The sequence below is a fragment of the Plectropomus leopardus genome, chromosome 6 (genome assembly GCF_026936395.1).
Source record: "Plectropomus leopardus strain MGB_pleo_1.0 chromosome 6, ASM2693639v1, whole genome shotgun sequence".
NCBI classification, from domain to species: domain Eukaryota; kingdom Metazoa; phylum Chordata; class Actinopteri; order Perciformes; family Serranidae; genus Plectropomus; species Plectropomus leopardus.
The window spans coordinates 4,974,754-5,237,969 of NC_142181.1; the positions used below are offsets into that span (position 1 = coordinate 4,974,754).

At 40.2% G+C, this 263,216-nt stretch overlaps 4 protein-coding genes and 1 long non-coding RNA gene across 8 annotated transcripts; 2 read left to right on the top strand and 3 right to left on the bottom strand.

Annotated features, from left to right (window-relative positions):
- Positions 1-115,949: 115,949 nt before the first annotated feature.
- On the bottom strand, positions 115,950-200,766 carry LOC121943615 (zgc:153039). Its single transcript, XM_042487178.2, has 13 exons — positions 199,951-200,766; positions 195,467-195,601; positions 194,870-195,007; positions 193,018-193,344; positions 190,027-190,134; positions 189,839-189,950; positions 166,497-166,654; positions 162,175-162,257; positions 149,728-149,852; positions 131,137-131,329; positions 123,126-123,300; positions 121,505-121,651; positions 115,950-120,381 (listed from the first exon to the last, which is right to left on the bottom strand). Exons 1-13 carry the CDS (start codon positions 200,168-200,170, stop codon positions 119,426-119,428), a joined length of 2,877 nt encoding a protein of 958 aa, XP_042343112.1. The 5' UTR covers positions 200,171-200,766; the 3' UTR covers positions 115,950-119,425.
- An 86-nt stretch (positions 200,767-200,852) lies between these two features.
- LOC148189303 (erythropoietin-like) lies at positions 200,853-205,767 on the bottom strand. 3 transcript variants are annotated; one of them, XR_015776761.1, is made up of 5 exons: positions 204,668-205,447; positions 204,341-204,427; positions 203,995-204,159; positions 203,231-203,572; positions 200,853-201,027 (listed from the first exon to the last, which is right to left on the bottom strand). XR_015776761.1 is itself a non-coding variant. In XM_088078571.1 (5 exons), the coding sequence occupies exons 1-5, from the start codon at positions 205,518-205,520 to the stop codon at positions 203,426-203,428; spliced, it is 546 nt and encodes a 181-aa protein (XP_087934697.1). In that variant the 5' UTR covers positions 205,521-205,767; the 3' UTR covers positions 201,254-203,425. The 3 variants fall into 3 exon arrangements, 2 of the variants coding, with proteins under 2 accessions (XP_087934697.1, XP_087934696.1); XM_088078571.1 differs by lacking the exon at positions 200,853-201,027 and adding an exon at positions 205,508-205,767 and having other exon boundaries at positions 201,254-203,572; positions 204,668-204,801; XM_088078570.1 differs by lacking the exon at positions 200,853-201,027 and having other exon boundaries at positions 201,254-203,572.
- Positions 205,768-208,727: 2,960 nt separating this feature from the next.
- On the top strand, positions 208,728-215,935 carry LOC148189304 (uncharacterized). The gene is made up of 5 exons (XM_088078572.1): positions 208,728-209,589; positions 210,177-210,231; positions 210,348-210,431; positions 210,561-210,806; positions 211,462-215,935. The coding sequence occupies exons 1-5, from the start codon at positions 209,182-209,184 to the stop codon at positions 211,989-211,991; spliced, it is 1,323 nt and encodes a 440-aa protein (XP_087934698.1). The 5' UTR covers positions 208,728-209,181; the 3' UTR covers positions 211,992-215,935.
- Positions 215,936-216,207: 272 nt separating this feature from the next.
- Positions 216,208-217,439, bottom strand: LOC148189305 (uncharacterized). The gene is made up of 3 exons (XR_015776707.1): positions 217,194-217,439; positions 216,569-216,723; positions 216,208-216,462 (listed from the first exon to the last, which is right to left on the bottom strand). It is a non-coding gene; the product is annotated as an uncharacterized LOC148189305 (long non-coding RNA).
- Positions 217,440-221,679: 4,240 nt separating this feature from the next.
- On the top strand, positions 221,680-243,518 carry chrd (chordin). 2 transcript variants are annotated; one of them, XM_042486664.2, is made up of 21 exons: positions 221,680-222,116; positions 224,414-224,517; positions 224,648-224,774; positions 227,129-227,281; positions 227,549-227,666; positions 227,931-228,018; positions 229,040-229,181; positions 229,454-229,591; positions 229,848-229,930; positions 232,501-232,648; positions 234,454-234,560; positions 235,731-236,010; positions 236,126-236,367; positions 236,449-236,562; positions 238,551-238,742; positions 239,470-239,563; positions 239,762-239,818; positions 240,018-240,121; positions 240,348-240,611; positions 241,315-241,408; positions 242,280-243,518. In XM_042486664.2, exons 1-21 carry the CDS (start codon positions 221,975-221,977, stop codon positions 242,345-242,347), a joined length of 2,859 nt encoding a protein of 952 aa, XP_042342598.2. In that variant the 5' UTR covers positions 221,680-221,974; the 3' UTR covers positions 242,348-243,518. The 2 variants fall into 2 exon arrangements, with proteins under 2 accessions (XP_042342598.2, XP_042342599.2); XM_042486665.2 differs by having other exon boundaries at positions 224,651-224,774.
- The last annotated feature ends 19,698 nt before the right edge of the window (positions 243,519-263,216 follow it).

Sequence of the window (263,216 nt, forward strand, 5' to 3'; positions counted from 1 at the left end):
ATTAGATGGGTGGAGTCAGCAGAGAACAGGCCAGACTGGAGTGGTCATCCAGCTGCAGATACTCTCAGATCTGCTGGAGCTAGAAAAGCTTTATGGCTTGTTTAGGTTGGCTAACCACGCCACTTAAGATCACGGTGGAGGGCTGCGCTCCATTTTAATATATCAGAGTGGTTCTACGTGAGGGAGGGTGGAGCTATAAATCATTTCAAATCATTATGAATTCATGGTTGGGAGTAGAGGCTGGTATGTGTGTGTGTGTGTGTGTGATGCTTTGTTTTGAATCAAATGGGGAAGGTGGCCAAAGGCGCCTGCCATCGAGATTTCATTTTAATTACCAAGCGGACCACCAAGAGAGGTGCCAGTTAGCAAACGCTGAAAAGATTTTTTAATAACAACACTAGCTTCAAGCTGTCAACAGTCAACCAGCAACAAGACAGGGGTTGGGGAAATCTATGACGGTTATTCACATCAGCTGGAGAAAATTTCCATTAGATGCAATGCAGGTCTCAAATTGCATTGGCAATATTCAAAAGTGGGAATCTGGGAGCATCAGAGGGAGTGTGTGTTCGGGGATATTAGTGGATAAAGCGTGGGGAAGACTGAGCGAGAGGGAGGAAACAGCCGCAGCGCTCTACTACACTATTGGCTGTCGATTGATCAAGGAGGTCATCTGAAAGTCAATATCTCTGTCTCTCTCTCTCTCTCTCTCTCTCTCTGCCACCCAAGTGTGACCGACCCCTACCCTCCCCGCCCTCCCCTTTTCCTCTGTCCAGAATTACAACACAAGGCAATTAAAGCCAACCTGCCAGTGACTCTGTGTTCCGGGCTCGTAATTTTTAACTCGCCATAATTAAAAGTGTTGCAGCGACAGCAGCGGGAGGGGAGGTAAGGATGGGTAGGTGTTGGGTGATGAGCCGCGGGATGATTGATTGACGGACGGGGCGAAGGTGGGGTGGGGTGGAAGGGGCGTGTGGCGAAAAGCATGAGAAGGGCAGAAGTCAGAGCCTTGAATTTGATTGGAAAAAGGAATGTGGGGGAGGAACGAAAATGGGGCAATGGGAGGGTAAAGGAGAGGAATTGTGTGTGTGTGTGTGTGTGTGTGTGTGTGTGTGTGTGTGTGTGTGTGTGTGTGTGTGTGAAGGAGTGGGTGTCTAACATGTCAACAGGGTCCCCAGGGAATTACTAACGAGATGACCGGGGTGAACTAATTGTGTCTGTTGTGTTCTCTTGTTCAATCAATCAATTACCACAGACAGTGTTCTGCAGGGCAAGAGGAGCTTGTGTGAGTGTGTCTGTGTGTCTGTGTGTGTGTGCGGTGGCTTTTCCTCATAAGACATCAGTTCACGCCAAAGCACGATGGTCGTACAGTATGTGTTATACAGTGTGTGTATGTGCCTATTTATCACCATCATCAATGGAATTTACAGCCGTGAATCCAAACCAGTGGTACTTGCCCACAAGAGGCTCTTCTGTCTGGGAGTATGTGGAGAGATTGTGTAGTAAAATATGTGTATAACGAAAAAATGAAAAATAGGATAAAGAAAAGTCCACATGCTTATGTTGTGACTGGGAGTATGTGAAAACTAGAAAGCAAATGAGGAAAGTTTAAACACTAAATGATTGAAATTGCTAAAAGTAGTACGATTAACTCCCTACAAAAATGAATAAAGTAAAAGTTAAAATCACTCTAGGAGAAACCAAATCAATCAAACATATAAAGTACCTGGTTAATAACTGAGTGCACCATCATTATCACATCGTGGTCAAAAGAGAGGTGGATAGTCCAAAAGGTCAGATAGCCCATAACCTTGGAGTCCTCAGGTTGCACCACATTCAAAACCAACATGACTGTATGAAAGAAATTACTACATAGGCTCAGAAACACTTTAGAAAACCATTTATCAGTGCGCATGACATCACTGCTAACTTGCACATCTGTGTAGGGACAATGAATGCTGAAAGGCATATACAGGTTTTGGAGCAACATATGCTGCCATCCAGATGATGTCTTTATTAAGGACATCCCAGCAAAACAATGCTGAACCACATTCTGCATGTTAAAGACTGCAAGAACTAGACCAGCCCGCCTGCAGTTCAGATCTGTCTCATTAAAACTGTGACAGATTATGAAACCCAAAATACAATAACGGAGAACCGGACTGTTGAGGAACTGAAGTCGCAGGTCAACCAAGACTTCCCTTCACAAGAGTTCACTTTTAAAATTTTAACAATTAGCATCCTCAGTTCCCAGACACTTACTGAGTGTTGTTAAAAGATAAGATGATTTAGTACAGTGATAAACATGCTCCTGTCCCAAAGATTTTGGAGTGTGTTGTGGACATCAAATTCAGAATAAATGTATATTTCACAAAAAACAGTCTATGTTTAAACATTAAATAATAACATAATAATATCTTTGGACTGTTACAATTGACTATAGATCAAATAATGATTTGCAAATCATTGCCTTCTGTTTATGTTTATGTTTTGCACATGGTTCCAACTTTTTTGGAATCAGTGTTGTATATGAAAAATTTTACAAAATTTGCTTTTATATCAACTCAACAAGTCAAATGAACACATTGGGAATGTGATGAGTGGTATCTCTGAAGGGGCTCTTGAGCCAACCTGACAGGCCCGTGGGGTACCTCACACACAAGACATTTGGGAACCACAGATGCACAGTGTATATATGAATGATGACACTGAATGGAAACCACATAAAAGTACAACTATACATTACTTTCATTACAGGCGTGCAGGACTGTATGGCCTTAATATCTCAATTTAATGTCCTTGCAGGCTTTATGGCTATTTTTCAGAGGAAATGAGACACACGCACACACACACAGATAAAAAAGAGTGTATAATAAGAAAATCTTAAGGGAGGAGTTAATAGTTACAGCCCCTTCTGTATTCTCCTCCCCTCGACCTCCTCCACCAGCCCTCCCTCCTCTTTTTTCCCTCATCCCTCCTGAGTCGCTACTCCAAATTTTTTATTATCAGGCCCAATAAAAGAGCGTGAAATGAAAACATAATTGAGTTTTAATTTGTCTGTGGAGCTCCAGCCACCCGCCGACAAAAGCCCAACCAGATCGCTGCTCACCGCCTCATTAAGGGACGAAGACAAGAAGGAGGTAAAAGTGCTGCCAGGAAGAGAATTTCTCTCTCTAAGAAAACATAAGTAAGCATATGTGTGTGTGAGAATTAGTCATGTGTGTGTTTATTTACACCTCACCGTTTTCCCCCGTGTGGCTTTTGTTTGCTCCGAAGAATACGCAGTGAGCCCAGCTGCAGGACGAGGTGTGCTCACAGCCTATAAACAAGTGTTCAAGTGGGAAAGCTCAAGTACCCTTAAGTAGCTCCTTATCACCACCTTGTGTATGTGTGTGTGTTTGTGTTTGTGTGTGTGTCAGTTTTCCTCTGCGGCTCGTGGCTGTGTAAGCCTTGAGCTTCTTAAAGAGCCCAGTGGGACAAGTAGAGGAACCAGAGCGAGAGCTTAACGTGCCCCCGCTCCCCCCGACACCACCTCCACTCTGCAGCACAGTCGCACATCTGTAGCTAGACTGGATGAAAGTGGCCAAAAGTGACATAAAGTTGTGTGTATAATAAGTTCACACAGTTGATACACCTGTGTAAAAAACTTAACAGCTACAGTTGGTAATGTTTACCAAATAACTTTCTTTTCATAATTGCTAAAATTGTTGCTATATGTGGGACCCACAGTTATGTTATGCATATTAATGGACACTGAACACCCCCCTATTTTCATTTCATATAATTTTTTATTATATTGTTACTACACATGCATTCATTGACATCACGGTAGCGGCATCCAAGAGCGTAAAAAGCTGTCACACAAGGAAACCTATATCATCATAGGTTGACGCAGAAGGTCACTGACCGAGCGTCATCATGTGACGAGTTTGCAGTAAGAATGTGTTGCTCTTACTGTCTCTTGCAGCATTTTCTAGAATCAGAGCCAAAGAGACTGTAACTGCAGCTGGCAATCATGTCAGTCACATCTGATAAACTGTGGTCAAACTGTCGAAGCAGGCAGCGCTAATCAAATATGAATCAAGACTCTGTTACTGAATTGCCTCAAATGTTTCAGAAACATATTTTAGTGGACTGTTTAGCTGCAAAATGAGAAAGGTCCGTTTGGTAGGCGGGGCTTGATATTCGGTTTAACTACATCCAAAATGGTGGCTGGGTCTTTTAAAAAAATCTCTATCTGCAGGTTTTTAAGTTTAGGCAAGACCCTTCACATTACACAAACTCATTAAATCTCTTAAAAATATTTAACTTTTGTTCAAGCTTAATAACTTTGTATCAGGACACCTGTTCTGTTTCTCTAAATGTTGCATAATTTGTACACTAATTTCCAAAAAGCTGAAACAGCTAAAACATAGTGTGTCTTTATCAGCTACTCTTGTGAAAATATTGTGTGACAGGGTGAGAGAGCGGCCTTTTATTGCTGCTTCCCATCTAATATGACATTTATACTAATTTATTTTGTCAACACACAGAGTGTGACACTTCTTACACTCAGGCTTTTGATTTGTTATTATTTGTTTGTTTTTTGGTGGAGTGCGAGAATGCTGTGGTAAATGGAAACAATAACTCTTTGGTATTTTTTTTATAAAATATTTCCAGCGGCCTTTATTGACCTTCCTCAGTGCAGACACTTTGACTTGTTAAACACAGGTATAACTAATAACATAAAAAACGAGTGCTTTCCTTTGGCGTTCCAAGTGTCGAGGCCCTTTCTTTGTGCATGCCAGCTCACTGAAATGATTTAATGGAATGGAGCCATCATTTATGGTCCTGGGTACTGCTGCTTTTCCTCCAAAATGTGCTCTAAAGAATTATTTACGACATCTTCTTTGTATCTACCATGGCAAAAATTAAAACAATACAAATCTAGCTTTATGTCTTCTTTATGTCCTAATAACATTTATGTATAAAGTACAGGATGGAGACATTTTCTCCATGGTAACGTGCATGACTTGTGCCACAGATAACTCATCAAACAAGATTTTTCAGCAGATAAAACTCATTTAATAACTAATTTATTTGAAAATTGTGTCAAGAAAACAAAACGTTTCAGTAATGTGCCATTTTTTTACTCTTCAAATATCAGTCTAAAATCTATCATGTAGGTACATAAAAACATCTCAAACCCTCCGTGTAATAAATCACGGCTTCTTTGTGTAATTTTTGTTTTCCCATGATAGTAGCAGGGAGGAGGACTGGGCGGGAGGGAGTGAAGCTGGTCAAACAGCAAACATTAAACATGAGATAATGCGTTTGTAAAAACCCTAAAGACTCTTTATCTCAAAAAACAGATTTACAACCACCGCTTCCAAAAAAAGTGGCTGGGAAATGTACTTTCATTGGTTTAGCACAACTATCTGTGAACATTGCAGTGTCCATGGCAACCCTACCTGGCTTTTGCTGCCATGTTTCGCTGAATGGGTTTCCTCCTGCCAGTGGCGTGTGAGGCAGCCAGTCGATAGCAGTACATGGTGTAATGAGCAGACAATATGAAACAAGGCCAGGGGCGACGCCACTCCAAAGATAAGAGCATGAAAGGAGAAAATGCTGACTGTGTTGAACAAAGATACAACTATTTAAACAGGAATAGCCCTGGAGCACAGCTGTTGAGAAGTCAGCGGCGAGAAAGAGAAGCAAATTATCCCAACTGGCTCCATTCAGCATTACTTCGATTTATTTAAGGGGAAATATACTGAAAAAGAAATGAAAGAATGTGGAGGCCATTGGGAGGAAGATCTTCTATTACTGGAATGACAGCACAGCAGAACGTGTTTTAAAAGGATAGTGTCTGACTTTTACAAGTTTATGCTCACATGGAAACGTCTCCTTTTTATTTATTTTTTTAACAAAATGTTTATAAATACATTTCTGCTTTCTCAGAAAATAGAAAAACAAACAAACAAATAAACATACAAATTATAAGTCATGGAAACATGTGCTTCCACAAGGAGGAGTCTCAAGAAAATAACACAGTGAAATAAAAATAAATAATACATTAAATGAAACTGTTACTGTTATTATTAGTTTTGAATTCGTTATGAAATTAGTTCAGCACCTTATTACTTTGGGAATCTGCAATAGGTAACTGGAGGAGCCCAGAGAATCCATCTCTACATGGAGTTTTGCTATTATTTTTTCTATTGAGTCCACTTTTATTAACCTGTCTTGCCATTGAGGGGAGGGTAGGGGACAGAGGCTTGAGCCAAAAATTGTCATCATTTTCTTTGATAGGATATGCAGCAAACAAATCTTTCTCTTATCCATAGCTCCATCTGGGATTGCTCCTAAATAACATACAATGGCTCTAATGGTATTTAAAAGGTAAAAATAAAATGTAAATATGCCAGAGTTAGCAGGACTGCTAGTTTACATCTGTAGTTTCTTGGCAGGTAACAGACAATAGAAATAAAAAAACAAAACAACAACAATTCATGCAGAGGATGAAAGAAAGTTTTTTTTTTTTTTTTTTTTACCTCACTTTGGAGCACTTTCTTACTAAAAATTAGTGATTAAAATGTTGCAAGAAAATTACCTGAAAATAAGAAAAAAAAAGGAAAATGACCAGGAAAGAGCTAAAACAACATTTTCTGTAACATAACTTTAAACATATTATTAAGAGAATAACAAATATAATGGACAACCCCCCACCCCCCACCCCCGATATTTGATAATATTATCCGCCCAGCTAATTTTCAGATAATTTCCTTGTCACCTTTTATGAATATTATACACTTTGAGAGACATTTCTTGGCATGTTTCTCATCATGTTTTTCAGACAAATCAAACCAGTCCTCCAGGTATCAGCGATTGAACTGCTTGTCAAAGACTTCTGAATGCAGCACAAGAAAACTGATGTCGATCCAGGTGTTAAAAGGTTAACACAAACTCTTTAAAAATTTGGCATGTTAGTATTGTATAAAGACAGACTTAAAAACATCCAAACCTGCCCTTCCAATTAGGAGCCCTTAGATTTTTTTCCGGTGTAATTATTACCATTTAGTGCAGTATGTAGTCCAAATCAGCACTAATAAAATAAGAACCACACTAATTTTATTATCATGCTTTGCCAATTTATTTTATTGGATTAAATTAAAGAGCTCTTGGAATCATCCCATCTGTGTCCCGGCCAGATACCTAAACCAAAGAACCGTTGACGAACCCCCTGATGCATACTTTCACACTCACACAAGCATGAACTTACACACATAAATGGAAACACACAGCTGGCTGATCATGGCGGTGAGCGCTCGCTGTATTCATTATCATTATTATATGATATAGTCCCATTCACTCTGCTCCTATTGACATAGTATTACATTCCTTTACACATTACAATTCCCTCCGGGGGGGATTTCCTCCATGTAATAGCCTTGCTCCATATCACACGACATGACTGCACACACACACACACACACACACACACACACACACACACACACACACACACACACACACACACACACACACACACACGGTCCCGGCAAGTAAAACCAAACAATCCTTCGCTCCAGTCTGTTTAATCTACACCTCCTCCAATCTCTGTTTTCATCTCTGTCCTCCACCTTTCCTCATTTCCTCATTCAATCTCTCCATTTTTTACCCTTTACAACTTATCTGTCCTCCCTCCTTCCCTCCATTTAACAAGTTTTTACCCTTTCTCCAATTCTGAATCAACACCCCCCTCTGCCTCTCTCCTTCCTTCAGCCCTCTCCTCCTCCTCCTGTAAGGCCTGAGAGGAGTCAGCTGAGGGCTGTAACCTCCTCACACCCTCCTCTTTCCCTCCACTCAATCCATCTTTTCGGAAAAACATAAATACCGGCTTCCTATTACATCAGTCTGATGAAGCCAGCAGCTGAGGCAAGATTACATTACTGCTGAGAACAATACTTTTGTGTGTGTGTGTGTGTGTGTGTGTCAATCAATCAGTCCACCAAATTTTATTTGCTTTTGCTCCCTTGGGAGTGATGTGTGTATGCGTGCGCGTGTGTGTGTGTGCATCTTCAGTTTGTGCTGTCATGATATGCAAGTAGAGGAAAATATTCGAATGTCTTTAGTGAGTTTCGACTCCAAAGAGACAAAAGGCAACGTGAGAAAGTCTCATCTTGCAAAAAAAGAAAAAAAAAAAAGACAGACTTGGTTGCACTTGTGTGTGTGTGTGTGTGTGTGTGCCTGTAAATCAGATTGATTGCAGCTATAATTAAATTGTATGTGCTCCCAGAGATCATGTCTCCCTCTCCCCCCCTCCATCCCTCCTTCTCTCTCTCTCTTACGGTAAGCAGCAGAGGGTCATGTTGCTGGTGAATCACTCTCAGGGGCGCATATTTCGCCCATTTGCTCCCACAGAATTGTTTGAACGATACTGCGTCATCTAAGTTATGCTACATGTTGTTGTATTACACTCCACCAGTGTATGTAGGGGTCTTTATTTGCTGTTTTAATTTGAGAAAAGGTGAAAAAAATTAGTAATACAAAAATCTAATTGCAACACTAGATTAAAAAAAAATCCCATTTGCAGAGCGAACAAGCTTTCATACTTTTACCATTTATTAACCATTATTAATAGACTTTTTGTAATCACTGCTTGGGACTCTTTGTTAGATAATGCAAAACCAGTAAACAGAGTCAATAAAGTATATAGCTACTGCTTTTTTTTTTTTAAATTTATTTTTACCATTTTCAGATGGGGATTTAAAAACACATTTGGTCCTCTAGTAAGTGTAGAGGTCAAGTTCATTCCCCTTTTTGGACCACCATGGGACCTTATTTTGGAAAAAAAATAGATTAAAGTTATATATAGTTATATATATATAGGTATGTATAGGTAAGAGACAAAAAATGATTTCCTGTTTGAATTACATGGATTACACATATGCTGTCAATTTCGACAAATCATTTTTTTTGTTAATTTTGCAAATCAAAAAGTTTCAGTTTGTTGTAAAACTGCTGAAGTATAAGACTTGAAAATGAAAAAGACATAGCTTTTTCTAAAGTGCCCATATTTCAACAAGAAGATGGAGCTGTGGAGGAGCAGAGGAATGGATCTGACTTATTGCCTGTAGCAACGCCTCGCAGATACCCTGCCACTCAAGCGGCCCCACCCTTAAAAAAATGCATAAATTTAAGCCTTCATAAAATGTGAACAGTTGAATTATGTCTAAATTCATCCCCGCTATAGATGCCATGAATGTGGAAATTAGCTATAGAGACCAAAGCAATTTTTTGTACCAGGCTGTAAACATGTTTATATCTGCGGTAAATTTGAACATTTTAACATGGGGGTCTGTGGGGAATTATTCTGTTTTCGAGGCAGCCCCAAGTGGCAATTAGATGAACTGCATTTTTTTGGCACTTCAACATTGGCTTCAGTTTTCAGCTTCAGAGTTTGCAGCTTGGATAAAAAACATCAGGTAAGATAATATCATATTTGTGCATGAAACATAGCCAAAAAACCTCATCAGCCAGCTGGTGTTGATGAAGTATACATGGGATGTAGTTCACCCAAAACTAAGTGGTACTACAACAAACGACTTTATTGACATGCAAATCATCTCTAATGTGACAAACATCATATGTGTAATTCATGGCACAGTTCAAACAGGATAAAAAGAAAAAAATCTCTCACTGCTGATGACCATACCAATTTTTTTCTGAAATAAGGTCCCATGGGGGACATCAGAAGGGGAGGGACTTTTTCTGCCTTCCCATGCTCCTCGGAAATATCTTATCATACATTACAAGTTACGAGCGCATAAATGGCCCCCCAAAATCATAATTATGAGTGGGAAATTGGGAAATTTTGATGATACCAGAGTTTCTGAGTTGTGATGTTTGATGTTTCAGGGCAGCAGAAATGGTGGAAAGCCTGGAGACAGTTTTAACAACTGATGGTAAAAAATATTTTATTTTGTTACTAGCTATCATCACTTTTAACAGTTGCACATTTTAGAATATGCATCTATTACCTGTAGCAAGTGAGCAAACTTTTAACTATTAATAATTCCAGACAAGCTTATAAGTGAATTAAAATGTCATCTATATACCTGATCCACAAAAAAACAACCTTTTAATTTCTGGTGTCCATTTTTGTTGCTTTTTTTCTGACCAGAGAACTTAAATGAGTGTATGTCCTAATTACAACTGTGCAATTGGGAATTATGATATTTGGTATGAGGCAGCATTTGCCTTTCTATTTACAGAACCAGGAAAATAAACTAAAGTAGCCATGGTCATCATAATGACAGAACATTTCCCACAGTGCAACACTTCGGTTCATTTTTTTGAATGGAAAACATTGGAGCTCAACGGTACAGAGGAATAACATACTTCAGGCTTTGGATAAACACACAATACTTGTTAGTTGGATTAATTCTTTGTTGGTTTTGGTCTTTTAATGGGATATGTTGACAAAAAGAAAGAATCATAATGTCACCAGACTTATTCTTTCAGCCAACCAAAATAAGCAGAAGAATAAGAATAAAATCATCAGTTTTAAGAGTATTTGTGTATAGTAGGCTTGAGCACACACAGTTACCCAGGCTTAAGACAGATACACAAACAGCACCATGAGTTAATAAAAGTCACACTGTCACATCCATTGAGTCTAAAAAGGAGGCAGGAAATGAGAAGAAAATAAAAGTAAAGAACAGTAAAGACACAAAATTACACATAAAGTTTCTTTGCTTTATTTGAGTTTTTCGGATGCTTTTAATTACAGTCAGGATATCGACACATAACACCCCCTCATCCTCTCATCTAACCCAATCCTCATATGGAGGCGACTGGGAGAAAAGAAGTCGAAGCAGATGGGCCTCCACCCAAAGCTCCATTGTAATTTCTTTGTTAAAAAGGGAGGGATTGGCTGCATGATCACAGTTGGCGTCTGAAGTTGGCATTTGTGAGAGTGACACTGTGATGTGAATTTTATTATTCTCTGTAATGAGCTGACAGTTATTGCATTGTTGTGCCTTAATTATTTTGGATTGGAATTGCCTTTTCGATTATGAGGAGCCACCTTCAAGACTCGTATTCAATTTTCTCACTTCTCTAATTCCCAGTCACCTGCCATGACACCTCCCCCTGCCAGCATGAAGGATTGTGGGAAGGAACTCCAACAGTGATCTACTATAAAGCACTTGTATGACCATCCTTAATGCACATACATGTTTTAAATGATTGCCTGCCCCTTTTCTTTGGTCCTTTCATGGAAATATTAAAAATGCACCAAGAAAAGGTGAAAAAAAGCATACGCTTGAAATAGAAATGTTAAAAAATGCCAGACGGCGAATGAATGGATTGGCAGATATAACAACCATAGTGCCACATAGCAATTTTGCAAACCCCTTGATTACAGTCATTAGCAAGTTTACCTTTTGTCTTTTTTAATTTCCAATTCAAATTCTGTGCAATTCTTCTGCCTACAATGTCAAAGCAATATTCAGTATATATATAATCATTGTTAGGGTTAAGGAAAGATCATGATCATAAAAATAAACCATGTAAAACCCTTTGAAAACTGAGCAAATTGGTGGATTTCTCTTAAAAAAACATTGGAAGAAGACAATGGAAAATGAAAGAAAATAATGACCCAAAAATAATCAAGAAATTCATTAAAAATACAAGAAAATTACCTAAAAAAAATAACAAAACAAAAACAAAACCAAACAAATAACACAGGAAATATTCCTGACAAAATTACTTAAAAAATCAAAAAATAAATCATTTCATAACATGGTTTAAAATATGTAATAATTATTAGTATAAATGTATTTTTTTCCTTCCTTTTTTCCCCCTGTACATTTTTTCTGGCTTTTGAAAATTGCTTTCTAAATCTACACATTTTTTGCAATTTGAAGAAAACTGATTGTGAATTTGCTCATTGTCTTTTTTCCCATGTTGTTGAAAGAAATTGCATCAATTGCTCTGGGTTCAAATTTTAAATACTTGTGTCTGAAAGGAGCACAAGAAAAGTGATGTTGATCCAGGTTTCAGAGGGTTAAGGTATGGTTAGGGTTAGGCAACTCAGTATTTGAAAAGGTTAGGTCCTTATAAGGACTCAGCCACTCTGAGTTTTCACTTAATGTTTGCACAATACACCTGGTGGAAAGACAGAAAAAGGTTGCTAAAAAAACTAGCAGGTTTTGTGGCTTAAAAGCTGCTTGAACACACTGAGGATTCACTTGAAAAAGAACCGGCTTTGTTGCTCCTGATTAGTGGTCTGTAGTGATCTTGCAGCTCGGCAGGCGTCTCGCCTAATTTTCTTACTATCCACCACCAGCTCCCCCTCCCAATGACATAGTCAGCTCACTTTAGACACACTGATATGAAATGTATGAAACATATTTTCCTTGGTTGTGCACAAAAGTGATGGTAGTAGTTTGAAGAAAAAAGAGAGCTTGAGGGAGAAGTCCAAATCCTGTCCTCTCTCTCACCTCCGCATATTTGGCCAATCAGTGCATCAAGTGGACATGCCTGTCATACTGTTGGTTTGAGAAAGTTTGAAAAATTGTCTGATGCAGCCCCCCTCCCAATTTAGATGTCAGAAAGATGTGTGTGGATGGAGTTCCAGTCACTGTTCGACAAACTGACGAGCAGTTTGTTTGAAGACTACTGAGCATGCACATCAGACGGAGCTATTTATTGCAGGCACGCAGATGAATCTGTCCTCATGCCAGATGCTGTTAGGTGGCCAAACATGCACAACACGTAGTCTGTATTTTAGAGTTGGTACTAAATTCATTAAAAAAAACACATTTAGTAATATTCAGACAGTGTTTGCCTCAGTTCTGAACTCCTGTGTGTGTCATTGCTATCAGTCTGGTTCAGTCCGATCAAACGAAAGGAGGCAATCAAAGCTGAAGGGAGCTGCAGTCCTCCCCTCCTGTTGTGCTTTGTCCGTCTCTTTGGCGTCACACTGAGCATCAGTAGGTAGGATTGTGAAGCACCCAAACTGTCAGAGCTGATGATCAAAATCTCCCTTGCAGACTTTAATTAATCCCAAAATACTAATAATTAATGCCTCTGCTCCCCTGTTGATTGTCTGACGATCCCCTCGTCAATAATTCAAATCAGGTATTGTTTGAATGCGCTTGATGACTAATTGGGTGTAAAATCAACAGAAAAAGTTATTTGCCATTGAAGCGTGGCTGTTATTTTGGAGGGAAGACAGGGAATTAATCGAAGTCCAGTGCTCTGCTGCTGCATGCAAACACATCCAGATACGGTGCTCTGTGGGCCAGCACAGCCGGGGAGAACCGCCACAGGCATCACACACTCACAAACAAACACACACACACACACACACACACACACACACACACACGCGCATGCACAGTCAGACAACTTCACATGCAAACATCTGCACAGACACTCATGTAGAACACGTACACAAATTCATCCATAAACTCAGAAGTTCTGCCTTCACAACACACACACACACACACACACACACACACACACACACACACAGGTACAAATGCCACTGGCGAAAATCCAAACAAGATTAGGCCCCCTGTTGCCGACACCTGTCAATACAGCTTTTGCCTGAAGGATGCAGTTGATATTGCATGGTGATTCACTACACACACACACACACACACACACACACACACACATGCACATACACAGCACTCTATTGTATTTTTTTAAAATAAAACATATTTTAAATTCTCTTTCATTTTCATCTTTCCAGGTATCTCTGTTCCCTCTGTACTTTCTTTTTGTCTCTATTTCTCACCCACACTGCCCTGCATCTCGAGGGTGATGCTTATTTCCATATTCAGCTGACTTCAGTTTCACTCAGCCTTCATCAGTCTCTGATGCTGGTTGGATTAACTCACCTTATTTTTGGATTTTATTTCACTGCTTTATGAGACTGAAGGCGTTTCTTCTGTCTGTAATGACCAGGTTGAACTTTTGATGCAGAGATATGTGACTGTGAAACATCTTCATCAGTTCTATCTTTAGTCTCAGGCTGGAAAAGGTTGCTTATATAAATTGTTAAGTACTCAAAAATCTATCTGAGCTTACCAAAGTCTGGGAAATGAAAGTAATACTGTAAAGAAGAACAGGCCAATTTAACTGTGTTATAAGAGAGTTAGCAGTCCGTTAATTGCTGTTTTATGACTAATGACACTAAAGCCTATTGGTATTTCACCTGCACCCGCTTCCTGACTAGCACCAAATTCTTAAAATCGCGAGATAATAGTCGGACTAATACAAATAGATATTGTGATTTTTTTTTAACACATTTGAATACATGGACCAGGATTTTCTTGTTATTTTAGTTGTGCCTCTGGATATCACCAAATGCCAACTTCTGGAGCAAAATAAGTGCCAAAAACTGCAATTCCTTGAACGGCCACTGAAGTCGATCTCCATAGACCGCCATCTTAAAATGCTCAACTTTACAGCATAAAAAAACATGTTTACAGCCTGGTACAAAACCGGGGGTGAATTTTTACTGTATATAACTCAGTTATTTACATATCATTTAGACTTTAAGTCTCACTTGGTTATGATATGGACGCTTTGGGTGACAGGATGTCTCCGAGGCGTCCCCAATCTATGAGTCAGATCAACCCCTCGCTCCTCCACAGATACAACCTCTCCTCCAAATATGCTCACTGTTAGCTCCATAAGTCCAACATAACGGCTGAAATGTCAAGCTCAAAGCTTCAAAACACGAGTCCACACACTAATGTCACGATGGCTCTGTCTGTTGTTCTTGTACAGTCCATTTCTATAGGCCATTGTGTCTTTTAATGGTAGTCTAACTATCTGAATGACAAATTAAGACCTTTTTTTTAGTGCCTTTCAAAACAACACATGGACCAGTTATACAACTTATGAGCGTTTTCCTTTGCAATTTGGTCCAGCTAAATTTAGGCAACAAAAACTACTTCAAAAATACTTAAAACCAAGGAAATACTTCACAGAGATGATATTAAAGATACTGCTGGATCACAGCAGTTTTTTTTATATGTTTATATTGTGAGTAGTTTAATTTGTATGCACTATGTGTGTAGTGCTACAGTATTTGGACTCATTGTGTTTTGGGTAGCTTGTACTCATTGCGTTTACTGACCTCACAAAGAATGTTTCACCATAATAGACTATTAATCCAATATGCATGAATGAAGTCTCATACTGTATCATATTTCCTGTTTTCTTTCAGTCACATCTTCAATTTCCTCATGTCCCTTCATCTCGCTATTGAATGTTCCCTCTGGGTAATATCAAGCTGTTGTCTCTCCTCACCCCCTTCGTCCACCCCCCTCTTCCCCCATCTCTGATGAGAATGGTCATTCATGTTCCAGTCACTGCAGACTGGGAGGGGTGGGAGAACTGGAGAGAGTGGATACAATGTGTGTGTGTGTGTGTGTGTGTGTGTGTGTGTGTTCAGGGCTGCTGGCAGCAGGAGCCATGCTGGGACTGCCCTCTGCTGCAGCCTCTAAACATTCAGCTGCCTTCCCATCAGCCCCACTGTTATTACCACGGACCAGCGAACCCACTGACTGACTCAACAGCTGCCCAGGGTATAGAGATGTATGTGTATGTGTGTGTTGAGTATGCATGTGTTTTTTTACAGTGAGGCACTGCTGGTGGTGTGAGAGTGCTTACATTTGGGAGTGAAATGACGCAAGTGTGTGCATATATGTGAGTCAATCGCTGCCAAGCCTAGTGTATTTTCATTTGAAGCTAAAATGAATGATGCATGTGTGTGTGTGTGTGTGTGTGAGCTGAAGTGAAAAGATGAGGTGAGGACTGGTGGATAGGTGTTTGGCTTGGTGTGTGCTTACGTTTGTATCCTGCTGGTTGCCACCTCTAGATGTTTCAAATATTCTTTAAAGTCTCTGGATTTCTGTTTCTCAAACACAGCACAACTAATCCAGGAACTGTATTGCACTTTTCCAATTCGCCTTTTGGATGAGCCAGAACTGAAGTGCTCAGACTCATTCGTCAGAGTAACCCTCCTTGAAATAAAAGAGTTAAAGGAAAATATGACTTTTTTTTGTTTGTCTTGAAGATTTTTCCGCTATTTCTTCCCCGCTGTGACTGTGGATCAGCAGATGCAGCGTGATGTGAGATCTGTAATTCAGAGTTAATGTGGTACATCGGGTTTAGCTCAGCTTGAAACATAAACATACATTGGGGAAAGACGTATTCAAATCCTTCATTTTAGTAAAAGTATAAATACAATAATGGAAAAAAATACTCTGTGTGAAGTTAAAGTCCTTCATTCTCAATCAGATTTAAAGCAGTGATCATTGCAGCTTCTGTCCTGGCTGATTAGGCAACAATAGTGTCAACAGCAGGTGCAGTGAGGTCTAATACTACATTTCCCAGGCTTCTGTGGGCAGAAAAGAAAACTTTAATAGTTGCTTCATTCAAAATACAAAACAATGCTCAATTTCCTGTGAATCCCATGTGCAGGTGAAGGCAATTTGGGTTCTTTGCTGGAAAGGCGGACTCCGCCACTTACAACTATTACACATGTTGCCGCTCTGTCAGTGACCCTACGTGTCTACTTATGATGTTTTAGGTATCCTTTTGTGTCAGCTGTTTACACTCCCGTATGCCGTTACGGTTACGTAAACAAACGCACATGGTGGAATGACATTATGCTGCAGCCCGGTACTGTCAGAGTCACAGAAAGTTAGGTTTTGGCAAAAGAGGCACACGGTAAGATGTAAAAAAAACACACATCAACATGGAGAGCAAACTCTCACACTAAAGTTAGTTGTTCGTGGGACCCACCCACCTGCCCAAAAAGCACACTTGTACTACTTACATTACATGGTTACATGTACATGTGACCGGCTTATATGTTTGGACTTTTCATTTATGTTATCTTATATGGGGTATTTTACCCTTTACCTCACAATTATTTAAATGAAACCATTTAAGAAAAATAGAGGGGATGTGTTTTTTTCCCCACAGGGGGGTTAAAAGCCAAAACAAATGTGGACCGCTGGTTTATGAATGCACTGAATTTTATAAGCGAATCATATGTTTTTCTATATAAAATCTTAAGCTGACAAGCAGTTACTATAGCTGAAAAACAGAAACACTGTAGAAAAGCTTACAATATTTTCCTCTGAAATGTAGTGGAGCTGAAATATGAAGTAACATAAAACAGAAATTCCATGTAAAGGACCTAAAATCGTGTTCAAATACAGTACTTGAGAAAATGTTACTTTGCACCTCTATAAATGTGCTGCTGAGGTTAAACTGAACTCATCCTTTTGAATCAGCAGTTCACTTTTGCATTTGACACCTTGGAGAAAACACTAATGATGGTTTTTTTTAAATTTAATTGAATTTTTTCATAATTTTGCATTGCATTTAATGGGCGCCTGCAGCATCTTATTTTGCTAGCTGGGATGCTGCTTTTGCAGGGGATGTCTGTAAATGGTTTAGCACTTATGAAATCACCATTATAGATCTGGACAAAATTAGAGCAATTTTTTAAGAGGACATGGAAACACAGTGTCTTTTTGCTGATGTGTGTTGTGAGTTGTTGCCTAGGCGCCTTAATAACACGGCAACAAAACAGGTTTTCAAGGTTCAAGGCTTTATTGTCCCTCAGGGGAAGCTGACCTGCTGCAGAGAACACAAAAATATGCAATATAATACAATGCAATGATAAAATTGATAGATAAAAAGCATAAAACACATGATAGCCTACAGTAAAAACAGTGGGCGGGATTACAAGGATATACCCTGCACAATATTATACAGTATATGTGCATTATGGGCAGACATAGGTAATGAATAGCCTATACAGTAAAAAAGTTTAATATCCTTTTAGTGAATCCCTTAAATTGAAAAGAATGTTCTCTTTCGCTTGGTTCTACACAGTCAAACTTGGCCTCCAGTTTATAATGATATTTATTTGGATCGTTGGAGTTTGGGTAGATCCCAAACTGCCAGAATCCTTTCCTCCTTTCCAGCGATCAGGAAATTAATGTTGGTGTCACTGTGTTGTAAGCTCTCCAAATAATGAAAGAGGGAAAAGAAACTTTGTGAAGTCTCCTCTGGCAGAGGATCCACAGATGTGTCCTTCCCAGACTTCTTTACAATTCTGGCAGAGTTGCCTTGCTGTGGACACGGCCAAAATATGACATCATCGTCAAAAACTGAGGAAACGGCCAGTTTATATCTGTACTTCAGGTGTAATGGCGTTAATGGAGCGAGGATGGGCTTGCTTTATTTTAAGTCTCTTAATACAGCGGCACTGAGAGCTCATCAGTAGTCTGTATCAGCAACATCACCGTGAGTTAGAGGGCCATAAAGAACAACACAGAGAAAAAGAAAGATAGGGGAAGGGAGAAATAGATGACTGAAAGACAGAGTGACCCAACACTATACTGATACAGGAGGAAGGAATATGACAGAAATGATCAGAGGGATTGAAAAGGGTAAAAGTTGAAAAGATAGACAATGTGTGTGTGATACAGAGCAATAAAAAGTGAGACGTATTGTTTGACAAGCCCTGTTAATGAAGTCATCACATATTGCCACCTTGCAGTGGACTTCGGTGTCTACATATTATGCTCCAGGTATCCTTCTGCGTCTAGTGTTTATGTTGTGGGATGCCACTACTGTGATGAGCACAAGCACACGATGGGATTACACTGTATGTGGTTATGTTTCAGCGACAGAAGCACATGGCGACCGATGCTGGGCTGTAAACAAAAAAGCATGCTCACATGGATCAGACACAAGAGGCACATGTTGAGGTGCAGACATCACATTAAATGGGAAGCAAACTCCTGACTCTTGCATGAAAGTCTGGGATTTGATAAATCCACTGCCCCTCTGCCCTATAGGTACCTTTGTGCTTCTTATATAATAATAATAATAATAATAATAATAATAATAATAATAATAATAATAATAATAATAACAATAATACTACTAATAATAATAATCTTTATTTGTATTGCACCTTTCATACAAGAAATGCAGCCCAACATGCTCACAACAAAGAAATTACATGCACCAATGCTTCACACAAAAAGACATAAAGACATTATAAAACCTGCATGTGAAATAAGAAGAATAGAATACACAGAGTGCATCTTCACATGGAGAAAACACACCTGATAACACCAGTAAAAATAAGGTAACTTCTATTAGATCCTCTAGATTATCCTCTGTACTAGACCGTAACATATCATTTTGTCTCACTGCATTTGGGCAATCAGCTTTTTCTGTAAAAGCTACAAATCAGTGGAACGCTCGGCCTGACGATATGAGGAGCTGCAGCTCTATCAGGACTTTCAAAAACACCTTGAAAAAAACAGTTAAAAGCTGCTCAGCTCTGCACTCACTGACCTTGAACTCTGGACCTAATAGCTTGTTTTTAATTTGATAAGCATTCACTTGTAATGCGCTATTGTGTATAGCTTTTTATTTTGTGTTTTGTACGGGACGTGCTTTTATGCTCTTTGTATGTCTTGTGTCTTCTTCTTTGTGTGTATTTTTTGTCTTGTGTGTGTCCTTTTTTCTCTTCTTTTGTACAACTTGATATTATATTTATATTATCATGTCATTGTGCTGTGTCTTTGTTCTGACCTGCTGAGGGACTGCAGATGTGAATTAGCTCTAAGCTATAACCTGGTACAGAGCATCAAATGGTAACATTTATGTTTTAAAGTGTACATGGTCACTTTTAGATAAAATAAGTATTTTGCTCCAAGAGTTAGGAATACAGACAAGTCATCAGTTACAACTCGGACATGCAATTGGCTTTGTATACGTGGCTTTTGCTACATTTCTGTAGTGGCTGAATGAAAGAATGAATTTGTCTCTATCAGTACTATGCCTTAGTAGCCACAGACTATAACCCCCGTTGGTGGTAGCACCTGATGATTTTTAAGCCGTAAATTTACATATTATCCAGACAGAGATTAAGTCTATGTTTTACTTTTTTGTAGTGGACATGCAGCTTATATTAGAACAGACACATCACTTAATTCTCATTTCCACCTCTGTGTCTTATAGCAATGCATTAAAAAAAGGCCCTTTGCCGTTTTTATGTGACATGCAGCTGAAACAGATTGTAAAACACTGTTGATACCGTGAAAGTGTTACCAACAGTTTTAGGCAACAAAACTCTTGGTTATGTTGAGAAAAAAGATCATGTTAGAATGTTTTGGGTTGAAATAAGTACAACGGTTATGTAACCAGATGACTGTACATACATTTCCTAACATTATGAGAAAGCAACACTGACTTTTGCTTTCACATGGGACACAAACTGCAGTATCTTGGGTTAAAGCCCAGATTTGTTTGACCCATCAACCTCTTTTTCAGTCTTTATACTATGTCAGTTTCTCTCAGAGTGAACCGCCACTGAATGGCTCACATGCTGAGGTGTGGTGCCAATGTGGGAATGAGAACAAACTCACTCACGATTTTGAAATTGTGTCTTCAGTTTGGTAAGGGCTAAGAACTCTTGGAACATGGTGTCTCAGTATGTTGAGTATAGTTTCATTCCCACAACTTCAATGCATTGTGTTGGGGTTGTGAAGCTTTGACTGTTATCAATCACTTTTCAGTGAAGTGGTTTAGCAAATGGTTAATCTGAAAAGCTATGAAGATGTCATTGGGTTCTGTCTGTTATCTTGTGGACTTGGTTTTTGGGGGTTTTCTCTCATGTAATGCAGAGCAGGTGATCTGGAACAGGGAAAAAAACAAACTGAACATCACGCAACCACAACAAGGATCCAACAAAGACTGAACTGAAAACCAGGACTTAAAAACAAACTGGACTGACGAGGGGATGAAGAGCAGGTGGAGGAAAGAGGGGGAAAAGGTAATGAGGCAGAAGAGCAGGAAGCTGATTGGCTGCAAGAAACTGAGGGAAAGAATGAACAGGTGAGAGGTCTGTAGGATTAGTGAGGGACAGGTGAAACTAATCAAGGTGAAACACTTAGGTGAGAAAACACACAAAGACAGGAAGTAAAACCAGACGCAACACATTTACAAAAAACAAAACAAACAAAAAAAAAAACAGGAAACAGATAAAAAATAAAGAATATTATGAAACAAGAAGAATCCAGGATATGACACATAAGGAGAATAATTAAATTGGAGACATGACACAACAAAGAAACACCAAATATGTTTACCTGCACAAAAAAGTCAGTTTTTTGCCATTATTCCAATAAAGATAACAGCTGTTTATATGTTCGATGAAAATTAATATTCCACTATCATTTACATGCAGCCACGCATTCTCCCATTAACCTGCCCTAACATTTGTTATTATTATTATTGTTATTATTGTTATTATGTTTATGACATCAAAATATGAAGAAGCAGAATAGCTCTTCCCTTTCTTTCTGAGAAGGTTGGTCTTGCAGTATTTTCAGAAATCCAAAAACTTGTTGATATCTAATTCTTTCATAAGATTTAAAAGTAGGCGTGTTTCTTCTTCCTACCATTGGATTGTCTTCAACCAATCCCCAGTCTCCCTCCAGAGGAACAATGACCTCAGTGTGCTCCCTCCTGCAGAAGGTCTTCGGCAGAACCTGCCTCTGTTCAACATGTTCTGCCACACTCGTGCCCCAGACATTAACCTCCAAGAAAACTGAAATATTAATATTCCAAAGGTGTGGATGCCATGGAAGAAGTCAGGCTTTACCTGAGGAACAGCTCAGATTCAAAGGAGCACCCGCCAGACCTGCCAGACATACATAGAGCAGACAATCTGCTCCAGTTTAAACTTTAACTTAGCCCTTAATGAACCGAGAGAGAGAAAGCACAAAGGGCCTTGAGTGTCTTAAAAAAGTCAATACATATTGACATACCAATTAGAGTGTGACTCAAAATATCCCAATCAGCTATTGAACCCATTGCCACTAAATTGCAACCAGAAGTTTAAAGAGGAATACAAAGAGTGCCTTCACTTAATAACTCTTATTTTTAAAACAACTATTGCCAGTGGTGTTTTGGAGGATATGCAGGTATACGGGGTATACACACCCCTTCAAGTGGCTGTATAAGCCATTGCAATAAATAGGAGACTACCCTCTTTCACTTCTGTAACCTGACCCCTGACAACAGCAAGGAATTGTGAGTGAACATGGTCGCTATAAGGCAGATGGTATAAGAAATAAATATGAGATCTTAGCATGCAAAAATATAGTCTTCATTGCGAACATGTTGCAGCCTTTCTAAGTCCAATATGGCTGCAGGCTGTGAAGGTGTATTCACACATAATACAAGTTGATCTTTGAGGCTGAGCAAGTCAATAGAAAGACATAAGTAGATGCCATCAGGTGTAAATGTATGTGGGGCGGCAGAAAACCAAGTGAAGACAATCAACCAAGCGCCAGCAGACAACATACTCTGCCACTGAGTGAGAGATTATTGACAAATCAGCTGATCCACACAGAATTCATTCCACACTGCTCCTTCATATCGCATCTTTGTTTTCCACATATATTGGTTACTTTTATGCTAAATGATAATGTTAGGTCATAATACTTAATATAAGATTACTATGCAAGTGAATATGAGGAAAAAAAAATCTTAAAGCAAACTTCTTTCAGTGAGGATGTGTGAAAGTGAGTGAGTGAAAATGAATGAGGACATTCTGGCCAGGCCCGAGGTTTCTCTCTGACGCGTATTGATTGTGGGGCTGAACACCTACCCTGGACGAGAGCTGCAGACCTGCCAAAATGTGTGTGTGTGTATGCATGTGCTTGGGTCGGAGAGAGACATAATTTCTGTGTGCTTCAACATTTATATCCCATCAAAGACTGAATGACCTCCAAAGATAAGAAGATCCAGAGAACCTGAAAGCTTAGCCCGTCTTCACATCAGTGGACAAAATTAGACTTCTGGCCCGAGATCAATTTGGTGTTGTAGTGGTGGAGGTTCAATGAGCGGTTAATTCATAAATTAAACCCAAGGCCACCAAACACAGGAGACAGTTAAATGTCAGCTTTCTTGTGCCTTTCGCCTCCAGTTTGACAGCAGTAGCATTATCGGCAGGGCAAAGGCTTGTTGACACACAGCTGTGTCAGCAGACTCTGGCGGTAACTGTGGTGCTAATTAAAAAATAATGACCTGTTTGTGTTTTCTGTGTACCAGGCATGTAATCTACATAACATTACGTCAGATAAATAAAGTTGCAGTTCAACACTGAGACCCTGGCACATGCAGCTTCTGGACTGTAATCAGGGGAAACACTGGGTTCAATATTAGCTGAGAGCACTATTATTAAAATGTGTTCTGCTTGGAACCCTTTTTTTCAGAAACAAGTTAACAAAACCCCTGGTGGAAAAGAAGATAATGAGTGAAAAATAAAAAAAACACACTAAAAAAAAAAAAAACTCTATGATGTGTGCAGGTGGGGCATCACTTTAAACACTGCGGACGTTACCTGTTGTGTCTACATGAAACGTGGCAGGACAGCATGATCCCACCATGTGCTCGTGTTCACATCATGGTAGCACCAACCGAAACGTAAAGAGCAGACGCAGAAGGATACCTATAGCGTAATAAGTTTTGTGTTATGTAGTTAACCATACATCGTTTTCACCAATTTTATGCTGCATAGTTGTTGCTGGTTTCTGTTTTTACAGATCTTTGGTTTTACTCAAACATTCAAGCATGGGCCAACTATTAATGAGACCACTGCACGCTCTTTTTTATCTGAATATTTCTCAGTTGAGTTCTCCATAAGTGCCTTCTCCAATATCTCTTTCCAATGACACACTCACTGATGTCTTCATGGTTTGCACTTCAGGCCATGGAAAACTTGCTATTTTTTAGTTCCTGCTGAGACCAACTTCTCAGGTTCCCAACTAACTTATTTTTGTGAAAATGATGGGGGGCAATGGGACAAGATTTTGCTAGTCCGGGCATTTTGGTTTCCGTATTTAGTCCGTTCTTAGTGTGAATAGTACTGCCAAATCATGTTTGAATGGGCTTTGATCACCTTAACAGTCCATATGGAGAGCAAAATGGTAGAACAACTTTTTTCTAATATATCTGAATTCATATACAGATATGTGTTTAGAGATTAACACGAAATGTTATCTAGACTTGTCTCATGTTGCTTATTGAAGTGTAAACAGTAACCGGCGCAAAGAAGAAGGAGTTTTGACTCAGATATCTCAACATGTTCTCATCCCAGACCGTCACATGTTGCCACTTTGCAGAGGATTTCCATGTCCACATATTACGCTATAGGTATCCTTCTGCGTCTGCTCTTTACGCTTCGGTTGGTGCTACCATGATGTGAACACGAGCACATGGTGGGATCATGCTGTCCTGCCACGTTTCATGTAGACACAACAGGTAACGTCCGCAGTGTTTAAAGTGATGCCCCACCTGCACACATCATAGAAATGCGCCAGGTGCTGACGGTGTATAATAACACAGCAACCAATTCTTTCCAGCAGTGGCGTTTCATACGGACACAAACAATGGCACTGTCAAAGCAGCAATATCCACTTTCTACACCTCAAACCCTAAACAGTTAGCCTTTGCCCCCTGAGGCTAAATTGCTGTTAGATATATAGCAGCCGGGTTTCGTTTCAAGATTGCAAAATCCGTACTGGCAGAATCATTGGTATGTGCCATCCAAAGTGTTTACACATCACTACTGAAAAATATATTTGTTTTATTTCGCAATAACTCTGTGGTTAAGCTTTAGTAAGCTTTGGTTTGGTTTAGGGAAACATTGTGGTTTGGGTAAACATGTGTACTCTGCTAAGGTTAGGTGACCTTCGTTGCCATGGTCACAATAATGAACACATGGTTTGGGTTGGGGAACGACCGTGATCAAGGCTCAGGTCAACAGTGACTGTAAGTACGAAATGGTAAATGAACATCAGCCTGCTTTGTGAAAGTCTGACAATTTGTACACTGAATTTCTTTTTCTTCCAGCACTTTCAGCTGCATCTAATGTCCTTGTCACCAAAATCAAGCACAAACTCAGATGTGCAACCCACTGTAATGTTTTATAATACATTGTATATTATGTTTACTCAGTCCGTGACCCTATGACTCATTATGTTTCCCACATGCAGCCCATTCTCCTGGCTTCTATTGCTGCTTATTTTACAAACTCAGTGTGTCCTTCATAATAATGAGAAAGCAAGCCAAGGTTGACATTTTCGGTGCGATCTTTACAACAAACAATGTCCACATCAGGAACGCTACACTTTTGTTGCCAGCAAACATACTTTAGTGATACTAGTAGCTGATTCAACAAGTTAAAACTTTTCATAAAAAGGTATCTGGTTGTTTACTACAGTTATTTCAGTTATTTCTGCTGCCGCTCCTGAGCGTTTCCTGGCCGAATGGCTGAACCATACAATGTGCATTTACCTGTTCTACATAAATATGTAGCATGAGACATTAATCAGTAGTAATGCAGCAACAGTGTGTAAGCTAATAAAGTAGGTTCAATAGAAGGCAGGTTTCCTTTACAAATTTGCAAACTTCAGCAATATTTTAAAAATGTCAATAAAACACAACTGCAAGATGTTTATGTTTCCACTGAGAGATGTTATGCAACTTCTCTTGTAGTGATAAGAGAGAGAGATAAGAGAGAGAGATAAGAGCCGTTATTATTTCAAAATGAAGGTGATGTAGCCGTGTTATGTGAGCAATAATGGCAAGGCAAGCCGCTTATATGAAGAAGCAGCCACGTATGAACTTGTAGATGATCCACTTAACTTTTAAAGAGTTATGTGATGCAATAACACCCCTTGAAGAAGGGGTTTTGTAAAAAAAAATGTTGTTTTCATAGCAGTTTTGTGAAATACGGCTTTTCCAAATCGGCTGAAATACTACCTCCTGCGAGCGTAAAATCCTTCTTCCTCCTCCCATTCTCATAAATGGGAGTTGTTTCTAAATAGATGTGTTTCATTAGGCATATTTTGTATTTACAATTTTAGTTAGAGTTACTGGAAACCTGCCTAGAGAGACACTGCGTTTTTACCTCTTTATGATTCTCCATCATTGGCCTTCCAGGCATGGCTGGGAAGATTGTTGGTCCAAATGAAAATGCTTCAAGGTTTGGTAAAGAATTAAAGGATGTGGTGTTACTTTGAAAATAAAAAGGTGCTAAGTTAAAACTCCTTACAAGTATGATAATTAGAGGGTGTGTTAATTAGCATTTGCAAGATGTGGGAGGTCATTCACTGCACATGGTTCCTGCAAAGATGCACCACACACACACACACACACACACACACACACACACACCCCTACACCCCTGTGTTGTGTTAAAACTGAGCACTGTTTTCCATTAGACTTGATTGGAAGTGTTGATTGATTCTGTCCATGTGTTGTCAGATCAGTGCAGGCGAGGCAGCCACTTTACTTTATTGGGACACTGTGGCACACTGAAGAATGGAAAGAGATGATTCAGCACAAAACAGTGAAACAGAGTGTAAAGAAGTTGAAGACTTTATTGCAGACTCTCAAACCTTTGATTATGTCTGTTTCCATACTGAAAATCGTCCTACTCTGTACTGTACATGACCTCTACAAGTGTTCCCTACTGAGGCTGGAGCTGCAGCCTTTTAATACTGAAGACTGTATGTCACAGTAGGAAATGCAAAGGTGTAAATAATAATGACGGCTGATTTCTTATCATTTAAAAAATCTGTTAAAAATATCCTGCTGCAACAATAGCAATAACATGATGTGTTTTTTTTTCAGGTTTACTTTTTCTTCTCTTCATCTTTTTCTTTACATAATATTTTCTTTCCTCATCTGCCTGTCCCTTCTTTTTTATATATGTTTTTTTTTTATAGCCTATTTAAAAAAAAACAATTTCAGATTTTTTTTGGATCAATATTAAGAGATTGTATGTACTGATTGATAGTTTCCTAGGTTTCCCCTGCATGTCTCCTTTTCTTTAACAAACATTGCCGTTTTTTCAATATGTGCTAAATCAAATGAGATCAAATCAACTGACTTCAACTTACAGCTTACTGGGACACTTAAATGCAACAGGGATATTGTTAATAGTATTAGTATCACCTTTCCTTTTCCTACAGCCAAAATTTCAGGTGTGAAAAGCATCTTCTTTGTTTTCATGTTTTTAGGTATGTGTCATTCTGGGATATTCTTTAACAAGAAGTTACACCTGGTTGAGGATGGAAACAAACAGACATGAAGTATGTGACTTAAATGTCCACTGAAGCTACCATTTTAGAGATGAGATTACATAATGAGCATATGAGTTTTTTACTTACGGTCAGAAATGTGTTGTGAAGTCACAGGGACCTTTTACCACCAAAATCTCATCATTTCACTATTAAACCCAGGTGGATGTTTATGCCAAATTTGGGGTAATTTGGGGCGTTCTTGAGAAATCACGAGAATAGTACGCACATACAGACAGAGGGCTATCTATCGCCTGCAGACATAAAAATATTGATTATAGCTGGCAGGGAGGGTGTAATGAAAGTTTCTTTGAGTTGCATTACAGAAATAGGATCTACTGTGTTTTAAGCTTCAAGCCATGTTCTAACTAAAAATCAGGATATCCTGTGTTGAATCGTTTTTTTTGCTATACTTTTGTACTGTGTCACTCCCCAGATTTTATAAGAGTGCACTGGAGTACCCCTTAAAGGACTACACAGAATGTCAGAGGGCTGTTAGATTGCATCAGTGTTGACAGGTCTTCATGTTGCTGTATTCGCCCCATGAAGCTGTCTGTCGTGGTGTGTTTGTCTTAACCACGTGTCTTCCAGTATCTGTGTATTTCCTGTCCCAAATGTCAAACTGACAAACTGAATTAGAGTTACTGCACAACAATCAAGATCCAATAAGTATGGCAGAGCTGCAGTGTTATCATTCTTTTTCCTTTAATCCAGCAGGTTTTTCTTATCTCATAGCAGGAAATCAACATACCAGCAGGGTCTGATAGGACTGATGATCAGTACAAATGGCTCAATGATTACTTGGCCACAGGCGAAGATTTCTGGCTTACAGAATTCTTGGCCAGTGGTCTGTTTGGAGCTTAGACCACACAGTAGAGTCTCACAACAACTGCTCCTCCTCACTCACACACACAAACACAACTGTTCGGTGGCGGAGGACAGTGCTGTGGGCAAATTACCCAACATTTCATCTACTGAGGCTAAAAAATCCTTGTTCTCATGCCATATTCTTCTTCTTCTGCTGTTTAGTTTAGTGATACATTGTGTTGATGGTGGAAATGTTTGTTTTAGCTAAATGTGGAAAGTGTGGGTTAAAAGTTTGGAAACAAAGCATTCTAAATTTGGGCTAAATCCTAAGTATTAAGTATTTAAAAATTAATCAGTTTTATGGGCATGAAAGCACCTTTCAGTGCTGTCTAAAAGCACAAGTCTGCTTTCAAAATCTGTAATCCATAATATCATCAGAAGATTCAGAGAATCCAGAGATATTTCTGCACATAATGGTCCAAGCTAAAAACCATCAATGAATGCCCGTGACCTTCCATCCTTCAGAGGGCACTGCATTAAACACTATTGCAATGGGAGCTACTTGGTGTGCAGATCTATTTATTTGCACTTTGCCACATATTTTGTTTGTCCAGCATTAGGATGTGCCTGTCTCTTTTACTGTTTTGGTTTACTGCGTGAAACGCAACATGATTATCTAAAGGATATTTTCACATGAGTTCAGTAACACTTTGGAAACGATTGTCAGTAGAAACACTGATGCATCTACAAATGCAAGTTAAGACTCTACCATGCAGTACCATGTAAGTGAAAGATAACAACAACATTCAAAAACACTGCTGACTTCTCTGGGCCCGAGCTCATCTGAGATGGACTGATGGGAAAGTGTGCTGTGGTCTGACAAGTCCACATTCAAATTGTTTTTGGAAATCATGGATGTAGTACAGACTGTTACCAGAGCAAAATTTAAAGCCAACATCTGTGATGGTGAGAGGATGTGTTAGTGCCCATGGCATCATGGGTTACCTCACATCTGCAAAGATACTATGAATACTGAAAGTACAGTACATACAGGCTTTGGAGCAACATATGCTGCCATACAGACAACATTTTGTCTCAGGAATATCCCTCCTTATTCCAGCAGGACAGTGTCAAACCACATTCTGCACATGATACAATTATGTGGCTTTGTCATAAAGGGTGCAGGTACTAGACTGCAGTCCAGACCTGTATCTCACTGAAAATGTGTGGTGCATGATGAAGCACAAACTATGAAAACAGGTACTCAGGACTATTCAGCAAATGAGGTCGTATATCAAGCAAGGATGGGAAAGAATTTCCCCTTCAAAACTTCAACAGCAAGTGTCCTCAGTTTCCAAATGCTTTCTGAGGGTTGGTAAAAGAAAAAGTGATGTACAGTGTTCAACATGCCCCTGTCTAAACATTTTTGGAACACATTGCAGGCAACAAATGAGTGTATATTTACAAAAAAACAATTAAGTTGTTCAGTTTTAACATTACATACCTTGTCTTTGTACTGTATTTAAGTGAATATAAGCCAATAAGGATTTCCAAATCATTGCATTCAGTTTGTATTTATGTTTTAACCCAGCGGAATTGGGGTTATACAAAAAAGTGAAGTATAGTCAGTCAACCATGATGTTTTTTTCTAAACTTAACCATCTGCTTTTGCTGACAATCCGGCATTGGTTGCAGTGTCCTGTAACGTCAATGAAGATGCAGCAGGATACCTAACTAGTGATATGTACATGCAAAAGTCTTCTGACAAAGTGGAGATATGTGACGACTTGGGATGAGAACATGTTTGCTACTGTGTGTATTTGCTGTTGTTTTTCTCCCTCAGTCATTTATCTTTGTATCTATTCTTCTTCCAAAGTAGCATTGTATCTCAATGTTCATCTAACCAGGGCAGTAATGAGTCACTTTTCTTTCCACCTACCCGCCCAGCTCCTGCAATTACAGAGAAAGTGATTAAGTGTGCACTGATGCACCCCCTGCAAGACACTGTGGACCACTGACTACAAGACAGGAAATAAGAACATGTAGACAATGTCTCATCCCTGTCGCCTCCACCAACGCTGTTTCTCTCTCATTGTCAGTCTCTTTGCTCTCTTTTTTTCTTCCCACTGCTCTGACTTGGAGTGAAAGAAATCTAATTTGCCTTTTGTTTTTTTCAGCGTGCGGTGAAGCAAACAAGGTGCTACAAGCAGTGGAAGTCTGGGGAGTTTATTCTTTAAACTTTAAGATGTGGTATTTAAAGATTTTCAAACCAGATTTGTTGGCACAACATGTGGCAGACTGAATTTGGCCTATGGATTCAAACTGTTAGACACAATTCACTGCACTAGAGAAACTGCACTCAGATTTATCCTCCAACTGCAATAAATTTCATGCAATGCTTAAAGCTTATTCCAGCCCCCTAATGATGCCTCCCTGGGCCAATCAGCAGCAAATATGTTGTTATAACCTGATATTTCATTCCCTCATTTAAACCACTCGGTTTGATTTTGCAAGCCCAGCAGTGAGATCCCCACAGGTTAGGTCCAAATCTGATCAGCAAAGTATGACATCTTGTGTCCTTGAGCAAATAAGGTGCTCTGGGAGAAATCACCAGCTAAATGACCAAAATGTGTCTTGTGAGAGAGCATGCCAGAAAGAATCAGGGAGAGCTGTTACACACATACAAACACACAGGTGCACTCCATATCTATCGTGTCTGAAGTGATTGTGGGTTGAACCCGCAAATATGGTGAAATTATGCAAACAAACACACCATAATGAGAGGGACAAAGAACACATCCTGCTGTTTGCCACCCAAACTCCAGTGGTACTGCGTTGTTGGGGGAATCGGCACTTCCCCACTTCTCACTGGGAAAGGTCATTGTGTTGTTTATGATGATGAAATCAATTCAAATTGCTACTTGAAAAGAGAAAAAGGAAAATAAAATATCAAAGTTTCAGTTTATTTTCTGTAGTGTCATGTAGGCGTAGTGTTCCTGCAAACTCATCATGACACACTCAGCAGATGGATATCTCCACCTCTTGGGGTAAGCTGCATGCCTTGATGCCTTTGCTTTGGCAGTGAAAAGACGTCTTTCATTTCACTTGATATTACTGACATTTATAATTTTGGCGTTTTAGTCTGCATGATAGCCAAAGTCAGTCAGTCTAGCATTGCCTCATTTTTAGAAAAGGTTGCTCTGCGAGTGATAGACGGACAGAAGTTCCCAGTGTTGCAAAGTAACCAAGTACATTTTTAAAGTACTTTAAATAAGTTGAATTCTGAGGCATTTGAGAAGTTATATTTTCTGCAACTAGCATCTACTTCACTAAATTTAATTTTGTACTCAGGGACAGATAATGTACTTTTTCAAGTATCATGCCAGAAAAATGTGTCAATATCAGCCTGTTCTTATTCCAAACTTGTAAAATAGCGCTGCTTTGAGAGTGCTTTTGGCATAAGATCGTAATGCAAAAAGCTACCTTTCACATGCGCATGAAATGCTGCTGGATGGCGTCAGGTGAGAACGTGGCCGGAAAAAAACGTTCACAGAGGTATTTTACTCTGGTGGACGGCTGGACGGAACCTGCATGAAATGTGGCAGGACAGCAGCAGGTTGAAATGACGCCTGTAACGACATACTATAAAGAAGAAGTAAGTGCCTTCAGGCCGGGCGGGTAGGGAGGTGGATAGATTCAACAAACCCTTGACTTCCATGCAGGAATCTGGTTAATGTTTTTTTTCTACACTTTACAATGTGCCTCTTTTCCCTAATCCCAACCATCTGTACCAGCATGTGCCTAAATTTAACATGTGCCGCATAATCCCACCATGTGCTTGTGTTGACATCACTATCGCAGCATCCCTGAATGTGAATAGCAGATGCAGAAGGATACCTGGAGCATAATATGTAGATGCTGAAGTCCATAGCAAATGCAGCAAAATGTGATGAATTGGGACGAGAACGTGTAGCAATTTCTGATTATTAAAGGGTTAAAATAACAACTTCTGGTTAGGTCCCAACCATTTACATATCAGGTCCAATCCACTTATGATTTAAACCCCACCCATGCTGAATACAGATAATTTACTTACTCATGCCTTGTCTTGTCTTTTCGAGTCTTGAATCAAATCAAGTCTCCAGTCTGTGAGATGTTGCATGCAACAGATATTGACTGAATTTAATTCAAGTGTTTTTTTTGTAGTTCATTTGGCCAAACATTTTTATTAGAAAACACAGTGACCTGTCTGTGTTAACAATTGTTATGAACTGTTATTTAGGGCAACATGTATGTCTCTGTTTTTTCTTACATTTTACAGTCTTTGAATCATCAGGCTGTGGGAGCATTTGCAAAAACCATTTTATTATGATATTTTTAATCAACCATTCCTCACGTATGCAGTCACCCCTCCAATTTATTGTTTAAGACAGGCCCTGTGGCATAAAAAAATCGTTATTTCTAATAATTAGTAGAATAGACAAATGGATTCACATTGATAATAATCTTAAATATTTTAACAAAAATGAAAAGGATCTCTTGATAAAAAAAAAGCAGGGACTAGCATAAATAAGTAATTGGTGAGTCAGAGTCAATTTTGCAGGGGATGAAAATAGGCGATATGCTGGAAACTATTGAGCCTCTTGTGTATAGACTAATTAAATCTAATGAAAGACTCATTTTTTTTCATCTGGATTTAGAGTCTTAGCCATTGTCCTCTGGTGCCAGCAGCTGCAAGAGAAGTTGTTACATACATCCATTATTAATTATTCATGACAGTTTGGCAGAGCTCTAAAAGGCAGAACCACACACAATTTTGCATTTGTCAATAAACCAGCAGAAGAAGAAATTGAATTCCATAGACCTCCATTGTATTGGGGTGGTTTCAGAAGAGAAGAACATTTCAAAACCAGAGCACGTAAAACTGAAACAATGTGACTTGACACGACCATGAAAAAGACGAAAAAGTGAACTGACCCATTAGTTGCTGAAATTATCGCAAATTGGTAATCATGCTGTGCAAATGACTTGTTATCAGTGTTATTCTTATAATCCAGTCTTCAAAATCTAAGGGTTTACTATGCAGGATTTTCATAATAATGTTTAGATGCTGTACATACAGAGGTAATCCTTCTCAATCATCACTTATGACCTAGGGGTGTTTGTTGGTGTATTTATCTACAGAGACTGTCCTCTGCCTTTTTTTTTAGTTTACTTCTTATTTTCTTATGTTTGGGACATTCTGGGTGTCTCCACAGCACTGAAAAAAGGCCAGTGGACAAAGCTTATTCCAAAGCAACAGTGAGTCTGGGACTTTCACTTTTGCTGGGATGCCGCCAAAGATGACACTCTTTGGCCTCTCTGTAAGTTGCACCAGGCTTTCAGCTAATTCCAATGTAATTCCATTAGTACCGATATTTGATGCTCAGGCCAAGTGATGTAGGAAGTCCATATAGGGCGGGCAGGGGTGGAGGTGTAGGTGTCAAACCAACACAGACTTTCAGCCCCAAGACCGCTGTTTGTGTCTGGTGTGAAACCACTGACGTCACAGTAATGTATTACTTATTTTAAGCCCTCAAAATGAAGTTTTATAGTAGTTTTATTACCCAGACCTATAAACACTGACAATTTTTTATTATGTAGTACCACAAGCAGGAGACAGCTGCAAGCGAACACCTGACTCCTGCATAAAAGTCCAGGGTTTGTTGGATCTGTCCGCCACCCCTCCTGCCAGCCTTGTAGAGACCTTAGTGTTCCTTATTAAGTTTTGTTACTGGCAGCGTTACAACCTGACGCCGTCCAGGGGCGTATCATGCAGACACATCAGATTTCCTACATTCTCAGGTGACAGGGTACAGCGAGTGTCAAGTGAGTACTAGAATCTTAAGTCAAAAGCACTGCAAAAATGCAGGTATTTTACAACTTTAGAATGAGAGCAAGCTGGCGTTTGACTACCTGGGCGGAGAACATTTAGGGACAGCACAAAGTTGTCCCGTTTTCTGTTTGACATTTAGATGCCTGGGGTTGGCTTAGTTAGCCTGATAAAGTATCAGTTTTTCCACTACAGCAAATGTTACATTCCCACAATTCAAAGCTTGCAGTGTACATCCAAACAGTGTAGGGAGGAAGGGACAAGTTTGAATGTTGTGTTTACAAGCACTGACTGACAATTCCTGCATAGTGTACCTTTAAACTTCTACCTGCACATAGCTGATGATACACAGTATCAACATTTGTACTCATCTGTGCTTGTTTATTCAGCTCATGCAGTGCTGTGTGTCGTGTGTGTGACTGTGTGTGTTGTGTTTTGTGAGGCTTTTACAGACCAGTCTACCTAGCTGTTTCGAAGACCCTAACTTTAATTCGGAACCCATTTTCAGTCCATTATGCCGGGCCACTGGGGAGGCCATAGCAAATTAGAACTATCTCTACTTCACTGACTTCATCATTAAAATTAAAATGGCAATCGCTGCACCCCACCTGTCACACACACAGTGGCGCATACTGACCAGAAACTGCACACAAACACAGTCATGAGCATATGTGAAGATGCATGTACTACACAATCCTGATCGTGAGCAAACCGTATCACACATATAAATTGACATAAATTGACAACCCTTCAAGAAATACACTTCTGCAAAATGGGCGGCTATAAGAAAAGACTCAGCACGGAGTTGTTGAGGGAACGGCGAGTGCCTTGTCTCACCCAGTCAATTCCAATATCACTCACCCAGTGGGATGGCGAATTAACTGCCACTGTGTTTAGTCGTGTTTGGACCACTCTGTTGATGCACATGTGTGTCCAGATGCGTTGGATCATTCACGCAGTGGGGGGTTGCCTTTGATACTGTGGCTAATGTAAGAAGTAAGAATGGCTGGTCATTTAGATGATATAGCTCCACAGCCGTTTGGCCCACACTGTGGCCCAAACAAGATCAATAGAGGAGAATGGAGGGGACCCATAGAGTGAGAAAAGAGGAGAGGAAGGGAATAGATGTGCTAATATTGCAGCTTCAAGTCCTAGCCGGTTGTAATCACAGCCGTAAAACTCGATAATTACACCGGTTTCTCTGTAAACAGGACCGACTGGGGGCAGAAAACAATGCTGGTGTGTGTGAGTGTGTGGTGGTTGGTTGGAGTTGGTGCACACATGTTTTTTGTATACATATAATATGCTTTCTCTCCTTAAAATGAGCGAGTGAATTCACTTCACAGAACAAATTGTGCACTTATTCAAATGAGATTGAATGATTTCGATTCAAATGAGTTTGAATGATTGCAGTGAACCACATCCATGTGTATGCATATTTGTATGTTTGCGTGGGTGTGTCAATCTATATGCACGAGCGTGTGTGTGTGTGCGTGTGGTGTGCAACACGTCGCGTTCAGTGGAAGCAGCGAGCTCCTGCTAATGCTTGGTAAAAGCGGCAGGGCTGGCAGAGTGGCGTCGGCGTGAAACGAGGAAGCGAGTGTTTTCCTCACGGTTCACGGAGGAGTCAAAAAGAGAGGGAGGCGTGGAAATGAGATGAATTGGAATGGGAGTAGGGAGGGTCGGTGGGGAAAGGGGGAGAGAGAGAGAGGGAGAACACACAGAAAGCGTTCAGCTGTGAGCGCTGCTGGAGTGGGAATCGACTTGATGCCTACTGGCCATGAAGTTTGAGGAGTGTCATTCTGCTCCCGTACGCTTAAAGACAATGAGGAGGTGCACGCACGACTGCAAACAGATTAAACTGAGAGACTGAGAGAGACTTCATTCTCCTGACTGATACAGCGTGTCAAGATCAGCACACAGTATCAGCAATATCAAACACTGTCAGAATAGACCTGCAAGAATCAATATGAAGAGAATTTGGATAATCAAGGTTCATTTCCGTGTGTTGGACTGAATATGAAGTAAGAATGTGGAAGCAACTGAATATGGTTCTTTTGAGTAGCACAACAAAGAGTTACACCTTTCATTACCTGGTAAACAAAGTACGACTCAGACACACATGCAAACACTTTCCCACTTAGATCGCAGATCAATAAGCGCAGTAAATTTGCACTTCGAAGCAGCGGTTTGATTCTCTCTCTAACACACGCACGCACGCACGCACGCACACACACACACACACAGAAGCAACGCCTCCAGACCAGCACTCAAAGCCTCAGATGAAACACACCCACACGCAGACACAATGCTTTCATACAGAAAAACTGCTCTCAGATGTACATTTGTGGTATGCATATGTCAGTCCGCCAGTCAGGGATTCAGGGAACTGTGAGGCTGTGTAATGACAGATTTTTACATAGAAACTTTTCCAGGAACTGAACAGGAGAGAGAAAGAAGTGTCAACGAAAATCGTGCAAGAGAATGCGTGAATTACATGTAAATGTATTTGCTAATTATTAATAGACCAGAAAAAAACAAAACAAAACACTAAGCAAATCATAAATATGTTAAAGGAAGATGTCTCCCCCATCTGTCATTTCAGCTTGTTCTCGCCGCGTACTTGTGAAATAGGCCACCATAGCCTTGTCAGTGCTTTAGGTGTATGAGTGTGATGCCAAAAGCCATCTTTCACACAACCAGAACACAGCTGGACGGCGTACAACGATAACGACAAACATATTACTAGCAAAGATAAATCTGCCTTTTCATGAAAAAATACAGTACACAACATTAATAATAGGCTAACTGTTACCTACAAATCTTTGCTGCAATCATGTGAGCTATCTAACCCTAAATCTATGTGCACCTACTGAAACATATTGTGTCTGGATGCACGATAATATTGGCATGTCAACGGTATCAGTAGATATTGGCTTTGACATGAAATGTCAGAAATCAGCAAACAAGCTGATTTCTTAGGATATTACAAACCAATATACATACACGTATGTATATATATATATATATATATATATATATATATATATATATATATATATATATATATATATATATATATATATATATATATATATATAATAACTTTTATATCGGCATATCGAATATGGGCAAAAAAGATCAGAAATTGTGCATCCCTAATACTGTCTGTTTTATTATTCCAGATGTACAGCTATTTATGTGCGCCACAATGAATAGTTCTATAAGTTTCCTGGCAAGAGACTTTGACATCTTGTTCACCTCAGAAATCAACAGTGAACCTGCAGAGGGTGAGGCTAACACACCTCGTCATGCTACAGCTGCTGCTTACTTAGCAGAAACAGGCAAGCTAAAATGAGAGGAGACCCAAAAATATGAAACGAATTATCTCAATTGAAATTTAATTTTATTAAGTATATTTAGTAGGGGGGCCCTACTCCATCTCTCTTTCAGATAAGGGGTCCTTGGCCCAAAATGGTAAAGACCCTGGTTTAGACTGTAAGTTAGTCTGCAGCCAATCAGTAAACTAAGTGTTGGCCACTCTGAGTAAAAACTAAGTTGCTGAACTTTGGCCACTTAATGAAAAAACATTAGTCAGACTGGCTCAGTGTCGACTTCTGCCTGAAGGTCTGGTCTGATTAAACACTTTTTAAAAAGAGAGAGTGTGTATGTGTGTGTGTCTGCGTGTGTGTGTGTGTCTGTGTGTGTGTGCATGCTCACTGATTCACTGTGAATTTGCTAATGTAATTGAAAGACAGAAGAACAATGTATGTGTGCATGAATGTGTGTGTGTGTGTGTGTGTGTGTGTGTGTGTGTGTGTGTGTGTGTGTGTGCATGGTGTGTGTTCACTCCTGGCTGTGCATGTCTACTAATCTTTTTACAATGCAGAGCAGAGCCTGGCCGAGCAGGGGAAGGGATGATGGGGAAGATGGAAACAGCGTGAAAAAAGAAAATGATGAAATGGAGCAGAGGTAAAGGAGGGGAGAGAGAGAGAGAGAGAGAGAGAGAAAGAGAGAGAGAGAGGGAGAGAGGAAACCACAGAGAAGTGAGGTTGTTGTGTTGTGATGGACCAATGCAGCAGAGGGAGTACAACCTAAGACATTTCTAATCAAACAGGGGAGTCAAGCTGGAGTGGGCGCGGTGATAATCAACATAGACGCTATGTATATAATACTTTATGTCCAGAATTTTTTTGATATCATCATACACATTTATATATCTCAATGTTGCCAGTCTCAAAGTCACGAATAGAACAACAATTACCGCCTTGCAGTCGTAAGCCATTGTGACCAATCAACTTGCACTTTAAATTAAATCCATGTCTGTGAAAATATGGATACCTCACACAGAAGAGAAGATTTATAGAATAAGCACAGTTTCAAATTGGACATCCAAGACCAGTGTAATGAACCACCTTCTGCTCCCGAGAAATGAAGTTGAATAATAATTTCGTCCCGTTCGACACTTGTGTGAAAGTTTGATATAATTACATATGAATTCTTGAGTTATGGTTATGAAGTGTTTTTGGGAAGTCAAAATGACCTTGACCTTTGGCTTTCAACTGCCAAATTTTAAGCATTTCATTTTTAAGTCCAAGTGGAGGTTTGTGTCAAATTTAAAGACATTCTCTGAAGGCTTTCTTGAGATATCATGTTCATTTTCATGAGATGGATGCAGGGGCTGAAAAGGTACCTGAAAGCAATGCTTGAGTAAAAGTAAAAAGTATATGACTAGAAAAAGTCTTTAGTAGGATTTAAAGTCACCTATTAGACCACCTTGAGGAAAAGTCTGAAAAGTATCTGATATTTATTGTACTTAAGTATCAATAGTAATTTGATGATGTTAAATGTAATTAAGAATTGAAACTGAAGAAACAATAAGTGCTTAAAATAAAAAAAAACAACAAGCAGTCAGAATTTTGAAAATGACGAATTATTTTTTTCTTTGTTACATAAACCACCTTAAAAACTAAACTTTTCACAGCTTCTTCCGTTCCTCCATCCATCCCTTTCTCTATCACTTCCTCCCTTTTGTAGTAACAAAAATGCTTAGAGGAAATGTATTGGAGTAAACGTAAACATTTTATTTGGGAAAGGTAGTGAAGTAAAAGTGAAAGCATACTTAAGTACTGTACGAAGTATATTACACCACAGTCTTTGATGACCAAAATCTAATCCGTTAATCAATGAGTCCAAGTGAACGTGAATTCTCTCTAGGCATTGATATCACATTCACAAGAATAAGACAGATGAGGTCACAGTGACCTTGACCTTTTATTACCAAAATCTCATAAGTTGTTATATCCACGTGGACGTTTGTGCCAATTCCATCAAGGCGTTTCTGAGATATCACAGTCAGGAGAACTGGATGGAAGGGCAGCCCAAAAACGTAATGTCCCGGCCACGGATATTGCAGGCGCGGAGGCATGAAAAGTAAAGAGCAGCAAACTTAACAACAGAGAAAAGGAAAACAGCGTCACAGTACTGCACATACTGATTAACATGTCAAGCGAGTGTGATGGAAAAACACCATGGTCTTATCTCCCACATGATACAAATCCTAATCTTGTAGATATCATAACTCTGCCTCTCTTTTGTTCTCTTTCTTTCCCGCTCCCTCCATCTCTTCTGAGCTCTCATTACTTGTTACTGTGGAATAATTTCCCCCCTCCGCTCTGATAAACCTCTCCTTTATCACTCTCTCCTTCCCCATCTTCCACCTCTCCATCGGACCGCTAATTCACCCATCACCTGGTATCGCCTCTCTTCTCTTTATTCAGTCAGTCACTGTCTTTCTTTTCTGCATCTGTGCTTTCATTTCCCCTCCTTTTGTTTTTCTCATTTTCTCTTCGAGTTTTTACATCCCCTCTCTTTCCAGCCGAGTGGCAGCGGTACATTGAACAGAAGGTGAAAGTCTGGCTCCTCAACACCCCCGCTTTGCTGTCGTCTTTGCTTCCACCTCCCTCTATCTGTCTTTCTCGATGTATCCTCCCATTTGTTTATCTCCTCACCTTTCTTCACCCATTCTATCTCCGTCTCCCTCCTCACGCCACCTCGCTCTCCCTCTGTCCATCGCTTTTATTGCTCTCTACAGCTCATAAAATACAAAGGGAGAGAGAGGGAAACTAAATAAAGGGACAGAAATGTATTCAGACGGGAATAACTTAATAAACCAGAGGGGTTTGGTGACTGTTAATAATGTTGCTCTGCTGGCCAGCTGATGTCCCAGGTGTGATTAAGCAAACTGCCAGTGGATGGGAAAACGGTGAGCACTCAATTTCCTGTTTGTTTCCTAGCTTTCTTCCAGTAATCAAACCTTTCACCACTTTCTCCAGGAAGTAGACTTAGCCTTATCTCAGTGTCGAGCTGTGAAATTGGGCCACTACTAATGAGAGAGGCAGACGGCCAAATGTTTACCAGGGGGAATGCTTCATTTAACATATTAGTGATTATATGCCAAGCCATCACAGAGATGAGGACTCGGAGGTGTGTATATTTCCAAAAAACTGACACTTTAAGATTAAACTTCTAACATATTTTATGCCCAAATAGGGAAGCTATATTTTTTTCCATAGCTGACAATTTCTTTACCGCCTTGTTTTATTCAATTAGGTGACACTAGCCAGGTTTCCATTACTCTAAGATTGTGCAAACTGAAATTGTAAATATAAAATATGTCTGATAGAAACACAACAATATCCAGAACTTCCATTTATGGCAAAAAAGTTTATACGCTTGCATGAGGTGGTACTTCAGACAATGTGAAAAAGCCATATTTCATAAAACTGCAGTGGAAACACTTTTTTTTTTCTTTTATAGGTCACATGATGCTATGGCTACGCGCTTGTCGGTAGGATCCCTCGGGCATGATGCAGCAGGCTCCACAAGAGCTGTTATTGCATTGCATAACTATTCATAAATTGAGCAGATCATCCGAAAGTTTGGAACTTTGGACTGTCACCTCCCAGAAATCCCTCATACGTGACTGCAACTAGAAGTTGCATAATGTCACTCAATGGACATACAGTCATCTCGCAATTGTGTTTTATCAACATTTTGAAAATATGGCTTACGTTTCTTGCAAATCTATACTGGACACCCGCCTACTGGTTATGTTTTACTCAGCCCACATTTGTTTGTGGGTGGTTAGTAAATAGGCTTAAAGTGGGCCCTGTTTGGGATTACACATACTTTGTTAAGATTTAAGAGTAACTGATAAAGTATTGTGATTAATCTGAATGAAATTAGTAATTACATCTTTCATTTTAATGTCACTTGCCCAATATTGTTCTTCAATGTCAATCTTTTGAAAGCCACTAATATATATGCCAAAAGCCATATGTGAACCTGTTGAGACATTTCTCCTCCACATGGTTTTGTGTAAAGTATCATAGTTACAACAATAGGACAACAAGAAAGTCAAGTGCCTCTAATTCCATGTTGTGATTATCCACTCCAACATTTTCTCTGGAAAACATAAAGAGGGTTCAGTCAGTGCCTTGTAGATTTTAGAGGACTAATAGTGATGTTTTAGCCAGTATTTTTGTGCCGATGTTCGAAAAGCCTCTGAAATAGCATCTTCCCAATTAAGAGACACTTAAACCTGCACTGAAACCTGGGGCAATTGTTACAAAACATGTGTACTTGTAAGGCACATGGCTGCCAACAGACAGGCTATGTGCTATTGAGCAATTTAACCCCATAAAACCCATAAAAGATGAAAATTTCTTGAAATTGCTGAAAAGTCTTGCTGTAGGGGACACATCCTGCTCAAAATTACAACTTGCATTTGTTTTCACCGATAAAAACATGAAAGTAGCAGGGGTCTAACACTGAACCAAAGACTTGGAACCAAAAGCAGACTCAGGTATGCAAGGTGGTAAAAGCTCAAACAAAAAGTCCTTTAATGAAAGCTCCGCTGGTTCACAGAAGATCAATCAGCGAGGCAAAGGTGCAAAAATTAGCAGGCAAAAGCAGGATCAAAAAGGCAGAAAGTGGTCAGAAAAAGAACTAAGGGTCACAAAATTACTTCAACAAAGGAACATTATGCTGTCACAGGAGAACACGACAAACTGGCACAGAGGAAAGAGAGCAAGAAGACTAAATACTCTAAAGGAGGGGAGACAACAAGACACAGGTGCAAAACATTAGGGCGGGGTTAGGTAATCACACAGGCGGGAAACACACAGAGGCAGGAAGTGGAGGACCTGAAAAAAGACAAGAGGTGAGTAACAAAATAAAACAGTACAAGACAATGAAACGTGGAGAACAAAAATGAAAACTTAACTATACAGGATGAGACATGGCAGAGGACTTCTATTTAGACAGAATTACAGACATATACACCATAAATTGATACAGGCAAAAGCAAACAAGGCAAAAAAATGGTGCATACCAGAATACAGAAAATTAAGTGTTTTTATTTTAGTGTTTTAGTGTATTTAAGTGTTTTCTCATGGAGGACACTCCAAACCCTGTACTTACACACCAATCAGCCAAAATATACAACCACTGACTGACATTCACACATTGGTGGCCGAGGATATCGTACATGGAGCCACCTGCTACTCAGTAACCATTCACACATACTCACACTCGGATGACGCAGCATCTGGAGCAATTTGGGGTTCAGTATCATGGCCAAGGATACGTCGACATGTTGCTAAGAGGAGCCTGGGATCAAACTGCTGACCTTCCAGTTAGAGGACGACCTGCTCTACCTCTGAGCCACAGCCGCCCCTTAGTACGATTTTAGTCAGCTAACATGTTAATGTGTATTTTAAAAGTCCAGTCCTAAAATTGAAATTGGTTCTCACAAAGATAGCTGTACAAGTATGCACACACACACACACACACACACACACACAACAGCCGAGTGTTTAAGGGGGCTGTGCACAGCTGGATTGGCACCTCTTCACCCGCGGGCAGAGGACTGAGGTGAAGTAAAGCTGGCGTATCAGCAGGGTGAGGTGAAGTGGCTCTAATCTGCCCTCCTGGCATGAGGTGGCACAGGGCCGGCCCGCTGTGCCATGAGTTATGCTGGCAATAGGCGAAGTTGGCATCCTGCTGTGTCTGGCTCAGTGCATCAGCCTCCTGTTGAGCAACAGAGAGGTGGGAAATGGAGACGGCGTGAGGCCACGTCAGGGGATGTAGAGACAGAAAGACCCCAAGAGACAAACAATTTGATACAGATAGAGAAATATCTGTTGAGAGAACTGTATACTGTTTTGCTAATATAAAAATGTCTGAAAATGCTATATCATATGTGAAGAATGAAAAATGATTGAGAACCTTCTCCCTTAGTAGTTACAGATAAGGAAAGAAAAATAGCTAAATGATGGCACAAAAAAATACATCCTTCTGCATCATGTGACACATTACTGCTGTGCAACTCACAGGTTGATGATACATTCAAAGCTCAAGTGACTCTCAAGGTAAAGGTCACATTACAATTTTCATAGCTGGTGGTAAAGTAGGTCTATATTGCTGCCTCAGTGTCCACTCATGTTCTTCAACTGATTGGCCTGAGAGCGCCCGGAAAATTACAGGTTGCTGTCAAATCTTTCGTTCACCATAGTGATAGTTGAGCTGTGAATCAGCCAAAGTGTTTGGCAGAGTGATGTACATGAGTAAAAATACTGCTTGATTTGTTTCCAGGAAAAACATTATTTTCCCATCTAGTTCATTTAAGGTCCTGATTGATTTACTTGAAACAAAAACATTTCCTGGACTGAAAGATAATTCATTCGTTAAACTGGACTATGGGGACCTGGTGGCTTTCAACAATTTACCTCTTCGTGCAGGGAGAAGTCAAAACAAAGTTTCAGATAACGAAAAATCTGCACTGGACTGTGCTCATAGGCTTAATCTATAGCCATGGGTGGCCTATGTGCTCACAGAGGAATAGTTGGATCTTAGCAGTGCCAAACCAAAAACATTGGCGCCCTAGGCAAGCTTCCATAGATGGCTTTTGCCTTTCATTTTCCATTTTCTCTTACTCTGTTGCTCTCCACATACACCTCACTCTACCATACCCACCAGTACTCTAGCATTAGACTTTAGGATCACTTTTTCCCCTGATGTAGGGATTTATTGTCAAATTTGAAAAACAAAACAAAACCCAACAACACTTCTTTGGTAAATGGACTCAAACATCAAATATCGAGCTGATGAGGAGAGCTAATGGCAGACTTGGAAAAACTAGCAGAAGGATATAGGTGTGAGTATATCTATTTTTTTTTAAATCAAGGTGTAAACAAAGGGTATATAATGCCAAGGTTGGGAAAAAAGACTCTACAAGACTGTCCGAAGGGAAAACTCCCAAACTTCTCAATGGCCAGCTCATGCCTACTCAATATACAGCAACTCAGCATCTCTATGACGTCCATATTGGATAATTATGAACCTTAAAATTTACAACCAACGCAGGATGTAGAACCACATGTGACTACATGGGAAGTAACGTTTCTGAGGTTGTGGTAAGGCCATACAACGGAAGCTGAGACATGCTCCATGGAGTTATGGGGTCTGATAGAAGAGCAATTTAACTGGAATGGCAATGTTGGTGGCTTACAGCAGACAGCAAATAAAAAGAGAAAAGGATGGTGTGTGCTCAGTTGCTCTTCGGGTGCGCTTTTTTTTTTTTTTTTTGGCCTTTTTAGGTAAACTTGAATGGAGTGGCACCCGATATGCATCAGAACATTTTCATATATTCTATATATTCTGCTCATACTCTTTTTTAATCACACATAGAGCAATTTTTTAACTGATGTAATTTGGTCGGCACCCCTTAAAAGTACGAGACTGCAGTGTATCCTACTGTTTAGTCCACAACACTTCTGGTCAGCAGGATAAGGATGAGAGAGTACAATGGTGAGAGATGGATACCTAAAGAAAACAAAAGTCACTGCCCATCTGTGCACATTCATGCCGGATGTCAGACTTGTAAATTGGCAACAAAAATAGCCGTTAATGCTCTTAGATCTGTTAACTACACAGGTGCACACAGCAGGCATTGCTGTTTTCAACACAGGAGTAAATATCCAGCCGAGCAAAAAAGCCTTTCTTGTCCCAGAATTCCTTCTGACCTAAATAGGCCAATATGGATACCCACTCCATTTTTCCCCATAGCACACCCTTCTGCCATGGCCTGTCACGCACGGTTAGCCCTCGATTGACTCAAGGCTGGATTGTGCCGGATGGAGCTAGGCGGGAGCTAACTGCTATTTCCCCTCCAACAATTTAGAGTCCACTCAACCTCAGAGCTACCATTCAACTGGCGCCACCAATGCTGATCTAAAGGAGCAGTTACGGAGCTATACGGAGAGCAGCACACAAATACACACACACACACACACACACACACACACACACACAAACACACACACACACAAACAAATGGATGGATGATAAGCCAGGAGGTCAAAATGGTACAATCGTGTCTGTACCTCTGACTGAACTTGTTGTTCTGACGTTCCCTCAAGTTGCCTTAATACCTCTTTTGCACAGAGGCATGGGCATGGAAAAACCTGTGTTTGCCACCTGACCTGGCACTGTCGCCCTGCACTCTCCCTGGGTTTTACAGAGCTCTAAAACTGCAGGCAAGAAAATAGTGAGCAAGAGGAGCATTTTTCTCAGATATGCATGTTGTTCTGAAGATTTTGGAGCATTTAACTCACTTTTCATTAAACAGAACCAAAATATTGCATGACCAAACACCACATATGTCTGCAACTCTACAGTGTACAAATAACATTGTTTTGCACTGATATATAATGACCAGGGTTAGCATTGTTGTGCTTGCAACTCCAGCTGCAGACCTGGTGATGTGGCAATGACAAATGACCACGGATTAAATCCAACATGTTGTGTGGATATATTGCATTGTACTCCACTGAAACTACTATTGGTGTATTTAATTTGTAATTTCCATTAAAGACAAGGGTGTCATGTGCTTTGATGTTCAAACACAATAACATTATGACATTATTATAAGGACAAAGAGATTCAAGCTGTGACTGCTTTGAATTCTGTTCCAAAGAGACTTTTCGGTGAAATTTGTTTCTCAACTTCAGCTCTGATGGATCTTTTATGACTAAATGGCAGCCGCAGTTAGAAACCTTTTCTCTTTGATTCTGCGGGACTCAAAATCATCATGTTTACAGCTGATGTTTTAATAAATTAAAACATTTTCTGCTTTCAGACTTAATTGTAGCTGCACTGGAAACATCAGTGTCACTGTAATAGTTTGTCTAAAATACAACAGCAAGCAACACAATGCACTTTAAATTGAGGTGCAGTCCTCCTCTGTCATCCTTTTACTCAAAATGTGGGGCATTCATTTTTTATTTTATCTTTTTTCTTGCAATGGAGACTGGAAAAAGTTGATATCTAAAGCTGCACTTCATTTATTTATCAGCAATGGATTGCCTTACTATGTGTAATATAAAAGGATATGCTTGTTGTAAAGAATTATCACTTAGCACCATAACAGTAATCTTTCAGCTCATTGTTTTGGTGTTGCGGCCCATAACAGTACTGTTTTGGTTGACTCTAACTGGCTCTTAAACCCCTTTCCCACTGCACAAAAAAAAAATCCCACTAGCAACCACCAACATTTATGTTAAATTAGCATTTACACCTAGATCAAACAAATCCCTGGTAGTCACGAGTATTTATCAGCTCCGGCTCCAATAGGCAGTGATGAAAACACAACAACCAGGTGAGCGCTCCAATTTTAGCCCTTTTACCAGTGAGATGCAATGAAACAAAAAAAACCGTCTGTTTTCACCCATTCAGCAATCAAATATTGTTCTAACGTAGTCAGCACTGCGAGTAAAAGAGGAAATAAATAAGTAAGAGATCATTTTTAACCTCCTAAGACAAAGTAAAGGAATACATCGTGTCGTGAGACGCAGACTACAAATGGAAATTTTGCATTGGCATATGTAGGTTTGAGATTCTTCAGACATCCTGTGCATCTAGTCGCCACGAAGGAAATGCAGACAATAACACAAAGCAGACGAGGAAAATGCAAGAAAGAATGTGTGAGGGGAAACAATTGAGAGGGGTAAAAAGTATGAGAGAAAGAGAATCTTCCCTCCCCTCCTTTCAGAGTGCGGCTGGGTAAGAGGTGCTGGGAAGCGTAAATGGTTTATACCTGCATGCAGCCTACAGTAACTGACTCCAATCTGAAGAGGGGAAGAGCACGCGGGCCTCGGCCTCCAAATCTCATTTGGCTCTGGGACCTGAGGCCTGACTCGCTGATAGGAAAAAAAAAGCGAATAACAGCAGAGAGGAGGAGGGAGAGACGAGACGGTGGAGGTAAAAACGGAACCGAAATCGAGGGTAAAAAAGTGTCAGGGATATGGTGCAGCTCAGCGCGACGAGGTGAGAGAGAACGAATGGGTGGAAATGGCAGGAAATTGCGGGGAAAAAATCGGAAAGGGCGGAGGGGGAGGAAGGTATGAAGGGAGAAGAGACAGAGTGAGGAAACGAGGAGGTGATAACAAGAAAGGGATCGCCGGGGATATATCTTCCGGCCAGGATGGATTGAAAGAGTAAATAGAGGTTAAGGAGGGATAAACGGAGAGATAGCGGCTTGTTCTGGGGACAGAGAGAGATGTGGAACATTGTAAGGTAAACGAAAGAGTGGCACGTCGCTGAGGGAGAGGAGGGGAATGATGTGGTGAAGATCGGAGAGAATGCGGTGTGAAGAAAGAGATGGGAACTGGAGAATGGGAGGGGAGAAAGTGTTTGAGAAAAGAGAGGAAGACTGAGGAGAATCTCCAGATGTGTGTGTATGTGAGAGAAAATGTGTGTGAGAAGCAGAGAGCGAGGGAAGCGAGTGTGACTGATTCGGCCGAGGCAGCAGTAAAAGGTTCCTCTAATACAGCGGGTGGTGAGGAGATCGGCGCGAAGAAGCCTGAAGGATACACTCTGTTAGGAGAGAGGAAGGGAGGATGAGAGGGGGGGAGGAGGGCGACAGAAATCCAGAGTTGAAAAAGTAATGGAGGGGAGGAGAGACAGTTTTCCGCGGGTTCTTCTTTGCATCTCCTCCTACTCCTCTCTTGTTTGAAACCAAATCGTCCCTTTCTACTCCTCTTTTCTTTTTTTGCTTCTTCCCCCTTTCTGCCCTTAAATCCTCCTTTTCCTCCTCTCCTCTTTTTTTCTGCTGCAGTCTGCACACTCATCGAAATGGCAAAAGAGACCTTGAAAGCAAAATGTCTTTTCAATAAAACGGGATGATCAAAGAGAGGAGAAAGGGGGACTCTGGTCCAGACGTTTTAACTGTAAACCATGTTGCATCAATTCGTAACCACAAGGGACCGCATGCCAGGAGAGCACTTAAAGGAACCCCCGCTCCCCCACCACCACTTATCATATCACGCCACCCCCTCCTGTCACTCGTGGTGACTCTAACGGGCATCATCTGCGACAATTAAAGAGACAGCGACGGGCTACCTGTTGCAGAAAAGACAACACAAAGATCCGATCAACTTCTAGGGTAGAGCCCCTTTGCTCCCCACATTTCCTCCCCCCATTTCCTCCTTCCTTCCCCCTATTTCTGCCCAGACTGGCCTTGGCCGAGTGCCTAAGAACAAGTGCTGGCTGGCTCTGCAGGCCCAGACGAGAGCTGGAAGACAAACTACCCAATACAGGCTGGGAGCAGATAGAGATGGAGTGCATGGCGAGAGGGGGCAAAATAAAAGGAGGGAGACGGTGGTTCAGAGATGGAGGGATAGTTCCAAAGGGAGTTGAGGTAAAGCACGCTGGGGCATTGATTTGCAATTCCAATGAAGCCTGCTTACAGTGAATTACACACCGACACACTCGGGCTTAAGTGTGCATAAATAATCACGGCCAGCTCCGTCCCGTAATGGATGGTCCTGCCGTAACAAAGTTAGAGGGGCTGTCTGCTGCGGAGCAACATAAACATTAAAACCATTATGAGAAGTGCCAGGGTGGATTAGGACTGCATCATGGGGCTCCTGACATGCCTTCGCTTCAGTGCCTATGGATGGACCATGTGATTTGTGTGTCCCTCTAGAGATTGAAATCTTTCAGAAGTTTTTAGTTATTTTAATAATTAATCTTGGAGTGGGTGCATTAGTTCAATTACTTGGATCTAGAAAAATCCCTGCATTGAATGTCATTAAAGCATCTAATTTGGACTACCAGTACACAGTGTGTGTATCATCACGTTTCACAGGGATTAATACTGCTACAAGAGAGACGGGGCATTTTTACGTGGATTTTACATGTTCTGCCTGTGTTTGTGTGCGTTTCTATCCACAGTCCAAAGGCACAGATCTATTTTTGACCCTTAAATGAGATCAAGTACAACAGTTCACTCACTGATTCGTGTCACTGAAAGCACAAGTTTTATGAATTGATTGGATTTTTTACGAATTAGCAGAAATTACGTTAAGTACCGAACAAAAAGTTGATTATAGGTTTGTTTAACCCTGTGAAACCTGATGCGACCTCAAATATCCTTGTGCTGCTTTCAGGCGCCCTTCACAAGTGTTCAAACCTTTGAACCCAGAGCAAACCGGTGCATTTTCTTTCAAAAACATGGGCAAAAGTCAATAGTAATGAGTAATCTGTGTGATTCTTTTAGGCACAAGTAGCTTATATACTTCCTTCTTTAAATCTTGTGTCCTATGTAATATTTACCGTATAATATTTTTTGGGAGTCGTATGCCTTCATTAGACAACAGACATCAGAGAGCTAACAGAAAATGAGGGGAAGAAAGCCAAAGGTCTCTGCTGATGGAAAACTAGGAAAACAGATATTCAAGCAGCTTTATGTGACCTTGGCCTCAATGCATAAAACCCTGCAGGTAAATTGCTGCTGGCTATCTTACATTTTTAGAACTTTACTAATGCTTTACATAAATGTGTTGAACTATTGACTCTGTCCGAGTTAAAAACATGAATGTACTCAGCAAGGTCAAGCATCTAAAGCTCAACAGATATTTTATCCATTAAGTGAAACCAGAGTTCTATTAGGAAACAGCAAAAATGTAAAAAGATAAAATAAAATAAAATAACCCATCATAAATAAGAATAAAAGGGAATTTAAAAATGTCTGGATTACGGTTTTCATGGATTTTCCCTAAAACAAAACAAAACAAAAAAGAAATTAAATTCAAAACTTAACATAAAAAAATACTGTTTTCTTTTCTTTTCTGTTTTCTTTTTTCTACAATTTTTTTAGTGATCAAGGTGAAATGAACAAAGAAGAAAATGCTGCTTATGGTCAGGGTCCTACATTTCATGAATCATAAATAAGTCATAAACTGCAGAGTGGTGCTACATATCACCACCAATTATTTTTCTTCGTCGTGAATATAAACATATTCATTTTTCTGTCTTTCTTGTTTGTTTTTTTTTAGAATAATGATTCTTTTTTTGGCCTAACTCACAAAGTTCATGTATTAGATTCTGTTACTGCACCATCTCCTTGATAAAAAAAGAAAACAAGCGAGACTGAAATCATAACCTTGGCAGCGGGGTAATGATTGAACATCTTTTTTCAGTTCCTCGACGTTCAGCATAAAAAAAAAAAAATAAAGTCAAATATTCAACTCTCTTCACACATTATTGCCAACAAGGCGATGTTCAGCATTTTTTACACTTGTCATTTCATACCTTCTCACCTACAGCACTTTTTGAGACAAAGCACTTTTTGGGACAAAGCATTTATGAATATTGTAGCTGTGGGATAGAAACTGGCTGTGTTGGCTAAGTGCTGAAAGCCAGCCAGCCAGCCAGTGTCTTAGCTCGCAGTGTTAATGCGAGTGTAATCTCCTCTATTCACAGGGGTGTTGCATGCAAGCAGGCATGTGTTGTTAACGGGCCCCTATGGAGTGCGAGCCAGAGATTAGCGTGGTGAAGGCTTGTTGTACACAAAGACAGCAGCGCAGCCAGACGCCAGACAGAGTGGCTTTCTACACGTCTACTGGAAGCCCGGCCAACATCAGGGAAGAGTAACAAGAGAGAAAGAGGACGAATGATCCAATGTGGAAGCTGAGGAGGATAAAGAAATACATGAGAATGAAGATGGGGATAATAGAGGCAGGGTGAGTGGAGGAGGCTGGGGGTGGCAGGTGGGAGAAATATTAGATATTGGTGCATTGGCACCGTTGCAGCTGCACGAGCATTTCCTCCGCTAGGCGAAAGAGAACAGAGGGAGGAAAAGAAGGATGGAGGAAGTGCAGGGACAGATGGAGAGAGCAGTGACGGATGGCTGGTGGATGGATGGACGGCACTAAACGATGCCATCAGTCAACGAATTAACGGCCTGCGATGAGCCAGCGTGCGTGGCAGTGAGTTACCACAGGACTTTGTTTGCTGCCGCTGCCAACAATCAACTCAGCCATGTTTGTTTGTGTCAAGAAGTGGACACTGATGAGAGGACAGCGAGAGGGAGGACAGACTGAAACAACAGAGCGGAGAGATAAACTGAAGGATGATCAACATGACTTGAAGATCTGGGGCGATGCTCACACGACAGGGTTTAATGCTACGTTCTGATTATCTCGCCGGATCCTTGTGCCACGACTGTTCACATTCATGTTTGAAGTGACCTTTAGCTGACATCAGTGTGAACAGATCGCTGCTGAAACACCTCACATGCAATCAGACACATGTCAACAACAAACAAACAACAACAAAAAAATGACACAATTGCTAAACAGGTATTCTGGGGGAAAATGATTAACATATTGATGCTAACTTCTTTCCGAATCATCGAACAGAGGAAAGGTCCGATGACGTCATAGTGCATAAAAAGTAGCCATGCAACGTTTGATTTTGGGACAGCGCATTTGTTCTGTTAGAAGTTATTGGTGGTTGTTCTGCGGGGACAGAGGAGTAAGTGCAGCCAGGCAGCCCGTTCTCATTCTGACGTCTTCAGATATCACCATTTTTACAGTGTAAACAGCACAAGATCCTAACACCTAAAGACTCCTTTCCTGTCTGCATGATATGCTGCTGGATGGGGTCAGTTTATAATATGGCCAAACAGAACCATTTGTGGTGTTATTATACTCCACTAGATGGCCAGACAGAATCTGCCATGGCAGCCAGACACACCCAAAGGCGGTGTCACGTGAAAACGCAGCCCATCGGAGCCTGTCACGTGCACATGATACGTGGAAAAACAGCGTCAGGTTGACATGCCTCTGGTACTGACATAATATAAGTGTAAGGGTGCCTATAGGGCAGGTGGGAGGGGCAGTGAGTTTTCGCTTCCTGTCTGAATGTGATGTTTTTTTCTACACCTCACCATGTGCCTCCTTGCAATAAGTGTCCGTGCCAGCACGTGCATCTGTTGAAGACCTAGCATTGGCTGGCATGTGCTATTGTTGCATAAACATAACCATGTGCAGCATAATCCCACCATGTGCTTTTGTTGTATCACAGTAGCGGCATCCTGTTACATCAGCAGCAGACGAAGAAGGCTATCTAGAGGATAATATGTGAAAGCGGAAGTCCACTGATAGGTGACAGTATTTAATGACGTGGGATGAGAACCTGTTGGTTATATACATCTCTGAACTTTTTGCCTTCTCCTAACACCATATAGGTAAATAGAATTTAATGAGCTGCTCACAGCCTAGATAATCCTGGACCAGCAGGATTTATAAGGAATATTTCGTCAGAAGAGAGTAGATCCACAGAAAAGTTTGTGGATAATGGGGCAGTAATAGGGACACTTTTTATGCAAGAGATTGAAAGAAAAAAAATCATTTTCAGTCTTTTGAGCACTGCCTCCATTCTATTCAGATGGTGAAAAAAAAACATCTCAGAGCCGATATCTCAAAAAAACTAGATAGAATGAACTTAATGTGACAGATATCCCAAGTGCATAGGTAAGAGAATACTTTTTTAAATGTAATTTGGGGAAACTGACTCTTTAAATAAAATATTAAAGAGAGCACCTGTATAGTAACAGACTGTAAAGGGTTTATGCCCCTGCTGAACCCACTCACACTGAATATGATATGATTATATTATAAAACCCAGTATTTTTTGCAGAGATAGCTGCCTATCTACTTCACAAACCAAAGAGAGAAATGAGAGTAAGTTCCCTGCCGTCTGTGACTCGCTCTCATTTCAGGTTGTAATTTCAGAGAATCCCGTGGATGATCTGTGTGATCCGCAGGTTACTCGAGGATAGTATTTTTTCGCCGTGACCCCCCGTAAGTCGCTCTAATTCGCTCTCTCCTTCCTCTGCCGCTGATTGAGCCATTAAGCCAGCCAAGCCAGCTGATTAATATACTGCGTGTGTCAGGCTAAATTGATTCATTGCAGTAAATGATTTGATGAGGGGTCAGTCCACAAATCTCTCAGGACTAATGTGAAGCTAATGGCAAATGACAACAAGATCAAGCTAAACACTGAGACAGTCTACATCTTCAAGGTCAGAGGAGTGAGTCAGTGCACAGTTTGGGAAAAGGAAAGTTGGGGACTGCATACAGAAAGGTGAGAGCTACAGTAACGGAGGTGGTTCTGCACAGAATGGTAATGACAGCTGATGAAAACCAAGATTCGGGAAATCCCTCTATGATGTTTTTACAAGACTGATACCTAAAAAAATGAAAAAAGACATAACTGCAAAGACATATTTTCAGAGTTTCGATTTGATCTGCCCAGATTCCGATCTCAATTATTTCACTTGCCTTTACAATACAGTGGTAAATGATATTTTAATGTGGTGCTAAAATTAAAGTAACATGAAAAAAAAAAATCATAAAAAAATCATAGTAATGTGACATTTTAATCTCTAAACAGCAACATGTACATTTTGGGACAATGTCTTTGTTAGTGAGTTAGTTGCAGATGTTACTGTCAAAAGGATTCCTAGAAAAATGGAATATACTGTAGATTATATGAGTAATGGAGACAATTTGTCTGGGAAAAAAACCTGTTGAGTTTTTTAAATGCCATTTTTAAGAGATGCAGATGTGCACTAATAGAAACTTTTTGGGTGAATTAACACTGATTTTTTTTTCCTTTTGTCAGTGTGGTTCATGCATAAGCAAATCATGACACAACAGGCCCCTAGCCCAGATACAACATGCTGTTGTTTCTTCCCACAGAGTTAAGTCTTATCAGCCCGTCCGAAATTTTACGATGCAACAATTAATACAAATTCAGCTGATCCTTGTTAATTGTGACCTTGCAATTTTGTCCAGTCACCTCAATTTAACTACAAATTTTACTATTTAAAATGTGTAAAAGGTTGTTTCATTGTGGAGCTACATGCAGCATATTGCTTCACTCAGCCTCTCTCTCTCTGTTTGTCATGAGATTGCCTCTGTGCCTGTGACAGAGTCTCTCACACACACTGACAGGAATATTTGTAGGCATCACACAGCTAACATTACCCAACGTTTAACAAAGGTTTAAATGTCGAGCTGTTTTGCTGTTGGTGTGAGATTGTTGGGACCGTTTAACAGAACGTTGTCTGATGATTACTGCAGCTTTTAACTTGTGCCGGGCATAGAGGCAGAGAGCAGGAGGAGAGAAGCTCACGGAGATGGTCATTTAACACTGATTCAAATGGCAGCGACACTCGATTGCCAGCAATCAGCTGTTTCTGTTGAAAACACTGATTGCTCACAGTAATAAGCTCCAATTCTGACACAGCATCACAACTTTTCTTGCAATTTTCACTTGTCTCCTCAATTTCATTGCAAAAAAAAAAAATCAATCAGTCTATCATTCTAGTGTGGGATTTCAGGCCACAATAATCACAGAAACAGCCTGCAAAAGTCTTATCGATAAATTGAAGGGATAAATACTCACTTAAAATGTCTCATGTTAGTTTCATTCTTGTGACATCTTCAAATTGAATGTTAAGGCTTTTCTTCCAGGTTTTATTTTCTTCAGGACTTTTAGGGCTCTGTTATTAACGTGATGACTAAGCCCTTTGACAAGAAATTTCATAACAGTGACTTCACACAGTCTTTGGTTGTGGGGCCCCCTGAGCCCTTTGGCCCAGTAAACCCATTTGGCAATACACTCAAAAATCAAAACTAACTGTTCATCAGTCTTTCTGTCAGTACTGCCATCCTGTCTGTGGCTCAATGTTTTCTGCCGAAAATGTACATTTTTAACAACAGGTCACAAATATAAACTTTAATTTAAAAAAAGGCTCAGTAATTTCATAGCTGGGCATTATAGCTTTTCAGTTATGTTACTAAACAGGAGGAAATAGTGCATTTGTTGGGGACTATTTTCAGTTTTGGATTAAAACAGGTTTCAGGCTCTCGAAGTTTTTCTGGCAGCAGGATGGGGTATACGGGATGGAGTCAAAATAAACTAGTTTGTGCCTTGATGATAATTAAGGAGCATGTCACTCAGAACAGCGTGGCTCATTGATGTGTTTACAGTAGGTCTGTCAGCGTTAATAGCAATACAATTAAGGTCTGTAATTAACGTGTTAATTTAAAAAAAAATCTCATCAATCGCTGGCTGACATATCTGTATTTAAGAGGCTATACTGAGCTGACTTTTAGAGTGATGATACTGGTATCATATGAAACTAGAGGACTTAAGGAATACAGTGGTACCAACCATGCTAGCTTGTCAGGAAGTGAGCTAAATAACGTTGCAAAGTTAGGATATATTTTGGCGTTGGGAAAATGGAATGGTAATTTCACAGGGGCCTCTAGACCTCTAACCTCAAGATATCTGAATGAAAATGTGTTCTGTGGTATTCATAAGTCTCGCCTTTTAAAGACAAACCCAGTTTATGCTAGTCCCATACAGTCATTTGATTCCTAATCAACTCTATCTTTTAAGAATTGCTTTAATTTGTAAATTTGGACTTCTTGAAAAGTAACATTTGTACCTAGAAAAGTAAGCATTTGCACTTCTTAGTAGTAGATTGAACTTTTACTTACGGGTATGTGAAGCACGAAAGAGGTTACTGCAGTGCAGGAGGGTGTGGCTGCATCTCACAGGCTTGAATTTGGGGACGTGGCAAGTAGGGTGAATGGGAGCAAGTTCTACTTGGACAGGTAGACAATTTAGCCAGGAGTGTGAAGGAGGCAGAAATTCGGCAGCGTATGACGGTCCTCTTGTTTCAGTCTGCGATGCAGAAGACAGTGGAACGGGCAGGCATCCAGGTGCAGTGACAGCAATGAATGAAAGTAATATAATGAATCCAAGACTGACTGGAGCTGTGAAACAAAACCATATTTGATATTTAAAAGAATTTGATTTTGCTACTGTCTGCTTTGCCTTTCAGTCACAAACAGTAAAGAAAAGTAAGGATTGCAACAAACTCTGAGACATGAGACCTCCATTTGAGAGAAATATGGCTTTAAATCTTAAGGGCACTAAAAGCTACACACACTTTCATACCTCCGATGCTTACCTAAACATAAAACCAAATGCAGCTTGTAGTTTAAACCTGAACACAGGCCATAACTCACCATTTGCACAGGTGAGGATCAGCAAAATGTCCACGCTTCTTTTCCACTCTTGTAAACACATTTGATCCCACACACACTCTTACAGGCTGTACCTGAGCAGGCAGACGGATACTCTGCTTCAGTGGCCACTTTTCATCTGATCAGGGAGATACATGAAGGTGTTCATGAGGCTTGACTGAGGTCACACACTCAGAGTGGCAGCACAGAAAAACACCACTGCTCATCCATTTCCCATCTCTCTTCTCTGCTCTGCGTTCACCTGTTAACCTCTTTTGTGAAATCCAACAGTGTCTTTCTGCCTCGCTGACTACACCACCGTCTCCCGAGATGGAATCTCTGATGCGGTCCGGGCTCATATTTACTGGGTTGGATTGTGACGGGACGGGAGCGTGGTGAAGACGAGGGTGACAGAATGCAGTTTTCTCAGTCAGAGAAGTGAATAAATATCGAAAGCAGTCTTGAAGAAAAAAAGTTTGTAAAGGCTGATATCCATACCTTTAAGCTGAAGCTGCTTTGCTTCAGTGGCTGATTATTTGTGCTGATAACCAAAATCATTCCAGTTTATTAGTTTTTCTCTCGAGCTTTATTCTTGTCAGCTTCTGATCAGCACATTCAGTCACAACAGAGTAAGTCCAAGTCATGGGCTTTACACAGGCCACCGGTGTATTCATCCAACTCATTCTCATCCCCCCTCGTCAAATACTGCTGCTCTGTCCCTGGACTTTTTGGAAGTTCAGGGACGGTGTGTCGACTCACCATGTTTTCATCCCAAGTCATCACATGTTGCCGCTTTGCAGTGGATTTCCACACTTACAAATTTGATCCAGGTATTGTTTTTTATGTTACAAGATCCCACTACTGTGATATCAACACTAGCATATGGTGGGATTTTGCTGCAGGTTTTTACATTTAGAAAACAGGAACACATGGCAACCAAAGCCAGGAAGTAAACAAATGCATATGCTGACACGGATGGTTAGGATCAGGCAACAAGGGCATGGATGGTTAGGTTTACACAAAAAAAGGCACATGGTAGGGTGTAAAAAAACCCCAAAACATTCAGACCAAAAGCAAACACCTGAAACACTGTTAGATCGTGGACGTGACAGGTATCATCCGCTCACCTCAGCTGACGCCGAATGTCCATGTATCACACTGCCATGGCCTTTGGCATCTACCCAGCATGTCACACGGCTGTAAACGGTAGCTTTTGGCATAAGGAACTTGCACCGAAATTGCTGCGAAAGCGCCGATAATTGACAACTTTACGCTCCACATGTACAGCCCCTCCATGCACTCAAACCACAACACCGTCATCTTCTACTGTGCTAGCTTAATTTCGAACCCATGATAACAGAACAAACGGTTCTGTCTGGCTCCATTTTCAGCTGATGACATCCAGCGGTGTATTATGAGTATGCAAATGGTGGCTTTTGGATCTTGTACCGTAAGCAGTGGTATTTGATGAAACGATAACAGGCTGGTATTTCAGCCTAAGTTGGGAGTGAGAACGGGCTGATTCATCAGCTCTATAATGAATGAATCATCAATCAAACTGCATCATATCCATCATTAGTTCAACTGCACTGTCTTGGCAAAGTCTGTTTTTTAATAAAAGTCTAATATTGACTTGATGTATTTGTTTGGGGTACCCTCGATGGAAGCAGAATAAATATTGAAAACAGCAAAAAAAAAAAAAAAAAAGTGCTGCTCCATGTTTGTTATGGATGATGAAAAGAGAGAAAAAGGGGGAAGGAGAGTGGCACTGGCACTGCAGATGTGGACAGCAGAGTTTGAAGGGTTTTATAGAGAAAACACAACTTTCTTTAAGAGATGGGGGAGGGGAGAAAGAGAAAGGTGAAAGTGATGGAGGGAACAAAGAGAGACAGTGGGACAGAAAGAAAAGAGGAGACACAAAAGACAAGATGATACATTGGAAGAGCACAAAATAAGAGTTGGAGAGAGGGAGAAACAAAATAAGGGAAAAAAGAAAAGAAAGAAAGCGAGAGAGAAATTGGGAGATGAAAAGGGAGAGAGGGGCAGCAGTGAATACCTAATGGAGAGTGGTGGAGTCTATTGATCCGCTCAGCAGCGCAGGCTGTTTCATTTGGTCATTCAATTATTCAGTCATTTGGTTGATGTTGTTTCCCCCCACGAGGGTTCGGGCCGCACACTCAGGTACAGCTCGACGGGAGAGTGAGGGAGAGACAGAGCTGCAGACTGGAAAAATGGGAGGCTTTAGCAGGTTTAGATGTGTCTTTATACACTAGTCCCCAAATCGCTCCAATTTAGAGGTTGTCACATTTTCTCTGCTTCATACATTTTTCATTTTTGTCTCCAATTTTCTCGCTTCTCGCATTCATGTTACTGGAAAATGAGCATGCAACAGTTGTGAATTGAAAATCTCAAAAATCTCACTTTGCTCAGAATCCAGTGACTAAAAGCTTTTGAATCCTGCCTTGCCAAATTTAGAGCCATACCATAAAAAGATCTATTAAGCACCAGAAAAAAGCTTGTAGAACATTTCTTGCATCATTAAAGAACTATTTGTAAAAGTATCATATGCTGTGAATAAGAAATATCATATATATATTTTTGTCACTGTGAAATAAATAAATCCTATAAAAAGGAAAAGCCAACAATAAATTGATCTTGATAACAAGTATCTAAATCCTGATACTGTGCTATAGAGCGTCATTGTTATCTAGAGACCAGGGCTGTCATATGATTATTTTTTAAAATTGTGATCAATTGCAGAATTTTTAAAGTTTATCATGATTTTTTAATCATGTTTTCAATTCCATTGTTTTGTGTTACAAACAAAGAGAAAACAAACTGGCACAGAAGGAAGGAAACAACCAACTTATATACACAAGAGGAAGGTAATTCAACAAGACACAGGTGTGATAATCAGACACAGGTGAGGGCAGGGCAGGTAATCACCCAGAGGGACACATGACAGAGTGGGGACCTGATATGACATGGGACAGATATACAAACAGAACAAAATTAAGAAATAACAAAAACATGAACAGACACAGAGGCCTGACGCTCGCCTCTGAACAGTTTACCCGTCGAGCCTGAGCACTGATTTGTGAGCGCTGAGCCAACGCCCATTTGCATCTGATCTGGGGCTTTTGTCAGGGAGCTCCAAAAACTGTTGGCGGGTGGAAAATCAGGGCTAAAGTCATGTATTGTGAACTGGGCATAATCAGCTTTGCAGTATATAAACCGTCTCCACTCATTTCCTGCCAGATTGGCGAGTTTGCATCTGATCTAGCTTTCCGGCCTTTGATTGTGCCTGCCCAACCATTTGCCTGATCCATGGATTGATGAGTCCCTGCCTAACCTATATCTGGATAAGTTTCTGCTTTTACCTTTTTACCTTGCCTTTTGAGGCAAGCAAACACTCAATCTTAACCTCGTTGTCTGTAAGTCAAGCTTCTGGGTTCAAGACTGGTATCACTCTGAGCCATTATTTCAAATAAATTAATAAGACCAATAGTCCCCAGTCAGCCTGGCAGGTAAAAACAGCTTTTGCACTCAACTCCTCAGTCAGTGTGCATGTTTGTGTTTTGTGTGTGATTAACTCTGAACCTGGTTGACCTTGTGGGTGCATTACAGTCCAACACAGTGAAAGATGAACAACAATCTAATGAATATTTCTCTCTGACTACTGGCCCCAAATTGAGACTTAGTGAGATATCAGCATGCAACCACAAAAACACAGCTTGAATTGCATAGAAATGTCTATTGCTAGCAACATTAGCATTGTGGACGAATTACGGATAAGTAAATACTGTGGCAACTTTGGTTTAGTCTTACTTTGAGCCAAATTCTAACACCGGCATGCTAACATGCTCACAATGGCATGAAAACATTCTGATGTTTAACGCGTAAAATGTTAATTATAACCATCTTACAGGATGTTAGCAACACACAAACAAAAAAACACTAAGTGTGATGAGAAGATCAGCTTTTTTGTGGATATTTTATCAGAAATGAAAGTGTTTTATTTAACTCGATTACTGCACAAAATTCTAAGTAATATAATCTCCAAACTTTAGATGTTTAAATAAAATTTCAACTCAATTTGAACCACGTGTTGTCACTGAAGGAAACGTATGGTATCACCATCAAGTCCGTAGGGTCTATCCTCTGAGGAACAAGAATTGCCGCTCCAACTTTAACCATTGAAAAGTTGTTGAGATTTTAATAATATTGTCGTCCAACAAAAGGTCAAAAATATGCAGGTTAATGATTTAAAGTCTTGTTTTTCTAAGATAAAGTTTTGCGTTTTATCTGCAAAGTAAAATTTTTCCTGTTTTGTCTAAATCTAGCAATCAGTACCAATCAGATCAAACCAGGTGACACATAAAATAAAATATGCAGTGGAGCTGCCAATCTTCTCAGTGGCTGTTTTGTTTGTTTATGGTAATTATACCCTTGTTTCAAAATTAATGTGGTAATGGTTTATTACCTCCGCCAGCTAACATTGGATGGGGGTCATGTTTTTATTCCATCTGTTCTCTGTTTGTCTGTTTGGCGGGATATCTCAAACACTTCTGAATGGATTTGCATGCAATTTTCTTTAGATGTTGGTCATAGGGAAAGAAATGATTGACTGTTTAACAAAAAGATGTTCTTTATAACATACTGATTTTTAAAAAATGACTCTGATAAACTGAATGGCTTTATTATACATTATTAACACACTTGAAGAAGTCAAGTCAACAACACAGGGGAACTAGAGAGCTCATTGCCACCTCTACTCCACATCTTGTTAAGGGAAATCATTCAGAGTCCTTGTGTCGGCATAGCAACAGAGCAGGACACCCAAGTCACCTAGACAAGGCAAAAATACTTTCAACAAGTTATAAACTTAGTCAGCATGGGTGCTGGTCTTTATTATTTTGCCCACAACTTTGATAAACCTCAAACGCTCAACAAGATGTCTCCTCATATCTCATCTGCTGAATTAAACAAAAGTTTGATAATGGTTCACATGGGTGATGTCACTGATCGCGTTTAGAAGGAAACTCCAGGAGTTTAGAGATTTGAGAATCAAGACTCTGAAAACCAATTAGGAGAGGATGCGGCTCAGCGTGCAGCTGTCAATCAGAATGAGCAAATATCATGAACAATGCCTCTCTATCCGTCTGATCTTCCGTCTAGACACACACACACACGCACACACACACACACACTGGCTAACACAGCCACTCTGTCACAATGTTTTGCATCCATCTGAATGTGTGTTTAGTGACAGGGATGAGGCCACCCTGTCATGTCTCAGGTATGACAGTCTACAACAGCATTACTGTAACAGGACAACAGAGACTTCTCCTGAAGTATCATGCAGCTCTCTGCAGCCAGCAGGGAGCTGTTTGTCCTCTAAGTAAAGGAATGGCAAAGCTGAACTGTCCCTTACAATGGATATCAGAGTTGCTTTTCCACATTTTTACATTCTGAAGGGTAGGAAAGGTAACACGGGGCTTTGTGGGATGAACAATGAGTTCTTCAGACAGCTTGTTAAGGTGAGTGACAAGTTCTGGGATGTGGGGTCGCCCCATCCCAGTTGTAAAAATAAGACTCACCATCAGGTCAATGATCCATGCACATAGATTTGGTTTTATTTGACCGGGTTTTGACATATCTATCTCTGAGATTTCTGCCTCCACCCCACTACAATAGAGATGAGTTTGTGTTATGTTTAAAGCGCTGAAAGATTATGATGCAGTGCATCTCACTGAAAATAACATCTTAGGTACTGTGGATCATGTACACAGATCTTGCTGCAAGCACTTTATCTGTGAACTACTTTTTTGCTTGTTCCAGTTTTTAACTCTCTGATACTATCTTTTATTCTGCATCACAACAAGCAGAATAGTAGTAACGTTTCATGTGTTTATTCATGTTTTGTTCTACAACATGTAGTATGATGAAATTCAACGTTGCTAACCAGTATTCTTTTGACTAATCAGTGCAGTTAAGTGAAACAGGTTGACTATGGTTGTTTTCAGTTTGAAACATTTCTAATAAGTTCTGCCAGTTCTTTTATTCAGTGTTTTTTTTATCTATTTATTTTTTTTTGTGTGTGTGCATATTGGTGGGCAATGTAATATATTCCTATTCCAAGTCCTCACTTGCAGCTTTGCACTGGACATCCTTGTCTACACATTACATTTTAGGTATCCCTCTCCATCTACTCTTTACATTCCAGGATGCGACCACATGATGTCAACAAATGCAGGGATGCTGGGATGATGCGGCATGTGATTTTGTCAACATAGTTATGTGGTTATGAAAGCACAAGCACATGGCAACCAATGCCAGAACGTCAATTAACACACTTGCTGGCACAGATGGTTAGGATTAGAGGAGGGAAGCACATAGTAAGGTGAAGAAAAAACACATCACATTCAGACGAGAAGCGAACACCGGACTAATACATGAAAGTCCAGGGTTTGCTAGTCAGTCTGATGGCCATCTAACTACTTGTGCACTATCCCTTGTGGAAACGTGGCATCAGGTTGCTGCAAAGCACTCATGTTTTATTACTAAAAACGGGCTAGAAGACACTGTGATGACTTGCTTTAATGCAACTTGTTTTGCTCTTTGTTGGTTTTGACCATTGGTCTGCAGTGGTCTGCAACTTCAGGGGCGTCCTAGGTGCCACGCTATCCATTGTCTCCTCTACCTCCCATTGACAGCTCATACATTAAGTCATTTTAAAAATGTTAATATGAAATGTACAAGTGTAACATAGCCATGGCTGGCAGAAACGTACAACAACAACGTTTTCTTCTGGAGACTGGGCTGGCATTTGGAAAATTACTGTTCATGAAATCAATGTTCAATGCTCACATTGTCTAAAGGTTTAATAGCTTAATGCCTTATTTATTTGGTAACAAAGTGTAATCACAGTTTAATATTATTTCAATATATTACATCCTGCCTTCTTTCCTTAATGCTAATGTCAGCACGTGCTTTTGTGGACATCCCAGCGTTGGCTGCCATGTACTTTAGTTCCCTAAAAGTAACCATGTACCACATGATTCCACCATGTTCTTGTGTTGACATCACATACTGGAACATAGTGGATGCAGAAGGATACCAAAAGCAAAATGGAAATCCACTTGAAAACTGGAATATGCAACGACTTGGGATGAGAACATGCTGGATATGCTGGAGAGGGAGGGCATTTTTTCTCAATCAAGGGGAAGGTGTTGCTTTTTCGAAAGGTAAAAGTGCAGCATCTCTCCTCACTTGAATCATTTTAATAGTTGAAAAATGTGCCTTTTGGGAATTTGGAAAACGTGCAACATGTTGTGGGTGGGAAAATGTGGTCAGTTCAAAGCTTTTAACAGAAGAATCATTCTTACAGCACGCTGATAGTCAGTAAAGTGATCATTGTGCTAATTACTGCGTATCACCTACACACAAAGTGCTGCATGAGACCACGAAGCTGTCCACCGACATATATCTGTATTCAACCTCTGGCTGCTTGTCATCCGTGTGCAGGACTCTTGTATCTAAGCCCTAATTGCAGCTCTGGCAGAGAAAGGAACAAGCAGGCAGCCAGGGGGAGAGATCCAGCCAGTCGGCCGGTCAGCAGGGGGAGCACTGCTTCTCTGGGACACTGATTTATTGGACAATTTCACAGCAGTGTCCGCAGTAATGGGACAGGATAAATGGCTGACCCCTCAGTGACTGAGCTGACTCCTGAGGAAGAGCAGAACTAGCTCTCACTGTGCATGTGTGTGTTTATGGTGTGTGTGCAGCATGTGTCAATGCACCATCTTTTGTGAAGTGTCTATGTTTTATTTCTCTTGCTGTCTCTCACAGTGCGGGTTTATCGTGTGTAGTGTCATCTGTGTGTGTGTGTGTGCGTGTGTGTGTGTGTTATTCTTTAATATCACTTTCTACACCTTCCCATATAGCCTACACCAACACACACTAATTCCATATCTCTTCTTTCTTCATCCCTCCTCCACCATCCTGTTATGACTAATTTACTCTCTGCCTGTGTCATCCTTTAGCGCTGTCTCTGTCCTCCTGCCCTCTGAATTTCTACTGTACGTGTGTGTGCATGTGTGTGTGAGCTCTCTTTTTTCTTTCCCAGCATACAGTCACTCTGTATGTATCTTTACTCCTTCCTCTCACCCATCTCGTCATTATCTGTTTAATCTTTTCCTCTGTAAACATTGATTTTGCCCACAGCTTTGCCTAAAAGACGTCTTCCCTGTAGTATGTTTGTGTCTGTATTATCCCAGCATACAATCTAGTGCATGTGTTTTTATACACAGTACAGCCATCTCCCTACTGGTATGTGAGTGCATCAGTATGCTCAAATATGCAGTGTCAGATTTACACCAAAGCAACAACTCAAACTGGAAGTTTTCACAGCTTTCAACATGATTTGGAAGCTGAGATAAACAGAGACTCTCTACACCAGCTCCAGCACCGGTGGATGTCAACTGTGCACTAAACACCAAGGCTCCATTGATACATGCCTTTAAAGGCTTGAGCCAGTGTTTTTTTTTTTGGATCAAAGTCACCGATAGACAGAAGTTTGTGCCAGTATACAGTATCTTCAAAAGACTACAAGTGGTCAAGTGTTTACCCAAAACCTGATGTCTTTGCAGGGTAGGACAGCCTACAACATTTAGATCATCCAGCCACACTTGAAAATATTGAAGTACTTGTGCTAAATCCTTACAATACAACTTTCTTTTGGTCATAGAGTGATATGTCCACCAACTTTCAGTGGAGTCACTTATTTCTGCTACTTTTTATGACCAGTAAGGACACAAATTATCCTTGCTGTTTATTTAGGATTGTCTCCCCACTTTCAGTCAATGCGGAAAAATGTCATCACAAATCTTACTGGGACAAGTGTTGATATAGAGGAGACAAAACTTACCCAAGAGCTATGTGCACATGATGTGCATTGAATCTGTGTAAATGCAAATGCAAGCAACATCTCCAGCTGCTAACATGAAATGGGCATGACCAGCAAATTTTTGCAATTTTCTGACCGAAGGCATCAATGCAAACCAGTCATAGCTTGGGCGGCATGTGTAAAAGAGGGACTGAGGAATACAGAATGAGCAGGTGGAGCTGGGGCAAGCTTAAACCATGATTAATCACATGAACTCCTCTCATCCCTGTTAAAAGCAGCAACAGGTGAAATGGAGGAAGAGAGGCTGAAGTCTCGGAGAGGGAAATCTCAATCTCCATGAAATATGCAACACCCCAGATATTAATTGTACCTCAGAATGAACAGACATATTGAGGCAACAGTGCAGCTGCTTATAGTTGAGCAATAATTAATACAGGCCAGTTAATAAAACATTTAAACTCCTCCTCTGCATAAGACTCATCTATGTCTGAAGGTATCCACGCTGTACCAGCTGTGCATAAAGAAAGCAGTATTTGAGAGAGTGTGATCTTCTGTTCTGGAGCTGGCTCTGAGCAGAAGGTAAAACAGGTGAACATAATCTGCTCGTCATACAGATACCTTTCTCTCATGGCCAGAGTTCAGGTCAGGTGTGATGTTAGCGGGTGAAATCAAGTCTGGGACTGATTTAGAGATATTTGCAGATAACAGATTGAGCTCCTGCAGGTCCCTGCTCCAAAACTCAGGCAACAAACGACAAATCGTGTTTTATTTGTTTGTGGCATACAGCATAGAATGAATAATACTGTGGTGGTACGGATTCGGCTTCTGTGTGTAAAAACCACAACTGCAAATATTTACAAGTATGACTCAAAAAACTCACTGCAATAATCTTTTCAAAGTGAACGTTTAATGTCAAAATTTTCATGTACTTCTCCCCCTACCTCAGTTTGTTTGGTGACAGAGAATTACCAAACAGACAAAAAAACAACTCAAAAATAGAGTGAAAAAATAGAATTGCGACTGGAAGGGAAAAAAAAGAAGAAAATAGACCCCCAAGAGTGCACAGACATGCTTGCTGCTCTGTGAAGCTGTACTGCTCATTGTAAAGAAAACCAACCTGTAAGGATAAAAATTGGAGTCCGACATTAGTTTTTGATCTTTAACAGTAGTGTTGAGTTAAATGCAATATTTAGACAGACTGTTAAACTGCCAAAGTTGCATTGGCAATACATGGAGGGTTAATCGCGGTGTGAGTATGAAAGTGAAAGAGATGTGCATGGCAGTAAAATATTGTTACCTTTCCCGAGAGGTAAACATGTAACTGACGGTGTTGCTTCTCAGTCTCTTTGGGCCTCAACTATGGCTCCTTCTCCCTTCTCTTGTGCCAATGGCTTACTTACTTAAGTTATTGTTCCCTGTTTTGTTTTTTTTCTGTTAATCTTAACCATTAAGATTCTTGCCCCATATGAGGCCCCACAGGGGAGAGCTGCCAATTATTGTTACATCCATTTTCTCCTGTTTTTCCTGGGTTGATGGGGAGTTTGGGGCAGTTTAGTCAGCTTTGTTATTTCAGTTTCACTTAGGGCCACTTTGTTTGTTATTTTAGCCAGCCCTGATTAATTTCTGCACGCTTCCTCATCTGGCAATAAAAGGTTAAACTGCACCGTTTGACTGCTCATTTTCCTCATGTGGCTTGATGTTACTCAGCATCAGTTCGGACAGAATCAGCGGTGCTGTTAATATATGCAGGTGGATGGCCGGATGGCTCCGGGCCTGCCACATGCAACACGTACGGATGGCATCACTGGAACCAGTTGCGTGTGCATGAAATGCTTGAGGAGGGCCTCAGGTAGAAACACTGCGGTTAACAGCATAATATGAGGAGTGCAAGTTTGCTTATAGGGCAGGTGGGTGGGGAGGTGGATGGGTCCAACAATCAACTGACTTTTGTGCGGGAGTTTGTTTGTGGATGTGTGTTTTTTTTTCTATACCTTAACATGTACCTCTTTTGCCTATACCTAACAATCTGTGACTTTGTTGCCTAAACCTAAGCATTGTGACTGTTGGTGTTAGTTGTGCTGTTGTGTAAACATAAGGTTCGTGCTGTTTCAATTTCTGTTTGTGCATTTGTTGACATCACGGTATCGGCATCCAAGGGCCTAAACAGCTGACACAGAAGGATACCTAAAACGTCATGAGTAGATGCAGAAGGTCACTGACAGAGTGGCACCATGTGACAAATTGGAATAAGAACGTGTTGGTTATCCACGTTTGAAGTCAGGCAGAACAACAGCATTCGAGAGACAAATGTAAGCACAACACTCAATTTAAGGCACATTATCTGTTATCTTCACAGTTATCTGCTCAAATGGATGGTTTTATGATCCTCCACTCTCCAAAGAACTCCTAAAATGTTTTTTATTCTTCAACATTGTGGATACTGCAAATTCTAATAAGTCTTAATTTCACCCCACATTATGCTAATGACACCAGTTCATGTTTTTCCTCTCCTACAACTAGCTGGCAAGTATTCACTGATTTCATGTGCTGATTTATTGGATCTTACTTCACCAAAGGACATATAGTCACAGGGTGATGATTAACCACATTGCTCTGGAATTTATAACTTATTTGGCTGTGGCCAGGGCCATGGAAGAGCTAAGGTTTTCAGTTTTGTGTCCATTTGTTGCTACTATGCTAAAATCAGAAGTTCTTAATACTTCAGATTAATTTTGTGTTTTATTATAGCAAAACCTGTGTTACTTAACGTGATGTTACACAACACTGTTTTTTTTAAAATTCCAACTTCTTATTTCTTTTGCTGAATCTGTCTCACACTAGGTTTGTCCCCTGTTTTACCTTTGTCCTTTTTTTCCCTCTATCTCTGTGTGGACTGGACCACCTCTGCTTCACTGAGGAGATAATGGAGCAAGCCACTTTTCAAAACCACCCTGACGCAGGCAGGTAGGCACACACACACACACACATGCACGCACGCACGCACGCACACACACACACACACACACACACAGAGACAATCTCCCTTCATCTTTTCTACTAACAGCTAATTGTCAGGAAATCCCATTCCCTATAGCTATTGCACTAGACACTGTGTGCGTTTCTGTGTGTGTGTGTGTGCGCTGTGTTATATGCTGTTAGTATGTGTCCATGCATGTTAGCATCTTTATATTTGATAAGGTGCCTTGGCAAGAAACCAGCTGTCACCATATTGCCCTGATCTTTTATCTCTTATGTCTGATCTGACTACTTGAGAGCATCTGAAAATAAGGATCAGGACTTCAGGTTTTGATATCAGCAATGTGTTTGAGCTGATGAGGATTCCTAAGATTTGGGAAAACAGTAAATTCTAACAATTGAACATGTATATTGTGATCCCATACGTATTGCATCACTTAATTACAAACAGCTGAAGTGAATTATTAATTGCTCTGGATTTCCCTCTGTGAAGCTGCTGTGTAATAAGTTTGCCTAGCGATCCAGTTCGGCAATGTTTTCTTCACAATTAGTCTTATTGTGTCAGATGTGATAAATCAATTGTTGTAAATTATTTGGAAGAGTTTTCAACTTCTGTTTAGTCTGGTGTCTGAAGTAGAGCAGATTTGCATGTCTGAGTGAGCTTTCAAGACAAATTAACTCCAAACAAAGACTATTAGGCCAAAGTAGCATTTGACGTATTTTGAAGTACTGAGTAGCATTGGATGAAGATGTTTCATACTAATTTCTAACAGAGTACACTCCTAATTTGTACTCTGTTGAGTCTACTCTTTGTAGATTTGTTCGAGGCTTTGATATTGATAGATCGATCGATCAAACTAGTATGTTAAATAAGCTGCATTTCATGGGTTTTTCCATGGTATGAACCTGCTCTCAGCTGGTTCACATCAAATCTCTCTGGTAGACTCACTGTTGTTGCCAATAATTTCAAATTGAGTCCCCACAGGGTTGACAAAGGTGTCTCACAAGGATCAGTATTAGGCCCCTTGCTATTTACTTTATATGCTGGTGATACCATCTTGTATGTATTGGATCTACCAGTCTTTCTCCCAACTGCAGTCTGCAGTCATCTTAAATAGCAGATTGTCCCACAAAACCCTTGCTGTAAAAACAGTATTGATCCAAGAGGAGGCCAAGTGTGCAACATGCATTACTGAAACACAGTAATGCATATAAGTTTAGTGTATCATAGAAAGTCCCCCACTATGTCTATATAGCAGCCTAACTAGGGGCTGGTACAAGGGAAGCCTGAGCCAGCCCTTACTATCGGCTTCACCAAAGAGGAAAGGGTGATGTCCATATTCCATTTGACTGTCAGTAAACATGATTTTGTTTTACAATAAAGTGTCCTAAGCGTTCTGTCATATATCTTAAGAGTAACTAAACCCCCCACTTTTGGTTTGAGTGCCTCCTCCCTGGAATGTGAAAATAATCTCAGATGTGCAGGGCTAGGAGTGGGCTAAAACACCCAATCACTTAAACTTATGATCCACAGCACCTCCCTGCTCCCCTGCACACACACAAAGTTGTCGGTTGGTGAGGGGGCAGTGACATGGGACTTGGTTGGTTAAAGAAGGCTCCTGCAGTAGCAACTGGGAGCAATTTGGGGCTCAGTTTCTTGCCCAAGGATACTTCGACATGTTGACTGGAGAAGCTGGGGATCAAATCACCAACCTTTCGATTAGAGGATGACCTGCTCTACCTGTGAACCACAGCCGCCCCAGTACATAGTCCCTCATCCAACTTCACTTCAAAAAATCCTAACTATGCCTTTAACTAACTAAGCTGTTGGTGTATGCTGACATTTGCTCTGTGGTCAGCTCGGAAACACACACTTGACCAGCTCGAGCCACTCCAACTATTGACTGTGGTCTGATACATGTATTTGGTATTGGAAAACACATAAACACCAACAAGCTGCGCAGAGTCAGAGCTGCACACTTTTTACACACACTGTAAATATGCTGCCAAACACACACACACACACGCAGACACACACAGGCAGCTGGAAGTGGCCAGTGCTCTGGGAGCTGATAGCTGCCTATCTGTTGGGTTGAGGAAGGGCTGCAGTCCCCCTCTCTCCCCGAGTGAGCAGAAAGGATAAACACAGTTCTGGATAAACCTCTCTCATGCTTTCTGTCCCCTTCAAACACACACACACACACACAAAAAAAAAAAAAAACAGCAGCGGCTCTATCTCCCTCTTCCCACGATTTATCTCATACACACACAGTCGGTCTCACTTGCATTCAGTTTCTCTAACACCACCCTCCCTCTCACCGTCCCTTCATGTACAGTACACTTCTCTGCTTTTGACCCCATTTATTTCATTTATGTATCTCCATCCCTCGTTCATCCCATAACTCCTGGCATTCCCACACACACTCCGTCCTCTCTGCCCTCTCTCATCCCTCTTTCTCTCCATGTTGCTCTACCGTCTTCTCCCAACTTTCCTGTCCCCTTTTCTCTGTCACTCACTATATATTCACCCTCCTTGCCTCAGTGCCTCTCTCTCCCTCTCTTCATTTATCCCATCCATTCTGCTCCCTCCCTCCTGCCTCCTGTCTTTGATCAAAGTCTCAGACACCCTGAGGTGCAGTCAGGGTCTTAGTTCCTCTGTTACTAAGGGTATTTTCACACCTAGTTGGTTTAGAGTAGTTACAGACCTGGAGCAGTGTCACCCTCAGTTCAGTTGGAGAAAAAAGGTTCACTAGACTTGCAGATAATGTTCCACTCATACGATGACAGCTGGGTCAACAGAAACAGGGTCACTTGAGTTCTAAAGTTGTGGATTTTATCATTATTAGTTATAGAATTAGCATTTGGTTAAAATAAAAAATTAAGGTAAATGCACAGCAAATTGCTGCTAGATAGGCAGAAACATTTATTGGGTTTCACTGGCTTCAGTGCTAGGTATGAGGAAAAGATGTACTGTCTGTGATAACACTGGCTACCTTTACATGCATGCCAATATTCCAAATCATTCCAAATATGGCAATATTCTGAATTTGATATGGTCATATAAACAGCATATTCGGTATAAAAATTCCAGTTTAGTGGTGCTTTAAGACATTTGATGCTGTGATCACTCCTTTTGTTGACCTTTCTATATTTTAATTACTTTTTTAATGGTTGACCGAGCTTACTCCTTTTATTGACTCTTTCAGATGACCATTGATACTTTTACTTTAAATTTTACTGTTGATCGTTACTGCTTTTTACCAAGTTTTGTTGTGTGCTGCTATGTTGCTCTATGTGCCTGTTTATTGTGTTTTTAAATTGTTTTGTAATGCCAACTGCAGATCAAATTTCCCCTTAAGGGACAGTGAAAGCTCTGAATTAAACTGCACAGATTATTTTGGTTTAAGAAGCATTATTTGGAAATGTGTACACCAATCTGGTGTATTCATCTCGACTTGTGTTTTCAACGCAGTTTGTGACACGTAGCCTCTCATATCTTTAAGGTTGTCACTGTATGTTGTCATGGATACATTGTTCACAAAGTAATTTGCAAACAGTTTACAAAGCTGTGGGAAGAGATGCATGCAAAAGAAAACCTCACACCAAACTGGTTGGGAGGAAAAACACACCTGCTTTCAAACTTTATGAAAGACTTTGATAAACAAGCTTTTTGTAAATGTGCAAATATCGCAGTGCCGACCTTTTCAAGAAGGTGAAGGAAGGAAAAAGGGAGGCTGACCTTGTGCAGTCAGTCAGTCAGTCATTTTCTGTAACCGCTTGTCCTCGTAAGGGTTGCGGCGGGGCTGGAGCAAATCCCAGCTGTCATCGTGTGGAAGGCGGGGTACACCCTGGACAGTTCGCCAGACCATCGCAGGGCCGACACATATAGACAGACAACCATACACGCACACAGTCACACCTAAGGGCAATTTAGAGTCCCTTGTGCAGTCCAAATATGAAAATGATTTTGATGCACAGAAGCAAAATGACACGAAGCTCCAGCTGTTCTACTTCATATTTTGATGTAATAAGCAACATTTTAGGGCAGAGTATGCATGGCTGCATGTACACAAGAGTGTTAGTGGAATAATAATTTTCATTAGACATGTATACAGCTTAGTGGGAATATTGTCTGATTTGGATTAAGGGAGAAAAACAGACTATTTTGTGCATGTAACCATGATCAATCAAAAAAATTCACTATGGCCATTAAAAACAAACACTGGGGGAAGCCTAACAGGAACTGCAGTTGCATTCAGGTGCAGACCATCACAAACCATCACCACCATCACAAAAACCTTGCTGAAAGGGCATTTGTTATGTGACAGTTCAAAACGAAGTCCCAACTGTAGAAAAGTAGGCAGGCAGGTGGTTTAAACAAAAAGTGAGCTTTAATACTGGTATTTTTTTTCTAAAAACAGGGGGCAACAAACTTAAAGTACAAAAGAAAAAAGAATTAAAACTAAAATGAAAGCCAACCAGAATGATACACTGAACACAAAGATAAACTATGGAATGAGTACAAGAGACTAAACACAGAAACAAAACCATGAACATGTGTATAAACACAGTGGTAGACACAGATTTAATGACAAGAAACAAAAGGAAACACAAGCATATATATACAGAAAACTAATCACAAAAACAAGACACACCTGGAGAAGGTGGACACAAGCAAAAGGAGGGAAACATAGAGACTGACTGACATCAAGGGTGCGGCAGGTAACAAATAGAGCAGACAAAACTAACACAGATCAGGTGTGCAGGAGAGACTCTGGGATCAGGGAAGGACTAATGAGGCTGATAGAGGGCAGGTGTGTCAGAAAAAAGTGGGAAACAGACAAAGGCAGGAAGTCACACAAGACATGACACATGAAGAGCATGACTTTCAAAGTTTAACAGGATATAAACAAAACAGGTGAATATGTGAAAAAAAACCCAAAAACATCAACATAAAGAAAAGTGATCATAATGAGATTGGTACATTTCCAAACCAGCCAGAGCTGTGGTAAAAAGTAAAACCTGATTCAGCCCAGTGGGAAAAACGCCTATGTATTACCAGTGTGTTCTGTTTAGGTTAATTAATAAATCGCTGTTGGTGTTTATGAGTGTTTATGCTCCTGTTGCCTGGAGGCAAATCCATTTACACAATATGTCGTATTCAAGTCTTGAATTGATCCACACTGTAATTCTTCTCATGCACTCTGTATGTATGCAGCATATATAACAGGCCTGCAGCACTTATACTCAGTTTGTTTTAATTTCTTTCATTTGTCAGAGATGCCGATTGAACATTTTCATTTGTCATTTTACAGCCCAGAGGAGTCTTCCTGTATTCTGTGCTATCATATATTTTTAGACTCCAGCTTGCTATATTACATACACTTTTTGGTGCAAGATCCTGATGCTTAAAGCCACATTTCGCCCTACTAGTTATTTGCAAATAACTTATAGGGCTATAAGGTCTTGCATACTTAAGGTTTTGGAGATCCATAGTATTTATGGGTAAGCAAAGACATTTAAAAAATATATTTTGACTTGGAATGTGTTGGAACTACTTAAACTGCACTTACTATAATCCATGCAACATACACTTTTTTTTGTTAGTTATACGCAAAATGGTCCCGACTGTCAGGTTTATGCTACTACGCCAGTCCAGATTTTCATCATTTTGTTGCAGCAATGATCCATTTTCCAACAGTTTTATCTCCTACCACAGATCTGAGTCAAAGAGTTACGGCAAATATCATGATCCACAACACCAGCTGTACCACTAAAAGCTCCTGTGGACAATTCCTGCCAAATTTCTGCAATCACTGATAAATGACTGCTTGTCGCATGATTCAAAGTAAGCAGGCTGTAGATTTACAAACACTCTGACCTGCTCTGCCTCCATCATGCTTTGGCCTCTTGTGCCCCAGACACACCGACACCCACCCTGCCTCCGCCCAAATGACCCCGGCATTAAATCACGGTGACACCCAGTGGCTACTGCTGCTACTGCCCACAGAAAAACATACACCCACACATATGTATTCTCACACAAAACACAGTTTTTGATGCCAATGCTTGAATGGAGAAGAATAAAGACCCCTTCAGGTTTTTATGGACCTAACGTATGGACTATATCCCTGGTGTGGGACTGCGTGTGTGACGACTTCTCCAGATGTTGAGTGGTTTCCTTTCGAATGGGTTTTAATAAGAGACAGCAGTGGAGGAGAGCAGCAGCGGGACACATTATACTTCTTGATGTCAACATTATACACTCCTTCTTTTCTGATATTCACATTTCACTGGTCATACATATTCACACCCACACTTGAGTGCAATAACACATGTGAGTCGTCTCACATGCAACACACACGCCTATGCACACAGAGTCCAGACTGCGTCCCAGCAGAGTTGAGTCTGACTGATGGGCTGGCTTTCACAGATAGCTACATACTGATCTGCTTTCCCTCACACACACACACACACACAGAAATCTGAGCAGCGAGCGTGGTCTTTCACAGCAGAATGATCTCTTCTTGGCTCTCTGTTTGATCTCAGCATCGCTGATGGGGCCGGAGAAGCAGGTCTAGACCATAACGCTCCCCATATGTCTCCTGGAAACCACAGAGAACAAAACAAAGTCATCAACAGGCTGCCAGCAGCGAGCGGACCCAACTCTTTCACTCCCAAATGACCTCAAATTTATTCTAGCTGTGGCTGTATTGACACGCAGATTCTTCAGCGTTTTCAGCTCCGGACTCAAATGAGAAATTTATTCATCCAGGCTCATAGGCACATTATTGAGACCTTTAAGCCTGCTTTTACTTATTTATCAAGCTCCATGGTGGCATTTTCAAAAAGTCAGTTTTGTCAGTCAGGTCTTATGAATACGCTGTTGTCAAATCAATCAACACCTCACTCTGTCCTGTGTGTAAGTCCCTTATACCTGGACTGATTGAAAACACATCAATATTCTTATTCTGCCTGTCAATCAGGTTCAGATCCGCAGTGGACTCTACAGCTCAGCCCACACACACACTCATGAGTCAGAAGTTCACTCTCCGTTTTTTTTCTGCCAACTGTTACTTTTATCATCCAGCCTGCAGATGAGTTACAGTTAAAAGAGATAAAGCTAATCTTTGTGTGACTGGTGAGTCAAGCTGTTTCTGTATGTTCTGATATGTTTTATTAAGTGCCTGGTTTAATGTTCCTCTTTCATATCTTATATTTTAGCATTAGACAACATTCAACAACATTCAAAGTAAAACAGGAAGAACATAAAACAGGAACATAAAACAGGAAGCGTAAAATCTATAAACATATAAAACACACAAAATAGGATTTTAAAAAAGAGTAAAACCTATTAAAATAGATAAAGCTCTAAATTTGAAAAAGATGTTGCACAGTAGAATAAAAATTAGCGTGCAGCTACAATGCAGTGTAAGATTTGTATCAATTGTCCCAAACTGCACTTAAAGGGCAGTTCAACCCAGAATTATCTTATCAGACATCTCTACAGCTGATATCTCCATCACTCAGCAACTAACACCAAAACTACGCAGTGTTGGAGTATGTAAGTATGTAACCTAAATCTCTGTAACCGAACAATGATTTCAGCTAAAGTGTGATTATAATGCTAGGATAGGGAACAAGTTTCATGTGACACGACCCCTTAAGGATCTGTCCAAGAAAGGTTAAAATTGTTATGCAATTGCAAAAATGATGAAGTGAGAATGTTGAAACTACTGATAGAGGAATTTAAATGCTATTGTATAGGTCATTTAGGAGTTTCATGTTAAGGTCATCCGTAAACAGAGACAAAAATGAGGAAATATTTTTGTATATGAGACAAAAAAAAGAGAGTGTGGGTTTCTGGTCTCTGTGACTGAGTTCAACAGGTTATGCAGAAAAGGAAAAAAAACTCCTTCAGCAGACTGAAAAATAGCACTACAGGTAATAGCCGGTAATCGCTTTAATAACGCAGAGCAAACTGATTCAAAAGAATGGAGAACTGGAGCAGATTCAGATTTCTGGGTGTTTGTTTGAGATATGTGGTGATTAAAAACTAAATGCTGCTTCACCATGTTTAGTTTTGACCAAACCAAAAAAAATTAAGCCAACATGGAAGTGCCAAAAACCACAGTTCCTCAAATGACTACTTGGGGCTGGCACCAAAAGTAAATTCCAATAGACCCACATGAAAAAAATGCCCAATTTTTAAAATATAGGCTTAATATCAACTTCAAAGCAATGGGTGACATCGCAGTGGTTTGTTTTTTACAGCCTGTGGTTTTGACTTTGATGACGGGAAGCGTTTGGAAGCTACTGAATTACATTTACATCCTTTATTTTTGTTTATTTATGGTGCACATTCTTATTTTTCAAAGTTGCCATTATCCGAGAACACTTCTGAGCATTCATGGCTGGCTTGATCTACTACGGGGCTCCTGGGCAAAAATGGGTCTGAGGCTGTGGGGAAGTTACCCCTTTCGCCCGGTTTGTTATCCAGTCCTGTATATGTGTCAAAGCATGTATGCATATATGAGACAAAAAAAAGAGAGTGTGGGTGTCTGGTCTCTGTGACTGAGTTCAACAGGTCATGCAGAAAAGGAAAAAAAACTCCTTCAATTTGGTGACCCCGACGTGATTCTTAAAAAGTAACCAGCAGCGCCTGGACGATTGATACGGGAGGCAGGTGAACAGGTTGGAGGAGAAAAAGGATTGATCCTCACAAACAAGGTAAGCACCACCTTTTTCATAAAAGTGTGCACATTGGGCATTGACAAATTTTCCTCCGATACCTGATTCATCCCTCCTCCTGTTAGTATTTTGTAGTGTAATCTGAGCAAAAGCAAGCAACAAGTAGGAAATAAATAACCTAGAAGTTCAGAGGGGGTTTCGGACCTAATGTACACCTGCTTTCTAGTGTTATTAGTACATGTACGCGGGTCCTCACGGCGTAGGGGGTTTCGGACCTTAAAAGCCTACACGTGAGAGTTCCTGTAGGGGGCTTCGGGCCTTAAAAGCCTACACGTAAGTGTTACTTATTGTGTATTGTGTGTTTGTGCGCTGTGCGGGCGGGTCCCAGCACGCGCGGCAGTGCAGGAGAGTCCTAGCATGCCATATTTTTTTGTTGTATTGTATTTTTATGTTGTAGAAGATTTCGGGCCTTATAAGTCTATATGTGTATTTGTGTGTGATAATAAAGGGATTGTGGGGAGGGCCTGGTGTATGCTCGTCATACACACATCTGGGTTTTGTTAGACACAGAGAACAATCCCTTGATAGATCAGTTTAACTTATGGGCCCCGTGGATACATTCCCTCACCTCTTATTGTCCCCCTCCCGATTCTCCTCATTGCACGTTGTACTATGATAGAACTGATGACCTAATCTATTTTACCAAGTTTGAAGAACAGATTGAGGGTCAGACATAGACTATACAAATGGATGGCCTGTATGTGGGACCAGAGGGTGTGGCAGCAGCCGTCGTATTGCCTGAATATGGAAATGCTTGGTACAAAATGTCAAATACTGCTGTGCCACACGTCTCTCTGGCCCTCCATGCAGGGCATCAAGCCAAAGAACTAGGTCCCATGGTAAAAAAGGCACTTACACTCACTGACTGGTCACCCACCCAAATTCCTAGAGTAATGATCTCACCCTCAACAAAAATGTACAAAATTCTCTTCCAAGCTGACATCAATGGTGTGTGCGAGCATCGGTCTCTAACCCGTTATCACGGGAGAGAGCGAACTGATGGAGATGGGACGCAGGAAATGCTCTCATCCCTACCAGAATCTCTGTGGTCATCTGGACCTTTTCACGTCGGTTTCTGTAAAGATGTAAATCCAGTATCTTTTTCAGTTATGCCCACAGCTACGCCAATTTGGCAGCCACAATACAAACATAAACAGGAAGCTACGGAAGGCATAAAACCCACCATTGAAGGCCTATTACAGGCTGGAGTGTTGAGACCGTCACAGTCACAGTGGATCACTCCTATTTTACCTGTTAAAAAACCCTCTGGTACTTACAGGATGGCACATGACCTACGAACTATTAACAAAATCATCACCTCTCCTGTCACACCCGTTCCTAACCCTCATGCAGCTCTTGCAATGTTAGACACCTCTCATCAATTTTTTCTTGCATTGATTTGGCTAATGCGTTTTTCTGTTTACCTCTGGCACCACACCTGCAGGACATGTTTTCTTTCACATATGAGGGACGCAGACTCACATACACACGTGTTCCACAGGGGTTTTTGCTGTCACCATCGATCTTTAATGACATTCTGGGATCTCAACTGGCCGACTTAGTGATTCCAGAGGGATGTGTGGTTGTTCAGTACGTTGATGACATCTTAATAGCATGTCCAACCCACCATGTGTGCCTGCAGCTCACCAAATTGATCCTTTTGCGTCTACATGCATGTGGTTACAAAGTCTCTAAATCTAAAGTTCAGTGTTGTAGAGCCTCAGTCACTTTCCTCGGGAAGAGAAGTCTCCGGTACAGGAGCCGACATCTCTGCATTGCATAAGGACTCTATTCTGAATCATCCCAGACCAGAAACAGTGAAAGATATGCTCTCCTTCCTAGGTTTAACAGGTTACTCGAGACATTTTGTGCCTGACTATGCAGGAAGGACTGAGTCTTTGCGTGCAATGGTTAAAACCCAAGGTTGTCGTAACCTCAGTAACAAATTAGAGTGGACAGTTGAAGCAGACTCTGATTTTATCTGTCTTAAACAAGATTTGTCGCAAGCCACGTCCCTAGCGCCCCCAGACTACACTCAACCATTTTTTCTGGATGTTTCTGAGAGACAGGCATCTGCATATGGTGTTCTCTATCAGAAACAAAGGGGGATAAGGAAAGTATTGATATACTGCAGTGTATTGTTTGATGTACAGGAGAAAAGAGCTGTCCCATGTGTAAGATATGCAGCGGCAGTTGCAAAACTACTAGAAAAAGTCGCACACGTTGTCATGCATCACCCACTGACAATTTTGACCTCATACGCCACAGTAGCGTTTGTAACATCCTCTGCATTCACGCTGACACCATTGAGACAGAACAGAATTTTGAAAGCGCTGACACAGCCACACATAACATTTGTACATCAAGTTGTAAATATGGCAGATCAAATACTGGAAGGACCCCCACATTGTTGTATAACAGCAACTCAGGATAAAACTAAAGTAAGATCTGATCTAAGTGAAACTCCGCTGACTAACCCAGAAGTAGAGTTGTACACAGATGGGTGTTGTTTCAGACATCCAGACCAGGGGCTGCAAGCAGGATTTGCTGTGGTAGAGTTAGGGCCAGATGAGACACCAAAAATAGTCAAACAAGGAAAGATGACAGGAAGTGTATCAGCTCAGAAAGCGGAACTGAGAGCAGTAATAATGCCTCCACAGTGCCTTGACAGCATGTTGACACAGACTCATGGACCTGATCACAGAAACATTGGACAGATGACTTACAACATTGGTGGATTGACAGAAAGAATGAAGCACTCAGAAATGTTGTAAAAGAGTGCGTAGTGTGTCAACGCAAGACCAGCTCTTAGAGTGGAAGCTGGCAAATACCCAGAACCGACAGCTCCAGGTCAAGAGATAATTATTGATTTTACAGACATGTTGAAACATGAGAATGGGAAACGATACATGTTGGTCATTGTGGACTCCTTTTCGAGGTGGGTTGAGGCCTACCCCACAGCGAAAGAGGACGCCACGTCAGTAATCAAATGTTTGATTAACCATTACATCCCCACTCACGGTTTCCCTAAGTTAATTCGATCAGATAACTGAACACATTTCAAAAACAAAGACCTGGAGAAAATTGAAAAGCTTTAGGATTAAAGCATAGATATGGGACAGTATATCACCCTCAGTCCCAGGGAAAGGTGGAAAGAATGAATCTAACATTGAAGAACAAATTGTTGAAGGTTGTAATGACTTACAAGCTTAAGTGGCCAGAAGCTCTGCCTATGGCCCTCTTAGGAGTGAGAGCTGCAGTGAACAGGGAGACTAGCTTGACTCCCTTTGAGTTACATCATGGCAGAGAAATACCTGGTCCAACTCATTCCTGTAGAGAAATTTCGAATATGGGGTACAAACCATATTACGTGAAAATAAATGCTCTGGTGTCAGAATTTTCTATTCCCACAGATTTATCAGCAGGAGAGAATACCTCCACAGGGGCACGAGAACCAGAGAGGGGACCAGAAGGACCTCCAGAGTTCCTGTATCTGAAGGCCATCAAACAGAAATGGAATGAACCACGCTGGACAGGACCTTTTAAAGTAACAGCCAGAACTCACTCAGCAGTTAAACTGGCGGGAAAGGGTAACAACTGGTATCACCTCTCCCAGTGTGCCCCGAGTGCCACTGGTCCGGAGGAAGAAATTGAGAACAAATAAATACATTATAGTTTGCGTGTAAGCCTGTGCATTAATCCATTAATCAAGTATTCTTTCGTGTGTATTAGATTTAGGAACCAGATCCACTCGTCAAGGGGACGAGACCCGAGTGCCTGTGTAATCTGTAAAAGAAGGAAGGACCTGAAAAGAGGTAAATCATGCGGTCTATAACCTGTTTCATTTTTTTTTTGGAACTCAGGTCTGGAATCCCCTGGACGACTGGCTGGATCGTACGCTTGGCAAGCATAAGGACATCATAGTATCATTATTTACTTCATTTATAGTTGTTGTGGTTGTTTTAGCATTTTGTGGTTGTTGTTGCATCCCTTGTGCCCATACTCTAACAGAAAAGGCTATCATAACAGCCTTGACGAAGAAAGAAGGCTATGGACCTCCCCCGCCGTATGGCCAGATGTGCGTTCTCACTGCCGAACGTCGTTCCTTGTTAGGTGTTGATGAGGAAAACAGCCCTGAAGAACCATGGGATGCCTCTCTGGTGTAAGCATGAGATCAGTAGGTGAAGGTTTGAACGTCAGAGATGGGGGGACACTTCTGCTCCATTGTAAGTTTAACTACTGTTTCTGGACATTGAGGATGTGGACTCAGTTGTACTGAGTTCAAAAGAGGAAGTGTAAACTTTTTCCACAGGTTGAACTCAGAAGAGCTGAGTTCAAAAGAGGGATAATGTTGGAGTATGTAAGTATGTAACCTAAATCTCTGTAACCGAACAATGATTTCAGCTAAAGTGTGATTATAATGCTAGGATAGGGAACAAGTTTCATGTGACACGACCCCTTAAGGATCTGTCCAAGAAAGGTTAAAATTGTTATGCAATTGCAAAAATGATGAAGTGAGAATGTTGAAACTATATTGTATAGGTCATTTAGGAGTTTCATGTTAAGATCATCCGTAAACAGAGACAAAAATGAGGAAATATTTTTGTATATGAGACAAAAAAAAGAGAGTGTGGGTTTCTGGTCTCTGTGACTGAGTTCAACAGGTCATGCAGAAAAGGAAAAAAAACTCCTTCAGCAGACTGAAAAATAGCACTACAGGTAATAGCCGGTAATCGCTTTAATAAAACGCAGAGCAAACTGATTCAAAAGAATGGAGAACTGGAGCAGATTCAGATTTCTGGGTGTTTGTTTGAGATATGTGGTGATTAAAAACTAAATGCTGCTTCACCATGTTTAGTTTTGACCAAACCAAAAAAAATTAAGCCAACATGGAAGTGCCAAAAACCACAGTTCCTCAAATGACTACTTGGGGCTGGCACCAAAAGTAAATTCCAATAGACCCACATGAAAAAAATGCCCAATTTTTAAAATATAGGCTTAATATCAACTTCAAAGCAATGGGTGACATCGCAGTGGTTTGTTTTTTACAGCCTGTGGTTTTGACTTTGATGACCGGAAGCGTTTGGAAGCTACTGAATTACATTTACATCCTTTATTTTTGTTTATTTATGGTGCACATTCTTATTTTTCAAAGTTGCCATTATCCGAGAACACTTCTGAGCATTCATGGCTGGCTTGATCTACTACGGGGCTCCTGGGCAAAAATGGGTCTGAGGCTGTGGGGAAGTTACCCCTTTCGCCCGGTTTGTTATCCAGTCCTGTATATGTGTCACAGCATGTTTCACTGTCTGTTTGCTCAAGCACCAGCACAGAGTCGAAACAGATGTTGATGTCACCAAAAATAATAAGAATCATGATCTGACACAGGATTTATTGCCACAGCATCTGTGTCAGATGAGGGAACAGGTGTAACAATGAGTCAGATTGGAAAATGTCAGAAAAAAATGGGATTTGAGTTGTTTAAAAACTGGGGATGTAAAATCCAAAGTTCGATTTATCTGTTGCATTAACACATGTAACTCTAAAAGAAACTGAAAAAAACCTGAATGTAGTCATCCCTAAACCTCACTTGCCCACATCTCAGCTGCCTCTCACCCAAACAATGTGTCTATCTCCAGCGCACATATCCCCTATCTGAAGCTTCAGTCCAAAACCATCAGTGGCAGTTCTCAAAAGCACATTTTAGTTGACTCCCATGACAACACATAGCTATTTCAACTGATGAATTCATGAGAGTACAGCGTGTTACCGTAGCATACCGAGCCAACAGGAAGCTCGAGGCACAACTGATCTCAGTGCCACCCCCAGGAGCTTGCTGCCACCTGTGATGATCAAACACAAACCGTGCGGTTAAGCCAGCCATCTGACTGGGGGAAGACGGTTTTCATATGGAGGGAAAGATTGTGTGTGCAGTTGAATCAGTACTCTTTGACCACCAGGGCTTTGGACTCATTAAGTCCTTGTCTCAGAGTGGCATGTTTTATCACTTTGAACGTATAGAAATACAGATAATTTGACCTCAGATCAATCTAGAGTCATTTGAAAGGCTTCTTTAGAAACAAGTTTCTCATCACTTTGGATTGATCTGCATGAGAAGCTGTAGCTGCAAAATCTGTAACAACTTTTTAATCACTTCTCAAAATGATTTTACAGACTTGCCTCTGCATTACTGTGTGGGAGAGAATTGAAATAAACTCATTTTCCCACCAACAAAAGCCCACACAAAGGATCTACAAGTAAAAACATAAAATTAAGCTAGCACAGTAACAGATTTTGTGGTTTGAGTGGTGGATGGGTTACGCCTGTATTTTCAATACAAATGACCTGAAGAGGTATCCTTAGTCATATGACTGAGACTTCCACCACAAGTGAAGCGCTGCCTCTTATTGGGAATGACCAGAACATTGTTTGAACCCTCAGTAATCAATATTTAATGGGACATGCTGTAAGGTGTGAATAATCTATTATAGCAATGCAGGAAAGCTTGCTTAGTGCCAAGTTTAGACCTCCTTACTGGGTATAAACCAAGAAAAATGGTTTAATTTGAGCTGCCAAGTCAGCTGCCTATTGTTTTGATGGCCCAAATTCTGAAGCCCCATTAGTCCAAAAAATGTCCCATTGGACCAAAAGCCTATTTCTCCAACAGTCCGTTATCCCAGAAACAAAAATTCATAGCTACAAAGTCCCATATCTCTGAAAAATACACACTTCCTGGCATTAGACAACCCACAAAATGTTCATAGACCCGTCACATTTGTACATTATTTTGTAGAACATATGTTGGCACTTTCTCAACAAAGCTGTGATGGACATGTGGTGAGGTTTAGGCACAAAAACACTTAGTTGTGGTTAGGAAAATAACTGGCTTAAAACACCAACACTTGGGTGGGTGTTTTTGTGCAAAAGCTAATGCAAAAGCAGGTATAGGTCGGTGAGCGACACTTGGGAAAGGATGCTCAAACGGCACTTGGAAACTCTGAAAAGGGTCAGTAAAAACACCAGAGATCAGTGGTTTAAATGCTGCTGTGAAACTGAAACTAACTGCAGTGAGTGCGTATTCTCCGAGAAATTGGTGCTTGGTTTTGGGATGGTGGGCTGTAGCAGAAATAGGACATTTTTGCAGAATAATAGGGCTTCGGAAATTTGGTCCGTCTGAACAATGGCATGGCACTCCTGCTTTTTATGTAAGTCCCCACACTGCCTTTGAGGCTCAGTTCAGGGCATAAATCTCATTTCCTTTGTCTTGTGTTCTGTGCAGTGTTAGCTGGAAAGTGAGTCACAGTGAGAATCAAAGGATAATAGTTTCACTTTAGAGGTACTCAAGTGTCTGAAAGCCTCGATACAGACAGATTGTGGACTTCAAATGACAATGAAATATCTCTTTCCTCATTGCAAACTGCCATTTGAGTAATCTTCTCCTACCTAAGCCTTCACCTAATGGCTCCAGAGTTTCTCTTTCATTTTCAAATTAGTTATTTATTACAACTTAATGGTGTGAAAGACACATACATGATATATCTGAGTCCATATAAGAAATGGGAAAATGACTGTGTATGTCTTTAGCCAGATATGCTAATCTATTGTAATTCTGAATTTCTGAGAGAAAGCCAGACTCCTGCACCTCTTCTTGCCTTGATTTTCAGGCTTTGGAAAGGCCTGTATCCCCTCAGCTGAAGTCTGATTCAATGGCGGAGAATCCTGCAGGGGAAGTTACTATTTCAGCATTGGCATCAACTGCCTACACTGCAAAGCAACACAAGAAAGGAAAATGAACTTATCAAAGAGTCTAAAAGAGAGTTTGACAATACACAAAATAAAACATGGGTCAATTCCGTTAAAGTGTTTCAGAGATTGGGAGAAAATGCTGCCAATAGTTTAGACTTTTGTTAAACGTTAGAAAATAGAGTCACAGTGTGTCTTCTGCCTCACTGCCCCGCCGCTACAGAACATCTTGTCGTAATGGGAGAGAATCTGACGAGGTACCCTCAGGGGGTGGCCACAGCGACCCGAAAACAGCCAGCACAAACACCAGCTCCAAGGGACCGGACAGAGCTAAACTCCCGACTAGATCTGTTGATGCCATTACAGGTGAAAAGTTCTTGGGCTTGAAGGGATTTATAGATTCCGAACTGTTTACAGGTACACACACTTAAGGCCCCGACACATCAAACCATCATCAAAGAGCTAGTGGCAATAAACTCGACCGTTGCATCGCCTCACGTCACCTGGGTCTCGGCCAGGAAGTTGCACCTCAACACGCCACAAGGACCACGGCCAACTTGCACATACTTTCTGTGCCTGTAATAACTCCACACTAGCAGGCAGCTGTGGTCTGTATACTTAAAAGGGAAACTGGAAGACCGACAGAACAGATTCACATTAAAAACACAACTGAATGGTGCAAGATCAAAGCTTAATCTGGCAAACAACGGTACAAACAATTCCAAACCATATCAGCAAAAGAGCTCAATGGCTAAAAAAAAAATATCTGTACCTGATACAAGTTTGTTTTGATCTCTTAGTGTTAGATTTTAGCCATTACTGTGATGCCGACTCAACATGTTGAATTGGTAAAGAAAGGCCAACTAGTACCAATGGTGTTGGGCATACCATCAAAACTAGGGAAAAAGATGCTCACCAATGGTCTGATATTGACAAACAGCCGACTGTTGATCTGCTGCGTCAAGGCCCTTGAACTGTACCCAAGATATTTGGTTATCCCCAAGTATGAGGCTGGAGGCAGCAATATGGGGTCAGCACTTTACCTTCTGTCAGGTTGTATTGATCTGTGTTGTTAACAAATAGTTTCTACACTTTAACGTTTTTTTTCATACTTTTAAATAGTGGCTCAGCAACATCACACACAACCCAGACAAGTGACCGTCAAAGACTGATTCTCTGTTGGTTGACCAGGACCAATATTTAAAGTTGTTTGTCGATTTTACTGGGAGTATTTACAGTATTTTGGCATTACCACTTTTTAAACTCAGTAACTCTAACTATGCATTGAATGGTGATTCTGCCACTCTAACTGGCAAACATGAACAACACTTCAGACACATGCACTCAAACAGAGTAGAGAAGAGCAAGTAGCCCAATATAACAGTCTGATTATGCTAATGATCAAATTTATGACCATGTATCTACTCAGGTACTCAGGTACAATTTACCACACGTTTATGGAGTTAAGAGAGTTTGGTGACTCTGACTTGGAAATCTTGTACAAGCAAATGTCTAGGGAAAAAAGCATGAGCGTTTTAAGATAATGTTTTTCCATAAGGTTCGTCTTTGAGGCAAACTACTAACACTTAACGTCAGAGTCAAAGTCAAATATTCCTTCAGAGTTCAGATGATTGAAGTGTGTTTATTTAGACTGCTAAAACAGCAAATGTGTCACCTGCATGAAGATGAGATAAATCAAATGCTCCTCAAGTATTCAAAATGTATTCAGCTGTTCTTTGGGCTCGATTCGCCAAGCCGTTAAATCCTAGCTGAGTCATTGCTGCTGCATCTTAATTAATGAGGCCACTTTGGAGATTTATTCTAGGGACCAATTACAGCATCTATGACTCTACGGCGAAATCAATCAGTGCCGCTAATATGACATCATAAGTGACTAAGCAACTCTCCTGAATGGCATTATGGCATCAGTGAGTAGAAATGGCTTTGACAGAGTCAAGGAGTGTGCGGCAGGGAGCCAGAGGAGTGACGACACTCAGTCATTTCTTCTTAAGTCTGGAGAAACTAATAATGTAATCAAAGTTGTCAAGTTATACTAAAATATTGTTTTAAATGAGTGAAAAATGCACTAAAACCTAAGGATATAATAAAGTGGTAATAGATGTTACAACGTTAAACTGATATTCAAGTAGTTACTTTTAAAGTCACAATTGTCAGTTATTGTAATGATATAAAACATCAGGTCACTTTTGCTGTCTCCATGACATGGATTTTTCTCCAGCAGACTAATTGCATGAAACTACATGGCAAATTAAGAATGCATTGACAAACAATACTAATGTTTCTGTTGGTGAGGCTGTTGTAAATAGATTTTAAGGCACACGAGCATCAGAGCTCCAGGGATTACACTATTAATTGGTCCAACACTTGGAAAGATTTCATCAACCATTGGATAAATTGGTGTTAAATTTAAGTCAGATGTTCAGAAGAAGATCCTACTGACTTCAGTGATCCTGGTCCTGGACGTTCTTGACTTTTAGCGAAATATCTTAATAACTGTTTGGTGGATTGGTACAAATTTTTGTGCAGACATTCCTGGTTCTCCGTGGATGTAGCCTAATAACTGACCCCCTCAGTCAATGTTTTATTCTGTCCAATACTTTGATTTATTACCAGATATCTGCAAAATTAAAATTCCCATCAGCCTAAGTTGTACCGTGTGTATCTTCAAATCTTAGCACGTTAAAATGCAGAACTGCTTGTGAACACAGTAAACATTAAACCTGTTAAACTTTTCAGCATTGTCATTGTTAGCATGTTTGCATGCTGACTATCACAGCAAAGCACTGCTGTGCCTAAATATAACCTAACTAAAACAAGACATCTACTAAACTGCAGAACATTGTTCAAAACCAGCAAACAACAAAACTGGTTGTAATTTAGCGAGAGTTACTGTGTCTTCAGAAGCTTTTTAGGTACTAAACGTGGGTGTCCCATCGCCGTTTTTCCAGTGGGGATAGTGACACAAAAATGGTTGTTTTTTAAAGAGACGTTGCTGCTTTTCCAGCGGGGATAGTGCACCCAAGAGTGAGTATTTTAAGCCAAAACACAATCTTTTTCTTACCATAATTAAGTGTTTTTTATGCCTAAACCTAACCACACATCAACCAGTATGATTTAAATGTTAAGTTTTAACATAGCTGCTACATAGTAAAGTCCAAATGTAATGTGTCCTTAATTGCAGAAATGTATGATGCCAATATTCTCACTGTCGAATGGGTTGATTAAAAAAAAGTGCACTTGGTTGTCTCCATGCTGTTGCTCATGACATCAGAGGAAATTTGCATAAATTGAACCTTTTTCAGTCTGGTTTGCACCACTGATAGACTGGAGTCTAAATCACAAAATGAGGAGCCAGGAGGCTTTTTGGAGGTTACATTGACAATGAATGCAGCATGTTGCACCTCTGTCATTTGAGTCTGTATTCATGAACAGGGGTTTGTCTTATTGGACAACATTACCGACCAAATCCCAGCAGTAACAGAGCTCATCTTGACAAACTAAACAATTTGTGACATGATGATTTGTTTAGCTGTGGACCACTAATGAATATCATATCAGCTGCAGATATGGAGTCATCCTGTAAAAACAGAACCATTAAAAATAAAAATCATTTCTGAGTTGAAATTGTCGCCTATCAATTTGTCTCACATCTCACCACTTCAGCTTCTGTATATCGACTCTGAATAACATTGAGTTAATGGTCATTTTGAAGTGAGCTCATATCAATCTACAAGTTCAGTGCGGATACATTTCAGGAGTGAATGTTTACTTCTTGCACTTGATTTGAGGCTAAATTAACTCTGCGGAGGGGAAATTACCAATGACCTGCTGTGAATTATGAGGAGACAGTAAACGTTGGGGAGTGATGACTTTCCTGACAGTCCTCCAGGCTGTTTCCTGCATGACTAAACTGAGACATGTTTTTAAGTATTTTAGTATTTTGAATGCAAGAAATAAATAAATAAATTTGTGTTAAAGTAAAAACTGAATGCTATAATAAGAGCATAGTTAACTGTAGCACAGTTAATTCTACAAAACCCACATATTGTGACTGAACTAAAAATTGAGTGATCACCACATGTGCATACACTTGCTGTTCAATGTGAGACTCATTTCCAAAATGTCACCTTTGCTGGAGCTACAGTGAGAATAACAAGCATTGCTTTTAGCCTGATGACTCTGCATTTTTACAGCATGCAGTGCGCTTCTGGAAGACCAAAAGGTTGAGTAATTTTCACAGACAGTTCTTTACCTGAATGTCAAACAAGAAAATAAATTAAGACTTTGGAGGGTGTCGCATGACAGCAAGCGTGCATATTGTATGCAGTGTATGCATATATTTGCGTGTGTATTACTGTTCCTGTAAATATATGTGCAAATCTACTCTCTGCTAGAGAGGATAACTTTTATTTCACCACTCTATTGCATTAAAATGTAGTGGCTCTGCTGCTTAGGATGCTTTGAAAACTAAGCGTGAGCCAAAGATTCAGCAGGGAATGTCTTTGTTGTGATCAGTCTGAAACCCTGCAGCAGTCACATCTCACTGAGATATGGAATATATATAATACAGGCTTTACCTCAAGTGGGAGGAGAAAGGTTGACAGTTCTAAAAACCAAACCTGTGGGGTGTTGGAGGGGAAATGATTTTGATCATCAAGTAATTGTTATTTATTAAGCAAAAATGCCAAACATATGCTTGTTTCAGCTTCTCATCTGAGGATTTGGAGCTCTTGTGTTTTCTTTCATTGAGTTGAATATCTGTGTTTTGGACAAACAAAACAAGTTGTATCTCTTTTTCTTTGTTCCAGATGATGGAAGAACCCCGTTTTAAATGTGTTAAAAGTGGTGCATCCTAAGGTTATTCCTATCAAAAAAAGTCCATAGATGACCATTCAAAGAAAGAAGAAAGATGAGAGAAAGATTTCACATGCTCATTGCCAGCTTTTAGCTTTGTGACTTTCTCTCAGCTGCATTGGAAAACAGCAGGCAGTAAATGTCCATCTTTTTAGTGCACCCACCAACAACATAGCATACAGCATTGCTCAGTCTTGATGCACCATACAGACAGCACTATGGCTGGGATGTGCAGGACCGGGGAGCAAGTGTGATAAGATTGTAGATTTGATTTGATTTTTTGTGTGGATGTTTCGACATTCACTAGGCTAAGCTACTATACATTGCACGTTGCACAAAAAACACTGAGCTGAAGCGAAATTTAGCCCTCTTTGACAAGGTAAAGTGCTACATTTCAAGACGAAACAACCAACAACAAAAGGGGTTACCTCAAATTTGCAAGCAGAGCATGTGAGGGAGATGGACGCCTGCTCAACCCCTTGGCGCAAAAAAGAAAAAAAAAGAAGTGGTGCCATATTTCGTTTAAAAGTGCTGAATTTAGCTGAAATGTGACAAATTTGCTAATATGAAAATATCAGAAGAGCACACTGTTGAAAGACCACCTGGTGAAAGAGCTAAAAGAACAGGAGGTGTTGGGGTTGGTGTGAGAAATGGCTGTTTTCCAAAAATAGGATGACTGATGTCCCAAATGGAGCACCCCTGTTTGCAGGGTGGAAAGTGATCGTTTGTCTGAAGCGACTAATTGGCTGATGTGGTGAGCATGACTTTCATATCTTGCCTAAAACACTTAAGGCTTCACTTCTCTACTCATTCAATTGCTGTGTGTTTAACTGGGACACGTCATGTGGGGGCTGTGATTGGTTGCCCTGTCAGCCGGTCATGTCAGTGTGGCAGATGACTGGATGCAAACTTGTGCATGCCTTCCCATAATGCAGCAGTGTGATTGGCTGAACAAATAACCACTGGAGAATCAATCAAAGAGCCCCGTACTCTGGCTTGCAAAACAAACAAAGCAGCTCCCAACTGTTTTTTTTTTTTTTTTTTTTGCATTTTCCCCCGTCGCTGTTCCTCTCATCTTTTACTCCCTCTTCTCCTCCTTCCTTTCTTTTAAAACACTGGCACAGAGCTCAGCCAAAACTAATCGCTTTTTATTCATGCTTTTAGCAGGCCAGCAGAAAGTATTGGATTCCTTTAAGATGGAGCAGGAGGCACAGTTTAAAAACAGCATTATCCTTCCAACAACCTTCAATCAATTAGATTCCCTATTAAAAAAAAAATACTGCTAATGGGGCCTAAAGAGCTCGAGCACACACACGCATACACACATAAATTGTCACACAATCCTCTTCTTTCTCTGTAAGTCCTCCCAAGTTTTTAGCGACGGGCCAACTACCACCTTAACACTTGGAAACACACACACTTGCTTGTTAGAGAGGGCGGATGAAGGCATTTGGAGGGTAGTCTGTGATGCTGTTAACACATTGGGAACCAGCTGGTCTGCTGCCCTTGATATGCGCCAAATCTGATACTCACACACACACACACACACACACACACACACACACACACAGCAGACCTCATCGGACAGCCAACAGCAAATGGGCAGAGACGTTCTGGGAGTCAGTCAAAGACCCCCATTGGCTGAATGACCAAAACAAACTCCCAATTAGAGCAGATAGTTAGAGGCTATGCAGAATAAACAGCTGCTACCGTTTTGGACAGTTAGCTGAATGGAACTCGCTGAGCGCCATCAGCCAACAGAGAGAGAAACAACCTCGGTGAATTGTAGCGGCATAAAAAACGGCGAGACACTTTGAGAAGCGTGAGCAAAGAATTTGCCGCTAATAACATAGCCAGACAGGCTTCATCTCTTGCAGAAATATGATGACTGTCTTTGGTTGCAGCGATTTGACGCCATCAAACGGGAATCAAACAGACTCCTCTACCTGTGTTTTATGCCCAAACTAATTGTGATTGGTGTTTTAAGGTGATTTAATGTCTTGACTTACAGTGTGTGCAGATTAGTTAAACCACATCCAGCTGTCCTCCTCGCTTCTTTATCTTCCAACCAAACCATCGCCTCCTTTTCTCCTCACACACTGCCTCGCTCTGTTCTCCTGACAGATGAGATCTCTCTCTCCTTCATACTTTAGATGGATTGCAAAGTTTCCTGAGCCATAAATCTATTAATATTCACTTTGGAGACTGAAGACGATAAATCGGGTCCATAAAAGCGCCGCACAGGGGACAGAGCACCGTCTCTCGCTCTCACACACACACACACAACAAACACACACACACACACATAGACAACTGACATAGGTTGTCACAGGTACAAATCAGGCAGTTCATTAAGTGTGTGTTTGGGTGTAACTGTGTGTGTGTGTGTGTGTGTGTGCGCAGCTGTAGCCTCTCCATATGAAGGACTCTGTTTATATAACTTGTAGGTGTTGCTACAGGACTCATCAGGTGACACACACAACATGCATGAATGCAGGCACGCACACATGCACACACAAGCACACGCACAAGCACACGCACACACTTTTGTACTTCTATCCTTGTGAGGACCCTCGTCAACAGAATACATTCCCTAGCCTCTTACCCGAACCCGAGCATCACAAGTAAATGCTTAACCCCGATCCTTACCCTAATCCAAACATAAACCTAAGCAAGAAAAATGTCCTCACTTTGTTGGTTAAAAATGCCTTTTTGTTCTCACTATGTAGCAAGTACAAATATACATAAACACACACGCACACGCACACACACACACACACACACACATACACACACACTGATGGAACTCTTAATCCAGCCATAGATGGATTTTCACCGTCTGATTTGCAATTGATTTTTGCTGCATTAGGGATATTACAAGGCATTGTATCACATTTTTTTCTGGTTAATCCAATTTCCTTCTTGTGGAACCGGACCATCAGCTTCACCGTTCTTTGATGTCTTGATTCTTTAGTTTCTGTTGACTTGATTTTTTTCTTTCATAAGCCTCTCCTCTTCTAAGCTGCACAACGTCTCACTCCTCTCTTCTTCGTTGAATAAGACAAATTTTGAGGGATTAACTTTCACATTACTTGTTAAGTAATAATTAAAAACATGACAGCACAATCATCCATGTGAGTGCAGGTTTTGCAACAAGATTTAATACTAGAAAGCAGCCACTTAGAGTAAATTAAACCTTCATCTGAGATGAGTATGTCAGATCAGCCGGCAAACTCAGGAGTGTTTGGATAATGATTGCACTACATTGTATTCATTTGGCAGACACTTTTGTCCAAAGTGGCTTACAAAATGTGTATATAAATAACAACTGGTGTCACATATCTTCCAAACAAACAACTAGAAGTGTGCTCAGTGCTACAATACAATAATTAAAGGCTGTGGCACACCAAGTTCATATTTTCTTATGAACCTGTCACATGACCCGAATTTTTGTCCATCATTAAAGCTTTCAAACAAGTTAAATTTTATGTGCTATTTGTATTCGTCAAAAGCCTTTAGAGAGTTGTTTGATCAAGAAGCTGTGGCGAAAATGTGACCGGCAGGACGCTTATACATCTGCAGCAAAAGAGAAGAACAGGGCAGAAGTGGACCATCAAGAAAAATAAGTAGCAATATATGGAGGTAATGTCCTTCCTTAAAGTTCGACCATGGCTTGAGGGAATGAAGGGGGTGGTTTCGTACACGGCCCTGTTGACCAGCACTGAGTCTTGAGCTGAATGTGAGATGCAACCAGGACTCAATGTGGTAGACAGAGAAGAAGAGTAGTGTGGAAAAACTAAATTAGGTTGAACACCAGACAGGAAGCAGCAGTCTGGAGTAGCTCCAGGGGCCTGGTGCTACAATGCAGAGGCTTTGGTGAGAAGGGAGTCGTAAGTGTAGGTGGGAAATGGATAAACACCTGAGCTGCATTTCTACAGTGACGAAAGGGTGAATTCTCCTGATAATGCACAGGAGAAAACTACAGGAGAGGGCTACTGCTACAACAACTGACCTTACTCTTTAGCCTCTGAAGATTGCATCCTAAGCTCTGTGTTTGGAGCTGCAATGTCCACCTTTGGGCGTATCACAATGCTCTCCCATTCGACATAACATCCAATGTCTGAGAACTTTACCGTTGCTGAGTAGGTGGATAGTTTACAGTGTCACTGAAATAAATCAATAGTGAAGTCACACCTGCTGTTGTTGCAGTGTAATATAATTTTTATTCGCCTGCAGCTAGAAAGTGGCCATTTAGACCAAGATCTCTCTGAGAGGTAGCTGATCTGAATCAACTGAACGGTCACAGCACGAGGCCGAACAATCCCCACAACAAGTTAATATATACAGCTACATCTTCATCTAATACAGCAGTACCTGGCTGATCACTGCCAGCTGCAGTGTGTGTGTGTGTGTGTGCGCGCGCATGATTAGATCAGAGCCAGAAAATGAAGTTAAATGATTGATGCTTGACTCTTTGAGTTTTGTGTTTGAATCTCTCTTTAATTTTGCTTGTATCTGAGTGTGTGTGTGTGTGTGTGTGTGTGTGTGTGTGTGTGTGTGTGTTTTACAGAGAGAAAGAGCAAAAGTGAGTGATTTGGGATGTTGTGTTCCTGAGAGAAGAACTTTGTGCTTATCTGAAACACCACATGGCCTTCCTCTCCCCTCACTCACTGTCAAAGCTGCCATGACCGGAGGGAGTGGTTACAGAAAGAGAGATACTGAGAGAGAGAGAGAAATCGTATATATGATTATGAGAATTGTTAGTATATACTGTTGTGTATTTATGCTAGAGTACCATCCCATTTCTTGTTTACATCATTATTGTTTTCATTTAAATTGCAATTTTAATGCTACTGACAGTAATATTTGGGGGGAGTACATCTATTTTCCATTATCTTTTTAATAAAGGAATCTTGTCTGGGCAGAAAGACTGAAAAGGTGAAACAAGAGTTACACATGTAACTACAGCTCTATGAGCAGTAGCTCAACACAGGAGGCAGTGTGTAATACAATCACTAAAAAGAAAACTGGTTGTTTGTTCAAGCATTTCAAGTGACCCTCATTATGTATAAGTAAGCCCAGTGTCTGATGGTGGGAACTACATCCAGACTGGATGATTCTTTGCCCCACAGCTCACTTCAAATGTCAATGGCCTGGACAAACATCAGAGGTAGTATGTTGTAAGTAAATGTATAAATCATGTATTTTATTAGCCATAATGTCATTCAGTCCTAACTTAAAAATGAATCTTTTTTGTTGTAGACATTGAATGATCTTCTTTTCATTGAGGGGAAACGTTCTGTTTCTTGTTTCCGGCATGCTGTGTTGTCACGTCACTACATCCCTTTCACTGCAGGCAGCGCTAGAGATGAAAAAGAGAACAGGAGACAAAAGAATGAAATGAAAATGTAAAGTGAAAGAAAACATCAGTAAAGCAGAAGAAGAAAGCTGTTTAGCAGGTAAAAACTGAAAAGGTTTGTCAGCACAAATAAAGCGAGAAAGTGCCGTAAAACAAAGCCAACCACATGCTCAGAGAGAGATGAAAAGGTCAGAAGTAAGAAAAGCAATAGAATTCAGGGGAAAAAGGTCAAAATTATATAGACAGCAGTGAAGAGAAAGAAAAGAAGGCAACGGGTAACAGGTGAAGTCCCACAGTATGAAGTGATGGTGTGAATGAGTGTGTGTGTATGTGTGTGTATCTGTGTGTGTGTGTGTGTGTCAGCATGTTTTCTGCCTTAATGAGGCTGTGGCTCAGTGGAGTGAGGAGGGTGTAGGGCCTGATTCTTGCACCAATCCCTCCTTATTAAACAGGTAACAGAGAAAGGATGAGGGAGAGTGGAGACCGGGGAACAGGAGAGAAGGACTTTGGGAAAATTAGCCTAATTTGGGAAAAAATATAAAGTAAGAAAACTATGCATCCAGTGATATAATCTCATAGTCAGCCTAATGACACTAATAAAACAGCAGTCTTGGTGATTAATTAAAAGCGTCTGTAATACCCGAATTAAGCAAATTAGGGAAGGGATTAATTTAAACTCAGGTTAAACAAAAACAAATTGTAAAGTGACTGAAAGTAAGTTACAGAAAACCATGGCTATTACTTTATAATTAACACAATAGCTATTCTCATAACTAACACAGAGTGTCACAACAAGGACACAATAAAATGGACTGCACAAATAATGGACGTAGCTACATCTGTCTTCTATGAAACATACATGTGTGGACATTTTCATATGAAAATATTTAAAGCCCACGTGTGGACATTTTATATGACTGGAAAACCTTTAAATGATTCTGAAGGCGGACGTTTTAGTTGTAAAAATTGCAACAATCCTTGTGAAAATGGGTGAGTGCATTTATCATCTTCAGCCCATTTTTCACAGTGTCACCGGGCCTGATCTGTGATCTCTTGATACTTCCACTTCCCAATTTTAGCCGTTCTGCTGTTATCGTCGTGTGCAGGTGTAGGTTCTATCAACTGAAAAATGTTGACATTGAACATTTCTGCATTACATACAAGCATAATTTGAGGTTTGCTATATGCCGTGTTTCCCACAGAACTAGCGTGTATGTGTGATGATGGATGTCTTTTGAATGCATGTGTCCCTTTGCATCATTCATGAGGTATTTTTTCCTCAGCAGCAGTTTGTGATTAGTAGGGGGAATAACTGATCGTCAGTCCATTCACAGCTGATCAGATCAGATCGATGGATGAGAGGAGCAGCTGCTGTGAGTGAGTGCAAACTTTTAGAACCAGCAGAATGAATGGGTAAGCTTCACTTTCACTGCATCTGAAGTTCTGTTGCTCCACCTGTGCCCAGAGTAATGTTGTGATGCAATGAATAACCCAATGGTACATATATCTCAAGAGGAGGGTCATGATTCAGAGGTGTGGAACCAGGCAAAAAAGTGGACTGGTTCTTTTCACCTCTGGCATGCTCTTCAGCAAAGTCTTTAAGCTCCAAACTTTTCTAACTGTTAAAGTCACTTTTCCTAGCATTCCCATTCAACCTTGTATGGGTTTCAGATCACATATCTTTCAGTTAATACATATCCAACAAATCAATTTTCAATTCAGTGGATACTTTTAAAAACACTGTCTCATTAATATTCAGTAGGGAACTTTGAAGTTGCCCCGGAGGTCACATAGAGAAATGTCTCAGGGACAAACACTGAACTATTTGCTTTTCCAATATTGTACAGGCAAAAAAAAAAAAACAGACCTAGATGATATGTGAAATATTGACCGTGGAAGGAAAAACATCCTTCCTTTTTATATCTTCTGGAGATATTTCACCGTATAATTTACCAGTGGGGATGGAGGAAGATGGAAGAAGAAGAAAGGAAGAGGGGGGAGTGTGCAGAGAGAAGAGGCGATGGGGGGAAGCCATAAACTAAAGATCACTTTCATCCAAAAAAAAACAAGACTTACAACCTCATAAAGACAAGCCACGTTAAATCATGCTCATTCAGTCCCTCCCGCCATCCCTCGTTCTCTCATTTCTCATCCTCTTCAGTGTCTCACCAGACTAAAAGACTAAAAAGTTTACCCAGTCTTTCATAAAAAAACATCCTTTTTCACACTCATACACTCTTTCAGCCCATTCCAACTGTTTATTTCAACTCTCCATCCGACGCTTTCTCTCTTTCTGTCTCACCCTCTCATCATTCAGCTCCATCTCTGTCATTTTCATCCATCCGTTCTCTCACCCACTCTCTTTTCTTCTCTCTTTCTGCTGTTTTTTATTAGAGCAGAGGATATGAGTCTGGGGGTGATTCCTTGATTGCTCCAGCATATGTGAGAGGCCTATAAATCTATCATCGCATTTCTCTCTCTTTACACACACACATGCACCTACACACACAAACACAAACACACACACACACTAGACAGAGGTAACCACATACACCCACGGGGAGAGAGAACAAGATGGAGAGCAGGGTAAGGAAAGAAAAGGAGGCGTAAATGTGGTTTTTGAAGGGTCCAACGACAGGAGGGTATGTTTGTTTAACCCTCCAAACACACATTCACACACACACACACACACACTGGTCCAACAGTAGTGGTTTTTGGAAAGAGTATTGGTTTTCACAATCAAGGTGAGGAGGGTGTACTTGTCAGTCAAAACTGGATCCCTGTTGGGGGCCACGGGCGATATGTGAGGTACAGACGGTAGCTCATGAGACTTCAGAGACAAACTTCACTCACACGAATGAAACATTTGGAATCTGGTAATTTCGACAAGAAGATGAGTTTCATATCCTCGGATGCTTTGAGGTGATTTATCTGTTAGCGAGACAATCGGAGAGACACACAGCTGTTCCCCGGGAAAATAAACTTGTTTTAAAATGACAACCCAACCCCATTTTCACACAGCGCTTTCACAAAGTCACAGATTCGTAAATCTGTTTGAAATGCTAAAAGATACCCAGTCTCTGTTTTGCAGTGACTGATGTTTGCTTCATTGCCTCTAGTAGGAAATACAATCATAAACCGTTTAGAAAACCTAGAAAAATCCTGTTTGATGCAAGTTGTGTGTTAAACAAGCTGGAGAATTGTTTTTTGGAAAGATGTGTGCTGCAAGTTTACACATTGTCCAAAATTTTAGGGTGTATTTTTTTTGTTGTTTTTTTTGTTTTTGTTTTTACATTAACACATTACAATGTGTTTCAGCCATGCTTCACTTAGAGATGCTAAAGGGCGCTCTGTGTGTATAAGACGCAAAAGGGCATAACAAAACATCAGTATTTGAAGGGAATGACAAAGCTTTGGAAAAACACAAATTAAGAGATAGTGAGAGTAGTGCTGATCAAACTCAGAACAAAAACAGGGCTGGGACAGCGCTGCCTGCTTAGAAAGCCAACATCAAAGCAGCAATTGAAGAAACAGAGAAGTGACTGGCATTGATCAACAACACTTCTGAGCCAACCTTCAAAACATATTATGGTAACTGCCTGAAAAGTGAACAGCCAATCTCAAAGAGACACATGCACATCCTTAAAATCTGTGCAGGAACTTGAGAGCAATTATCCGAACTGAGAGATGAAAAAAACTCACTCTGCGTGCTCACTCACAGTCGTTCTACCTATTATATGTAGACATGATTGACAGCGTTTTGACCACAGATGGTCTTAATCTGGCAAAGGTCACCTTTGGAATAAAGTGAAGATTTGGAAATGAGCAAGCAGAGCAGTAAGTTTTTGTCTCTGACTATGTGAAAAGTGTCGGTAAAGTAGTACTATTGCAACTTTAAATCTCAATGTTGTGTTAATTAAACAATCATTTTCAAAAACACACCAAAGAAAGCAGAGTTTTTAATTCCACTGATTTAAATTCATTTGTAAAGTAAAATGAAGACTTCTGTACTGACTTAATTTTCAGCTTTCCACCTGGTTAAAGCTGTAAAGGCGGGGTTGAGTACGTGATAAAAGTGTGTTTAAATCTTGTCAAAGTGAGTGAGCTTCTCTGATCCAAAATGGACATTTAAAGAGGTGTTTTTCATATCATATCATATAAGTTATTTCCATATCAGGGACGTTAGTGTCTCATCAGTAATCGGTAACTTTATGAATGGAAGAAACTCAGTGAACTCCTTCAAAGCAGGAATGAAATGGTGCAGCACTCTGATGTGCTTTTCTCTCTACCTGTGTGTGCTGTTGTGATTGCAGAGTCCAGGACGCAGTGTAGCGTAAAGCCACTGCTTCAAACCGCACTTAATCACACACTGCAGCACCGAGTAAATATCTAATCACACACACTGGGCTGCATGAATGCTGATGCACACACTAATGTGTTTATCATGCACACACACACGCTCTCAAACGGCACATTTATGAATGAATGAACACACACACACACCAACTGACACGTGTCTTTCAGAAAAGGATGGGAAATTCCATCTTTTTCCACTTTGTGCAACGGTCAGATCAGGCAGGAGCACACACACACACACACACACACACACACACACACACACACACACACACACGCATGCACACACACACACACACACACACACACACACACACACACACACACACACACACACTGTTTGTGATCTATCTCAATGCCACGCCTCAACAGATTCAATCAGAGGGGAGCCTTTGTTTTTTTTCCCTATCTGTTTTATTTTCCTATTCTCTCTCTCTCTATCACACACACACACACACACACACACACACACATACATGCACTCACTCTCTCTTTCTTTTCTCAGTTGGAGCCAAATAACTTTTATTCTGAATGTTCCCACAGCTCTCACTATGGAGCTAAACACAGACATACACCAGGACCACACACACACACACACACACACACACACACACAGAGTGCAAGAGAGAGGATTGAGTTACAGATGCTGAGTTATTGCTGATGTGGCTGATATCACGTGTGTCTATATACACATTACATTTTGAGGTGACAGTAGGAGTGAGTAACAACTGCCGCTCGCTCACTGTCCGGCTCTCAGGATTTATTACACACTTGCACACTTTACAACACACACACCCACACTCTGGATTTTTATGACTGTATTTGTGTGAACCCCATTAGCCACTGTTACTCTCTAAAATGCAATGCCTAACCCTCACACCACAATCTTAAATGAGCACCCACCGCACAACCATTTTTTGCTAAAATAACAATTTTTGCTTATATTCACTCGAAAGAAACCAAAAGCATGAGACAGATTGGTTCCTAGGTACTGGAGGATTTTTCAAAATAAAACATTTGGGTGTGCGCAGACAAGTGCAAAAAAAAAGCTAGATATTGTCATGTCTGGCAATAGAGGTGAGACGTGCAAGAAGATAAGCGCAAGTGAGTCATAAAAAGAAGTGTTGGTATTGTAGTAGAAAAATGTTCACTCCATCAGATCTTATATTCTTTCATGATACTTTCATGTTGCTTTTATTGCTTAAACGTAAATGAGCTAAACCACACTGGGGTGTTGAGAACACAAAACATGTTTTAAAGGAAATGCAAAAATAAAATAAAATAAAATAAAATAAAATAAAATAAAATAAAATAAAATAAAATCAAATCAAATCAAATCAAATCAAATCAAATCAAATCAAATCAAATCAAATCAAATCTAGATTCAGGCAGAAATTAAACTTAAAGGGATAAAACAAAGAATACCACTAAGGAAAATGCCATGTTAGGCAATAGATTGATGTGTAAAATTAGAAACAGCATTATATTTGCCTCAGTTTTTCAGTTTTGCCACAAAATTGATACAGTATGACAAACTTGCAGTCAGTTAATTTCTTTGGACACAGAGCACCATGGCCAATAATGTGGAACTATGTTTCTGGCATATAATATAAGGACGAATCTCACTTCACAGCTTCATTTTTGGTCTCTGTTGATTGATGCTAGGGAGATAATGACCAGTGGGTTTAGAGGAGCAATGAGGCTGAATCAAAATAGTAAAGGGGTCCATAAGATCAAAACCATTATGCTCCACAAATGAGAGAGGATTTGGGTTTGTCACCAGAGGAAAATGTTGGCATTGTATGTTTCTGCAAACCATAAATATGTTACCTTTGCACATTTCATACTTAACATATCAACATTTGTGAAGTGATGTAGTGTATGAGCGGACTTTGTTTTTGGGAGGTGAAGGTGATGGTGAATCTTATGACATCTAGGTGAAATGCCTGCAAAGCTGCAGACCACTGTTCAAAACTATCAAACAACAAAAAGCGGTTGTGATGAGTCAGTCATCGCTGGGTTTCCATAGCCTTTTTTAGCAGCCAAATGTGGGTGTTGTTGTGTTTTCAGGAAGACTGTGCCCATAAACTGAGTATTTTAAGCCAAAACATGATCTTTTCCTAATCATAACCAAGTGGTTTTCGTGCCTAAACCTAACCATGTCATGTAATGCAGACCAGGTGGACCCCAAAAGCAGGAGACAACAGGAACTCAAAAAGATCAGCAACTGAACATCACACAACCAAACCAAGGATCAAACAGAGACTGAACTGAAAACCAGGACTTTAAATACACACTGGACTGATGAGGGGATGACGTGTAGGTGGAGAAAACAGGTGGGGAGCTGATTGGCTGGGAGAAACTGAGGAGTAGGAAGGACTAACGAGGCTGATGCAGGACAGGTGCGCAGCTGAACTTAACTTGATCATCACAAAAAGGATTTAGACAGTGATGAAGTTAGGAGATCTGCAAGTTGGTTTTCTTAAGAAACTAAAGAACCAGCAGAGTAAAGATAAATAGCACAATGAACTTGGTTTACTTAAATTGCTAAAACTTGATTGATTTAATTAAAATTGTCATATTTTGGTTGCAACAACTTCACAAAATAAAGTAAATGTAACTACATTTTAAGAAAACTTAACGATTACATATAAAATAAACATAATTAAGGACTAATACTTATATTTACTAACATTTTTTAAAGCAATTGTTTTATTTATTTATTTTTTTGTTGTTGTTTTTTAAGTAAAATCAACAGATTTTACAGTGCATGCACTTATAAAGCACATATTGCCTCTACTCTTGTGTGACTTTAATAGACTTTCATGTATCCATGTGTACATGCGGTTGGTGGCACCAGTGGATCAATGTGACTTTCACCTTTTTTTAGACCATTTTGTGGTTTGGACAGTTCCCTGAGCAGGTGAATACAACTTTTTTGGTTTTCCATACTCATCACAATCCCCATATCACATTATGTCTGTCCTCTCAGTGTTACACTATCAGAGCTCACCATCAAACGTACTATTAAGTGTGATCAGCATGTGCTAAATGAATGACAGACGGTGTGTAACATCGACATTCTTTGCCTCAGCGATCTGGTGCAGAAGCACAATGCGACAGTCCAGGTTCAGCTGCTGTCACATCCCTTCCTCCATTGTGTCGGCTCTTTCTCTGCCACTCTACGTCTTTTCACGACAGTTAATTGAGAAATATACACAATTCACAGCCTGGAGGCGCAAACTGTACAGGTGGGGCCCTGAAATATGGCAGCGGATTGACTAATTAAAAAAGAAAATCCCATTTACGCATCAACTTTTCATATACCAAGACCGATTTGATACGCTTGATTCAATACCAAATTCTAAAATCTCACCTGAGGCGGCGTATATTGCCAAGCGTCTGAGTCGAAAAGTCTAAATCCATCTGTTAGTGTGAGGAGCTGAGCCTGCTGCTGTCTGCCAGTGCAGAGCAGGTTGCACCGCAGAGTTAAGCAGATGTTAAAACTAAATGAAGATGTCCTATCTCATTTCCTGCTGCTCCTCAACTCCTCTGCCCAGATCACTGTGTCCCAGTCACTGCTTCAGCCCCCTCTTTCTTACGTTATGTCCAATTCTTTTTCTTCCTCTTCCCAGTATAACTCTGCCGCGCAAGACTGACTTTTATACGACAGTACCATTTTCCACAAGGCCTAAAGAACACACTAAGCTGTTAAAGTGTCAGGAGACATCACTCTACTTTTGTGGTTACTTCCACAAACAAACACAATTCTCCTCGAAATTCACATCGCACATTTTTCAACAAGCGACAACTTCCATCCATCAAACAAACACTGCACCGTTTCTACATTTGATGTGCAGTTTGTGAGTCATTATTTCATTTCTTTATTCTATTTAATTTTTTTTTGCCATGAAGAGAAAGTAACCATGGTGACTTCTAAATGGGAGTGAAGACATGAATGGAATCACAAGTGCAGAGAGAGATCATGATGCAGTCAGTGACTTGGCCTTTCACTCAGTGAGACCCCCTGAACTTTTCACTGATGTTTACAGCATTTTAAAGCTGTTTTATATCTCTGCTGCGCAATAAGCAGGAGAGCATCTGATAAACATTAAAGCTTGGTTGATTTTAAAAAATTCATCTACTCCTGTTTGAGCATCTTTAAACTCCTGCACCCTCCACATGAGTCAAATCCCAGCCTGAAGCCCTCAGACTGGATCTTTAAGGCTGTTTGAGATTAAAAACAATATTTTTTTATAGGCTTCTTACTGAAAACAAGAGGTGTTTATGGGCTGTCACGATGAAAAACAGCAAGTCTAAGTGAAAGTTTAGATGGAAGAAAACAATCAATCAATGTGTTCTTTATCATCGGGCTCCTGGATTCTGGACCAATCTGCTAAAAGAGCTGTAGCTGCTCGAATTTGTAACATCTTTTTTGTTATAGATCATTTTCGCTGTATTTGTCCTAGTTTAGGTAATAACTATTATCATCTCTCGTCTTGTTCTGTTGGTCTTATGCAGGCGTGGACAGTAATATGTCTTCATGATAATCCTGGACTCTCCCTTCAGTTCACATTATGACCTTTTATACACTTCTAATAACTTTGAACTAAATGTTAATGTTAGCATTATGTCTGTTATGTCGGTTTTTTAGCATTTTGATCAACAGTTTCCTGGACTGTCATTTCCTGAATAATCAGCTGTTTTCAGTGACCAGCTGGTGAACATAGTGAAGCATTTAGCAGCTACACAGTTTTCCTAAAAGTTGGTGGAGACCAAAACATAGCTAAAAGAATGCTCCCAGTGAGGACGCCCAGTAGCTCAGTTGGTACAGCGGGTGCCCCATGTACAGAGCATGGAGGTACATGGGGACCTACAGTATATTTGTGGCTTGTTTCTCCGGCCATGTTGGCCAGATTGGGTTGAGAAAGCTAAAAGCAGCACTATGAGCTATACTCCCTGAAACAGTAAATTGTGTTTGTTGAAGTAAAAAAAAAATCATAAGCTAAGACTGCTAAGAAGCTAGGACTCAAATCCCTTTTTAAAACCATGTTTTTCAGACCTGTATTTGGATAATAACCTATCATTGATTTTATCACATTTTTTTCTTATTATTCTTTTTTATAAATCTGAGTGAAATTAGTTATGAAAGCAAAATTAAGTGAGCTGAAAACAAAACTCAATTTGCAAATTTGAGCAAAGTTTATTAAGACTTTTTATCCAGCCATATTTGTGGGTTGAGTGGCCTTCCTGGGGGTCATCTCCCTGCCCCAACAATGTGTGGGTGAGTGTTTTCATTGCCCCTGATTTCACTGCATCACTGTTACTGAAACCTACTTCAACCTCTCACAGCACCTACATCACTTTGTCTGCCTTTAAGTTGCCTTTCAACTTCTGAAATCCGATTAATCACACAGACCAATGATCTTTTAAGTAAAACACTTTCTCTCGCAATTAGCCTCGGTGACATTTTGTTTCTGTGTTTAGTGGATGCACCCACAACCAGTATTTGTGTGTGTATGTTTGTGTGTGTGTTAAATGAGCCCTGTGGGTGTGCTTTGGCGTAGGTAACACTCCATTACTTGTCCATTTCCTCTGCATGGCTGGCCTGGGCATTTTATCCACAGCGTAATGCACTAATTACCGCTGTAAACACACACAAAGACAAACACTCATAAGCATTTACCTTGCTAATTTCACCGAGCCACAGTCTTCCCATCTTGCTCCTTTTGCTCTCTGTCAGTTTCCATTCAAATAATCATTCTTGTCTTGACTGAGTAAGGAGACATCATTTGTTTGTTCCCTTAATGACAAAAGGAGGACCAGATTCAAGGCTCAGATGAGAGAGGATGGAGGAAGGGACAATTTCATCTTCATCATGAATAGATGTGATTACATCTCTGGGTAGAGTGGTGGGGCAGAGGAGGGGAGAAGGAAAGAGGTGAAATAGGAGGTGGAAAGATAATGACAAGCAGCACGACAGAAGTAGAACAGAGCACTCCGTTGCCTTTTTGTTCTTCCATTGGGTCATTGCACTGATTACTGAAGACAAAATGAGCAGCACTGTGCTTTTTCATGATTTTGTTTAAGCAGACCGATAAGGACCATTAGACACAATGGCACAGTTGTGTGGTCAGGTCTTGTAGAGCTCCAAAGGTGGAGCATGATTAAATCCCGACTGTGGTGAGCCGTTGAAAAAGCTGAAGTAATATGGATTACACGACTGTGATGTTCCAGTTAGGAAATCACAGTGTTTTTTAAAAAAATTTGGTCTCATGGCTTGTTGTGCCAGAGACTGCTCTGATGTAAGTTCATTATGTGCTCTTTCCAACCAAGATTAGCATAAGTAAAAAAGTACAAGTAAACCCGTTAATGGACCGGAGAACAGGTAAAAAGTAGAAAGCAGCATAGATGGAGGTCTGTGAAAACTTTACGGTGGTTACTTCTATTTAAATATCACTTACTTATTCAGTTTCTCTTTGAAACTAAGTGCAGAATATTTTGGATCGATGTCGTAGTGATGCTTAGGAGGAAATGGACTGTAATTAGTGGCAGTGCATCATAGCATCTCACGAAATATGGAGTTCAAATGAACGTATTCACCCAGGTGTTGTGGTGTAGTTGATGAGGTGGGTTTACTAATAGGTAGGTGGGCAGGTTATGCAGGAGGGAAGTGGGTATGCTCTCCAATATATTCCAATGGTTTTTTGACTGATATGTGGGTATACTGTGCATGGCCAGAGTAAGAAGTGGGTAAAATACCCTCCACTACGCCACTGGGTTTTCAGAAACCTGCAAACTTGGTTAATTTAACTCAAGGGAAGGTGATTAGGTAAACTTTCACCTAAATTTACCTTTGTAAACAATAGTTTATTGATCAACTTCTACTACTGCTGGCTTTGACCTCCAAATAAATTGGATCTCAGTATCAAATTTGTGGCAAAACAAGTTGTTACAACATTTCACTAAAACCAAAAGTATTACTCTAATTGTTGCCAGGGCTAGGTATGGATTCTCAATATCTCAAAGCAAGGACCAAAATAACCCAGTACCAAGTAGTATGGAAACTTCTCCAGTGCCGCTGTCCTTGGCAAATGATCAATTCAATATCTGCTTAAATCTGCGGAGATGTAAGCGGATGTATGTTTGACGGTAGGCAGTTCAGCGTGTAGCTATGCCACATTATTCACATCATGGGTATCAAATAAAGTACTCTATTAGTATCTCTGTCATTTTAAGAGCACTGCTGTTGCAATTTTTTAAACCTAGCCCTACTTGTGGCGCTGGAGGAAGAGTCAGAGAATCATCGAAGTCACAAGGCTTCATCAGCTGAGGACCATGAATGTGTTTACACAATATAGTCCACCAGCAATCCATCCAGAAGTTGAACTAACCAACCAGCATAGCAATCCATAGAGCCGGGCTGCTAGCATGGCTAATAAATGGAGTGTAGATGGCTGGCAATGGCTGCTAAATCTTCTAAATGATGGTCTCTTGTGTTAAGTTATTTACTTAAAGCCCCAAGATCAATGCCGTAATGATTTTTTGATGTCAAAATGCTTCTCGTAGCACCTTTTGTAAGAAACAACTCAGAAGGGAAAGTGTTGCAGAACAAAAGGTGACAAGAAATAAGAGGAAATGAGGAGATTAATTTTGAGGAGCAGGACAGGTAGTAAATGAGAGGAGAAAGGGAGCAGGCATTTTGGTGGATAGCTGGAGAGTGGATGGGAGGAAAACACTGAGAAAACAGATGTTAAAATGCGTGTGATAGAGAGGAGAGCTATTGTAGGTTGCAAACTCACACACAGTGTGTTTACTCAGCCTGTTTCACTTACAGTCGAATTAATTCGGGCTACTGTAGAAACTGCAGGCGATGGTACTAATTTATCCCCACCACTTAGGGACAGGCCTTTCACAATGGCCCTGAATAAAATCAACAAGGACACACACACATCCACACACACAGACCCTGGGAGCTATATCTGAATTCAACCTCAGAAAGCATTCCCACTGTTATAGCTAAATTTGATCCAAGGTCATGGACAAACAGAGACCTCTGAGTCATCGCTTCAAAAATAGTGGAATTGGACACTTTTTCCTAAAACTGATGGCCTCCTCATTGGTTCCATTTAATGACATCCCATCTCCTCTTATCCCTGATACACCTCCTCACTAATAAAACATACAAACAAAAACCCCAAATTCTACCAAGTCATGTGGTGGGACAATAAATGGAAAAAGTATGACACTCAGCCAGGAGGACACCATCTTTATGCACCTTATCCTGTCCAACCTGTGTGTGGAAATGAATGAATATCACACTGCAGTGGAGGTCAAAGATAAAACAGAATAAGCAATAAGGTATGCCCTTCCACCTGTGGCTCTGCCAGCACATCCACCATCCATATTCAAAAGCATGATGTGAAACCCAACATGGAGCACAGCGTGACTCAGCACACACGCTGCTGACACTCTAAAACTATGTAGATTGCTGTGTTTGTGTGCATATGCCGTCTTTACAGACGTATTTCATGGAGTTTGTTGCATTTGCTGTGTGGAGAGGTCTCGTGAGACCCTTTAAATGAGTCTACTGTGAGCTGAAAACGAACAAGCGGTCCAGTTAGCGCGTAATCTAGGAAGAACAGAAAGTGAGAGCATCTATCACAGAGCTAACGAGAAAAGCTTGAATGGACAGAAACAAAATTGAAGTGTCTCTCTTTCCAGAGGTTTCTGGGGGAGATGTATGTTTTGGTATTGCATGCACGATGGACAATGAATGATAACCTTTATCCCTGAAGTACTTTGGTTTGGTTTCTGTCTGTTTAATTTTTTTGTTCTAAATGAACTGAAACCATTCAAGGTGAATGCACAGGTGTCAACACGAAAAGAGGATTCAACCCGGCAGTCCAGTGCATTCTCATTCTGAAGTCATCATACCATCATACCACACCTCTGCTTTCTCAGTGATCTGGGTGTAAGATACCGATGCCACGTTTCGCGACAATATGGTACACCCTTGGGCAGCGTTAGTTTGTAACGTGCCTGGACGGAAACTTTCGCAGTGTTATGATACACCATCAGTCAGGTGGACAGCACCTGTTGCAGCTGTATGATACACCGCTGGATGGCATCAAGTTGAAACATTACTATTAACAGTGTTAGATAAGGAGTGCTAGGTCCTTATAGGGTGGGTAGGAGGGGCGACGGACGGGTCCAACAAACCCCAGACAAGTGCTGCGTATGTTAAATGTCACAGTAGAGACTGACTCTGTTGTGTTAAACAGCACACCAGTTGCACCTGTTTTGTTTCCACAATGCAAGCATGCTGTCTAAAATGACACACTGGAGTGGCATGATGCCACCTTTTTTGTTTCTGTGTAAAAATGTAAAGGCATTGTTAATAAGGGACTTTGAAGCGGCCCTATAACGCAATCTCTGTGTAAAAAAAGCTACTATTTTGCTGCAGCCAAGCAAGATGCAATTAAGAAACTTTACAGGTTTGTAGTTTAGACTACAATAAAGGCTGAGTGTGGAGATGGGTGTGGTCCAAGCAACGCCAGAAGTAGTGGGTAGGAAGTGGGGCATGGCCAGTACCCCTCACTTTATGCCCCTGGGTCACATTTTTCTTAAGTCACGGATTACTGTATCACGGCTGGAGTGATCTCATTGCAAGATGGTCTCTAGCACAGTATGCTGCTCCTGATGTTTTTTACCCCATGAAAATTACTGATTTCATGATGGTGTCTAATTACCAAAGACTCCTGAGCTGTATTACTTTAGAGTTTAACAGTGCACCCTATATCAAATTAATTAAAATATCCAAAATTGAGTAAGCCCCAAAGCCACTTCCAATTATTCTCTTCTAAAAGAGGTATTATTTTGTGCTCTGCTTCACTGAGCAGTTTATGAAACCCATATCTAGAGAAAACATCACAGGTTTGAGGCAATCTGAAAAGATGTTCAATACATGACAATTCTCTCTTTTTTCTAACCTTCCAAAGGGCAGACAAACAGTGCTGGTTTGCTTTTTAAAGCTCCACCCTAATTCAATTCTCTTATTCAAACAAGTGCACGCACCACCTGGTGAGATGTTGGCTGTTTGAGTTTAAACAGCTTATCAAGTTTCCTGCTTAGACACAGCACAGCAAGACAGAAGTGCCTGTAAAGTGAAATCTGCATTTAGAACAGTGTGTTACATTTATAAGTAGGGTTAGACTGCTATATTAGTGCAAAACAAGACTTTTAATAAAAAAAATGTATGAAATATCATTGCACTAAAACTGTCATGTCAAGTATAGTTTCTAATAATGCGGGGCTGTGAAGATACAGGAGACAAGTTACATGCAGATCTTTCAATGCACATTCAACTTGCTTGAACAACATAAAACCTCCTACCTTCTATAAATATCTGTTTACTACACATTTATCCAGGTAACAACAAATTAAAAATGTTTGTTTTGTTTTGTTTTTTTATCTGATTTTAGGGGTTGCTGCAGCCTCCTACTAGCCAGTTGTGACAGTGGAGATTTGCTGCCTTGAAATAGGGTTATGTTTACCATGTTTGTAGGAATATAAACATGTTGTACATATGTTGTATTAATGACCTCAAACATGGAAATTTTCTAAAAGCTCAGAGTTTACAAGTTGTGACATGTTTGCTGATATTTTCATTGATGGTGAGGGCCATGGAAGTTCAGTTTTCCATGGGTGTTAAGTTAATTCAAAGATATCTATAGAGGTTTTCTTTGTAATTTTATAAAAGGAAAATGTTGATATTCCTAACAGCCTCATCTTTTTCCTCTGTCATTGCATTTCCTGCATTACTTTACCCACGAGAGGGAGTCTTTTGGTGTTTATGTTACCATAAGCAGTGTTCTCAGGACACAACCACACGCCACGTATGTAAATGACTTGCTGTGTCGTCACCGCAAGCTTATAATTTCCATTTGAAGTTCATAATTTTTACAGTGGGTGAATACAGGCAACAAGGGAAGAACCAAAATGGAGACAAAAGCAGGCAGACAGGATCAGTTTAGTGGTTTCATGGGGAAGCTGTAAGGCCAAAAGGAGTCTCAAGGCAGGCAAAGGTCAAGACTGCAAAAGTGATCCAAACAAGCAAACTTATCAAAAAGGGCTTGGCAGATAATCATAAGTCCAAAGTTCAGGCAGGCAGACTGGTAACAGGGTTCCAGGAAAGAAATAACAGGCGGGAAACAGATGGTAGAAAGCAGAGACATAAGGCACATGGCAACTTTGATAAACTGGTGAGGAGTAAGTGCAAAAGGGCCAATTAAAAAATCTGCAGGGCTGATGAGGAAAGTGGGAACAGGTGCGTAGATGGGTGGGGCAGTCAGGTAAAGGGGAGAGTCTGTGGGCTCTTGAAGGATCAATGTAAAAAGGCAATGAAGGCACCCAGGGACGAGGGACAGATGGACCGCTTCAAAACAAGATGCCACAAGGATGCTTGAGTTGTTGTTTTTTGACTGTATGACAACTTTTCCATCCATTTTGTTTTTATCAGTGAAAGAAAAGCTCAATGGCCGACAACAACAGGAGAGCAGAGTGGTCAAAAGAGGCCTGCCAGCCTTGAAAGAGAACATTTATCCCAAGGATTGTGTTTTATCATCCAGGCCAGGCAAACAAAACATGAACATCTTACACATCTTTTCTACCAGAGTTAAATTGTATAGAGCTAGTTGTTATTGTTTTTGTTTGTTTGATTTCTTTTTTATTTCAGGGAAACCTGAAACAATATGCAGCAGATTCCTGACCCATTTCCAGTAGACAAGCATGCCCTTTTTATCATGAGTGTGCTGGAAAACAGGGTTAGTAAACAGTAAAAAGTGGAAGAAAAAAAAAATGGCCACGAGGTGGAAGATAATAATAAATAAAAAGGGGCCTAAGACAGAGCCCTGAGAAACACCATTAGTAACGGGGAAAGAGTGTAAACTGAAATTTTGAAGTTAAACCAACTGGGTGCAGCCAGATTGGATGATGATCTTTGAGCCCTGATGAAGATGGACAGAATTTATGGTTTAGAGAACATAGCTTCACAAAGAGTTGCAGAAGCTGCCAACAGTCGCACTGAAAAAGGGGCAACCATTAACATTTCCCCCAGTGTGTCATATCTCCATCACTGCCAATCAGGGCCAGGGCTGCATGTCATTTGTCCCAGATATGAATGCTGGTTACAACCTGTCCACCTTCAGACGAAAGCCAGATTTTAGTGGGTGTTTGTGTTTTTTAGTTTTTGTCCAGTGGGAAAGGGGCTTCAGGGTCAGGACAGACTGAGGTTACTGATACGTTTGCATGTTATATACCAGGTACGTGCACTGTTATATGCTTGATGCAACTGGTAGAACGATATCCTCTGGTTTTAATGCAGTTGTCACAGCGCTCAAAGGTTAATGGTGTAAGTACTGCATAGCTTTTTAAAGCGTATTATCTCTGTATTATGTTAAATTCACATTTACAATTTAAAACAGCCCAAAATGTTGTTTTAGAAGCTATTTTATTCTTTAATTTACAGGTCAAACTCTGAATACTTGTACCTTTTTGCTAGAAAATGTTGGCAGTGTAAGGTATATGCCTGCATAAACTCACACAGTACACAAAGTGCACTCTGGCTGAGCATCACACACTGAAATCATATTCATGAAGAAAATGCAGCGGCGATTTGACTGACACGATTTGCGAAAGCCTTTCGCTTCAGGCTTATATGGCACCACTTAGTGCACTTTCCTCTGGGACTGTTGTCATTAAGGAGCAGAAATACATGAACTTATATATTCTTGCACATGTACTTACATGTGCTGGCTGTAAAGTAGTGCAATCATAGTGCCTTCCTGCTAAAATAATACAGTAGATGTGTGACAACAGCAGCACTTTAGATGAGTGATATTATTGCTGTGTTTATTCAAACGTTCAGCAGTTTGAACTCTGAATGCCTTCATGCTGTAATCTGAATGTACACACTTTCTACATATTAGAGTGCAAACATGATTCGTAGGAAAAGCCAAAGGTCTGTTTGGCCTCCAAAAACCTTAACTAGTAATCAAATCTGGGTGTCAGCGTGACCAAATTCTACTTGACACCCCTGCCTCCTCTCCCTTCAATCCATCTGATGACTCCTGCAATCTGTGTGTCATGTAACATTAAGTGGATCAGAAGACGCAGAGAGGGAGATGAAATGGAAAGTGTGGTGGAAATTATAAGCGATGAAGTGTGTGTGTGTGTATATCCCAGTGGCGTGCCCAGTGGTTAGGGCTATGACACACGGTGGAAGTGACAAGGTGGTGACAAGTTTCCTCTGATCGGGGCTGCAGACATGACAGAGCAGAGTTTTAGACTCGGAGGCACTCAGCCTTGATGGTCTCCATCTTTGATTTAGTCTATATCTCTCTCACACACACACACACACACACACACACACACACACACACACACTTAAAAAAACCCTATGGGCGGGTGGTTCCTCTCCTCCACCACAGTCACCCTCCTTACTGCATGTCATCGTCTCTCTTTTTTTATTTTTGTAGCCTACAGCTTTTTTTGTTTTAACACGCTAACACTTTGAATTCAAAATGTTCTGAAGTCTGAAGTATATGGAGAGTAATTAATGTCAAACATCCATGATAAATGTTTTTTGTTTTTTTCATGAGACACAAATAAAACCAAGATTTGCAAATGTGTATGAGAATTTGTGAGTATGGGTTTCCAACAAGTTAAAGTCATCACATATTGCCACTTTGCAGTGGATTTCTGCATCGACACCTTACGTTTTAGCATCCTGCTGCTGTTTACATTGCGGGATGGCGTTACCGTGATTCCAACAAATGCACAAGGTGGGATGATGCTGCGTGTAGTTTTGTTTAGGCAACAACAGCACATGGTAACCAACGCCGGGGTGTTAACAAACGCACATGCTGCCACGGATGGTTAGGTTTAGGTCGTGCTAAAGGCAACCTTGCGCTCCTTATATTATGTCATTACCAGTAGCGTTTCAAGTTGATGCTGTCCTCCTGTGTTTCATGCAAACATGTCAGCTTCTGTTCAGATGCATTCTCAAGCAACGCCACCGATGTGCGTATCATTGGCGCCATTTGGCTGTTTGCCCGCGTATAATAACATGGCAACCGGTGCTGTCCGGCTGCCATATCAGCTGATGCCAGGGGTGTTTCATGTGCATGCAAAAGGTGCCTTTTTATGCCAAAAGCACTGTCAAAGCTGCAGTACTTTACAGGTTGGGATGAGAACGGGCTGGGGTTTCATGAATGATTTTTTCCTATACAGACCCATAAACACATTTGAGTGATGATTCTAAAAGATCAAGCAGATTTAAATGCATTGCCACGTTATCATGACTAGTGTTAGGTACTCAATCTTATTTAAATAATTAACCTTTAGCAAATAAACGTATTCTATTTTTCAATCCATGTTATTAGTCTGTCCCTGTGATGCAGTGAAATATATTTCTTTCATTTTACTGTTTAAATGACAAAACCCATTAGCTAAACATTATGTTTTCTGTTGCCACTGAACAGAAAGTTCATTTCTTTTTTGGTTAGTTTGTTCCTGTTGTCAAGGTTACCAGTTTATTTTAATAAAAACATTCATGTGTATTTAGATCTTTTGTGTGGAAACTACAGTTGACATTATACATGAATTGATTTTTGTCGACTCAATTTTCATACTAAAGAATGGTTGTCTGTGTTTCTGTTTCAGCCCTGTGATAGGCTCCACCCCCTGCCACCCTGTTACAGATAATGAACAAATTAATGATAATAATAGAAAACAGAAGTGATTTATCAGAACTTCCTGTCATGTAATGCGGAACAGTTGGACCCAAAAGCAGGAGACAACAGACAAAGGAACAGCAACTGAACATCAGATAACCAAAACAAGGATCAAACACAGACTGAACTGAAAACCAGGACTTAAATACAAAGTGGACTGATGAGGGGATGAAGTGCAGGTGGAGAAAAAGGTGATGAGGCAGGAGAACAGGCAGGGAGCTGACTGTCTGGGAGAAAGTGAGGAGCAGGAAGGACTAACGAGGCTGATGCAGGACAGCTTCGTATGGAGAGGCAGCACAGGAACACAGGAGGATAAAAACAGTAAAACCCAAACCCAAAAACCAAGAAAACACAATCCTCTTAATAATGATCTGACCAAATGTAAATAAAGATAGACTTAATAATAAAGGTCAGTCTTATACACAACACCAGTCTTCCCAAAAGTCTGAACAAACCAGGATGCAGACTATAACACTTTCTCATTTAAAATCATCCCTGGAAAAAAGAGGTTTGGGCTTTCAGATTTGTTGCTCAGACTACAGCTGCTCATACATTTTAATCCAGTTCTGAGAAATTAAAAAAATCCAGACTCATGTCAAATCATCAACAATTCAATCTAACTGTCATTAAGAACAGGACCCCGGCAAAGCTAATGTACGTTTTAGGAAAAACGCCTATCCTACATTGAAACTAAATGCACAGAAAAGCTGGGCATACATGTTTTCCACCGGAAATTTAACATTCGTTTGTGAATCTGACTCTGTGAAGACTATTAAAACACTACATATAAATCAATCCACACCAAGTGACCTGTGCAAACAAATCCAACAACCTGCACATAAATACAATTAATACAGGCAGTGTTAGGTAATGTGTCCTTAAAAATGGAAAAGAGTTAGCATTGCACAATTCCTGGTTCATTTGTCAATGGGTTTTTGGCTTGCAATAAGGTTTGTGGTCAACACAAACATTTCATATTTTGTTCTACAACATACAACAGCAGTAAATACCCCTTTTGTTAATTTTGATTTTATGCATCTTAAAAAAGATGGTTGCTAACAATTGGTTCACTTTTTACAATGATTGGATTTACACTCAAAAATCATAAAAGTAGTGATCATTTTTTGAAGATCATCGTGCTTTTTGAACTTAGATTTTGAAACGTACGTGTAGAACACTGACATCTATTCAATTTGGTTGGTAAAAATGTTTTCCATTACTTTAAATTGGTCGGTATTTGTTTGCAGATTGGAAAATGCATTTGTGAACGCCATAAATTACTCACAAATCACCGTACACATTTGTAAATGTCACCAGAATTGAGACTTAAATTCTCGTCATAGATGTTTTTAATAAAAACACACAAACACGTCAGAAAACTTAAGTGACAAACCTTATTTTTTTTTGCACACATGCACGCACACACACGCATGCACACACACATTCTTTCAGAGTCTTTGCCTCAGTGATAAATGTCAGCCTCCCTCCTCCTGAACAGATATCGATGGTTATTTGGGCTTATTTCTCCAATCTGTTGTTCACCTCAGAGCGGAAATGGAATCCATTTCTGCCTGGTTGGCGGCGAGGGGGACTGTAGGACAAGGTAATTTGGCTGCCTGGCACCCTCTAGTATCTCTGTGTCCTAGCTGCAGAGCTATCTCACCCCCTATTTCCAAAGTTTACCTCAAACAAACAAGAGCAGCAGACACAAACCCCCCTCAGCTCTCTGCTCGAAGACGCACAAACTGGTCTTCAGCTGAAATGAAACAAAGTCTGGACGCCCCGAGCAGTTGTTAAGTTTGATCTGGTTTTCCCAGACAATCTCCCGAGGAAGTTAAAAAAAACACACCAAAAAAAACGTAATACAAACTTTTTATTTTATATTTTCAGTCGTATCAGTTTTCATCTTGTAAAGTATATATATTTTCTTCAGATTTCAACAGGAAATCAAACACCCAACATTTCATCTCTCATTTTTGTTTGCACTTCTTTGACTTCAAGAGCAGAAAATCAGGACAAAGGTTTGAAGAAATGTAGTGTCGAAGGTTTGTGGAGGAATGTGACTCCCAAACAAGAAACCCTCTGTGGAAATAGAGAGCGTCCAGTTGGTCCACAAGTAAACATGTATCTCATTTCAAACACGGGGATATCAAGGTAAGTACAAGTACCAGCCTTTCTTCATATAGATGTGTCAGTCGATGTGATCAAGATTGTCAGGATGCATCTAAAATTAAAAATTCTGTTTGTACACACTTCATGTACTTTGAATTCAAGATTAGTTTTACAACAAACTTGCAATCGTAATTCATCTTAAAATATGTGTCAAAAAATGGAATTGCGTTTTAACACAGCGATGCTTAGTGGCACCATGTAACTTTCAACAGAAGGAATCATTTTGAATGCAAACATACTTTTCTCACTTCAGTCAACTCTTGTTCGTAACTGGATAAGTAGAGTGAGACTTTACAGACTCTCCTCTGTGCTACTTCAGTGTTTCCCCTGTTTGCATTTCGCAGTAGTGGTCTGACACTATAATAACTAGCGCTGCTGCAATAAAAATCTCCCCATACACAATTAACTCGCTAAGCTACTTTAAGCAGTCTTGGATGAGCCAGGATTATCTTTCGAACACATAGATAAAGATGCTGCCATCGATTGGCCATTGATCATTACTGGCTGATATTCCGTCGCTGGATGACCCTGATGAAGACCGCAAGCCGAAATGCGTTGGCCTAATAAAAGTGTTGCTGGAGCTCTTTGACCTCTTCAAATACCAGCACTTCGACAGGGCTTTCAGCGTACAATCCCGATGCCGAAAGCCACTTTTTGCATAGCGTGATGTGCCAAGCATCAGCTGAGAACGTGACCAGACAGAATCGGGCATGGTATTATTATACGCCTGCCACTGATTTGCAGACGGGCGGCGTCACTTAAGAATGCGGCCTCGCTCCCCTTTACACACACACTGCTCTCAGGGCTTCTGTAGAGGCTGCGATACACTGCTGTTTTCTGACAGTGTTAACCTTCAGCTCTTTCATCTGCATTTCTCGAGGACTTGAGTTGTCGTGTCCCGTGGAAACACAGGGTTGATTAGGGGAGACCAGGAGAAGATGTAAAAATTTTTGGTTTTGATGTCAGTACTTTGAAAATGACAATTTTTATATAATTTGTACCTTTGTTGTTCTCAATCTTTCTTTACAATATTAGAGTCACAATATTAATTCAAGCATTAGGTGTCAAATTTTACATCTGTCCCCACATGCAAGGCCGATTGTAGGAGCACGTGCAGCATATCAATAAATGTGATTCAGCATCTACAACTGTGTACAAAAGTGTGTCTAGAGCCCTTCACATGTCAGTGGACACGCGTAATATCTTCCAGCAGCACAAAATAAAAGTCACGCACTTCAGCACCGCTGCTGGAAAAAACTGTACTTGTGCAATGTTTGGTTTCGGTATTTACAGTGAACCCGTAAATGCCACTTTTAGCCACTGTTCAGCAAAAGTTACATAGGTTCACCTTAAATGCTTCAGATACTTTAGGTTCAGGCAGAGCCTGTGGAGTTCAGCAAATATTAAACTTCATTTAGGCACTTCAGCATTGAGGTGGTGAAGCATCGTGGTAACTGGTGAGTTGAAGAACAATTCTAAAAGTTACAGAGTACCTAAAATAATAAAAACAATCAATGCAACATGGTGGATCGGCGCTGTAAACATGTTTAAAGAGTTCTGGAGAGCTGCTCAACACGCAGTTTGGTAAAGGAAGGACAAAAGTGCATTTGGAAAAAGAGGAATGTCTTCCTGAGATCCCACATAAAATCATATTTGGAATCAAACTTTTAAGGCTTCTATAGTAGCACCGTCGTTATTACTGTATTACCTGCTTGCTTTGTTCTAAACTGCTAAAATGGAAAAGCAGATTTCCTGCAAATGATTGCTCCAAGGTGTACCGCAGTCCAACTTTCTGTCCGTGAAGGAATGAGTCCAAGCTTTAGCTCCCTAACTAGCGAGGCACTTTTTGATGTGAACACATATGGAATGGTCATTTTAAGGAATTTGAGCAGCAGCACAGCGAGGAAGCATTTCAGGGAAGGACAAAGGAGTTTCAAAGGATACTTCAAATTTAAGTTAGACTATATGAAGAAGTAGACCGCTCTCTTTTTCAGGTGCGGATGAAGAAGGAAGTGATTGAGCGTCAGAGGCGGACTGGCATCTGAAAGTACCTCTGACCTTCAGATTCTGCCTCTGATCGTTGTACATTTGTCTGAAAAGCTGTTAACTTAACTTGGGTACATTCAGTCACTCAAATTGTTTCATGCTTAACCCTTTGATACCCAGACTGGCTTGATTTCTTTCAAAAACATGACAAGACAGTGATGAGCAAGTTCACTAGAAATGGCCCAAAAATATCAAAAAAATTATAAAAAATTACAAGAAAATTACCTGAAAATGAGGAAAAAAAACAAGAAAATGACCTCAAGAAAGTGCTAAAAAATCACTTTTTTCTCTTTTTTCTTTAATATAATTTTAAATATATAATAAAGATAATTATACAAGATTAGAAGCAAAAACAAAGAGAATAAAAGTTTTTTAAAAAAAGAAAAACAAAAAGGAAATCATCTGAAAAGATGCTTAAAAATAACAATAATTCTGTAAAATTTTTTTCTGTGTCTTTTTAAAAAATAATTGCAGAACAGTTCTTACCAATTTGCTCATTTCCTTCTTTCCCATGTTTCTTCTTTTTTAAAAAAGCAAACCTTTTTGTTTTAAATACTTGTGAATGCATCGGGCCACAGCACAAGGAAACTGATGTCAATCCAGGTTTCAAAGGGTTAAACCATTTTGCACAGGTTTAGATATTAGTAAAAGGCATCTGAATGCAGCACAAGATGTCGATCCAGGTGTTAAAGCTTTAAATTGAGACAAAGTTGACCTAAAAGTTTAAAAACACCGTGCCTTGAGAAGCTTGATGGGAAAACCAAAACTTCCAGCTGAAAACACACAAAAAAGGAAAAAAAAGGTTAAATATGCATCGAGAGTTTTGTGATCCCCAAGTGGCTGAGTAAAATATCTGGTATTCATTGTCAATATTCTAAAACAGGCTGTTCTTTTAGAGCGTTTCCATTTTGTGCGACAGTGGAGGTGCTATCAAAGAGTCAGCAATGACATCACCGTCTGGGTCAGATTTCAGGGCTGTTTTCTTTTCCCCAGTCCGTCGCTGGGTGCAGAGGTCAGTGTCAGGGCGCAGCTGAGGTCTCCAGTGACGCTGCCCCCTGCTGATCTCAGCGGCCCTCAGCATCGCAGACACACCTCGCTGAGGGTGTCAGATAGTTCACAGGTCAGTGGTGATGACCGGTGTGACGCCGTGGATGAGCAGCGTGGGGCCCAGGTCCTTAGTAAGCAGCTCCAGCTGGTGTAAGTAGGTGGTGTAGCGGCGGGTGTCAGCTGGAGGGCGGGGTAAATACAGGAAACGCACTGCAGGGGCAGGTGGAGCCGAGTCCAGGATCAGCTTATTGACAGCTGACAGGTAGTCATCGGACAGACGCGTGGTGTTGCTCGGGAAGCTGTTAACATAATCGTCGTCGTTCTCCTCTTCCTCATATACTCTCTGCTTCTTTTCTTCGTTAGTGGTATCAGACGGTTGTTTCTTGCCCCACTCGCCTTGCCGCTGCCAGTGTAGCGCCACCTGTTGGTCCCACGGCACGCTGTAGACCTGAGCTTTGATTCTCAGCTCTTTCAACAGCTGGCCCAGCTTCTCCTCCGAGCCGCGCACGCTCCGTCCTTCCTCCACGCACAGAAAAAGACGGAGCCTAGCTTTACGCCAGGCTCTCACCATGTTGAGGATGCACGCAAGCTGGAGCAGAAACAGAGAGCAGGTGTCGACGTAGCTGCAGCTGTCCGGACGCAGGAGGTTGACCGGCCACACGTCGACGTACACAGCTCCCTTTCCTGGAGACGAGGACGGCGGCGAGAGGACCTGGGCTCGGTCAAAGTTGTTAAAGTATCGCGCAAGCACCACGTTCTTTAGCATCTTCATGGCGTCAGCAATGATGGCGACATACTCCTGGGGTCCTAGAGCCTTCCCGTCCCCAAATTCACCACAGTCCTGTCTGTCACTGGACCCCCGCAGGGAGGCAAAGTGAAATAGAGGGGGCTGTTGATCGAACTCCTGCGAGGAGACCGAGGGGTCTGTGGACTGACTGGTGATAAGTGAGGGATCAATCAGCTTGTCCTTTGGAAGACAATCGTCATAGAAACCGAGGACGAGAGTGTTAGGACGCATCCCACCTGAAAAGAGAAAAGAAAGATGTGAGAAAAATAAAACTACATTATTTTTTTCAAGCTAATGGCTTCATTATCATTTTCATTGATTTCTTGAGTTGTTTTGTAGAGTTTGGAGTTATTTTATCAGATGGAGTGAAAGTGAGAGACAGATGTGAGGAAGACAAGCGCTGAAGTGAGAACTGGAGGAAAGCCAAAGACAGACAAGAGAAAGGGCTGGAGAAAAACAGAGCGCTTAAAGTTAAGATGTGAGTGACAACTCTCAGAAAGCAGGACGACAGAAAATCACAAGGAAAAGATTCAGCAACCACTGAGAGTCAATTCACTTTAAAGTTTGGAGTGTTTGTTCCTGAAGAGGAGAGCATGCACAAATAGCATTTTAGTAATAAAACCAAGAAAAAGTCTAGCGTGAGAAAATTATGCCAAAATGACGATACCTGCTGAAAACAAGCTGAAATACATCAACTGTTCTGTGTAAAAGTATGCGCTTGTGTGTGCTAAATGATGAAACATCAGAAATAGTTTGAACACGTTGAAACTTCACTTTCTTTGTATGGCAGTAATAGTTAAAGGTTGAATATATTTAAGGACATAATATTGTACCTGATGTTTGAAGCACTGAAAGGGAATGAAGTGGAATTTGAAACCGAACTACTAACAAAAGTTAAAATCGTACTTATAATGAAAGTACTGAGAGGAATTATAGTTTAAGTGTTGAATGAAGTTGAAGTGGGAGTTTAAATAGCTGATAGAAATTGAAGCGTCCGTTTAAACTGAATTACTTAAAGCTACTGCTTAAACTTACTTGAAAGATTTTAAAGAAAGAAAGAATTTTATTATTTATTTATTATTTAAAGAATAAAAGTGCTAAATGTGTTATATTGAACTTTAAGTGTAACCACTAGATGAGAGAAAACGTAAGCAGTGAAGTGACTGAGTATTTCTCTATCGACTGAGCTTTTTTATACTTTCATAGTATTTATATAACTGCTGTACCTTAAAAAAAAGACTTTTTATAATATGAGAATTTTCCGACTCTAATATTCACTTGTAATACCAGATATCAACGTAAGCTTACTAATGTCATTATTGACCAACAGGGACATTTCGTGATGACGGTGACACTGACCTAGTCCGGAAATGAAGAGGAGATGTTGAACTCCGTGACGCACAGAATCAGCCAACGTCAAGTTGACAAAAGACTTGATGTTCAGATGGTCCACCAGGGACAACCAGGAGTCGTACTGGGACTGCAGAGGGTCGGATGGTAAAGTGTCTGTGAGGGCGGAAGAAAAAAAAACGGTTTAAGGTGAGAGAAATACAGCTGGCAGTTCATCTGATGTTGAAATGCAGAGAAGGTAAAGGAAAGAGATAGCCAAGAACAATAGATACACGATTCAAAGGAGAGAGGAGAGAAGTCAGTATGACAGAGCTGGAATTAGAGACAATGCATGGGAGAAAGAAAAGACAAGATGTTGGGGGGAAAAGAGAACGAAAGATGCAAGCGCAAGCGACAGCGTAGACAGAATGTGAGACAGAGAGAAAAATACAGGGCAGCACAAACAGGCAGGCAGGTGATCAATCATCCAAAAAGACATCAATATGTATGTAGAGAGCAATCCAGAGGCCACATCTGCAAACTTTATGGACAATTGGTAGTTTAAGCTGTGTTAGGATCCCTTTGTTATTCTCGTGGATAAGTCTTTGTATCCAGCTTTAATGCAAACAGCTGTTAGTGAGAAAAAAAATGGACAGACTTAAATACTTTAGAAGGGCAATGTTGAAGTAGCTGTGAGTCCTCAACAACAAACTCCTTCAGTGTAATTACGTGAATGAATGACTCCTCCATATTTCTCAAGACCAAGTGCCTCGGCAGCACTCAAAATTGAGAGGAGGGCTCTTCAGTGGCTAATGAACACATCATTTTTATTTCACTGTGAAACACTCAGAGGATTTGGATTCTGGAGACTTCATTCAGGGCCAGCCCCAGTCTCCCATCAACACATAACCCTCAACCCCCTCGCAACAAAATCCTCCAAAGACAAAGAAAACAATCAATGACCCTGCTCCTTTAAACTCTGTAAGTGTGTGTCTCTGCAGAAAAGAAAAAGGAGACGCCTCCAGAGCATACTTCCCCCAAAAAATAAAACAGCAGCAGATGAGGCGATGTCATGGAGAAAGGTCTCGCATGCTAAAGAGGTCCGTTTAACGATGCACAGCTCACTGTGAAACTGAGGCATTTTGTCAGATCTTACACTTACATATTTTCAAAAGTCATGAGTTATTTTGAGGCGGTCCTAACAAAAAACACACTTAAGCAAAGTGGCGATAATACTACAGTCTCCAGTAACGATTAGCACGTCTCACTGTTATTAAAATTCAGCAATAATGTTGAAGTTGACAGTCAGAAAACAAGCTTTTAGTTTTGTCATTGTCATTCCTAAATATGATAATCATGTTAAATTATCCAAAAACCACATCCCATCACTATCCCTGACTTGTTTTGCTTATAATTAATAGTAAGCCTGTCACAGTGCGTTGAATTAGATGAGAAATGGTGCAGAATTAAACTTTCAACTAACTTTGAAAATGCACACTGCTTGTTTTCCCAGGAAAAAGGAAGATATTCATCAGAATGTTTCAAAGTAAGAGTTCACTCTGTCATGACTGTTGAGTGTTAAGTAAATGCAATATAACAAAAATCACAGCTAAACACAGTAAGACACTTCACTGTGGGCTAGTGTCCTTACTGAGATCTCCGAGCTGGACGTGTCCCAGCACATAGAGGCCGCTCTTCTTAATGTCGTTGATAAATGTGATGAGGCCCACACTGCTGCGAGGGTTGGAAACCATCAGCAGGACCTGAGGCCTCCAGAATTTGACGTGGTCCTTCCTCACGTCCAACATCAGCAGGTACTTACGCACCTGTGGGAGACAAAAGAGATGATGGCTGTTATAATTATTTTTACCCTCATCGTTCTTTTTTTTTTCAATGTAAATGTTTGTATTTTTCAACCTGGACCCTGTTTTCGCAATATTTTTTGAGCCTGAGTGACTGAAGGAGACATTTTATCAATATGTGTCCATTGAAAGTGTTTTTTTGGCCACTGACAGGCTCAGATTGTTATTATTAGTGTCTGACACATTATGAAAAAGACCCTACCTTCTGCTGGTATGTTTGTTATTGTGACCAAGTCTCGCAGAAGGAGAAATCTCAATCTGAAATCTCACAAGAGGTGACCTGCTTTAGGAAGACAACAGTAGGGGGGAGGAGTGTCGGGACGTTTGTTGTGTTGGAGTACAGTTAGTGTAGGTTGGTGCCATCACTATCAAGGCTGAATATTTAGCTTATTTCAGTGATGTGGAAAGGTCTACGAGATTTTATAACAAGTTTCTACTTGAGCTAGACTTGTTTTAAAAATAACAAATAGACAAGAAAAGCAAAAGCTCAACAGAAATGCAAATTTATTAAAAGAGTTCCTTCCCAAAATGTTGTCAGACACTTCTAATAACCATCTGAACCCATCAGTGGCAAAAACAAGCACATAAATTAAAGCTGCCAAAAGCCCAGAGTGGTTACACCGCGGCCTGTATCGCTCCTGCTGCCTGCAGCTCTCTCTCAGTCCTGGATCAGTTCTAAAATGTTGCCTTTATTGCTCACTTTGACACAAAAAAATGGGAAAATATGGGGCCAAAAAATTCTTTAGTTTCCCTTTAAGCTGGTGACCTGTACTCTCAAATGTCAGTGAAAGTTTCTTCTATCTGAGACTCCGGCTTCATTTTAATTACGTAAAACCCATCCCCTAAAATCTGTTATTGGAGAGGATGTTACTTTTTTGCATTACGTTTTTAATATATGAAAGCTTACAGATTTGATATGTGATATTCCTTCTGGCCCCAAAATCACTGCAGGATTTTAAATAAGCCAGGAGAAATTGCCTTTTTAAGCTCAAAGCTTAAGTATACAGGACAGGTTTGGATAAGGTAGTTCATGTGAAATTCATGAGAAAACAAGGATCATAATAAAAGTACCACTGAAGCACTAAAGGCATATTACAATTCCCTGGCTGGTGCACCAAATGACAAAACAATTTTACAATGAAATTTTCCAGCAGGGCACAAATTCAAAAACTTTTTTCTCTGGATCGTAAAACAGGCACTTGGCACTTTAGGGACATAAATTGTCATACATGTTGGCCAAAATACAGAAAACTGGGAATTATACAAGTAGTTTCAACCAAGCAATTTGACTAGTCCACAAGACATTCATAATGTGCTCAGATTAGCACCTTCCTTTGCAAAAAGAATTACTCTTCCAATGCTTAATCACCACTCTTAAAAAATACAATGATTATTGTACAAATTTTGTGAGGTATTAAGGAACGTAAGTTTCACCACATCAACAAAAAATATAGCTGACCAACTGAAAAATAACAATAATAACAAACAACTCACTAATGGTGTGAACTATGAACTAACACAAAGAAGACAATAACCAGCAGAAACCACCATGTTCCCAACAGACATATTATTAACACGGACAAAAGGTGACATTTGTGTGTATGAACATAAAACGGCAAACTTCATGGTAAACCAAAAAAAGCTTAATATTTTGCTAGATAACAACATGAATTTTGGAAATCATCTCTCTGTTTGGCATCCTCTGGTATCCTCCATCAGCTGTGCCGTGACACGACGCCACTAGCTTAAAAATACAGGTAAAGTTTTTTTTTGTCAGCAGATATCTTAGTCATAACAAAACTGAGAAAGCTTAGCATGTTTGTGTTTGTATCTGGTGTGTTTATTTAGTTTGGGATACCTCACGATCTTTAGAAAGCATGAGCACAAGTTGGCCAGCGGACTCAACAGGGACTAGAAAATTTGTCTGTTACAGGTCCTTGCTAAGGTTTGACCTACTTCCTGGAGTAATAAACTATGTTTCATTACATATAGGATTTTACTGGCATGACTGATTGTTTTCCAGTATTAAGCCAGTGACGCTTGTGTAAGCGCCTCGGTCTTGACCACATCAGTGTCGTGCTCAAATGACGTTAAAGCACACCTTTTCGTGTAATACTGCATAACTGAAAAACATACAGTTCCTTGGCAACTTCATCTTCTGATGATGAGATATAATCCACAACAGCTATTAAATGGGCCTTAAATTGAGATTATTTTCTCAACTTGCTTCCAGTAAACTTTTTTAAAAATTATTTTTTGGCATTTTTGCCTTTATTAGATAGGACAGATGAACAGCGTGAAAGGGGAAGAGAGAGGGGATGACATGCAGCAAAGGGCAGCGAGCTGGACTTGAGTCTGCGGCCGCTGCGGAAAGGACACTGCCTTCATTCATGGGGCGCCTGCTTTATCCTCTCAGCCACCGGACGCCCCTCCAGAGTAAACTTTTAACCTTAATTAACATATTCATATTCATGTAGATCCTTCTCAATGCAGTATTGTTACTCTTCGATGTTTATTTGCATCTAGTCTTATTTTTTTCCCCTTTAAATTTTTTTCCCCTCATTTTATTTCACTGTACGTTGCCCCAACATCTAAATGATTTATCATGCCCAGATTTCTATTCCCTGATTTCTGTGAGATTAAAGACAAATGCACAAAACAAATCCCCCCCAAAAGCTCCCAGCAGACAGATCTGGCAGCGTCAGAGGTGTGGACTGGATGAGAGTGATTTCAATAACCTGAAAGAGCTGCCAAGAAATTCAGTCGAGCAAATGAGTTGCGGAGTCGAACTTTGCCGAAAAGAAATGGCACAATCTTCCTCTTAGAAATGAAATGCTGAATTCATGAACAATAAAACGCAGGGAGCAGAACAGCGCTGAAATGGAGGCTGGAGCCACCTCTGCACCCCATGGCCCCGCTGTCCATCTCATGTCTGGAAGTCGCCGACTCTGAATACCCTGTGTTCATATGTGTGAGCGCCTCCTTCTCATTTGTATGGATGCGTTGTTGTACTGTAACTGCAGAGACTACTCTTACACAGAAACAAATTACATCTCCAATCAACATCCTATTTAGGATGTAGCAAGGACCAAATAGATTGTGTCTATGAAGGCTACTTGTGTGTGTGTGTATATGCATGCGTACATATGTGTCAATCAAACAGTTAGTGGTAAAAATGTACCAGTCTGTGTCTGCTTATCAGTGTACACTTATATGTAAGTGTGTACCACTTTGTATTACAATGCACACTATAGCACGAGCATCATTAGGATTCTGACAGTGTGTTGATGAGGTGGCATCAAGGTACCATCAAGGAAATGTAACCAAGTGGAACCAAACATTAGATCTAAACCTGCAGTCCGCTTGGAATGATTAACACCCAATTTATACCCTCATTGGAATTAATGACCATTCCCTTAGTGGCAACATGTCCGCCATTAAAGGTGCTGCCAACACTGGGGGATTCTGAGTGACATCGAGGTGGGTATTGTTTCAAAACCACTGCCAATACCAGTACTTTTAAAGTGATACTGATACCACATAAGTACTTCATTCCATACCATGATGTGAACGGAGTGGCTTGTATACCATAAAAATAACAGCCTTGGCTCTTTTTTCTTAAATCACTAGAGAGAAAGATAGATATATAGAGATACGTGTCCCTTTTCTACCAAAAATAGCACATGTGGGCAGGTTTTTGTTTAAACACAGGTAAACTTGCTAAGGATAGACCATAGACTCCTTTCCCATTGCCAGCAGAGTTGGGCTGTGTACATGGCTCTGCAGCAGATGAGCGTGTGTGTGTGGGTTGTTTTGGTGTGTCTGTTCGACATCAAGGAGAACAGACTGGAGAACAGGTAAATAGTAGATGGATGGAGGCCTTTGAAAACGTTATGGTGGTTACTTCTCTTTAAACAGCTCTTACTTATTCAATTTCTCTTTAAACTCAGTGCAGACTAATTTGGATCTATGTTTTGGCGATGTTTAGGAGGAGACGGGGGTTGATTGGTGGTGGCACATCATTGCTTTTCGTCAGTTAAAGAGATGGAATTAGTGCGTTCACATAGTATTGTCTCCATCAATGCCAATCAGAGCAGGAGGCGATAAATACTTGTGACTACTGCTGAGTCATCTCACACGGGTGAGAATGCCGATTGTACACTTTGCCATTGCATTAAAAAGCCAGATGTTTGAGCGTGTTAACTGGTTTTTTGTGCAGTGGTAATGAATTTATACAGAGACGGTGAGCTCTGCAACGGCACCCGAGGATTACAGCACCCGACACAACACCTTTCTTTATCCTCTTAAAACGACCCAGCTGGCAAACCGACACTGTTAGACACTGATGCTATGTTAAATTTAGGTTGTGACATCTGGTGACCAAAGAAATTGAAGTTGCTGCTAATAAGCTTCACAGGGGAAAGCAGTGAGAGTCTGCCCGGCTGCACAGTGACAGCGCTAACTGTTACCATCACACAGCTTTTCATCAATGGGTTAACGATAGAGCCGAGCCGTTTCGGTGTGAGTTTGTTGGGACCGTTTAACAGCATTGTGTTGGATGTAAGCTGCTGCTGCAGCTGTGCAGCTCATGCTTACTGGGAAGACTTCACCTCTCAGATAACGGCTCAGGAGATGGCTGCAACAGAAAATATGGTCCGAGATCAGATCGCTGGTGCAAAAGGGAATGAAAGCAGGTATCGTTTAACAAGAGATGTTTCAATACAACTTACATACAACAAAGTTATTTCGGTTGATAATTTAAAAGGTATCAAGTACCAAAACCCAGCCATAGAAACAAAGGGTAATTTAAAGGATAATGCTGAAATTTTGACTTCTATGGTCTTGAATGGTTAAGCTGGGTGAGCAACACTGTCGCAGTGTTATAAGAAAGTTGGGGAGAAAGCTATTTTTGAAATAAGCACAGCAGGGATGTGATGTGAAGAAAAGGAACTTTTCTGTAGTTAACCAATCAAAGCGCATTTAGAGCAGAAGTGGCTGAGGAAGTGGCACCTAAAGCACAGGTCAATTAAAGCAGAAGACCTTTTTCTGGCTGGGAAAAATGCCGGTTAAACGGAAGCACGTCCTTTAAGAACAGCTAAAAATACTTTAAAATGACTTTCATTTGAAATCACTTGAAGGATGTGTTTAATAGACTTGAGGTAATGATATAAAATTGTAGGAAAAAAGAACCTCTTGTGTTGCAGCTCCACTTAGAGATTGGGCCTGAAAAGAAGCAGGGAAATTGGGCCGATAATGACTGCCGTAGCAACACAAGTTAAGCTCAAGGTCCTGCATCTGAGTGTGTCTATACAGCCATCAATCAAAAATGAAGATGCAACTTTTTCCAACATTATTACCATCATAATCACACTGTTTTCATGCTCCCGTCCGGTAATTGCCATAAAAAAAAAAAAACAACAACAAAAACGGGGCCCCAGAGGCAAAGTCCAACTGCCTCCACTCATCTAATCATCTGTCTCTCTTTATCTCTCCATTTCCCCCTGTCTTGTCATCCATCAGGCTATCATCATTTCTCTGTCGCTTCAGTCTCATCCATCACTTAGTTTCTCAATCACTCATCCCCTCTTCCTGCTTATATTCTGCCTCTATCTCTCCGTCCCATGATACCATCAGCGTTTCTTGCCTCCGTTTGTCTTTTTCTTGGTTCTCTTTCTCTCCTAAACACTGTTGTCAGCTGCCTGTTATCTCCCGGTGTGTTTTTTCTTATGAGCTGGGATGTCTCCCGTCTCTGCTTCAATGTCACCCAGTTGGCGCCCTGCCATGACGGCTACTGCTGGCGGATGCAGGAACGGAAGAAGAGTGCATGTATGAGATATGTACATGTACACACTTGGCGTCTCCTGCTAGGCTTATTAGTGTAATCGTTTAAATCAGACTGGGCGCCATGCCAGAGGCAGGTTTGGAAACTTTTGAAAGCAGGGGTCACACTCGGGCACAGTTTTAAAGTAAAGGGGAACATTTGTTGAGTGAAAAATGTGTCAGGAGAGGCATTTAAAGCCCTGGCCATGATAAACACTACATTACAAGTTTCATTATTTATTTTGTGTAATTAATTAATGCCAAATGAAAAACATTAAATATGTAATATAAAAATTATATCAGGAAGTAGCTGCTATTTGTAACTAAACCAACAACTAACCAACCGAAAAGCAAGAAGCCACTGACAGATTATTGGCCCCCGGAAACAGAAAAAACCACCCAAACCCTCCTACATTTGAGCGAGACACCCACTGTAGACATAAAATGGCTACAAAGCATTTTGTGTGTCTCTGTTATAACTATGTGGTCTCTTTGTGGTCTGTTTCTTTGTAGTTTTTTTGCATATATTTCTAGTCATTTTGCGTTGTGAGTGTTGTGGTGGTTATTTTGTGTTTCTCTGTGGTCATTTTGTGTCTTTTTATGGTTGTTTTGCATGCCTTTGTAGTAAATTTGTGTCTTTTTCTGTGGTTTATTTGTGTATTTTTGCATTTCTTTGTGGTAATTTTGCATCTCTCTGTGATGTTTGTGTCTCTTTGTGGTTTGTTTTTCATGCCTTTGTAGTCATTTTTCATCTTTTTGTGGTCACTGTGTGTTTTGTTGTGATCCTTTTGTGTCTCTATTTTTTTAAGCTAAGTGGTCTAGTTATGTCTCTTTGTGGTCTTTTTGTGTCTCTTTTTGTTGTTTTATGTGTCACTGGTTTGTCTCATGGGTGTTTTGCGTGCCTCTGTAATAATTTTGTGTCTCTTTGGTTGTTTTGTACCATTTGTGGCCTGTTTGGGACTCTGGTTGTTTTGCACATCTTCGTGGTTTATTTTGAATCTATTTGGGGTTATTGTAATCATTTTGCATCTCTTTTCTATGTAGTTGTTTTGGTCATTTTCTGTCTCTTTGTAACCTTTTGATTGGCTGACAACAGAAATTGTAACAGTCACTTCTCACTAGAGCGTAAAGTGACTATTAACAGGTGCTTCAAGGTCGGTGACCCAGTAATCCACCCGTGATACTAATAAGCCAACTATCACCCTCTGACTCTGACAGGATGGCACCAGGTTGGCCTGGCTCAGGGGGGTCTGATTGGCCCCCCTTTTTCCCCGCCCCTTCACCTAGCTGCAGTCTGGGGTTGGAGGAAGGAGATGAAGATGAAGAGACTAGAAAGGGAAGGAGGGAGAGGAGGACGAGGAGGAAAAGCTCAATAAGTTAAGTGGTTGTAATAATATTCTGCTTCCTGACAAGCTGCTGGCTCATCCAGCCATCCTCACCCTCCCCGCCCATAACCCCTGCCCGCAGCCTTGGCAACGATTCCCCTCAGCATCGGGCCCTCCTGGCAACGTTGCCCCCTCTCCTTGAGAGCAACAGGCTCGCCAGATAGAGGACATGGAGAGCTGGATGATGTAAATCTCTGCGAGTGTATGTTTGTGAGTACGTGTGTGTGTAATAAATGTAGAGAGCTCTGCTGAGGGGAAAGATGCTGATGTGTACGCGCGTGAGTCTGGTAGACCTGATATAAATGTGATAGATAGCTGCTGTAAGAATGACAAGGCAGCGTTGTGTGTATGTGTGAGTGTGTTTGTCTGCTAAACGCAAAGTGCTTGGCTGAGGGAGCGGCGGCAGAGATCAGTCTCTGTGTGTGTGCGTGTCTGTGCGTCTCCATAAACCGGATAGAACGATTACTTGGCAGAGGTACAGGCTCTTGTAAAGCTATGGGGATGAGATTTTAGTTGCTCTCATAATGACAAGGCAGTATTGAGAGTGTGCATCTGTGTGTGTGTGCGTCTGTGTGTGTATGTGTGTGTGACAGACCTGGTGGAAAATGAGAGCCTGGCTGATGTAGCCCCAGCTGGAGGTGGGACTGAGGTAGTGAATCAGCAGAAGCAGCAGCAGCATGAAGGCGATGCTGGCTGAGGCGTAGATGGCATTGATCAGGAACATCATGACAGCGCAACCCACGATGCCCAACACACACGTATGCCAGGTGAAGTAACGAAAGGTGGGCCTAAGAAGAAAAAGGGAGAGGTAAAGGTTGGGGTGGAAGCATAGCTTGTATATATATATCGAGTCTTTAGATGACTCTTTATACTCTTTTAACCCTTTGAAACCTGGATTGACACCAGCTTTATTGTACTGACTCTAGGCACCTTTCACAAGCATTTCCAACTTTTGAAAATTGAGCAAACAGGTTTGATTCAAAACATGATTGAAACATCCAGAAAAAAGTTAATGACCAACTTGGCAAGAAATGTCCCACAAACTGCAAGAAACAACAATTGACAAATTGCTTAATTTTCTGGTTATTAGTTAAATTAGTTTTAAAAAAGAGGGGAGGATTTTTAGAAAATTATGCAAAAAACAGGGTAAAATGTTCAGGAAAAAAAAAAAAATTATATTATAATTATTATATATATCCTTTAACATATCTAATTATTTAATATATCTAATTATTAAGATAATTTTCTGGCCATTTTCCCCTATTACTTTTGGATTTTTTTTTTTAAATAATCCCTCCCTCTTTTTTTAAAACTCATTTTTAGACTTTTAAAGCTATTTTTTTTGTTCAATTTTATATTCCTCTTTCAGCATTTTTTAATTTTTTTTGTACTTAATTTTAATGGGTTTTTTTTTAACTAACTGATTTTTTGCTAACTTTTAGGTCATGTCTTAATTTACACATTGCCTTCTTTCCATGTTTTTGAAATAAATCAAACCAATTTTCTCATGTTTCAAAGGGATAAACCTACAGTTTCTGTGCCTTCATTCAATAACCCAAAGAAACAGCCTGTGCTGAACTTGATAAGCAAAATCTCCTTACATTGATTTTTACACTTGAGGGCAGCACAACAAGCTGTAAACATGACACACTATCACCTTATCAAGCTGACATGGCGAATGTGTTAGCAAACAGTGGCTTATCTTCCCATCCAGCAGACAGTCAAACATTAGCATTCAACTGGAGTCCTGGACATGTATTTTTTTTTTTATCTGTGTCAACTCCTCTGAGAGATACCTGGCTCTTCAGCCACAACTGTAAGTCCTCCACTGTTTACCAGCAACTCGCTAACTTTATCTGTCTGCCATTCGGTGCAGGGCAGGTAGTGCACTACGGGTTTATCAGAGTTTTCGCTGCCTGCTGCAGCTGGAAATGAGGTTGATGAGAGAGGTGAAAATAAACCAAATAGTAAAGATGCTAAAATGCCTTTTATCACACCAAGCAACTCCTCTCACTTTATAATTTATTATCCCGTTGTTGCTAACAAAAGCCTGATTTGTTTGTTCTCGATTTAACAGACATGTTTTACCCACTCTCTTTAGACTTCAAATCAGGTTCTGTCATACATATGTGCAAACATTTTCTGCAGATTAAGGGGACAGAATACTTGTATAACAATACCACATGCTTCAAAAATGAGAAATTTTCTAATAATGAAACTGGAATTCCTTCAAAGCTATTCAATGTGTTTTTTTGGAGAAATGTGGTTTGGCAGCACAGAAGATCTATATAATCACCACAGTTATGGTGCTGAATGATGGCCAAAAAAGTGTGTGCAGAACATTATGAGGTCACAGTGAAGCTGACCTTTGGGATATAAAATATCATCACTTCATTTTATTATATTATACATTTGTGCAACATTTGATCACAATAAGTGTATGACCTGTGGCCAAAAGCATGTTTGGGTTGGTCAATGACGTTTGACTTTTTACCTTCGACCATTAAATTTTATTCTCGAATCCACGTAGATGTTTGTGCCAAGAAGAAAGAAATTCTGTCAGGGCGTTCTTGAGATATCCCATTCACGAGACTGGAACAGACAGATGGATGGACAGACATACGGACAATACGAGAACATGATGCCTATAACCACTGCTGCTGCCGGCGTGGAGGCATTAGCAATAAAAAAAAGGGCTCTGATGTGTGATAATTACTCGAAACATTGATTTATTAATCTTATAGGACTGCTGTACATGCTGAACCTCAGTTACCAAAAAGACTTGAAATCTACCTTCGATGTAAGGAAGCACCTCCTCATTGGGACTGGGTTGGACTGAGAGGGTCCACTCTCTGAAGAGTATTGTTCAGTTTGAGCGAGGGGCTCAGAAGATGAATTTGTCCCAGAATTTGTTATATTATGTAAACTAAATGTTAGTTTTTTTAGTAATGTTGCTGAATAATTGTTAATGTTCTGTCGCTAAATTTAAGGGTATGTTTTTGCCTCATAAAGGTACAAATTGGCACGTCAATCTAACCGTACCTCATTAGGCACCGATCCAAATGGTATATTTTTGTACCAGCTACTTTTGTGTCACTACAGGTGTAGGAAGGTACAAAAAAGTACCAATGTTCAAAGGTACAGTGCTCACACCCTGGTAGGGTAAAACTCAAGCGACAAAACATTTGTACCCTTTAGATCCATTCCTCTGCCTTGATTTTTAGTGTGTATGAACATGGACCTTTTAAGTACATGCAGGTTATAAATGTGCCATGTCTCTGTTTAAAGTTTTCAGAGGATACGATAAGATCCTTTTGTTAGCTACTAGCTTAAATCTAACACCTCAAAAGAGGCTCTTCCCAAACGTCAGCTCTTTTGACTGGGAGGGATTTGACAAACCACTGAGGGTTTCACTGAAAATGAGGCTGGAAAGAAATCAAGTTTTTCTAACATGGTTATCCATCTTATCCATCCACCTGGGTTCAACGAGCTAATGAAACAAAAATCTCAAACTGAATTATTAAAGTCTAGCAAGAGGAAAGATTTTCAGGCAGAGTATTACTACTTACTGACCTTATTCCCACACTCTCAGGTCCATTTTTCATAAAGCAACGACAGATTAATTTTTTCAGTCAGATCTTGAGTGGTCTTTTTTTTTTTTTTTAATACTTGATGACTCCCTTTCTTTAGTTCGTTTATGTTAGGATTTCATTGAAAAGTAGTTGACAGAAACTTGTTACTTGAGGGATGGAAAGATTTTTAAATATTAAGACTGCATGCTGTGTATTGTAATGATGCATAGTAAATTTCTTTCACAACTGTGTGGATTGCTCTGAATTTGGATACATATATCCACAATGTTTGAGCTATGAATCATAATGACTTTGTTATCACTATGGTGATGCCTTAACTCCTTATCTTTTGTAAATATGATGTCATACTATTAATTGTTCCATACCTTGGCATTCCCATCAGCCCCTGCCATTGCTAAGTGCTGATTAGCTTATGTTAGCACGCTGAAAACAAAATTAAGATGCAGAACATGGTAAACACCACACCTGCTAATCGTCAGCATGCTAGCATTGTTATTGTGAGCATGTTATCGAGCTAATGTTGGCATTCAGCTCAAAATGCATGGCTGCAGACTATTTAAAACGTGCAAGTGTAACAACAAGTGCAAAGCGGTAGGTCTTGAGCTTGGTTGGGTTTGTGTGATAGACTGTAAAAATAAGGATGTAGCCACCACAACGCCACCCATTGGTTTCTGTTTTGAAGCCTTGAAATCTGCATTTCAGCCATCACCATCTAGTTGTTTTGGAGTCAGGGGTGACCATATTTGGATAATAAAGGGGTTGGAGCTGTTAAAGAGCAAGGGGTGGATCTGACTCACAGACTTGCAATACCTCGCAGTCTGTCACTCGAAGCAGTCTGGCCCTTAAATATTTGTACCTTTGGGTCTATGGAACAATTTATCCCCTTTACAATTGTCATAAATGTTAAAATTAGCCATAGAGACCAACAACGTTTTTTGTACCATGCTGTAAACATTTTAACATGGCAGTCTCTGGGGATTGACTCTGTTTTGGAGTCAGCCTCAAGTGGCCATTTGACAAACTACAGTTTTTGTAAATCCTACATTGGCTTCATTTTTCATTCTTGGAGGCTGCAGCTTAGTTCATGTTTGTGCAGCAGTGCAAATGCAAAAGGTTTGGGTGAAATTTACTACAGCTTAAGGGGTGTGGCGATTGTATATACACTCTCAGCCAGCCATATCACTGGTCTTATCTCCCTTAAACTGCTGAGACAATCACATGTCGCAGGACAACAACACCTGAACAAATGAAGGAATTTCTTCAGGAAATCATTTTATTGACTGGATGTTTGCCAGCAGCGTGATGTGAACACACAGCATCACAAATCGGCAGACAAGGCCAGATGGTGTTTTTTTTTTTTTTTTTTTAAGTTAATTGGACAGACACAAATAACTAGAAAAGTGCTGTTGTTTATATGATCGTCATTCATATGGTGGTTATAATTCTTTGGTATCTCACACTGTTAATGGTCACAACATATCTTAAAATGTGACACAGCAGCTTCGGCTCCATAATGCATTTCAAGACATGTTAATCTCTTGATAAAAGCAGCATGCACGTTGTATTAGATACGTTTTGCATTGATTAAGTTCTTAACATGGTTCTACAGTTGAATTTATGAATTTGGGATTAATTAGAATGATTTTATTTTGAAATGGTCTGTACACTTTTACTTGAGTCTTTGTATATGAGTTCAAGTGCCTATTTTTTCTTTTAAACTAAGATCTGATGGCTCACGCTGACTGGTTTGAGTGAAAGAAAGTGAGTGTTAACCATCTTCTTTTACTTTCCAAAAGTAAAGACCATAAAATGCAGCAATTTCATGAGAGCGAGTGAGCCATCTGGAAAATGAACTAACTTTCACCAACAGTGAAGAAATCCTTTAAAACGCTGCTACACCCATGAATGATTTCCTTTTGTCTGGGTTTTACTGGAGTTTTAGTGTCACGTGATAGTCTAAATCCCCCATTCACACGCTTTCCACTCTGATAGGAATACAGTTCTGAGAGCATTTAATGCCTATTGTTCATTAAGAAATTTGGGGAAATGAAAAAAGCCACAAGTAAAAGCAGAAAGATCACATCAGCTACACTCTAAAAAGTAATTCAGGGGACCTATCACCACCACCTAATTAAATGCATGCTACAGGATACAAATTCAAATGTATTGATTTAGATAAGCTGAAAACATAATTTTGATGAGTTACGTTGACGTAATAATGTTAATAATTACATTAACTTAGTATTGTGTGAAATTTAAACTAAATTATGTAATAACTGATTTAAAACAAAATTTAAGTTGGTAATGAAATTGGATAATTTAACTTTGCCACCTTCAGTTTAGGATTTTAAGTCCCCTCCCTTGACCTCTTGAAACGCCTGGGAATCTTTAGACAGTTAAGACTGTGTTAGGAACCTGCAGGCCAAACAACTACGAGGACATTTCTTACCTAAAAACTTGAGTTTTGCTATCAGTTATTAAGTAAATGCTACTTAAAATGCCTTTGATTATAGAGATGAAGCTAATTGTAGTGAGTTGCATGTGATTTCAATTGTCATAACTCAAAAAGAATGATGCAAACCGTTGTGTTATTTTTTGTTGCTGTTGAGCCAAATAACATTTTAGAGTGTGCATAAGATATTTAAAAACACCTTTCAATACTGTTGAAGCTCATAATGTGATTTTATTGAGACTGTCATGGTGTAACTTTATTCAGCTCAATGCTAATTTCTGCTGTGAGACAAACATCCTGTATTTTTGTTGCTGAGGCTCAACTTGCTTGGCTTTTCACATCATGATTTTTTAAAAACCTCTTGCCCCATACTGTCTAATTTTCAAGTGTTTGTGAGGGATGCAGATGCTCCTACAACCCAGGCTGCAGCTATCTGGTCGTTTTACTATTATGGCGTACAAACACTGCAAGTTGAATACTAATTAACAGTGTGTGGCAGCTACTGCTATATATGCAGATAGACTCGGGGGCAGGCAACACACACTCGAGCAAAGTAGACATACCCTCCACAATGATTGAGGGGTGTTGCTTACATTGAATAGTCACGTTGGCAAGATAAATAAATTATTCGTTAAAGAAAGAATACACATTTCAGTAATGCAATCTGTAAGTTATGCTGAAATATTCCTTGAAAAGGTCACATTTGAACCAAAAGTGATGTCTCAATCTCAGTGTCAGACAAACCATAATTACTTCAACTTAATTTCTCCTCACACACACACACACACACACACACACACACACACACACACACACACACACACACACACACACACACACACACACACACACACACACCCCACTTTCTAATGCGTGACTGCTCGGCAGAATCAAAACAAATATGGAGTTAATGCTGGGACAGGAGCAATTAAAACAAACACCCAACGTCGATAATGAGCTGCCGCTGCAGGCTGCTGGAGACCTCTCGATGTGAGCTGGAATCCATATATGAACGAGTCTCAGTTGTATTCATGGCACATATGTGTAGCTGTTAAGCTATACTTTCATAAGTGTGGGTGCCATTTAGGTGAAAATGAGTTGGAGAGGTCTTGGAGTTTGGGAGCGACGCAGCTCATGGAAACACCCACATATTTGGAGGATCATATAATTGACCCCAATTTCCCTGCAATAACTGCAGGTGTGTGGATAAACAGCCATTAAAAAATCCCTAGCTGTAATTATACAATGTGGCTCTAATGACCGACCGGCTTCCTCCACAGATAAACTAACAGACTTAGACTCTTAAAAGTCAAACACCATGCAGCGGGAGGAAGTATCGAGAGGAGAGCAGGGGAGTGTGACCACCAGGACGCTTAAAAGAAGAAAAGAAACAGAGGGATGGACAGACAGAGAAAGCCATGAGACAGTCATTATACCCCCTTTTGGTCAAGTTTTCCTCATAAATAAGGGAGGAGCACAGGGAAATGTGAGCAGGTCTAAAGTCAGAAGCTTGAAAGTGAATAACTTAAAAAGACTGAAGCTGCGGAAAGTTGTTATGTTGCATTGATATTCAAGCGTTTCATCCTGTGTAACTGAGACAGTATCTCAACCCTGTTTGACATAATTAATAGGACTAGTTGAACCAGATCAATAGTGGATTTTTGAGACATCTCAAAATTTTAGAGTTGTAAATTTCAAATAAGTGTATCAGTGTTTCAGCTGGTTCAGACTGAAAATGTCTCCAAAACTATTTGATGGATTGCCTTGAAGTCTGGCTTAGATATGCATGGTCCTCAGAGGATGAAGACTCGTAACTTTGGCTATCCTTTGATATTTGACACCAGCAATCTGCCATTTTTTTAAGTGAAATAACTTCACAACTATGCCATGACATTTGGTTCAGACACACTTGTTCCACTCCGGATGAATTCCAATAACTTTGGGGATCATCTGACTTTTTCATCTAGTGCCTTCATCAGGTCACAATTTTCATTTGTCCAACACTTTTATTCAGAACCATTCGTTCATTATCCGAAACCACTTATCCTGTTAAGGGTTGTGGGTGTGCTGGAGCCTCTCCCAGCAGACATTTGGCAAGAGGTGGGGAACACCCAGGACAGGTCGCCAGACAATCGAAGGGCTGAGACATAGAGACAGACAACCATTCATGCTCACAGTCACACCTAGGGGCAATCTTTTAGATTCTCCAGTTAACCTGCATGTCTTTAGACTGAGGGAGAAAGCAAGAGAAACACTTGTTCTCATTAGGGGAACATGCAAACTCCACACTGCAGAGCCCCAGTCGGCCGGCGGATGGGTTTGGACCTGAAACCCTCTTGCTGTAAGGTGACAGCGTGAACTTCTGCACCACCGTGCTGTCCTTCAGACACAAATACAAGCCAAACTAATAATGTTACTATGAGCGCCAGCTGTATTTTGTGTGATTTCAATCAACAAATGTTGATGAACATGGTTAACACATCCAGCTATGTATCAGCACATTAGCACTGTCATTGAAAGCCTGTTAGCATGCCGACATTCCCATTTAGCTCAAGCTTAATAAAAATTAATTCAGATTTTCTCTATCTGCGTGTCCATTCAATGCGTTCTCACTCTAAGACTCGTCACATGATGCCGCTCTGTCAGTGACCTTTAGCGTCTACCTACCTTCAATGTTTTACTTCAGATGACATCACAGTGGGATTAAGCAGCCCGTTAACGTGATGTCACAGCACGTAGAAAGCAACATGCTCCTTATGTTTACACAACAGCACTGACGGTCTTGATGGTTGGGATTAGGTAACAAAGTCAGGGATGGTTAGGTTTAGGCAAAAAAAGGCACATGATAACGGGTAGAAAAAACAAACAAACAAACAAACAAACAAACACACACACACACACACACACACACACATTCCCGCGCAAAAGTTTGTGAGACCTGTCCACCTCTCCACCCGCCCACCCTATACTTGCACTTGGGCTCCGTATATTACGTGGTTACCGGTAGCATCATTACCAGACGCTGCCATTCGGTGTTCTATGCGCACACAACTGGTTCCGTCCAGACACGTTCTCATGTTACGCTGCCCGAGCAAGCTGCATGTGGATGTGTCCGGTCCGGTGCCTTGTGGCTGTCCACCGGCTTACATTAACAACGCTGTCCGACTGCATTCTCATCTGACGCCATCCAGCTGCATTCTGGTTGGATGCAGAAGGTGGCTTTTGGCATCATGCTTGTATGTGGAGAGCACTGACAGAGCGGCACTATTTGAGGAGTTCAAAGTGAGAATGGACTAGTACACCAGGGTCTGCTCTGGTCCCTGTGACAATTATGTCATCGTCCCATGTCTGAGAGGGTAGGTAAGGACCCCGAGGTGGAGGCCAACTGTAGGCATAGAAGGCACGCTGACTGTGCGTGCCATTTGCTTTTTCCACTCTTCAGTCCAGTTAGTGGCGTATGCACCTCTGGCCGGTTGGCCAAAAGAAGAAGATGACAAAATAGATGCTTGTTTTGAAGAAAATTTGTGCATGGAGATCCGGCATTTCTCATATTTCTATGAATTGTTTTTAAAGAAATAAAAAGACACGTGAGAACTAGTGGGGAGTGTGGATCGAAAAATGTGCACGCACTCATGCCAGACTGAAGCGGACCATCAATTATAGTATAAATGAAACCACATATGCCCCTGGTTAATTCTGCAGCTATTCGTGAACGTCCAATGTGGAAAGTATGTCACAAGCTTTTGACTCCTGAGGATGAGAAACACAGACAAAATGTGCAATGGATACACCTCAAGTTGGCTTTTCTATGCAGCACTTTCTTATTCCTCATTGGCCAACATATACTATTCTACAATATATCTCTGCTGTAGATCAGTGTTTTCAAGTTGATTTGATATTTTTACTTCTCACCCATAAAGGGACTGAGAGCAAGAATCATAATCATGCTGAAGTTGTCCTTTCTGAGCAAAATATAAAACTTACTCCTCAGCAATATTTCCTCTCTTGTCCCTTTGGCATCCTTTGGCATATAGCATCACACCGGCTGGGTTTCTTAACATGAGCCTGCTGTGTTCAGTTTACTGATGTAAACACAAGATTTCTGCCTGTTCAAAATTCAAGCAGTTGACTCTGCCATTTGGTGAGTTTTATCTGACTATTTTTAAGCATATACATTCCAGACAAATTGAAAAAAGTACTCTTGTCCTGGTGGAGAGTCCTCTGACACAGCATTTAGACCACATGGGACACTCAAGCTCATTGCTGAATATCACAGTAATGAAAATATTTCGATGGATATCAGTGCTCAGAGCCAGAGTTGGATGGGTTTCATTGCAGGTTTTACTGAATTTGTTGAGTAAAATCTCCCAAAACGTAGTGGAACAACTTGCCCGCGAGACTTTTGAAAAGAAAAACTAATAAAACATATTGACTTGTTGGGTAGAAAGCTACAGAGCTTAAGTGGATGACAATATCATCCCAACAAATCAGCCCCATCCTATCCCGTGCCCACTGTTGCACCGCACTGACCTCCTGTCTTAAAACTTTTCTTTTATTTCTTCTTGACTTGATCACTTAGCATCAGCGGTGCCCACAGTCCTCTCATCTTCTCCCTCTCTCCATCCCATTGGAGAGCGGGTGCAATTACGATAAAAGCTCGCCCACCAGATCCGCCCTCCCCCACCCATCTTTTTTGTCTCCGATGTCCCTCCACCATCAGCAGCAACGGCTCCATACAATCACCTCGCTCTCACCCCCTTCTGCCGTCTCTCTTGTTCTCCAGTGACTGATGTCACTTAGCTGACACAGCAAAAGCACCCTGAACTAATCGCCGCCAATCAAGCCCTTAGAGACATTAAGAAAAAGGAATGGATGAAGATGGAGAGAGGAGACCCGGCCTTTAGCCAAAAGACACGTCATAATTGGGGAAAAGCGGGGACAGAAACTTTATCCTTACACACACACACACACACACACACTCAGACACAGGGGGTGCTGCCAGCTTCTATAAGTGAGAGGTCAGTCAGTGTATGAGACGTTACGTCAGGCAGCAGCATCCCAACACTGGCACAACACCAGTGGAAACTGGACTGACCTTAAGAAACCACTTAAGAAGTTAAGAGCTTCCTGCACATTGGATCAGCCTTACAGAACATGGCGACCAATTCACATCAATGTAACTTGACCTAAAAACTAACTGAACACAGCTGCATGATGGGATCAATCTCAAATCTTCTTGTTACCCGATAAACTTCCACACAACCTGATCAAGGAATTCAATTTTTACATTGTGTTTTGTCAGCTATTCAAAGCATTCATATCATTCAGCATATCATTTTTTAGCATCTCCCATCTCTTCATCATCGTTGTAAATGGTATCCAATAGGGGGGGGGCTCAATACAGCATAGTATTTAACATCCTTATACCCGTATTTCATTAAATGTTATAATGGTAGTGTATTCAACTTTATTATATGACAGTAGCTACTTTATTTAACTCCATTGTAACTGCAGTTCATTCAGTAATTCTGTATTTTAGAAGTTTATGTTTCTTTAAAAGACATTTAAAAATGTTGTGATGTATATCGTGTATCGTGATACAGCCTTAAAATACGCCGATAATTTTAATTTCTTTTTTTCCTCTAAACGTTCTAAAATCTACCTTGTACTTTGATATTATTTTAAGACATATCACCCAGCCCTATTTGAGACTAGTGGTGGAGACTAATTAGTCTCTAGTATGGGTAAAGCTCCAAGACACTGAATCCTACATTTCCCAAAAGGCAACACCATAACATCTAACGATAGACCCTCCCTGCCTGGTACATGTCCACATCTTCCAGAGTTACAGAAGTCATTTTACAACAGTTTTACAAACAGAGTGATACTCTCTATGAATCATACACGAGTAAACAAAGTGTCTTTTTAATGTAACATGACATCCAAGTTGAGAAACAGTCTACCTATAAGCAACTGACAAATAATCTGCAGAAAAATGGGGCCAATTTGAGCTCTGTATAAAAATATAAAGCTCTAAATTTCAGTTTGGCACTGAGGCAGGTTTAATCTACAACCATCATCAAGTCATACCCCTCCATTAACACATAATGACCCTCTAACAACCTATTTTCCCTCATTCATCCAGACACAGTTGATGATCCATCTGGATTTTAACACAGTCCAATCTGTCAAATCACTCTGACTCGTATGTGGACAAAGGACGGGCCTGACAGAGGACAAAGCTTTTGTTTTCCGAGCTAATGATTCAGCTGGTCAATTCACAGATTATTACAAAGACAATTATGGAAGCTGTGGAGAATGCTGCTGTCATTTGGACATCACATGGCACCAAGCTGGTAAAAGTATAAAAGTGTGTGCGTTTCTGTTGAGCTGCCAGTTGTTGAGCTTTTCAGTTGCCCACTCCAACTGAAGGTCATCGCCTGTGTGTGACCGAGCTCCACGCTTCCACAAAACATCGTTTGGCAACAGTGTGCAGCGCTCGCTTGATCCTGAATCCTGGCCAGTGAGCCTGTGATACTGTGTGTGTACATTTGTGTGTGTGTGTGTTCATGCGTGTTTAAGCCACAAGAACAAGTGGCCGGTGCCCATGCAGCATCAGCAGCAGGACATACAGCACCCCCTGAAGAACAGCCCACGCAGCTGGAGCCGCTGCTGATAAAGCTGCAGCCAACAGACGCCTCCTCGCACAAAACACACACACACACACACACACACACACACACAAAGATAAGACTGAAAACACACACAAATAAAATAAAACAAAATCAACACACACACACACACACACACACACACACACACACACACAGATAGTCCAAAAGACAGATGCACTCACACATCAATGATCGGGGGGAAAAAAAAACACCCAGCATGACTTGGATCTGAGACACACAAACAGTCTCCAAATTGCATACCTTCACTCTACACACACACACACACACACACACACATACGCACGCAAACATACTTAACAAGCAGGCATCTTTTCCGCTACATCATAATTTCAATCCCTCCCCTCCCCTACACAACAGCAAATTTAAGGGAAAGGGAAATATTTCTGCTAAATTAGTTATGCTAATTACAGAGCAGTTCTCAGGGGGAGAGACGGCGCTAAATGGCTTTTAATTCTTTTTGCCTGGAAAGAGATGTGGGAGAGAGCCAGACAGAGAGCAGGAGTGAAAGCAGCACAGAGCACAGGCAAAAAAAACGAAAACAAACAAACAAAAACACACACACACAAACAACTGGCGTTGAAATTTGCCCGGTGACACAGCAACAATGAACGAGCAGAATTAACAACTCAGGGGAAAAGGAGGGAGGCCCAAAGCGGGCCGCCGGCCAGACAACAAGCCGCCTTATCAGCTCCGGGGGCCCCGGGTCCCCCGGCCGACAGGGAGAGGAGAGATCAGCAGTAGGAAAAGTTTTGCGGCTGTGTCCTGTAGCCTTTGCCAGCGGTCACAAAGTGATAACAAAGCATGAGCAGATAGCACGCAGCGCTATACATGGGAGGCACCAGAGAACACTGGGCACTCTGAGTGTGCTCTACAGAAAGTTAGTTCCCAGTTTCTGTCACACTACTTCAACATAGACACTAAAGTGATGTTAACAGCGCACTCTTGTGGCAGTTGAAATGCATTTTAGCATTCGTACAAATGTGATGCATCCGAGGTAAAGCAAGTACTTCAAATTTCAAAACTTTACAAAAAGCTTTAAAAACACAAAGTGTAGCACTGTACTTCATTGGTATCTGGTGTCAGGTATTTGAAAACTACTGTATGCACCTGGGACAAATAGGCAAATGCAGGTTTGGGCAGGTGAAGCTGAATAATTGACAAGTATGTGCACATTAAGAGGACACAGAGTTCATTATTCTCCATTGGTGAAAAATATACTTGGAAAGGCATTTTCTTAAAACGTCTCTCACTTGTAAGCCAATATCCATCACAACAATCCAGCAGATCTCTGAACTGAGCTCAGAGTGCTGAAGCTGTACAATGAGGAGATAAAACATTAAACATGAGTTAAATCCATTGTTAGCTGCATGACAGAGGCTAACACTCGGACAAGCTTTGGTTTGGCGCCAACAGTTGTGGCCTGTTGGAAACACTGACATTACTGCAAAATATACAAAAAAAAAATAAATAAATAAATACATATTTTGTATTATTGGAATGACTTTAAGTGCTGCAATTTTAGTTTGAATAGTAATATTTTATTTGATTCTAACTGAAAAATATATAACAAGAATTACGGTCGTTTGCCTCCCCGAACTACGTAAGTTGCACATGCGGTTTACATCCCTGTCTGTGAAAACACGTTCTGTTCCTGATATATAACGTTAGGTAATGAACAGAAAAATGTTTTGGCAGAAAATTATGATTTTATGATGTCACAATTAAGGTGACCTTTGACCTTTTGGATATAAAATAACATATCTTCACTATTATATAATTTTGTCATAATGTGCACATGAAGCCTTGAGTTATGGCCAAATCATGTTTTGTGAGGTCACATTGATCTTGACCCAGTTTGTTGTTTAGTCCAAGTTGTGATTTGTGCCAATTGAAGAAATTCCCTCTGTGCTTTTTGAGTTATTGCATTCATGAGAATGAAGCATAGTCACATTGACCTTGACCTTTGATCACCAAAAATCCTCTTAGTTCATAACTGAGTCCGAGTGGACATTCGCTCCAAATTTGAAAAAAAAAATCTAAATGTTTTTGAGATATCAGATTCATGAGAAAAAGACAGACCTTAACATTCCACCTATGACCACCAATATCTAATCAGGTCATCATTGAGTCAAAGTGAACATTTGTGCCAAATGTGAAGAAATTCCCTCCAGGCATTTTGAGATATTGCGTTTACAAAAATCGCATGCATGGAGGGACAACCTAAAAACATAATGCCTTGGGGACTATCGCCGGCGCAGAGTCATAAAAACAAAGTAATTTTTTCTTCACTTTGTAGCAAAAAGGCATGTTCCTTTATGTCCTGAATATAACTTTTTAGGCTCTCTGCAGCACCAAAATGCTTAATTCATAATTGTATGTTGTGATACTTATTACCTTTATCAAAAAATTGTAGCTCCAACGATTTGGATATTCCACTTGGCAGCCCAGTTTATTTAAGTATTCTAAATGTCCTTTTTTGTGCACATGACAAATTAATTAGTTTTTTAACAGCTAAATTGAGCATTTTCATACTGATGTGTACATTTCACTTTGCTTCCTGTCAATCACCTGACACCCACAGGGAGACAACACCAAAATGTGTTGTCTTACAAACTGCACTGCTGGTTTTATTAAAGCTCTTTTTTATGTGTTGTGACAGCAGCTCCTTTAAAGCATCTCTCTCTGAATATATTTTTTTTTAAAGTATTAAAAAAACAATTATGAGGCACAATTGCTTCATAATTAAGGCAAATATACATTAAAAGTAGATAACAGGAAATCATATTTCATTCGAAATTACATTTTTGCTACAAAGTTTAATTAAAAGACAAAAAAGTTATTTCCCTCAAATGTATAGCTCTGTAGCTTTTCTGTGCTCACATTTAAAGGCCCAGTTTGTAGGGTTTAGGGGCATTGATTGGCAGAAATGAAATATAATATAATAACTGTGTTTATTATTATTAGTGTATACTCACCTGAAGCTAAGAACTGTACTGTTATCATTACTTCTCCAGTTTGTTCGTTGTGGCTTTGACAAAAAATTACAGGTATATATATATATATATATATTTTTTTTTTCGTTTTCATTCATCTTTATTGTAGGCCTAAGGGGAGTCTTTTATTATCCAATTTTAATTGCAGCCTGTACACGGAATAAAAACTGTATTAATATTTCTCCAATAAAATGTGAGACATACATTATTTAACCAAACCTCAACTGTAGTGGCTTGTCTTGAGTCTCCCTGAGCTACATTTTGATTCCAAATCCAAAACAGCAAATAATCATGGAGGAAAATCATAGAGGATTTATAGATGGTGGATACTGGCTCAATTTGTTTGCTTTCTGTGCTGATTCTGCAAAAATAAGTACTAAAAAATCATTAATATCCCACTTAAGACCTACTAGTACTGTTGATAGGCTAATCTATTAATAATTGCTGCTGTCGTCCACAAATCTCCTATCTCCAAAATTGGTATTTTTTAGGAATTAGAGAAAAAAGTTGTGTTTTTGAAAAAAATCTCATGGAGATAGGTTTAGTCACAAGCTTTTTTAAATACATTTCATTGATTGAGAAATGTAGAGAAAAACCCACTGATAAACATAGAGAGGGATCAATACAATTAATTTATGGAAAAAAAATTAAAATAGTGAAATGTGGAAATATGAGGTTTGTGCCCCACAACAATGTTTTTTTGGGGGGGGAGCAAAAATGACTCTTTTGATAGAAAACGTTGCTGTCCCCTGCACAAGACCTTTAAAGCATTAAGAGAAAAAAATCAATGGTTGTAATATAGCAGATGAGAAAACAGGAGACTGTGTCTTTTCTCTCCCTCCATTTCAGCGCCTCTCAGTGACATATTCAATCTCAAAACTGCCCCAGCAGGGTAAGACACAAAAGAGGACAGTCGCAGTCCATCTGTCCTTTTAATCCACTAACATCATCCTGCAAAATATTTAGGAGCACAACAGTAGAATAAATCCCATTGTGCCGAGATTCAATATTACGGAGACGATAATTACTTTGTTTTCTGGATGTTCGGTATGTTTACACTGTTTGTATCCTGATTTCAGCTCGACTTGACGGATGTGTCCTTGATGTGGAAAGCTGCAAATGTTCTCACACGTCTTACGACTCATTTCCAACTATCACTGCAGAGGAATATATAACAGCAAATGCAGCGCTGGAGGCAATCTGTCACAACAATGAAGTGATGCATGGTGTTTAAACAGTTTCTCTCCTCCAGAACAAATAAAAACAGTAGCAGTTGTCATGTTTGAAATCTATTTTACAGCCAGCGAAAAGGTTTAATCAAGGAAGGTACGTCTTTAGAAAAAACAATATAGGTTATTGGATTTGGGAACGCACTTTTATAAATTAAAGATAGTCCTGATTTGGATTACAAAGTTTGTGACACCATCAACATGGAAAATAGGAAACCGGAAAGCCGGGCGGTGTTGATGTCATGATGCAGTCATCGAGCTACATGTACACTACACACTGTCCTCAGGTAATGTTGTGTGAAAATGGCTTCAGGGAGCTTTTGTAAATCAAGATCATTGCAAGTGTCCTCGAAATACAAACAACAAACACACACACACACACACACACACACACAGCCACACACACTGATTTAAATCTCTAAACATCTCCGCACGCTGTTACTTCAGCATCCAGTTCAGGCTGCGCCCCCAAAAAAACAAACACACACACACACACACACACACACACACACACACACACACACACACACACACACACACACACACACACACACACACACACACACACACACACACACACAGAGTTTTATTGTCAGTCCCTCACCAGTATGGGGCTATAAGGAGTGGCCAGTTTTATGCCTTTTAATTAGTACACTGTCACCATAGCAGCATCCAGCTGGCAAACAACCACCTCTTTACACACATACATAAACAATGGCAGAGGTAGAACAGAGAGGAGGAGGAGTGTGTGTTTAGTGAGGGAAATGTGCTACACAAAATCACAGGTGTGTGTCTTCACTCATTGGGATTTTTATTCCTTTATTGGAATAATGCCCTTTTTCCTTTATTGGCGTTTGATTTGTTTTTTAGGTGTCATTTTTGTATGTACTGGAGATTACTTCTGTTCTAACCTTAATTTAATATAACTTTGAACGTAGATGATGTACCATGATGACAGATTCTAATATAAAGTATTTTGATATAAAATCTTGATTTAATGATTATATCAATTGATATATGCTTAATATTTTGTACTTTGGCCTTGACACGACTGTATTTCCTTTTTTTATGTATTTTCTAAGTAATTTATTTAATTGTTGATTGTCAGTTGTTTGGCCACCCTTAGTGTTTCAGATGGTTAACCACACCTGCAACCACAGAGCTCGTCAGATTATTGGTGTGTATTATGTTTTGGTATTGGTATGGTTCTGACGAAGATCCAAGCAGGAACGAAACGGTGCCTTAAATAAACTTGTGTGGCATAAAGCCAATGTGCAGGTGCTCCCTTTTTCCTCATCTACACAAAATCATATCCAAAAGTGTCAGCCATAGGGCTTCATCATTATGTGTGTGTGTGTGTGTGTGTGTGTGTGTGTGTGTGTGTGTTAAAGGGATAGTTAATTTCCTTAGATAGTATTTTAAATACAGTATATTTTAGTTGGTGCGCCCCCAGTTTGGAGAAGTAGGTTCAAGTCCAACATGGAAGCTAAGAAATCTACTGTTGTGGGTGGAAGGCAGCAACAAAACAAAATTTTTCGCCACTTCACACACATCTTTCCTCCGTCAGCACAGAAGATCTCTACCATCAGTCCAGTTTCAAGATGGACACCGAAGATAAGTGTCACCAAACAGTGACCAAATGTCTCCACTTCTGTTTTTGAGATACAGTATGACGTTGACTAATGGCCAAAAAAAGTGATGTGATGTTATGATGTCACAGTGAGGTCGACTTTTGCAGTCTGGATGTAAAATTTCGTCACTTCATCATTCTGTCCTAATCAGTTCATCATTGAGTCCATGCTGACGTTTGTGCCACATTTAAAAAAGAAAAAAAAAAACCCTCAAAAGGTGTTCTTAAGATATCACGTTCACAAGAATGAGAAAGACAAGGTCACAGTGACTTTGACCTTTGACCACCAAAATCTGATCAGTTGTTCATTGAGTCAAAGCAGACGACTGTGCCAATTTTAAAGGAATTCCCTGAGGTTGTACTTCTGATATCGTGTTCATGAGAATGGGACGTACATATGGACGGACACCCCAAAACATGGCTCAGAGGCTTAAAAAGTCCCACCTAAATTAAATTTAAATTCACTACAGCCGTTATATTGCTCTCCTCAAAGCCAGACTGAGAAAAACAGTAATTTAACCCTACTGAACAGAGGAGCTACAACCCCACTTTGACAAATCTAAACAATCCCTTCAAAAAAAGGGACACGTGTACCTGAAATTAGGTGCAGAGGCCCATTCCAGAGCGAGGCACGCCAAGTCCACGGCCGCGTACACCAACAGGAAGAAGATGGTCACAATACTGGCTATGATGTTAAGCTTCCCTGAGAAAAGCACCAGCTAGAAAGAAGGGACAAAACAAAGGAAGAGAGAAAAGAGGGGGGATTAACATTCACAGCAACATGTCATCCAAAGTTGGACAGTACAGTGCATTTTAATGCCTTTTCGTGCGACCTTTTCCAGCACCTATTTTTTACTCCAAAAGATGGTTCTCTGAAATAGGGAGTCAATCACGTAATTTGCATGTTCATGTGCTTTTTAAGCTAAAATAAGGTGATGAATAATCTGATTTATGGGCAACTGACATAGTTTACCTCACTGCCATCTGTCTTCACATGGAAATAGGTGACACAAGCTCATGTATCAGTCTTACATGAGTCTATGTATGGGAATTAAAGTCCCCCTTTCGACAGGCTTCCGGACGTTTAAAACTTGTCTGTTTTAAGTAATACATGGTATTTCCACAACCAAAGTTCAATTACGTTGTTACAAATTCTTAACTGGCATCTTCTCCTTCTCTGTCATCGAAAAACCCAGTATTTATGACAATTTAAATGCATTTCATTTTAAAAATGTAACTCCTAGACACGTCTCCTACTTCACTGCAAGTCTTTGTGTGTGTGGGGGAAGTTTCAAGTTTACACAATGCTAATCTGAAAGTCGCATACTGGACCACAATTGGCTTCCTAATTGCTTGTGATATCACAAATTATGCTTGTCAAGTGTCATTCTGAGATTTAAGGAGAGAGCAGTGAAACTCTTTTCCTTTTGATGAGCCTTGTGGTATTAAGCCTCGTACTGTCAAGTCAAGCGATTTCATCATTTTATCCTATTAGACATTTATGTAAAATGTTGTCATAAATACTGTATGAATTCTAGAGTTAGGGCCAAAAACATATTTTTTAAGGACATAGTGACCTTGAACTTTGGCCACTTAATTCAAATCAGTTCATCCTTGAGTCCAAGTGGGTGTTTGTGCTAATTTTGAGTTGGTCCCTAAAGGCCTTATTGCATTACCACGAATCAGATAGACTCAAGGTCACGGCGACCTTGACCTCTGAACACCAAATTCTAATCAGTTCATCCTCGAGTCCAAATGGACATTTGGGCCAAATTTTAAGATATTCCTGCAAGGCCTTTATGAGATACTTTAACTGCATTTACAATAATGAGACGGATGCAAGGTCATAGCAACCTTGAACTCTGACCACCATATTTTAATCAGTTTGTCATTGAGTACAAGTGAATGTTTGTGCCGAATATGAAGAAAAAACCCTCGAGGCCCTTTTGTGATATTGCATTCGTAAGAATGGGATGGGAGGAAAGACAGCCGTAAAACATAATGCTTCCTGCCACGGCTATCACTGGTGAGAAGGCATAAAAAGACATTGTAACCTGCTCGACGACATGATATTTGTTAGTATTTTACTGAAATTAAATCCAGTATTCAATGCGTTTCACTTCAAACCCTCCTTTTATTAAGTACGCAACTAAGTTTGAAAATGACTAAATCTAAATTCACTTTGTGTGCTCGGGGCTATGCTGTGGCGTTTAAAGGGTCGCTGTGTGTTTTCACACACAAATGACAGATTAGCAAACAAAGGCTTACAGATACATTTACTAAACAACAGCACCCAGTTTAATTTTAAGCTGTTCCTGAACTATCTTTAATGAGCTACAGCCGTAATGACATTCCTCATATTAACATGTAAAAGCGACGTTCATCAAAGGTCACCAACACTGATGAAAGTCCACCATTCAAGGTCACAGCCAGCTACAAATGAGACCCCTGCTGTCTGAATGTTTTATACATTAGTTGTTTTCTCTTTAATACGAAAAGTGTGACAAGAAATAAAAGATGATTTGATAATAAACTCATTATCCTTTGAGCTTCAAAAAATTAGGGTATTTATGCAAAGTGTAAATGGCTACAAAATAAAACCTCTATTAGATCCTAACTTTAAACTCTAAGAATAAATTGCAGAAAATCTGAAAAAATGTTGAAATGAAAATTCTACACATTAGGGGGGTTTAAGTGAACGAATATCAACACTGGAGGTTCCACAAAGTTTTCAAAGGCAGTGGATAATTAAAGTCCGTGTAAAGTGAATTCAGAGCTTTGTGTCAAAACACATTATAAATGTTGGAAACTGATTGTTGAAAACATGTTACAACGACCCTTTACTATATAGTACTGAATTGTGGAGTTAGATTTTTCACCATTTTCCTGTTTTAAGATTTTTTGAGCGGGCCTAAAACCATAGCTCGATGACGCACTGGAGCTGTACTCAGTATAACCCCGCCCCTGACAATGCAGCAGGATAAAAACGAGAAGCATTATGGCCATAGTCCCGCGATTGGGCGTGGCTTCCACTCCTCCAGTGTACACGCCCCCAGCGTTTCAGATCAGAAAATACTGTGCATTTTTTCATAATTTTGAGGCCTTCTTTTACATACTTGGTGATTTTTTTGTCATTCAAATTTGTTCAGGTGATTAATAACAAATCTTTCTGTGATGTTACAAACTCAAAACACATTTTAGTTATCACTTTACACGGACTTTAAGCATTAGTCCATTCTGGTCCCAAAAGACAAAACAATTTTCTGCAGTCAGATATGATTATCTGTCTGTGCTGTAGGTGGGAGGTGACATCAAGGTTAGATTTGACTAACATCTCAGGAGCAACACACCGTTGAAACTGAATTATTCTACATTATTTCCAGGGACCACTGTGGAACCGCAGGTGGTCTCCAGGCTCGACTTTATGAGCCACTGATGGAGGCTAATGTTCACCTTTAATTAAGATGGTATCTAGGCTGCTGTTTGGCTGCATGCACTCAGCAATGTTCACTTATGGCAGCTTGTGTGACAACACAGCCAAGTCAAGTTACATTCAGAATTCTCAGAGCTGGATTTGAAGAAAGAGTTGTACATCCAGTAATACTGACAGCACATGAATACATGAACTTCACCCTCCCTCTCTGACTGAGGAGTACTCGATGACTTCTCATAGAGCAATGAAATAATGACCCAATTTAAGGTGCTGCTCCTTGTCATGTTCTCTGACACCACAATGTGTGGACAGGTCCATGTGGAGCTCACTGCAAATTACCATTGATGTGAGAGCCAATAATGAGAGCAGCATCCATTGCTTCGCCTGCATTACATTTTGCTACAGTAACCACAGTTATGCTCAGATTTGTAATGTCAGAAGAAGGGCTGGGTATTATATCAATGCTGTGATATGAGACTGGATATCGTCTTAGATTTTGTAATATCATAAAGGTTATTTTTTTCCTGGTTTTAAAGCCTGCATTACTCTAAAGTGATGTAATTTACTGAACCTACCAGACTGTTTCAGATGTTCTATTATTTGCCTTCTCCCACTAAGTATTTTATTTCCATTATTGATGATTACTTGTCAAAAACTTCATAAAATATATAAAATATTTTGTGAAAGTGCCAATATTTAACAATATAATATTATCACAATATCAATATCATGGTAACTAGCAATAAATATTGTGATTTTTAATGTTCTCTATTTCACCCAGCGCTTGTCAGAGGTACCCAATATTTATGTCTGCATACTAGAATTTTTATTTTAAATCTACATTGTTTGTATATTTTGGCCATTTAGGGCACGTTGAGCACAGACAGCATTAGCATCTTTTATTTGGCCACTGGACAAATTCAAATCCAGTTTCACTCTCCCTTTAGCCCTGATTCTGCATTCATCATGTTTTGTGGAAAATATCTAGCTCTTAAGCTGCTAAATATTCCACTATTTTCACCAGCTACTTGCAAATTTCATCTGTTTGCTGTTTTGTACTTGGCAGAAAGTGGGTTAATCAGAACTTTTTCCCTGAAAACAGCTGCCTGCTGCAACTTGAAAAGAGGTTAATGAGAGCCGTGACAGTGTTGAAAAAGATAAAATTAAAGGCTGGAAATCCAGAGCCTTGACCTTTGACCACCACAATCTGTTCATTTTTGAGTCCAAGTGAATGTTCATGACAAAAATAAGTCCCTCAAGGTGTTCCTTAGATATCATGATCACAAAAATGAGAAAGATCAGGTAACAGTGACCTTGGCCTTTGGCCTTTGACCTATGACCACCAAAGTCTTTGCAGTTCATCATCAAGTCCAAGAGGCAATTGTGCTTAAATATAAAAAAAATCCCTCATGGCCTTTTTGAGATAACATTTGCAGGAGAATGGGACATACGCACATACAGACAGACAATCTGATAACATTGCCAGCTCAGAGGCATAAAAAGCTGGTAGAAGCTATGGATGACGATAACTCCATGTGTGTTTGTCACCATGAGCCACACGTTTCACATTATGTGAGTCATTTGATCAACTGTTAAAATAAATATATTGATCGGTGCAACTTAAAAGATTTAAGGAACTGCAGTAGTTTCAAGGAAATCAGATTTGTCACTGAAATGCACCATTAACCTCTAATTTAATCAGTAATTTATAGATGAATTTATTTCATTGAATTTATGCTACATCATCTTAAAAAGTATCAGGTTTATTATTTTCCGACTGACAATGCAGTTCACACAAGCAATCCGAGCACTAATTACCACTCATATTCTCTTTCTGGAAATGCAGACATATTTGGCTCAAAACTGAAAACGAAGAATCTGAGAACGTAAACAAAGGAATGTCCCACATCAGCTGGAGTCCATCACTCAAAGTAACTGCACCCTTATTTAATGCAATATTTGTATTTACACACTACTTCTATTGACGTGGTCAGCTGGGCCCATCACAGAGCTGTAGCTTTACTATTTATTCAGTGTGTAAATTACACTGGTTACCAAACAGCTCTTTTGAATTGTGCAACACTTTCAAGTTATAAACTATGGAAATCTTGCTCATCACTTGCTTGGTTTCCTCATGTACCAAACCATCCTGCAAAGTGTGGAAAAACATCCAAACTTTCAGGCAAAGGCCATAATTAGTTCTTCTATACAAACTAAAACATTTTCTGTGGATGTCTCATCGTCATCATCATCAAGCATGATTTCTTTATCTGTTTTCAATTCATTGTGCAGAGCAAGGAAATAGTTACTGTACTGTACCTGGGAACACCAACATACCTCCCTCCAGTTACCATGTGTTTTAGAATTGGCTGCTGAGAAACTCTTCTAGATTTAGAGTTCATTTTCTTGAGCTCAAGGGCATATCATTGGTATTTATGGAGGAAAGTGAGTAGCAGCTCTGATCACTGACTTTGCAGCCATGAAGCAGAAGTAAACTGATGGGGAGAGAGAGGATAGAAGGTAATGATGGGGAATTGAGATTAACGATGTCACATTATTGACAGGCGGTCAGAAAGAGAGAGAAAATGACGAACCGAGGGACCAATGAGCGTGGAAAAGGGGAGAGCAGAAGAAGAAGAGTGGAAAAGATGAGATGGAAAGAAGAGAGCAGGGAGGAAAAAAAGGCGAGTGAAAAAGAGAAAGTGGGTAAGAGAGCATCTCTGACCTCTGGCAGGCAAAGTCAGTGGGTGTCTCTCCAGTGCTCCCCTGGGTACCGTCTCTACCAGAGCATTAATTAGCTATTAACTCAGACACAAGCCAGCATGGACAACTGCTGTCACTGCGCACAATGTGTGTGTGCGTGTCTCCTGGGTCTGATTTTTTTTGTGTGGCAATTTGAAAGACTGTTTTTACTGGAAAGCAGAGTGCATAAATTGCCATAAATTTCAGTGAAATAAGTAGACTAGCACAGACACTTTTATTAAATGAAAAGAATTGAGTGGAAGCAGCTGAGTAATGCTTTGGACTACAAAGCCATCACTTTTCCAGAAATGTCTCCGGGTGACAGGTAACAGTCAGAAAGTGATGGCATAAGTGCGTGTTGGGGTTCAGATGCACACACAGTCTGGCTAATTACGTTATTAGATACAGTAAATTATTATTTTCTGAAACAGCTTATTTGACACATAATCAAGAAAAATCAAATGAAACTGGTGCCCTCAGTGTGCAATATCAATAAATGACAGAACTTGTGGCAGCTTTTAAATCAAAGTTAGCTACAATTTTATGACTTTTTTTGTTATTTTGGTATGACTGCAGTAGAAAAGTCAAAACACGTCAGTCAAAAACAGTAAGTTATGAAGGTTTAAAGAAATGACTACTAATCACTATGTGTGATATATTCCAGTGGGAGTAAATATTCAGCTTACAGGATGCTCTGAACACAGCTAACTAGTTAAACATGCTTTGGTAACATTTGTTTTCCCTGAATTGAGTCCCTAATTAACCTAATTTCTTCCTAACATGCCAAGTAGGTCAATAATGCTTATGATTACTTTTAGCTATTACATTAGAATCGCTTCAGTTGTTGTATAAAACCTATGAATAGTAAGCCTTGGCTGGAGCAACATGTAGCCTTGGATCAAGCAGTACCTGAGCGGACGAGTTCTCGAGTTGAAGATACAATGAGAAGACGAACTGATTAACATAGCCTTCAACAATTCTTACGGTATTTGTTGCCATTGCACATGGCACAGCAATGTGGAAAAATCTACCCAAAAACTTTCTCCAACAATTACTGTGACCTTGTGGCAAGCGAAGAATCCCAAAAATGACGATAATGATCTCCTCTGTAGACATTTGGTCACGCTTTGTGAAGACTAGACTTCCTGGCCGAGCACTTCATCTCCTTTTCTTTGTCAGTTTTTCTGCACGGCACAGAGCTTCATGTGGTTCTGCTGAATTAATCAGACTGTGATCTTTGAACACAGATGGCTTCCAGCGGAGTGTGAAGCAGAGGGGAAGAGTCAGCACCTTAAAGTCTGAGACCATGGTGCTCTGCCAGAAAAAGGTGAAATGCTCCTTTCAGGGTAAGAGAGAGTCACTGGCCCAAGTGAAGGAGTTCAAGTGTCTCGGGGTCTTGACAGAGATCAACAGGTAGATTGGTCAGCAGTAATGCTGATGCCGTACTGCACTGTTGTTGTGAAGAGTTCTCAACTTGCCAGTCTAAGCTCCAACCCTCAGCCTCAGTCATAAGTTTTAGGTTAGTACTGGAAATTGCGGCTACAAAAGGCAGAAATGGGTTGTTAGCTCTTATCCTTCTATGGATGTGCAGCAGCAGCAGCTGACAGGGTTGAAGGAGCTTTTTTTCAACCCAAAGACTGTTGAAGGTTCTGCATTTAAGTTTAATTTGACGCGCAATGTTAATGTGCTTGGCCATGGAGGTTGCTCCCCCCTTGACCACCAGATTCAGATTCAGAAAACAAGAGAAGGTTTCTTCTTTGCTTGGTTTAATACCTGTTGGCTGGCAATTCAGTTGTATTGAAAACCTTAATTAGACAGTCAATGTATATGGTGCAGTGACTGGATGACGTGACTCGACTTGAGTTATAATGTTACAATATATGACCCATAGGACTCAATAGCAGTCTTGATAAGCTCAAACGTTATGGATTTTTGAGTTTTTGAAAAAAGTCGAACTGGGTCCTCAATAGAACCAGGCTTCGATCCCCATCCCTGGTGGGATTTGGAAATTGCGATGATCAGCAAAATTGGAAAGCATTCTCATGACTAAACCGATTTTGCAGAAAATTCGCAGGGATTTGAAAAAACATTCGCATATTATGGAGTATTGGGGCATCTTTGCATTTATTCTTGCAATCACAAAATTATTGGGGAGACTGAATAAAACCATTCAAACTTCTCTTTAAACTTTTTCTGTCTTTCTTCTCCCTTTGTTGTTGCAGTTCGCCTATTTTCCCTTTACTTAAAAGTGCAATAAAGAAAGCCTTAGCTCGTGCCATCTACCTCCTCCTCCTTTTTAATCCTGCAGCGTGTGAGTTTTTGAGGCGAGATTACAATCAGACTTTTGTCATCAGTGAATCATTCAAATGGCGGAGGAAGAGGCTGAGAAAAAGAGGACGAGGGAGTCAATGATCTCTGATGGCAGCAGCAGCGCAGCTAACGATTTCCATCTAATTGCTCCTCCTCCACTCCTGGAGAGTAGCGAAGGGTGAAGAGAAGAGGACGGGAGCAATAGAGAAAGAGAGAGCGCAAATAATGACAAGCCATTCAGGCTTCAACACTCACCTCTGATAATGATGGGATAGTCAGGCCTATTTGCTCCTAAGATCCTCCACCTCTTTGTCTCTCTATCCTCACCCACCCCCCCTCTGCCAATATTTTCTCCTCAGACTAAATTGACCCCCTCCACACTCCCCAACATAGAAGATACAATAGAAGAGAAAAACACTACAAGCTGTCTTTGGTCAGAGTAAGAAAGGTTCATCTGTTCCAATACTACTGTATTCCTGGCCTCCGTCTGACTGCTTCCTGTCTGTTTCCTGTCTGTTCACGAAAACATTCTCTTGTACTCCTGCAGTTTCTCTGACACCACTGATTTGAACAAAACTTGGGGAAATAACGCATCTTCCCCCCAGGTTTCAAGTACTTAGTGGTACCTCTGACTGTTTTTGGCAGAACTGCATTTACTGTAGTTATAAGTAGTCTTGTTAGTGACCAGCTCAGATGGGAAATGCATCAATAAAGGATGAGGTGTCGCTTTGTTCCTGGTGGGAAAAACTCCCAAGTAGATAGAGAGCATATTTGACCACAGGACGCCTTTTCACATTGCTATAGACCTTAAACTGCACCCAGTCCATCAAGTTATAGTTGACTGATATGGCTGCATGGTTTGGATTTTTTTTAAAAAAAACAACCAGTGAGTGCAGCAAGGGGGCACAATAAGCAAATCAGCCACATGTTGCGGGACTAACGCTGTTGTCAGACAAATGAGGAGTAATAACAGCAATGGCATATCAAGTCTTCACAATATCACCCAACATGGTAGTATGGTTGGTTTTAAGGCCGTGACACATCAAGCTGACGGTTGGCCATCGGCTCACACCCACAGCCGTCATAACCGTAGTGTGTCCCGCACCGTTGGCTCTTGTCGACCGCCGGCTTTTTTCCAGCCAATTCAGCACATTGAATCAGTGGCAGAAGCTGAGAATGAAATCAGTCCGATTGGCCACTCAGCTCAGACGAGAAACAGAAGTGGCAAATGTAAACAAATAGCTAAAGGTAAGAAGGAAGGAGGTCAAAAACTAACTTGTGATGGTTTGTGTTGTTGTTTACTGGTGCACAGTAAATATTCTTTATTCTTTCCATACTGGATTGTTTCGTTAATGTGCTAACTGGCTAACAAGTGATTGCTGGCTAACTCCTGATTTCCAATTTTGAATGAGGAATACAGACAACAGCTGTCTGTTGGTATGGAGGGGAATCTCCACTCACACAGGCGCAGAACGTACGTGCTGGTTTGCCGTCCGTTTGGTGTGTTTCTGTGCAACTATTTGGCTTAGACACAGCGATGTGAGGCAACACAGCAGGAGGTTTTCATCAGCACTAGTTCTCTGATGTCGGCTTGGTGTGTCATGGCTTTTACTTAGCTCCGCTCCGATCTAAAACCACCGGCAAAACGGGTACGTTGGCATGGGTACACATCAGTGTGGACTTGATATAATGTTAGATTCAGGTGGTCACATGGGTCTCTGGTGATTGGTTAGGGAAAACTGAGTTCCTTTTCCTCACAGAAATTGGTTAAAGTGAACTCAATGTCTGACTGAAGATGGAAGGTAAGGTAAGGTAGATTTATTTGTCATTTTTTAAACAAAGTTTGAAAAAGGAAATTTCATTGGTCCTTGATCCTGCTACATCTTTGAGTTGAAAGTTGACAATTCTGTCTGCTATCAGGCACCTTTAAACCCTAACATGACCTGTGACAAGCATACCCTTGTAACTTTGCCCCAAATAATTTAGAATAAATGTATAACCTGGCAGCGATCTGCCAAAAATCATGGCTATCTAAATCTGAACTTTTACTAAGTTATCACATATGAATGGTCTTGAAAATCAAACCATTTCTTTCTGATGATGACCAGGAGATTTTTATCTGTTCCCTCATTTCATCCCATCTTGATTATTTTAATTGTCTTTATTAAGTAGCAAACAAACACTTGTCTTCAACTTGTCAATTGGAACTATGAAGAGAGACCAAATTATGTCAATTTTAGCATCCCTTCACTGCCTCCAGAATTTTGTTCAAAGTTCTATTTATTACTTACAAGACATTAAGAGGATCAAGTCCAAGCTATATTTCAGACCTATAATTGTTTTTTTTATAGGGGCGCTTACTGACGTCGAATTCTCTCACAGTTCAAGCCTAGTTTAAGAACTTTTTTTTCTTTCTGATTGAGAGGAGAATGAATTCTGACAATTGCCACGGTGAATTGTTGGCGCTGCTCTGCGGCTGACACACACATGAGAGCTAGGCTTGTTTGTAAGGTTGTCAATGTTCTGTTTATGGAATTGGCACTTCTCGAACTTGATGTCCTTCATCAATTTCCCAACACTGATGCTTTTTAGGACATTTTATGTTTTCATATTGCTTATGTTTTATGTAATGTTCTGTTGTTGCTAATGTGTTTTTCTTTAATATTCCTTTATGCTCAATTGTGCAAAGCAAATTTCCCTTGAGGAAAACAGGTTTTATTCATTCAGTACAATTTAATTGTTACATTATGTTATTTCTACTTTTCTGGGACTTCAGTGGTTCTGAAGCACCTTTTTGGAATGCATTAGTCAACAAAATGAATGACTTCAAGAGTTATTTGTTCAACACAGATGCACAAGATTAAAGCACAGTATAACAGGTTTATGTGGATGCAGACTGAGCAGTCCAGGGAAGCAAAGACATCAAACCGAGCTAGTTTTTTCTCTGAATGAAAAAGTTCTGTTTGAAGAAAGAATTCTCTTGAGTTGCACAGGAGGACTTTCTGATCTTTTTGCCAGAGGAAAGCTTCTATGACAACACTTCACAATCCAAACAACAGGAGCTCCAGCTGATTTTATTCCACTACCTCACCAACCTTGGATCTATTATCCAAAAATAATAGCAGCTTGTTTGAAGCTTCTCTTCCTTTCCTTTGTAGTGAGCTTCAGTGCTCCTATTAGCTCAGCAGGAATGTATTCCTGATTTATCGATTTCACCAAAATATATATTTTTTAAAAAGGCCACTGTTGTGTCTTTATTCTTGACCCCTGAAGCTCTGTATTTTTAGGCCTACTGATCGCACCACAACAAATGAGCAGACACAATTAAAAACTTTTTTCTATTTTGAGAAGAGAAAATGAATGAACTTGCTGTCTGAAGAAGACCATAAGACATGTAGATGAAGAGTCTACATGTGCTTTGTGGACTTATGACTGTGCCCTAGGGACAGTCATGTTGGGGGTACTGTGGGATTTCGGTGTACATTGCTTGGAGCCATCCTGTCCTTGAATGACCAATATGAGAGCTGCCAATGTATACTCAGCAAAAAATCTATCGTTTTTAAGTGGGTGTTGGCCTTCGCCAGGGTTGCCCCTCGTCACAGCAAGGGTAAGAAGAGCGTCCAGATTGGGGACCTCAGAACTGCATCTCTGCTCTTTGCAGACGATGCTGTTCTCCTTATCACACTGTGATCTTCTGCATACACTGGGGCGGTTTGCAGTCAAGAGAAAGTCTGAGCAGGCTTGGATGAGAGTGAGCACCTTTAAGGCCATGGTTCCTCTTCTGGAAAATGGTGGATTGCTCTTTTTGGGTTGGGCGAAAGTATCGGCCCCTAAGCAAGGTAGTTCAAGTATCTTGGGATTGGTGCGGTGTTGAAGTGGAGGAGCCATGTATAGAACTGCTGTGGTGAAGAAAAAAGCTAAGCTGTAAGGCATCTTGATTTACCGGTCTATCCATATTCTGACTTTCATCCCCGTCTTGAGCTTGGGTAGTGACCGACAGAAAGTGATCATGGATACAAGCGGCCCAAATACATTTCCTCCATATGGTCGCTGGGCTCTTGTTAGACATGAGAGGACGTTTAAGACATCTGGAGGGAGTTCAGAGTAGAACTGCTCCTTTGCGTCAAAAGTGGCCATTAGAGAAGATACAGACATTGACCAGAATGCCTCCTGGGTGCCTGCCTTTAGAGGTTTTCCAGGCATGTCAAACTGGTAGGAGGCCCGGGGGCAGACCCAGAGCGCGTTGGAGGGATTATATGTCTTGGGATCCTCCAGGAGGAGCTGGAGAACATTGCTGGGGAGAGGGAAGTTTGGAAAACCTTGCTGCCATCCCTGCAACCCGGACCCACATAGGTTGAAGATAGGTATGGATGGTTACAGAAGAAGTGTGACTTCTATGCCTCTTAGGGTATCACTTTGGTTTAACTTTCTTTGCCTTGCTTTTTTTGCTTTATTTTACACTAGATCAGATAAAAATATATTTTTATCTAATATGTTATATGTCAATACTTTCTGAGATTGTATGCCTTCATTCTACATTTATTTAGTCCACTAACCTGCACAAGGAACCAGGAGATGAGCACAGAGACCCAGGGGTTACCACTGTGGGACGTCTTCTTAGCTGGAGACAGCACCTTACCTGCAGGGGTGAAAATAAATTTAAGAGAAAACCTTTAAATTTTAGGGAACTGATGGTGTGAAAAATGCACTGAATATTCTCGAGTAGCAGCTTCCATATAAAAATATCAGCATTGACCTTCAAAATTCACATCAGAGAAACCTTGAACGTGTACATGGACCGGAAGTTTTATTCAAAGAAAGAATGTTATGAAGTACAATCCTTGGCTTTAATGCAGAATTTCCTCCACAACATTCTTTATTAAATGTCAGCAGGCAGTTCTCCCAACACTGAAATATGTTTAACAATTTTAAACACAGTGTGGGTGTGAAGTGAATGAAACAGCAGGTGGAAATTCCTTGACAATCTGATGTCACTCACACAGAGATGCCTGTGACTTGTCAATTCTTAAGTTTAAATTAAGCTTCTCTAATGACACCTCCCATTCACTGCTATTCTTGATGATTTTTTTTTTTTTTTTTACACTTTATTTCTCACAAGTCTCCATTTAAAAATAATGTATTTACTTGGCATGCAAATTTTGCTGCAAAAGGAAATCTTACTAGTGATTTACACAAAATAAGATATGAAATAAACAGAACTGAAAGACTTCAGATTGGTTGAGGTCAAGCTCAGTCCCACAGGATTTATAACAATGAATGTCTGCTCCTGCAGATGTACCATCAGTCACACACCAACTCCTGTGGAGATTTTGATGGCTACTTTATGCAACTGTACACCACATCCCACAGGGTAAATCAGGCACATGTAATATATATAATACAATGAAATACTAAAGCCAGGGTTAGACCTAAAATAGCACTATGTGACAGAACACAGCCCCCACATCATTTCAGCAAGACTATGGTGCTGATGCAAAAGGCTCCAGCTGAACCTCGCTCTGCTTTTGAACCAATGAAATGTAATGCCATCTAGCTACACACTGCATTGGTCAATCAAATGTGTGAAGCATGTATTCTTACTTTAAATATTTTGTATGGGGTAAGGCTATATTGAGACAGACAACGGTATGTGATAAAACACACAGCCCGAAGATTTTTCTGTTTAATGCTTGTTTGTGAGACAGACTCACGCACTCAGTTCAGCTGGAAAAGCTCCAATTTAGCAATATAGTACGCAGTTTTATTTTCACATAACGATACATTTACACTGCACATTTATTTTTCACTTGCCCAATTGGAAAACTGCATAAGGCATTCCACTTGCCAGAACACAGACTTTATGTGTTTCACTGTCGATGCCAGGTTCAGCGTTCCTACACATTTTGTATGCACAACATTTCCAAACTTTTCCATGACTCTTCAAGGACGCATAATACATTTGATTCTTGCCCCACTTGCCCAGTGGATTCACTGTGTCAATTTCTGCTGGCTTGCATATATGAAGGAGGATTTGGAAAGCAGGGAAAAAGTTAAGAAATTTGCGTGATGGTATAAAAAAAAGTCATAAATCGATGCACGTTAGAACACATTATGTCGAGAACTGCAGAAACATTATGAAACATTACGTAGAACATTATTATAAAAATTTAATTCCACACTACAGAATTCCATGACTTTACCAAACCTTTCATAGATTTTTACATATTCCATGACTTTCCCAGGCCTGGAAAGTATGATTGTTAAATTCCTTTCCAGGTTTTTAATTTCCCTGAGGATTTATGTCGAGCCCCAACTCTTGCAGGTCTGGATGCAGCTGGACACGTTATTCACAATGATCCAGATAATAGAAATTTACCACTATCAATTTATTCTTAGTAATTTTTATTGCGATCTGTGATAAAATCATATATTGTCCTGTATATATTGCATATATGTATATTCTGTCCTGTCGCATAGCTTTATAAACCATTGAGTGCAGTGTTTTGCCATTTGACAAGCCGTCAAACTCATGGATCTACCGCTTAAACTGGCCTACCTGGAGTACATTTCACCGCATCACCTGTATGAAAAACCTTCACCAACACTTCCATTGTATATTTGTAATAAAGTGCCATTTTGACTCTGAACACCCACTAATATAAATACTCGCTGTTAAAATGCCACTTTTAAAGACATGAATTACTGTAACAACAAACTAAACAACTAAACTTAACTAAAAATAGCTTACTGTTGTTGGGCAAATAAAAGCACCTTCATCTTGAGGCCATGACGACTGAGAGCACAAACATGCATTATGTTCCTTTTCTATTATAATTCATGAGGTCTCCTATAGCAACAGATTCTGGAACATTAGACATTAGAGTGGCAGTAATAACCTTACTGTTTACAGATTTGGACTGGGGATGGCAATTTCTAATGTTAGTGACATTTAAACAAAATGTATGTAATTACCTGCACATCTGGTCAAGAAAGGCGAGAGCAAGAAGAGAGTGGGTGGTCGAGACAGCGAGGGAGACCAACTAAGCTGGCAATATTTAATACCTTACAGTGCTGTGTGGTTTATTGGGAGACAACCCATTTACAGACAGCCTTGCATATTTTTAAATACATGTTGATATAATGTCATGCGTAAGTGATATTTGTGTTGAATCCCGTGGTAGCTCTGCACAGTGGAGGTAGAAAGACGGACATGAAGAGACATGACAAAAAACGACAAGTGAAGCAACTCAAAGGAGCGCTGTGACGGTTTGTGGAGTGGGAATTCGAGTTTAAGACTAAATTTCACAGCTGATGAAGGATGGGAATTAAATCAGTGCGACTTTAAAGTCAAATCAATGCCGCTGAGAGGAGCAGACTGAGTGATGGAGAGGATGGAGAAAGGCAGGACAGAGGTGAAGGAGTTAGAGATTAGTGAGTTATTGAGAAGAAAGAAATGTAAGATGTGTGGGATGGCACAACAAAACTGTGTGTGTGTGTGTGTGTGTGTGTGTGTGTGTGTGTGTGTGTTGGAAAATTGATGCATCCATCACTCTGTTTGCATAGGACAGTGGCAAGGTTAAGCTGTGAGCAGCATGCATGAATGACAACGAGAAGAACAACACAGTCACATTCACATACAGTGTGGTCATACTAACCATTTCAGACCTCCTACAAGACCATTACACATTTATGGCTCTGCAGTCATTGACTCCTAATTAAAGAGATTAATCTAAGTTAACCCTTTGCATGTTGGTGAACCAGCAGCTGAACTGGCGTCTGATCACTCCATGTAGGAACTCGCATTAATATAGCCATTTACCTTCCCTGACACACACGGACGCACGGCTATACACGCACACAGAAAAAGGCCAAATCAATTTGCAATAGACTTAACAAAGGAGCAGAGGACGGGATAAGGAGGATGCTCACAGTCATTAATAACGACAAAACAGCAGCCGGCATCGATTCACACAGAGGCAAAGAGAGATGGAAATCACATGAGCGCTTGGTATGGGAATGACTGTGGGAATAAAATCATGGATAACATCACAACAACTCAAGGTGATTTGGGGGTAAAACTTTGAGAGAGCAGAAAGTTATGTTGCTCACTGCTTGATTAGTTTCTTAAGACGAACCTAGGTATTCGTAAAATAAAATAACAGTTCACCCAATCCAAGTTTAAACGCAAATATGTTCATTAGGCTTTGGCAGAATGAAGGTATAATGTATCTAGGGTATTTAAAAATCCTGAAGTTATGTTTTTCAATTCCGTCATAAATACAGACACTTCTCTCTCTATTAAAAATCATTGTATTTAGTGCACAGCATGCACCACCAGAGCTCCGTCTCCAGTCTCTACTGGTAGAACAGACAGCTGAGCTGAAAGACACAGTGACACCTAGTGGTGGAGGGATAAGTTACAGGACTGTAAACAGCCAGCGGCCAGCAGGCAGACAGAGACCATGGGTGATAACAGCATGTTTTTTACATCTAATTTGGCGAAATTAGAACTTATTTTGACCAAACCAGACCTGGCGATTGTTGGAATTCTTTATTAAGGAGGAGTTATTAAGTATTATACTGAAGTTTTTCTAGCTTCTAAGCCATGACAGAAATTGTACCTTACATTAAAATTATTTTCAATATCATTATCTTCAATAGCATGGTTTTGGATGTCCAAAGAGACCACTCCAAATGGAAAAGAAAAACAAGAAAAAGAAGCTCTGTTTCTAAAATTTAAACTTTCAGTGATTTAATAAGCATACAAAATAGGTTGTCTCAGTCCCAGGTCCCATCTGCCTCCCTAATAACAACTCTAACAGCAGTTACAGAGGACATCCCTCCCCAGCAGGAAATAAGAAATGGTCGCGCTACCTACCAAACAAGTCGTCCCTGGCCAGGGCGTAGAGGATGCGTGAGGCTCCGATGAGGTTGCTCATGGCGGCAGAGAGAGTTGAGGAATAAACCCCGATGGTGACAAAAGGATTCCAGATGTTGATATCTCTTAGGAAACTGTAATCCCTCTGCAGCAGGATGCTGTAAAGATTTGGAGAGTACAATTTAGGAGATTACAGACATCAAGAATTTGGCCCTAACTATGAAGCAAGTAGAAAGTGCATCAATATTCACCACAATTCAATCATTCAGTTATTTTTACTGACACCATGAGCACCAAAGAAGGCGGTTTTACTGGCAAAGTAAAAAAGAGAGTCACAAAAAAAGAGAGATTAGTAGATGTAGAAATTTTTTTAAGCTAAGGAAAAATGTCCAGATAACTATATATATTTAAAATTATTTTTAAGAATTTTTTTTTCAAGTAATTTCTTGCTTTGTATTTTTTTTACATTTACTACTTTTTTAGGTTTTTTTGGCAAATGTTATATATACTTACATACTATACTATAAATACTTACTAATTCTAACTCCTGGGTCATCACTTCTTTTATTTCTTATTGACTTCTTCCGAAGTTTTTTTTTTTTTTTTTAAAAAAAATAGGTTTCAAAGGGTTAAAAAATAATTTGATTGTATTTCCCATCTTTGCTGAGCAACAGTTTTGGATGGAATTAAACACCCATCACATATGGACGCCTGTCTTAAATATGAGCCTGTTGAGTTCAGTGATTTAAAATAATAATAGCTCGGGCCAAAACACCTTTGCAATAAAGGCAATAAAAAGCCAGAAAAATATCATCTTAAAAAGAAAAGTTTCACACACAACAGCACCACACAGGGGACACCCATCAGCTCTATAGCCATAAACAGATAAACTCTTCCATTTTATTACGTTCATATCGGGAGCTGAAAATCAAGTGGTCCGAAAGGTTGTGTGTCATTTTAAACTCATTTGTTCTGGGGGGCAAAACGTGTCCAATGAAAAAGAACATGATTGAAGAGGAAGTGATGATTACTCTGCCGGGGTGCCTAATGATGAGATCCTGGAATAAGGGGCTCACTCCAGCGAGTGTGTGTATGTGTGTGTGTAAAGCAGATGCTGTACTAGATATGGAGAAAGAGAGATCAGAGAGTACAAAAACCACAGCGGGGTGTGCATGATTGCAGCCTGCCCCCCCACCTCTTTTCAATACAACACAGCTAGAGAGGAGAATTAGAGTGCAAAGTGTTTCTCTCTCTCTCTCTCTTGATCCATTTCAATCTCTCTTTGTGTTTCGATACACACACACACACACACACACACACACAAACACAATCCATCTCTTCCCCTCCCTCATCCCCTCCATCTCCCTCATCATGTTTTTAAAACCCATTCAAGGGATTTTTTTTCTTCTTCTAGTTTTCTCCCCCTCTCATGTTACCTCTCCTCCTTCCACTGTCCGTTCTCTCTCTCCCTCTTTCTCTCATAATTAAGAGTCTCATCACGTTTTCTTTCAGGTCCAATGATTTTAATACTTATTATCATGGCCCTGTTAACTATTGTTCACTCCATCCAAAGATCTGAGCACACTATTATTTCACATGGAGCCCCGAGAGGCAGGCAGCACACACACCCACACACACACACACAGATTTAGTATACGCATACAGCACACATGCGCACACACACAGTGGCTTTTGCATTACCACAAATCAACTAAACAAAGGTTCTGTGGAGAAGTTAACATCACACTCGAAATTAGGAAATGCCTACTACTTTGTTTATTTGGCGTCTGTGTGTGTGTGTGTGTGTGTGTGTGTGTGTGTGTGTGTGTGTGTGTGAATGTGTGTGGCACTGCAGTGAAAAGTTTATGAGCCATTGCTGTAATCAGACTCTCTGACATATTAATAACACCAAACAACTGGTATGATTCGCAGGCACACGATTGGAGGGGAGTGTTGGCGTGTTTGTTGCACAAAATGAGGAGAATCATGCAAAAAAAAAATTTAAAAATAGGGTGAAACACATGATGAGGAATTAAAGTTTGTGTGTGAGGTGAGTGATGATGCGGGTCAAAACTTATAGGCTGATTATTAATTTCTCTGACTTGCAGCAGGAGGAAAATAAATCTCAAAAAGCTTGACATTTCCAAACTGGCTCTCAAAAACAAAGCCGCTGCAAACTGGGTGACAGCAATGACAAATGGTGTAGATGTGTGTGTCTGTGAGAGAGAGAGCAAAAAAATAAGAGAGAGAGGGAGAAAGGGAGGGAGGTTGTTCATGTGTTGGGTCATATTAACCCTTTGAACACTGAACAAATTGGTTTGATTTCTTTCAAACATGTAGGGAAAAGGTATGAGCAAGTTTAATCTTTAAAATTACTAAATAAATATAGTTTTCTCAACATTTTTTAAACCTAATTTAAGCTATTTTTTAGATAGTTTTCGTGTCACCTTTTACTTAATTTTTTGAAGTTAGGGTTAAATGTACTTAAAAATTAATTTTAGAAAAGAGGGGAGGATCATTAGAAAATGATCTAAAAAATAGGAAAAAAATGTCCACAAAAATAATTTAAAAAATAATAAAATTACAAATTTAAACTATATTACAGAGAGTATTTATTTTCATTTTTATTTGCAGCACGTTGTTAAGGTCATTTTCTTGTTTCTTTGTTTTTTGGGTTTTTTTGTGTGATTATTTCTGAGTAATTTCCTTGGACCTTTTTCGCTAATGTTTTGCTCATTTGGGGCGATGTCTTGTTATGTTGCTCATGCCTTCTCCCAATGGTTTCAAAAGAAATCAAACAATTTGCTGTTTTAAGTAGCTTGCGAAACGTATCCGAACGCAGCACAAGAAAACTGATGTCGATCCAGGTTTTAAAGGGTTTTTATATTTTTGTGTTTCTTCCTTCGTTACCTTATATGTGACTCTGCTTGTGTGAGTGCGTGTTTGTATGGAGCCTCTAAAGTAATTATTGATCAGATCATCCAGCTGAAATGAGCTCTGCCATCCAAATAAAGAGGAGAACAAAAGCGCAAGGGAGCGAGTGACAGATTAAAGGAGCTCGTTTAGAGAAGAGGAGGAAACAAAGCTGAACGACTAAAAGGAGCCCGCCGAGATTGTTTGGCCGATTGTTCTCGCCCCTCCCGGCCCCGCTCCCTCCCTTCAGCTCATTGGTTTACCATTTTTATTCATGCCCTCATTTGTGTATTCATGCGTATTCATCTTTATAATCCATCATTTCATGTGTTTGTGCTTATGATAATTCACCAGCGAACATTACGGATTAATTATCCGCGATTTTTCAAATGGGATGAAAAATGACGAGCTGACAAACAGGTGTATTATACGCGCAGCGTGAAGCTTCTCATCACAAACAGTGCTTTATTTCTGATCCTGGTCATCTCAGCTCTCCGAGGGCGAGGTCACTTCTCATCACGACTAACGTTAACGATTCAGGATCATGTAGTTTAATGATCCTGCAGAAACAGGCTGCAGAATGTCCAATAAATGCTCAAGTGGGATCACAGCTAGTTACTGAGATGGCTCTGGCTTATGGCTAATATCACTGTTATGCTTATTGCACCATTATGTGACCATTTGTGTCTCTGCAATATGGACCCGATGGTCCTGAAAGGCAATACTCCGCCTCTGTGGAATGCAAAGGTTAGTCGCTCTAATGGATCTCTCCAAGGACAGCATCTATTCAGCTGCATTTTCTTTTCTTTGTCTTTCTTTTCCTGCTTGTAAACAGGAATGAATGAGTATATCATTACTGTACAAGAATACTAAAAATTTCATCTGCGAAAGGACCATTTTTTTATCTTTTTCTCATTGTGTATTACCTTGAATTCTTAAAGAAAACTTTTTTTTTTCTCGCATGCCTCCACAGTGAGGGGAAAATCCAAAAAAGGCGAACATTCTTCATGAATTGAAGTTAACATTCACATTTAACAACAGAAAATAATTTCAAAACATCAGTTTGTGATCTCTAACACAACTGCAGTATAACCCAAGTCTTATACTCTATAAGTCTTATACTCAGTACTTCAAAAAAACATGCATTTTTTAATTAAAACATTATAATTTAAAACACAAACAGGCAGGTGCACTACTTGTTTAAAGAAGTGTGTGTATGTTTTTATACAGTTTTGCTGTTTTATCCACAGAGCCCCATTTACCTCAATTCAAGAACATGGTTCACACTTTTTGGATTTTTCGATCACTGTGGAGGCATGCCAGAAAGTTTTCTCCAAATATTCACAGTAATAGGCGGTGAGTACTCAGAATACACATGGTCATTTGGCAGCTTAGGGATTCTTTAAGAGCTGCTCATAATTTGTGCTTTTACATTCAAAATGCTACATTAAACGCATTACAACTGCACTTATCAATATTTTCTGTATCAGCGGTTAATTAGATTATTATGTGAGACAGAAAATTATTCCCAAGTTCTGCACATCCACTGTTACTGTTTTTTTTTTTTTTTTGCAAATCTTAGCTCATTTTTTTGTCTTTCCAGCCCAACAAATTCTGCTGTTATCACCCCCTCCCTCAGCAGCAGGCAGCTGTTTCCCACTTGACAGTAAGAGGTCTATCCTCAGTGTCAAGTAATAGACCGTTAGTTATGAGAGAAAGGCATTTTCATTTGATTAGTGCAGCTCGTTGTTAGTTGAAAGATTTGCAGAGACTTTATCCGGCTAGGCTTTTTAGTTACACCTACAACTGCAGCAGGCCATCACTAATGAGCCACTATTTTCCAAGTTGTGAGGGTGCCCATTTCATTGAATCTTTACAAGGCCAGAACTATTATAGATAAATTAGGTATCTGCCGAGTCAGTGTCCCCAGATATTTATATTCACTTAAATATTAATTAAATATGTTTCTGACACATCAAGATTTTAAACAGCTGTAGACAACTAAATTTGGCATCCCTATTTTTTTACATGCTTCTTGAACCAAATTTTGATGGTTCTAGTTAAAAAAGTACATTTATAAGCTTAAATTATTGCTATAATATTAAGTGGAAGTTTAACTGTGAGCTTCTGGAAGTTAAATTTTGGTCGGTCAATAAGTGACTGAAATTACAAATGATAGCTGCTAGCTGACTGTGTTGTACATGGCTCTCTGCTGAGATATATTGAATTTTTATAACTCTTAGAACTTGTTCAGACTGCCAGCTCAAAATCTATTTTATATCATATATCATATCCAGATTGATTTTGGAAAGTCTGGACAGCAAATCTAAACAACATTTGGAGGTGGTTTAAAATAAGATTCAGAATTGGATTTCTACAGGTGTGACCCAGTCTGGACGCTCAAATCGAATGTCATGTCAAATGTCTTTTGCATCACTCACAAAACGACAAACCACCACGCTGTCAAATCCAAAGTGATGGAAATGCTGAGCAGAATCCATGCTGAGTGCTCGATCTTTGAGTTTGTCTGGTGAGATACATGTATGGAGGACGAAATGATGGACCTCCAGTTCTCATGCCTCTGCATTAGACAGCTGCATCACAAGCATAGCTATGTAGTAATTGACACTTACGATGTAACCACAGCAACCAATGCAGATAGGTTAGTGACATCTGATAGTGTTGTCGCGATACTGGAATTACTAACGATATTAGATACCGACTATAGCATGACAAAAACAAGTCTTCTTTTCTTGGTTAGTAGCAAAGGACAGCAAAATGACTGTAATAAACATAAAGGACAAGAGAGAGCCAGAAAGTACCGCTGACATGGTGTATCGTTACTGCAGAAGTGGACATTGAGTACTGAAACCTTTTCAAATATTTAGTTACGACATGTATCGTTAAATCACTATTTTTGACAACACTAAGACCTGGAGACACAAATCTGATCTGATTATCTGCAATAACAGTGCAGAGAGTCTGTCTTAAAATCTTATTTGACAAACAAATCTTAAAGTATTTGAAACTAATGAAAAGATCAAACTAATCTTTGCCTGCAGTCTGAACGAAGCTTTAGTCTCTGGTATTGGTCAAGCTCCAAAACCACTGGATCCTACAAGCAGCTTGAAAATGTCATTCATATTTCATTAAATGTCAAGCCAAAGTTTAGATGACTATGACATCATCGAGGTTATTTATTCAAACCTTTTAAAATTCCTCCAGAGCTTTTAAGGCCAACATGAGATTAAAACAGACCATGTAATTGTTGAGTCATCAACAGAAATTTAGAAATGTATTGAAAGGATAACCCCTGGAGATCTATCATCTCGTTTTCGAGAGGATCTTCATCACAAACAAACAGAAAGTACATATACCGAGAATACAATACAAAGTAACCCATAAAAATACAAAACACTCATGCAAACATACGCAAAAAGCTCTCCCAGGCCTGACTAATCCCCCTCAAACCAGTTCCCCAAGTAAGTACATTATAGGAGAGTACATACAATACATTCAGTGAATGTACACTCAACCATGTTAATCTGTAAACATGCATTTACATGTATTGTACAGGCACAAAAGAGAAAGTTATAAACAAATTGTTTCCATATTAATAAAAAAGAGATGAGTTATAATTAGAAACAGGAGCAGGTTGTTTGAAGATGGTTACGTAGAGATGCCTTAAGGAGATGAAAAAGACGTAATAGATTTTTATTATTGAATGGGGCAGGTTGTTCCAGTCAGATGGAGCTTTAAATCTAAATGCACAACGACCAATTTCATGACAAATTTTGGGAACAAAGAAAAACAGCTGCTCAGTATGCCTTAGATTATAAAAATGGAGTTAGGAACTGTTTTGAATAGGGAGGATAATTTAAGAAATAACATTTGAAAATAAACTGCAGCCGGCGATAGTGTCATCTTGATTTAGGTGTTTACCATTGCAATGACTCGTACGTCAAACAATGATGAGTTTTATAAGGACACCTCAAGACAAATCTACAAAGGCTGTTGCAGATTACATTAAGAGGGCAAAATCAAACCAAGACAAAGGTTTCTGGTCTTAAATTGAAAACACTGCATATGTCTGCTTTGTAAAAAGTGCACCTTCACCCCAACCAAAATGAAACTGAAAGTATAAAGGCAACACCTCAGCTGAAAGACATGAAACAGTGACAATTCTATGGCCCAATTTTCCACCGTGCCAGTGGGGAAAAACAAAAAACTCTTTCGGTAAGCAAAGTGAGTGGCAAAATCCTCAGGGCACACTTCAGAAAGTCTAAACAGCTACAGCCCGAACACATGGCTCTCAATTCGCAGTAGACCCATGCTACCTTTACAGAGTCTGCAACTGGGCCGCTGTGCTTTGAATGAGCTCGGGCCTCTTAGAGACGACTGAATCGACTCCATGGCAACAAATGCGGCGGCAAAGAACTACATCCTTTACTGCTGGGATTTAGTGCTGGTCTTTAGCCTCACTTCACCTTGACCTTGTAGGTACTTTGAGAGTGTAGCCACAGTACTCGAGGGGTGGGCAAAAGATACCAACACATAAAGAAGCAGCCAGGGAGAAGCAGACGAGTAAAAAGGTAGAAACCAGGGGTTGTAAGAGCCAGAGAGAGGGAGGGAGCGGCAGAGTTAAGTGCTCTCAGGGGAGTAGACTGTGGTTAAGGATTATTAAATGGGATCAATAACTAACAAGGCCTCTGCACGCGCACACACACACACACACACACACACACACACACACACACACACACACACACACACACACACACACACACACACACACACACACACACACACACCACCTCCATATCCCTCCCTCCCCTCTTTTCCACCCCCGGCTCCAGCCTTCTCTTCTCTCCCAACACTTCACCCTGCATGTCTCAGCTTTTCCGCTGCCCCGTCTTCCCATACACATTTTAAAATGTTTATCACATTTTTCCTGATACGCTCATCTTGTTTTCACGGCTGCTCTCCATTTTACCATTTCCAATTTTCAGCTTCCCTATTCAGTCATTCTTTGCACCAACTTGCAATTTCCAGCCACTTGTTTGCGTTACTCTCGCCCACGATGCTTGTAACTATAGCCTGACTGATATGAGATAGCAGTATTGACAGATGTTTTTCTAATATTCGGGGTCAAAAATCTCTCAGAAAAAGCACTTACACCATTATTGTACAATAACAGTCTCCAGGGAAACGGAAACGCAAAACACAAACACATGGAGCCAAAGTCAAACTGGAGTATCAGCGTCCCGTTTCAGAAGTGAGTGCATCTCATTCAAAATCACATTGGCATTTGTAAAGAGGCAAATGCCTCAAAATCAATTTCTAAAACATAGCATCAATTAAGAGTGTGGTTTTCTTGATTTTACTTGACAGGGGAGGGGCAATTTAGAGCCTTGCTAGCGGCATGGCTCTTAGAAAGACTATGTCAGTCTGCCTTATTAAGAGAATCAATCAATCAATCAATCAGGCAGATGGCTTGCAATGACACTGTACAGAATTGTACATTTATGATCTCCATAGGATGAAGCCCACTGACATGACTTTCCCACTAGCATCAACTGTGGGTAAAAGTTCTCACCTATCCAGAAAACTGATGGTTTGGCATGAAATTACGTACAGACAGTGATGCCCCTCTCAGAATCAATTGAAATATCCTGAGTTTTAATGTGTTCGGTTAAAACGGTAAACATTACACACTTCAATCACCAGCACGTCAGTATTTTCACTGTGATATTACATTTAGCTCGAAACACCATCTTGCCTAATCCACACTTATATGCTTTTGTTTTAAAACAGTGTTTTAAAATAAAATCTCCATACACATTGTTTTTGATTTAATCTCTGCACATATTAACACCCTGAAAATCCAAGCAGTTTATTTACTCTGTAGTTAGTTGCTTAGTTACAGAAAATACTGACAGATAAAACTAAGGCCGGACAAGCAGAACTGTTAACGACTGTATTGTGATTATAAGGCTGCCAAGGCAGTAGAAAACAGATCGGGAACCACAACAAAGCAAATACAGCGACATATTAGAGCGGTACCAGCTGAGAGCATGATCCATCACCATGGTGATTGGAAAGCAGTACCTACTCAAGAAGGATGAATTCACAAAAGTTAAGTTAACCTAGCTTTATTGATCTGACTTGACACACTGTGACTAAAAAGAAGCACCAGTGCCTGTGTCATCGTTTCCAAAAGTCCATTTTCACCCATTCAGACTAAAACCAGATCCTGGAGATTTTAAACTATAAAGGGGTCAGCAGCATTTTCAAAGGTCTTCATTTTAGGTGTACCAGAATGCCATAGTAGTGTGGAAACTTAGTGGCAATAGTTATGCATTTTTAAAACAAAAACATACTAGTACAGATGTATGGTAAGTAAAGCCTCTAAGAGACCCTTGTGTGGCTGCTGACTCTTGTTTAGTTAGTCACAAAAACACATAAAAGTGATTTACATTGAATTTATTTTTTACTTGCTAAAAATGCTAGCAACCATGCAGCATTTTAGCTGAAATTAGAGTTCAACTACACAAAAGCTTTATTTTATTTTCTATCCAAATGAGCACATTCCCACCACCTTCCATTGCCTACTTGCATAGACAAGAAGCGTCAAACCCAAAAATGGAAATTTGAACATTCATTCTAAAGACATTTCAATGATAATGTTGGCCGTACGATATGATCGAAAGCTAAAAAACAGCTATTAAATTAACTCGTGGAGGGATTCCTTTCTTAACGGATGTTTCCAACACCAACACTGAACTTTGAACCTCACATTAATCATCATTTAACTTTGTCAAAGTCATGACAGATTTTCATTAAAATAGGAGAGAGAGCCCAAAAATCATGTTTCTCAGAAAGACAGGTGAAAGACCCTGAGTTACAGGAGACAGTGGCTGTCCTAGCAGGTCTGTCACCCTCTACTTATCAATGCTTGTGTGAAATCTGACCAAAAAGTTGCAAGTCTTGTCTTCCCCTTACACGACAGGTGAGGAATTCAGCAGTTATAATAAACTTCCTCCTGCAGCAGGCACCAACTGGCAGACTGCGGTCGGATCTGGACCAAAACTTCGTCCTAGCCAGACCCGTGGCCAAGTTGTAATGAATGAAATGTAAAACTGAGAACAATAGGAGTAGTGCTGGGCAATGAATCGAAAAATAATCAAACCGACATTCAGAACCGCTAACCGACATAATCTTGTGCATGTTGGGTATTTCGGTTATTTAAAAATTCTGTTAACCCTTTCCCCACTGGGGCAGCCAACTCCTACGCATCTGCCCTGCGTCTCAGGCTTTTGGGCTCTGTCTTCCGCTCTCATGACACTGAGGAAAATCTAATGCCAAAACACAGCGAGGCTAGAGGTGGACATGTGCAACAGCACGCTCCAGCGCATGGATATGTCCGACAGTCCGCTCCAGCGTGGACATGTCCAACAGCCCACTCTTGACTGGAGCAGTTTTACAAACTGTATCGCTCCCGTGAGGTTTCCAACAAAACACCTGTTATTGTTGTTGTAACCAATACGCATGGAGTCATGTCCAACAGCCAGCTCATCCGTCATGTAAAAAAGTGAACGACTTCGACTTGAGAACAGCTGAGTGTTTGAGTGTCTGAAACAGACAAACTTGGTGGAAAGTGCCATCTATAGACTATTTCGTGTTAGTTTCAGGTTTACTCAGACTTTGGATGAATTATTTAGAAACACCAGGACGCATCGCTCAGTGTCTCATCTGCCCGCTTGCAGGGGCAGATGTAATGTTTTGGGGGTCTGGGGCCACAAGCACATGACCTTATTTTCACCCTTTCTCTTACTGGGAATTTTGGCAGGCTGTTGGCAGCTATAGGAGAAGTAGGCCTACTCAAAAGTTTTTAATTCCCAAGTAAAATGATTAATAGAACAGAAGATTCACAGAAGTTGAAGTCAGAGTCCTGCAGTCAGGAGAGGTTGGCCCATTATCAGCACAATATGCTTAAATTTACCTGGAGTTTTGTGAAAGTTTAATAAATAATAATAATAAATCATATGTTTATTACACTCAAACACACCATGGTCAAATGAAACTGTGTCAGTGAGCTATGAGGGCAATGAACAAACCACAAAAAAGCAAAAGCAAAATAATCATTCATTAATCATAATTGGGGTAAAAATGTTCAATTAATCGTGATTCTGATTTTAGGCATGAGGTTCGGACCTTTGCTGGGAGGAAATTTTAGCAACTGGACCCCTTTGAATTTTAGTTGAATACCCCTGTCCTATAGTGTCTGTCTTGGTCACCAAGTGCCGGCCAACTAATTTTAAATTAACATCTAAAATATCGAAACCTCTTGTCACCCAAATCCTCCCTTTCTCTCCCTGCAATTCCAGCAGCTTTTAATTCAGACAGGACATGTTGTTGAAGACTTGGCCTGTACTGCCACCATTGTTACCCCCCCTCCATGAAACACAAACAGGGACAGCAGTGAGAAAAAGGAGAGAGAGAAAGAGAGAGAGAGAGAGGGGGCGAAAGTGACTGGAATCTCTGCAGTGGAGAGATAGGAGGTGAATAACAAAAGGAGGGAGCACGGCTGTGTGGATGGATGGATGAATGATAGACAAGGAGAGGAGGGAGAAAGGAGAAAGTGAAGCCAAGAATGCTGCTGTGGGGCGATAGTGCCAACAGAAAGGGAGGGGGGAGAGAGACAGGAGGAAAGAGTGAGGATAAGGGGAGAGGGGATGCTGGACTTGTTGCCTCACAATGGCTACAGTCTGGACAAGGAGGAGCAGAAAGCCTGAGAATGAGGGGAAATGATGTAACTGAGAGGGATTAGAGCGTGTGCAGTAACAGACAACGCTCCTCAGTCTTTTCTGGCGAAAAAGAGCAAGAAGGAGAAGAGGTGCTTTCACACCTGTAGTTCAGTTCACTTGGCACTCCAGACTAAAGCCTCCTGCACACTGTGAGATTTTTGCAATCTTAGAAGTTTAGAGCAGCTACACTCTGCAGCATGGATCTTAATAAACTTGGGTACGACATCAAGTTTGATGTGCGCAGACTGTGTGATGACATCACTTACTGAATCGCAGGCTACGACCTACGCCCGTCGACGTCAACATGCATGAACAAAACATCATTCATCTACGCCGCTTTAGCGGTAAGAGCAAAACGTCAACATACAGATCGAGCCCCCGCATTTATGTGTGTTTTGAAAAATCTAGCGAAGAAGAGGAAGAAGGGCATGCGGATGCGGTCATGGCTGGGAAAAAAAACCAACTTGGCACCCTAATTGTGCAACAAGAGCTCGAAGTATTAGCTTGTATTAGTATTTAGTGGAGTCGCGCTGATCAGTCTAACATTTCATGCAGCATTTCTGTTGGCTGATGAGTAGACGTTGGTTGTATGGCAGAGATTCTTATCCCAAATTTCTGTCTCTGTCAGAAGTTTATCCCAGGCTGTCTTTGATCGCACGACTGTGACAACGGCCATCCAACGGCAGCTCTCTCACTGTGCGACGTAGGACCGTTGTTTTTAGAGCCACGACCAAAAAGATATCACCACGTTTCTGCCACGATGGTTATCTTTCATCTGAGACAGCCCAAAATCACAGTGTGTGTACCGGGCTTTAGGGGGAAAATGATAAATTAGGCGGGTTTCAATTAACCTTCAAATTGTGCAAATTGCATGCAACACATCTAACTCAACTCAAATCATAGCTTGTTGTTTGCATACTTTTTTTTTTTTTTACAATTTTTATACAAACAAAAGATATATAACATGCCAATTAGTGAGTTTTAGTAAGCACCTGTCCACCACTGTGCACAGCTGCACAGCGGTGGAAGAAGCACAGAAAGCCTCTTTTAAATCCATGTGTGTTAACTGTGTGGGTAGTTAAACAAAACATCAAATGTTTGACTTTTTATTTTTATTCTGAGCTGCCATCTGAAAGCCACTATGTATGAAATTATTATGTCATTATAGTATTTTTCCAATAATTCTACAGCCATAAGGCTTTATTGTATAATGATGAATAAAGTAATTATAATCATGATAATGAGACAATGCCAGAAAAAATAGCTGTAGACTATGCATTGCTTTAGTCCATTAGTGTGATAGCAGCAACCAAGGCCACACTGGCTCAACTTAGTAATATCATGTCCACTCAGTCTCACGTCTTCACTTTCACTTGACCCTTTTCTTATTTAGGGTTATGTTCAATCACAAATACAACACTTAAAATAATTACAGTTGTTCAGTTACTTCACCAAGGAAACAATAATTTAGCAGTTTGATTTTGAATTCAAGTTATCTTTATCTAACACATTTATTTTTACTTAACATTTTTGCCAAACTACAGTGTTTATTTTTAATTATTAAAGTTGCATTGCTTTGTGCACCCTCATGTTTACTGATGTTTGCCATTTACTCATTAAGTGAGCTCAGTTTGTTTAAGTCACTTGTTCAGTTTGGTTTTGTTTACCTTGTTTAGGGGCCCAATTTAAACCCATCTTTTTAATTTTAAAATGCCTTCCTGCTCGGTCCCTCACAGTCCCTTAGCCAATTATGTGTGGGAAAAGTTACCCACACTGTGACAGTAGTAAGACGAAACTGGTAAAACTGTTCACATCATGACTTTAAGCTCAAAAATTATGCTCTGTTCTTTCAATATTAGATTGTGTTGTTAATGTGCTTGCTGGCATTAAGACATCCTTTCGCTTTCCCTTTTTGAATAACGTTCACAAACTATGGCTGTCTGCTGATAGGGAGGGTATTTCATTTCACACAGGCGCAGAACATACGTGCTTGTTGGCAATGGGCTGTCATCTTTGCAATGTGTTCATGTGTAATATTTTGGCCCAGACACAGGCGACATGAGGCGACGCAGCAGGGGACTTTCGTCATCGTCTGATGTCTGTTTGGTGTGTCTGGGCCTTTGAAAATGGCAACTGTGTGATTCTCCAGACCATTTACTACTGCAAACTCAAGCCCAGTAGCTTGTGACCTGCTGTAAAATACTACCTGTGTCACAGGGATCTTAAGAACTGAAGCCAAGAACATTTTTTAGAACCCTTTTCTGATGGGAAAGGAGGACAAGGTCCTTGAGCCTTGAGTTTCAGGCAGAAGATCCTGCAGACAGTAAAAGCAAGGAGAGAAAATGTTGAATGAGTAAAATAAAGTCTGTGAGTGAAAGGTAACCAGAGTGAGGCGGAAAAAAGGACAAAACAGAATAGGAAAACAGAGGAATGGGAATAGACAGTGCGTAGGTGAAAAGACAAGAGACACGGTGTGAATACAGCATGGTTGTTTTTGAAAGATGGAGAAAGAATAAAAGTGCTTTGAAAAAAATGTGACTTTTTGGGAAAATTGAGAGGAATTAGACGCAGCGTTCGTGTGTGCGGAGGGGTGGGGGGTGGGGGGGCAACAGAAGAGAGATGAGAGACAGAGGCACTTCGGGGGGTGTGCAGATTGCTCACACATTCACAAGGCTGCATGTCAGAGATAGCACAACAAAAGAAGGCCCAACACATTCAAATTAATATAATTATCAAGTCAGCTATTAATACAAAAGCTTCTTTAGCCCAGGGCGGATTAGCCCACAGGTCACTGACGCACAGAACACACGTGTGTGCACTCACACGCACACACACAAAGAAGTCAATCAAGCCAAGACAAAACCCACCCTCCCCAAACCAGTTAATATTCAGGCATGAAACCGGTTCTTAAATAATAGTAATAAAAAAAAGTGGAGCAACAGAGTGAGTCGTCATGCTCCCTCTGTTGCTTTTAGGGTAGATTTAAATTCCTAATACACACACACGCACACACACACACACACACACACACACACACACACACACACACTAGCAAAAGAGCTTGATAAAGTAGCGACAGGGCAATCTGTCATGGCTGGCTAGCTGGTCACATAAGGTTAATAGATTCCTTTCTGTCTCACATCCCCTCAGCCTTCATCACCATCATCAGCGGCGCTCTTACCATAGTGCCATATCATCAGCGATAATCTCAAAACAGACAAAAATATAAGGCCGCTCTATTAACAGTGACCTGAAAACCAGTTACATGGCTTTTACATCCAAATGAGCTTCATTTTCTTTGCAGTACTAATAGCTGTGAAGCAGAAAATGTGCTCATACAGCTGTGAGAAAAAAAAAAAATTCTGTCGGTGCGTCTGCAAAGTCAATCTCACCGGGTTCCCACTGTGGAGCCGCGGTAATATTCCACAGCGTTCCATAATAAAATAGCATTATTTTGCTGGAATGCTTTGGAAAACTTAAGGCTGTATCAAATGGATGATAAAATGTAATGTATAAGAAATAACAAAATCCCGACACTGTCCCTGCAAAATTCCATGATTCTCCAGGAATTCCATGACCAGTGAGAACTTACACTTACTTACTCACACATACAGGGTGCAATTAAACAATTAAAAGAGTAACACAGCAGGTGTTGAGGTGCGTCATACTTTGTGCCACAACCAAGCCTGATGTGTCTGAAGCCATCAGCCTCCTGCCGTGTTACATGACTAATCCCCTCATTGTAATAAGCACACAGACAACCCCCCCCACACACACACACACACACACACACACACACACACACACACACACACACACACAAACCTATGAGAGGGTACTGACCACATAAGACCGGTACACTCTGTGACATAGATAGCCATTCCTAAAGAGCTACCCGCCCGTCTCCCACCTCGCTGACATTCACTTTCACGTACAATCTTAAGTGCTTTGCCTTTTAAAGCTATGATGCAGAACTACAATTTGGCGAGGGTAGCAATTTAGAGGAGTCTTATGTAAAGGTTAGTTTGTCACTCTGAATCTTCTCTCACAGAGAGAGGGGCTGGTAAGAGAGTGTGACTGCCACCTTTTGGACAACAAAGGCAGCTGCGACAGAAACAAAAATTTCCCTTTGCTGTTATTATAAAACGAGAAACTTGTTTTTGAAAGTAAAGTTTTTTTTAGTATAGAATGGACAAGCTGTACGGAAACTCATTCTGTCACAAGACTCAAACGCTTAAATACACCATCTCCCAGTAACAATTTATTTTAACTCTTCCATCTAACATTTACAAGCAGTATAATGTTTCTAACACACATCGTAATGTACTGTTGTTATAAATAGCTTGAAGGACATTATTAAGTGTTTACATAGCAATTTCAAAGTATCTCAAAAAAAGACTTGGTTATTTATGTCTATCTGAAGCCGCAAGCAATAATTATTGTACATAACCAGAAAATAATAGACATTTATTCTATCTATTGAAGTGTTTCTAAATACTACTAGGACAACTGTGCAAACTCTGTGCCCTGATGAAGGCCGTGTGATCAATGAGAAATCTAGTAAGTGGTCCTCAATTTTAAGAGTCTTAATCCACTGGTGGATTATGTGTACATGGGTGTGAAAGCTAATTGCTTTATAATAACCAGTAAGGGTTGTGTTCATGCATGAATCATATGTAATTTAAAATAAATATAGTTATGTTTTACTTTCTCTTCAGTCATTTATTATCTGTTTTAATACCTCTTTGGGTGCTAGATAGGAGGTATAAATGTTGGCAAGGACAAACTTATATATACATGAGTGTTTATTTATACACTTAAAAACATCCTTATATCTGTTTAAAACTACTAAAGTGTGTTAAATACAATAAATTATGTATATATGTTCATATACTGCTTATAAATGCTACATAAAGCAGTTACAGTAAAGCACTGGGGTTAGTCATCTTCTAGCTAAAGCTACATTTGGAAAATTTTGTTTTATTTTTTCTTTTCATATTTATATAAATGTCACTATACTCACACAGCACTAAAATCATACTCTACTGCCTGGTAGCGCTTCTTATGCTCTTTCACATGTGAGCGAAAACAACCAGTCAGAGACGAGGAGTCTCTAACACAGCTGTCAATCATGTCAATCACTGCCAGTGAACTGTGGTCAAACTGTCAAACTAGGCATCGCTGATCAAATACGGATCAAGATTCTGTGACTGCATTTCCTTCGGGCTTCCCACACATTCATGCATTTATGGTGGCACACCACAATATAAACTTCTGCTGCCACAAATAGATTAGACCACCAGACCATTCAGTGTTATTGAAATATATATACCGGACAGTAATTCATTGCATCACACTCTCTGTGTACTTTGGGCACAGACAGAGCAGCGAAACATCAAGCGCACTGAAAGTGAAACTTAAACATTCATTCTGCTGGGTCTTAAAGTTTGCATTTGCTCTCGGTAGCTGCTTCCCTTATTTATTGACTTGATCTTATCTGAAAAGATCAATTATCCACCCCCGCAAGTCAAAAACTGCTGCTGAGAAAAAAAAGATCTCATGGAGAGCTCCGCCTGTGCCATGTTCACAGAGCTGCAAAAACCTCCAAATTTAGAGACTGAACAAGGAATGATACAAAGGGACAGTTTTCCCTCCTCCTACCCAACACATATACACTCTCATTCAGCTGGAAAAATTGTTGCCTATTCTTCACCGAAACTGTTTTAAGAGACATATTTCAGTGTACTGTTTAGCTGTAAAATTAGAAAGTTGGTACGGCTGGTGGCAGAGGCTTGATACTTTAGTTCGCTGTATTTAATATTGCTGCTGGGTCACACATTTTCTCATTTTACAGCTAAACAGCAAACTGAAATATGTTTCTGAAAACATCTGAGGTGAGAAATGGACAATGGAGATTCATATTTGATCAGTGCTGCCTAATTTAACAGTTTGACCGCAGTTTACGAATCGTGATTGGCATTACTGAAAGTAGCGCAGCAGACTCCTCTAATCTGATTGGTTGTTTTCAGTGTGCCATGGTGTATTCTAAGAGCAGAAGGAGGGAACTGATTTGTTTCAATGACTGTCTCATGTTCTTCTTTTAGAATAAAGTGATAGTTGTAGCAAAACTGAAACAAAGTTAATTTCCTAAAAGTTACCAACTGCAGCTTTAAATCACAGAGATTCACACACAAACATATGCCAACCTACAACATCCCACAGTGACATCCCATAATAATGAGATACTGCCAGCCTCACAGTTACCCTGGAGTCTCGTATCAGGCGTGAGGGCTTCCCTGACATGTGGTGGTGCCATAACATGACAAATGACTTTAACAGAAGCAGCCATATTTTAATCCATGATAATTTGGTTAGCCTGCCTGTCTGCATAATTTAATGCCAAAAACCTGCTGCCACACACTTAGGATGTACAACTGGTCGTGTGAGATAAATGTGAGATGGGTTTTTGCCTCGGGGTTCTGGTTTGCCTTCGCGCTGATCACTTGAGCTTTTATAAGAAAATCAACACATAATGCTTCTATTTATCTACAGATATTTCAGAGTAATTTTCCACAAAATGCTTTCCCTGAATAGTTATGTGATCTTGCAAGTATAATGGATGGCCAGATTTTCCGTTATTTCTAGAACAATTTGCACTTTGCAAATGGATGTTTCTTAAATTCTTGCACTGTGATAAATATCGGTCTTTCTCTAATTTCCTTACAGAAAAATCAATAAAGCTTTATGATGCACTTTAGGCATTGTTGGTAATATTTTTTTTTTCCTCATGGAGTGAGCCAACTTAATGTAGCAGAGATGGCGGTGAATGAAAATGTTTCACAACAAGCAGAAGATGAAATACACTGCGGCACACCGATTACAAACAAGCAATGCAGAGAAGCTCCTGTTTCCTCCATTAGAAAATGAACGCTGGGTATTAAAATAGATTGTTCACCGGTGGGGCCTGTCACTGTCACCATCGGCCCACTTATCATCTCCTGATAGGGGCTGCTGGCCGCTCAATGGCTGCATTCTTGTGAGTTAGGTGTCAAATATTGTCTGGAGAGTTTTTCCTCTGTGTACAATCAGACCATTGTGTTAATCTAGGTGTGGGAGCAGTGAATTCCAGCCGTTGCAATGCAGAGAAGTTATCACATGGCGAAAATCGTTTGCCAAATCTAGAAAATGCAGAAACTTTGAAACCAAGAAAATGAGGCTATTTTATCCCTCTCTTTAGAACCAGACTCCATTGAGAAAATATTAATTTAACATCGCTGAACACCGGGGCAGCTGGGCTACTGCTGCCTACACCAGTTAGTTTGCTTGTGTTATTGTGTGACTTTGGCTTTTAAAAGGTTGGTTCAGATTCAACAAAGTCACACAATAACACAAACAAAATTACTGGTAAAGGGAGTGGTAGACTAGTAGCTCCTGTGTTCAACAAGCTAAAATAACTGTTTTTTTGTTAATCGAGTCTGGTGGCTTTGACGAGAGCACTGATGTGGAACTGAAGCCGTTAACAGCTTCCCCATCGGAGCCAGCTGTCTGACAGCAAGGTAAAGCAATGAAAATACTCTCAATATAGCAAAACCGATACTACATATTTTAGGTGGGACTTATCTTAGGGGGCTGAATACGTTTGGCTGCTGACCCCCTCCACAGCAGCACATTTCTTAACTTTCATGTCTGACTCCAGCCTGCTTCTCCAAACAGGATACATGCTGACTGACATGTGTAATAAGTACATGATAAAATCCCACTTCAAATATATATATATTTTTAAAAAGAGTCAAAAATCACAACCAGATCAAAACCACATGAAAGCCAGACATGACACAGAAACAAGTGCACAATCAGGAAATAACAAGTCACTTTTCCTGGTACTTTCGAGAAATTATTATCCAGTAAGATAACACTCATAGCAGCTCAATTCTGGTCAGCCTCAATAAACCAAACGACCCTGAGCTAACTGAAGATAAGACGGGGAGTGATGTCCCGGGCATGAAACCAATAAAACAGGATTTTACACCCCATGTGAGTTTACACCATCTGTATTTCATAATCAAAACAGTCTTTTACTGCTCTGAGGAACGCAATGTTTCACTTTCTATCCTGTCTTTTAACAATGCTTCACACTTCCTCTGTACAGCAAGTGATGAATGTCCAGCTTCCCACAGACGCCTTGTGTGTACTCAGCCATGAGCTGTCTCTTACACACACACACACACATGCATAATGCACACACGGCGTGATGTCACATGTCCACCGATATCAGTAAGTATGCGGCAGAACAGAACAAATCTCCATTGATAAAACCGAGGGAGGTTCTCATTTAGCTGCAACAGCGCAGGAGGTCTAGGCATGCAGTTCACACACGTCATGTGTCCAGATGTCCAGACGTCTAGATCCAGCTGCAGTTCAGACCTGCTTTCATTTGATTTCTACTCAGGCACAGCGCTAGAGAGGAGACTGCAGTGGCTATTTGGAACATCACCTCAGTGGACTTTAAAACGTTGCCTGAGTTATTTGACAGGACCAAATCAATTCGGGAGATGCATTTGCATTTGCAGCACACTATATCGGTGGTCCTCAACCTGTTTTGGCCTAATGTACCCTAACAGTTTTCAGATGTTCAAAATGTGTTCATTTGAATCGATTTTAAACTGGATGTAATTAATACTACGAATCAGGATGGATAAAGATAGAAATATGTTATCTATTAAATTACAGTGACTTGTTTACACATTGAAACCTTAGCAAATTGGCTTGATTTCGTTCAAAAACATGGGAAAGAGGCAATGAACAATGAAAGATATATAAAGACAAACTACCTAAAAATTAGCACAATGCAGAAAGAAAGGTTATGAAAGCTGTCTAAAAGATAGTAAAAAAAACTTAAGAAAAAAAAGAAAAAACTGAAAAACAAAAGAAAAGAAAGTTAAGAAAACGACATAGAAATGTCCTTAGAAAAAGTACTTAAAATGGTTTTTGTAACATAATTTAAAATATATAATTATGATAATTATAAATATCGGTTTTTCCCTAGCTTTTTTCCCCTGGACATTTTTCCCTTTTTTTTTTGTCAGACACCTAAATGTCACATACTGTGAACCTTTACTACTCATAGGCAATTATTTTAACTATTAATCTGTTACTTTAAAGTAACCCCAGAGATAAAAGGGTTCCTATAGTCTGGAATCACAGCTGTATGTGTCCACGTGTGCCTAACTTGACCAGAATCCACTGCATCCACAAATGTGTCTGTGCAACTGTGACCAACACACAATTTAAGTGTACCCACCCCGCTACACACACACACACACACACACACACAGACAGGTCATGTGAGGGACCTTCGGGGCCTCTTTGTTGGGTCATGTGAGGGCTCAGTGCTGACTCTGCCCCACTTCACACTGACATTGCCTCGAGCCTAAATGACTACAAAACAACTGCATATCTAACGTAAGTCATTTTAGAAGAGGGAAACTACTTTAGATATTTTAGATATCTGCAATCCAACGATGGAAAACAATACGTTAACATGCACCGACATAAAACACAAGGTGTATATGTGGCTCTCTGTAAAAACAGAGCACTGCAGAGGTGGAGAAAGTGTATTAAGAATCTCTGTCTCTTATCAATGTGTGTGTGTGTGTGCGGTAGGCGGACGCAGGGAGGACGGTGCGGCAGGGTAAATGATGGCAGTATCGATCCCTGATGCTCTTTTATAGCCCTGTCATGTCAGTTTAGCACCTTGGCAACACCCGCTTTAGAGCTACATCAATACTGAACTCTGGCACTCAGCAAAAGACAGATAGAAAGAGACAGAAAGAGAGGGAGACAGAGGACAAATAAATAGAAAGAAGCAAATACCAACTACAACACTGAGGTAAAGACTTGACCTCTAACCTCAGGAGTGAAGTTAGGTAAGAGCACAGACACCAAAATTATCTCTGTCACTGACAGAGTGTTAATAATCAATACTCCCTCTGACCTCTGGAAACCCTCTGAAACCTGAGCAGATTAGCTTGATTTCTTTCAAAAATATGGGAAGAAGGTAACGAGCAATATAAGACTGACTCAAAAATTAGCAAGAAATTCGTAAAAAGCACAAGAAAAATTTGTTCAAAACAACAAAAATTAAAAAACAATACCCAAACAAAACAAACACTCACACAAAAAGAAATTTAAAACAATTAAAAAAGAGGCGAACAAGAAAAAATGCTTAAAAATATTGTAATAATTATGTCACTTAACAGTGTTTTCCTATTTTTTTTTTTCCCTTAGCTTTTTAAAAAAAAATAATTTTCTAAATCTACTACTACTACTACTACTACTACATCTTGCTATTTGTGGATTTTTTTTACCAAGTTGCTTATTGCCCTTATTTTCCATGTTTTGAAAGAAATCTCACTAATTTGTCCAGGTTATTTGTTACTCGATTATAGATTTTCAGTGGAATACTCCCTCAAAGGTGCAAAGTGTCCAGTATTGACAATAGTAGGCCTTTAGCAACAACCTAAAACCAAGGAAACTATAAAAGGTCCCTTGTTCAAAACAAAGGAAACATCACTCGTAGTAGTAGATGGAAATATTATGCTGAGAATGGAGAGCCAGTAATAAGTGGATGAATCAGAAAGTAGTCTGAAAAACCAAACAGGTTGTACAAAAACTGGTCAGTCCTTTCTTTTGATACAGCTCGCTGCCCACTAACATTAAATATAACATATGTAATGCAGTTAGCATGATCTAATGTTTTTTTTTCCCAAATAATAATTATTAAATTATTTGATCTTTAACTTTACCAATAATTGATTAAGGAAAGTGCTTTAAATTTGCAGCCCTCAACATATCTCTAACTTCTCTTTTTTTTCTTTTTCTTTCTCTTATTCAATTTCTACATCCTCATTTTTTTGTTTACTTGGTCCATACACTGGCTACTTATGTCTTTGGATATATATTTTGTTTGGGATATATCTGTTGGAGATAGCAAATGAAAAGCTGTATGAAATGAAATGATATACCAAAAAATAAAGTAGGAAAAAAATGCAGCCCTACACAGAGCTCAGACTTATCAGCTCGTTGTTTTAGCGTCTGTGTCCACACAGCCTCGTCTGTATTTTGGTTGGTGACTGGGCGGACATGCTACAGCTTCATGAAGAGTAATTTATTCATCAATAATCCAGTGTCAAAAATGGGCTGCAGCTGTTCAGACTGATGAGCTGACACGTGGTGTTGGATAACATTTGCTTGGAATGGACGGTTTTGAAATCCGCCTCGTCTGATGCTGCAGTTCAATTTGGTGAAGCAGAAAATGAACCCTGTTCGCATTATCTGATAGCCACTAAGTATTGGATTTCAGCTGCTGAAAACAAAACATGCTAACATCTATTACTTCAGCAGAGCGCTTGTACTCTTATCAGCACTAAAGCTTTAATTAACTTGTTTGGATCTGTGTGGATTTATGTCCAATTATGGCCCGTTTTGCTGTTTTTTGTTTGTTTGTAGATGGCAATGATAAAAATGGTTATATTACAGTAAGTAGTTTAAGAGTATACTGTATCCTAATGTGTTTGTGTGCATATAGAAGTGTGTCTGTATGTGTGTGTGTGTGTTACTGACCGGTCGCAGGAGCAGGCCACCAGCACGCTGAGCAGGTTGTAGATGATGAAGGTGAAAATGACGGCTGTGATGGTGCCGCGGGGGATTGAGTAGCTGGGATTCTTCAAGTCCCCTGTAAGACAGACAGTTTTAGAGTGTGTTCACACAGGTAATCAAGTCAAACACACTCACAACTTGCCCTCACCTACCTGACATGTTCGAGCCGGCCATGATGCCAGTGCAGCCGTTAAACATAACGGCGAAAACAGTGGCGAAGGTCATCATATTTCCTGTTGTGTAATCCACCGTGTAGTTAGCTGCAGGGAGAGATTACAACAGATAAGTCACTGTAGTAGTGTTTTTATCAGCACCATCAGTCTTCTGACGGAAAGTTCAATTTGGTTTGTTGGCAGACTCTCCTCCATACTTCTGTGCCTGAACCTCATCCTGTTTTACAGTGTTTGAGAAAAGCAATCTCCACACGTCTTTCCTGCTGTTTCCAGAGCAGCAGCTACTCAATCACAGGACTCCATTTATAAAGAAACTAATCTTCTTTGAGGTTTTTATGGTTGTATGTGTATAATTGTAAACAAATATCATATCTACCCGAGGGACTACCCAAACCTGTCAAACATGAACCACACACAAACATGAACCAAACACATTTACTTTCTACTCTTGTTTTTCTATCAATGAATACCAGCATTTGTACTTGTCGGGGGGGTCCAGCAAGAATTAAGCTCCTAAAAAGCACTAAGCATTATTGATTCATGAGGGTAAACATGAATTGTATTGATTTATTAGATCAAGGTGTGGAAAGTAAATATTGTGGCCAAAATTGGGAATATTCATGTTTGAAATTATTTATATAAAACTGAAAAAAGGGGAAGGATTTGATAAGTATTAACTCTCTCCTAGTCCTTTTCGGACAGGTTTGTTTACTGAATATGTCGAAAGGACATTTTGGTGTTGTTTTTCTTGCTTGTATATATATTTTTTCTCCTGTTTTATTTGGCATGTTCAAAACAAAGATTTAACAGTACTAAAAGTGACCAAAGAAAATAATCTAGCAGCTAACATGAGCAGTTAATGGTTGTAAAGCACTCAACACAACAGTTTGATGGAATGACACAAAAAAACAGGATGTTTACACACATTCAAAAACTTTAAAAAGTAAACATGAAAAAAACATTTTTGTCTCTGGACTTTACAATATTCACTTTAAGATTATAACTGTTGATGGCTCTTTGTGTGTTTGTGTTCTCTTTAGTCAGATTTGGGGATTATTCACTGTAATAGTTCTCACGTGTGCCTGAACGCATGCCCGAGTTACACCAATTAGCTTAGTAATCATGTGCTTGGATATAAATCCCCCAAAACAGAGTGGAGTGCTTAGGTAGATTTCCACAGACATTAACAACCACAGAACATGTAAAACATCTAATTACAGAGAAATCAAAACTTCTGTCCTCTGCCAACAGGGCTGGAAAAGATTGCGAACTTTTGATTTTTTTTTGGTTTGGTTTGGTTTTGTTCCCAGAAGCATTTCAGCTGTGTTAATGGGTGGGAAGCCGGTGAGGGATCAATTCCTTGTTGCAGCAGCAGTGATTTGCACGGGATTTATTGGAATAATCACAATGCAACACATGTGACTCTATCTCATTTAAAGGAATAGTGTGAGATTATGGGGCATATTTCCTATTTTTCTTTTGATTAACAAAAGCTAAAGCTACAAAACTGCAATGGAAACACTTTTTTTTGCTTTTACAGGTTACATGATGTACAACAAAGAGTGATGATGCAGCCGGCGCTACAACAGGTGTTATTGCATCGCATAACTCTTCAAAGGTTCATCATCTAGAAGTTTTGGATCCACAGTTCCTCTGTGAAATTGTGGACTATCACCTCCCAGAAATCCCTCATACGTGGCTGCTCCCATGGATAAGGGGCTCGCCTCACCATTTTGGCTTGCATAACACGCCTACGTCGCCTTCGACTGGAAATGATGACGGCTAGTACAGTGGCTGCAATAGAAATAAACCCGCTAATGTTCTGAACATCTGTGTTATCACATCGCTATTGTTTAGAAAGGGCTGCCAACATGTCTTTCATATGTCAAAATCAAGGCAAATGCTGTTTTGTTACAGCATAACGTCACACCTCTTTTGCTTCCTTGATGCCAGCCTGCTGTTTAAAACCACACACTGAGGCGGTATGATGATGCTTTTGTTGTTTCTGTGTAAAAATGCAAAGGCAGCATAAAGAAGGGGGGTTGTAGCTGCCCTGTAGGTGGCTGGTGACTATGCCTACATGAGAAATTTGGCTCTCAGTACCCTCCCTCGGCCAGCAGTGGAGTAAGCAGTGAGTGCAGCAGGGGCTGCATTGGATGTACGTCTAAGTCACTGAGGTCATGCTTCCAATGAGTAACAACTTATGAATATTTCAAACCCACATCATCCACAAATGTGAACAAGTGAAGTGAGTAAAGCACTGAGCATAAACAAATTGTTCAAATTGTTCATACTTGTCTGGTATGTGACGTAACAGGTCAATCTGAAAATGGTTCAATAGCAATTAGCTGAAAGGGATATCTCGACCCACCAGTATGCACTTCAATCAATACATGGCTTCTGTAAACTATCAATGACCTGCGAGAGCGTTGATGTCATGGCCGCACTTCGCACATGTGCATTACGTTTCAGACAAATGGTCATGCGGGACAACAATTACAACATTGGCGGACTACTGAGCTGCGTTTGCGCTGCCGACTCTACTGAGTTTTTTTATAACGTTGTTGGTTCTCGTGCGTGCGTTCACCATCATCTTGTTTGTTTAAACTCACCGCTCTGTAGAAGAGCGCCCTTATGTGCAGGCATGTTGCGATCTTCCATGGTGTTTCATTACAAGTTACACCACCAACTGCTGGCCTTGCATGCATACTACAGCGCTTTTTGGTTGTTTTTGCCATGTACACGAGGATCGTTTTAACAATGTTAGTTTTTTGTTTTTTTTAAACACAAAGGAAAGAATTTTTCCATTTTTTGTAGGGCTGTTTTTGTCTAAACATGGTCTTAGTTTGAACTGTATTGTCAAAATTAACAAAAGAAGTAACACACCACAGACCAAACAAGGCACCCTAAGCATGCTCAGTATGAGCAAATCCTGAGAGACCTGTTTTTGGCCGGCCTCAGTCATCTTACCTGCCAGGTTCCCCAGCAGCGTGTCCAACTTGAAGCCGGTGAAGTTGGCTGTGGTGGGAAACGTGGGGCCTGTTCCATTGGGTGCCGGGTTAAATGACTGAGAGCCGGGCAAGAGGATGGTACGAGGGCCAACGGCAAAGAAGCTGGTGAAGATGGTGCCCAAGACAAACATGACCACCAGGAAGATGAGGAAGGTGGCCTTGGCGTAGATGTGGGCTCCTACCAGGCACACCAGCAGGCACAGCAGGGCCACGCCTGTGGCGTAAAGAAGAGACCACCAGTAGCCCGACGGCAGGACCTGGTAGGGAGAGGTGACCAGAGATCCGTCTAGAGGTGGATGAGGTGGTAAAGGTGTCGAGGCAGGAGGTCATGGGGAAAAGATAAGGGGAAAATGCATTAATTCTTCTCGACATTTTTAAGCTTTTTTTTTACCTAGGAAATATTGCATCAGCTTAATGCTCTTTTCTAGAAAGATCCTGCTTTATATTCATAGTTCTACACACACACACTTGAGAAGTTTTCACTATTTTACCACTGTACTTCTAACTTGGTACATTTTTTTTCAGAGTTCTCACCAGGTCCCTGCTAGAAAATTAGATTTTAAAACTCTCCTGATTTATTTGTTTATTTATTTATTAATTTTTAACAGAAGGTCATTTTAACCCCATCGCCAGAATAAATGTTGGTATCGTACACGTCTGAAAACTACGAATACATAACATTTCCACATTATTATGAAGCAGATATGTTAAAACTTTGTGTTTTAACTGTGTGGTTAAAAAACGTTTGGTTAGGGTCAGGAAAATATGTTTGGCTTAAAAGATCCGCTTAGGGAGCACAATCCAAATGTCTCAGTAAAAAACAACAACTGCTGTTAATGCCTAAAAAACTGCAGAAAACACAGCAATGAATCGCTAAATCAGAACCAGTTTTGTCTTTTGTTGGTCACGAACAGTGATCTGCAGCATGGCAGGCGTCTCCCCGAGGTGTCATACTGTCCACCATCCCCTCCACGTCCCAATGATAAAGAAGGCTCACATGCTACGAACAAACTTTAGAAATTTTGATAAAGTACGCATGAAACACACCAGTGCAATGATTTGTGGTTTGCAGAAACATTAAATGGCATTATTTTCTTCTGTGAAGTGGGCTTTTTGGTTTTATGAGAAGGAAAACCACTGATTAACCTAATTAAGAAAACATAATGAACTAAGTAAAGCTAGAAAATGTACTGAACTATTTTCATGCAAATTGATCAATTTGAAAATTAACTAATGTTCCCTGTGCAGGCAACTTAGCAAGCCCCACTTTCATTCCAGAAATAACTGCACCCACAGTGTGATTGCTTTCGGTGCTATAGTTTTAATAATAAAAGGACCATAATGGGGCTGCACAGCAGTTTGCACCTGCAGGCCAGCTGAGGTTACCTCCCATAGTCCACAGACATGCAGGTTAAGTAGGTTAGGTTATGTAACTCAGGAATCAAAATTTAAATTGTGAGTGTGAGTGGTTTTCTAAATCAGCCTTGTAATAAACTGGTGAGCCGTCCAGAGTGTATCCAACCTCTCGCTCAATGCCAACAACCACCTAAAGGGACAATAATGCTTCATATATGACCTGTAATAAGCTGTTCAGGAAGCTAATGAAATAAGTTACAGGGGAATAAGTCGAAGTTTGCAGATGGAGTGACCACTTTAACGTTTGTGTGTATTTGTAACTGTGAATGTTGTTTCTCTTTGTGATAATTGTTATTTGTGTGTCATATGTTGTAAGTTTAATGTTTCTAAAATCATTTTTCTAAACTTGTACAATGAGGAACCAGCATTTCACAAGCTGTTAATATGAAACTCACCTTCTGGCACGCCGAACGTGGCCACGATGGCTTCAACCAAACCCAGCACATAGAGGGCGCTGCCGCACACGTTAGCCAGGAAGAACATGATGCCGATGCTGCCGCCAAACTCTGGCCCCAACGCTCTGCTGATCATGTCTGAGCGGAGTTAAGGCAAAGTGCACGTGTGTGTGTGTGTGTTTGTATTTGAGTCATTTGAATAGTTTGGCCTTTTTGAGGAAAGCAATTTGCTTTTCAGTTAATGTATTGTCATGTTAAGGCAAATGTTTTAAGAGAATGATGAAGAAGGTCTGTGCTGACTGACAGACAGCACTGATTGGGGTCATTTACCAAATTCCTGGCAGAGAGACATACTGGCCTCTATTTAAAGTAGTAAACAGTGTCTTATGGTTCAGATAATAAACAAATCAGGCCCCATTCAGTGTCACATACAATGCCACATTACACACCCATACACAAAGACACACTCTGTTTAGTGTAGCGAGGAGCTCTATAAGTGTGCCGTCTCCATTTCTTGGCCACTGACTATTTTACTGATACCACTTTGTCACGTGCAAATGTCATGTGATAGCGTGTGTGTGCTTGTGAAGAGGATACAATAGGCCCCGCCTGCATCCAGGGCTCCGTTGGTGGAGATGGCACACACTGACAGCACGGTCATGCAGATGATGAAGTAGGCCACCAGGAACATGGCAATAGCTTGGTAGAGTCCAGACTGGCCCACCACGAATCCTAGACAGAGAAATCACAAACACAAACACTGTCAGCTGGTCGAAAGCAGAACTTTGATGTGGCGATAACGTTAATGTGGTGAGCACACACCCACAGTGCAGAGGATGTGAGCCTTCAACATGGCACGAGTACCACGTCAAAAAAAACACACAGTTAGCGTGATAAAGTCAACAAAATGTGGATAAATGTGGATAAATGCATATTAGAGGAATTGCTTTTGTGCTTATGGTGATTTCAGTGAATGAATGAACAAAGGATTTTATTCGAAACCAAAAAAATGAAAGCAAACAAAGGTACATTGTCCAAAAAGGAGTAGGTGGAAGTAAAACTTATAAATCCCCCTTTCGTTTAACTCATATAATATTTCACCAAATGTATTTACAGCTAGTAGTTTTATATTTGACCAGATCTATGAATTTCAGTGCATGTGGCTTTCAAAACAGTAAGTCAAAAGGAAAGTGACTCATCCCAAAATTCCACCCTCTCTAAAAACATAACTGGCATCACATGTTGAAAGTGCTTCCTCTCCGTGCCGTTACTGTAATGCTGAAATATGTGGGTTTTTCCAAGACTTCGTGACGGACAAAACTGACCAAACAAATCTTTCTAAACGACTCTTTTTAGTGTCTGGGATGTAATGAGCGAGCTGTTGATCATCTGAGCGCTAATGAACCTGTGACTTTTCCCACTCGCCGTTATCGTCGGGCTGCAGTTATGGCCAAAATTATCTTATTTTGATCAATATCTCAATTATTTATCACCATTATTCATTGTTTACTTGGACAAAACATTTTTATTGCACTTTCACATTCAACTCTCTGAAACCGGAGTAATTTGGCTTGATTTCTTCTGAGCAGCAAAAGTAACCCAAAAATTAGTGAGAGAATCATTTAAAAGTTATAAGAAAATTACCTGAAAAAAAATTAAATAAATGAATAAATAAAAATAAAAATATTTATAATAAAAATATACATCTTTTTTTCCATAGGCTTATTTTAAACATGTAATTATAAATATAGATTTCTTGATATTTCTACCTAGTTATTGATGATTATTATTGATGATTTTCCATTTTCCATTGATTTTTTTCCTTTTTATGACATTTCATGCCAAGTTGCTGATTACATTTTTGTCCCAAAAATTTCACATTTTCACATTTCACATTTCAAAGGTTTAAATACTTTTATAAGGTGTCTGAATGCAACACAAGAAAGCTGATGCCCATCCAGGTTTCAAGAAACAGACAGAGCACTTCTTTCTCGTCCGTGTTGTGTTACATTCCTGCTAATGTTCAAATCTTTATATCAAAATCAGACATAAAATGTGCACAGGTGAATGACAGCTCTTCAAAAGTGAATGCTGGCTGATCGCTGTGTCTGATTTGACATGCAGCAGAGTTTTTGCATTTTAAACTAATATCACAGACGATCATGCCCATTCAATTGTGGGATGCCAAAATCCTGATTAACATTCAATTATTAATGCAGCCCTACCATGTCACTGTAGGGTACTGCTCATGTTGCCTGCTACAAGAAGCGACTAAACTGGACTCAAGTCCAAACGTCTGCCTGCCGAGGACAATGAGGCATTCACACGCTCCTCGGATGGTCATTTTTCTGTCTTCAGCGTGTTTATGAGCTTTAAGCTGTTATGCAGAAACAACCTGGACACTACCAAAAAGACCTGTGTATTTCATTGCTCAGAGCATTTAAACAACACTTTGATAACGAAGAGCAAAGCAATCGGATCAGGTGAGCTATAACATATGATCAGAAATCATTTTTCACAGAAGACTGACACCATATTTTGCCAAAAGTATCAAAACTGGAAAGAATTTAGACGCATCAATTCAAAGGAATCAGTTCTGTGAAAAGAACGATGCACCTATCGTTACTAAGTATCAGAACAGTAACAGAAGCTGATTTAACATTAGGAACTATTTCATCAAACAGGGCTCAAAAAGCTTTGCAACAAAACTAGTTCAAACGCAAACGTTAATTAAAATAACTAAAATATCTCATCTCCATAAGCAAAGTCATGTGTGTCTAATTTAAGTGTGAGAGAAGATATCAGTGTCACTTCGCACCATGTTAGACACATGTTTCACATCACAACCGCTTTCTGCTGTGATCTTCGATTATACATGTTTCCATAGTCGATGACGGCGACAAGCAGCGTAACGCCGCTGCTGATATCGTGATCTGCATCTGCAGTGCTGCTGTGTGGGTGTCACATGATCACAGAGAGCAGAGCCAGAATCGAATGGAAAAGGCAGTCTTTGATTCAGATATGAATAATGAATTTTAAGAAGGCTTTACTTTGTTTTAGCACTGTTGAAACTTTTTTGAAAAAGTTTGATACAATAGGTATTTTTTTTATTTTACATAATAAAATATTATTAGTTGATCACTGGGAAATGTTACACCATGATAAAAAAAAGTGTATAATGGCAGGATTTGTTATCCGGGGCGCATGGTGGCTCTGTGGATAAAGCGGGTGCCCCATGTTTAGAGGCTGTGTCCTCACTGCAGCAGCCGTGGGTTCAATTCCAGCCTTGGCCCTTTGCTGCATGTCATCCCCTCTCCCTTTCCCACTCCTGCTGCCCTATAAATTAAAGGCAAAAACACCCTAAAAAATATCTTTAGAAAGATTTGTTATAAAGCAACACACATGCACGTCTCTTCCTCTATGCTTTCACACCTGATAAATTTACCAACTGCAGTTTCACATCCTCCACCGAAAATGCAGTTAGTTCCTGTGTAGAATCACAGTGTAAGAATAGTCGTCTAAAGTCCTACACAGACAGTCACTATGTGTGTGTGTGTGTGAGCGTGTGTGTGTGTGAGCGTGTGTGTGTGTGTGTGTGTGTGTGTGTGTGTGTGTGTGTGTGCCCACTGCACAGCAGCTGACATCTCACGAGACTGGGGTGGGCAGGGGAGGGGAGCGAGAGAGAGAGTAAGAAAAGAACTTGGAGGTAAAACACAGAAAACACATACAAGCGCAACACATAAATAACTGGTACCAAGAGAAGAGAGAGGATGAAGTTACTCGTCAAAGGCTGGTGTTTGGTGCTTCTCAGTTGTCAGTGGCCTCCTTTTTATGCTTTGACAGATGAAATGTGAAACTGCGGATTGCGTGACATATTATGATTAGTCACTTCACACTCATTTTTTACTGGAAAACAGATCTTTTACTGTCTTGACATTTAGCAATATGACTCATTTTAGTCATTTTAGCCTTAAACATAAATTGTGTTTCCAGATAAAAGCAGATATCCTTCCGTTAAATGAAGTTGGTCAAATGATCCCACAACAATAAAAAGCCACTTTTCTCCAGATAACAACACTTTGATGACTGAGTTACAATAATTTATGCATAACTTACATATTACAATCCTGGGCATCTGAAGCTCATCCCTGCATGCCGGCATGGGACCCTAAAAACTGCAAATTTCTGCAAATTTTGCAGTGCATAAACTTTTGCTGAACTTGGTAAAATTTTGCAAGATAAAGTATGCTATGCATAACATCTAAAACTTAAGAAAAGTCTGGGTAAACATTTTATTCTTACCCAATAAATGCAACCCTGCTGGGGGTTATCAAACATTTCACAGGTTTCATGCAAAACTATGTTAGATGTTGAGGGTTTTTGTGTTAAAAGTTAGCAAATCTAATAAAGATATATACGCTGGTGATATTGCCACTGAACTTAAAATTACTGCTAGATTAAGCGATATAGTACAGATCAATGCACTCACTTTTTAAGTAGTGATTTAATATTCAGAAAATCACATTTGCACACTTCAAAATCAAGCAGTGCATGGAAAGGTTGCACTCTAACTGGTTCTCAAAAAAAAAATCCACAGGAAACAGGATCAAGGTTTTGAGTGCAGGTGCATGTGAAACCTAAAGTGATAAAAGCTCAAAAAATCCTTCCACAATTCATCTGCTTCTCAATCTAAATCCCGTTTCTGAGCACCATTGAATCAGTCAGGGATGAAAGATAATGGATTCATCATACCAGTGTGAATGTCATCAAGCACAACTTTATTTCAATAAAGTCACACTACTCAACAGTGCCCTCCGTAGCTATTCAGATGAAAACATTGCTCACTTTAATAGTTGTTATTACAGAAACTGGTCAAATTTGATCAATGTCTTGCATGCCGAATTCAACAGTGCCTCCAACAAAAGGTCATATTCACGTTATATAGCATGAACCTTTACTGACAAGCAAGGCAACCTTAAAATATCAGAATTTTGAATGGGGTTTGGCTTATATCTCTGGTTCAGAATTCACATAACGGTGTGCAGTGATTTAAGAGGATAACTGTTACCATCAGCACTCACCTATTCTGAGAAACAATACCACGCTGAACATTGACAGCAGGGTAGGGATCACCACACCGAAGAAGATGGAGAGTTTCTTCGGTTGCCGCTGAGGGGTGGACCTCTGCCGGGGGCTGCCCGGGTGCTGAGCCAGGGCCTGCCCGGCCGGAGGGGGCCGCCGCTCGGTTTCATTGACGCTGGTGGAGAGGCGGTAGTGGAGAAGAGGAGTCCGCTCTGTCATCGTGAAACCTGCCTCTTCACAAGCTCCACAACTTATCAGAGCGACCTGTCGCTCCTGCTTCTGCTGCTGAAATCTGACTGTTTCGCCACGACACGTTTATAAAGGTTCCCAATGTTTGTCTCGAAAGTTAGTTGGCTGCAGACTGGTAAAAAAAAAAAAAAAAAACGTTAGCTACATGGCAAAGTAGGGAATAAGTGCTTTCGTTATCAGTAAAAATACCGTGAAATAAATTCAGCTCAGTAAACGTCTATATAGCAAAGTGCGCAGTCCTCACACATAATATTAAAAAGTAAGGTAAAAGTCCACACAAACTGCCCATATCTGCCTTTGTGGTTGCAGATTTTAGCAGCACTGCTGTTGAGATTATCATGTGACTTACGGACGTCAATTTCACTTCACACACAAGTACAACTTCCGGTTACAACTTTCAGTGTAAAAGCTATCGACAAGTTATTAGTTGATTAGTTTGTAATTAATAGGCAGTGTTGGCGGTGTTGAAAAAATAATTTAAATCACTTCCCAAGTGCCATTTTTTTAGACTTGCTTTTATGTGGTGTAATATTTTCTTTATTATTTATTTTTATTTCCTTTATCTTTTTATGCTTTATGTGTTTTATTTCCTTTTATTTGTGGTTTGATTGGTCTGTTTATTCGTATTATTATATATTGTGTGTGTGTGTGTGTGTGTGTGTGTGTGTGTGTGTGTGTGTGTGTGTGTGTGTATAGCTTGACAAATCTGTCTAACGCTCGGATCTTCCTGTGTTTTCCTTGCAGCCCCTTTTTATTTCCAGCCTGTTGCTTTGGGTCATATGATCAGGTTGGCTGAGCCAATCAGATCGCTGCATTCTTTCAGCCACCTGCACAGAAATACATCCATGAGAAATATTAACCACTTACAACCTGGAACTTGATGTGCATTTGTGATGTGAAGTTTAAATGTTACATTTGAATACTTCAGATCATATAAAAAGATAAAAGAAGAAAACATACTAAATATTAAATGCACTTTAGGTGTGATAGATTAATGCTTTATTTTTATGTTGTGAAACTTCCTGTGTAAAAAAAAAAAAAAAAAAAAGTCGGTATATTTTAATGTTTTAATTTTATGGTAACAATCACATCTTGCATGGGTCCATATGGAAATGAAAATACAATATAATGTGGAAAAACAAACAGGTTTCTCACCTTCCTCTTCTACATTTTTAAAGAATAATTGCTTTTCAGTTTGAAAGTTAACAGGTTTAACAAATAATACAGAATAGTGCAATGCTGTAATGGCCCGGCTCCTTCCCAAACAAAATAAATTCGGCCAGTAAATAAATAATATATGAACAAACACAACACAGTCTGACTAGCAGAATGTGAACATCTTTCTGTGATGCTACAGTGATTAAGCAAGAATTAGGCTACATTTTGCTGAAAAAAATAATGCTGTATTATTACATATATTATATATACATACTGATAAATTATTTTACACAAGTCAATGCAAATACATTTACAAAATCTATAAAAGTAATGTAGACAAACTCTCAGTGTGCAAACATTCATACATGTTTAGATTTTCAACACTGATGTTTCCTCAGATTTCAAATATAACATGATAAACTTAAATATACACTTTTCAGTTGACTTTCACATCATTAATAGTGAACCGGTCAAAAAAAAAAAAAAAATATGGGGCAGCCGTTGAGTGCTTTAACAAAATCACAAAGTGCATCTTTAACTGTATCTGTTTCATATTCTGAAGATCATTTTTGCATTTAAATGTTTCCCCCTTTTTATTATCTCTTTTAAAAGAATAATAATTATTATAATTGTTACATTATTATTTTTTTTTATTATTTTATGTATTATATATATAGATAGATATAGATATAGATATAGATATAGATATAGATATAGATAGATAGATAGATAGATAGATAGATAGATAGATAGATAGATAGATAGATATAGATATAGATATAATATTATATATTTTATAAGTTCTTACTTGTGGCCTTGTGGTTAAAAAAAACTCAGTAACCTTTGCCGGCCTTCTACATATCCATAAAGAAGAGTCAAGATGCCTATTTTTCCTTGTTTCCATGTGGGCAGGTCACTGCTGAACCCAACACTGAGCACCTCTCATGTAGCACCCACAGAGGGAGCAATAGTTAAAGTTTTGTTTCCATATTGCAAAAAGTATAACCAACAAAGTGCACTGCCACACAATGCCAAAATGCTCAGGCTGTGGGATTTGCAAAGGCAAGTGAGTCATTATGATATTAGATGGAAACACGTGACATGAAGCCAAGGCACAACAGTAGCATTCCAGTCGGATCAGTTTCACCTGGAAGACACTGAACTCCTGAAAACTTGTGTGGCCACAAATGAATTATGTGTGGAGACAAGAACTTTTGTAGTTGCCGTGACTTTGTTCATTTGTGAGAACGCAATAATTAATTTGAAGTTTTAATAAGGAATGGGAACTGAATCATTTTGTGAGGCCATGAAAAAAATATATTGTTAGTTCGCCTCAATGGAGATTAATGTTTTTGGTAATAAACTGGTAAGTGTATCATCAATAGATGTAGCTGCTTTCAAACATGGACAAGTTCGAATAGTTTTGTTTTAACTCTTTGACTGGAGCAAATTGGCTTGATTTTCTTTTTTTCTTTTTTTCAAAGATGAAGGCAATGAGAAACAAGAGAAGACACATTATCCATATTATAATTTAAATATTTACATATTAGTGCTAATTGTCTATTACTATTTCCTACATTTAGATTGTTATATATGATTCATTTTAAAACAATTAAATACATACATACAGTGCTAATTGTTTACTTTTACTGTACATATTACATTTTTTTATAAACTTGTGCTTGTGCTTGTATTTATTTCTAAGTATGCTGGCATCAGAGTGACTGTAACAACCCACAGTTTCCCTCCAGGGATGAATAAAGTATTTCTGATTCTGATTCTGAGGTTTGCGTTTTCTGGGATTTGGGTTGTCTCTAATGATGGGACCAGAACTTTAAACTTTAAATTTACTACAGAATTTAATTTACTCACTGGTTGATGTCTGTATCCGTCTTTGTTTCCAGTGTAAACAGCAAAACCAACCCCAGTCCTCTTTTTTTGGGGTCTCCTTCAACATGATGGACTCCCTTAGTCTACAGTGTGCTGGTCTTCCCCTGATATCCTGCTGTGTCCTGAATTAGTCCTCAGGTAGCACAGCTCAGCTGCACAAATGAGCTACTTTCCAAATTAACTGCAAGCTCCTTCTTGGAGGTCATAAGCGAAGCGCGTCAGTTTTCCCTTGAGCAGGTTCTTGTACTGTTTTAGCACTTCAGTAGTACTGTTCAGGCTGGAACAGTTCTGTGTTGCAGGATGAGATGGCGTCACTGTGACAGTCTGTAAGAGCCCAAAAAATAGAGTCAATAGAAGAAAAGTTACACTAACATTTGCTTTTCAGAACTATTATAGAACTTTCATAGCATGTCTGACATGTTTGTTAGCCTATTTTCTGACTTTGTAACACTTGTTTTTATTATTACAGATGTGCAGATTTTCCAGGACAAAAAAAAAAATATAAGTTTCTTGTCATTGTCAAGATGTTTTTTCACACTTTTACAAGATGTTTTCCTGTTATAATATGACATTTTCATTTTAAACCCTTGAAACCTGTGAGAATTGGCTTAATCTCTTTCAAAAATGTGGGAAGAAGGCAATGAACAACTTCAGTGTTTATCTTTTTTTTGTGCGTTCATGTGTAATGCATTTAACAACGTGTGGATTGTAACCACGAAGTGTTTTGATGTATTCATGTGTATCACCTGTATCTGAAGACTGCTGATGATAGCCAGATAATTTGTGATGTGATGCCCCAGTTTCTGCAACAGTGAGGTCTGACATTCTGATGTGGTTTGAGACCTCGCACCCTGCACTCCGTCTTGAAACACCTGGAGGGCTCCAACCACCTCTGCATGCTTCTGCTGCAGCTACACGCGCATACACACAAATAGGTGCAACAAAGTATTAGTATTTGATGTGGTAGTTTGTGTCTGGGTTAGCGACAAAGAGTCCACAGCCATGCTAGTGTCCCTGTGAGGCTGTAATTGAGCTAAAACAGCGTGCTGACAGAAGGCGTACATGATTGAATGGATGCCAGGTAGTACTCACAGTTTTATTTGCCCATTCTCTTGTGTGTATTGAAACACATGGCAGCTGCACTGCAGAGGGCAGAGTGTCTGCACCCACGCAGGTGTCCTGAGGACATAAACAAAGTTTTGTTACTCTTATGCACGTATAGAAAATAAAACATATATCAACATGCAAATTTAACTTCAATTACTCCAGGTTTAACTTTTTTTTTTTACATTTCTTGCTTAAATTATTAGCTCTTGTAACTTGTTGTTGTTTTTCTATATAGAAGCATCTATTTGTCTGTGTTTTTTAATTTTTTTTTATTCTGCATCCTTAAACCAGCAGCAATGCATATTTTCTCACCATGTCTTTCCTCAGCACGTCAACCCTTTTCTCCATATTTTTCCTCACTTGAGGGTTGCACCAAAAGTCACTGGGTCTGGTTTGGACTCCAGGTAGATGGGAGGAAATCACTCCTATCAGCAGCAGCAGGAGTCCTACAGAAGCACATGGTGACAATGACTCTCGGGCTGCCATGGAGCTCCTTTGTGGCAGCAGCAGCAGACAGATTTTTGTCTGTCTGTATTCGATTCTTATAGGGTGTTTATCTGAGTTCTCTGTAATTATCCTTTCTCAAATTCCTGCTCAGTGGAAAGAACTTTGTTTGTTGGATCACAACTTTTCCCAAATCTCTTATCGTGTCGAAATCTCACCCACAAGTTTCGCCCTGGCATGTACTTCTGTTTTTTCTTCACAGATTTATTCCATTATTTTCAAAACTTAAGGCTGACATGACGCATCTGTCAGGTTTGTGGCAAGTAGGAGAGGTGGTTCGCGGTACTTTGAGAAGGGTAGCCAAACAAGCGCTACATAGAGCCCTTCTCATATTAAATCTCCACAAGCCCTGACAAGTTCTCCTAAATCAATAATGTTGACAAAATCTGTCATCAAGACAGACTTTAACAGGTGAAAGTTCCAACTGAATGAATGAAGTGTTACAGATAAAGACTGATGTCCTTGGTAAGCACTTTCCAGAGTAAAAGTAAAGACCAAGATTATCCTAATGGATTATAGCTTTGTATTGCAGATGTGGTTCTAACATTAACACGATCTAATGACATTTTCACTACCGTAAGTGTGCATAAACCACAGTTTGAGAATAACAGGTGTTATACAGAGAATAAATCCAAGCAGTCAACTTACTGCTATAAGCCATAACCCACTTCTGGGTGCATGGTGTCTCTCAGCTGTGGTCCGTCAACCTGCATCCTTCTTCCATTCAACTTCACCAAAGGGAGCTCACAACACAGATAATCCAAAATAAATTTGTATCCAGCAGAAATGTAGATAAAATCCCAGGTATCAGGTTTGGTGAAGAAGGCCTTTCATCTGTTTTGAATAGTTTAGCAATGGTTTAATAAAGTGGTGTGTCATAAATGACGTGTGGTCACGTACGACACTATGACTTGCTGTACCTTTTAGAGCACGCAGGCTTAATATTTGATTTAGTCTAAAGTTAATGTTTGACTCTCGATCCTCAAAGCAAATAAAACATGAGAGGCACCGTGTAGACTCAGACAGAACTAACCCAGTTATGACATGATGATACAGACATGTAGGACTCCCTGTCATTATGTTTAAGTTAGTCATTTATTCATTGGTTCATCTGTCACATCTGCTGTTTCATATCATGCTACACGAAAGATGGGCTGAGTTATAATAAGAGCAACACCAATACAACACTGCTTTTACCTCAACTATTACTCCTACAACAACAAGTACTACTACCAACAATAACAACATAACCATCATCATCATCATCATCGCTGCATAAAAAACAGGGTTCCAATGAATTCCAGCACTTGGACACAAATGTGTACAACAACAAACAATGATATTAACCTGTGTTAATAACAGTGTTTGTTCTTCTCCAAAGGAAACAAGTTTGATTTGCCAAATTTACACTAAGAGATAACAAACAGGAGCAGAATTTGAGTTGCATTTTTGAATGACCTGGTCTAGCCCAGCCGGGACTCATCTCAGCAACCTTTAAGATCCATGATTTGGATCCAGAAAAAGGTATTAGGTAAATAGAGTAAATACAGCTTGAAAATTCTATATTTAAGGGACAGTAAACCTTTTCTCACTTTCTCACTCCCAACTTGTCAAATACTGATGCTTGGTCAGTAGTTTTGTTACAGATACTGATGCACAGCGGTATAGCACTGGGTGGCAGCATTTTTTGACGCCCTGAGCAACAGCCATAAAGAGCAATAAAGTCTGATCCAACAAAGACTGAACTAAAAAAACAGGACTAAAATACAAACTAGACTTACCAGGGGTGAAGTGCAGGTGGGGAAAAAGGGAGAAGAAGCTCAATCTCTGACTTTGGCAACCACTTATGGTAGTATCAAAAAGGATAATTGATAGACATCAGGTCACTCCACTTTTTTACCATCCACCTCATAATCAAAAATGTATGCCATAAAAACAATTTAGAAGACGCTATTATCACGTCAAAACTGTATAAAAAAGGTCCTCAAGAAAATGGTGTCACAATGCAAAACAATGACAGCTTTCTTGCTCCTGCTTGTATAACTTAACTGCGCAATGCTACCGTCTGTTTACTTTGAAATCCATTTTGCATAATGCAATGACAGCGAATCTGTCTCCTCCAGGAATTTCCATGAGCAGGTACGCTTAAACACACAAATTCATGCATGCCTTTTCCCATGAAATGTGAAAATCACATGAGTCATCCAAAGCCAGAATTATCTGTTTTTTTGGAGAACTACAGAAGGAGTGTTTCTCCATGGTGCCTCTTCCCTTTTACTTATCAATTTCACCTTAACAGGAGCAATTGCGTCAATTACAGTTGCAAAATCGGAAGTGCAGGAGTTCAAGTGATCATCAACATGGTTTGAAATTGTGTCAGTTTCAAATTTGATGGCTTCCCTGAAAAGTGTTCTGGTATTCTCACTAAAGTATCTTTTTGAAACATTTGTTGATCCGTGGACAGTTATAGGAGTTACTGACAGATCAAAAAATACACAGAAATGGTCAGACAGAGCAACATCCAGCACAGTGACATTTGAAATATTAACATCTTTAGTGATGACTAGATCTAGAGTGTGTCGTCTATTGTGGGTCAGCTCTCTCACTGTTGACAAAGATCAGATGTTTCAAGTATTGCAGAAACTTGTGTGGCATTTTTCTCACAGACATTATCCATGTGTGTATTAAAATCACCCCTGATGACTATACAGTCATATTCTGTGCAAATAATGGAAAGAATCTCAGTAAAATCATCAAGAAAATTTGGAGAACATTTTTTTTATAACAGTATATAAGATACATGGAGAGAATTTTACTTCCATTTTAAATGACACATATTCAAAAGTTTTTTCTTTTGAATATGTGTCTCACCAAATGACAGATTCTTACAAAGAGATCTGTCCCTGAAAAGGGCACAGACACCACCTCCTTTTTTGTTCTGTCACGCTTCAAACTCAAATCTAAAATTTGGTGGGGTGGATTCAATAAGAGCAGCATTTCCATTTTTATTGTCCAACTATAAATATTAAATATTTATTTTTGAAAATGTAAACCTTGAAATGCTAGGTTTTTGTCATGATGCCACTATGTTTTTAGATGACAAAAAAACACAAAGAAATTCTGAGTTTTCAATATACTACATGCAAAGTAGTGTTTGAATGCTTTGATGGCTGTGGGCTAAAAAAAATCACAGTTTGAATGGGTTTCATGGGTTTGTAGGAGCTGAGCTGGAAATTCCAAGATTAAGCAAAAATACACAATCTTGCCAAAATTCATGCCATATGCATGAACAAAGCCAAAATTATTTTTAAAAAAAACAGAGAATGAAAAGCATGTAAAATGCACCAAATAGTCCCTCTGGGTTAAAAGGTGTTACTGATTCTGCAGCCTCAGATCCTCAGGCAGGGAGATCCAGAGCTGCGGGGCCTTGACTGCACAAGCCCGGCAACGCTGACCGCAGGGCCAGGAGACAATGAGCCGTCTGCCTCTCACTAGCAGTGAATCACAAAGCGCTGTGACAAATATCTTTCACATCATGTCATCCTGAGGGTGGACCACTCACTGATAATCCTCCAGAAGGAAACAGAAGCAAAGCATCCAGAGCAGGAGAAAAAATGTGTGTGTTATTTTGTCCTTGGTGTCACAGAGGTTTTGTCTAAGTGGTGTGGCTCTTCCTCGTGGCAGTAATGAGCTCTTTGTTAACATTTAGATGTGTGTGTGCACATGGGTTCAAATGCAGCACATTATCTTGCAGTTGTGCGTCTCTATGGTAAGAGCCATCGCCATGGCAACACCAAGCAATGAGTACCTTTTAAAAGGCTGGGCTCCTCTCTCTCTCTCTCTCTCTCTGTCTGTCTTTTATCTGCTCTCTGGCATTTCTACCTATTTCAGCCACAATAGGCAGCTGGCAGACAGAGAGGATGACTCAACGGGAGGATTTGTTAATATCTGTTCAACAGATCTTTATATCCTGCAGTCTGTTAGAGAAGAGTGAACTCTGTCATTTTGTGCCACAGCGGGACATCTCTACTCAAAGAACATCTTTGTGATTTTCTAGCAAAAGGATATCCTGACAATCAGATGCCGCCCTTGTGTCTCTTTTCTGGAAAAACTGATTGTTGATGCTGATTTTATACAAACTGAGGCCTACTGAAGACGATATACAGTCAGGTATTATGTCCCCATGAGGAAGAAATGGAAAAGTGGACTTTTTTCATGTTCTCTATCTAACTGGATGTCTCTGAAAATATGTGGACAAAGAGACAGGATATAAGATGTTCAAGGAAGTAAGGGCATTTAAAGAATGTATTTAATTGTCCATAATGTCAGTGAGGACGTTGTATCCCAGGAGAAACCTCAAAGAACAGAAGCACGCGGATGTAGAAGCAAAAAAGTCTAACAGGCTGGACGATGAGGATAAAGACTGTTTGCAGCTGCTCTCCTGCTGTCCTGCTTGCAACCAGGAGCATGACATCGTCCTGCTCCTGCCGTGCTCTCACACCATGTGTGGTCACTGTGTAGCAGCTGGAGAGGGAACAAGGTCTAATGTCGGCCTGCCCGTCTGCTCTGTGCCGTGCCCACGCTGTCGACATCCTGTGGAACTGCCATGCTGGACCTGGTCATCCGCCACTTCCTGTCTCCCAAACCATCCCATCGTGAGCCCTGTTTGTGTTCACAGGCAGACAGGGACAAAGGAGGGAGCACCTGAAGACTACCCTGAACATGCTCAGGTGAGAGATCCAACCCCATATACTCATATAATACATGCAGTAACATTGAAGCCTTGCAGAAAAAAATGCTGGTGTGCACTAAAACTAATAATAAGAGAAGCCAAAATAAGTAAAAAATAGGAAGGGTAGACATTTCACATAAAAATATTACATATATATTTAAGTATAATACTAATAATAATAATAATAATAATAATAATAATAATAATAATAATAATAATAATGTATAAGTATTAAAATCCTAAACTGTCTGCTGGCCCATGTGAAGGTAGGCTGTAATTTGTCAGTATAAAAATGTAAAATGTAAATATATCATATAGAGACCTACAATAAAATGTATACCCAGCTAGCATTTTTTTAATTTATTTTTAACATATCACATTACATTAAATTTTCATTCATAATCTCAGGTCTCAACAACATGTTCTGAATGTTGCTTTGAAAATGTTTTTTTCCTTTTTTCTCATGTTTCTTCTCATGTCATGTTTGATTTATTTTGATTTGGTGAAAGAGACTTTCATTCTATGTGACCTAAAATATGCCACTGCTTTGGATTTACAATTTATTTCTATTTTTACTATATTTAGGAGGACAAATCCTGCCAGCATGTAGGTGACATGACAGCACAGAGCTGTTTACGCGGTGAGTGTGGTGATGTATTCACAGGTCCAAACACTTTCTAAGAATGACTCTTTATCTATACGATCTGTAAACATGGAAACCTACAGAATTGTGTAAACTCTCCCCATTTGGCCCAGGCTCCGATGCTGCCAGTTCCTTGGTAGCACCAGTTGATGGCGCTGTAGACCTGCGAGAGGACGAGATGGAGCAGTCGGTCTTTGGTCAGGAATCATTCTTGATGCTCAAACAAAATACATTTAATAAAGGTATAAAATATTAGTTATGAAGGTATGGATTATTATAATAAAAAGGCAAAACATTCTCTTCCTGGGCCCTCTGTTCTGCATTAGGACTACATTTTGCTCTGGACCCTTCAACTGTCCCTCCATGCCTCCATGTTTCCAACTCCTCCCTCACCGTCACCTACCAAGGCAAGAACCCTCCTGGCCCACCTCCAGACAACAAGACCAGGAGATCAGTGACCTCTGACCCCGGGGTTACGCTGGCCCTGCCCCAGGTCTGCGCTGACGTTGTCATTAAACGAGGACAGTATTACTGGGAGGTGGATGTCTGTAACAGCTCTGTCTACAGGATCGGTAAGAACTCTCTCGGTTTGTTTTGGTTGGTTTGATGCCAGTGTGGTTATTGCTTCCAGAAACCCTCACTGTTAGTCAGCAAGCCTGTGCTTGTTTAAAGCCACACTCGCATGTATACACACATGCACACGTCATCACACACAACTTCATAGTCCATAGTGCCACCAAGTGGTTAAACCTTTGACAAACAGTTGATCAGTGGTTAAACATCGGAGAAGTGATTTCCATTCTTACTCATGTTACTGGAACAAGCTGTTCCAATATCTGCAGCTCGGGTTTAACTTTATTTCAACATGTTTTCATTCGTACCAAATATTAGGGATTGCCACTGTACAGTTTTGAAAGAGAAACTTCAACCAATGAAAAGAGTTCAAATCAGACTGACACTGAAAATCGTTTTATTGTTGATGTAATTGATTGTAGTGGTATTGATATTGTGCCTTTCCACATTACCTTAAACTGTAAATGCATTTTGCCAAATATTCCTACATATCTTAGGTCTTAAGACGTTTTTCCCCATCGCATGTATGTCAAAAAAGTGTTTTTCTTCAAAATTTCTGAATGTATTTCAATGTAGCTTATATATTTTATGTTTTATTTAAAAAATATACTTGTGCACATTAAATATGAAATGTCACTTCTCCGTCTCTCTCAGGAGTGAGCTCACTGGATGGTTCTGTTGGCTGGTGGCTTGAAAGGCAGGGCTTATCATTTTATGCAGTGTATGATGGGAGCCGGGAGCCACTCTCCACTGTCCCGCCTCAGATCAAAACCCTTGGGGTCTTCCTCAACATTGGAGGGGGAGCCCTGAGCTTCCACAACCCTCTGACCCGAGAGCATCTAGCCACGCTGCCTACACGCTTTAACCCTGCTGGAGTTCTACCATCTCTAGGCTTAGGCCAGGGTCGACTGAGGCTTCACTGTGGCCTCCCCCCTCCTCCTCATGTGTTCCTCAGTAAGGACTCGGCCTATAGGCGACCTTTTGGGGCTGGCGGAGGCCGGTGGCAAAGGGAGATCTGCTTCCAGTCAGTGAGGAAAGTGATACAGAAGTTTGAGGAGCTGGCTGTGTCGGACTCAGACTCAGGCCTGGTGTCCAGTTTTGGATCGTCCTCCACCTTGGCTTCCCTGCCAGATCTCGGGAGTTTTCCCTCCGGGCAAGCAGGACATGAAACTGTGGCTGAATAAGAATCTATTCAATGGAAGCATCAGAAACACACCCACTGCTGCTCTGAGTGTTTTGATCTTTGGCTGTCATTTGAAAGGCTAATTTTTCATCTTGAAGGACTTTTGGCTGCCTTTTCCCACTCTCTGCGTGACCCCGGACCTGCAATTGACTCTCTCCCCAGGACGCAGCCCTTTCTCTCAACCAAACAACCCCCGCTGGTTTGGGATCGGGCCAGAATGAGTCCTCCGCAATGTGAAGTGTGAGGAAAGGGTGGGATTTTAGCAGTGGGACTCCTTGATTTGTCTCTGTGTGACCGTTGTCAGACAGTAGGGGGTCCTACACTAGTAGTGCACACGTTCTTGCATGTGTGTATGAGGGCACAAGTTCTGCCCTGAGTGTGTGCGTTTGTTCAGTCACATTTTGGCAAGAAGGAACAATGTATGAGCGGCAGGGGGTGAGATGACGAGGTGTGAATACAGTGACACCAGCGGTGTTGACACAGAGCGGCGAGGACAGGTGGTAACACGGGTTTGTCCCGCGGCCTGCCCTCGATAGGACAGTAGAGCTGCCCTTTGCTGACCCTTTGAAAACCACAGGACTCCCAAAGACTTCAAAAGGGGCAACAGAGAGCAGGAGAACAGAGAGAGGGAAAGAAAAAACAGCATGCATGAATTTAAGACAGCAGGTGATGACCTGGTAAAAAAAGAAATGGGCAGAGAGGGATTCCCAAAAGCTTTCATGCCAAGAAGCTCTGAATAGATCAACTGGTTCAGGCCACAACATCTGAGAGTTTGTTCTAAAGTGGTACTCTGCTGCTACTTTACATCCGAAGTGGTGATTACTGATTACAGAATAGTAAGAGAGACACATCAGTTGTCTTGGCACATTAAAGGTCTAGTGTGTAAAATTTAGGGGCACCTATTGGCAGAAATTGTATATACTATTCACAACTATGTTTTCATGAGCTTATAATCACCTGAAAAGGGGGATCATTGTGTTTTTGTTACCTTAGAATGAGACGTTTATAGCAACCAGACACAGGGCCAGTGTTTTACAAGTCACAACTCTTAATTCTTTCCACTCAAGTCTTGAGTCAAGACCTAATTTAAGACTAAACTTGTATTCCTTAGTTTGGAGTCCTAAACAAGTCATAATGTACTCTTACATAAAAGTAATGCTAACATAGAATTTGCAAAAATCACAAATGCTTACTAAAATTTGCATTTAGTTGTAAGAAAGTTACTCCACTTCTAAGCGAATGTAAGCTAAGCATCAGCTCAAAGAATGTGTTAATATTTTCATAGACGACTGCACTGTTGTCCTTCCATGTGTGCATAGATAGCCTACACATCTGAACAAATTATCTTTGGTATCATTTTTTTTTCCAAGTGGCGCTCATTAACGTAATGTTAGTTCATTATGGTTCTCTCCTGCAACTCGACAGGATGCTGCTGGATTGGTTCATACAAAGTGGATCATCTGTGGAGTTAAGTGTTGATCTGCTGAGAAGTAATTGTGTTTACATTAGTTGATTCAGAAAATTAAGGAAAAATAATTGATTTGTTGCACACTTTTTAAATTACATACTTTTTAATATTTGGGCTTGGGGGAAGAAATCAACTAATTTCAAGTCAAACGGTTCCAGTCCAAGCGAAGTCACATGTCACTGGGACAAGTTGCAAGTCTTTTTTTGATTTTGTCGAGTCTACCCAGTAATGGCAGTGTCAGCAGTGGGAATCGGGCCAGTTGATTTTATTTTGGATTCTGGGGCGTCATTTAAGTTTCAGCCAAGTTGGGCAACCAGATGCGACCCAACGCATTTCGTCTGGCTTGCCAAATTTAGATCAGTGCTGGGCCAGATCATTTTTGACAACGGTCCAGTGATGGTAGTGTTGGCAGCTGGAATCGGGCCAGCTTATTTGGCCTGATTTTGAGGCATCATTCATGCCAAGTCTCAGTCCGGACGCCGCCCAACTTATTTCATCCAGCATGCCAAGTTTAGACCGATGCCGTACTAAGTCAATTCGGCTACCTGGATAAAGCCATCAAATTTGTGACTCAAGTGTGACTCGAGTCCACGCCTCTGATACGTACATATGAAGTGAGTCCTCTTCCAGGGAGTCTGCCATGTTGTTATACAAGAAGCCCAGAATGGACAAGCAAAACACTGGCTCTAGATAGGGCCATTTGCGTTTTTGCATTTCCGTGACGGCCACCTTATGTTCTCCTGCATGCATGGCACACAGAGAAGTTTAGATTCTGCAACCTCACCATTGGATGCCCCTAAATCCTCCACGCTGGACCTTTAAATGATTTAAAAACACTTTAATGGTTTTTTCTCTGCAAATTAAACCTCCTCTTGTGCCTCTTCTTCATTGGCTTTTAGCTCCACACACCATGGTTTTGCATGTTAGACACAGATTTAGTTTGAGTGATTTTGGCAAAGGAAATAGTGAAAGTATAAACTTTTCCTCATTTATTCCTCCATTCCCGAGGCTCCAAGCCCCATTTGAAGAACCACTGGTGCCGTATACTTGGCATGGTCGATGTTCATATTCTCCCAGTGACCACTTATGATTAAGTAGTTTAGGCCCCATCCCCATCTTCTCCTTTCTTGCCTGATTTTCTCTGACTGTGTTTGCCTTTTTGGAGGGTGCAAACTCCAAGACAGACCAGCCAAACTGTAAATTTCATTGTAAGACGAAAGAAATACTCGCAATTAAAACAAGCATCAGTCAGTAGTAGCAGGGGCACAGCGGGGGCACTTGTGTTCTGAGGAAGAGTAGCAGTGGAGCCTGGCCAACTTTCCATTGAGCATCATTCATTTCAGGCATGCACGAAATCAGTGAAGCAGCGGGTCAGACTCATAATAAGCGATGAGTCAAAGAGAAGCTTGTCAGACTGTCGCCTCTCAGACCACTCATCAGAATGACTCCGTGTTGATGTTTAACGGTCGAGGTATTTACCGCGCGAGTAAAAAAATGCGTGTGCCGTGACCGCTTTTGGCGCTGCGCTCTGTGCACATCTATCGGCTTTTAGCAATAAAGTGTGTGGAAGCAATTTGACTCTTGTAAACAGAAATGAGAGGGGCGAGAGGCAGATTTCAAAGAGCCCAGAGGAGAGAGAGGGAGACGGGGAGTTTTCCAGGAAGGATGGATGAGAGTTGAAACACGTTGTGCCATGTGTGCGCGTTGGGCAACTTCTACTGTATTTTTAGGCTTTCTGAACATGAACTGTATGGCAAGGTATAGTGGTGGATTGTAACTATATTTACTCAAGTACTTTAAGATGAGTATTCCCGTTTTATTTATTCACATCTTGCACTGCACTGTATTTTTTATTCTCATGTTAAATGTTCGTTTTTTAAAACTTTTTTAAATATCTTTTATTTTACTCTTTCATGTGTTTGTATATCGTCTTCTGTTTTTCTGTCACGAGGGTGTGTTTGTTATTTATGAGAGGGGAGGGGGTGGTGCAAAACGGGGACGCACTGTTAATACATTTTAAAGCTCTGTGGAGAGAGTTATATTTTGTTTTGGCTTTGGGGAGGTACATTCAACTTTAAGACTGGTTGTATTTTGTATTTTTTTGAATACTGTCTGAACCACCAAAACCACAAGTGGGTTTGAAAGGCTTGTCTTCTTTTAAAATCTTCAAAATCACAGTGTTTATCATAGCCAGAAAGTGTAAAATATGGTTATTTATGATGAAGGGAAAATCATGCATTCCCAGCTTTTATTAAAAACAAAACAAAACAAAGAAGTCACAGCCACCATGCTCTCCAATAAAAAAAAGTAAAGTCCTGAATGCCTTTTGATATCTCATGTGAAGCACTTTGACAGCACTATTGTTGAAAGGTGAAACAAATAAACTTGTCTTTCCTTTACTTTTATAGCCTACTCCACACATTTCCAAAGGGAAATATTGCATTACTGTTACATTTATTAAACATCTATAATTAGTTGTTTTACACATTCATATTTTACAACGTCAGGTTCAAGGAAAACTATATGGTAACCTTTGGGGAGCGTCAGGACAAACAAACAAAAAACTGAAGCCACACCTGAGCTAAGTAAATTCCCTTAGGCCTATTAGAAAAGGACCTAAATACTTCTGATACAAGAGTTCATAAAGCTCATATGGCGCCATTTTATCGTGTAATGCACTTTTTTCGCAGTCATTTAGTTTTATTTACATTTGTACACTATTGTTTTGCTACACGTAAAAAAATAAATAAATACATTGAATACTTGAATACTACACTGCAGGACACTTTCCAAACCGAACAGATCTGATGCCCCACAATGTAGAGAAGCTGTTAGGATTTGCTGTGGTGACAAAACATGTGGTGACAAAACGCAAGACCAGAAAACAATGGGGTAAAAAGGGTTTATTGTAGAGTTTGTTGATGGATGAAGTTGGCTGATTTCAGTGTTTGGGAGGGCACAGGTGGTGGGAGGCTGGGTGGACTGTGGCAGAGGCGCTGGAGCTCTGAAAAAGAGCAAATTGTCATGGATCCAAAAAAACAACAATGATTCTTGCAGCTAGCTCAGAATAAACTTCAACAAAAACTTCACTGGAGATGAGCCAAAAGTACCACTGAGAGATTGAAAAACAATTTGGCAGCATGGAAAAGTGAGTCCAGGCCTTTTGTGCTGCAGTTGATGAGTGGAATAGGTGGCAGGTGTGCTGCAGTTGATTAGCAGCATAAGCAACAGAAGTGCATGCAGAACTCAAAGCCACGCCCAGCCTCTGAAAGCACACAGCAGAAAAAAACCCACCAATAAACAGACAAAATCCACACGCAATGCTCGCAATGCTGAAATAATAATATTTTGTCAATCCACTTTTTCTACAGAAATTAACGTATTTATTGGTGACAAACGATGCAGATTTCTTCCTACAATGTAGGTCCTCACCCAGAGGTGTCAAAATAAACCAAACACTCATTTGGAGATCGCTTCTGCCCGCTAATTACCTGCAGTAATTATTATCACACACTCCATCATCATGGATCGCAATTCGGAAATAGTGATTGTGAGAAAAAAAGGTCTGCTTTTCTCTCCAGAGTTTCAACTCTGTCTTCAAATTGATTCCTTTTGTATGAATAAACATCAACTCTGCAAGACTTCTCGCATTTGCATATTGAGTGTGGGAAGAAAGGCCCTTTTCCGTTGCAGCACAAAATTAGCTTTACAACTGAGCGGGTCGCCTCTTATTACCATTATTATCAGCATCAGCATAACAGTGGCTGCAGGAGCATCACGCGCGTCTTGTTTTGTTGCTCTGGCAGCTTTTACGGCTTGCATTAAATAGAACATCCTGCCTTTATGCAATGACAAAGATCTCAGCTCCTGCAGTGGATGCAGTTTAGTTATTTTGGTCTGATTATTTTTGGCGTGAATGATAGTAAAATGAGTTCCCCTTTTTAGATGTCTGCCTGTGATACAACCTGTAAATGCGCACGAGTCAGGAATGCAGCAGGAAATGCGCAATTAGAGCCAGAGTTTGGCTTATCTAAACATGAGTCAGGAATAATTGAGTCTTTGAGATGCATTTCCAGCAAATTAATAGAGAAGGTCACATATGGAAGCTTTATACGGTTTTCGTCTTATTCATTGTGATTTAGTTGCAGAAAATGCATGCATACTCTGCAAAATGATGTTTTTAAAATTACTTTTTAATTATTGCAAAAATCACACGACTATTTAAGTCTAATTGTAAATACTAAAATATGTCATGCTTGTTGGTGCTGCAAGCCTCCATGTGATGAGGAACAGGTGGTGCGTGTGTGAGAGGCACATCTGCCAGGCTATCATAGCTCACTGGCTGAATATTCACACCTCCTAGTCCGACCAGCAAACAGGATGCGGTCCCTAGTGAGTGTGCGCTGTGTAGTCAGACAGACAGATTAGTGGATGGTGGACGAGGGGGGGGCTGATACTGTTAAACAACCCGAATTTATGACCTGCAAGTCGGGGCGTCTGACAAACAAGCGCAAATACACAGCGCGCTGAAGTATCCATGTGCGTATCCATCCAGCTACACCATTCTGCCATTACGCATGATTTAGAGCCGATACCCTGCTCATTTTTACGCACACATGCACTCACACTCGCATGCATGAGAGCAAATTTCGATAATGTCCTTTTAATGATGTCACATTTGGGTCTGTAAAAATCTGTTGCTCCATGTTTCTTCCTCCATGCCAGCACTGGTTTTTTTTTTATAAAAGGAACTTTGCCTCTGCTTTTAATTGAGTCCTGGTCGGAAACGAGTCATAAAGTGTAGTCCACGGTTAATCGATTTTATTGGGCTGTAGTCTCGTGTTTCGTGACTTTTTAGAGATGACTCCAGATGAGTTCACTCTTCTTTTTTTCTGCAATATTTTTGCTCGCCCCCCATAGCTCCCCTCACAAGATTCATACTAATAAAGAATAAACTAATTCAGAATAAATGAATTCAAGATGAATGTGTTGTTTTGTGGAGACAGATGTACTGAATAAAAGATTATGAGCATAATATGGCCCTATAAATTACTCAGTGGAGTCTTAAAAATCTAGGACCAAAACGCGTAAAACGGTTGAATTCATTGCAAATAATCTCACTAGATTTTACATGTTACACTCAATCATATAAACACAATGAAAAAAATCAATAACATATTATGGAAATCTGTATATGTGCATAAACAGTAAGCTATCCCATTTTTTCGGTTTGGCCTTTTTCGGACTTTAAAAACTCCGAATTTCAATGGGAATTCTGGCAATTGTATGTTGTTTGCGCGCCAGTAAAGTAAAATGCACGACGCTGCTACTTAAGACCGTTTTTCCCCGAATCCAAAAAGATTACACTTGGGTATACACCTTTAAGAATTGCATATAAATATTGTCTCCGTCTCCGTGCCATTCCCAGGCTTTCGCCAAAAAATAATTACGCAGCTTGAAGCAGAGAGGGCCTTATACGAGTCTCAGGTGAGTGGTTTGAATCACAGTCTCACAGCGGGAGAATCTTGTGTCATGTTTTGTTTTTCATACACTGTCTTGTAATAAAGTAGAGTTTTGAGCCCTCTCAGAGTTTCAAATCATGCGCCGGACGCCTCCAATACACAAAAACACGCCGTCGTCATCATCCCAGTGGGGCTATAAGTGTACTGGGTTTTTGTTAGCTCCAATAGACAATTTACCATCCAGTCTGCCTAATGAATCACCGTGTGCAGCACAGAAGAAAAGTGTCGCTTATCACCCGATGATTAAGTGCAAACAGCCCATCATCGACTCTCATTGCAGCTTTCGGAGGGAGGAGGGAGGGGAGGCGGGGGGCGTGAATCTCCACACCCGGATGGAAGTGGCTCCCACAGGCCACATAACGTGACACATGCATAAAAATAACACCTTGCGCTCGCACCTTGGCCTGCACTTTTGGCACAAAAGCGATGAGATTTGGCACTTTTTTACGTGATATTTTGGTAGAATGACAGAGTTTAGTGTCTCTTGGGTGAGATCAGTAGTCTGTCTGTTGACTAAGTAGGCCATAGAGAAATTTAAAAAGTAAGAAAATAAACAACACTATTGATTTGTCGCTCTCAAGTGGGGTTTGGAGACTTTAATGGGAACAAACAACAAAATAAAGTACATTTTATTCTCACAAATTCACTTTTTGAGCATGTTTTCTATGGAGTTTTGAGTTTGGCAGTGTTATCATCATCATTACATATTATCAAAAATCCCCCATCAATCACTCCTTTATTCCAAACATCTCAGCCATGTAATAAACCTGACCTTTGCTGAACTCTGTGAAATAAATCACCCCTGAGTACCACTACAGTAATGTAAACTTAAACCACAGAGCGTTTGTTCTGGACCCCAAGGGACCACTATGAGGAGCTGGACTGTTGCTCAACTGCTCTGTTTTGGTTGATGGGAACATTTCCCAGATCTAAACAGGCCCTAATAAATATCACTTGTTCTTAATGCCGGGAAGCTCCACAATGGTCACAGTGAGTTTTAAAAGATTTGAGGTTAAACAGCTTTTGGCACCTGTATCCAAGTACGAGGGTCATAATAAATGGGGTTTTAAGTAGACCCGTCCAGGTAGGCTTTCAGGCAAGCCAAAAGCAACAGTTTTTGAGGTCTGAAGGAGGACAGAGGGTTGCAGAGGGCCAGGACAAATTGAAGCGGGTTGCCTTGAGGTATTCCAGCTATTTTCATTTGTTTCTGTTAAGTCACTTAGGTCTCAGCTCCCAACACACTTGAAAAAATAGACGGCGCAGCCAGCCACAGCAGCAGACACTCACACATTCCTTACTGTACATGATCTGGAGATTCACACTTTCTCTCCACGGGAGCACTGATGTAGTTCTAAGTCATCGGTGTCAACCGACTGAAGTATGGCACAAAGTACTGAGCAGATTTTTTAGGTTTTGTCATTGTTGCAGAGCGCCAAAATCAGAGCAATGATCCATTAATCTGTGGAGGTTATGTTAAATAAAAAATGAAACAATATGGGTGCATTTCGTACCAAATACCACCACTATAATAACTTTTTCCTTTCATCTTGGTTACATCATCAGATAAACTCAATAAAACCAGTAAACAAAGAATGTGCCACAAACTTTAGAGATAAAATCTTTGTTTTGCTCAGTGAAGTTAGTTTCCGGACCACCTTCATTTTTTTAAATTGATTGAATTTGTGAAGACAAGTTGAATCATTACACAATTACCTTAACTTCTATTTTTGGACTCAGTCGTCTTAAAAGGCGGCCTGTACAATAACTTTCCTCAATAAAAAAAAAATTAAAAAACAGTTTGTTTGTTTTTAAATATTTTCTTTTTTCTTTCTTTCTTTCTTTCTTTCTTTCTTTCTTTCGTATACTATGAACCTGACCAGAAAGCCAAATGATGAAAAAAAACATGATAAAGTCTGTTCAGAATAACATATGCAGTGGTGGAAAGTAACTAAATACATTTACTCAAGTACTTTTCTTCAGTACAACTTAAGGTACTTGAGTATTTACATTTTCTGCTATTTCATACTTCTCCACTCCATCTTGGAGCCAAATATCATATGTTTATACTCCTCTACATTTATTTGATTACTTCAGGTACTTTACAGCAGTGGTGGACAAAGTATCCACATCTAAGAAATAGTGTTGTCCGGGCTGCCTTACATTTTTAAGTTGGTTGAATTTGAGAAGACAAGTTGAGGTAATTTCGTAATGATTTAACTTTTTTTTAAGTTAAAGCAAATAGTTTATTTTTACAGTTGCTATTTTTTTTTAAAAAAAGATCTCAGTAGGCTACTTGCTCCACCACTCTTTATATGGTTAAATCCCCACCGAACAAAGGTTTTACAACTAAGGTAAATGCAACACAACTATACTTGTAATCAATAAAACACATTATTCTTATTTATTCATTTATTTATTGCAGAAAAGCTAAAAATAATCATTGAGGGAAACGTCCATTCTCTTTTTTTCACTATAATATTTCTAGTTTTACTGTGTCCCCAGAACTTTTGGGGCAAAAAGTGCTCTGGAAGTTTTGGTAGCCGATAAAATGAATCAGACACAGGCTCGTTTCCATATCTTAAGCGTTAGTGAATTGATAGGGGCGTCAATTTCCCTTTTCCATCACCCACCCCCTCCCCCTCCCATCATCTCTCCCCCCTCCTCCCGGTCGGTGGCCGCTTCAAGCTGTCAGGGAAGCAGGCTATAAAACAGAAAGGGACGGGACTCTGAGGAGGCTGCTGGTACTGAGGAAAGACATACTGTTCACTTGGCTATGTCCTGTCTTCGGAAAACCTCTGCATGACTGAAACTCGGATGATTTAAAACAGGAGACTTTGAAACTCATGACAACGTGAGGAGGAAACTTGGACGCGAGGAGAAAAACTTTTTATCAGGGTGTGCAGTTAGTCGACTTGAGGCTCCATAAAGTACTCGATATCGGAAGGTTTGAGGGACATATTTTGAGGAGAGACATACAGAGAGGAGGGTTTTGGGATGCTGGTTCCCCGCGCGCTACGCTCCTTGCTGTGCGTACTGAGCTGCGCGTGGCTGCACACCGGAGCGGCCTCGCGGCTCAAGTCTTCCGCTCTGCCCATTCAGTCAGAGAGAGAACCGGTGCCCTCCAAAGCCTTGTCAGGTAAGAAAACTAACACACGTACTCGAACATTATTTACTTTGTGTCTTGTATGTCAAAATCGTGCCCTGCCATGGCGCAAATGAGTCCAGAGAACGCGCAAAGGAAACAAAACGTTCAAAATGTGTAGCCTAATTTCTAATGTGACCATGTTGTGGCTCTGTGTGACTGTAAAGTTAGCCTGCTATACATTATTTCATTGAATTAGTCGGTAATTTGCCCAATAGCCGAGAAAATACCAACAGTTCTACCAACAGTTTCAAGCATCAAATCTAGTAAACCCTCCTTTCCGTAGTTTTTGACCCAAAACAGGCCGAGGGGGGCAGCAGCGAGCACTGAGTAGCTAACTGTTAAAGTTAAGGGGGGAAAAGGACAGCTGTCATTTGATATAACACTTATGCCAAATTACAGAAGACACGCTATTACTGTCACCAGATGAAGTGCAAGAGTGAACTTTGCATAGTTTTTGCTACAAAAACAAGAGGCATTTAAATTGTATAATTTTCCAATGAAGCTTGGAGTATTATGGTGCGTCCTGCGCCAGGTTATGCCCTAAATTCGAAAGTGAAGCGTCGCAGTAACAAGACTAGCTTTTTTTTTTTTTTAATTAACATGAATCTTAAAAAGTTAAAAATCTTCCACTGTTATAGCAGACATACCCAGTTTTAAGTGAATTTCCATGTTTCCTTGAATTGTTCTCTAGTGCCTGGGCTGCTTCATGTGTAAACTAGCGGCAAACATCTGAGTCATAACCGCAGTGAATGCCATTTGATTCATGTGTGAAAGCCCCTACGTACAAAGCTCATTGCGGTTTTTACAAGGTAACTAACTCTGGAGTTCAAAACTGTGGGAACTCCACGTTAACCGCCGCCTGCCTCAACGTGTAATTCACCGCTGGAAACTGTAATCAATCGACTTTCCATTACAAGCATTGGCTCCTCTCGGATGATTTATTTCAGCAGAGGACAGAAGTTGCAGGCGAGGCGAGCGGCTCACAGTTTGGCTCCCCTTTAACTGGACTGGACTGTTTAAAGTGTGCAGTCACTTTAATGAAAGAATAATGTGAACCAGGTTGGTAGCAGTGAGTGAGGCAGGCCATCAGCTCGAGCGAAGCTGGCGAGGGGTAACGTCACGTTTGTGTGTGTGTGTACGTGCGCGCTCACTTTCCACACCACACACTTACAGGCAGTTATCCTAACCAAAGATCCCTATAATACTGCTGTAGTAACACAGTGTGACTAACACCCAATTATGACTTTAGTATAGTAATAATAACACTATGAAAGCTATTTTTATCTCCTGTAATCTTATATACAATGCACTCCCTATATTAACCCTTTGCAACCTGGATCAACGCAATGTATTGAAATCCGAACAAACTGATTTGGGAAAAGGCACTGAGCAACTTGGCCAAAAATGTCCTTCAAATTTCAAAAGATCATCTTTGCCAGGTAATCAGGTAATCAGCTCTGTGATCAGGGAAAAAAAACAAACATCTCACTCTACAGCAGGAAACGGCACTTCAAAATGAAGTATGTTTTGTACAAACTTGCCATGTTTGCAAGTCACTTGCTGTCCATTCAGAATAAATCCCCAACCCACTTCTGGACTGCAACCCACCTGTTGGGAACCACTGTTTTAGGATGAGTTAAATATAAACTGAATGTAGCTACTTTACAGTACTTCTTACTCCCTTTTCCTGATGCTGTTTACTATAATAGCACATTTATAGCATGCCATCAAACTTAATTCAGTTACTTTAGATTTTTTTTCTTTAAAGGTTTGACCTACATTGTGCATATTTCTGGGAATCTCTGATAATCTTTTACTGGAAAATTGAATGTCTCCCTCGCCTGCTCATGGATCATTTAGATGAGACAGGATGCAAGGTTGAGTCCCAAAAACTCATGAGGCATCCAGTGAGTTTTGGTTGCCTCCAACATGCCTGGGCAATGAGCTATGCAGGATTTATTTGTTGTTAAATGCAAAAACGGGTACTGCGGCTCAGTCTGCAGAGTTTGTCATCCTGCATGTCTGACACTTAATAAAAAACATGCAGTTGCACTTTCTCTTGCTGTTAAAGAACTTAATATAAGTCTTCTTGGATCTTTAGTTGCCAGATCTAAATTCCTCTTTGCTGCCTATCATTCATTTTAGCACGATTAAAAAGGAAAAGCCTCGTATATAATCATAGAATTTCACTGTCTCTGGTTTGCAGAGAGCCAAAGAATTATGACCATAACGCCCTGATGTTTGACCCTGAAGACAGCCATGTCTAATCAGCAGTGTTTGTGTTACAGGATGCTCGTTCGGAGGTCGATCCTATTCTCTGGAAGACACATGGCACCCAGATCTGGGGGAGCCCTTCGGTGTCATGCACTGTGTTCAGTGCCAATGCGAAACTGTAAGTTTTGTCTCAGTATGACTTCTTTCTACATGTCTGACAGTGTGTTGCAGGCTGAGCTTTCTGTGTGTTTTCAGCTGAGATTTAATGAGCAACTAATGTGTCTGTTTCTCTGGTGTTTCTCTGGCAGCAGAAGAGTCGTCGTGGCAAGGTGTTTGGGAAAGTAAACTGTAAGAACATCAAACAGGACTGTCCAGACCCAGAGTGTGACGATCCCATCCTGCTGCCAGGACACTGCTGTAAAACATGCCCGAAAGGTAATCATGTGCTGACCCCGTCTCACCACCTGCTGCCCTCAGGTTTCCAGATCAGAAGCTGTCTTTTTTTTTTTTTAACTTGTAATCCAAATTCTAGCTGTCATAAATGCATGAAATAGTCAGCTGAGAAAACAAGCAAACAGTTTAACCCTTTAATATCTGGGTTGACATCGGTTTACTTGTGCTCTGTTCTTAAGCCTTTCACAAGCAATTAAACCTTTGAGACATGAGAAACAGGGCTGATTTCCTTCCAGAACATGGGGAAAAACATGAGCAACTTGGCAAGAAATGTCCTGCAAAAGTTGCCCAAAATGCTCTTTAAATTTGCTGGAGGATTATTGTGTATTAGCAAATTTGAATTTATAATTCTTATCATTATGGGTTTTAAATTATGTTTTTTTGTTTTAGGTTTTTTTTTTTAAACTTTTTTTGGCTTATATTGAGGTAATTTTCTTGTGAATTTCTCGCTCATTTTGGAGTCATTTCTAGTTAAGTTGCTTGTCGCTTTTATCCCACGTTTTGGTAAGAAGTCAAGCTAATTTGCTCAAGTTTCAAAGTGCAAATAAGCTGCCAAAACCTTATGGGAAAGAACAAAAATGAATTGCTCTCAGAAGAGGGGATCCAACAGTTTCTTTTCCATTGTTTTTGTTTAATCTTTGTTGATTCATACACTCTTCTTCCTCTCGGTCTTTCCCTGTTGTAATCCCAGTTCTTCGCCTTTTTCTTTCTCACTGGGTCATCTAGTTAGCCTTCAGAGCAGCTGTTAGCTGTAATGAGCAGGTCAATTGATTTTCCATTCAGCCGTATCAAATGGACATTTTCTCTAACCAGCTACAACTGAAAGTACCACCCATCTATTTAGCCTCATTCACACGTTGCCACTTACCTTGTCCACGCACTGCTGCGCACACAATTCCACCTTATTAGAGAATTAGAGCTCCCCGCACATGCTCACACAGACACACATGCACGCAGGGCGGGTCTTCATGCCGCACTGTTATTCAGCAGATCGAGTGTTTTTCTACGCTGTGCGTCTGGTAATGGAATGGAAAGTAAAGGTAAAGCGCTGTGTGGACAACACTGTGCTGTGTGTGTGTGTGTGTGTGTGTGTGTGAGTGAGTGTGTGTGTGTTGTGGTCAAAGTTTTAAGGAAAAGTTTGAGTGTGTTTGTCTAAGGTTTGGCACCAAAGCAGCTAGTATATTTGTGTAAGTGATGGAAAATGGTGTGTGTGTGTGTGTGTATGTGTTTGTGTGTGTTTATATGTGTGTGTATGTGTGTGTGTGTGTTATGACTGGAGCACCTGAGGATACAGCGTTGCTAACTTAAGTGGAGCGAAGTGAGAGTGACACTACCCAGAAGCCCTCGAGCATGCCCAGTGGAGCAAAAAGAGTGTGAGGGAGTGAAAGAGGAATGATGAGATTTTAGATTTGTGGGTGGTGTGTGTCTGTGTCAGTGTGTGTGTGTGTGTGTGTGTGTGTGTGAATCAGACACTGAGAAAGAAAGCAGACAGTCCTGTCGAGCTCCTCCGAAAACTTCCTCAGAGAAATAAAGTTTGTGGGTGACTAAGAACCAGTGTGCGGTTGCCTTTCTCAACATCGTGTCAGTGGGGCTGCATTTGGGTGAGTGAGCATTGCTGCATGTGACACCGTGTGTGAGTGAGTGTGTGTGTGTGTGTGTGTGTGTATGAGTGCACAGCAGTTTCTGTAGAACAGCAGGTCATTGTTGGAATCGCACGCCAGTGTCACTCCCAATTCTCCTTAAAGCTCCTCAGCTGCAAGAGACTACCCTGGTTAGTTACCCCTGGCTGAGAGAGAGGAAGTGAGGAAGACACAGAGAATGTAGTCGTCAGCGTTGAATTAAAATTGGTGTCTGACGTCGTCCCTTCTTCTCATCTCCTACATTTCTTCTGTAATTTCTACCTTTTTTGCTCTACCTCGACTTCGAACTCGTTCTCTTGGGCTGCTCGTGTCTGCACATTTCGCACTCTCCATCCGCACTAAAAACACAAGCAAGGGAAAAAAGGAGAACAGCCGATGCTTTTGTCTCATCTGTGCGCCAGACTTTGAAGCAGAATGTTTTGAAATGTTTGGATTCACTTGGCTTACCTTCGCAGATAATAAAACAGATTCAAAAGCAGAAATTGAAAGTCTTTTTTAGAAACCAGAATATAGCTTCTGCTAAGAGGAAGTAAAACGATAATAAAATACATTCCTGTTTTACAGATTTTTAACACATTATAATGGATTTATACCAGCATTCAAAGACCAGCATTAGGCATACTGGTAGTCCTACTCACGGTCTGCAGGTTTCTCCATTTAATTAACTTTTTCATCTGTTTTTTTTCCCTCCTACAGGTGGGGATGACAAGAAACAGACAGATTCTGTGCTGGACAGCTTTGAGTATTTCCATGAGAAAGGAAAAGATAAGGAGGATGACCTCCACAAATCATACAATGACCGATCCTACCTGAGCTCTGAGGAGTTGGGCTCTGGGGAGAGCCGCACTGGTGAGCATGAACAGCCATAGACAGGTGGACAGACCACCAACACACTTACACTGATATATGGTCCACACAGCGGACTGCAATTTGTTAAAACACTAAAAAACCCTAAAAATATGAATTATACATGCTACAGAGAGGACATTCATACAGAACTTACACATGCAAAAATACACACACTCAAACACACTGAATAATAAAAGCACTATAAACAGGAATGTTTATCTCAGCATATGTTAGTAATTAACTATCTAACTCTCTCTCCTTCTGCAGACTTTGTTGCAGTGTTGACAGGAGTAACGGAATCATGGCTGCCCAGCTCCAGCGGTGTTGCCAGAGCTCGCTTTTCTCTGACCAGAACTAGCTTGGCCTTCTCTATCACATACCAGAGGTAAAATGAACAACGTGTCACAACTGAAACGTCTTTTTTTCCTTTTTTTTTGTTGCTGTAGTCTCGGAGGGTGATGATCTTCTCTTTTTCTGATCAGCCTCAGTAGCATTACTGCTATCCTTTCCTCTGTAAATATAAAAGACTGTCATCTGTTGTCTGTTTTTCAACATTAAGAAGAAAGGAAAAGGAGTAAGCTGTGGAAAAATTCAGTTATTTCTTAATCCATTACATTTGTATCTATTTTTATCCATCTTATTTTTGCAGAATGGACCGCCCCAGTAAAATAACCTTCCTAGGTTCAGATGGGACCGCTGCTTTTGAATACAAAGTCCCCAAAGGACAGTCAGACATGGTAAGACATAACTTGAATAGAAAATCATTCACTCTTGCCTCAATTAGTTGTGTTTTTATTCTGTGTTTCTGTGTGTTTCCTGCGAGAAAGAGAAATTAAGTGCTGGTATGATGAATGATGCACTCCATGACTCTGTGCTTAAACTCTGACTTCTTCTCCCATAACTCACTCTGCGATAATAAACGTTAGACATGCACGCACGTACAGCGACATTCGCTTTCTGGTTCATTGCCGCTTTCTAAACATCACAAACAGAGTCTGATTACGGTAAACATCAGCACTCACTCACTCAAAATCACATTGGAGAGTTACTGCCGTCACGTCAGAGGTAAACACCACTGAGTTTAATAAAATGCTAATATCATCCTGATAAATCAGTAAACTGATCTGTTGCTGTAACAGTGGTATCTTTGCATGCGTGTCCACACACTCCCTAAGGTCTGGCTCGATCACTACACATCATTTCCTGCCAAAACACACACACACACACACACACACACACACACATACACACACACACACATCTCCTCATTCCATTTCAGGCTCAAAACACTCCATTCAGCGAGGCAGGAGCCCCCTAAATACAGGTCCCAGAAATTGGCCTATTATTATTTTTAGATAAATGTCAGTGTCGAGCACCAGAGGACCTTAGAGAAAACACTCCAACACAAGAAAGGAACTAGAGGGGGAGGAGAGGGACTTTGCTGGAGCAAAACTTTTGGAAAGAGAATTTTTCACATGTTACATCACTGTATAGCAGGGGGACAGAGAGCATGGCTAATTAAAATGGAGATTACCCCTGAACTGAAAGTTATGAGGTGCCGGCACACGGCCACATTTCTTCCCTCAGCTCCCAGGGAGATGCAGTGGCTTTATGTTGAAGGTTTGCAGCCAGGGGTCAAGAGTACAATCACATGGTTTGATGCATTTAGCAGATGTGCATGCATTGTCTGTTTGTGTGCTTTTTCAGTGTGACAACACTGCAGCTTACCTGCCTGTGTTTTTGTCCGTGTGTGTGTAGATCTGTGGAGTGTGGAAGAACCTGGCAAAGCCTCTAATGCGACAGCTGCAGTCTGAGCAGATGCGCATCAGCATGACCTCGTCGACGAGCAGACGAGTAGAAGTGGAGGGGAAGATCATCAAACACAGGGCGCTGTTTGCTGGTGGGTGTGCATGCAGGGTATTATAGCATTCTGATGGCTCATTATTTTTTGTGAGACATTTGTATGTCTTTGTCTTTGTGTTGCAGTACACAATAAACTCAATATTTACAAAGCAGTGGAATTGTATATGTTCCCATGTAATCTCAAAAAGCCTCGTGTGGATTAATGCAGCTAAAAAGTGTGGGCTTTGTTTACAGAGAAGTATTTGTATAGAGGTCCTGTAAGAGAATACAGACACTCAGTATGGTAATGTGCATGTGTCTTGTGTACAGAGACATTCAGTTCAACGCTGACATCGGAGGAGGAGAATTCAGGCATGGGAGGCATCGCCATGTTGACGCTGAGTGACACAGAGAACAACCTCCACTTCATCCTTATTCTTCAAGGCCTCATCAAACACAAAGACAAAGGTGAGAAGCAAGACGAGACGGTTGAGAAATAAATGTTTGACAAGAAGAACGATTTCAAAACTCAACAAAACTCTTGATAACCAATTTTTCCACAGAAGATACAAGTTAAAAGAACTCTTGAGGAAGAATCCTCTTTTTTGGTCTCTGTTGCAGTTTCAGTCTACCAGTTTCTGCCTCTTCTATCTCAGTGCTATAGTCTTTCTAAAAAAATGCTGAAGTTTTGATATTTATGACAGACAAATTTCTCTCTCGTCAGAGCCCCTTTTGGTGCCCATCCGAGTCCAGCTTATGTACCGCCAACACGTCCTGAGGGAGATCAAAGCCAACATCACCTCTCATGTGAGTAATAAAACACATTAATCATGGTCTATGGTAACGCTACTTCACTTTAGGCCCCGACACACCAAACTGACATCTGAGAACTAGTGGCAATGAAGGCTAACTGCAAAAAGTTGCACTTAAACACACTGCAAAGACTCCAGCCATCAGCTAAACTAAGATAACAGATGCTCACTAGTGGCCCAGCATCGACCAACAGCCACCATCAGCTTGGTGGGCGTGTATGGATTAGGCTGCCGAGTGGCCTGTCAACCATTTTCTAATTCACAATGAAAATAAAGTGATTCACACTGGGATTTTTAACAAAAAATAATACCTCTTTTCCACTAAAGTTAGTGTGTGCATGCAAGTTTTCAAACGAGGGTAAACCTGCTGAAAATAGGCTGTAGACTGCTTTCCCATTGTCAGAGGACCAGCGCTGCAGCAGATGAGTACGCCTTTCTGTGTGTGGTTTGTTTTGTTCTACGTCACGGACAGACCACAGAGCAGTTAAACAGTAGAAAGCAGCATGGATAGAGGTCTGTGGAAACTTGTCTTTATTTACCTCGTAATTACTTAGTCTCTCTTTCGAACCCGGTGCAGACTAATTTGGATTGATGTTTTAGCGTTGTCTAGGAAGAGAGGGGTAATTAGTGGCAGTGCGTCATTGCATCTTGCCAGAGCTGAAATTAGAGCATTCACACAGGTGTTGTGATTCTATCAATGGTGATTGGAGCTGCAGATAAAAAAAATGCCAGGGGAGGATCCCTAGACACCCAGACAGAGGTCCAGGCCAAGCCCCGAATCACTTCAAATCCTAGGAACGCCTCTGGCCTCCTGTCATCTTGCAATAATGGTCCCAGGAAAGTTGTTTCGCATGGGCTTTTCAAAGCTGATGCCAATAATAAAAGCTGTTGATAATATTTTGAACCAAAGATTTTCATCTTCATGTTTGAAAAATAAAAATATTGAGTGTTTTCCACAAAATACATGGAAAAACAATCCAGAAATGACACAATATTAATCATATTCAGTGGGAGGTTTTGTCTGGGACAGACGATGAATTAAAGACTGGAGGAGAAGCAACGTTGTTGTTGGTTAGGAACATATGACACAGCAACACACTCACACTCCTGGTCCCCATCCCCATCCCTCCTCTCTGAGACGGATGTGGTCCGGTCACCACATCCTAGCGCTGTTGTCGCGGATGCTCTGATCAGAGCTAACTACCCTGAGACATGACAAGAAAAATGGATGGAGAGGAAGAGTGAGGGGAAAACAAGAGAAGGGAGAAAGTGTGTGAGAGGGACTTTTGCAGGAGACAGATGTGAGCGAGGGATGAGAGACACAGAGGAAGAGGGGAGGGACGGGGGGGAGGTAGAGAGGATGGACTGCGTACACACTCCTCACACATGTCAGTGGTTAGTGGTCTGTGGGCTGAGATGGATAGAGGGAGGAAGGAGGCAGGAGGAGGAGTGATGAAAGGCGGGTCTGTTTTTAATTCTGCCAGGAATTGCGTGAAGGGCCGATGCGCCTCTTTCGAGCCTAGCGGTGAGAGAGACGGTCCGTGAAAGTATGTGAAAAGTTCGAGCTCAGCAGCTGCCACATGACCCCTCAAAGTGTCCTCGAGCTTGACGCTGAAACCCAAACCGCTGACTCATTTTCAGTCTAGCTGAGTAACAGAGGCAGCATGCATCATTTCTAGCTGAAGATGAGTCTTTATTTTCTCTGTCTCTAAATGCTCACACAGACGAGCACACACATCTGATTTTTAAATGTGTGAGGTCATTTTTTATTGGACCGGTAATCCTGACAGTGTTATTGCTCTGCTTGATTTATGCCAGACCCAAATATATCCTTTTGCACCTTACTTCACTCTCATTATTCTATCCATTCACTTTCCCCCAATATAAGTCACCATCTCTCTGCCCAGCGCCGTCTCCGTTCCCACTCTGTTTTGGCTCCTCGCTGTGTGGATTTATGGTACATGTATATTTATATTGAACTGAGGCCCTGAAGTCATAAAAGTAACATTTCTTCAACACGCTCGTACATCTGTCCTATTACTCCAACATTTTTCAACGTCCTCACCCCACGTCCCACAGTCTGTCTGCTTGAAATGAAACTTCACTCAATATGAAACATGTGAAGGCAATGGAAGCCATATTTTTTGCCCGGGGTCTAAGCTTGTGAACGGGGTGATTTAAAATCATGTGTTTCTATACCCAACAACTGTAATGGTCTCTGACTTTGTGATGTCTTTGTGATCGCTGAAGTAATCTTATCTTGAGGAGATGGTTCTGCTCTGGGATCTGTTCTGCTCTCTCTGTATAAACTGAAGGGATAAGTTCATTTTTAGTTGGAAACATGTCACCAGTGTGTCGTTTTATCTAAATAAGCTTTGGTTTGGTTACTCTGGTAACATGTCAGTGTTGTACTAACATCATGTCAACAACATCCTGACAGCTTAAAAATGACATTTTCGTTTCTGCTATTGTAAAGGCATCTGTTTACAATGGACATGGTTTTTTATTTATTCTCTCTTTGACCCACATGTAGCAACACAAGCTAACTGTTTCAATCTGGTGCAGGATCCAGACTTTGCGGAGGTGCTGACAGACCTGAACAGCCGCGAGCTGTTCTGGTTATCACGTGGTCAGCTGGAGATCGCCGTGGCAACCGAGGGTCAGGATCCCAAGCAAATCTCTGGCTTCATCACTGGAAGGAAATCTTGTGACAGTAAGTGTCATTGCAATAAAACACGTCACGCAGGTCTACTGAATTATGTTTCTTCACATTTTTCACAAACATCCACTTGGATCCAAGGATGAACTGATCCAATTTTGGTGGTCGTATGTCAAAGGTCAAGGTCACTGTGACCTTGCATTCATCTTATTTACGTGAATGCAATATCTCAAGAACGCCGTTAGGAAACCTCCCTTAAATTTGGCACAAACGTCCACTTGGACTCAACGATGACCTGATTAAAAATTGGTGGTCGAAGGTTAAAGGAAAATGTAACCTTGTGTCCGTCTCATTCTGGTGAATGCAATATTTAAAGAAGGCCTTGAAACTTGAGTTTCCTCAAGTTTGGCACAAACATTGACTTGGACTCAAGAATGAACTGATTTCAATTTGGTGGTCAAAAGTCACTGTAACCTCATAAAACACTTTTGTGGCCATTACTCAAGAAGTCTTAAATTTCACACAAATGTCTAATAGGATGTAATGATGAAGTGATAAAATTTCATACCCAAGGTCAAAGGTGACATCATAATGTTAAGCATAAACACTTCTCTGGCCATGTCTCAACATCACTGTAGTTTTCTCCATGTCTCTCAAACACTTTGGAGACAACAAACACAGAGGTTACTAAGAATGTGTTTTGCGTCGTAGATGGTTTGTGCTAGTCCATCTGTGGCTGTTTTTGTCATTCTCCTCTATAAATACTTGTTCTCTTTCTTTTCTGTCCCCATCCTTTCAAGTCTTATCGCTGGGGGAAAACCATGTTTATAGACCTTCTGTTTGACTTGGTGGCCCACCGGGACTGTGTATGTAATACTGTCTGTGTGCGTGAGAAAGACAGAGAGACAGAGGTTTTTGGTCTGAAACCGTTGCAGCATGCACATATGGCCTTTTCATGGGACACATACTTGAACGTTGAACATCAAGGTGTCCGGCTCTTTGAAACACTTTGAGAGATGCTTTCATTGTCTAACACGCACCAAACTATGCACACAAACAGACACAAATACGTAAAAGTCCAAGTTTTACACGCCGTCACGCAGTGGTGCTGCCAAGGTCACAGTCTGCTGGTGTTCCAGTGCTGTGATTAACAGCTTGACGTTATGTGTGAAGAATTCAAACCCAGCACACTCCTCTCCCTCTCTTTCCTCCTCCTTCACTTTCTCACTCTCCTTTCCTTTACGTCTCGAACCCGTCGCCTGCTGTCCTCTTTGTGTATCCTTGGCGTCATTCCTCCTTTCTGGCTTTTTTCTGTCTTCATGTCATTTTCAAATGCTTTTCTCTGCACTTTTCCCTCATCCTTCCCTGTTACTCATTCCCTCCTGCCCTCTCAGCTCAATCTTTTTAAGCCTGCTGCTGCATTCAACAAGGGTTACCTCATTCTTAGGCTTAACCTCGGGTGGGTTTTTTTTTTTTTTTTTTTGGTGTGTTTTCGCCAGACAGTGCAACAACATGTATGTTTTTGGCCCAAGGTCATGTACGCAATTACACGAGCAGAAACGCCTCCTGATTAGTGGTTCAATTGAATCTGTCCCCTCAATGACTGTTTCTTGTTGAATGGATGACATTATGAACGAGTGTGCGGTTGCAGAACGTGAGGGAACGTAATGTGCCCCCATTCTCTCAATCCCCTCGGCTGAACAGCAAATTTCAACATGACAGAAATCATTGCCTCATCTCGCATGCTGTCAGGCTGTAGTATAGTTCAGGGGGGAAAGTCAGAGGGGAAAAGTGATGGTTTTAGATAAGATATTTGAGCAGGAATGTGCTCTAAAGTTTTGTTAATAATCTGTCTGCAGCTATTCAGAGTGTGATGTCCAGCGGTGATGCATTGACCCCGGGGAAGACAGGAGGTGTGGGATCCGCGATCTTCTACCTGCACGATAATGGCACACTGGACTATCAGGTAAGGAGAAAACTTCCTGATATGACTTCACATATTATGACCTCACATAAAAAAGCATTATGCAAAAAAACATGTTTTATGTTTTAGTTGATTTTTTTTTGTGATGGTGTAAACTGGATCAGAAACAAAAAAAAACAGTGAACCCAAAATACAATCTGCCATCCGAAAAGCTGAATGTCACCAGTCTTTTCTAAAAAACAAAAAACTTCATGCGCTCCACAAAAAGGCTGTGAACTGACTAAACAGCAATAAATCAGGCCAAAAATCAAGAGTCAAACTAAACCACAACAAATGAAACTTTCCTTTAATTAAAGACATCTTTTAAGACGGATAAAGAAAACTTGTGTCATAATTTGTGTCTGATATGATTTTTCCAGTGCTGGAAAATGCATTCAGATCTTTAACCGAAGTAAAAGTAGCAATAAGATAGTATAGAAATACTTACTTTTAAGTAATAGTCCTGAATTTAAGAAAAAGTACAAAAACATTAATACTCATTATGCAGAATGGCCCATTTTAGAATATTGTGTAATTATTGATTAATTAAAGTGAACACTAATTTTACAGCTGGTAAAGCTGGGGGTATTTTTACTATACATACAAGTACTACTGAGTAGCTTGTGAATTTCCCCAAGGGATCAATAGAGTTTTATCTTTATCCATATAATGCATCATGATGTATTTGTTAATTATATTTTCATTAATAATTTAAATCTAAAGAATAATTGATATGTAGAATAAATGTAGTGGATTAAAATGTACAATATTGGCTTCCAAAATGTAGTGGAGTAGGAGTAAAGAATATCAAAAAATTACCTCAATATTGGACCTAAGAGCAGTAATTGAGTAAATTTACTTAAGTTACATTCCACCAGTGTATTTAAAATATGTTATATAGCCTAGTCTCTCTTCTTAACATTCTTAAAATACATCTACTTTTTATCACTGGAAAATCCAGAATTTGTGAATATAAGATTTTAAGTGCTGGACACAAGATGTCCCATAAAATCCCACTCTTTGCTGAGTTTTAAGTGACACGCAGAAATTTTTCCCTTTCAGCAGATTAATGTGAAGCTCAAACACTAAAGAGAAGGAACAAAAACTGAAAGACATTTTTGAGTGTAAGGGGACTTTAATAACCACTCCCCCCACCCCCACCCTCTTGTCCAGGTTCAGGTCGCAGGTCTCACCAGTGACTTCACTGGTCTCACTATTGAGTTGAAGCCGCGGCGGCGGAACAAGCGCTCTGTGCTGTATGACCTGACAACAGAGTACAACAAGGCCACTGGCCAGGCGCAGGGTAGCTGGAGTCGTCTGGAGGCTCGACACATCCACATGCTGCTGCAGAACGAGCTGTTCATCAACGTGGCCACGGCACACAGCCAGGAGGGGGAGCTGAGGGGGCAGATTAAGGCTCTGCTCTACAGCGGCCTGGAGGCACCCAGGCATGGTACGGATCGATGAAGGCAGGGGAGGGAAAAGGGCAAGGGAGGTCATGAGATTCATAAAATGCATAAAAATACATGGAAAAATGTCACAAATATCACCCATTTTCCTTCTTTCAGAGTTGCCCACTCCTCTGGCTGGACACTATGTGTCTCCCCCAGTAAGAACTGGTGCCTCTGGGCACGCCTGGGTGTCAGTGGACAGACAGTGTCACCTGCATTATGAGATCGTTGTCGCGGGCCTCAGCAAGGCCGACGACCTCACTGTGAACGCCCACCTGCACGGACTGGCTGAGATTGGAGAAATAGATGACAGCAGCACCAATCACAAGAGGCTGCTGACCGGCTTCTACGGCTCACAGGTACATCAGCGTGCACACACATACAGTACACATTCATGCAAATAAATGCAAAAATCCACACTCACACACCCTCTCCTCCAGGCTCAGGGAGTGTTAAAGGACATCAGTGTTGAATTACTGCAACACCTGGACCGGGGAACGGCCTTCATCCAGGTCAGCACCAAGACGAACCCTCGAGGAGAAATTCGAGGACAGGTATGTAAAGAAAAGCCACAAAAAGCCAAGACTTTTTCAACTCATTATTCAGTTTAAATCAGTTTCTGCTGTCAAATAGAAGAAGCCAGGATTTTCACTCAAGCCCAGAGAGATGCACATTTTTCTAAAACAATTCATTAGTCTCAGTTTCAGTGACAGATTTTAGTCTCCCACATTTTAGAGGTGCTGATTCTGCCATGAACACATTGTGAAGACACAAAGTTGATATTTTTTTGGCATGACAGGCATTTAAAGATTTGTGAATTTTCTCACAAAACTAAAACTAGCAGAACTAGCAACCTAAAAATTAGCAGGTTAAATACAAAAAAACTGGGCATGGAATACAAAACCCTTTTTTTACACCTGTGGCACCAACTTTGGACAAGCATGACACAACCATTTTATAACTACAGCTCAGTCACAGCACAACGGTCCAAACCACACTAACAGAACTGTTTTAAGACAAGACAAGACAAGACAACCGTTTTACAACCATGGCACAATAAATGCTAACAGGGCAAAGGAGTCCACCAGTTTAACAGAGCCCAAAAAGGAGGGATTAGATCATTTTGTGCTTAAACTCTGGCTTTTAAAAAGGTGACTCGTCATAATAAATCAGACAGTTCCAACCTTGTGTCAAAGTGAGCAAATCTTTCATTCATATTTAAAGTTATTTATGCCCTAGAACACTAACTCCAGTCAGAAAGTACCTCTGAGGGCTCTTTTATGCTTTATGGTAGACACGTTTGCAGATGGACAAAGACGTAGCCTTCTGTCCGTACTCTGAAATGATTTTGTCTGAATTCGTGCATGTTTCCTGAAAGTTTATGGATATAAACCAAACTGAGCAACACCACCACAGATCATTGGGTTAGTGTAGCGCAGTTTGTGAGATTCGACCGCCAACACATTTTAAAAAAGGCATAACCGCACAAAGCGCTCGTGAAAGGCGTCTGAATGCAGCTCGAGAAAACTGATGTCAATCCATGTTTCAAAGGGTTAAATGGTCTCACAGACCTCCGACGTCTTCAGCGCTGCCTCCTTTAAAAAGGTGCATTATGATGACCTCCACCGTCGCTGCGTTTATTGTTATGTGAAACTTGACGCCACCATCGTGTGTAATCTGTTGGCTGAATCTGTGCCAACATAAAGGACATATGGAAGTATAAGGAGGTTCATGATGTTTGAAACGGACGTATTTCGTACAAACAGGAGCACAAAGGAGCTTTAAGGAGTTAGAAACATGTAAAAAGCAAGACATCAATTAAATATATTTGTTTATATCATCAGTTTTAATTTAGCTACATTCTCGTCTCCTGTTAGTAACAACAGTATAAAACTCATGCATGGAAAAACACAATAAACAAAATAAAAAAATAAGTGATTTTATTGTGGAAAGAAGAGTAGTCGAGTCCTTGGGGCCTCCTTTAACCGTGTGAGTGTTTATGTGTGTGTGTGATTGCTCACTTAGCGCTCACACACACTTTCACTAGCAGGTGCTGTCTGCCTGGAGAGGCTGCTGAAGAAAGTAAAAGTTTTATTGGGGTTCAGAGACACAGACCTCAGTTGCCCACAAACCTATTTGCAGCTTTGCAGGTGTAGTGCTTGACGAGTTCTTTAAAGCTAAAAGAAAGTGATGACACACACACACACACACACACACACACACACACTGGCAGCAGTGGGGTCCAGCTGTTTTTATAGCAAACAGGTCCAACACATAAACAGCCATCTGCTTGGGAGCACAGAAACGCTCCATTTAGGAACAATTAACAAATCAGCTTGAGAGCAGCCGGGAGTCAGGTGTGGCCAACAAATCTCTAACGTCCCAACAACCCTTTCTCTTTTTTCTCCGCTCTGCTTCTCTTTCATCTCAACACATTTCACCCCTACATCTCCCTCCTTTGCGCTGCATTCTTGTTTTTCTTTTCATGTCTTCCACCTCCGTCTCTCCCTTCTTTCTGTTGTCTACACATTTCCTCTCTCAGGTCCATGTGCCAAACAACTGCGAGTTCGGGACCATGGGGGAGGTGGAGGAGGCTGAGATTGACGACGTGTTGGTGCAGGACCCCGAGGAGCTGAAGAAGGACCCCCATACCTGCTTCTTTGAGAACCAGCACCACGCTCACGGCTCCCGCTGGACCCCCAACTACGACAAGTGCTTCTCCTGCAGCTGCCAGGTAAAGACAACAAGCACAAAGGCAGCGAGTAAATGTGTTTGTTCAAAGAGCTCTCTGATGGTTTAATCAACCAGGAGGCATGCTTCGGCACAAAGACACATTTAACCCCCTGAATCCTGAGCAAATTGGCTTGATTTCTTTCAAAAACATTGCAAGAAGGGCAATGAAAGAAGAAATGACCCAAAAATGAGCAAGAAATCAGTAAAAAGTACAAGAAAATAACCTAAAATTGTAAATAAATAAATTAAATTAAACTAAATTAAAAATTAATACAATTTAAAAACAATTTTAAAAATGACCCGGAAAAATCACTTCAAAAACATAATAATTTTGTAACATAATTTCAAAAATATAATTAAAGATTTTTCCCCAGCCTTTTTTCTATTTCCCCTAGACATCTCCCCATCTTTTTTCAATTTTCCCTAATTTAATTAATTTTTTTTTTTCAAAATCTACTAGTTTCCTGTGGTTTTGAACCAAAGTGCTCTTTGCCTTTTTTTTCATGTTTTTAAAAGAAATTGCAGGAAAGAAATAGCAAGAATTAGCTCAGGCTTCAAAGGCCTTGAATACTTGTGAAAGGCGTCTGAAAGCAGCACGAGACGTGATGGCGCTCCACTTTTCAAAAAGTGAAAGAGAAGCTGGGAAGTACATTTTATTACTAATATATTGAGCCATCTTGTGTCTCATAAGAAAATTTCTCCTCTTCTTTCTATGTTTTGTTATATAGAAGCGAACAGTGATCTGTGATCCGGTCATCTGTCCGGTGTTGACCTGCACTCGAACCATTCAGCCACAGGACAAGTGCTGTCCCATCTGTGACGGTGAGACAGACGGATTTTGGTTGTAAATGAGAAACATGAATATGTAATATTAGGTTTTATAGCAGTTATACTGCTTCGAGTCCCTAGTTGTGAGCAGATTTTATTCTTTTGGGTGAATTCCCACAGTGCTCCTGACAGAAATCATAAAGTTGAAAACTAATTCAGTTTTTATGTCTCCATTTCCTTTTTCCTGTTCAGAGAGGAAGGAGCCCAAGGATATGAAAGTTCCAGAGAGGGTGGAAGAACATCCTGAGGGTACGTATACCTCTCCTGTCTCTCACTTACACGGCTTTTGTTATTTTGTCTTCTAAAGGCTTTTCCTTTTGTATTATGTCTCTCCTTTCTACACGTCTCAGTACTTTTTACTTTCATTGCATTTCTGTTTCAACTTTGAAACACTGCGGCTTTTTCTTGCTGACTGGAACGCTTTTTTCTGCTCTTTCCTTTCTCTCAGGTTGTTACTTTGAAGGAGACCAGAAGATGCACGCTCCAGGAACCACGTGGCATCCCTTCGTGCCTCCCTTTGGCTACATAAAATGTGCCATCTGCACTTGCAAGGTAAATATACACCAATAAACCCATTCACACGAGTCTGCATTTACTTTCCAAAACTCCCTTAATGGATCGTTTATCTAGACTCCAAAGAAACTGAGGCATAAATGAATTTATTATAACTTCAACCTTAGGGAATATTAAGACGTTTCAACTATTTATGTGAAAAAAAAGAAAGAAGTCAGCTGCTTTTTGTGCTTTCTTTAATGCTAATGCTACATTATATCCATAGGGATCTTCAGGTGAGGTCCACTGTGAGAAGGTGACGTGTCCGGTGTTGACCTGCAGTCATCCCGTCAGGCGTAATCCCTCCGACTGCTGTAAGGAGTGTCCAGAGGAGGAGAAGACTCCTGCAGGCCTGGAGCACGGTGACATGATGCAAGCAGATGGCCCGCGGCACTGCAAATTTGGCAAGAACTATTATCAGAACAGTGACAACTGGCATCCCTGGGTACCGCCGGTGGGGGAGATGAAATGCATCAACTGCTGGTGTGATGTAAGTAATGAAAAGTGCCAAGAAATACGACCCCTGTGCAAATATTATTCTTTGCTGAAATGTTACTGAAATAAAGTCATTGGTGATGAGAATGACTTGAAGGCAGCTCATTAAAAGTTGATTCATTTGATTAAAATTATCATTTGGAAGAGAATATTAAAATACAGTCTTTTCATCACAGTATTATAATAATCAATCACAGTTCACACAGAGTTCGGACTAAATTCTTTCAACATAAAAGTGCTCCGTTCATGATCTAAAGCCTGCACTTTGGCAGAGGTGCTGGACTTAATTCGAATTAGAATTTAAATCTGCTTTTTTATGATCAATTGGCCAGATGACCATGTAATGAGCTCTCAGTGATGAACCCACTGAGAATTATCACTAATTCTGCTGTAGCTCTGTGGAGCATTTTAGCACCTTTCACCTCGTTGTTTTGGTTTTACGTCCTGCAGCTTTACTGTTTTGGCTCACACTCACCGCTCTCATCGACAGTTTCCACACACAGCAGGCAGATTTTCTCAATGAAAAGGCTTAAATTAACTCTCTGTACACCACCTGGCCACCACCAAACAGCAGACGGACGAACTAACCGGTGAACATAGTGGAGAACATCGGTCGACCCGTATTGTGTCTCTTTCATCTGTGCTTCTACACCTTTTTTTTAACCAACCCTCCATTTTTCCCTTCTTATCCTCCACAGCACGGTGTGACCAAGTGTCAGAGGAAACAATGTCCAGTGCTGACCTGCACCAATATCACTCGCAAAGAGGGCGCGTGCTGTCCTGAATGCCTCGGTGAGCAATAAACACACAAACACACACACACACACACACTTACAGAAAACCAGCAGCTGATATACATTTTACAAGGCAGCATTACCTCAAATATAATAAAGTTTGCAGCTTAACCGGAACATTTTACTGACTGTTAAATTTACAGAGAAATCTTGTTCATTTACTCATTTAACCCTTTGAAACCCAAACTAATTGGCTTGATTTCTTTCCAAAACATGAGAAGAAGGCAATGAGCAACAAAAGAAAAAAATGATTTTAGCAACAAATCTGTAAAAAAAAAAAAAGTACGGCAAAGTTACATGAAAATTAGTAAGAAAAACAAACAAACAAAAACAAATAAAAAAGTTTTTTAAAAAAAACAAAAAACACAAGGAAATGACCTGGAAGAAGTGCTTACAAGTAATAATAATTCTGTAAGATTGTAAATATTGAAAAAATGACCCAAAAAAGCAAGAAATTAGTTTTAAAAAAAGTACAAGGAAATCCCCTGAAAATTTTTAAATAAAACAAAAATAAAAAGTAAAATGGTCATGAGCTGGAAAAAAGGGCTCAAAGCACAAAAAATAAAATATAATTATGAAATAAAATATAATTATGATAATTGTAGATATAGCTTTTCTCCAGCTTCTTTCTTTTTTTTCCATAGACATTTTTCCGTCTTTTTTCCTATATTTTTTGTCATTGATGTTTTTTCCCATGTTTTGGGGGGAAAAAAGTGACCAAAAGTGATGTTGCTCCAGGTTTCAAAGAGTTCAGAAGTCTCTTTCGGGAGCTGCTAACCTTTTTAAAAAATACGTTTGGTTTTGTGATGATGCTTCAAATGCTGTTAAAACGTAACGTAACGGAGATCCTACAACTCTGTTCTCCGTAGATTCCAAAGAGGAAGACGACCTGGCGATGAAAGCTCCAGACAAAAGGCGAACCCCGACAGTGAGATAATGATCCACACAAACAACGCCAAACCTTCCTCTAACCCATTTAACCCATTCCCTTCCCGATGGACCCGAACCCAGAGCTGCACACCGGGTCTTCCCTCCTCCTCCCCTTCCTCACCTCACCTCACACCCACCCAGTTATCAGCTTCAGGATTGTAATGAACAGCGAAGAGCAGAGACGGAGACATTATAAAATGACATTTTCCAAAGACTTGATAAGTGACGGGATGGAGCAAAGAAGAGGACCAACCGGACTGTAGAAACCTTCGCTCTCCGCTTCCTGCCTGCCGTTTTTGCTGGAATTTGCATTTTTTTACTCTGTTTTTCAAAACAGGACAACTGGCATATAAATATAGAAATATAACACAGCTGTACAATGAGGTCATTTCCCGGCTGTGTTTTAGGAAATTTTGGTTAAAAATTGTGCAAATTGTATTACATTGACAGGGCTTCTTTTTGAAGTACAGCCAATGCTACTGTGCTGTAGCTCTCCCTGCTCTCACTGCAAAGAGAGGAAAGTGTTGCTCAAATCTGTCTGAATGTGTGCGCATGCGTGTGTGTGTGTGTGTGTGTGCGTGTGTGTGTTTTTACCATTAAGCAATACGACTAATCAGCAATACAGAAACACAGTAAACTTCCTGGATGGCAAAGCAAGGTTGACAAACTGAAAAAAAAGGAAAGAAAAACATTGAAAAAACTTGGCGGAAAGGGTCGTTCCCGTCTCCGCAGCCAATCTGCGACTTTCATTCGTTGTCAGATTGAGTTTTCACTCGGTATCATTCATGAAGTCATCGGGATCAGCGCCGTTTCACTGGAAGAGAAGCTTGAAAAGTCTCAGCTGGTTGTTATTTCAGCGTCATACTAACCGGAGCTTTGCCTTCCCCTCCTGTTGATCTCATTGCTCCTCTGCTTTGGTTGTTCCTATTTCTGTTTCAAATTAAGTAATATTTTTATGAGGGTTTTTTTCTATCATTGTCGTTTATGAGTATGGAATATGGTTTGTTTTTTGTATTTATTGAATGGTGTGGAGACAAAATAAACAAATATTTGTTGGAAAACCCGTGCGGTTTGTTTTTGGATGCTTTGGATAACCAGCTCCCTCTAATAACCGCTCCCTTTTTGCATCTTGGCTTTTCATCTGGAGTTTTTGGGATTTAATTTTCTTTAATTCTATCTGTCTTCCCTTATTTTGTGTATATTTTATTTTATTTCCTTTTCTGTTGTTTCTCCTTTCCCTTCATTTCTTACCTTACATTTCATGACCTGGTTTTCCTTTCTTTTTTTGTCTTTCCTCTTCTGTTTTTCCTTTTTCTCATCTTTTTGCATTTTCCTTAAATTTCCTTTTATATGTATCTTTTCCTTTCTTTCCTTACCTTATCCTTTGTAGCTCTTTCCTTATCTCTTCTCTCTTTTCTTATCTTTCATTTTCTTTACTTTCATTATTTCCTTTGTTTCCTCACAGTTTTTAATTTTCTTTCACTTCTCATCTTCTCTTTCCTTTTTCCCTAAAGTACTTTCCTTTTCTTTCCTTTCTTTTCTGATTTTTCAGTTTTACCCCTTTCTGTCCTTATCTTTCTTTTCATGATTTTCCTTTTATTTCCGTATCTTTCCTTTTCTGATTTTCCTTGTCTTAATTTACTTTCCTTTCATTTCCTTTACTCTTTTTCCCGTTTCTTCTCTCTTTCTAATCATTTCTTTCCTGCTTTTGCTTTGCTGTCATTTTCTTTCCTTTCGTTTTTTCCTGTCCTTCCCTTGCCTGCTTTCCTCCTCAGACAGTCACCACATGTGCTGCTCAGAAATGTTTTGTCCCTTCCATCTCTCCCTGCACACGCACACGCACACACACACACACACACACAGTGCAGACAGACTGAAACATAAACACATATTCACAGATGTACAAACTCCTGAATCGGGAACACACACACACACTGCCAAAAGGGCAAGCAGAATTGTTTCCAATGCATGCACGCACACACAGACACACATACACACACACACACCTGTTACTGCACTCTGCTGGAGAAAACACAGTATTACACTGAAAGTTGCTTCCTAAAAAAGCAGCTGGTTGATTGTGCTTCTGAAGGCACCTGTTGACCTCCTTCAGCAAAGAGCAGTGTGTGTGTGTGTGTGTGTGTGTGTGTGTGTGTGTGTGTGTGTGTGTACACGCCAGGGGCATGTTGAAAAGTCATCATTGGGCCAGCAGGGAGAGGTGTGTGTTGGGGGGGGGGGGTTCAGAGCCGGATGGTGGAGGTCAAAGGTTAAGCATTCTGCGGCTACGGTCTGTGGCAGCCAATGAAGAAGCATGAGATGTGTACCAGCCTGAGACCTGAAGCTGCACATGCGTGTGTGTGTTCAGTATTCTGAACAGCACCACATACAGTCACATCCAAAAAAAAGAAAAAATGGTAGGGTCCAAACACTTAACAAACTGAGAATCAGAAGCTTTTTCTTCTAATGAATTTGCTCAAAACATGCAACAAAATTTTGCTTTGGCTTCTTTCAGCTGCCCAGAATTATTTTAACATGTTCAAGACACAAAATTATGTTGAGAAGAACCGGCTGCTGTCCTCACAGCCTCCTCTCCATCTGTCGCTGACACCTCCTCAGATGTCTGTTTAGTCTGTTGCTGATATGAAACATTTCACCAGAACTGTTAAGAGTTATTCATCTTTTTATTACTATAATTACATTTAAAGCAGAGCCACATGTTTTGAACTAAACTCTGGTCCATTTTGGTCTTTGTTGTTAAAGAAAGAACTGTTTTTGTTTAACACGCTGGTTTGTTTTTCTTTCATTCTCTTTTTTTTTTGCACATTACAGCCCAAATTCATAATGTCATATTGTTGGGATGCAAAGCACCTCATGGTGGTCTCTGCGCCCAGGAAATGGTCCAGCTCCAGCAGAGCTGCAACCTCTGGATATAATGTTGATGTTGAAATTCAGGGAAACGTCACTGGCGACGGCTTATGGTCATGAAATGAACATTCAGTTCACGGGAAACAGTTCTGGTGGACATTCCTGCAGTCAACATGCCAAATGCACAATCCTTCAAAATATGCAATATCTGGGACATTATGATCAAACTGCACATTTTAGTAGTTCTTTATTGTGACCATCCTAAAGCACACCGGTGTAGTATAATCAGCCACATAAGTCAGGAGGATGGATTATCTTGGAAAGGGAGAAGTGCTCTCTTATGTGGATTTTAACAAATCTGCAACAAAAAAAAAATGAGCAAAATATATCCCATATTTGTTTTGTAAATGTTTCTCTCTAAATTCTGTCTGGCCTTAGTTTGGCATTATCATCTGCCGCTTAAAGCTTTGTTGCCTCTGCAAGAAACCTTTCTGTAAAATAAAGGCTGTTGTTGCTACCAGATGCAACATCACTGCTAAGGTGTGGGTAGTTTGGTGGTTCATTAAAGGGAAAACAAAGAATAATTCAAATGTTGTCATGCGAGCAATGCCTCAGAGATGAGAGGAGGAAAGTTTAAGAGAAAATGTGTCATGAAATGCAGGAGACAGGAACTCAGAAAGATCACACTTTAATCTTAAGAAACAGCAAACTGAACATCACACAACCAAAACAAGGATCCAATAAAGCCTGAACTGAAAACCAGGACTTAAACACAAACTAGACTGATGAGGGGAGGAAGAACAGGTGGAGAAAAAGATGAAGAAGCTCAGGTGAGGAGAGTAAGGTGATGAGGCAGAACAACAGGCAGCGAAGTGATTGTCTGATTGGCTGGGAGAAACTGAGGAGCAGGAGGGACTAATGAGGCTGATGCAGGACAGGTGTGACAGGAAACAGGCGGGAAACAGACAAAGGCAGGAAGTAACTCAAGACATGACACATTAGGAGATAACCTTCAAAATAAATCAGGAAACAGACTGACCATGATCAATACATGAAACAAGGAAAAATACAAACAGAAAAACATAAACAAAAAACACTCAAATAAAGTCAAATCATGACAGGAATAAGCCAATCAAATCCTTTGAGTCCTGAAAGTGGTGTGATTTCTGTCAAAAATATGAAAAAGAAAGTCAATGTGTTATGAAATGTTCCACAAATTGCAAGAAATTGGTAGATTTAGAAAAATATTTTTATAAAGGCCAGGGCAAAATGTTGCAGGGGAAAAGAAAAAAGCTAGGAAAAATATATTTGTAATTAAGATAATTAAATATTTAAAATTGTGCTTCAGAATTATTAGAATCTTTAAGCATTTTTAACTTTCTTTTTTTTTTTTTTTTTTTACTATTTTCAGGGTTTTTTTTTTATTGATTTCTTGCTAATTTGGTTTTGAAGATGAGGGGAATAATAACATGAGAAGAGGAAGAGGAGAGGAGGCTGATCTGTTGTGTTGATGTGATTTATCTTTATTTCTGTTTCACACTGGTCAGACCAGTGTGTGTGTGTGTGTGTGTGTGTGTGTGTGTGTGTGTGTGTGTGAAAAAGAAAAAGAGCGAGCAAGGTCCCTGACAAATAAATTTCAGGACCTGTTAGTCTTGTTGGCATTTTTTCATTTTCATACACCAAAGCACCTACAATAGCACATGTCAGCAAAACCAAAAGCACAGTTTGAAATACACTGAGGGTACACTGTGAGCTGAAACATGACTCAGACACACACACACACACACACACACACACACACACACACACACACACACACACACACACAGGAGGAGGTAAAGTGTGAAAACAGGTGTTACAGTGTTGGAGTCATCAGAAGGCCTCATCTCTCTCTTAAGAAACTTCATCACTGTTACTCTGCACTGCCTGACAATATTCTGTATTTCCAAAATTCAGACAGACAGATTTGGGATGCCTGGAAGCTAGAATGTAAAAACAAAGTCCTGTGGGTTTGTTTGTAGTAGAACTGCAATTATTAATTAATGAGCTGTCAACTACTAAATTAATCACCAAATAGACTGATTAATATTTCACCTGTTTTAGTAATTTTTTAATAGTAAATGGTTATAATTAGAGAGTAGTTATGAGGACTTTTTTATGATATACAGTAGCAGTGAGGACAGTGTTTGATGGTTTTAATGTTCATTTTCATTTTCAATAAAATATATTTAAATCATTATCGCTTTTTCTTTATGTGTCCTAAGTAATACAAGACAGGATGTTGTGTTAAATGATGTAAATCCTATTTTTATATGTGAATCTTTTCTGTTTTTTCCTCCTTCATGACAGTAAACTGAGTATCTTTGGGTTGGTGACAAAGCATTAAGGATCATCATGGGCTTTGGGAAACACTGAACAACATTTTCCACCATTTTCTGACAACTGAAAGACCAAACCGCTGGACAATTAACCCTTTAAAACCTGAACAAACTGGTGTGAGTTATTTTAAAATCATGTGGAGACAGCAACAAGCACATGACTCAAAAAATTAGCAAGAAAATAGTAAAAATTTACAAGACAATTAACAGAAAGAAGTGAATGAATACACGAACAACAAACAACCAACAAACAAATAAATAAACTTTTAAACAAAAAACAATAATTAAACAAATAAAAAAAAAGAAAATTACCCTAAAAGTGCTGAAAAATATATTTATTTATTTTACATATTTTACTATATTTTTTCCATAACATAATTGTAAATATGATATTATTCTAATTATTTATTATATACATTGTTTTCTGGACATTTCACCCCCCTGTTTATTTATTTTTCCCGTCTTATTTAAAAACAAATGTTTAGGTAATTTTCTTGTCATTTTTCTTCTCACCTTTTTCTCTGCCAAGTTCATTATCAAACAAATAAACAAACACACAAAACACAAACAAATACACGCACACACACACACATACACACACTCACACATATGACAATGTCAATCCTGGTTTCTAGGGGTTAATCACAAAAAAAATCAAAACATGAAGCAACAATGAAAAAATTCAAAGTTATACCCCTTTTTTGTAATGACTGACCAACCAGCAGGCAGGTTTTTGACTTCTTCTGGATCGGGAAACCAAAAATATCTATTCTGAAAGAAATCAAACACAGTTTGGATTCCCTTCGACACTCTGCTCAAATGAGACTGAGAGGAAGGGAGGGGAGGTTCATCAATATTTTATCACTGCTGCCCTCTGCTGTGAACAGCTGAACTGACATCTTAAATCACAGCATTAAAACGAGGATTTACAGTGTTTAACCGTCCATATATACACATGAGCCCTATACAGCATCATAAAACGGCTCTTTAGGCTTGTACCCTCGCTGCAGCAGCAGCATTTATGGCACCACAATCAACCTTTTCAGCTAAGAGATGGTTCAAACTGCCTCTCAGCTACTGAATTTCCACACAGTTTACGTGCTCTGCTGGTGCAATCGCAAGGGTAAATGCCTTGCTCAAGGGCATTACAGCAGTAATTGCTCAAGGAGAAAAAAAAAATTCTTTCCCGTGCATTTCTTTGCAGCCTGGCTGGTTGTATAACCTCCAGGCTGCTCAGGAATACACAAACAGGTACAGGTGCATTTGGGACAAGAGTGAGAGAAAAGTTGCACTAAACCAGTTTTTATCATATCAAAAGGATTCTGAGTGTAATTTTCCTGGAGCAACGACTCACCCTCTGGGGTTAAGGATGAAAGTAAAGCACTCGGTGCTTTATACGTGGCCAAATATTGTATAAAGAGCTTTGTTTTATAGAGGACAAAAGTTTGCTGTTGACGTTCTCCTTTTGTAAAACTTCAACTTAAGTTTTATCGAAACAGCAGCCATGTTCAAACCCCCTGTGCCTGAAGAGGTCACTCACTCACATACATGGATTAGTGAATGTGCCTACCGGTCCACCTGGCCTTCAGCTGAAAAATATCAGTGAATTTAACACACAACAATCAGGGAGAGACTCAAATTAAACACAAAGAGATTACAGAAAGAGGCAAACAACCACAAAGAGACACAAAGTACTACAAAAAGAAGCAAAAATAACCACAAAGAAACAGAGATCATCTACAAAAAGAGCTTAAACAACCACAAAGAGACAGAGAATAACTACAAAAAGAGGTAAAATAACTACAAAAAGACTGTAAAGACACACAAAAAACCCTACAAAAATAAAAAAAAAACACAGAGACTGAAAATAACTACAAAAAGAGAGAAAACAAAAGAGACAGAGTATAACTGCAAAAAAGGGGAAATGACCACAAGAACACAAAATAACTACAAGACAATGCAAAGCAACCATAAAGAGACACAAAATAACTACATAAAGATCATAAAGAGACATAAAATAACTACAAAATAGGCAAAACAACTATGGAAACACAGACAACCACAAACTGACACAAAATAACTATAAAAAGAAACAAAATGACAACAAAAAAGACACAATTTTCATATACACACAGAACAAAGAAGATAAGAGATAAGAGATAAAAGTCCAAGATAACAGGAATCTGCACCTTCTCAGTGTCCAAACTCTCAATGACTTCACGGGTGAACAGTTTCGAATGCAGCTTACGTGTTTACCACCCTAATTTCAAATTTTCTACCAGTGGACCCTGGTCTATCTGAATCCAGCTCAAGCACACTTAAGCGGGGCAGCAGGCCTCAGTCCCTGCACTCTCAGGTAATTGGCTGCTAGATTCTCTTCTCAGATGGCCACTGGGTGAGATTAATGCGCAACACGTCCTGTGATGTTTCTGTGGTTACATCAGCCAGCCTGTCAGAGCTACCCATCCAGACTTTTCTTCAAACTGACCATCTAAGATAAAAGTGCCTCACACGATGCATGTTTCAGGACTTCATTTTTCTTTCGCAGTGGAAGTTTTTCCATCTGACAGTAAAGGTCATCTCTTGCAATGTTTGTCTCTTGAAAAGAGGAGTCTGAATGTAAAATGCAAGCGCATTTTATTACCCTCGTTTTTCATTCTTCCAAGAAACTCAGTTGTCATAGTCCTACCTGCGAAAAAAAACTCAGATGAAGTTCATTTTAATTCCTAGAAATTATCGACAAACACTCCTCTTCAAATACATATATGTATTAGCATAAGGTGTGTGGAGAGTTTTAATTTAATGAATCTCATCTTCACTTTTCCTGCATCATTTCTCTCTCTTTGTGCTTAAAGTGTTCACCTCCAATCTTTTACGCAAAAGGTCAAAAATCATTAACTGAAGTTTATCAGCGAGTGTCTCTGAAAAATAGATGAACCTATCATCTTTCATTATTTAATCAGAGCAGTGATGGAGAGAATTCAATTTGAGACTCTGCAGCACTGACAGGTTTAATATTATTCAGCACCTACAGTATACGGCTCTCTGTCCTGAGAATGTCAAGTTATACATTATGTGTTGTGTTATGTTGTTGTGTCACGTCCCATTGGTATGTTATTTCACGTCATGTTGAGTCATGTTATGTTGTGTTGTACCTTGTTACATTACATTATAAAACATTATTTCATGCCATATTTTTATGCAATTATCATGTCATGTTATGCTATATTTGGCCATGTAATGTTATGTTATGTAACATTAACTCACGTAATGTAATTTTCTGTCATATTATATCATGTTGTTGTGTTATGACCTAGCAAAACAATCACAAAAAAACACAAAATGACAACAAAAAAACGGCAAAAAGACCATGAAAAGGATGCTTTTGTTGCCTAAACATAACCACATGCAGCAACATCCCACCATGTGCTTGTGCTGACATCACAGTAGCGTCATCCCAAAGAATAAATAGCTGACGCAGAAGCATAACCAGAGCATAATATATAGATGTGGAAATCCCAATGCAACGTGTGGTGACTTGGGATGAGAAGGTGTTCATTTATCTGCAGAGCCTTCACCCTCTGCCTGTTTTTTTCTTATTTTCTTCTTATTTTGCTGTGTTCGGGATGTTCCTGGACACAGTGCTCAGCTGACAGAAGGACTTATTAAAAAGGTATTAACCAGGTGTCTGACCTTAAGCTGCATGCATCCAAGAGGAAGCTACAAAATCACAGACAAAACATAGGTAAGAAAAAAAGCACAAATATAGCAAACAAGAGTGATCTGAGCTGGCTTTCATTCTTCCTTTTGCTGATGATATTATTTTCAAACAGAAATTGACAGTTCCTAAAATCATGTTTTTTGAACATTAAACTAAATTATTTGATTGGTGATTTTTCACCACACTTATAAAAGATAGCACTTTTAATTGGTTGAAAATGGCTCAAGATGCCAGCTTTAAGTTTTAAATCTGCCCTGAAGCTTGCACAGCCAGTGCTGACATAGAGTGAACCTGTTAGGGCTTAACTATGTTGCAAAATGCCTATATTAAAAAAAAAATCTACTCGACTCCTGCTTCACACATCTGCACCCCATCCTCCGTTGCTTTTCCTCAATTTTTAGTATTTTTCAAAATGATGCATGCATTATGTTGGTGTAAGGCTCAACTGTCGCTGAAGTTTCACGTTAATTTCATTGACATGTTATTTCTCAATGCTTGCATCTTAAAATTGTTGTAATGTGTAATATTGTGTGCACATTATGGGATGTGTACAGTACTTTTCCAGATACAAACAGCCCCAGGAGCTCTTTTCCCGCCTCACACTTGCTGCTGTTCCACTCTCACAAAGATCATGAGCTTTGAACGCTACAGGGAGCAGAAATAGATAGAAAAATAGTATATTACACTTGTCCTCAAGGAGGAAATTCTTTTCCACGGTAGGTGCAACAAGTAAGACACACAGAATACAAACTTATTCTGTTGGTTGCACAATATCCGTCGCTCCCATCAGGCTGGAGCCAGAAACGGTGCTTTTTGACAGCTGTGGAGACATACGCTATATGCAGCCAGAGGACAAGATTGCTAGATTACCTCTCTCCATTTTCTATGTGCACAAAGCAGAACTAGTCACATAAGTGCAACAGACTGAAGCACAAATGGCATTCACTTACTCAAAAATCTGCTGAGGGCCCCAAAAACCAGGGCTGCAGTGGAAGGTAAACACATCTGAACACACCTGGGAGGCAGACTGACTGAGAAAGTGGTACAAACATGATGTTAGGACACGAGCATTAAACATTTTCTTTCTTGCCCCTCAGTCTGATTCAAACATGAGCTACCGTAATGTAAAACATTTATTATCACAACAAATCAACTGGAATCACTTCCCGCTTTCTCAATGGAAGACGGATTTTTACGAGCAAGACGAGCAGTTTTTGGCCGTGATGGCGCAACCTCCCGACATGTTTCCTCTGCCAGCTGGATATGGCATCATTCATCATTTCCTGCGGGCTTTATAGCAGCTTGTAACTCCGTTGCGGCCTCATCAGCGGCAGCAGGCCCAGTTATGGTAATGTCACACCGTCATTACTCCTCCTACCTCTATTACTGACGCTGTCATTGTCTGCAGCCCAACGCAGAGGTGGAGAAGGCCAGGGGCCGGACGGCTAGAGTCGCCTTTTCCATTCGTCTCGCCAACACACTGCTGACATCTGCAGAGACAGAAGGAGGAGAGAATTCATGGCAAGAATGTTGAACACAAGGAGATTAGAGATGCATTTGATTTTGAACTCTTCTGTGCTGTTTCCCTGATCAGTCGACTGTGTCTCCCAAATGTTTTCTGATAGAACGAAGGCTTTTTAAGCTTTTCTTCTGAGGAGAGCCCTTAATCTGATTCTGTATCAGACACAGCATGTAATAAATTATGGTCTTTCGACTTAAGAAGTCTGCTCACAAAAGTTAAAATAGATGCAAGCGAGATTTATAATATGTTGACCTGTTAAACCAAAATACCGGAAAACTCACTGTTTTGTGCATCGACTGATGGTTACTAAGACTCACATTTCAAATGCCCAGAATTATATCTCACATTTAAAATGTCTAAAAACCACAAGTGCCTTTTATGTCAGTTTAATGCCTTTCATGGTCTACCAGCTCTACCCCGCCACTCCCGTCATTATCTAGAACAGATACAAAGTCTGGGACACACTCTGCAATTTTGGTCTCTTCTGGACGAAAGATAACCATTGTGGCAGAAATGTGGCAATATACTTGATCTTGTCTCTAAAACAGTGGTCAACAGAGGTTCAAGGACATTGTCACAGTGTTGCGATCAAAGACAGCCTGGGATAAAATTTACAGTGCCAGAAATTCTGTTGTAATGACCCACATCTACTAACCAACCAACAGGCAAAACAACAACAATAAGACAAGCAACATTAATCCGGGTTTCAAAAGGTTAATTTTAGTTCTTTGTGTTTAATAAAGAGGCAGCATGAAATGAAGCACTGATCAGCGCCATACTGCTAAACACTAGTAGATGCTAATACTTACTTTCTCATTGCAAAATTGGCGTGCCAAGTTATCCTTCTTTCCCCAGCCGCAACAGCATTTACATTCTTCTCCTCGTTCTCTTCCCCAGACTTTTTTCGACACACATAAATGCCACTATAGTAAGGGCATTACTTTTACCACAACAGAGGTGTAGGGGGATGACCTGAGGCCATTTTGTTCTTGCGTATTAAGATTGATGGACGTAAGTCGTAGCCTGCAATTCAGTAGATGTCCTCACACAGTCTGCATACACCAAACTTGATGTCGTACTCAAGTTTACTAAGATCCATGTCACTGAGTGTAGCTGCAGTAAATATAAGATTGCAAAAATCTCACAGTCTGCAGGAGGCTTCAGGAACAAGTGGTGGTAAGATGTAAAAAAACAACAACAATACATTGGATGGAAAGTCAACACTTGACTCCCGCATGAAATCTGGGCTTTGTTGGACTCATTCGCCACCACCCATCCGGCTCTATAGGTGACCTCGTGCTCATTGTATTATGTCGACACCAGCAACATTTCAACCTGATGCCCTCCTGCCGTGTTTATGTGGAGGCAACTTAATATATTTCATTAAAATCTAAAGTTATAGTGTGAAAAGAGGAAACAGACATACAGTAAGCAACATTTGCATCTCCATTAAGACCTACAGCTCATTAAACCTGATTCAGCAGGCTCCTCACAAACAAACCAACCTCCTACAACCTAATGAGAGCCACAGTATGTTCGCAGCTAAACACACAGTGAGCTTAATGGAATGAAATGTTTGTTGCTGCTGCTGGATTGTTCTCCCTGTACAGATTTACATTTTGTAACCCCCGAGCCATCTGCATCTTCACGTATGTAAGGCCAAGACATCCAGTGACCTCTCCCTATAGGCACAGATTCATTTCCAGCCTCTGTAATACCCCACAGCAGACCACTTACAATTCAAGCTGTTCAATACAGAAAGTTCAAACATATTGCACTCTATTTTTGTGGAGCGGCTCTGTCACTTCCCCCTGCGCTTATCGAAGCGTGCAGACAGAGAAAATTTGGTCATATCTCCCTGTGGCAGAGGAGAGAAGTAGAAAAGAGCTCAAATATGTTTTAGCTTTCTATACATATTATTAATGCAGGGTTGTATGGATACGGTTACAGTCTTAAAGTAGGAGGTAGAGAGTCTGTTTTGGTGTTGCGAGAGGTGGCGGAGTAAACAGAGAATAGCTATGTGTCTGTATCGTATGTATATCATGCAGATTGTTTTTAGTTTAATATGCATTGATTATATTTCTGCAGTTTGAGAGCAAAGGGTACAATCGTCACCCCCCACTGCTGCTGTATATGTTAATGCTGCTCATCAAAGCTTTAAATTAAATGCAAATCAGCCTTGAAATATAATGCAATGCAGTAAGATGAATATAAGAGTCAATAGGCTGAAGAAAAGTCATAAAGTCACAGACAAAGAGAATCTCAAACACACTCAGGTGCTGTAAATGAGACCTGAGCAGCTAAGAGAAGCACAATGGGGAAGCTTCCCGTTCATTTTTCTCACCTGTCAACCTGAGACGCCCCATTCTGAGATATTCAGGCTCTAATTAGTGCTTATAGATTCCAGATTCCAATATACCTCTGTGCCCCTGATAAATTTTGCAACACAGCGTTTCTCTGACTTGTTTAAGTGCACAGGTGAATGTGATTTGGAATTAAATCCATGTGCTAATTGAGTGAGATTGCGAGAGGGCGTTACAGGGGGGTCGCAGATTACTTTATTGACTTCATGACACGCTGTGTTTCATGTCTAGGGAATGGCTGTAGAGGAAGAGTCTGGTACCACGATGAAAAAGACCCAGAGACAATTAGTGCCTCAGTTTCACATTGTTTGTTAGATGTTTTCACTGCGTCCATGCTGCTTATTTGCCATGTTCCGCCTTTTAGTTACTGTTACTTTGACTGTTGAGTGCTCAATTCTCACATGGCACATACGCAGTTTAAAATATTGGTGGCAGAATCAAAACTCAGAACTCAATTTTACACAGAAGTAAACACAAGCAGGATCTCATTTCAAGCACTCAACTGTTGATTTTGTCTACTGGAGCAATGACTTATCAGCTGCAACTACCTACACTAATGCTTATCTTAAAACTTTAGGAGTTGGTAAGAGTTGGTGGAGTTGAAAACTTTCTCCAGCTGAATGCATCTTTCACATAAGCACAGGATTTGCGAACAGTGGGAGGACTTAGCCTGGACCTTTATAGCTCCATTTTGATCTTTTTTTCTTTTCTTTTTTTTTTATGCACTCTGGTACCTTATTTACCCTTAACAGTAAAACCTGAAGTACATTTATTCAACTGCATGTATGGATGGGATGACATGATCATTTATCATTCATCATTATTATTGCACATTTGTATGTGTAGCTATTGCTCTTATCTTTATTTCTAATATGTATTTTCCACTTGCTCTGTGTTATTTGCTCAGGCTGTCTTCTCTATCCTCTTTATCAGTACAGTGATGCACTTAAATACATGCACACAAGTGCCCTTAATAACCTCCCACAGTAAAAACAACCACTTTGCATATCTTTAAAAGCAAAAACACTATTATACCTTATTATCAATTGCTTGTTTGCTGTTTGTTTTGTCTATATTCACATCTCCATCTACCCCATGTGTGCATTACCTTGATTTTTTTTTATATTGCACTCTTAAATAAACTCTAAATAAACTCAGATGCATATTAAACTTGGCCCATAACAATATGAAGGTCAGCCTTAAGTGCCATGTGTAAACATACCTTTTTATGATGCATACATTACTAAGCTATTAAAATAATTATTGAAAGATTTACATATTTTTATAAAATATAGATTAATTTGAGATGATTTATAGGTTACAGTTGGCCTGACCATAATGTTGTGTACGGGAAATGAAATGAGTTGTTCTGGGTTTTTCTATATGAAGGAAAAAAATGTTGGATTTTGCAGCGCCCTTGCAGTAACTCTGAGAAACCCTCTAGAGGTCCTGGACCCTCTGTTGAAGACCCGGCTGTAGAGAAATACATTAGGAAATGTAACAACAGTGTTTTATATTTTCAAACTGTGTCAATTTAACAAAAGAAAGGGTTTCTGAGGGTAAGAAATAGCTGACAAATGAACTTTCGCAGCTTAAATTGGGGCACACAAAGAACTTAATACATTCTTAACATTCCTGCTAATATTTTTGGATTTGGAAAGCTAATAAAAAGGACACCAAGCTCAAAACTGTTGACATGCAAACTCGTGGACAATAGATGTTAGAGGAGTGAGCCAATATTCTATACAACAATACTGTTTGTAACTATGCTAATGTATTTTAATTAATGCCGTAACAATTTAATGATGCCAAAATTCCACATGTTACTGGCTCAGAGTTGCAGAGGCTTTGTACTGGCTTAACTCTCAGGGACTTGTTTCACCCCATCCTATAAAACCTAATGCATTCTTAATCACAGTGTAACTATTAAATTTGTGAATGTCGTTAAATTTATTGCCAAAATAAAAAGTCAGTCACATGCATTCTGAGCTTGCTGTCTCTTTAGGACTAGGAGAAGCAGCCCGGTCTGCAGCCTTTGCATATTATACCCCTTTTAGGCCGCCGTCACATTCATCTTCTTTTTTCCTTCCGTTTTCAAACGCTCTGCTGAGGTGTTACTTTTGACCAGACTGCCTTTAGCAAAGTGTCACACTTAAAAATATAGAACCACTGTAGTGTGCTGATTTTAAACTCAGCTCTCATAAGCTATTTGATGTCCCCGTGTAACCTACTGTACTGTGGATATGTCTCAAAGCAGAGGGCCATTAAATAACGACTTTATATTAGAGAGGCAGATTTGCTCCTGCTGCAGGGGAGAGGAAAACTTTGAAACAGAAACAACCTCCCAGAGAGGTTTATTGATCCATAGTCAGGTTCTTTGGGCATTTTAATGTGACAGAATGCCTTTAATGGGCCCAAAGGTTTTCTATAGCATGCTGAAACAATTCAACACGGACCTGTAAAGCTATTATGGTGCTATCTCTATTTCCTTATAAGTCACCTTTTATAAACTGTATATAAGTTGTAAGTTGTTATGGCTTTACTGATGTTAGTCAGTCGTTTATTAATGCTCTGCTCCGTGCTCTGTTAATGTCATGGTGTTTTAACAGTTTCCTGGACTTGAATGTATCTAAAAACCAAAGAACTAATCATTAATTTTGAACAAAACAGAGATGCTGCTACAGAGAGCATCATACACAATGAAAATGTAGATATTGTCTTGTCTTATAAATACTTAGGCACTTTCTTTGATAACCATCTAAATTGTTTTTATCAATCTTTTTATTGAGAGCCTTTAAATTTTTCTTTTATTTCGTGGTTTCAGATACTAAAGGTTAAAGACAGGAACAGTCTGAACAGTATTTTAAAAATCTGAACTGAATTGAATTGAATTGAATTGAATTGAATTGAATTGAATTGAATTGAATTGAATTGAATTGAATTGAATTGAATTGAATTGAACTGAATTGAACTGAACTGAACTGAAGGTAATCTAGGACATCCTGGCAGGTTGATGGTAATGGTGCATACCAAAATCCCATTTTATGTCTCTTAAGAGAAAGAAATTTGGAAGGTAAATTGAAATACTGCGAAGGCATTTTTGGGTGCAGTATCTGAGTCCAAGACAAATTTCTCTACAGGGACAATAAAGTATATAGTATCAATATAGTATATCGTATTGTATTGTATCGTATTGTAAATATAGTCTTCTGTCTTTACCCACAATGCTTGTCTATCTCTACAATGCCAATATGTCAAATGAAGTAAAATTGGGTTAATATATATATATATATACTGTATATATATATATATATATATATATATATATATATATATATATATATATATATATATATATATACTGTATATATATAGATAATCCATTAATGAATACACACAGATTCCTGTTTTGTTTGGACTGTGGACAGTCGATCTGCAAACTGGATCAAATAGTTTTTGTCACTGCTACAGGTAAATGTAAATTTTGTCTTGTTTGAATGTATGACTTATGTCTGTGCTTTATGCTGGGTTAGTAACACCAAAAGCAGATGTCTTTTTTTTCACAGAGACCTTGCTGCATTTATTACCGGGATAGTGCCTCCAAACCATTTTTAAGCAGTTGTAAATATTAACTTATTATAAATATTTTGGTCCAGGTGAGTGGTCAAAAAAGACAATGCTGATAACTCTGCATTAAATACAATTAATAAAGACTAAAATTTCAGTTAACTAGCTTCACCAGGTAAGTAGTCAAACAATCCATAACTCAACAATTGGCTGAGTACTTGCCTGTTGCAGCTTTATGGGAGAGGGCAAAGAGAAATACACTCTAAAAACCTGACAGGAACTTTGAAGTCAGCTGGAAGAAGGTTCTATAGTGTTGAGCACAATGTTACACTTCACATCACTACAGCCACACCTTCCCCAGTGTGAATGGTGATGATGGCAGCATCGTGCTGTGTGGATGCTTTTCTCAGCAGGACCCAGAAAGCTTGTGATGGTAAAACAAATGCTGTGAAATAAAGAGAAGTCCTTCAGGAAAACCTGATGCAGCCTGCAACAAACCAGACACTTGTGGAGCAGATTTGTTTTCAAGTGAGACAATTAGATAAACCATGAAACCAAAAAAAACAAACAACAAAGTTAATGGTCTTGAGTGGCTGAAAAAGTCATGATCCCCATGCAAAAAATACAAAATAAACAACAACAAAAAAATCCCTTCAAGTGTTCTGAAGTTTAAAGCTGACACAGAGGTCATGGGAAAATAAGCAAAAACAACCAAAAATGAAAATCAAGAAAATGACCTTAACAAGGGATATATATATATATATATATATATATATATATATATATATATATATATATATATATATATATAAGAGAAAGAGAGAGAGAGAGAGAGAGAGAGAGAGAGAGTCTCACTTTTTGTTTTAAATTTTTTGTTAGGTCTATACACAGTAGACATACCACACACACACACACACAAAACAAAACAAAAAAATCATGCCAATAAAGCAAATTGCACTGAAAATTGAGAGTGAGATTTTTTAAATTTTTTTTGTAATTCGTTGGACATTTTTTGCCAAGCTGATCACTGCTGTTACTCTCCATGTGTTCCATAGACATCCAGTCAGTTGTTAAGGTTTCAAAGGGTTAAACAGCTTGTAAAAGGCGTCGTAACACAGGACAGTAAAACTGATGTCGATCCAGGTTCCAAAGGGTTAAACTACGGAACTTATTGTGGACATGCTGTGTCGACTAATGACCGGGTGTAAGTCACATTTGGCTTCAAATTTGTTTGTTTCTTGGATTCACTCTCTAAAAATCCGCACCTTGACGCGCGTTCCTCACATCTGCGCGCTGTGGGATCTCCTGTATCAGCATCTAAAGCTGAATCCACTCAAAACCTCCCACAGGTAGCCTTCTCTCTCTCCCATCCAGCTCCCTGCGTCGTATGTCTCCCCCTAGCAGTGCGCACTCCACTAGCCTCCCCCAATTCACCCAACCCCAGAGTGTCCATACCGCTCCAGTCATTGAAAGCCCGGCTCAGCTCTGCACATCTGGAGCAGCGACGGGGAACCGGGGGATGAGCGGGAATCAGGCGGTTCTTTTTGCCGCGGCAGCACCCGCATTGCAACACAGGAGCGATGCTGAGGAGCGGCTGTTGCATGTCTGAGGAGCATCTCTCTCTTTGCATTCTTCTACTTGTATTTGATCACAAGCAGCAGTGAACAAGACAAAAACACTGATGGTGCGCATGTCATTTTTTTTAAATTTTCTCTTGATAGGATTTCAGAGAGGGTGTGTTTTTTTCTATAATAAATGCGTCTTGGAAGTTGGGCTGTTGCAACCAATAGGATTTCTCCCCAGCCTGACACCGGTGGCAGCCTGAACCAACACGATCCGGACCGGGCGTGTTGGCATCAATCTGAAATCTTTGCAGCAGCAGCAGCCGTGAAGTTGTTGTGGAGGATAAACTGTTGCCTAGAATCAAACTTTTGTCTTTGAACTTGCGGGATTTTGACCTGTGTCCGACGCCCCCTCCCGCTCCCGACAACCCCCTCCTCCGCCCTCAGCGCGTGGAGGGTGAGAGATGGAGAGCTGCAGGTGACTGACCGCTCATTGCTGCTTCAGGACGCACACTGGGGATTTACTGAACCTACTGGGGACACCCAGGGGCCCCGGGCAGGATGGTGGGTAGGCTGCGCACTGCGCGTCCGCATGTCTCACTAATTTGTGTGTGTGTGTGTGTGTGTGTGCGTGTGTGTGTGTGTGCGTGTGTGTGTCTGCCTTTCATCTGTCCTTACCATCCTCAGTCAACTTCCTCACCTCATCCTCACCTCCACCATTTCATCCTCACACACGCACGCGTGTGCCGTGCCCCGGCGGTGGTTTCGGTTCTGCTCGTCACGAGATAGACACGATAATGTGCACATCATCAGCTCCGGGCTCTTTGAGCGGCTCGCGCTTCACGCAGATTATCTGGGTTAAACTGGGCGCGTGATCATGTGCCTGATTTTGTCAGTAAATTGAACGCTGGTCTAATTTGGGAATCTTCGGTCATGTCCTCATACACATTGAAACACACACACTGTTGGCACAATACTGAACTTAAAGTAGAGTCAAAGGCAAAGAGCTGACCTGCAGCACAGAGCATGGACAATCCACAGGTCCTCATTCTTAGTACACTTTGCATGTTGAACATCATGAGGACCATGACTATGCCTGAATTGTCCCACTAGGGGGCCCAGAGAAACCATGCTGAGCGGCCCTCCAAATTTAAGTGTTACAAGAGAAACATTTGAAATACACTGAAGCCGCACAGTCAGAAACCATCCATCTGTGATGTTCTGTGTATACCAGCAGAACTTTCTGAATTAAAAGTTACAAGTTACCATTCTGCTTTTCCAGTTTTCCCTCAATAAACCTAATCTATTTGCAGATTATAACTTGTTGCATTCAGCTGAATTTTACCTGTATGGAATGGTGTGAAAATATTGATAGTAGTTGTAACACAGTCAAATGGTGAGAGATGTGTCATTCTTCTCAACAGATGCTGTGGCTGAACTGCACCTGAAGTTATGCTTTTCTGGTACCCCTGTTAAAGGGATAGTTCACAGAAAAATATAAATTCAGTCATTATCTAATCATCCTCATGCAGTTTCACAGGGAAAAGGTGCGGCACTTATTTCCCAAACAACTTAAGCAAACGGTGACCAGGATTCAAATGTGAAATAAAGAAAAAACATAATACACAAAGAAAAACATAATAAAGACACAAGATGTCTGCATACTGCTGAAGTAATCCAGGTGTCCTGAAGCCCCAGCTTGCCAAGTTGTTTTGAAAAATGTCACTTGTGTCATGTCTTTAACCTTGTTGTAACCTATAGTCTGTAGCTCCCCTTATGGGAGCTGCGTTCACACCAATGAGAGCTTGCGGTACCTGTATTTACAAGACTTGTTGAGTTAGCAGAAAGCAAAAAGTCCCTTTGTCGGAATAAAAACTACTGTGTGTAGTTGTGTGTGTACTTTCTCCTTTGGGAAAGTGTTTGTTTAGTGTTTGAAATATTCCTTATTTTTTGTAATGAATAGTTTATCAAAGTTGCCAGTGGGCCCAATCTTATTTCATTCCCCAGCAAGAGGATTGAGTCTGTCTCTGACACTTGCACTGTCTGTTCAGAAAAAAATGAAAAGAAAAGTATCTTTGTGAATTTGTTTGCTTTTTTCCATTGTACCAAACTCTCTCCGATCTGTGACTCCTTAATTGGTGTGTGAACCAAACCATGACTAGACACAACTAGTCTGGTGTCTAGTCAGGTGCCCTTGGTGAGTAGGAGATTACTTTAGAGGGGATTGGGGGATTTTGAATAAAATTTGGCAAGCGGCAGATGGGCTGCGTGTAAAAAGGTAAAACAGGGATAACTTTTCGGCACTATACATTTCATAAACTTCACTTGGTACCATCATCTTATTTTTTTTCTCTCCTTCCTCTTCTTCTTTTGTTTTTTCCTGGCTTTCTGTTACAAATTTTTGCAGTTGGCCAGATCAGGTCCAATTGAGGCGTATTCATGAAAGATGAAATAGACCCCCAAATGCATTATTGAGGTGTGTTAGTCGGACTTTGAGAAATCCAACTCTGTACAGTTTCAGTCAGACTAACATGTTTACATGTATTTTAAAGTCCAGTGTTAGTCGCAATAACACAATAATTTGGCTTTTTCTATGTAACCATACTTACTGAATTGAGTGGGTGACTTTTTTCCTTCCTGCAAATACAATAAATAATAATAATAATTTAAAATTTTGTCTTGAAATTGATGACTGTTGCAGTCTCAGAAATGTCTAGGGAACTCTGATTTGTATGATTGATTATGACATATTCTAAAACAGCTAATAATTTGCCAATGTTGGATGAACCTTGTTTCTGATCTCTGGCTGACTTGTATGATTGATTATGACTCTTGTATGATGGAAAAGATAACTTTAGTGATAGCACATGTATTGTACCTTGTAGTTCTAATCAGATC

What these genes read in the sequence shown, in the direction of transcription:
- LOC148189304 (XM_088078572.1), top strand. Translation starts at nt 209,182, where the DNA reads ATGTCAGTGAGGACGTTGTATCCCAGGAGAAACCTCAAAGAACAGAAG. An exon ending in AGCACAGAGCTGTTTACGCG is followed by an intron (nt 210,232 to 210,347) that starts GTGAGTGTGGTG and finishes CATTTGGCCCAG; the next exon opens with GCTCCGATGCTGCCAGTTCC. An exon ending in CAGCTCTGTCTACAGGATCG is followed by an intron (nt 210,807 to 211,461) that starts GTAAGAACTCTC and finishes CGTCTCTCTCAG; the next exon opens with GAGTGAGCTCACTGGATGGT.
- chrd (XM_042486664.2), top strand. Translation starts at nt 221,975, where the DNA reads ATGCTGGTTCCCCGCGCGCTACGCTCCTTGCTGTGCGTACTGAGCTGC. An exon ending in TTCAGTGCCAATGCGAAACT is followed by an intron (nt 224,518 to 224,647) that starts GTAAGTTTTGTC and finishes TTTCTCTGGCAG; the next exon opens with CAGAAGAGTCGTCGTGGCAA. An exon ending in GCATCAACTGCTGGTGTGAT is followed by an intron (nt 240,612 to 241,314) that starts GTAAGTAATGAA and finishes TATCCTCCACAG; the next exon opens with CACGGTGTGACCAAGTGTCA.
- LOC121943615 (XM_042487178.2), bottom strand. Translation starts at nt 200,170, where the DNA reads ATGACAGAGCGGACTCCTCTTCTCCACTACCGCCTCTCCACCAGCGTC. An exon ending in GGATGCAGGCGGGGCCTATT is followed by an intron (nt 195,008 to 195,466) that starts GTATCCTCTTCA and finishes AACTCCGCTCAG; the next exon opens with ACATGATCAGCAGAGCGTTG. An exon ending in GCTGCTGGGGAACCTGGCAG is followed by an intron (nt 190,135 to 193,017) that starts GTAAGATGACTG and finishes CTCTCCCTGCAG; the next exon opens with CTAACTACACGGTGGATTAC.
- LOC148189303 (XM_088078570.1), bottom strand. Translation starts at nt 204,841, where the DNA reads ATGGCAGCCCGAGAGTCATTGTCACCATGTGCTTCTGTAGGACTCCTG. An exon ending in ACGTGCTGAGGAAAGACATG is followed by an intron (nt 204,428 to 204,667) that starts GTGAGAAAATAT and finishes TTATGTCCTCAG; the next exon opens with GACACCTGCGTGGGTGCAGA. An exon ending in TCAGCAGTCTTCAGATACAG is followed by an intron (nt 203,573 to 203,994) that starts GTGATACACATG and finishes GGGCTCTTACAG; the next exon opens with ACTGTCACAGTGACGCCATC.